We start from the raw sequence: 288,358 nt of genomic DNA, 5'->3' as shown, positions 1-288,358 counted from the left end.
GTGGGGGTACCCTTACATGGAGGCTATACGATATTGTGGACCTATATAGATAATTCTCTGCCGAGGTATAAAGTACCCACAAGGAACTACTTGTGTGGATTTTCAGACAATTCCGTTGAAAAATGTGGGTAAAATCATCAAAATACCGAATATCGGGGAGTACCGTTATATGGGGGCTATACGATATTGTGGACCTATACAGATAATTCTCTGCCGAGGTATAAAGTACCCACAAGGAACTACTTGTGTGGATTTTCAGACAATTCCGTTGAAAAATGTGGGTAAAATCATCAAAATACCGAATATCGGGGAGTACCGTTATATGGGGGATATACGATATCGTGGACCTATATAGACACTTCATTTTGAGGAGGTAAAATGCCCACAAGGGACTCCTTTTGTGGATTTTCAGACAATTCCGTTGAAAAATGTGGGTAAAATCATCAAAATACCGAATATCGGGGGGTACCGTTATATGGGGGCTATACGATATTGTGGACCTATATACACAATTCTTTTTGAGGATGTAAAATGCCCACAAGGGACTCCTTTTGTGGAATTTCAGACAATTCCATTGAAAAATGTGGCTAAAATCATCAAAATACCGAATACCGTGGGGGTACCGTTACATGGGGGCTATACGATATCGTGGACCTGTATGGACAATTCTCTGCCGAGGTATAAAGTACCCACAAGGAACTCCTTGTGTGGATTTTCAGACAATTCCGTTGAAAAATGTGGGTAAAATCATCAAAATACCGAATATCGGGGGTACCGTTATATGGGGGATATACGATATCGTGGACCTATGTAGACAATTCTTTTTAAGGAGGTAAAATGCCCACAAGGGACTCCTTTTGTGGAATTTCAGACAGTTCCATTGAAAAATGTGGGTAAAATCATCAAAATACCGAATATCGGGGGGTATCGTTATATGGGGGCTATACGATATTGTGGACCTATATAGATAATTCTCTGCCGAGGTATAAAGTACCCACAAGGAACTACTTGTGTGGATTTTCAGACAATTCCATTGAAACATGTGGCTAACATCATCAAAATACCGAATATCGGGGGTACCGTTATATGGGGGCTATACGATATCGTGGACCGATATAGCCCATCTTCGAACTTGACCTGCCTGCAGATAAAAGAGAGATCTGTGCAAAATTTTAGCTTCCTATCTTAATTCGTTTAGACTGTAGCGTGATTACAACAGACGGACAGACGGACAGACGGACGGACAGGGCTAAATCGTCTTAGAATTTTACGCTGATCAAGAATATATATACTTTGTTGGGTCTAAAATGATTATTTCGATGAGTTACAAACGGAATGACAAAGTTAATATACCCTCCATACCTTTTTTGGTTGAGGGTATAAAAAAAGAATCGCGTACAAATGTGATATATTAACATTATTTGTTTTATTTTGAATGATTTTTTTTCCATTTTGACTTATTTTTTTCTAATGTACATTTGTGGTGTTTTTTATATTTTATTTTTGAATTCGAATATTAACAACAATTTATTTAATTGACTTGATTTCTTAAGAACTGAAATTGATGACGGGTTACATGGAAGTGTAGTACCGAATTATGTGGTGGAGAAACGGAATAGATGATATCGAAATAATTTAACGCGGTCACACCAAAGTTAAAAATAAGCGAACAAGTTGAAGATTTTTTCAATTTGTTGTTCTTTTTTTGTCAATTTTTTTCAATTTGTATTATCATATTGAATTCAGTGGATTTTTGTGAAAAAAATAAAGAATAATTGATCACTATACACAATTTTTCACAAAAAAAAATGAAATAAGCGCGAAATAGCAAGTTAACTGACATCTACCTTTCAACTCCAGGGCCTACATCGTGGTTCAGCTGGAAGATGCGAACACATTTAAATAAACAAAAATGAGCGAAAAAGCCTAATGGGGCTCATTTCAAAGCGTGGGACTACTTCTTTCATGTGATAATAATCTTTGGGAGTATAATCAGTAAAACACCAAATATATTGGGTGCAAAATAGTAGAGCGAATGGGATTTTTTGGAGTAAAGAGGATTTCTATTTTTCCAGAAACTCATCCCAAACATTCAAGATACGTTAAATCGCTTTTGCAGGTAATGATATCCATCATAACTCACGGATAATTGTACAACCCGATTTCATATTTATATAACCATCGTATGATTTAGCTATTTTTGGAGTCTTGGTCACTTTTTTCATTTTTTGGCCCTTCTTGGCATCTTTGTTTCTAAGGGGGTAGAGAACCTCTTCGCATAAAATTTTAAATTTTCAGAGTAGGGCCCATATTGGTCTTAACCACATTCATCAATTGATTTGGCTAAAAAATTGTGTTTATGTTACGCTGGGGTAGGTAACCATCATACAGATAATTGCCACATAGGAATTTATTTACCACTTTCACATCTATTGTGTGGTCAGAAAAGTAAATTTTGTATTCTATTGAATTTGTAGCCCCAAGAAAATATTGGATTAGATTTGAAATGTACATCTATATGAAATAAATTGTGAAAACAGGAACAAATTACAAACATAAGAAAGTAGCGCGGGACCGAATATTTGTTGAATCGTCATTGAATTATACTATAACGAAAAATATGGACTTTATGGGGTCTCCAACTTACAATTTAAATGGCAAATAAAATTAATTCCCATCGTACGGTAATGGGTGTAAAATAGTAATTATATTTGACTATTCTGAAATCATTCTGCCCTCAATTATGAGGTGGATAAAACTATTTTTACTTATTTAAATTACGCGAAATTTTTTTGACATGCTATGTTGTTCTGCTATTTTTTTGATTTGGCCTCTATTTGTCATCTTTGATTATAAGGGGTAGAAGAAAGTTTTCAATGTAGGTCGATGTTTCGGAGTATATATAAATTTACCTCCTGATTTTACCATATTTCAAAGGATTTGGCTAAAAATGTGTATTTGGGGGGTGAAAATCTTACAGAAAAATTGCAACATATCTACAAATTTTAGAACTTTTTCCATGTAATAGTACCCCCTCAAGTCCACCTTTTGGCGAACAAATAGACCGACATGGTTAGGGAGACTTATGAGGACTCTAATGCACAATCTAAGATGTTAATGGGTTTAAAAAAGTAATTAACTTTGGCTATTCTTAAATCATTCAGCCCTCAATTATGAGGTGTACAAAATACAGTAAATTCCAAACTACTGCTCATTTGACTGGAAAATTTTGCTACGATTCTTACCATACTAAAAATTAATTTGATCCCCTACATGGTGATTAGATTGACATATACTTTTTAATAGGTTTGTATAGCACATCCACACATTTGAACCCCACGGTTTCAATATTGAAGCCAACGGTTTAAATATTGGTACAGGCATTTTAAAACACTTTTAATCGACCAGTACGTGAACTCTTATATCAGTCATATCTGTGAATAATTATGCTTTGATAAATGTGCATAATAGACAAAAACTACGGGCTGACAACGCGGGCCAGCTAGTAATATATAACTTAAAATAATAATAACAAAAAGAAAATATTATATATTGGGGCCATACCAAAACAGGAACCTCTATAGGCAATTTTATACTTCAAGGATTGTCATCTACCAAATCTTCGTAAATACCAAATTTGAAAAAATTTCACACCGATATTCGGTATTTAGATAATGCTAGTCAAAATTACCCAATTTGACTAGACAAATTAGAAATAGTTTATTGGCAGAAAAGGATAAAATCCAAAAAAAAAAATCGAGTAAAAATGTGAAATTTTTTATTTTGACTTTTGGAATGTACAGTTGTAACGTTTTACATTGCATGATATTTATACCCTACACCACAAGGTGGTCAGGGTATTATGTCTTTGTGCATTTGTTTGTAACAGGCAAAAGGAAACGAGATAGACCCATAGTTCCTTTTGATGATCTGCATAGAATCACTTTCTGAGTTGATTTATGCATGTCCGTCCGTCCGTCCGTCTGTCCATGTATTCTTGTGAACAAAATGCAGGTCGCATTTATTATCCGATTGAGATGAAGTTTTGCAAACAACATTTGTTTGGCCCAAGGACGAACCCTATTGAAATTGGAGATAATCGGTAAAAATTTAGATATAGCTCCCATATATATCTTCGTCCGATTTGCCTTTTATTGTGCACCAAACGTGTAATATCAGCCCGAATAGTATGGAATTTTGCACATACAACCAAATTAGGCCTGAAAATAAGTATGCCAAATTTTATCGAGATCGGTTCAGATTTGGATATAGCTCCCATATATAACTTCGTCCGATTTACCATTTATTGTGCACCAAACGTCTAATATTTATATATTGAAAAAAAAAAAAAAATCTGTTGTAGAAGATGTATAGATTTTTCTTCATACACACTTTACAAAATATTCCATATTTCAACGCATGATGTGAAGCATTGGTTCTTCGCCCATTGATATCACTAAAGTTATTTTAGCTTTGGCATCTGCAGGAAGCCAATTTTTTCTAAACTAAGCAGGCAAAAAAAATCTCTGTCTCATTGGTTGGTAACGATTCATACAAATTCGGAATTTTCTCCTGTCCGAAAAGGATAATATACAAAAACAAGTAAAAAAGCAGTAAGTTCGGCCGGGCCGAACTTTGAATACCCTCCACCATTTGGAACGAATTAGAAAATTTTCAAAAAAATTAAATCCAATAAAAATTCTCTTAAAATCTTTAAAATATCTAATATAGGAAGGTGCCGATATATGGGGGGATATACGATATTGTGGACCTATAAAGACAAATCTATGTCTGCGTGTAAAGTACTCACAAGGAACTCCTTGTATGGATTTTCAGATAATTCCATCGGAAAAAGTGGCTAAAATCATCAAAATACCGAATATAGGGGAGTACCGTTATATGGGGGCTATACGATATTGTGGACCTATATAGATGATTCTCTGCCGAGGTATAAAGTACCCACAAGGAACTCCTTGTGTGGATTTTTAGACAATTCCGTTGAAAAATGTGGGTAAAATCACCCCGAATATCGGGGGGGTACCGTTGTATGGGGGATATACGATATCGTGGACCTATATCGACAATTCGTTTTGAGGAGGTAAAATGCTCACAAGGGACTCCTTTTGTAGAATTTCAGACAATTCCATTGAAAAATGTGGCAAAAATCATAAAAATACCGAATACCGTGGGGGTACCGTTACATGGGGGCTATACGATATCGTGGACCTGTATGGACAATTTTCTGCCGAGGTATAAAGTACCTACAAGGAACTCCTTGTGTGGATTTTTAGACAATTCCGTTGAAAAATGTGGGTAAAATCATCAAAATACCGAATATCGGGGGTACCCTTACATGGGGGCTATACGATATTGTGGACCTATATAGATAATTCTCTGCCGAGGTATAAAGTACCCACAAGGAACTACTTGTGTGGATTTTCAGACAATTCCGTTGAAAAATGTGGGTAAAATCATCAAAATACCGAATATCGGGGAGTACCGTTATATGGGGGCTATACGATATTGTGGACCTATACAGATAATTCTCTGCCGAGGTATAAAGTACCCACAAGGAACTACTTGTGTGGATTTTCAGACAATTCCGTTGAAAAATGTGGGTAAAATCATCAAAATACCGAATATCGGGGAGTACCGTTATATGGGGGATATACGATATCGTGGACCTATATAGACACTTCATTTTGAGGAGGTAAAATGCCCACAAGGGACTCCTTTTGTGGATTTTCAGACAATTCCGTTGAAAAATGTGGGTAAAATCATCAAAATACCGAATATCGGGGGGTACCGTTATATGGGGGCTATACGATATTGTGGACCTATATACACAATTCTTTTTGAGGATGTAAAATGCCCACAAGGGACTCCTTTTGTGGATTTTCAGACAATTTCGTTGAAAAATGTGGGTAAAATCATCAAAATACCGAATATCGGGGAGTACCGTTATATGGGGGCTATACGATATTGTGGACCTATATACACAATTCTTTTTGAGGATGTAAAATGCCCACAAGGGACTCCTTTTGTGGAATTTCAGACAATTCCATTGAAAAATGTGGCTAAAATCATCAAAATACCGAATACCGTGGGGGTACCGTTACATGGGGGCTATACGATATCGTGGACCTGTATGGACAATTCTCTGCCGAGGTATAAAGTACCCACAAGGAACTCCTTGTGTGGATTTTCAGACAATTCCGTTGAAAAATGTGGGTAAAATCATCAAAATACCGAATATCGGGGAGTACCGTTATATGGGGGATATACGATATCGTGGACCTATATAGACACTTCATTTTGAGGAGGTAAAATGCCCACAAGGGACTCCTTTTGTGGATTTTCAGACAATTCCGTTGAAAAATGTGGGTAAAATCATCAAAATAACGAATATCGGGGGGTACCGTTGTATGGGGGCTATACGATATTGTGGACCTATATACACAATTCTTTTTGAGGATGTAAAATGCCCACAAGGGACTCCTTTTGTGGAATTTCAGACAATTCCATTGAAAAATGTGGCTAAAATCATCAAAATACCGAATACCGTGGGGGTACCGTTACATGGGGGCTATACGATATCGTGGACCTGTATGGACAATTCTCTGCCGAGGTATAAAGTACCCACAAGGAACTCCTTGTGTGGATTTTCAGACAATTCCGTTGAAAAATGTGGGTAAAATCATCAAAATACCGAATATCGGGGGTACCGTTATATGGGGGATATACAATATCGTGGACCTATATAGACAATTCTTTTTAAGGAGGTAAAATGCCCACAAGGGACTCCTTTTGTGGAATTTCAGACAGTTCCATTGAAAAATGTGGGTAAAATCATCAAAATACCGAATATCGGGGGGTATCGTTATATGGGGGCTATACGATATTGTGGACCTATATAGATAATTCTCTGCCGAGGTATAAAGTACCCACAAGGAACTACTTGTGTGGATTTTCAGACAATTCCATTGAAAAATGTGGCTAACATCATCAAAATACCGAATATCGGGGGTAAAATCATCAAAATACCGAATATCGGGGGGTATCGTTATATGGGGGCTATACGATATTGTGGACCTATATAGATAATTCTCTGCCGAGGTATAAAGTACCCACAAGGAACTACTTGTGTGGATTTTCAGACAATTCCATTGAAAAATGTGGCTAACATCATCAAAATACCGAATATCGGGGGTACCGTTATATGGGGGCTATACGATATCGTGGACCGATATAGCCCATCTTCGAACTTGACCTGCCTGCAGATAAAAGAGAGATCTCTGCAAAATTTTAGCTTCCTATCTTAATTCGTTTAGACTGTAGCGTGATTACAACAGACGGACAGACGGACGGACAGGGCTAAATCGTCTTAGAATTTTACGCTGATCAAGAATATATATACTTTGTTGGGTCTAAAATGATTATTTCGATGAGTTACAAACGGAATGACAAATATACCCTCCATACCTTTTTTGGTGGAGGGTATAAAAAAAGAATCGCGTACAAATGTGATATATTAACATTATTTGTTTTATTTTGAATGATTTTTTTTCCATTTTGACTTATTTTTTTCTAATGTACATTTGTGGTGTTTTTTATATTTTATTTTTGAATTCGAATATTAACAACAATTTATTTAATTGACTTGATTTCTTAAGAACTGAAATTGATGACGGGTTACATGGAAGTGTAGTACCGAATTATGTGGTGGAGAAACGGAATAGATGATATCGAAATAATTTAACGCGGTCACACCAAAGTTAAAAATAAGCGAACAAGTTGAAGATTTTTTCAATTTGTTGTTCTTTTTTTGTCAATTTTTTTCAATTTGTATTATCATATTGAATTCAGTGGATTTTTGTGAAAAAAATAAAGAATAATTGATCACTATACACAATTTTTCACAAAAAAAATGAAATAAGCGCGAAATAGCAAGTTAACTGACATCTACCTTTCAACTCCAGGGCCTACATCGTGGTTCAGCTGGAAGATGCGAACACATTTAAATAAACAAAAATGAGCGAAAAAGCCTAATGGGGCTCATTTCAAAGCGTGGGACTACTTCTTTCATGTGATAATAATCTTTGGGAGTATAATCAGTAAAACACCAAATATATTGGGTGCAAAATAGTAGAGCGAATGGGATTTTTTGGAGTAAAGAGGATTTCTATTTTTCCAGAAACTCTTCCCAAACATTCAAGATACGTTAAATCGCTTTTGCAGGTAATGATATCCATCATAACTCACGGATAATTGTACAACCCGATTTCATATTTATATAACCATCGTATGATTTAGCTATTTTTGGAGTCTTGGTCACTTTTTTCATTTTTTGGCCCTTCTTGGCATCTTTGTTTCTAAGGGGGTAGAGAACCTCTTCGCATAAAATTTTAAATTTTCAGAGTAGGGCCCATATTGGTCTTAACCACATTCATCAATTGATTTGGCTAAAAAATTGTGTTTATGTTACGCTGGGGTAGGTAACCATCATACAGATAATTGCCACATAGGAATTTATTTACCACTTTCACATCTATTGTGTGGTCAGAAAAGAAAATGTTGTATTCTATTGAATTTGTAGCCCCAAGAAAATATTGGATTAGATTTGAAATGTACATCTATATGAAATAAATTGTGAAAACAGGAACAAATTACAAACATAAGAAAGTAGCGCGGGACCGAATATTTGTTGAATCGTCATTGAATTATACTATAACGAAAAATATGGACTTTATGGGGTCTCCAACTTACAATTTAAATGGCAAATAAAATTAATTCCCATCGTACGGTAATGGGTGTAAAATAGTAATTATATTTGACTATTCTGAAATCATTCTGCCCTCAATTATGAGGTGGATAAAACTATTTTTACTTATTTAAATTACGCGAAATTTTTTTGACATGCTATGTTGTTCTGCTATTTTTTTGATTTGGCCTCTATTTGTCATCTTTGATTATAAGGGGTAGAAGAAAGTTTTCAATGTAGGTCGATGTTTCGGAGTATATATAAATTTACCTCCTGATTTTACCATATTTCAAAGGATTTGGCTAAAAATGTGTATTTGGGGGGTGAAAATCTTACAGAAAAATTGCAACATATCTACAAATTTTAGAACTTTTTCCATGTAATAGTACCCCCTCAAGTCCACCTTTTGGCGAACAAATAGACCGACATGGTTAGGGAGACTTATGAGGACTCTAATGCACAATCTAAGATGTTAATGGGTTTAAAAAAGTAATTAACTTTGGCTATTCTTAAATCATTCAGCCCTCAATTATGAGGTGTACAAAATACAGTAAATTCCAAACTACTGCTCATTTGACTGGAAAATTTTGCTACGATTCTTACCATACTAAAAATTAATTTGATCCCCTACATGGTGATTAGATTGACATATACTTTTTAATAGGTTTGTATAGCACATCCACACATTTGAACCCCACGGTTTCAATATTGAAGCCAACGGTTTAAATATTGGTACAGGCATTTTAAAACACTTTTAATCGACCAGTACGTGAACTATTATATATCAGTCATATCTGTGAATAATTATGCTTTGATAAATGTGCATAATAGACAAAAACTACGGGCTGACAACGCGGGCCAGCTAGTAATATATAACTTAAAATAATAATAACAAAAAGAAAATATTATATATTGGGGCCATACCAAAACAGGAACCTCTATAGGCAATTTTATACTTCAAGGATTGTCATCTACCAAATCTTCGTAAATACCAAATTTGAAAAAATTTCACACCGATATTCGGTATTTAGATAATGCTAGTCAAAATTACCCAATTTGACTAGACAAATTAGAAATAGTTTATTGGCAGAAAAGGATAAAATCCAAAAAAAAAAAAATCGAGTAAAAATGTCAAATTTTTTATTTTGACTTTTGGAATGTACAGTTGTAACGTTTTACATTGCATGATATTTATACCCTACACCACAAGGTGGTCAGGGTATTATGTCTTTGTGCATTTGTTTGTAACAGGCAAAAGGAAACGAGATAGACCCATAGTTCCTTTTGATGATCTGCATAGAATCACTTTCTGAGTTGATTTATGCATGTCCGTCCGTCCGTCCGTCTGTCCATGTATTCTTGTGAACAAAATGCAGGTCGCATTTATTATCCGATTGAGATGAAGTTTTGCAAACAACATTTGTTTGGCCCAAGGACGAACCCTATTGAAATTGGAGATAATCGGTAAAAATTTAGATATAGCTCCCATATATATCTTCGTCCGATTTGCCTTTTATTGTGCACCAAACGTGTAATATCAGCCCGAATAGTATGGAATTTTGCACATACAACCAAATTAGGCCTGAAAATAAGTATGCCAAATATTATCGAGATCGGTTCAGATTTGGATATAGCTCCCATATATAACTTCGTCTGATTTACCATTTATTGTGCACCAAACGTCTAATATTTGTCCAAATGGGATGGAATTTGGAACTTACGACCGAATCGAGCCTAGAAGCTAGTATGCCAAATTTGGTGAAGATCGGTTCAGATATAGTTATAGCTCCCATATATATTGTTCATCCGATTTATTGTATTTGTTACCCACAGCCGTAATATGCACTCCGTAACAACGATATTCAGGGAAATATATCAAATACAGCTCAGAAATATCTTTGCCAAATTTTATCGAGATCGGTTCAGATTTGGATATAGTTTCCTTATATATTTTTATCCGATTTTAAATTAATTTCGCACCAAATGGGCAATACAAGTCCGAATTTAAAAGATACAAATGCTTCGGCACATTTAGTCCTTTGAATTTTAAATTATAATTATAATCATAGCGTGTATGATTGAATTCTCCCATAAAAACTTTTAATTATTAAGTGGAGCTCAACTAAATTAGCAATGTGGTGTAGGGTATCATAAAATCGGCCCCGCCCGACTTTAGGACTTTCTTTACTGGTTTTCATTTTGAATTTCTATTTTCAAATGTACACTTCTATTGTTTTTTTGTTTCTTTTTGAATTCTAATATGATGTGTAGTCTTTTTGGATATTATAAAGTGACTACATTTGCTGTAAAAATCCGCGAGCCAGTTAGAGCATTTATATTTTTATTTCCTCCACCATAGTATGAAGGGTATATTAAGTTGGTCATTCCGTTTGTAACCTCGAAATATACATTTTAGACCCCACAAAGTATATATATATATATACTAGCTGGCCTGGTCCGCGTTGCCGGCCCGTAATTTTAGTCTTTAACCCTTATTATATCCTCCACTTTGGAAAGGAGGGTATATTTACTTTTTCATTCCATTTATAACATCCGTAAATGTTCGTCATAGACCCCATAAAGTATACATATATATTCATAATCAGCATAAAATTCTAAGTCGATTTGTCCATCTGTATGTCTGTTTATTTAAATTACGATACAGCCTACATTATTAGACGTAGAGCATCAAAATTTAGCAGAACAATTTGTATTGTGGTATTGAAAATGAGGTCTATCGGTCCACATTTTGCTATAGTCCACATATAACGGTATCTCTCTCTCTCTTTGATGATTTTTGCCACATTTCTCCTCGGATTTGTCTAACACATATACCCATACCTACCGATATTGGGTATGTTGATAAACCTAGTCACATTTACGCACACAATTGTTTCAAATTTGGTATTTTAGAAGGTTTGATAGATGACAATCCCCGAAGTATACAATTGTCCAGAGAGGTTCCCGTTTTGGTATGGCCCCATATAACGGCCTCATTCACTTTATGATTTTTTGATAAGTTAACTGCATTATCCAAACCGTATTTCTGGTATATGAAGTTTAAAGTGAAACACGCTTGAATTCAGATACTTTTATATAAAAATGTTTCCTTTACCCTAAGGTGGATGATAATAATAGTTCTGCCCGGCCGAACTTAATTTTTTTACTTGTTTTTAAAGTAAGATGTAGTATTTGTCATTGAAATTGCGCGTTGGAGACCCCATATTGTCCATATCTTTTATCATAGTATAATTCAAAGACGATTAAACAAATGTCTGCTTCCTTAAATCATATGATAGTTATACAAAACGTGATCAGTTCTTGCAAGGATGGTTTCTTCCCAAATTACCAACATTTGCCGAAATTAGTATGAAAATATGGTTAAAATGTAAGATATACTTGAAATCGGGTTATATCCTTATCCGGGGGTTATGACCCATATCATAAACTGCAAAAGCGATTTAAGGTATCGAAAAAGTTTAGGAATAATTTCTGAAAGAATCGAAATCCTTTTCCTTCTTCTTTTTTGCGCCCTTTATATTCGGTATTTCGCTGATTGCATCAATGAATTTTGCATATTGAGTTCTCATTGGACGGATTATTGTCATGTGAAAGTAGTAGGTAGGTTTGAAATGAGCCCGTTTTGAAATGAGCCCCATAACGATTTGCCGTGTTCGCATCTTCGAGCTGAAGCACGATGTAGATCCTGGAGTTAAAAGCTAACTGCCAATTTCAGACATGAAAGATCGCTATTTAACATCGTATTACGTACTATTTCATTTTTGATATTATTCATTCGGAAATCAAAACAATGAAAAATTTACACATCTATATAGTTTTTAAATTGAAAAAATTTTACGCCAAAAGGATTTTTTCTTTTATATATTTTTTTGGCATATTTTACGCAATTTTTTCCCCAAGATTCCATTCCGAAGTTGTATGAATTGTGAAAATCCGTCAAAACGTTCTTAATAGTACGTTTATATATATGAGGGTTAACCCACTAGATTTGGATTTAAATTGTCATACCCATTACTTTTACTTCAAATAAATCCTCTCAAAGTAGGTTAACCCTACAAAAAGTTCTAACGTAAACATGGCATTAGTTATAAACATAGTAACTAATAAACAAATTTAAAAAAAATCTTCAACTTGTTCGCTGGTTTTTTACAGCGAATGTTTAAAGGTCCTTACGAAGTTTGGTCCTTACTATTGTTTTGAAATTTGATTCCATTGAAAAAATGTTCTTTTTTCCCGATTTTAGAGATTTTGCAATGCAATAGGCTCATTTTTTTATTTTTTAGCAATTTTGAAAAAAGTAATTATCTTTTAACTTTGGTTTGACCACGTTAAATTATTTTGACATCATCTATTTAGGTCCATAACTCCATAATTGTCGTCGCTTTATACTACCCAAAAAGACTACACATCATATTAGAATTCAATTCAAAAGAAAAAAAAACCCTACAAATGTACATTTCAAAATAGTAAGTCAAAATGGAAAAAATCATGCAAAATAAAACATTACTATTGTACACCTCAAAAGTCAAAATGAACATTTTCAAATTTGACATTTTTATGCGATTTTTTTTTTTGATTTTATTTATTTCTTCAAAGAGACAATTTCGAATTTGTGTGAAACGTTAAAATCAGATCAGCGGTTTTTGAGTTATAATCGTAGCAACTAACACAACTTTATTTGATATATATAGATAGATTAGAAGTATGCGTGATCAGTTCCTCAGCCCCCAAGTAAATCCCTAGGGTTGGAGGGAAAGTCAACAGTATCTCGTGTATGATGAACGTTTGTATGCATCACCGATTATGCAAATCGGTCCAGCCGTTTTCAACTGATTCCATTACCAACGAACAATAATTGATTTATATATATATATATATATATATATATATATATATATATATATATATATATATATATATATATATATGTCTGCAGCACTATTGGTATGTATATATGTATATATTATATTTTATATTTTCTGTATTTTGGTATTTTGGTTATTTTAGCGACATTATTCACCGGAATTGTTTCAAATTTGGTATTTGAAGTTGGTAATGAACAATATGTATATAAACGGCAATATGTGGTATTTTTAAGATTTAAACAGAATTTTTAAAGGATTTTACTTTTGTGAAGATTGCCAAATGCGTTCCATTCGGCATTCAAGAACTTAGAGCTTTTTTACTCGTTTTTCTTTCAATTTGTTTTTCTGCTTTTTTTTTGTCAATAATATATAATGCACAATTTTTTTCAATTTTGAAATTTAATAAAAATGTGAGCAAAAAATATGTCGCGTGTTTTTTTTTTGACATGCTGTATTGATTTAACGTCTATCTGTCTGAGGTAGAGCTTTAAAATTTGGCACTGTTGTTTACTTTGTATATAAACGGCAATATGTGGTATTTTTAAGATTTAAACAGAATTTTTAAAGGATTTTACTTTTGTGAAGATTGCCAAATGCGTTCCATTCGGCATTCAAGAACTTAGAGCTTTTTTACTCGTTTTTCTTTCAATTTGTTTTTCTGCTTTTTTTTGTCAATAAAATATAATGCACAATTTTTTTTTCAATTTTGAAATTTAATAAAAATGTGAGCAAAAAATATGTCGCGTGTTTTTTTTTTTTGACATGCTGTATTGAATTGTTCGTTTTTATACCCTCCACCTTGTAAAGGAGGGCATATTAAATTTGTCATTTCGTTTGTAACACCTCTAAATATTCGTGATAGACCCCATAACGTATATATATATATATATATATATATATATATATATATATATTTATATATATATATATATATATATATATATATATATATATATATATATATATATATATATATATATATATATATATATATATATATATATATATATATATATATATATATATATATATATATATATATATGATCAGCATGAAGCCGATTTAACGTCTATCTGTCTGAGGTAGAGCTTTAAAATTTGGCACTGTTGTTTACTTTGTGTCTGGGATGGTTGGTATTGAAAATAATAGTCCCCATATAACGGTACCTCCCGGCATTCAATATTTTGATGGTTTTAGCCACATTGTTTTCACGGATTTGTCAAAAAATTGGTATTCATAGTTCGTTATAGTTCTACCTCAGGTGGCTTTTGTTTTTAATTCTGAATAAAAGGTAAAGAAATTGAAATTAGTTGCGAACACATTTAAACAAACAAAAATGGCCGAGACAGCTAAATGGGGCTCATATCAAAATGTGGACCTACTTCTTTCATATGGCAATAATCCGGCCAATGAGAAATCAAAATGCAAAATTCATTCGGACTGCAATCGGTGAAATACCGAATATAAAGAGGCACTGCATATAGGCAGAATATACAAAATGGTAGGGGTAATTGAACATTGTGTGAGAAGAGGAATTATACTCTGAAAATTGTTCCGAAACCTTCAAGATACTTACAATGCAGGTACCGTTATACGGGGGACTAGACGCAATAGCGAGTAATGCAATGTGTTACAACAAATCTGGGGGTTGAGTAATCCTGAGTGGAGGTGACAGTATTCGGTTAGTAGATCAAAATCTCAGGTCAATTTTTAGTGCCCATTAAATATAGTCTTAACCATACGAATTTACGATAGAGTTTAAAATTTAATATAGTCCTATGGGTTACATGTGAAACCTTTGTACAAGATATGGATCATGAGTATTAAATAGTCTTACATTTTAACCATATTTTGGGGTAGAAGAAAGCTCTCGATATTTCGGCGTAATGTCTATAAAAAGGTGCCCCCTGATTTTACCATTTCGAAGGTCTTGACCTCATTTTCCAAACGATTTGTCTAAAAATGATTGGAGGGTAGAAATTTTACAAAAAAATCAAATTCCAAATTCAGCTTTGATAGATAGATATTTTCACGTTGTTTCACTTAAATGTACATTTTAAAAGTAAAAATAAATATGGATAAAAAAAATTTAATGAGTAAAAATGCTTTCCAGAAGTCAAAATGTTTTAATGTAAATTGTGACCAGTAAATATTACGAAAAAATACAATTCTTTTCAAAAGGATTTTTTATGTGGCCAAGTTTATAAGAAGCTAAAAAGTATATTTCCAGAAAATGCATGGTTTGAAAAGATGTTGATGTAAACATTAATAAAATTCAGTGCATTACACATAATTATATTGGCTTGTATACAAGACGTATAAAAAATTTAAAATGTTTGAAATGACCATGGTGAGAAGTGCAGAAAAATCAAGTGGAAATGTCCTTGGCTTTCCCTGGCTTTCAATTGCTTTGAACATATATATTTAATATCTGAAAAAATCTGTTCACATAGACATCTTGAAGCGAAAAACGACACACATTTATAAGATATTTGCTCAGAAGTGGGTAATCGGAACCGGCAATGTTTTACCAAAACTTCTCGGGATCGCCTTCTTGTGGAGTCTCCATTTCTGATAATAATATTATTAATTCATTTTGATTATCTAATTTATTTTGTGAAACATCGACAAGAAAGGAATTTTCATAAATGTCCAGCATTGGTATTATTACTTCATAATCTTTAATCGCTGTTCCACATTAAAATAATGATTATCAAATGTAGATATATGTTGATGTTATTTAAATGGAAGATTTCGTTATGAATTTCTGCTGTTTTGGGGCAATAGTCAAACTTTTCTAACTTTAAATATATTATTTTATAAAGTTACATTAGAGTGTAAACGAATAAATGAAAGTATGGATTCAAAGATATTATAATTCTCGTCAACTCATCTGTACAAAATACTTTGTACATATTTTTGAGTGCGGTTGAAGCGCTGGGAAAATCTAGCAATAAACAAAAAATATTCTAAAAATACATATTTCCCAGCAGCAAAATACCACATGTGAACAATTCCGTGATCTTGTGCGCTGACGCACACGATAATCTGTGAGATAAAGGCCTGCACAAGACGAATTGTATGAATTATGCTTTTTTGACACCCTGACTTCGTCTATTCAATCATGTCATATGTGTTTGATAGACAATGACAACCAACAACATCCCCCCATTTTGATTCATGTGTGCCATTGTCTAAGGTTCGATCGTGGCGAGGCTGACTCGAATATTAGCATGGTGACATCGAACCATGTCATCGTCAAATTGTGTGTCATTTGTGTACGTGTGCTTAAATTGAGAGAGTATGTGTGTGTTACTTTCGACGGTGAGGATGTGTTTTTGTGTGTGCTGCAATTTTGAAGTAACAAACACGGCATACATATAAAAGTGAGTACGAAATCAATAATTAAAAAATATTCTTTATGACGTAGTTGAGGGCAGAGATATTAAGAAAATTTATCAGTTTTTTTAATAAGGATTGACATTTTGGATTGTTTCGTCAATAACCGAAACGTGAAAAATTTGTGTGGACCAATTAGAAGTACCTGTAATATGTTATTATTCGCCAAGAAATACTTTATTACAAAATATGTATTTTTTTACATATCGGAAAAGCAGGTAGCGATTGCGCTTTGCCTTCATCGTCTTTTTCGTTAGCAATTGTTTCATTATTGTTGTAATTTTTGTATAACACACTATTCAACATCCCCTTTTATTGGTCATTACATGTTATGACGATGGGTTTGAGTCTGACCGACATAACGAGACATCGAGCATTTGGTTGGATTCCACGTACTGTTATGCGTTTGATCAAGCAGGGCACAACATGACGAGCGTTTTCTCTCCATGGCATAAATAGAGAAATATGTCACAGCCCTTTAGTCACACAGCCCTTTAGTGTGAGATAATAAAGATTGTGACCCACACGCACAGATATCGATGCGCTCAGTAGATGTACAATACCACTTGAATGAAATGACAAGCAGCCCTGCAATGTTCTCCGTGCAATATTAGAATAGATAAGGATAATTGGTGGCTGCGATTAGGTTAAGTTAGATTAGTTTCAGTAGTACTTAAGGAATTCATTTTAAATAAAAACTAGAATTGAAATTACACCCTAACAAAGCGGTCGTGTTTATCTTATCACATTACATTGCTCCAGCCGAGCCGGTTATAGAATAGACATGACAATCGAAGTTGGAGATTGGATTTCGTTCTCATTATTAAAAACATTAATCCTTCGAGCAGGATCTAGAATCGAAATTACACCCCACCGAAGCGGTCGTGTTTCTTTTCTCGCCTTAAATTTGGTTCTTCGATCCGAATACAGAGAATTGAAATTACACCTTAACGAAGCGGTTGTATTATTTTCTCATTTATAATTGGTCCCTCGAGCCGGGTCGAGAATTGATTCTACAGCCAACCCATTCTGTTGTGTTTCTCTTCTCAGCGACCACAAAAGAGACAATTGTAGGAGTTTTCCCCCACCAGTGCACAGTGGTCGAGGCCGCATGGGAACAGCGGCCAAAGATACTTTCAGTGCAGATATCAACATGAATCTTTAGTTATGGTACCTTGATGTAATAAAAATAAAAAATGTGACAAAATGGATATGGTAGGTGGATGTTTTGGCATAGTCCCCTTACAACAGACCTCCCGCTTAAGGGTTATTTCCCCAATTCTTGTCACATTTCCACACCAGATTGTTCTGTTATTTGACATTTTACGTTCTAAAGTGTTAAAAAATAATCTTACTGAAAATTATCTGGAACGGACCGCCTTCGAGTAGGGGGACTCTACTCTAAAGGTACCTCCAAAAATAGAAATATTTTTTATACAAATAAATTCCAAATTTGATTATTTTTTTGTAAACAAAATAAAATAACAATTCAATATAAAATTAAATCAAATTGACTAATGGATATTTATAAATTTCAGTGTAATACAAGTAAATCAAATGCAGATTTTAATAATCTAGATTTTTTATTCTTTGGCAACGTTCGCTGTCCCGTTATAAAAGGATCAGAGCTTAGAAGAAGACGATAATTAAGAGCTGTGTTTGTTGAAACACGAGAATCGTTTCGGGTATGATTTAGTCGAAACTTTTTTATATCTTCATTTCTAGACTCCACGTCCTCATCCTATAATTCTCCAATCGATACAATGACAAATGTATAATGTCGGGTACATGTATTAAAATTTTATGAACTGTGGGTGGAAGATAGTGCCATGCATATATATTTGTTAACTCTTTAGCTGTTTCCAGTGCAAAGGCCGTAAATTTTTCGACATTAATATTGTACCCAGAAGACAATATTGAACACCCCTCAATTATATCTTTATCAATCCCAATCAATAAACATATTCGATGTCACTAGCACCATAAAAATGACAAAATTGCAGCGTAGTCACTTCAGTATATTGGGCATAACATACACATCTGACAAAATCTGAAAGTTAAATTAGTACTTTTAGAATCTTAGGACCATTACTAATGGCGTAAAAAAAATCACATTGGAGGATAGAATGAAGCCAAGATTATTATATTTTCTAAAAAGCTTAACCCCTTAAGAGTTCATGTGTACACATTTGACAATGAATATCTGATTTTCATTTTTTGAATTTTGGCCAAAGGCAGCGACCACTGTGCAGTGGTAAGATACTCACTGCAAGCAAGAAAAAGAGGAGAATTTAAAAAAAATCCTGTGAGGCATTTTAAATGTATGACCATTTAAAATAACCGAAGAGACTGATTTAAATAAAAGAACCAGAAACAAAGAAGAAAATTTTAAAATTACAAACAGAAAAAAACAAGAAGGCAATATAAAAAACAGTTTTGAAAAGAGGACAAAGAGTCCCATCTGTACTTTTAAATTTAATTAAAAATGTACAAAGACAAAGCTGTCACCATTTTGGCAGACTATTTCGGGGTTTTGACATCGACGTCAGCCTTTGAAAATGTGAAACACGTCGTGGCATGGAAAGTACTGTTAGAAAATACATATTACCAGTTACGACGGTGCTTGAGGATATATACCAAAAATATCTCCCAAGCCATGCATGGAACCATATAACTACACATCACATTATTGAGGTTGGTAAAATAATTTTTCCCACATTTATCTATAGAATTTTATAGCAAACTTTTAGCAATATAAAATAACAAATTAATATATTAAAAATTTATCACCTGCATAAAATTTTTGTGGTAGTCTTGTAATTTTATAACAATAAAAACAGTAAGTTTGGAACGAATTTAAAAAATTTCAAAAAATAAAATTCTTAAAAAATTCTATTACAATTTTAAAAATACCGAAGATAGTAGTTATATTGGAGTGTATACGACGTTGACCTATATATGCATTGTTTGTCATAAGCCATTACAATATTCAAATTCGAAACTTGAATTAAACGGTCAATAATGTAGCTAAAATCATCAAAATATCGTATATAGGGAGGTACCGTTATATCGGAGCTGTGAGAAGACCTGAACCAACATAGACAATTGTCTGTCACAGGCTGTAGCATCCATTACGAACTTCAAATACATCTAAAACAATTTCGGTGAGTATTGTACATAAAATCGTAAAATACCGAATATGGGGAGGTACTGATATATGGGGCCTATACAAATACCTGCACCTGTATAGACAAATTTTTGTCACAGACTGAAGTTTCCATTATGAACTCTAAATACGTAATTTGAAACAATTCTGGTGAATAATGACTATAAAATCATCAAAATACCGAATATTGGGAGGTACCGTTATATGGGGGCTATACGAAGACGTGGACCTGCACAGACAATTTTCTGTCTTAGACTGTAGTATAGGTTTCGAACTTCAAATACCAAATTTGAAACAGTTTCGTTGAATAGTGTCGCTAAAATCATCAAAATAACAAATATCGGGAGGTACCGTTATATGGGGGCTATAAGAAAACGTGGACCTACATGGCCCATTTACGAACTTAACCTGCCTACTGGAAAAATAAACATGTGTACAAAATTTTAGCTCTATCGTTCGAAAGATAGCTTGATTACAACAGACAGACGGACATCGCTAAATCGGCTTAGAATTTTACGCTGATCAAGAATATATATATACTTTGTTGGGTCTGACATGATTATTTCGAGGAGTTACAAACGGAATGACAAAGTTAATATACCCTCCATATTATGGTGGAGGATATAAAAAATAAAATTCTATTGAAATTTAATTTCATATTGCAGCTTTTGGGTAGAACAAATGTTTCCCTTTGGGATGAAAAATTATTAGGAATGTTGTTAAAAATCCACGGTGTTCCATTCGTTTTTTGAGATTTTTTTTCAAACAAAATTATTGCGAGAAAGGCGTCATAAATACTACTTTCCACACCAAATATGACTTGACCAATGGCGAAAGGCGTCGCATAGTGGTGAGTGACATAGTATTTCTCTGGTCTTTCTTTTCTCTATAAATTTGATTAATTAAGCTCATCTCGAAAGAGACATAAGCGAATTCTCCATATCAATTTGTTGTTTTTGGTTTTAAATAGTTATTTATTAAATATTTCTTTTTGAATAGGTGTTAGACTCAAAAAGCTTAACAGATTTGTCGCATTTTTTCAATTTTACATTCTTCAAATAATTGCCTCAAACGACTTATTTCAACTTTTTCGGTACCATGAAAGATCATCGCTATTTATATCATGGTCATCACACAAAAAATCATACTTATGGTGACGCTTTTTGCACTGAGAACCAGGGGGACCAGGTTTATAACTGGGAATGCTCCGAATGTTCGTAGATGAGTAGTTACATGTAAAAATAACCATTCGCTTCCCTGGAGAACCATGAAGCATCATATTTAAAAACGCACACCCAACGTGAGTTTGGCGGTCAGACACCAATAAAGTAAAGTGCCCGGTTTGTGGACTGAAACAGCAATATAAAGTTAAAATCGATCAAATCTAAAGTTAATATCAAAAGATTTATAATAACATACATAGTTTTGTGGTATGATTCCAGAACCGAATGATTTGCATCAAATTGCTCTTCATACCAAAGAAAAATTGCTTCTTTTATGAAACCTGATATGGGTATATCCAACTTTCTTGTTGTTGCAGTATATATATTTTGGCCCGCCATGGGAAATTTTTTTGTGCTTCTGCATTGATCATGGGCAAACACACAACTCATAACGTTGTACTCCGCAGTATCAGCTAAACCATCGTCCCACATCTTAAAGGTGAAGGTAAATAGATTGACTCAGTATATTAGATCTATAACTCACCAGACTGGGCATTCGAACGGCTGGATAGAAACACTTCACTTGGCCTGATGCAACTTTATTTCTATAGTAATTGTGCTCGTCCATTATCAAACCTTTGAATGGCCTCATATCTTCTAGTTTCGTATCACCTTCACACCTCTTACTAAATGTCTGAAGTCCAAAAAATATATATTCACAATGCTCACAATCAAATATTCATTTACCTTTTTATGACCACAGGCTACATGTTTTCCTTGGTAGGGGCACATATTTTCATCGCAATAATCTATGCCTTCGCCACTTCCCAAGACACTTAGCTGCAAAACCAATACAGTTAAGCGTACATAATACATAGCAGCTTAAAAAGAGACTAAATGCTTAAATTGCATGTGGATGCTATTTAAATATTGAAAAATTATTTATTTCAAATAGATAATGTCACGATTTCGCTAAATAATACTTTTGACTATAAAGATATCACGAAAAATATTTACGTGTAAACTTTTAAACTCAAAGCCATCAAGCAAAGTTAATAAAATAAATAGTTTTAAAAATAATAATGAACAAGGGAAAAACGTTAAATTTTGCCGACATCGCTTATAATACCTTCTTATCACTGCATTCGGGAATGATATTGATACATATAGCATCATTAAGAAAGTTTGTAGAATTTCAGCTAAATTTTGGCACATACGTATTTTGTTAAATAAATAAATAACAGCTATTATCGATGGCTTAATTTTTTTTAATTACTTCTAATGTGGAAAATTAATAAAATTTGTCGGTGGGATTACGGGATCTGAACAAATGAAATATTGTTGGAAACATAATAATTCTCCCAGGTTGATTTAGAGTTAAATAAAAAATTATTTAATTTACTAAAAATTATGTAGAAAGAAGTGATTGAAACGATTTTTGCCGCTTATAAAAATGGTCAAATTTTACGTAAGTGAAAGAAGAAAGAACAATATCCGTGAAAGCACAGACGACATGTTTTGAACCAGATTCGCATTCGAGGAAAATCTGTGAAAAGAAGGATATTTTACTTTCATCCATAATTTAGACATTAACAATGTCTAAGCCGAAGTTCTGTACAACCTAACAATAGGAAGATGGAGCAAGGTACACATTTAGCTAAAAATTTAGCGTGTTACAATCTGAGAATATGGTAAATCGTGGAAAATCTTCCAACAGATTTTCCTATTCATTTAATTTAGTCGTCAACGTTGGAAACATAACATGTATATATATATATATATATATATATAAATCAATTGTTGTTTGTTGGTAACGGAATCAGTTGAAAACGGCTGGACCGATTTGCATAATTTTTGGTACAAACGTTTGTCATACCCCGAGTTAGGTTTTTAAAGAAAAAAATAATGACCACGCCTCCTTTTACGCCCACTATTTCGATTTATCTAAAATCCTTATATTTCCCAAATAATGAAGATTTTGATTTAAGAATTATTACACGAGATACTGTTAACCTTCCCTCCAACCCTAAGTATTTGTTTGGGGGCTGAGGAACTGACCACGCATACTTTTTAATCTATCTATACATCTATATATAAATGAAAGTTGTGTTAGTTACTACGCTTATAACTTAAGAACCGCTGAACTGATTTTAATGATTCATACAAATTCGGAATTGTCTCTTATCCGAAAAGGATAATATCCAAAAAAATCGCGTAAAAATGTGATATGTTAACATTTTCATTTTGACTTTTGAAATGTACAATAGTAATGTTTTATTTTGCATGATTTTTTCCATTTTGACTTACTTTTTTCTAATGTACATTTGTAGTGTTTTTTATATTTTATTTTCGAATATTAATACCAATCAGCGAACACGTTGAAGATTTTTTCAATTTGTTATTCTTCTTTTGTCAATTTTTTTCAATTTGTAATATCATATTGAATTCAGTGGATTTTTTGTGAACAAAATAAAGAATAATTTTTCACTATATACAATTTTCCACCAAAAAATGAAATAAGTGCGAAATACGATGGTAACTGACATCTACCTTTCAACTCCAGGGCCTACATCGTGCTTCAGCTGGAAGATGCGCAGACATTTAAACAAACAAAAATTACCGAAAAAGACTAATGGGGCTTATTTCAAAGCGTGGCCCTACTTCTTTCAAGTGACAATAATCCGTCCAATGAGAGCTCAAAGCTCAAAATGGATTTTTAGTAAGAAAAGGATTTCTATCCTTCCAAAAATTCTTCCTGAACATTTAAGATACCTTAAATCGCTTTTGCAGGTCATGATATCGGTCATAAATAACCATCGTATGATTTAAGCCATTTTTGGAGTCTTCGCCACTTTCTTCTATTTTTGGCCCTTATTTGACATCTTTCTAAGGGGGTAGAGAACCTCTTCGCATAAAATTTTCGGAGTAGGGCCCATATTGGTCTTGACCACTAAAAAATTGTATTTATGCAGACCCTGGGGTAAGGAACCATCGTACACATAATTGCCACATAGAAATTTATTCATGTAAAGTCCCCACATTGGAGTATCCCAAGTCCACTTGCACATCTAATGTGTGGTCAGAAAAGAAAAAATTGTATTCTATTGAATTTTTAACCCCCAAGAGAATATTGGTTGGGAACGTAGATTTGGGATATACATCTATATGAAATAAATTGTGAAAACATGAACAAATTACAAATATAAGAAAGTAGCACGGGACCGAATATTTGTTGAATCATCATTGAATTATACTATGATGAAAAATATGGACTTAAATGACAAATAAAATTAGTTCCCATGTCACGGTAATGGGTGTAAAATAGTAATTATAATTGACTATTCTGAAATCAGTTTGACCTCAATTATGTGGCTATTTTTACTTATTTAAATCACGTGTTTTTTTTTCAGTTTGACATGCTATGTTGTTCTGGTATATTTTCGATTTGGCCTCTATTTGTCATCTTGGATTATAAGGGGTGAAGAAAGTTTTCAATGTAGGTCGATGTTTCGCATTTTACCATATTTCAAAGGATTTGGCTATAAATGTGTATTTGGGGGTGAAAATCTTACACAAAAAATTCAACATATCTACAAATTTTAGAATTTTCTCCATGTAATAGAACCCCCTCAAGTCCACCTTTTGGTTTTGGTTTTAAAAAAGTAATTAACTTTGGTTATTCTTAAATCAATAAGCCCTCAATTATGAGGTGTACAAAGTACAGTAAATTCCAAATTACTGCTCATATGACTAAAAATTAAAAACTAATCGACCAGTACGTGAACATTTATAACATTCATATCTTTGAAAAATTATGCTTTGACAAATATGCATAATAGACAAAAAAAAAAAATATATTTATATATTTTTAGCTAAATGTGTACCTTGCTCCACCTTCCTATTGTTAGGTTGTATATATATATATATATATATATATATATATATACAACCTAACAATAGGAAGGTGGAGCAAGGTACACATTTAGCTAAAAATTTAAGGTGTTACAATCAGAGAATATGGTAAATCGTGGAAAATCTTCCAACAGATTTTCAAATTTTAGAAGTTGTGGGTCATAGATGCCCAATGTAATAGTTGGTGAGAGCGATATATATATATATATATATATATATATATATATATATATATATATATATATAACCATGGTACAATGATATCAAGTTAGGGCTATGATACCATATGATTTTAATTTTTTTTATGACTTGACGACGAGAATTTTGTACGGGAACAAATGCAAATCAATGCGAATAATCCGTTGTAAAGTGGACCCAACTGCTGAGAACGGCGTTTTTGGGATGTTTTTGGTGACCTCTCAATACTGGCTCGTACGGCAGCGATATTCTCGGCCGATCGCCTTGGACTGACGCTTCAAGCCAAACAGGTAGACCTCTATACTTGCAATTTTTTCAAAGTTGGCCTACCTTCTCTTCATTGTACCATTATTATAACAAACAACCAAAAAAAAAAGAAATGGAAAATTACTGTTTTTTTTCATGAAATAATTAATCAAATATTCAATTTGCAATTAAAAAGTAATGAACTCTTCTATGTTGACACTCTTATTGCAGTTATGCAGCAAAAGTGTATTTCTCAAACTATAAGAATTCATCTTATTGCGTTTTTTGGAGCAAATATAATTCATATCTGAAAATATTTGTTCGCAAAGATACGTTGAGAGAAATTAAGACAAACACTTCAATGAAATCTTATTTATTTCAGGATATATAGTACCATCCAGATTTTTCCAGTATTCTATATTATTAAAATTACCTGGGAAATCTAATTCATTTCGAAGTATAATAAGTTCTGTTTGGATTGGAAACTCGTACTTTAGTATATTCAAAAGGGTTTTGAAAAATATCCATTAAATGCTGAATATTTTCAAAATCGTTAAACCTGTCATTAAACTTATTAAAAAGCGTTTCAATTATATCCAAAAATTCAAACTTTTTCGAGATTTTCTCCTTGTCGTAAATCACAGATGTTTTCGGAAAGTCCGAAAAGTCTTCTAAATCAATTTGAGCTGCAAGTAAAAATAGCTGAGTTTTAAAATCTGAAAGAATTTTAAACATTTCAGAAATACTATTATCTTTTCCTTGCAACTTCACATTCAACCCATTCAAAATGCTTCAAATGTCTGTTAAAAACGCCATGTCTAAAATAAATTGATAATCTTGTAAATATTCTTTTTGTTACAAATTTTCTATGAGTCAGTGCATTATGACCGCCCCTTATCCTATTATTTATCCGCACAGTAGCCTTCATGACCGGATGCTCGGATATAAATTTAGAAGCAAGAGCAGCCTGGTGTATTATACAATGCAAAGTATAAACCTCAATTTTATTTTTTTTTCATCTGGCCTACAAATCCATCACGTTAGCCTGTCATAGTGTTCACACCATCTGTACAAACGCCAGCTAATTTGTTAGAATCAACAACGGAAAGAAGTTTTTCGTTGACGAAATCGAACAATAATTTGCCGGTTACATTGCCATAAAATGTTTCAGCAGAATATATTGACTCGAAAGCATTGTAATTTATATCAACGCATTAAATGCAGATAACTAGTTGACAAAGGTCATTAATATCGGTGCTCTCATCAATACAGAATGAAAAAAAGTCGCACTTTTTTCATTTTACCCTTAACATCGATTCCACAATAGCACCCAAATAAAGGGATCGCCGGGTTATACTATTGCGGGACAACGGTAATTTTTTAATAAAATTAGTGTTAAAATTAAGTTTTTGAAAAACTTGACACAATATATTTTTGACAAACGGCCCATCTGAAAATGGCCTTCCCTTTTTTATAATATATGAACTTATTAAGTTAGATAAACCCATTTTTAAATTCTCCTCCACCATATCTTCATCATTATCTCTATATTGATTTACCCATTCCTTCAACTTTTTTATAAAAAGCGTAAAATTCTAAGCCGATTTAGCGATGTCCGTCAGTCTGTCCGTCTGTCTGTTGTAATCACGCTATCTTTCGAACGAATTGAGATAGAAGGCTAAAATTTCGCACACATGTTTATGTTTCCAGTAGGCAGGTTAAGTTCGTAAATGGGCCATGTAGGTCCACGTTTTCATATAGCCCCCATATAACGGTACCTCCCGATTTTCAGTATTTTTATGATTTTAGCGACACTATTCAACGAAACTGTTTAAAATTTGGTATTTGAAGTTCGAAACGGATACTACAGAAAATTGTCTGTGCAGGTCCACGTCTTCGTATAGTCCCCATATAACGGTTACTCCCAATATTCGGTATTTTGATGATTTTATCGTCATTATTCACCAGAATGGTTTCAAATTACGTATTTAGAGTTCATAATGGGAACTTCAGTCTGTGACAGAAAATTGTCTATACAGGTCCAGGTATTCGTATAGGCCCCATATATCAGTACCTCCCTATATTCGGTATTTTACGATTTTATGTACAATACTCACCGAAATTGTTTTAGATGTATTTGAAGTTCGTAATAGATGCTACAGCCTGTGCCAGACAATTGTCTATGTTGGTTCAGTTCTTCTCACAGCTCCGAATAACGGTATCTCCCTATATACGATATTTTGATGATTTTAGCTACATTATTGACCGTTTAAATCAAGTTTCGAATTTGAATATTGTAATGGCTTATGACAAACAATGCACATGTAGGTCCACGTCGTATACACTCCAATATAACTACTATCTTCGGTATTTTTAAAATTGTAATAGAATTTTTTAAGCATTTTATTTTTTGAAAATTTCTAAATTCGTTCCAAATGGTGGAGGATATTCAAAGTTCAGCCCTGCCGAACTTACTGTTTTTTAACTTGTTTATGGTTACTACAGTCTGTGGCTGAAAACTGTGTATGTAGGTCCACGTCGTGTTATACCTAATGTGACCATTTATATTTTTCGTCGGAGCGGGACGCCTGCGGAATTTTGTAAAAAAAAATTATGCATTTAAAAACAAATTTTATTCAAAAACGGAGAGAATACGTATAAATCTAATTTATGAAATTAATCTTATGTCTAAGTATTTGTTTTATATTTGTCTGCAGAGCAAATTAGTTTTAAAATATCGGGTTTAGTTTTCAAGTAGGAATGGAGCTGATTACATTGTTTGTTGATGTTAGTCTTAGTAATTAAAATAGCTTTTAAAACTGTCACACTTAACTGCGTTTTTTCACTTGTCCATATTTTATTCATTAGGGAAAAAACTCTTTCGACAGGTGCGTTACTTCCAGGCATACATAAAACATACTCAATAATTGTGCGAAAGTTTGTGCAGTTGAGATTATTAGCACGGAAGTGTTTAAACAGCTCCACCCAACGGTCTTCAGTAGCAACATTCTCATCGTTCCAGCTTTTGATTTTTTCAACTGTGACGTAACTGGAAATAAGCGAAAACTCATCGAACACCTCCGTATCTTGGCTACTGCTAAGAAATCTTTGTGTGATCAGCAAATCCGTCACATTCTGTACGTCTTCCCAAGTAGGGACTTTTCTCAAATTTGACCATTCAAATACTGCTAGTTGTGCATTGAACTGGCACCACTGTTCCAAGTATTCTTTACTTGTCTTATAAAAATCCGCTGCCGCAGTTTTCACATTCTGCTCATCAACAGCAACGTCAGTTTTTTGTAATTTTACCAGTAGATTGCGGACGGAATGAGGAAGGAAAATCGAATTCTCTTTAAGTTCTAAGTTATCTCGGAGACGATTAATTTCATTCGCAGACTCTATTGCGGACACGTTTTGTCCCCCGATTTTCAACACGGCTTGATGAAAAATCGCTGTCTGTGCGTGCAAAAAATATAACCACAATTCAGAGCTGGGATTTTCGAAAAAAGTTTTTAAAATAGTAGGGCATTTATCTATGCTCAGAAAATAGGTTTTCAAAGGCTGAAACATTTTTAAAATTCTCTCAAGCGCCGGCATTAAAGCAAGCCACCTTGTTTTACTGTAGCCCAACAGTTTCTGATACTCTGTGTCGGTGGAATCACAGAACTCTTTCAGAATTTCTACCCGAATGCTGTAGATGTAGAAGAATGAATAAATTTTCACAATGATGCATTCGAAGTCAACAGGGAGACAATCTGCGGCTGTTTTGATAGCATTATGAATTATATGGGCTCCACACCCAATCCCAATGAGCTGCCTTCCGACGGATATGTTCAATTTCGCGTAAACATTATTTATCCCTTTTCTATTCTTTCCTCCGAAATTGCAGTTTGTATTGTCTGCACAAAATGACACAATTTTCTTATTCAAATCATTGCAAGATAATACATCTTTCAAATAATCCACAATTATATCAGATGATTCGCCTGGCTGCTTTTGAAACTCTAAAATCCTGACTCTCACGCCTTCGTATGGTACAAAATAGCGAACTAAAACAGGAAATAATTTTATTGAGCCATGATTGGAAGCATCGGTTAATAAAGATATGCAGTGGGCTTCGTGAAGGTGTTCTTTCAATTCGTCCATCGCCATAGGTGCCAGCACATTTACAACTATAGCTTGTGATTTTGTACGGGCACATCTAAATTTTTGCTCAAAACATGTTTGTATTAGATTTGAAGCACAGTCATTCGAACGAAAACTGTGGTTTTCTTGCACCGTGTGGTACGCCCACGCACCCTCCGCTGCAGCTATATCCAAGTCTTTGGAAGTCGCCAAATTTGTTCTTTTAAAAAAAGAAAGCATTGACGAGCTTGAAGCGGCAGCTTGATCAGAAAGCTTGTGTTTTTCCGATTTTAAATGCTTCTCAATATCACTGGCACCACCATGTCCAACACTAAAATCAGTAAGACATTTTTCACACGTAACGTCTGATTCACCACTTCTTTGTTTTATAAATGGGTACTTATTTTGCAAAGAAATGTTAAAAGTACACTTGCGTTTAAGGGCTAAGTACATAAGAAGCTTGAAGTCATGGCACGGCCTATTTTGTGACATTTCACAAAGGAATTACAGAGCCGCACTAAAATCCTGGCGTCGTTTTTCATTATAATTTGGCATTAATATGCCCAGCCATGACTTCAAGCTTTTTATGTATTTGCAGCCTTAGGCATTATTGTAATGTTACAATCACTAACATTGAAAATAAATTGTTTGACTTTGCTCGCCTTCTCCGACTCCGCGATGAAAAGATACCAGAACAATTTAGAGCGTCTATGCTTAGGGTACTGACAGAGTGACAGAAACTGTTCTTGCTTTTATAAGCATTTTTAATTTGGTGATTTCCCTTGTTATGCTGGAGTTAATATCAACGCCGTCGACGACGCCGAAAAAGTTGAAACAGATTGAACTTTTTCGGCGTCGAATTTCTTACGGCGTTAAGATTAACTGCTCTCATGAAATTTCATACGACTCAATTTTTTTGACATTTGACGACGTCGACATTTACTCCAGCATTAGCATTACAAAATCTTTCGAGTTAATTTTAATGTTAATGTTGCTTGAAAAAAACTATGCAAATAAATTATATGTTCACGGGAAAAAAAATAACTCATGTATTTTTCATCAATATCAATATCCAGTATTTTCGAAAGCGGGACATTTTTGAAAGATAACCTCAAAGCGGGACTGTCCCGCCCAAAGCGGGACGTATGGTCAGGTTAGTTATACCCCCAAATAACGGTTCATCCCTATATTCGTTATTTTGATGTTTATGTGACATTATTCACCAGCATATTCTTGATTTTGTGTTGGAATATTGTAATGGCCTATGAGTATGAATTTTATGAGTTTAACAGTATTTATTTATTTGTTTAATTATTAAAACAGTCAGTTGTTGCTGCTCTGCCACTTGACTCCTTGCACACCACAGGCTCGTTGGCTACGCTGCCGACGTCGCACAGTGGGGTGAGATGCCCAATAACGGAGAAGCATTCTATCCGAAACATTCTATCGCTCTGAAATTTTGCTCAGATATTCATATTACCTCGAATATGTTTGACATTGAAAATGGGACATATCGGCCCACGTTTCGGTAAAGCCCCCATATAGCGTTACTTCCTGATTTTTGGTATTTTGAAGGTTTTGTCCACAATTTCAAACACAATTATGAGTATCTTGACAATTTGAGTTCTGAGCGGACAAAATCTCTCCCCGCTAAATTTATTTATTTTTTTTCGTTCGTTCCCACGCCTCTCACACCCGCCCCTGCCGACCGAGGAGCCACCTCCCTATACGTAGAGAGCGCGTACAGACCAAAGTCCGGGCTAAGGCGGTTTAGCAATGGTTTCAAACCGGCTACAGAAACTACATCAGCCAGTGAATAAAATAATAAAAATAAAAGACACACACAGATTAGTAAACATAACTTAACAAGGTACAGATTTTAAAAATCGCTGCTCATTGGCTGCGTCTACTGTACCGCAAAGGAAAATGTAGATCAAGTGCCAGATGATCAAGCAGCTTAGTAATTTATAACAGAATTTCAATCTACTGTTTACAACTATTACTCAAAGGCGAGTTCTACTAGTTCCGCTTGGGGAGGTGTAGATAAGATGCCGTAAAATGAGTTTGGAGAATTAAGAACAAAAACATGAAACAATTAACGAATACTCATTAAACAAACATAAAATTACATATGTAGAATATAGTTCTTTATTGTATTTAATGGATTACTTAAGCAAATAGTGTTAAATTAACTGTTATAAATAACACAAAGTGACCTCATAGGGTTGTTAAGCTCATAGTTAGTTCTCGCAAACGATAATTTTAAGGGCTCGAAATTACGAGTTCTGCGAGAAGGAACATTATGGTATATTTCACTTATAAGAAATGGAGAATTAATGAGACCGCGTACTAGTTTAATGATAAATAGTGCTCTTAACATAAAACGTCTTCTTTCAAGTGATGGAAGGTCAATTAACAATAACCGACTCTTATATGGAGGAAGAGGTTCGGAAACGTTCCAGTTTAAACCACGTAAAGCGAAAATTAAAAACTGAATTTGTACTGATTCAATTTTATCAGAATAAAATTTATAAAATGGACTCCACAATATGCAGCCATATTCTAATGCTGGACGCACCAAGCTAACAAATAATCTTTTAGTTACGTAAGGATCATCAAACTCTTTAGACCAGCGCTTGATGAATCCTAGTAAAGATTTCGCTTTATTAACGCAAGAATCATAATGCAAATGAAACCGAAGCTTAGGATGTAATATTACGCCCAAAACAACGAAAGAATCAACATTATCCAATTTGTGGGAGCCAATAAAGTAATTAGATAATAAAGGTTGGGATCGAAAGAAAGACAGCTTTTTGTTTTTTTTTTTAGATTAATGGTCATACCATTTGCACGAACTACGTTTGGAAGGTCATTTAGGTAAAAAACAAACAGTAACGGGCCCAAGTGACTGCCCTGGGTACACCAGATGAAACAATGATATTCTTCGAAGAGAAATCATTAAAAATAACTCTTTGTGTACGATTATGTAAGTAGGAGGATATCCAGTTTAAAAGTGATGTTGGGAAACCCATTAAGTCTAGTTTTTGAAGCAAGAGCTACCGAACTACCGTATCAAAAGCTTTGGTGAAATCAGTGTAAAAACCGTCAGTCTGTTGCTTATTCACAAAACCTTTTTGAACTTGACAAACAAATTCATATATATTAATAATTGTAGATCTACCTTTCATGAAACCGTGTTACAAGGTGAAATTATGCTTTTTATGTAGTGTAATATTCTTCGTTATACCAAAAGTTCGAAGAGTTTAGGAATGGCACTTAATATAGCGATACACCTATAATTATTGATGACACTCCTATTTCCTGATTTATGCAGGGGAATAATAAAGCTCGATCGCCAATATCATGGGAAAAATCCTTTAGATAGGGAGAAATTAAAAATTTTAGTGAGAGGTACAGAAATTTCACTAGCGCAAGATTTTAAAATGTACGTTGGAACGCCGTCAGGACCTGGAGAGAATGAGGAGCGTAGTGTTCTTAACCCATAGAAAACTTCGTCATCTGTCAGGATAATACAGGGAAACTGATATAATTTCTCAATATTATAGCTGTAAGAACCATTAAAAGTATTCTGGGTATAAGATGATTGAAAAAACTCAGCAAATAAATTTGAAATCACTAAGTTGTCAGAAGATTCACTACCAAGTCTCATACTACTGGGAAATTTATGTGCCTTCCTTTTGGAATTTACAAATTTAAAAAAGTTTTTGCGTAATATAGCAGATTTTGCGTTTATTAAATATTGGGAATAACATTTGAAGTTTTCAGAGATATATCTAATCCTTGCGGAAGAATACTTTGAATACTTCAGTGCAGTATTCGACATTTTAAATTTTTTGAATAATCTGCTTTTCAAATTACGTGAAGGGGTTGCAGTTACTGATTTCTTATTTTTTGACTTTTCAGTTTTTTACATTTTTTTTTTTCATTTTCTTATTTAATTTTTTACTATATTTTTTACAATCGCATTTATTGTTATTACAGTACAAATTAAAATCATAAAAGCTGAATTATTTTTATTTTAAATAAATTTTTATATGAACATATATAATTAAATTCTTTTTTACGGTACATCCGAATATATAGAAATCACGCACGTGATTCGTAGAATCGTAAACACTCATATAAGACTCATAAATGACTCGAATTTAAGACAAAGGGGACTTAAAAAAGACTCATAAAAGAATATACATATGTGTGATATATGACTCTTAAAAGACTAATATATTACTCATTAAAGACTCATAAATGATCAAAAAATGAAAACTCGAAAAAGATTCACAAATTAAAAGTATTAGTGCAATAAATGATTATAAAACGACTCGAAAAAGACTCGTAGAACGATTAGAAAATTGTCGTAAAAGACTCTTAACTAATCTAGAGGAAGACTCATAAGTGATTTATTTAGAAGAGTCGCGGGAGGTCACGTTTTTCTCTCGACAAATGAGTCTTTTATGATCAGAAAATGCGATCATATTCCAGCTTCTTAATCGCGCAAGCGGATCAAAAAAGACTCGAATGTGATTAAAAATTTCAAAAAATGCTGACAGGTAAACACGTCTTAAATATAAAATTGAGTGCTACACCAATAACGAAAAATTATTCTTTAGAATTAGATTGTAATATCCTTTTAAAATTTCAGAAGAAGGCAGAGATTGTTATGACTCTCATTCAATACCAAAATATGCGTAGACATCACCAAATGAATAGAAACAAATAAAAAACATTAAGATCGGACGGGCCGAAGTTTTAATACCCTCCACCTTTGGGTAAAGAAAATATTTTTATATAGAAGTATCTGAATTCAAACGTGTTCCACTTTAATCTACAAATACTAATAAGACCTTTTGGATACCACTGTAAAACTTTTCAAATAAAACATAAAGTGGGTAAGGCCTTTATATGGGGGCCATACCAAAACAGGAACCTATATAGGCAATTTTATACTTCAAGGATTGCCATCTACCAAATCTTCTTAAATACCACATTTGAACAATTTCGTGTGTAAATGTGACTAGGATTATCAAAATACCGAATATCGTGGGTATCGTTATATGTGCACTATAGGAAAACGTTGACCTATACATATAAAATTTCGCCACCGGAGCTAGAACGCATTATGACCTAAAAATACCTACTTTTACACAAATTCGATTAAAAATGTGGCGAAAATTATCAAGATAGCGCATATCGGTAGGTACCGTTAGAAATTTTAGAGAAATCTTTTAAAAAATAAACGTTGGCCGATATATCTAATTTTCAATACTAATCATCCTAGACACAATACAATTTGTTCTGCCAAATTTTGAAGCTATACGTCAAATAGTGTGGGCTGTATCGTGATTTCAACAGACAGACAGAGAGACAAACAGACGGCCATCGTTGAAACGACTTAGAATTTTATGCTGATCATGGATATATATACTTTATGGGGTCTACGACGAGGGTATAAAAATGGAATAAATATTGGAAATTCCCAAATATTTGGTGTCTATCATAAATTTTTGATCGTAAAACAATTTTTGATCATAAAATGATTTCCCTGGATTATTACAGGTTTCCAATTCGAAAGAACAACAAATTATATCTTATTAGGTTTTCAATGTTAGGAATGGGCCGTGCGAAAAATACGGGTTTGTTGAGTTATTGATAACTATTATATGTTTTGATTTATATATATATATATGTCGATTTAGGAATGTCCGTCCGTCTATCCGTCTGTGGAAATCTCTAGCTTCCGAACGAAATGAAGTAGGTTGATACAATTTTACTCAAATGTGTATTATGTCTGCAAGACTTTTGGTATTGAAAATGGGCCATGTAGCTCCACGTCTTTGTATAGCCCCTATTTAACATACACCCCGACATTCGATATTTTGATGATTTTAGAAACATTATTTACCGGAACTATTTCAAACTTAGTATTTGAAGTTCGTAATGAACACTACAGCCTATGACAGAAAATTGTCTGTGCAGATCAAAGTCTTCGTATAGCTTCCATATAACGGTACCCCCCGATATTCGGTATTTTGATGATTTTAGCGACATTATTTTCCGGAACTTTTTCAAATTTGGTATTTGAATTTCGTAATAGATACTTCAGCCTATGACAGAAAATGAGCTATGTAGGTTCACGTCTTCGTATAGCCCCATAAAGCGGTAGCCCCCCACCCCAATAATCGGTATTTTGATGATTTTAGCGACATTGTTTACCGGAATTGTTTTCATATTTCGCATTTGAATATTGTAATAGCTTGTGACAAAAGTTGTCTGTGCTGGTCCACGTCGTCGTATAGATCATAATATACGGCTACATTCGGTATTTTTTAATATTTTAACAGATTTTTAATGGATTTTTTTTTTTTTGTGAAAATTGCCAAATTTGTACCAAATGGTGGAGGGTATTCAAAGTTCGACCCGGCCGAACTTACAGCTTTTTTACTTGTTGTATACATGGTTTTCATTTGAAATGTGTATTTAGGCGGCAACATAAGAACGAAAATTGAGAAAATTTTATTTGACTTCGGCTGCGAGTTCACCAATGTTGTAAATGTCGTTACCGATAGAGGTTTAAATATGATGGCCGCATTTAAAAATAACCAGAACAATTTTTGCATAAACCATATTTTGAATAATGTGGTGGAGAAAGCTGATGCGGATGTGGAGGAGGTCAAGTCAATTTCAGAAGTTTGCTCTAAACTAGTCAAATATTTTAGGAAAGTGTGTTTTTACTGTTCTCTTAAAACCGCTCTTAAAAGCTTAACACCTACACGATGGAATACCGTATATTTTCTTTTGGAAACCATTAAACAAAATTGGTCTGATATAACTCGGATACTTGAGGAGAAGAGTGAATCTAGAAGGATTTCCCTAATTAACTTGTGTGCGATAAATGGCGTTATTAGCGTCTTAAAAACTTCGAAGAACCGTCACGAATGTTGGAGGGTGATGATTATCCCACATTGCACTGCGTCATTCCTCAAATTCATAAATTAAAGACCATGAGCATGCAAATATGTGATTCAGAAATCGTTTTGAAGTTAAAGGAAAAACTCTTACACTACATTGAGACTGTAATTTTTTCAAATATTTTTGATTAACATAAAGTTGCTCCCTTTCGGTTTCCCCCTGCTAATAATCTTCAACACTTTAGTCAAGGTGAAGCATAATTGATTCACCATAAATGCGTAATATTGGCAAAGTTCTACGAAAATATTGTTCCATGGCCGATGTCACATAAGAAAGAGTTCCCATACCTTTGTAAGTTGAGTCTGTTCGTATTTGCGAATCCTGCGAGTTCGGCTGCATCAGACTATCAGAAAGAAGGTCAACACGTGGAAAAGATACAAAGCATGTAAATCATATTATGTTTTTTAACAATAATTTTAATATGAGAAATGGGGTTTTCCGCTCCATAAATATTGATTTTTGATAATTATTTTTCATTCCTATTAATTTACATATCTATTTAATTTAATTTAATTTTTTAGGATGTGGAATTTTAAGTTAGCAATTTTTTGGTTTTGTAACATTTAATGTGAGCATTATATTATCTTCACGTGAAATTAAATTTCTATAAAGAAAAAAATTTATTATTTTTTAAGCGACATTATTTTCCGGAACTTTTTCAAATTTGGTATTTGAATTTCGTAATAGATACTTCAGCCTAAGACAGAAAATGAGCTATGTAGGTTCACGTCTTCGTATAGCCCCCGAACTTACAGCTTTTTTACTTCTTGGTTTTCATTTGAAATGTGTATTTAGGCGGCAACATAAGAACGAAAATTGAGAAAATTTTATTTGACTTCGGCTGCGAGTTCACCAATTTTGTAAATGTCGTTACCAATAGAGGTTTAAATATGATGGCCGCATTTAAAAATAACCAGAACAATTTTTGCATAAACCATATTTTGAAAAATGTGGTGGAGAAAGCTGATGCGGATGTGGAGGAGGTCAAGTCAATTTCAGAAGTTTGCTCTAAACTAGTCAAATATTTTAGGAAAGTGTGTTTTAACTGTTCTCTTAAAACCGCTCTTAAAAGCTTAACACCCACACGATGGAATACCGTATATTTTCTTTTGGAAACCATTAAACAAAATTGGTCTGATATAACTCGGATACTTGAGGAGAAGAGTGAATCTAGAAGGATTTCCCTAATTATCTTGTGTGCGATAAATGGCGTTATTAGCGTCTTAAAAACTTCGAAGAACCGTCACGAATGTTGGAGGGTGATGATTATCCCACATTGCACTGCGTCATTCCTCAAATTCATAAATTGAAGACCATGAGCATGCAAATAAGTGATTCAGAAATCGTTTTGAAGTTAAAGGAAAAACTTTAACACTACATTGAGACTGTAATTTTTTCAAATATTTTTGATTAACATAAAGTTGCTCCCTTTCGGCTTCCCCCTGCTAATAATCTTCAACACTTTAATCAAGGTGAAGCAAAATTGATTCACCATAAATGCGTAATATTGGCAAAGTTCTACGAAAATATTGTTCCATGGCCGATGTCACATAAGAAAGAGTTCCCATACCTTTGTAAGTTGAGTCTGTTCGCATTTGCGAATCCTGCGAGTTCGGCTGCATCAGACTATCAGAAAGAAGGTCAACACTTGGAAAAGATACTAAGCATGTAAATCATATTATGTTTTTTAACAATAATTTTAATATGAGAAATGGGGTTTTCCGCTCCATAAATATTGATTTTTGATAATTATTTTTCATTCCTTTTAATTTACATATCTTTTTTAATTTAAAATATTTTTTTATATCTTCATATGTTTTATATAATCTTATTAAGTAGTACTGTTTACTTTATTTATTTTATATTTTATTTCAAGTTTCTTTGTAATTTTTTATACCCTCCACCATACTATGTGGGTATATTAACATTGGCATTTTGTTTGGAACACCTCGAAGCACTCAAGTTAGACCCAACATAAAATTCTAAGGGGATTTAGCGGTCATTCTGTCTGTTTGTCCGTCTGTTTCAAACACACTGTCTTTCGAAAAATTGAGATAGAAGGCTAAAATGCGGTATTTAAATTTTGTAACGGGTGCCACAGAATTTTCTCAAAAATATTTCGAGTAGCGGCTGGCAGTACAACATGAGGAAGGTCTAGAGACGCCGCCATAATATAAATATAGCATATTTTAAAATATTTTTTTATATCCAGATATAACATCAACTTTTAGTGAAGCAGTGGGTAAAACGTTGAGAACCGATTAACAACGGTCTAAATATGACCCCTAATGGACTACTGACTCACTGGTTCGAATGTCTTCAAATGACCCCGTAAGAACTACTGACTTACTATTGACAATGTCACTAGTGATATCCGAATTACAAGCTCATATGTCATGTTTATATAAAAAAAAAACATTGATTGTCTTGGTCTGTAGTACTTGTTCACCAAGTCAATAGTAAGTTAGAAGTTATTTACCTTTGACGTTTAATACAGGGGTTTTACGCCAAAGCTATAAGCGTTAACACAAAAGTTCTTCAAAAGAGAACGCTTTCAGAGAGAAAATTTGGCAGTTTATTTACTGAGAATTTCCAAATTCTTTTTTCGTGCAATCACTTGCAACTCTTCTTCCTCCCATTTTAACGTCCCGTGATTTAAAAAAATATTATTTGTTGAAAAACAAAGTTGCAGTCGGAATTTTTGCTATTTGTATTTAATAAAAAAAAACAATAAACGGCTTAGAGAAATTTAATTCAAAGTAAAAGCACAAAATAGAAAAGACTGAATCAGTTAAGTTAGGAATAATATGTAATGAAGTTTCTCAATCGATATTTATGTGTGGTACTAGAGTCAACCCTGACCTATATCGTTATCTAAAATACAAAAAGGCGGAACTACTAAAAATTGAAAATTGAGTTTTTGAATGAATGTCTTTTAAAAGTCTGCGATCAAAAAAGGCACTTTTATTAACAAAAAGCAAAAAGACGTAACTACAATTGATTTTTTTTTTTTTTTTTTTTTTTTTGACAAATGCAAGAAGACGTAAAAAAATTCGAAATCGAATTTTTCGAATTCTATGAATACCATTAAACCATATAACTAAACTTCTTTAAAAACTTATAGTCTTTTATTTGCCTTATGCAATATTACGTCGAAGATTTAATAAAATAATTGCTAAATCGAATTCAAATAGTGAAAACATGTTTCAAAAAAATGTAGAGATCGAGGAGAAAAGTGCGAAGAAAATTGTCAAAAACAGAGAGGAGAAAATAAAAGTAATCGTATTTAAGGTAAAACATATAAAGGTATGCCCAAAGGAAAACTCATGAGTGATAAAAAGCTTAGATCACTGAAAAATAAGTGCAAATCTAAATTTTGCGAAAAATGTGCATTGCGGCACTGCTCCTATTTTTCGGAAGACATACGTAAGGAAATTTTCGATTTGTTCTGGAAGATGACGTGTGATCAAAAAAGACATTATGTAACAAACCTGATTGAGTGCTCAACAATACAGCCTTCTACAGTCGAAAACTCAAATACAAAATACAATTTTCTGAAGCACAACTCAAATCGTATTAAAATGTGTGCCAAAATGTTCTTATCAACATTAGGTGTATCTGAGAAGATGGTCTTCATTGCGCTCAAATAAATACTGTAAAGCAACAGACTGCTAAAACTCAAGCAAGCAGAAAAACGAACCAAGGAAAAGTATATATTAAAAAACTGGTCTTTTTGAGAAACTGGTTGGGTGATGTTCCAAAATTGGAATCACATTATCGCCGAAAATATACATCCAAACAATATTTCCAGTCTATTTCCAGTCATGTCTATACCGAGGCATGCAATGGACACGAAGATAATTATATTGAGGCAGTATGTTTTCCAAATTCATGAAGTTAATAAAAAACTTGTAATTACGACATGTTCAAACCACGAAAGTACCAATGCGATACTTGTCATACAAATCAAAAAATATTTCGCTGGTTGAATATAAAGATCACATAAGTGAAATAGAGAAATGAGATTCGAAAAAGAAAACTAAGTCTGGGTTGAGTCTGCTAATTTGTATGGATATGCAAGTAGTGAAGCTTATACCGCAACTCCGCTTTTGATTTTAGGTAATAATTTCGAAGATCTCACTGTCAATATGATATAAATGAACCCTACAAACAACTTCCACAAAGAATTAGAAAGAGATTCTCAGTTCTTTCACCTACGCAATTACATGTCATTTAAAAAATTGCAACATCTACAGGATCTGAAAATTACTCCCTTCAGACTGTCATTCTTTCTATGACAATACTCCATTTCAAAAGTAGTTTTAAAATGTAGTTTGTTAGTTCATAATTGACAAATTAATATTGACAAATTAAATAATAAAAGTATTTAAATAGTTAATAAAAATATGTAACTGAACTAACTTACGAATATATGTATAACAAATTATATTAATAATGAACAACCTTTAATTTAAAATCCTTATTGCAAACCTTACTTTAATCAACAAACTTAATTTTTGTTTAACCAAATATTAGATCAATTACTTTCTTAATGCCAAAATAATCATTGCTTAAATCTATTTATTGTAGATACGTCTTATTGTGTTTCACAAAAACAAAAGTCAAAAAGAAGTATCTAACATAACTCTTCAAATATACATGTGTCTTCATTTGACATGTTTATTGTTTTCATCTAAAAAAGTTTTTTGCTTCTCCTATACAGTTATGTTTTTGTTAGTTTCCTTTGTAAAAACTGGTCGTCTTGGTCACATTGCTATTCGATGTAGATCAACTAAACGTTGTCTAGACAGAGGTAAATTTATAATATTGTTACGTTCTTGGATTTTACTTAATCCCGTGTAGACGTTGTTTTATTTCCCAATACAGCTCGTACCAAATAAAACGCGGGTTCTTTCGGATTACGATTATTACAATGATTTTATTCACACAACTTTACTTTGCACTTTACTTTACTCGACGGTTTCAATTCGCGATCTGATTCACAACTGACTAACTGCCTTTCCATTTCCCCTATTTATATGAGCCTCGCCTGTCGCTACAGAAGTTTCTAGACGATCTGGTAACGCCTAGATTACGAACAATCTACCAATGCAACGAACACATACAAGCTTACATTGAGTGAACAATAACAACAACACATACAAACTTACATTGAGTGAACAATAACAACAACACATACACAGGCGAGGGGGTAACAAAGAAAGAGGAATTAAGCGATCATCAATGATGACGTTTAACAAGAATTGTACGTCAGCAACAAAATAGAAAATGAAAGAGGAAATGGAAGGATGTAGAAAAATCTATACAGTAGTTGTTGTTGTGAAGTTATTCAAATAAACTGCGTAGTAGAAATTTACGTTACAATTCAAATTCTTAAATTAACGGAATTCATCTAAATTAACTTAAATCTAAAGTTATATTCGTAACATTGCCCCCCGCTTAAGCCTGTTCGTCCCGAATAGGCACAGTTCCCGTTCCGTAGGGGGTCAGCCGCTCCAAATGTACAACTTTCATCTTCGACCTGGGACTGTCGCTCCTCTGGATGCGATAAACGACGTCATTTATTTTCGTGACAATCTTGTAGGGTCCTTCCCAGTGCGTTTGTAATTTGGGGCATAGTCCTTTCTTTCGTTGTGGGTTGAACAATAGTACCAGTTGCCCTTCTTGAAACCCATCGGTATTTGCCGCTCGATCGTACCTTGCCTTCATGCGGTTGCTAACCATTTTTATTCGATGTCGGACTGCATCGTGGACTTTACTAAAAGAGTTTTGACTGTCTTCATCTTGGTTCACATCGTCGTTTGGGGTAGCACCGAATATCAAATCGCCAGGTAGCTTTAATTCATTTCCGAACAGAACTTTGGCTGGGGTCCGGGATGTGGAATCATGAATGGCCGATCTATAAGCTAGTAAAAACTTGGGAATATGCTCATCCCAGTCTCGTTGGCCACTGTCCACCACTTTCCGTAGATGTTCTTCCAGGGTGCGATTGAATCTTTCCACCATGCCATCTGATTGTGGATGTAGGGGCGTCGTTCTGGTTTTCTTGATTCCGTAGGAGTCACACATTTCCTTGAAGATCGCTGATTCAAAATTCCTCCCTTGATCGGAATGAACCTCAGATGGAACACCATAGCGACAAATCCAATTTCTGCTGAACACATCCACAATTGTCCTGGCTTCTTGATTTGGGATAGCATAAACCTCTGGCCATTTACTGAAGTAATCCATGACCACTAAGACATACCGGTTCCCAGAGACGCTTGTTGGGAACGGTCCAGCTACATCCATTGCGATTCTTTCAAAAGGGGCTCCTGAATTATACTGCTGCATGTAGCCTCGACTCTTCCGTGTTGGACCTTTAGCTCTTATGCACCTTTCACAATTGGCGATCCAGTCGGCAATGGATTTTTGACAGCCGACCCAGTAGAATCTCTGCTTTACCTTTTCAGCGGTTTTTGCTATGCCAAGATGTCCTCCACTTGGCCCATCGTGAAACTCCGACAAGACATCTCTTATTTTGGAGTCTGGGACGACGATCAAGTTCCGGTGAGATTTACCGTCCTCACTTTCCCATTTGCGATATAGGCAACCATCTATTATAAGTAGACTGTCCCACTGGGCCCAATAGGATTTTAAAAGAGGGCTTTCGGAGGTAATTTCTTTGCGACTAGGTCGTTTGCCCGTTTCTATGGCCGAAATTACTTTGCCCAAAATGGGATCTCTTCGTTGTTCCGTCGACCAATCTTCACCCGACTCAAATTGCAATAGTCGGACATCAACGATATTCTCTTTATTCTCAGCCTTTGAGCAGTGCTTGCATTCTACTTTGCATGGCCGACGATACAGGGCATCAGCATTACCGTGTTTTCCGCCTTTTCTGTGCTCGATTCTGAAGTCATAACTCTGGAGCCTCTCGATCCAACGGGCTGGTTGACCTTCCGGATTCTTAAACTGCAGCAACCATTGGAGAGCAGCGTGGTCGGTCCTCAGCAGGAAATGCTGGCCATATAGGTATTTGTGGAAGTGTTTAACGCACTCAAGGACAGCAAGCAGCTCTCTCCTCGTCACACAGTAATTCCTCTCAGGTTTCGACAATGTCCGGCTGTAGTACCCGATGACTTTTTCCTGTCCGTCGATTTCCTGGGAAAGGACGCCACCGATGCCGCACGCACTTGCGTCTGTGTCCAGGACAAACTTGCCGCCAGGTATAGGGTATGCCAAAATGGGGGCTCTGCATAGCATGTCTTTGAGCTTTCTGAATGCCTCCTCCTGGTCGTTGCCCCACTGAAACCTCTGGCCTTTTTGCGTCAAACGGTGTAGACAGGCGGCGATGTTGGCAAAATTTTGGACAAATCGACGGTAGTATGTGCAGAGACCCAGAAAGCTTCGCAGCTCATGGAGATTTCGGGGCTGCGGCCAATCTCTGACGGCTTGAATTTTCTCCTTATCCGTCGATATGCCCTCCGGCGTCACGTGGTGCCCCAGGAACTTCACCTCTCGTTGGAAGAGACTGCACTTCTTTGGGTTCAGCTTGAGGCCTGAAGACGAAAGCTGCTGTAGAACATCCTTTAAGTTCTTGACGTGTTCGTCGAAGTTGCGTCCCATGACTATGATGTCATCCAGGTATATGAGGCACGACTTCCACTGCAGCCCTTTTAACACACGCTCCATCAGCCTTTCAAATGTAGCCGGGGCGTTGCAGAGTCCGAATGGCATGACATTGAACTGCCAGAGACCCCCATTTACGCCAAACGCTGTTTTCTCCTTATCTTTCTCGGCGATCTCTACTTGCCAGTACCCACTCTGCAGATCGAGGGTGGAGAACCATGACGTCACGGCTAATGTGTCCAATGTGTCGTCGATTCTTGGGAGCGGATAGCTGTCTTTCTTGGTGACATCATTCAACTTTCTGTAGTCCACACAAAATCGGGTGTGGACCACTGGGGAGCACCATGGACTTGACGATGGTTCTATTACACCACTCTTTTCCATTTCACTTATCAGCTTCTGAACCTCGTCTCTTTTTGCCAGGGGAACACTTCTTGGAGGCTGTTTAATGGGTCTCGCGTCTGCTGTATTGATTTCATGCTTCACCACTGATGTTCTTCCTTGGTGCTCTTTTGTCAACGCAAAGGTAGAGGCATATTTCCATAATAGCTGCTTAGCCTTGTTCCTCTCGGAAGGTGATAATTGGTGTGTCCACTCTTTTATGTAGCCGTCGAGGTGCTTCTTCTCCATGGCAGCTGGCTTTTCGGTGCTAGTTTCCAAATTAACTACAGCTTCAGCTGGTGTGCATTGTCCAACATCGGAAAATTGGCAAATTTGCTTTTCACCAGGGCATTCGCTATTAGGATGTTACTGTTTCTGTTTTCTGCTGGTTCCACCACCCACAACTTCTCGGCTCCACAATCTCCATTCATTGGTACCCATATTATTGCTTCGGCACAGGGCGGTATTATATCTGGATGGTCCGTGGTCAGACGTCTAATGGGTGTACTTTCATCGTAGCCCACGTTTAACGGAATTTCGACATTAGACCAGGTCATCACACGTTCTTTCATATCCAGATTGATACCAAAGGCAATCATAAAATCTGCGCCTATTATCACTTCGTCTACGATATCGGCAACTATAAACTCGTAATTCTCCGATTTATTGGCAATAGTTAGTCTCAGGGTAACCTTGCCGTGTACTGCCGCGGGCTCCCCCGTTGCTGTGCGCAGTCTGACTCCATTAAGTTGCGTTATTTTTCCCTTTACCAGATCTGATCTTACGATGGACTTTGATGCGCCAGTATCTAACGTCAGAACTCGCTTATCACCATTGATGTACCCAGTTGTTGTTAGGTTGTGACTTTCCTGTTGTACTATTGCTATGGAGATTGTGGGGCCATCGTCGATGGGAGCCAGTTCATGCCCCGCTGGACTGGCTCGATTTAGTTTAACTGTGACTCATTGGTGGACTGTTGGGCCATTCTTCTACCATCTTTCGTTGGAGGTGGTGACGATGACCTGGATCGTTTGCGCTTAGCTCTGCATTCGCGCGCGATATGACCTGCTTTATCGCAGTTGTAGCATCTAACCCTGGGCTTAGTCATCCCAACTAACTTTGTCTCTTCTATTACCCGCCTCATGGCGTCTTCGATCGAGTTAACGAGAGATTTGGGTTCGCAACCTTCGGTCTCCAGTTGGCGAATCTTGTGGGTCTGGGGCTTAACAACTATTCTTGCCGTCTCTTGGGCAAGGGCAAACGACACAGTTTCGGAAAATGATGCTTTTGGTGACGCATATGTTGCATACTTAATCTCAGGGTCACGTATGCCATTCACAAAGGTTTCGATTTTCATACGGTCCAGCAATGGGTGATCCTCTCCTGGATACGTCATTAGCACCAAACGTTCCACCTCAGCTGCAAAGTCTTGTAACGTCTCGTTTGCCCTCTGTACTCTTCCCTTTAATTCCATAAGGTAGATGTTTCGTTTATGTTCGCCACCGTACTTACGTTCCAGTGCAGCAATAACATCTTCATAGTTGTTTCTAGAAGCGACAGGAATACTCTGTATAACATCAGCAGCACTGCCCTTCAATGCCAGAAGTAGTGCAACCGCTTTGTCGCTGTCGTTCCACGAATTTCTAGAAGCCACTGTCTCGAACTGTAACTTGAAAACATTGAATGACGTAGAGCCGTCGAATACAGGAGGTTTGATTTTTAGTGTGTTATCAGGAACTCGCACCGGACCACCTTTGATTTCCAGTTCCGAAATTTTCTTCTCCAGATTTGTAACCCTATGGTCGTGGGACAGAAATTTCTCGTCAACCGACTGCACTTTCTTATCCAACTCTTTAATTTGGACCTCCACGGTTTCCATTCTCCTTCCAATAACTTCTGTAATGTACTCGAGTTTCTCGTTAGTTATTCTCGAATTTTCTTCGACTCTTCTGAAATTTTCCTCAAACATTTTGGCTAGCATTTCTCTGAAGTCGTCACCCCTGTCAGCTACTGACGAGACTTCCCCACCGTTGGATTCGCCCATTTCCGATAAATCCACTTCATCCTTACTGTCAAACTCATATGTATCGATGTTCATACCACGGCGCTCGAACTCATCCAACAGACGTTTTTGTAGTTCAGCCTTGTTGCCAGTAGAGGACAATTCCAATTTATTAAGTTCCTTCTTCAAGTCTTCCACTCGTAGATCCTTAAACTTCATCGTAGTATTATCGTAATCCACTTCCGACACCAATTGTTACGTTCTTGGATTTTACTTAATCCCGTGTAGACGTTGTTTTATTTCCCAATACAGCTCGTACCAAATAAAACGCGGGTTCTTTCGGATTACGATTATTACAATGATTTTATTCACACAACTTTACTTTGCACTTTACTTTACTCGACGGTTTCAATTCGCGATCTGATTCACAACTGACTAACTGCCTTTCCATTTCCCCTATTTATATGAGTCTCGCCTGTCGCTACAGAAGTTTCTAGACGATCTGGTAACGCCTAGATTACGAACAATCTACCAATGCAACGAACACATACAAGCTTACATTGAGTGAACAATAACAACAACACATACAAACTTACATTGAGTGAACAATAACAACAACACATACACAGGCGAGGGGGTAACAAAGAAAGAGGAATTAAGCGATCATCAATGATGACGTTTAACAAGAATTGTACGTCAGCAACAAAATAGAAAATGAAAGAGGAAATGGAAGGATGTAGAAAAATCTATACAGTAGTTGTTGTTGTGAAGTTATTCAAATAAACTGCGTAGTAGAAATTTACGTTACAATTCAAATTCTTAAATTAACGGAATTCATCTAAATTAACTTAAATCTAAAGTTATATTCGTAACAATATGTCCAATTGAAGGAACAAAAATGACAATGATTGATGTTAAGAACAACGTAACACTCCCACGTTTATTTTGTGCAACGAGAAAGATCACAATGTTACAGAACAAGGAAAATGTTCAAGGTTTTTTCCGGAAAGGAGATCAAATCGCTTATGACACTGTCAAATTTAAGCAGAAAGGAAGTTAAACAAACATACCCTGAGTCCCAAAATTGTTGTAACATCTTAGTTGATGGCAACTACAACTCTCATTTTCCAAGAATAAGCAAATCTACTAATTTAAATGAAAGGAACTTTAGTGTTGAAATAGACAGAAGAATTACAAAAATAATTTTTTTGTAAAATAGCAGTTCCTACTACTTAAATGAACAATCCAGTAGCAAGCCCAATCATTTTTGCGTCTTCAATCCCAGTTTTTGAGCACTCATCCTTTGTCATGGCATCAGAACTGGAAAAAACAATGTCAATGTTTACAAAACAAATGACTCAGTTACTTAACTCGCTAAAGTGCACGGGAGGTATGGACATATTGGAGAACTTCAGAAAATCTCTTTTACCAGGTCCCGAAAAAAATACAAAAAAAAATGTATTCAAATGAAAACTCAAATTCCAAAATCAATTTCTTACACAAAAAAATCAAAACTATGTAGTCACCTTTTGTCATGAATATTTTACAACACAACATACAAATTCTAAACAAGAATAAGAACTATCTTGAATTTTATTTATTTTATTATACCCTCCACCATACTATGGAGAGTATATTAACTTTGTCATTCCGCTTGTAACTCCTCGAAATACTCATATCAGACCCAACAAAGTATATATATTCTTGATCAGCGTAAAATTCTGTCCGTCTGTCTGTTATAATCACGCTATCTTTCGAATGAATTGAGATAGGTGGCTAAAATTTTGCACACATGCTTATTTTTCCAATAAGCAGGTTAAGTTCGTAAATGGGCCATGTCCACGTCTTCGTATAGCCCCCATATAACGGTACCTCCCGATATTCGGTATTTTGATGATTTTAGCGACATTATTCACCGGAATTGTTTCAAATTTGGTATTTGAAGTTCAAAATGGATACTACACCCTACGACAGAAAATTGTCTGTGCAGGTCCACGTCTTCATATAGCTCCCATATAACGGTACCTCCCTATATTCGGTATTTTGATGATTTTAGCGACATTATTCACCGGAATTGTTTTAAAATTGGTATTTGAAGTTCGTTATGGGAACTACAGTCTGTGACAGAAAATTGTCTGTGCGGGTCCAGGTCTTCGTATAGCCCCCATATAACGGTACCTCCCTATATTCGGTATTTTGTTGATTTTAGCTACATTATTCACCGTTTATTTCAAGTTTCGAATTTGAATATGGTAATGGCTTATGACAAACAATGCCTATGTATGTCCACGTCGTATAGACCCCAAAAAAACGGCTATATTCGGTATTTTTAAAATTTTAACAGAATTTTTTAAGGATTTTATTTTTTGAAAATTTCCAAATTCGTTGCAAATGGTGGAGGGTATTAAAAGTTCGGCCCGGCCGAACTTACTGCTTTTTAACTTGTTATTTTTATAATAAAATCAACATCGACATCTGCGTATTAATTAAAATTTTTAATATAGAAGAATCGCAAAACCACACTTGTATATGCAATTATAATATTGTTTCAAAAAACAGGAAAGGTAAATACGATGAAGTTGTCAAACTCTTTAAAAAGAATATAAAGTTCAGGAAACTACACTTCCAAATACCATTGGACATAGTCATTTGCCAAACTACAAATATTTCAAACAACATAACCATAGTATCGGTATATTTCCCTCATTTTATTAGAGTCACGAACTCGACAAACTACTATGCTTTCTGGAATCACGTCCTGAAGTACTGATCTACGTCGTTTTTATTGCAAGACATTCATGCTATGGAGACACCCTTGATTCACATCGAGGCTATATTGTCAAATCTTTTTTTGATTCATCTAATTTGTACTCACTTAAAAATTGAAATTTCACTTTTAAAAAACGTGCTATTGAAATCACTGGTTCTGTTCTAGATCTCTCTTTTACGAATAAGGCGTTAACCACTTCGTGGGAAGTACAACTATTTACAATTGGAGGAAGCCAACATATATAGGATGCAATAATTAATATTGGTATAAGCAATATAGCAAACCAAAGGGTCTTAGCTATCAAAATCACTAAGTATTGCAAATATTGTTTCATGTTTTCAGAAAATGAATCAAACTTTCAAAGAAGTTAAACAATTAGCTTATCTCTTAAAAAATAATCAATATCCAAAAAATTGGTAGGACTCTATGTTAGATAAAACCCACAGACTTCAGCTAGCAGCTCAAAAAACATAATAATTCCCCAATACTAGAAATAAATTCAAAGCCACATTGTACTTTTCGTTTTTTATATGAAGAATTGAAAAATGGGAAATAATCAGCAACTGGTGCAGATGGTGTTACTTACGAAATGGTCAACCATTTGTCCCACACGGCCAAGCAGAACTTACTAAGATCCATGGCCCAATAAGAAAGGTTGGTCAACTTCAAAGGAACTACAAAAATGTAACTTTGTGCTGGAGTCTTATAGTGTCAAATAGACTTTTAAATATGCAACAGTTGGCTTTGTTTGTTTTTAATTTTTTTTTTAAGAAAATGCTTACATTGGGAATTAAATTTTAGGTTTATTCCACAAGATGGAATCTGAAATAGTAGGACAATACCGTTTTATCCCAATATTGTACAATGTGTTGCCCATTAACATCAAAAGTATGCATTTATTTTGCAACAAAATTTGAAAATTTTTAAATTACTGCATTTTTTATTCAAAGGAATACATACACAAAAAGTGTGTATGTTTTGACAGAATAAAAGCTCCAAAAGAAAAATTGTATTTGGGGGGTAGCTTTGTTCTACCTTCTGTAATTGTGTCATGCTAAGATCTATGAACGATGCTTGAAAAGGTGACAATTTCATCACAGAATGGAGAATAATTAAGATTGTTCCCATCCCGAAGATAGGCAAATATTTGGACATATTTACTAATTATAAACCAATCGCGTTGAATCTGTTTTTGCTAAAATTGTAAACTTGATGGTAAAGCAAAGGCTTCAGATATTCCTTGATCAAAATAATATCCTCCCCAAAACACATACATATGCATATATGAACAATTTATCTGACTCTATGTGCATAAATGATTTGTTACATACAATCAACTACATTAAGAGGAAGGTCGTGTAAATTAAGATCTCTTGTCCCAGCGATTTTACTACGTGGATTTCTATTTTTTTTTTTAAATAATGATTTTAATGATGGGCAATGAAAGTTTAGAGATTCCAGTTTGCCTTCCTCAAGGAAATTGTCTGGGACCTACTTTGTTTAATATTTATACCCTCTGCTTACATGGTGGCAATAACCCGTTCATTTAAACTTTCTCAGTTTTCGAACGATTTCATTATACTATCAGCAAAAGAGGATTTTGACGCTGCTAAGAATATTCTTTAGAACAAGATGAATGAATTCATATGAATATTAAAATCACTTTGTCTCTCTGTAAACCCTGAAAAAACTGCAAAATGTGACAGAGAAATACCACAAATATTAACAATGAAGAAAGTCTGATAAATTCTGTAGAAAAAAAAAACAGCTTAACTATAACAAATCGTTATGATGAAGTAATTAAGACTTTAAACACCGCCCTAAATGCCTTGAAGATGATTAATTCACTTAAAGGTGGAATTCACCCTAATATATCTATCAACCTTTCATGATCGCTTCTTTTTTCGAGATTTGAATGCTCTATTTCTTCAATGGCTCACATGCCGAACTACAAATTCTAAGGAAGAACTTGGGATTAACACCTTCAACGCCTGTTCACATAATTTATGCCTTAGCAATCGTTCTGCCTCCGGAACTGAGGTCGCAGTATCTATCTGCGAAAGAGCTGTTAAAACTCAAAATGTTTCACTGAAACGCATATGAAAAAAAATTTTACCCAATTAATAAAACATGTCTTGGCTTGGTATACAACAAAATCAAGCACATCTTCGACAACACCAAAATCTGCCCTTCTGAAATTTTATTTCGCGACAAAAACTGTAGATTTTGTCGATGCAATCGTTGCAATAAGCATTTTGAATACACCCGAATTTGAATATTTTCTGAACAATTTTTTATTATTGAAAAGAAGACACACACATAAGCAAATGAAGTTGACATATTAAGCCAGAAAAATAAAAAAAAAAATTAAATCATATGGTAGTTTTGCCCTACCTTGAATTTATTGTACCACGGGTACTACGGGTATCAATCCAACAGCTCTTGTTTAATAAATAAATAAATAAAAAAGAGTATCATTGGCCCAATTCACACGAGAGCAATTGTTCTGGTCTAACAAAGCAGCTTGTGGGCATTTTGGGTGAGGAGAGTCGTTTTTGGTTGGACTAAAATTTCATCCAGCTTCAAACCCGCATTAGCAGAACAAAACTAATACATGGACACTCATAAAACAAAATAAATAAAAAAAAAAATACTAACACACACAAAGCTGTGTATACGTATTCAATTTAAGACAGTTTCAGTTTTGGAAAGAAAAATTTTGTTTGGACTAAAAATTACTCTCGTGTGAATTGGGCCATTCACAAGAATACATGCCAAGTATACTTGATTTGTATTAAACAAAATCCCTCCGATTTTAATAATATACAAAAAAGAAATCTAATTTAAAGATGTTTTAAATATTCATTCATTTGAGTAAAAACATTGTCATTCTATTTGTCAGTAAGCATACAACCTTATAGACCTCATACAACGAAACCTCTCGATATTCGATATTTTTGGAATTTAAACCACATTTTTAAAGGGAATTGTTTAAATTTTTGGTTAAGAGATTTCATAATGGGTTCTACTTCTTGTGCCTGTTTTATTGTACCATGAGTATACAATACTGGCAACTCTGTTAATCAATATTTGACACAACCGCGTAAACAGTTTAAAGATAGCTGTTTTCAATAAACCAAAAAAAGAACTGAAAAGCTGCAAAGTAACATTCTTTGTTAATATTTGCAAATTACAATGAGTTTCTGTATAAAAGAATTGAATGGTGACTTGTTTTCCGTTGAGGAGGATTACTCTATGGCGCACTGTGTTGCTGCAGATCTTAGAATGGGCAAAGGCATTGCTATAAAATTTCGGTGAGTTTTCTTTATGTGAATTATATTTGAAATTATGTTATAATTTATATTAGGCGAGTTTTCTTGCGGTAAATCCCTTTTTGTTGGAATGGAGATGGGGAAAATTAGGCTTAACTCTAGTTTAGTAAAAACTCTTCAATTTTTTCCAGTGGTAGATATTTTTATCCTGATCCCAGGAAACTATATTTTTCTTGGAGGACGGACCCGGGACCCCAGATTTTGGCATAAGTTGAGTTTAGGGGCTGTGCTCGGATTGACTTGAAATTTATACTACAGGTAGGTATTTTTAAACTGATTACGGCAATATAAATTTTTTGTGGGGGAAATAACCGGTTACCCGGTTATTGGACCCGAAAGTTCAGATACAATGTTCGGTTTTTATCCGGTTCCACTGAACCGATACAAACAAAATGGGTATCATTGGAAAGCTTATGAAAATACCTATCCAACAAGTGGTCACATGAACCGGTTACAAGAACCGGTTCCAGAGTAATGCAAGAAAATTGATATTTTTTACCAGTACTTTTTGAAAAACCCATAAAAACTCGAAAATTGACCCATTATAGGGTCTTAAAATCTATACACAATATTATAGCTAACACTATTGCCTTTCCAAAATGGTGTCATATGTGTTGATATCTTTTGTAATTCCGAAGATATTGGCTTTTAAAGTTGTTACTTATGAAAGTAGTATGAGTGAAGCCAAGTTTTATGTCGGGTTTAACGTTCTTGTTAATCTGCTTTGTTTTTAATTTGGTGTTGTTAGAATATTATGGATCGCGTAGTCGGTGTTGGACATATCCCAGAGGAGAAAATCTTAAGCCCCGGCCGAAGGCCGGCTACTTACAAAAATTACAATTTTTAGAAAAACTATGGATCGCGTAGCCGGTGTTGGACATACCCCAGAGGAGAAAATCTTAAGCCCCGGCCGAAGGCCGGCTACTTTCGAAAACTACAGTTTTTAGGAAACTATTGATCGCGTAGCCGGTGTTGGACATACCCCAGAGGAGAAAATCTTAAGCCCCGGCCGAAGGCCGGCTACTTACAAAAATTACAATTTTTAGAAAAATTAGCGATCGCGTAGCCGGTGTTGGACATACCCCAGAGGAGAAAATCTCAAGCCCCGGCCGAAGGCCGGCTACCTACGAAGATTACGATGTTTAGAAAAACTAGCGATCGCGTAGCCGGTGTAGGACATACCCCAGAGGAGAAAATCTCAAGCCCCGGCCGAAGGCCGGCTACCTACAAAGATTACGATGTTAAGAAAAACTAGCGATCGCGTAGCCGGTGTTGGACATACCCCAGAGAAGAAAATCTCAAACCCCGGCCGAAGGCCGGCTGTTTAAAAATGCTATAGAGGTTAGATACATTTGACTGGAGAAAAAATTGCAAATTAATGACTTCTATCACTAATATCTTCGGAACTACAAAAGATATCAACATGTATGATACCATTTTGGAAAGGCAATATTGTTGGCTATAATACGGTATGTAGATTTTAATACCTTATAATGGGTCCATTTTTGAGTTTTTATGGGTTTTTCAAAAAGTACTGGTAAAAAATATCAATTTTCTTGCATTACTCTGGAACCGGTTCTTGTAACCGGTTCATGTGACCACTTGTTGGATAGGTATTTTCATAAGCTTTCCAATGATACCCATTTTGTTTGTATCGGTTCAGTGGAACCGGATAAAAACCGAACATTGTATCTGAACTTTCGGGTCCAATAACCGGGTAACCGGTTATTTCCCCCACAAAAAATTTATATTGCCGTAATCAGTTTAAAAATACCTACCTGTGGTAAAAATTTCAAAATGATCAGAGCACAGCCCCTAAACTCAACTTGCTCCCAGATTTTTGATCCGAAAGTCAGGGTTCAAGACCCCGACTAGACCGATTGCCTGATATAAACAATATAGGTATTGTTGTAAAGCTTATGGCTATTTACAAAAAGTGTCAAATTTAGAAACCTTTTGTTCGCGTTAGCCGGTGTAGGACATACCCAGAGCAGAAAATCCCAAGTCCCGAAGGCCGGCTATTTAGAAAAAATACCAAATTTAGAAAACTTTTGTAATTCCAATGACTGCTACGCGAAATAAACCCTTTTTCATTGGAAACATAATTTTAATGAACTGCTTTGAATCGTGTTATGCGGATGGAAAGACCCATATTTCTGGACCCCAAAAAGGTATTAGCACAAATTATAGCATTTTGAAAAGGTAAGAGTGTCAGCTATAATTTGGCATGAATTTTGTTGTCCCCCATAAAGGACCCTTTTTTCACTTTTTGGGGGTTTTATAAAAATCCGGGACCAAAAAATCGATATTTTGACTATAACTTCCGAACCATGACCACTTACTCCATCATGTGACCACTTGTTGGATAAATATTTTCATAAGCTATTGTCTACATCGGGTAAGTGGGTCCGGGTCCAGACCTTCGACCCGGGGCTTGAGATTTTCTCCTCTAGGGTATGTCCAACACCGACTACACGATCCATAGTTTTTGTAAATATAAATTTTGTAAGTAGACGGAACTAAAAAGCTATAAAGGTAAGATACACATTTGTGGAGGAAATCTCAATGTCATGATTTGCAACACTAATATCTTCGAAACTACAAGAGTATGCAGTAAATTGGTATGCAGTTTTTAATACACCATATAGTGACCACACCCAATTTTGATGCGATTTATTTTTTTTTCAGTCGAATTTGCTTAGCATCGTTGTTCATTCAATCAAGTTGATGCAGTTTATATTTACTTTTATAATATTTGAGATGGGAGAATATTGTCATAGTGCAACCGAAAGTGTTGCAAGAAACTGTGAAAATAAATAAAAAGGCCGAAGTTTCGTGTGAAAAATCTTGACAAATATTGTAAAATAAAAAAAAAATTATTTAAATATATATTAAAAATATTTAAATAATATGTTTCTTTATTAAAAATGTTTGTTAAACTAAACCCAAATAAATTTAAAAATTGTCTGTTTATTAAAAGTAATTTGTACCAGCTCCTTTATTGGGATTGTTTTTAGTTATGAAATGCTTAGTAAAATTACAATCATGATTTCGCTCAGATATTTTGCATTTTAATCAAATCAGTTAACTAGGATGAATCAAACCGATCATACTCTTCATATATGAACGCCCGTTATGAACAATTCATCATTAGTTCGTATGTCACTCATGTGAGCTGTTTGATTGTTAACACAAAGCCTCAATCAATTCATTTTTGCCAACAATTTTTTCGTTTCGTTTAACCCTTTAACGCCGGCTCCCTTATTTGTGGGACAAAATGTTGAAACTTAGTGGAGGATGCCATAATGTCACTCATATTCCGCGCACAAAAATGCAGCCCCCTATCTGTACCCCTTGCTCGTGCAGGGGGTGGTGCGTTTTCGCACTCGTCGGCGTTACTGAGTACAATTTTAGCACTAGAATATGGAACTAAGTTGGAATACATGAATTAAGTTTAAAATTAGACGATAATATTAAAAAATAGTGAAGTAATACATGTTCCAAAGGTTGCACGTTATCATACCCTCCACCTTGGAAAGGAGGGTATATTAATTTTGTCATTTCGTTTGTAACATCCCTAAATATTCATTGAAGACCCCATAAAGTATATATATTCATAATTAGCACAAAATTCTGAGTCGAATTAACGATGTCCGTCCGTCTGTCTATCTGTAAGATAGTTGTCTTTATAAGTACACAATATCATATATCGGCACTTTCCGATATTCGGTATTTTTATTTTTTTTGAAAATTTCCTAATTCGTTTCGTATGGTGGAGGGTATTCAAAGTTCGGTCCGGCCGAACTAACTCCTTTTTATTTTTTCTAATTATGAATATTGGAGAAAATTTTTTCGAGAATATAGCAACGCTAATGGTATTTGATGTGCCTTTTGCACCCTATTTATTTATTATTATACTATACTTTTTATAGTAGTTAAATAGCTTAATTTAACAAATTTACAATATAAGGATTCGAATATACGTGCTGGATGTTGATAAGTCTTAACAACATATAAGATCAAAAACATGATACTAAACGACCAATTTTATTTATGTCTCTTTTTCGCTTTTCTGCAACGTCAGTCTTATAACTAAGAGGGTAATGTCATTTGATACAAATAAAATATTTTACCTCATAAAAAGAGAAAGAATCATCCAATTGAAAATCTATGGAAATTATAATTAACGGATCAGATTTGAATATAGCTCCCATACGTAGTGTTTCATAAGTAGTGCACAACACAATACAATACAAATGCGTAATATCCGTCGAATCAAATCAATTTAGGTGCACGCAGTCAAGTTCAGTGTAGAAGTATATCTGGCAATCGGTTCAGATTTCGATGCTCCCATATATATTTTCGTCCGATTTAAATTTTATTGTGCGCCACATGTTTAATATGTATCCAATATGGATGGATTTCGACACATCCGAGTGAATTCAACCCTGAAGCAAGTACTTCTAATTTGGTGAAAATCGGTAAAGATATATATGATTCATCCGATTTGGGTTTTAAGTCCCTCACATTCGTAATCTGCACAAATATAATTCAAAAACATTTCATCGAGATCGACATTTCATCATCGGTTCAAATATCATCGAGATCGGTTCAGATTTGAATATAGATTCCATATATATCTTCATACAATTTCATAATTATTACAATTTTTCATAATTTCATAATTATTACAATTTCATAATTATTACATTACATACATATATATATATATATATATATATATATATATATATATATATATATATATATATATATATATATATAACCTCCTTACATAAGCGAAATGATGCATTAAAGAGATCGTGACAGAGAACAGACGGTGTGACAGCTATTTTGATTGGGAGCGCTTCATTAGCGTTCGTACATATGGTTAACCGAAAATACTTTTCTTAGTAATAACGCGCCGACGTATATATGCAAAGACGTTTATATGTACAACTTTGAAAATTTTATGAGTTAAATATAGGGCAAAGGGCTACCGATCCATACAAATACATATTTAAAATATATTATTTTCTATACGTTTTCTTTGTATAATAGGGGTTTTTTTGCATGTGGGAAAACCTGCACTTGGCGATGCGTTTATCATCATGTAGGTGACGTCTGATGAAAAAACACCCAAAGTCAAATAAATATACCCATCCATCTACTATCTTTACCACGAAACAGAAAAGCGATATCAAATATGTTTCTATGCATGCATGCTAAAAACACCTCTATTTTTGGTGCGTTTTCGCACCCGTCGGCGTTAATGGGTTAAGCAAGTCTCATAAACATATTACATTTGACCGACTAAGTGCGGTCAAGCCTACTGAATCATACTCATTGCAGCAAATTGATCGGGTGGTACTGTTATGTGACGGGTTTACAAAATGTGGATGGGGTACTCCAGCTCCAACGTTTTATGTTGTGTTGCAATGTCATTATTTATAATTAGATATAACTAGGGGGGTCACTTCAATAATTTTTGTATATATTCTTCCCTAGAGAGGTTTGAATCTGTTATGAGGGATGCTCTAATCGTGAAAAAATTGCAATTGGTGTTGAATCGTGTTAGCGGATGCACATACTTCACAAGTAATACAATTGTTGTTGTTGTAGCAGTGTTAACATGCTCCGTTGTTTATATTCTGATTAATCTCGCTCTTCCTCAATGTACAGGTTTAGGAATTCTGCTACCTTTATGTGCTGTAGGTTTGGCTGGACAATTAGAAACTTGCAGCGTATTGTGCGGGTCTGTATCGCAAGCTGGGCAGGTGTTCCCAATACGAATTGAGACGGCTGCACGGACTCCGAGGATGGTATTCAAATCGTAATTATTAACTACCTCTGCGACTGCATCAGTATGAATTCTATTCAGACCCGCTTGATAGGCTTCATGATCTAGGGGCTCTCTCTTATATCTCTGGACCTCTCCCTCTAGATTATGCAGGTCCTTCCTGACACGCCTGGGTGGGGGAGTTCTGTCCACCATATGGTGGTTAGGATGACTTCCACGATAACACCCAAGCAGGTACTGCAACGAAAGCATATGATTATGTTGACGTAAGGGTCTCCTCATGTAAATGGTCCACAGGAGTCAGGAGGAGACACCCTGTTGCGGCATTCTGGCATGATACTTTTCCACTGCGTTGCACACGTATTCGCCGACTACACTGGAGCCGCATAGCAAACCACAGGTTTCCTTATCCGTACCCCAAGTGCTGCCGGCTAGCGCCTTGAGGACCTTGTTCCTACTTTTTATTTTATCGCAGATAGCTGTGGCTTTCGTGGAAGACTTGAACATGCTATCGAATGTGACCCTTAGGATTTTGGGGTAGTTGGTGGTCGGAACTATGTGCCCCCGACCTGCACATTCAGCTGTGGTGTCATCTCCGCAGTTCATGCGGTAAATAGTGTGGGCCTCGATTTAATGGCCGATATTTTCATAGAAGTCGGCAAGCTCCGCGAGATAATTACTCACCCTGAAACATATGTCATCAACTACAAGACCCGACGCCATGATCGTACAATCATCCGCAAATGTTACGATCACGATGCCGTCTGGAGGGCGCGGAATGACGAAAAGGTAGAGTTTAAACAGTTCCGGAGATATCACCCCACCTTGGGGAACTCCCTATTTCACTTTACGGGGCTTGGACTTCTTATTTCGGAATTCCACGTACGACTGGCGTCCACACATATAGTTGAATATCCAACGTTTCAAACTTGGCCGGAGGGTAGTATTCTCAACGTCCTCGAACAGCGTGGCATGGTTGACCGTATCAAAGGCCTTTGATAGATCGAGAGCCACCACTACTGTTTTTTGGCACGGCCTGTTCTGGTTAAGTCCTCGACTGATATGTGTGGATATGGCGTGCAATGCTGTTGGGGTGCTATGTAGTGGACGGAAACCGTGTTAATGGTTAGCAACTGAATAGCTTCATCTGTTACTGGGGAGGAGTAAAGCCTCGAGAGTCTGCTACTGGCGACAAAAGCGAAATTGGCCTGTATGATTCGCCTTTACTGGTATCTTTGCCCATTTTCCAGGCTTCGGGAACTATGTGGGTGGCTATCGACAAGTTAAAGACTTTGGTTAGATACTCAACTCCCGGTGTATCCAGTTGCTTCAAAATTACCATTGATATTCCGTCCGGGCCCAACGCTTTAGATGACTCAGCGTTTCGGATGACATTCGCAACATCACCCATCGTTAACTGTTGAGGTACATCCTCGGCGGGAAGAGCTCTTATACGACGTAGTACTCTTCGCCTCTCCCTATCACTCTCGGCGGTTAAAATGGCCAGCGCAACTCTTCGGATCAGTTACCGTTACGTCGTTAAATGTCCTATCATCCTTTTTCCCAGGGCTCGAGAGTGAATTTACCGTTACTCAAATCGGTTCCAGTGTTGCAACACTTCACTTTTTCCGCTTATGCTCCTGTGCCAACCTATTGACTTCCACTGTCAGTTCACTGACTCTGGGATCAGAGGGGTTGGTACGCCGGAGCTTATCACACTCATTCGCTAGTCCCGCTGCCTCTGCTGGGAAATTTGGTCCTACTTCGGGCACTCGATCAGCAGGTATATAGCGAGCGGCTGCGGCTTTGATGATGTCCCGGAAAATCCTTTCTGCTACCCGAACATCAGAAGGGTTGGGCAGTTCTCTGAAGCGAAGGTTGGTGGTCTCTCTGAACTCAGGCCAATGGGCTTTCCCATGGTTAAGGAAAGTGCGGCGTTCAAATGTTATGAAATCGGGCGATCTGCTGATGGAGATGATTATCGGGTGATGGTCTGAGCCAAGAGAAATTACGGGTTGCCAAGTCACGTCATTTATCATACCGGGTGACACAATGGTTAAATCTGGCGAACTGTGACACTCTCCTCTTATTCGGGTGGGGCATCCTCGTTTACCGAGCAAAATGTGGAGCAGTCAATCTGCTCTGCCAACACTGATCCCCTCTGGTCATTACCTAGGACGGAATGGCACAACTCATGGTGGGCATTAAAATCCCTTAGTACCAGGCGGTTATTGCCTTCCAAAAGATGGCTTATATTGGGCAAGTAACGCGTTTCACAGCTATTAACCGGCGGGATATACACATGAGGCACCTCTACCTCGGCAGTTTCCCACTTGACTACTACCCATGTATGGGTCACTAGAGACTAGCTTAAGCAAGATAGGTCTGTATTGAACAGAAGGAACGATAATCCCCCAACTCCACTTCTGGTGCGATCTTTCCTCAATACGTTGTAACTATTGCAACGTTGTAACCTATAATTTTCATTGAGCTTGGTTTCCTGCACTGCTGCGATCTTAATGTTCCTCCGATTCATAAAATCCACTATCTAATCAATTATACCTCGAAGTCCATTGCAATTGAATTGCAAAATAATGCACTGTCCGGAATTTGAACAGCAACAGCAGCGTTAGGTGCTGCGGTAAAGGTTGCATTTCTGGAGACTCCATACTCGCACCGAGACTGATCTATGGTGGAAGGTGTTTTGGCAAACCGTACAGAACTGGGTTGACAGCCGCTGGCCGAAACTGGAGAGTTGTGTTTTCGGGTCAATCCGGTGTCGTAGAATCCGCTACCGAGGGATTGAATTTTTTTTTAAAACAATTGTTGGAATTTTTTTGTGGCAATTTGTTTGTGACAATTATAGAACATCGCACATGTCACAACCTAGTATTATCACTATTACACCAACCTTAAACTTGGTTATTTTGTGGCACCTTGTGACTTCATTCTATTAACAATGTCTTTTGAACGTATAAATCAGTTTACAATGTTTAGATAGAAAGGAAGGTGTTAGGTAAGCCCGCTTGTTAAAGTGATCTGTTAACAAGTAAAGAATTTATAAACCATGCTAGTTTTATTTGAAATTGCAAACAATACAATTTTCGAAGCCTATAGGGCCATTTACTAATCCCTTTGAAACGTCAATATTGAATAGTACGTTACTTTTACCCCCACAAATATTTCCAGTTCCGCTGGTAAACCCTCAGTTTTGTTGAAATCAGCTGGAATTATAGTAGCTATACCCACATTGTCTGCATTTCGTGTGGAGTGTACCAGCTCATCCTGCGCTTTTATTTTGTAAATGCGAGCACCATTATTTCTGTACAAATTTAATACAGCAGAGTTGTGGTCGTTAATTTGTCTATTGCAAACTTATCACTCGTGTCTTGAAGAAGTATTCCCATTAAGATACTAAAATGTTGGGTTGTTAGCTCACCGACTCTCAAAGCATTTAAAATATCAATAAAAGTCTGGTCACCTTGCTGACGCACATTTTCAGTTAATTTGGACAGCGAGAATAAACGACAAAGATTTGTAGCTGGTTGGAGATGTTCTGGCTGTTGGAAACAGGTGTTTCTGATCGTTTTATAGGAGGCAGTTGTAAAAGATCACCGAAAATTAATACGTTCACTCCTCCAAAAAACTCATTTTCACAGTTCTTAATTTGCCTTAATCGATTCTTATTTTGCCAATCAAAAATTCTGTCTGATGCCATTGTTGCCTCATTATTCGCAAATAGTTTCAGGACACTGTTGACATACCTGTTATACTTTCGCTTTTTCAAGCCTTAGTTGCAGTTTCTGTGGTAGGTTGTTGTTGTTGTTGTAGCAGCTCATACATCTGTGTTCGTTTGGTTTCCATTTTCTGACTCAGTTCAATCGGGTTCTGCCTCTAAGTCCAGTCTCAAAAAGGATGCAACCTGTATGGGTTGTGTCCATAACGAGACTGGAGTTAGGTGAGTAGGCTTGGCTGGGCAGCGAAATAAGTGCAGCGTGTCATGTGGGCCTGTGCCACATGCTGGGCAGATGTTCTGCACGTCGCCGTTGATCCGGGCCCAGCAGGAATTTAGGCGGCTGCACCATCCGGATCGTAATTGAGCCAAGACTACTCGGGTTTGTCGGGGCAGCTCTCGTTCTTCAGCTGCGACGGGAGGGGGATGGTCTCCTAGCACAGTATTCACTCTATATCCTTCAATGGCTTCTGAGACCGCATTAGAGTGAATACTATTCAGTCCCGCTTGATAGGCCTGTTGATCTAGAGGCTCTCTCTTATACCTCTGTACCTCTCTCTCTAGATCATGAAGGTCTTTCCTAACGTGCCTGGGCGGAGGTTGCCTATCCACAAGATGGTGATTTGGATGGCTTTGTCTATAACACCCAAGCAGGTATTGCATTGACAGCATTTTGTTATGCTGTCGCACCGGTAAGACCTTCGCCTCCTCATGTAGGTGATCGACAGGTGTCATGAGAAGGCACCCTGTTGCGGTTCTAAGGGCGGCATTCTGGCAGGACTGAACATTTTTCCACTGCGTAGCACTGACGTTAGCGGACCACACTGGAGCCGCATAGTTTACCACAGACCGGCCTATCGCGTTGTAAGAGGTCAACAAGGTTTCATTATCAGCTCCCCAAGTACTGCCGGCCAGAGACTTGAGGACCTTGTTCCTACTTCTAATCTTGTCGCAGATAGCTGTGGTATGCGCGGACGACTTAAAGAGGCTATCGAATGTGACCCCTAATACCTTGGGGTTGTTGGTGGTCGGAATAATAGAACCATCGACCTGCACATTCAAGGATAGCCCCATCTCCGCAGTCCATGTGGTGAAAAGTGTGGCCGTCGACTTAGTGGCGGATATCTTCATATTCCTCCCAGTGAAAAAGGCGGTAAGATCAACAAGGTAAGTGTTCAACCGATCGCAAATGTCATCAATAATGGGTCCGGACGCCACGAGCGTACAATCATCTGCGTACGTTATAATCTCTATGCCGTCTGGAGGGCGTGGAATTTCAGAAAGGTAGAGGTTAAACAGTTCCGGAGATATCACCCCACCTTGGGGAACTCCCTGTTTAACTCTACGGATGCTCGACTTCTTGTTTCTGAATTCCACGTACGACTGGCGTCCACACATGTAGTTTACTATCCAACGTTTCAAACTTGGCCGGAGGGTGGTGCGTTCAATGTCCTCGAACAGTGTGGCATGATTGACTGTATCAAAGGCTTTTGATAAATCAAGTGCCACCATAACTGTTCTATCGCACGGCCTGCTCTGGTTGAGACCTCTACTGACATGTGTGGAAATGACGTGTAAAGCTGTTGTTGTGCTATGCCATTTCCGGAATCCGTGTTGATGATCGGCTACTGGGAAACACTCTCTTATGCTGGGGAGGAGTAAAGCCTCAAGCGTCTTTGCTACTGGTGACAAAAGTGATATCGGCCTGTATGAATCACTTTTGCTGGCATCCTTGCCTGGTTTCAGTAGCGGGACCACCCTGCCCATTTTCCAGGCATCGGGAACTACTAGGGTGGCTAACGACAGATTGAGAAGCTTTGTCAGATACTCAACTCCTGGTTCATCCAGTTGCTTCAACATCACCATTGAGATTCCGTCAGGACCAAGCGCTTTGGATGACTTTGCGCTTCTGATGACCTGTGCAACATCTGCCAACGTAAATTGTGGTGGTACCTCCTCGGCTGGAAGGGATCGTACACGGCGTAGTATCCTTCTCTTCGCCCTGTCACTCTCGGGGTGCTCTACAAACTGCCGGTTAAAATAACACGCGCACCTCTTCGGATCTGTCACTTCTACGCCGTTAAATGAGACAGATGTCCGATCGTCCTTTTTTCCAGGGTTCGAAAGCGACTTAACCGTTGCCCACAATTTACTCGTTCCGGTACCGATGTTGCAATGCTTCAGATGTTCTAACCACTTTTTCCGCTTATGCTCACCTACTAACCTGTTTACCTCCAGAGTAAGTTCCCTGACTCTGGGGTTATTAGGGTTAGTACGGCGAAGCTCATCTCGCTCGTTTGCTAATCCCGCTGCCTCTGCTGGGAAATTTGGTCTTATTTCAGGTATTCGACCAGCAGGTATATAGCGAGCGGCTGCAGCTTTGATGATGTCCCGGAAATACCTATCTGCTACCTGAACATCAGATGGGTTGGGCAGTTCTCTGAAGCGGCGATTGGTATACTCTCTGAATTCTTGCCAATTAGCTTTACCGTGGTTAAGGAAAGTGCGGCGTTCAGAGTCGATGAAGTCGGGTGGTCTATTGATGGCGATAATAATGGGGAGGTGGTCTGAGCCTAGTGAAATGACTGATTGCTATGTTACGTCATTCGTCAGACCTGGGGACACGATGGATATGTCCGGAGAACTGTGGCAGTCTCCCCTTATTCTGGTGGGCGGGTCCTCATTCACTGTGCAAAACGTGGAGCTATCGATTTGCTCAGCCAGCGCCATGCCTCTCTGGTCATTACCTAGGACGGAATGCCATAATTCATGATGGGCATTGAAATCCTCTAGCACCAGACGGTTATTGCCTACCAGTAGTGAACTGATATTAGGCATATAACGTGGGGCACAGCTATTTAACGGCGGAATGTACACGTTGAGCACCTCTACCTTGGCGGTTCCACACTTGACCGCTACCCCCATACATTCCATGTACGGGTCACTAGAGTCAAGCTCAGGCGAGATAGGTCTGTACTGGACAGAGTGGTGCAATAGGAACGCTAATCCTCCACCTCCACCTCTGGAGCGATCCTTCCTCAGTACGTTGTATCCATCACAACTTTGAAGCCTGCAGGTGGTACTCAGCTTCGTCTCCTGGATCGCTGCGACCTTGATGTTCTTCCGACTCATAAAGCTTACAATTTCGTTAATCTTACCTCTGGGACCATCACAATTAAATTGGAGAAATGATGCATTATCCGGAACCTAAACAGCAATGTGTGGCGTCAACTGCTGCGTAGGTTGCTGTTGAGGAGATTGCGGGGGAGTCTCATATTGCGACGACGATGAGGACGCTGAAGATGAAGACTCACTGGGGTCTACATTGACGCAGCAGGAAGCAATGTAGTCCCTATCGCTATACTCCTGTATCCGGTTTAGGCCGGAACAATTCCGGAAATGCACCCACTCCATGCATCCGTTGCATCTCACCGAAACCGATCTGTGGTGGATGCGATTACGACAAATTTCTCGATCCCGGCTCGGACCAAGAGAATACGGAGCAAACATTCCGGGTAATGTTGCTCCCACATCAGAAAAATGGACGAACACGAACATGTATTTGCTGGGTTGGCGGCCCCTGGCCGGAGATATGTGCCTCCGAGTCAATCCGGTACATAGAACCGGCCGCCGTGGGATTGTCTGTGGTAGGTGGTGGATTTGGCTGAATTAATCAGATACTTAAATTACAGGTGCAATTTCTAAAGTTAAATCTTATTATTTTACGCCATTTAGTGGCTGCGCACATCTTAAATATTGAGGTGGGATTGATAAAAAATTGTTATCAGCCATTTGGTAGCGGCGGTCATCATAGATTTCAAATTTGCATATTAAATTGTATTATATTTGTTGAGACTTCATTTGATACCCATGTTGATGGAATTGATAAAACCTAAGTTGTCCGCCATTTTGTAGAGACCGCTATATTGGATTTTCATTTTATAGCAGAACACAATATCTGCTTGTTGAGTCCTTTCATTTGATACCCATATTGATGGGATTGATAAAACCCACGTTACCCGCCATTTTGTAGCGGCCGCCATCTTGGATTTATAATGATAATGAATAAACATAAATGTATTGTCACCAAAATCCAAAGTGTATACAAAATTTCAGATTAATCGATTGACAGGAAGAGGGTGAAATTTGAATTAATAAAACAAGTAAAAAAACATTTTAATACCCTCCAACTTAAAGTAAAGGAAACATTAGAACCCATTATGACCCACAAATACCAATTTTTAGACACATTCATGGGAAAATGTGACAAAAATCATAAAAATACCGAATAACGGGAGGTTCCGCTCTATAGGACTATACAAAAACGTGGACCTATTCATAAAATGTTTCGCCACCGGAGCTAGAACCCATTATGACCAACAAATATCAATTTTTAGACAAATCCGTGAAAAAATTTGGCAAAATCATCCAAATACAGAACATTGGGAGGTACCTTAAAAGGGGGCTATACCAAAGCCTGGACCTATACATACAATGTTTCGCCATACGAACTAGGACCCATTATGACCAACAAATTGCAATTTTCAGACAAATCCGTGAAAAATGTGGCAAAAACGATCAAAATACCGAATATCAGGAAATACCGTTATATTGGGACTATACTAAATCGTGGACCTATACATGCAATGTTTCGCCACCCGCGCTAGAACGCATTACGAACTACAAATACCAATTTTTATACAAATCCGTGAAAAAATGTGGCAATGTCGGGAGGTAAATAAACAAAAATTAAAACTTCATTGTCTGGGTAGCAACTTCTTGTCTGCCTTAAACAAATATTAGTAACAAACTATACGCCTTTTTAATTTATTTTACTCACAATTTAACCTGTTAAATATAAATAAATATGCACGAAAAATGTCATCAACTAATTGTTCAACATATCCTTTTTGTTTTTTAAAGGAATATTTTTGGAAACATTTCATTTTTACAACAACAAAATATAAAACCAGGAGGAGTGGCTGTTTTACCTCACAATTCCAGATATATTTACAATTTAGTAACAAAGGAAAAAAGCTGGGGAAAGCCGACATATCAATCACTACACAGTTCACTAGTATCTATGAGAAATTACATGGCAAGTAATAAAAGTAATAGTAACTTATTATTGAATTTAATTAAACAATAACTCTCTTAGGTGGAGCATAATGTATCTAATCTGGCAATGCCAAGGATTGGTTGCGGCCTAGATGGTTTGGTGTGGCACAAAGTAAAAGATTTGATAGAAGAAGTATTCTCAAAAGACCCCGTGAACATTGTAATTTACAACTATTCACCTGTGGCGAACTCTGGATAAATTTATTTATTCAACTTATGTTTCTACTAGAACGAAATTAACTTTCCGATGAAAAACGTTTTTTTATTCTAACAAAACCCAAAATTTGTTTTGTCCCAACTTTAGCTTTTGGTTACCAAATAATAAATAATTCTCTGGAATAATATCTATGATGGATTGTGAAAGGTAATCTCCTTACCAAAATTTTAGCGTAGCCCCAATAGGAATGAACATTCCAAGTTGAAGAATTTGAAATGTTTTTGCCACATAATTTTCTGTTTTCATTTCATTTATTTCATACAATTCAATATAAATAAGCCAACATGGCCAAAATCTTATATTAACATACAACAGTATAAAAACAGTCTATAACCAAATTAATCCTAAAAAAACTAAATAAATAACAAAAATTATCAACGAATAGTAAAAAATATACAAAAAAATAATATTAATAATAATAATAATTTAAATTTAGTAGCAATTAGACCCTCAGACAAAACTCCTCTACCAAGCTGAACAACAGTTTAGCAAGGTAGAGAGGAAAAAGGCAAGAGGCATCAATACACTTAAGCGCTAATCATCACTCGTTTCCAAACGAGCGAATGTAGCTACTACAAGTATAGCAAAAAAAATCTTTAAAAAAGAAAAAAAATCAATAAAGTTATGTACTACATGGAAAATAAACAACCATAAAAATGGCCCCCCAGCCAATAACTAAAAAGAAATAACAAAATATTACCCGCAACCAGAAACTCAATGAACAGACAAATATTCAAAACACCTCTTCTTGTACATATCAAAAGAACAGGTAAAATTACGCAGGGCCAGAGGGAGCTGATTCCACAATCTCGCAACTCTCACAACAAACGCCTTCTCACTAACTACAGACGAAAATCTTGGAAACAGCAATTGCGGATTTCGAGATGATCTACAAAACACAAACTTATTATACAAAGGAGAATTAACATTCCTCATAATTCTGTAATGACACAAAAGAAGGCGATATTCAACATATCTGTCAAATGACAGTCCAAGAAACTTAATAACATACTGTGTTACACGATCACTACGGCGCAACCCAAACACATATCTAACAATAGAGTTAACAAGTTTGCGTACGCGCAGAATTAGGGAAGCATTCGCCCCAGAGATGACTTCCAAACAATAGTTGACATGAGACATTAATAAAGATCTGGTAGCCATCATCCTAACACTAAGAGGCAAATGAGCTTGAAGACTATATAGCCTCCGCATCTGAAAACGCATACGAGACAGCAACGAATCAACATACGCCGAAAAATTAAGCTTGGTGTCAATGACTACACCTAAACATCTCATCTCATTCACAACATTAACCACAAAGGACCCAACACAGATGCACGGCGTAGGAACATAACGAGGACCATTAAACAGAACAGACAAATCAATTTACAGACAAACCATTAGAGGAGATCCACATAGAAAGCAATCTCAAAGTAGTGTTTGCCACATTTTCCAACTCAAAGAGATCTGCACTTCTAATGCACATACATGAAAACTTCACAACTGGAATTAGACACAGACCCCACAATGTCATTAATGAACATAATAAAAAGCAGAGGGCCAAGCACAGATCCTTGTGGGACACCACACCGCACAGCACAAACATCAGACTGAACACCCCTGTGCACAACAAACTGAGACCTTCCACTCAAATACGACGATATCAATCTACACGAAGAAGGAGAGAAACAAAACTTGTCTCTCAGCTTACAGAGCAGAAGCGTATGATCCACAGAATCAAAGGCCTTAGACAAATCAAGGCCAACAAGCAAACCAACATCAGAACTATTGAACACATCACGAATGAGATCAGTGAGGGCTAGAAGATGAACCGTGGTGCTAGAACCACGCCGAAACCCAAACTGGGAACTACTCAAATACTTATGGTCATCCAGAAAATCAACAATCGCATCCTTAATAACATGTTCAACCAATTTCGACATAGCCGGCAGAATGCTTATTGGTCGAAGATTCGTCTGATGATAAGAACTCCCCTTCTTCGGCACAGGCACCACACGAGCAACCTTCCACGCAAGTGGAAAGGTTGACGTCATAAAAATACAATTCACAAAATGCAGAAAGTGACTACAAATGTAAGGGAATACGCATTTGAAGAACTTAATAGGTATGCCATCAACACCTACAGCATTTGACTTAATATTCCGCAAAGCACGAAACAAATCATCCATGTACACACAGTCAAATCTAAAAGAATCAAAATCATTGGCCTCACTAACAACAAAATCACGAGATGAATCTAAATTACCAACACTACAAAAGTAATTATTAACAGCATTGACATCAATAAATGGGACATCACAACCATCATCAAGACAACCAAACGACTTTAACGACTTCCATATCTGCACACTACTCATGCGACCAAACATTTCCTCATAAAATTTCCTTCTTTCATTACGCATGACAGCCTTACAGCGGTTTCTATACATACAAAATATCTGCCTGTTGCGAACCGTAGGACGCCTACGCCACTCCAGATAAGCCTGATCCCTAACGTAACAGGCCGATTTTACCACATCCAACCCCAACCAAGCATCATTTTTTGGCCGAGAACAGCTGGTAGCAGTAGGTACAAAAGACAAAAAAATTTTGAAACAACAAATCAAACAAAGCCAACTGTTGGTCAACATCACTTGTAAGATACAGAGGACTAAAATCAAAATTGCAAACATAATCTTCCACACCCCGCCAGTCAGTCCTACGAAAATCCAGGAACTCAATAACCTTTTCTTCAGCAAGAACCGGGAGTTCAACCCCTCCCTTCGTTGATAAAAATCAATATTTTCATCAAGCTATTCGGAGCTGCTAAACATATAAGTTGACCCTTTAGAAAGTTTTTTTTGTTATTATTGTTTAATTTATTGAAGCTTTCATATATTTAATGAAAATAACAATAAGGTTTCATATCTTATATACTAATATTTTTTATATTTTTCATGCTTTAATTATTAATTATTGTTAATTTTTTTATGATATAGATGTGTTTTTTTTGTGGACTTGTGGATACAGATACATCCATGAATTTATTGAGTAGGTAGTTAAGATTAGTTTAGATACAGTTATATCTAAGTGAATCGCGGACTACAGAAATAGTCTTACGGATATAATGTTGCTTTGTTTAGATACAGTTATATCTAATCATCCCGCGGACTACAGTAATAGTCATATCGATTTCTTCACAGAAGCAGCTTCCAATTTAGCATACTACTACCTGTAGAAGTATAACAGCGGGCGACGTCCAATTGGGCAGACAAGAGCTGAAAATAATGACAGAGTAAAACAAAACAATAAACTATATGATAGAAAGAGTGTCACGTCTGCGCAGTCTATCGTGTCCTCCGAATAGTACGAGTTGGCGGGCCAAACTATTTGGGTGCTCGGATAGTTTGTTTAAGCACTTTCGGCAAAGCTTCTTTATTTCTTCTTCAACAGTAAGTATATTTAGGTTCTTGTGGATGTTTGCGTTCCTTATGTACAATGGTACACATGTAATAGATCGAAGAATATTAGATTGTCTTCTTTGTAGTTTAGTTACGTTAGAGGCACTAGCTGTGCCCAGAGCTGTATGTCATAAGTCCAAATTTGCTTTATTACAGTCTTATATAATAGGATTTTGTAATCTAATTTAATAGAAGAACGTATACCAATTAACCACTCAAGATTGGCCTTTTTTAGTTTAATTTGGGTGATTTTTGCATCGATGTGTTGCTTCCATGTAAGTCTTCGGTCCAGAGTATTAAAGATTTTTATCGTGGGGAAAGTTCACGTCTTAGTGCAAAAGTAACGTGTATACACTTGCTTGCATTTCCGATTTCTCCATTTTGTTAGCCAATTTTCGAGAAGATATACATGGTATTGTAGTTTTTCCGACGCAATCAGAGGATTCTTGTGTATGCTACTGAAAGCAGTATCATCAGCAAACGTTGAGGTTAGAGTTTCATTGGTTGTGGGCATATCGGCAGTAAATAACACACAGAATTGGTCCTAAGATACTACCCTGTGGGACGCCAGCCAATATTTTTCTCGAATTTGAAAGTACGTCTTTCGATTTAACAACAAACGTACGAAACGTTTATGAGCGTTTTTAGGTAGAGTTTCACAAATTTTGTATAGAATTCCAAGATGCCAGACTCTGTCAAACGCTTAGGAAATGTCTATAAATAACGCGGAGCAGTATTCCTTCCTTTCGAATGTCATTCTAATGTTTGTGACTATGCGGTGCACTTGCTCAATAGTACTTTGGTTCTTACGGAAGTCGAATTGGTGTTCGGGGATAATATTGCTACGTGTAATATGGGGAGTAGTAATGTTGTATCGAACAGCTTTGAGAGTATAGATAGAAGACTGATGGGTCTATACGATTTTACCTGCGTTGGATCTTTTCCACTTTTCGGAATCATTACTATTGATCTGATAGGTGTAATAATTCTTCTTCTCAGAATCCAGAGCACGAACTAGGTCCTTATAATGTGACTCAGTATAAGTTTGTATTTTCGTCTCTTGGAGATTTCCTCTCTTAAGAGATACCACGTGAAAATTAGGTTTACCTAATATTTGGGAGAGTTTGTTCACCAGATTGTTTGTAGTTTCTTCGCGAATATTAAAGACGAATTGTATGAATTATGCTTTTTTCGATACCCTGACTTTGTCAATTCAATCATGTGCTATGTATTTGATAGGCAATGACAGCCAACAACATCCCCCATTTTGATTCATGTGTGCCATTGTCTAAGGTTCGATCGTGGCATGGCTGACTCGAATATTTGCATGGTGTTTTCCATAAATGCAGGGTGTCGACGATGACATTGAACCGTGTCATCGTCAAATTGTGTGTCATTTGTGTACGTGTGATTAAATTGAGAGAGTGTGTGTGTGTGTTACTTTCGACGATGAGGATGTGTTTTTGTGTGTGCTGTAATTTTGAAGTAACAAACACAGCGTAAATATAAAATTGAATACCAAACCAATAATTAAAAAATATTCTTATTATTATTAGATGAGGGCAGATATGACTCTCATTCAATAACAAATAGAAAGCACATGATTAACAGAATATGCACAGACATCAACAAATGAATAGAAAAAATGGAAAATATACTGGACAATCGCAAATTATTGTCTACGTGAATTAATGTAGCACTCATTTTCATTTACACCTCAGTACTAGAGGCAAAAATGTATGAAATTATGATCCAAATAAGAAAAACCAAACCGTGTATTTATTAAGAAAAATTGTCAGGTGATTATTGTTTTTTAATAAGGATTGACATTTTGGATTGTTTCGTCAATAACCACGAAATGTGAAAATTTTGGGTGAACCAATTGGAAGTACCTGAAATGTGTTAGTAATCCCAAGAAATACTTTATTACAAAAAAATGTATTTTTTTATATATCAAAAAAAAAAAAACAGGTAGCGATTGCGCTTTGCTTTCATCACGTATGTGTCTCTTTCTTTGGCAATTGTTTCATAATTGTTGTTGGTTTCTTGATAGAACATTTTTGTATGACATCCTATTATACATCCCCTTTTATTGGTCATTACATGTTATGACGATGGGTTGGAGTGTGACCGACATGACGAGCATTTAGTTGGATGTCACGTACTGTTATGTGTTTGATCAAACAGGACACAATATGACAAGCGTTTACTCTCCATTGCAAAAATAGAGAAAATTGTCACATTTGCAGCCCTTTAGCGAAGATATAGTGGGGGAGGTTTTTGGGATCTAACCGGTTGTATCATTTCATCAGTCTTGCTATTCGAGCCGAGAATTGAGAATCTGTTGTTGCTGTCATTGTTTATAGACTTTTGGGTTTTAGCATTTGGTTCCTTGGTTGGAGTTCTAGAACTAGCCTTTCGCTTTGTTACTAAGATATGTCGGTCTATGTCTGGAGGAACTTTGTTTTGCTTCTTGTTTTTTCAAAGAGACGCATGCTTACTTGAAGCGATAGTTTCTTGATGTATCGTGTAATAGCACCTTTATAGAATTTATTTTGGGCGTGTTTACATTGTTTTGTTTATATGACTATTTCTCTTGTTTCGTTGGGAGCAAGGTAGATGTACTAGGTAATCGCATCAGCCCAGCTGACGGCACCATTAAATGTCAAAACAAATTGTTGTAATGAAGAATTCGCCCTAAATGAATGCAACAACAAATTTGTTTATGTTGTCTTCTCTAAAAAATTTCAAATAATTTAAGAGCAAGTTTAGAGTGAAACCAGTAAAAAAATTAAAAGAAAATGAAGGAAGGAGGTTAGAATGGAGTGCAGCTTTAAGAATTAAGTTAGCCTCAATATCTAAGATTCCCAAAGCACGTCACGGGAAGTAGTGCAAGAATTCGACTCTTGTCGTTTGCAGTTCCGGAAAACTTTCGGTTTAAACCAGTAAAATATAGTCATTATAAGTTTCTTGGTTTAAAAATATCGCAATACTACAATTAATACTTATTTTACTCTTATTTGTTTTACAATAAAAACTTTTATTGCGACGTTCATTTACGACGAGAGGCACACAAAATAAAATGTAAACAAACACCTCGTTTCTGATTGGTTGAAAAAATTTGCCGCGACCTTTAAATGTCATGGCGAATCTATGTTTTTCGCCTTAGATGCCAATTTTGACATTTGAGGGGACCACAAAGGTTGCTTTGTTGTAGCAATTCGCCGATGCGGTTACCTGTTAGATCTACCTTGGTTGGGAGCATGGCCCAATTATAAGGTCGACAAGTAAGACCAGCTGATACCTATATTTTCTGTCAACATAATTTGAATTCGCCTGACAACTATAAAAGATGTCAATAATTAATTGTCCGTAATTTTTATCAGTTTATTTTGTCAAATTTTAAAAACAAATAGAAAGGTATTTGCAAGATATGCAAAATAAAAAAAACTCTAAAAAGGCAATAATTTTTTTCTCTGTTCCCAGAGATGAAAACGCGAGAGAAAAGTGGAGTCAAATGTGCCAAATCAAATTTGCAGTTATATCAAAAGTTTGCATAGACCATTTTAATAAGGCATATGTGATGCAGTCGGTCAATGGCTATGCCAGAGCTAGGACCACAACAATTGAACCTTATCCGAACAGCTACGGAGTTGGTACACCAATCATGTCTCTGCATTTCATGATGTAGCGATATCCGTCTGTATGACGATAAAAAAGAGAACACCTATTCCGTGAAAAAAATTGACAGGAAATAAAAATAAAACAAATTTAAAAACAAAAATAATCCAGTCTGTCCATTTGCAATCGCAAAGTTCTTGTTGGCCAATAATTTGATATAAATATGTTAAAACTCATGACAATATCAAATATGACAAGAATATAGACAACTTTTATACCAAATTTCGAACAATTTCTTAAATGAGCTTTGAGTTTGGCTGTAAATAAAAAACAGCTCAGTACAAAATCTTAGCTTTCTGGCACAAGTCATGGCTAAATCATGATGAAGCTGCATTCAGATCTTCTAAGGCTACTTCTGGTATGGCAAACATGCAAAAATATCAAGAGATATCTCTAAATCCTCGTTGTTTTTATTTATTTTATTACATTGCACAGAAACATTGTCAAACTTGACAAAACAGAAATTCGCTGCAATGTTATTCTGTCGAGGCGAAATACTTTTTTTGCCCTAAGAAACAAGATTTGACAATACATGTAAGTGAAGAGTTGTATTTTTTGCGGCAAATTGTTGTCATGAAAAACACTCGGCGATGCCGATTTAGAACGGCTTTAAGGTTTAGCTGTACAATGAAGAATTCGCCCTAATGAATGCAACAACAAATTTGTTTATGTTGTCTTCCCCAAAAGTACCTTTTTATAATATTTCAAATAATTTAAGAGCAAGTTTAGAGTAAAATCAGTAAAAAAAAAATTAAAAGAAAATGAAGGAAGGAGGTTAGAATGGAGTGCAGAATAAAGTTAGCCTCAACATCTAAGATTTCCAAAGCACATCACGGGAAGTAGTGCAAGAATTCGACTCTTGCCATTTGCAGTTCCGGAAAACTTTCGGTTTAAACCGGTAAAATATAGTTATTATAAGTTTCTTGGTTTAAAAAATATCGCAATTAATACTTATTTCACACTTATTTGTTTTACAATAAAAACTTTTATTGCAACGTTCATTTACGACGAGAGGCACACAAAATAAAATGTAAGCAAACACCTCGTTTCTGATTTGCCGCAACCTGTAAATGTCATGGCGAATCTATGTTTTTCGCCTTAGATGCCAATTTTGACATTTGAGGGTACCACAAAAGTTGCTTTGTTGTAGCAATTCGCCGATGCGGTTACCTGTTAGAACTACCTTGATACCAGCTTTCGTGGCGTTTTAGTGCGGTTGAGCTGAAATCTGTCGAAGTCAACTTAAGATATACGTTTTGCCCGTTCTCACTTACATTTCTCCCTTCCGTATGAGAGAGTGACATGCACTTGTTGTGGTTAACACTATAACAAACCGATTTATGTGCTTGGGGAAAAAGAGGATAAAGTAGAAAAAACTATTTTGCAAAAATTCTTAATAAAAAGGATTTTTTAGCAGGTTTTTTTTTAGATTCTATTTCCTGAGTTTATTTAATACAATGCAGTTTGCTTTTATATTATTTATTTTGCTTTACTTATGAAAAGACACCTTTCATTAGCAACGAAAAATAATACCGATTACTACAGGCTGACATACAGGCATATGCAAATAGTATTAGAATTTTACACTGATCAAAAACTCATATCCTGTGTTATGTCCTGAAGGTTTATTTCTATGAATTACAAACAGAATGATAAACATCACATCTTTTTTTTCCTAATCTTGACTAACAACGTACATGTCATTTCATAGAAATCAGGCGATATGAATATGTCTACTAATTTAGAAGGACAATTAATTGGCGGTCAATATGAAATGAATTCCTACTCCTAACATGTGAATTCTAATACAAATTTTGTCAAATAAAATTGAATCAAAAAGATAAATCTTAACAGTTGTAGTTTTTACAATTTCGGAAATATTTGTTTCAAATATGTAGGAAGTTTTATTTATATACACCAATATTTCTAACGATGTATTCATAAAAATATCCGGCAGCACCTTCCTCATCGACCGCTCGAATAAAAATAAATATTCTACCAAAACATTTTGACAGGAAATTCAAAACAATTTATTTTTCATTTGACAATTTATATTTTGCATTGATTTTCATCCTATGAGTTACCATTTCAATGATATTGCGATTCTAATAGACACGCCCTACACAATGGATATGTGCGATAAAATTTCTATTACAAATTACTTAATATTAATGTAAAAGTTTTTACTACGATATCCGATTGTCCCTTTATGATAACTTGTAGATTCTGGAACAGAGGAATGTAAACAAAAACTAGCAAGAAATCAGCTGTTTCCAGCAACGAATGCTTTCAACTTGATGAGAATTGGCGGGCAATTGGAATCATGGTTGCAATTTTTCATTAACAATTATTTATTTAATGGTGTAATACAATGCTTATTATGTGCAAAATAATAAAAATAAGTAACTTATTGCCTGAAATTTGTCAACATTTTTGCATCAGCCATAATACAGCTGTTTTTTCAATTAACTGGGCTGGTTTTTACTGAGTACATTTTTCCAAACTGTCAGAAAGACAAATGTCAAAATTGCTCTTTAACCGCAAGAATATTCATTGTATGTTCTGGAACAGATCAGTTATTTGATAACCAATTAAAGTCCAATAAATGATTTTCATACTGGGCTAATGTGAGTTTAAAAATTCTTCCTGAGAAAATTTACGCAATAAGAACTATAATCGGTCCTATTACGGTTGTCGTCGTCGCAAAATGAAGTCGAGTTGACAATAATGATATTAGGGTTGTCGATAGCGACAAATGATTGCTATTATATATAATAATTTGAAATGTTGGTTTCCGAGTTGGAAAAAAACCATGATTGGCAAAGGGGTTTACCAAAGGTCACGTTCCAGCTAATTTTAAATCAGATTGGGAATCCATTGCTACAAAATTAAATGTAAACGGGCCCCTGATTAGAGACTCCGATGGCTGGCAAAAAGTATGTTAAAATTAAAATTATTTCTGCATGTTTTTATTAGTTTTCTAAAATTCTTTTAAGTTCGGAAAAATTTAAAATTGAAAACAAAAAAAAAATTGTGCAGAATAAGGGTGAAACCAGCAGCACTGAAGGTGAGCAAATGACTTTATCGCATTGAGAGGAGTCTGTCGCGATTGTAATGCAGTTTCAAAAGTTACTGAATCCACCAGAAATAGAAAATACGGAAAATAAGTGTAACAGACGTTATAGTCCATGAAAATGAGTAAATGGACAATACCGATGACAAGACTGATGTAACTACTATTGCAGCTTCTCGATCGCCCCGAAAAAACAATGGTAACCAGTAAAGAAAGTCTTAAAGTAGGGCGGGGCTGACTTTATGATACCCTACACCACTTTCCTAATTTAGTAGAGCTCCGCATAACAATTAAAAGTTTTTATGGGAAAATTCAATCATATACACTATGATTATAATTATAATTTATAGTTCAAAGGACTAAATATGCCGAATAATTTGTATCTTTTAAATTCGGACTTGTATTGCCCATTTGGTGCACAATTAATTTGAAATCGGATAAAGATATATATGGGAGCTACATCCAAATCTGAACCGATCTCGATAAAATTTGGCAAAGATATTTCTGAGCTGTATTTGATATATCGTTGTTACGGAGTGCATATTACGGCTGTGTGTAACAAATATAACAAATCGGATGAACAGTATATATGGGAGCTATATCTGAACCTATCTTCACCAAATTTGACATACTAACTTCTAGACTCAATTCGGTCGTATGTGCCAAATTCCATCCCATTTGGACAAATATTAGGCGTAAAATGTAAATCGAATGAAATTATATATGGGTGCTATATCCAAATCTTAACCGATCTCGATAAAATTTAGCAAATGTATTTTTGAGCTGTATTTTATATATTTCTCCAAATATTTTTGTTACAGAGTGCATATTACGGCTGCGGAGGACAAAAACAACAAATCGAATGAACATCACGTATGGGAGCTATAGCTATATCTGAACGATTTCGATTCGATTTCGATTTCAAATTTGGCATACTTATTTTCAGGCCCAATTTGGCCTATGTTGAAAATTCCATACTATTCGGGCTGATATTACACGTTTGATGTACAATAAAAGGCAAATCGGACGAAGATATATATGGGCGCTATATTTAAACGCATATATGTAACGCATTTCAAATTGAGGAAGAAACTAGTTCATAACAAGGCATAATGTCGTGCTACAGGTGGAGGGCCCTTCAAGCAGTTCATTTTAAGCGACACGGAGGAAGCAGCATCACGCTTGTTACAATTAGAGACAATTGTAAATGCAGGGAACCAAGCAATTGCAATTCAACAGCGTCCAACACTTGGTGAACTGGAGACTGAGGAGGAACTGTTTGAAGGGTTTGAAGTTAGTGAAGACAAAGAAAACCACAATGCACACTGACTCCTCCAAGCGTAAACAGACTAGACTGAAATATGCAACAGAAGCAGGTTGTGGTCATCCAGGATGTCTGTACGCTTCCCTCTGTAAGCACAAATAACCCGCATTATTTTTCGCCTCACGTTTAAATCATTTTGAATATATTCATTTTCATCCTCAGCTAAAAAATTTCCAGGACATAACATGTTTCCATATTTATTTAAACAAATAATAAACCATTTCAACTGACGCTTTTATTTCTTTTATTAAATGTTTATTATTCCAGAGCATCCTGCTTTTTTATATCTATTACGAAAAAGACGTAGTCGAAAATTGTACATAATACCAAAAAATTCTAGTTACGACAACGTTTACGACACTTGAACGCCTACGACATCGCCAACCATAATAAGGGTGATTGTGTCGATGCGACTACCTGCGTTCTTCTACCATGGTTTTAGCCCATAGTACAATTACAAGGTAACCCTATCAGGTAGATTAAATCGAGACAAGTAAAAAAGCAGTAAGTTCGGCCGGGCCGAACTTTGAATACCCTCCACCATTTGGAACGAATTAGAAAATTTTCAAAAAAAAAAAAAAAAAATAAAATCCATTAAAAATTATTTTAAAATCTTTAAAATATCTAATATAAGAAGGTGCCGATATGTGGGGATATACGATATTGTGGACCTATAAAGACAAATCTATTTTGCGTGTAAAGTACTCACAAGGAACTCCTTGTGTGGATTTTCAAAATACCGAATATCGCGAGGTATCGTTATATGGGAGCCATACGTTATCGTTAACCTATATAGAGAATCCTCTGTCGGGGGGTAAAGTGCTCACAAAGAACCCCTTGTGACCATTCCGTTGAAAAATATGGCTAAAAACATCAAAATACCGAATATCGTGGGTACCGTTATATGGGGGATATACGATATCGTGGACCTGTATAGACAATTCTCTCTCAGGGGGTAAAGTACTCACAAGGAACTACTTGTGTGGATTTTAAGACAATTCCATTGAAAAATGTGGCTAACATCATCAAAATACCGAATATCGGGGGTACAGTTATATGGGGGATATACGACATCGTAGACCTATATAGACAATTCTTTTTGAAGAAGTAAAATGTTCACAAGGGACTCCTTTTGTGGAATTTCAGACAATTCCATTGAAAAATGTGGCTAAAATCATCAAAATACCGAATACCGTGGGGGTACCGTTATATGGGGGCTATACGATATCGTGGATCTATATAGATAATTCTCTGCCGAGGTATAAAGTACCCACAAGGAACTCCTTGTGTAGATTTTCAGACAATTCCGATGAAAAATGTGGGTCAAATCATAAAATACCGAATATCGGGAGGTACCGTTATATGGGGGATATACGATATCGTGGACCTGTATAGACAATTCACTCTCAGGGGGTGAAGTACTCACAAGGAACAACTTGTGTTGATTTTAAGACAATTCCATTGAAAAGCGTGGCTAACATCATCAAAATACCGAATATCGGGGGTTACAGTTATATGGGGGATATACGATATCGTGGACCTATAATTCTTTTTGAGGAGGTAAAATGCCCACAAGGGACTCCTTTTGTGGATTTTAAGACAATTCCATTGAAAAATGTGGCTAACATCATCAAAATACCGAATATCGGGGGTACCGTTATATGGGGGCTATACGATATCGTGGACCGATATAGCCCATCTTCGAACTTGACCTGCCTGCAGACAAAAGAGAGATCTGTGCAAAATTTTAGCTTCCTATCTTAATTCGTTTAGACTGTAGCGTGCTTACAACAGACGGACGGACAGGGCTAAATCGTCTTAGAATTTTACGCTGATCAAGAATATATATACTTTGTTGGGTCTAAAATGATTATTTCGATGAGTTACAAACTCCATACCTTTTTTGGTGGAGGGTATAAAAATCGGCGTAAGTCAGCCTTTTTACGACCTATGAAATCAGAGCACGGATAATGTTAAAAAATTTGCATGAATCTGCAGCTGCTACTGAAACGTCAGTAATTGAAATATGAAATATTTATTTAGTGGCTTACCTAAAATTAACCTTAGTTGACATTATTTCAAGTTATAAAAAACGAACTCCCATACGTCTTCATAAAACTATTTACAATATGCAGGTTGAATCTTTTATATAAATAATCGGAATGTAATGTAATATAATTTTATTGGGAATTCTAGGCTTGTGTAGGAATCTGTACAGTTTCATAAAAACATAATTGGAAATGTCCATGACACAATCACAGTAGACAGAATAAAGCTACCCTCTAAATACATTTTTTGGTGTCCCTATTATGTCAAAACATATACATAGTTTTGATATGAGTGTATTGTTTTGAATAAAAATATAAATTAATTTCAAGTTACTTCTAATATATATAACAGAAATTCATATTTTGTACGTTAACATGAAACAAAATGCCCTCAATACAACAATTTTTTTAAAAAAATGTTAAATAAACAAAAGCAGTTGTTGATTATTCAAATAGTCTATTTGACATAATAAGGCTCCAGTACAGAGTTGCATTTTCTTAGTTTACTTGAAGTTCAGCAACCTTTCTTATTGAGCCATGAACATGTCTACACCAAAGCTTTACTCAATTTAGATGTGACTCCCCAATGAAATTGTTAACCGTTGCAATATTTGTTAAATCCTAAATTAGCCACACGGAACAGCCATGAAATACTTTAACTTGTCACAAAAATCGCATCGAAATGGGTTAAAATTAAAATTATTTTTGTATGTTTTTATACCCTCCACCATACTATGGAGGGTATATTAACTTTGTCATTCCGTTTGTAACTCCTCGAAATACTCATGTCAGACCCAACAAAGTATATATATTCTTGATCAGCGTAAAATTCTAAGTCGATTTAGCGGTGTCCGTTTGTCCGTCTGTCTGTCTGTCTGTTGTAATCACGCTATCTTTCGAATGAATTGAGATAGATGGCTAAAATTTTGCACACATGTTTATTTTTCCAGTAGGTAGGTTAAGTTCGTAAATGGGCCATGTAGGTCCACGTTTTCATATAGCCGCCATATAACGGTACCTCCCTATATTCGGTATTTTGATGATTTTAGCGACATTATTCACCGGAATTGTTTCAAATTTGGTATTTGAAGTTCAAAATGGATACTACATCCTAAGACAGAAAATTGTCTGTGCAGGTCCACGTCTTTGTATAGCCCCCATATAACAGTACCTCCCGATATTCGGTATTTTGATTATTTTAACGACATTATTCACGGGAATTGTTTCAAATTTGGTACTTGAAGTTCAAAATGAATACTACACCCTAAGACAGAAAATTGTCTGTAAAGGTCCACGTCTTCGTATAGCCCCCATATAACGGTACCTCACTATATTCAGTATTTTGATGATTTTAGCGACATCATTCACCGGAATTGTTTCGTATAGGCCCCATATATCAGTACCTCCCTATATTCGGTATTTTTATGATTTTAGGTACAATAACCACCGAAATTGTTTGAGATGTGGTATTTGAAGTTCGTAATGGATGCTACAGCCTGTGACAGAAAATTGTCTATGCTGGTCCAGGTCTCCACACACACACACACAGCTCCAATTAAACGGCACCTCCTTATATACGATATTTTGATGATTTTAGCTACATTATTCACCGTTTATTTTAAGTTTCGAATTTGAATATGGTAATGGCTTATGACAAACAATGCCTATGTCCACGTCCACGTCGTATAGACCCCAATATAACGGCTATATTCGGTATTTTTAAAATTTTAACAGAATTTTTTAAGAATTTTATTTTTTGAAAATTTCCAAATTCGTTGCAAATGGTGGAGGGTATTAAAAGTTCGGCCCGGCCGAACTTACTGCTTTTTAACTTGTTATTAGTTAGTTTTCTAAAGTTCTCCTAGGTTTAGAAAGATTTAAAAAATTACCCTTAACTACAGATGACCGGTTTTTTTAACGGTAAGCGTTTACAATTTTTCAATTTCGGGGATAACTGAATATATTTTGCTTTAAAAAAACTTGTGTGGTTTTATTAAAATAAATAGTTTTAATACTTTTTCAAGATCTTGATATACAAGAAATATATAACAGATATATATTAAACAAATTTTTCAATTGTTTTACAGAAATTTTATGTATTTTAAATTACCGGTGGTCTGTACTAAAGTTCGCATAATTTGACGTCTGGTAAGGGTTAAAAAAAATTTGTGCACAATAAAGTGAAACCAGCAGCCCTGGAGGTGGTATTTTTAAGCAAATGACTTTGTCGCTTTGGGAGGAATCCTTCGCGAATGTAATTCAGTTTAAAAAGTTACTGAATCCACCAGGTCGTGCACTTGGAGTAAAAAATACGGAAAACATAATTATAACAGACGTTATGGATCATGAAAATGAACCAGTGCACAATGCTGATAACGAGACTGGCTTAACTACTATCCAAGCTTCTCGATCGCCCAGAAAAAACAATGATAAAAAGTCATCAAGAAAAGAAGAAACTATTGAATTCTTGAAAGAGCAGTATAAACTTTTGGAACAATACAATCAAGAGTCAGGCAGTGCGAATATGTTTGTTTGCTGCCTTGGCACTCGCCGCTGCACTAATACATTCTCCACTTCATCCTCACTTGAACTTAAGATATGAAACGCATTTAAAATATCAATTTTTTCACTATATTTTTTTTACAGAAACCACAACCGTAATTGGTCCGAATTATTTAAATAAAAAGATTAAAAATTTAAATTTAATTGTGTATTTGTCATTAAGACAAAATTTTTATTACTTAAAAGTATTTTTAGAGTGTCACAAGTTTCCATAAAAATACAATTTCCCCTGCAAAAACAAAGGTGGTTTCAAATCGAAAAAATGTAAATGCAAAAGTAAACTGTTTATAGAAGAAAACAAAATCTATGTCTTATAACTCAAGAATCGCTGGTCTGATTCTAACGATTCAGACAAATTCGGGATTGTCTATTGGCAGAAAAGGATGAAATCCAAAAAAAAAAAAAATCGCGTAAAATGTGAATTTGGAACATTTTCAATTTGACTTTTAAAATGTACATTTACAGGTTTTTTTGCATTTTTTATACCCTCCACCAAAAAAGGTATGGAGGGTATATTAAGTTTGTCATTCCGTTTGTAACTCATCGAAATAATCATTTTAGACCCAACAAAGTATATATATTCTTGATCAGCGTAAAATTCTAAGAAAATCCACACAAGGAGTTCCTTGTGAGTACTTTATACCTCGGCAGAGAATTATCTAAGTAGGTCCACAATATCGTATAGCCCCCATATAACGGTACCCCCCGATATTCGGTATTTTGATGATTTTACCCACATTTTTCAACGGAATCGTCTGAAAATCCACACAAAGAGTTCCTTGTGGGTACTTTATACCTCGGCAGAGAATTATCTATATAGGTCCACAATATCGTATAGCCCCCATATAACGGTACCCCCCGATATTCGGTATTTTGATGATTTTACCCACATTTTTCAACGGAATTGTCTGAAAATCCACACAAAGAGTTCCTTGTGGGTACTTTATACCTCGGCAGAGAATTATCTATATAGGTCCACAATATCGTATAGCCCCCATATAACGGTACCCCCCGATATTCGGTATTTTGATGATTTTACCCACATTTTTCGGTATTTTGAAGATTTTACCCACATTTTTGAACAGAATTGTCTGAAAATCCACACAAGGAGTTCCTTGTGGGTACTTTATACCTCGGCAGAGAATTATCCATATAGGTCCACAATATCGTATAGCCCCCATATAACGGTACCCCCCGATATTCGGTATTTTGATGATTTTACCCACATTTTTCAACGGAATCGTCACAAGGGGTTCTTTGTACACAAGGGGTTCTTTGTGAGCACTTTACCCCCCAACAGAGAATTCTCTATATAGGTTAACGATAACGTAGAGCTCCCATATAACGGTACCCCGCGATATTCGGTATTTTGATGATTTTAGCCACATTTTCCAATGGAATTATCTGAAAATCCATACAAGGAGTTCCTTGTGAGTACTTCACACGCAGACATAGATTTGTCTTTATAGGTCCACAATATCGTATATCCCCCCATATATCGGCACCTTCCTATATTAGATATTTTAAAGATTTTAAAAGAATTTTGATTGAAATTTATTATACCCTCCACCAAAAAAGGTATGGAGGGTATATTAAGTTTGTCATTCCGTTTGTAACTCATCGAAATAATCATTTTAGACCCAACAAAGTATATATATTCTTGACCAGCGTAAAATTCTAAGACGATTTAGCCCTGTCCGTCCGTCTGTTGCAATCACGCTACAGTCTAAACGAATAAAGATAGGAAGCTAAAATTTTGCACAGATCTCTCTTTTGTCTGCAGGCAGGTCAAGTTCGAAGATGGGCTATATCGGTCCACGATATCGTATAGCCCCCATATAACGGTACCCCCCGATATTCGATATTTTGATGTTTTTACCCACATTTTTCAACGGAATTATCTGAAAATCCACACAAAGAGTTCCTTGTGGGTACTTTATACCTCGGCAGAGAATTATCTACATAGGTCCACAATATCGTATAGCCCCCATATAACGGTACCCCCCGATATTCAGTATTTTGATGATTTTACCCACATTTTTCAACGGAATTGTCTGAAAATCCACACAAGGAGTTCCTTGTGGGTACTTTATACCTCGGCAGAGAATTATTTATATAGGTCCACAATATGGTACAGCCCCCATATAACGGTACCCCCGATATTCGGTATTTTGATGATTTTACCCACATTTTTCGGTATTTTGAAGATTTTACCCACATTTTTGAACAGATTTGTCTGAAAATCCACACAAGGAGTTCCTTGTGGGTACTTTATACCTCGGCAGAGAATTATCTATATAGGTCCACAATATCGTATAGCCCCCATATAACGGTACCCCCCGATATTCGGTATTTTGATGATTTTACCCACATTTTTCAACGGAATTGTCTGAAAATCCACACAAGGAGTTCCTTGTGGGTACTTTATACCTCGGCAGAGAATTATTTATATAGGTCCACAATATGGTACAGCCCCCATATAACGGTACCCCCCGATATTCGGTATTTTGATGATTTTACCCACATTTTTCGGTATTTTGAAGATTTTACCCACATTTTTGAACAGATTTGTCTGAAAATCCACACAAGGAGTTCCTTGTGGGTACTTTATACCTCGGCAGAGAATTATCCATATAGGTCCACAATATCGTATAGCCCCCATATAACGGTACCCCCCGATATTCGGTATTTTGTTGATTTTACCCACATTTTTCAACGGAATTGTCTGAAAATCCACACAAGGAGTTCCTTGTGGGTACTTTATACCTCGGCAGAGAATTATTTATATAGGTCCACAATATGGTACAGCCCCCATATAACGGTACCCCCCGATATTCGGTATTTTGATGATTTTACCCACATTTTTCGGTATTTTGATGATTTTACCCACATTTTTGAACAGATTTGTCTGAAAATCCACACAAGGAGTTCCTTGTGGGTACTTTATACCTCGGCAGAGAATTATCTATGTAGATCCACGATATTGTATAGCCCTCATATAACGGTACCCCCGATATTCGGTATTTTGATGTTTTTAGCCAAATTTTTCAACGGAATGGTCACAAGGTGTTCTTTGTGAGCACTTTACCCACCGACAGAGAATTCTCTATATAGGTTAACGATAACGTATAGCTCCCATATAACGGTACCCCGCGATATTCGGTATTTTGATGATTTTAGCCACATTTTCCAATCGTATTGTCTGAAAATCCACACACGGAGTTCCTCGTGAGTACTTTACACGCAGACATAGATTTGTCTTTATAGGTCCACAATATCGTATATCCCCCCATATATCGGCACCTTCCTATATTAGATATTTAAAAGATTTTAAAAGAATTTTTATTGGATTTTATTTTTTTGAAAATTTTCTAATTCGTTCCAAATGGTGGAGGGTATTCAAAGTTCGGCCCGGCCGAACTTACTGCTTTTTTACTTGTTTTTTTTTTTTGTTTTGAGAATTAATATGATATGTAGTCGTTTTAGGGTAATATAAAGCGACAACGGATAAAACTGTTATTTAAAGATTTTAGATATTTATTCGGTAAGTGGAACTATACGAAAAATATCATTTCAGTAGAGGATACACGATAAAAAATTATTTTCACCATATAAAATAATGTTATGTTAGTTACTACGCTTATAACTCAAGAACGGCTTCACGGATGTTGACAATTCATAGAATTTCGGAACGTAATCTTGAAAATTTGCTATTAAAAATGTGAATTGCGATCTTTCAAGTCTAAAATTCGCATCTAGCTTTTAATCCAGGGCTACATCATGCTTCAGCTGGAAGATGCGAACACATTTTAACAAACAAAAATGACCGACAAGGCGTTATAGGGCTCATTTCAAGATGTGAACCTTTTTCTTTCACGTGACAACAAAAAATAAATAAAAATAATAAAATAATTTCATTGGACTGCAATCAATGAAATACCGAATATAAAGGGTCCAAAATAGTAGAGCGTTTTCTATTCTTCCAGAAATTCTTCCTAATCTTTCAAGATAACTTGAATCGCTTTTGCAGTTCCTTGCAAAAACTGATCACGTTTTGGTATAACCATCATGTGATTTAAGCTTTTTTCTGGGTCTTGGCCACTTTTTTAATTTTTGTGCGCTTATTTCGCATTTTTATACCCTCCACTATACTATGGATATGGTACAATAAGGAGGTAGAACAGCTTCGTAAAACTACAGAAATACAGCCCTGATGCTATGCCCGCTTCCTGTCAGAATTATTCAAAATTATAGGCAAAAAGTGGTTTTAATTTATTTGATATTTTTTGTTCATTTCTAAAATGAGTCAAATAGCGCGAAAGATGAATGAAATGCCTAGATGTTCTCTCAAGAATATGTTCCTAAGTATTCAATCTTTCAATTCCATGGCAAATATGGTTAATATTACTAATGCGAGCCCCGCAATTTAAGTTTCTTCCATTCATTGATTTTGAAAACATTTTGTTTTTATTTTTTAAAACAACAAATGCATACACAAAATTGGTAGAAGACAGGCACACTTAGAAAAAAAATATAATCAACTGGGAGCTCTACCTTACCTTTTTTATACCCTCCACCAAAAAATATATGGAGGGTATATTAAGTTCGTCATTCCGTTTGTAACTCATCGAAATAATCATTTTAGACCCAACAAAGTATATATATTCTTGATCAGCGTAAAATTCTAAGACGATTTAGCCCTGTCCGTCTGTTGTAATCACGCTACAGTCTAAACGAATTAAGATAGGAAGCTAAAATTTTGCACAAATCTCTCTTTTGTCTGCAGGCAGGTCAAGTTCGAAGATGGGCTATATCGGTCCACGATATCGTATAGCCCCCATATAACGATACCCCCGATATTCGGTATTTTGATGATTTTACCCACATTTTTCAACGGAATTGTCTGAAAATCCACAAAAGGAGTCCCTTGTGGGCATTTTACCTCCTCAAAAAGAATTATAGGTCCACGATATCGTATATCCCCCATATAACTGTAACCCCCGATATTCGGTATTTTGATGATGTTAGCCACGCTTTTCAATGGAATTGTCTTAAAATCAACACAAGTTGTTCCTTGTGAGTACTACACCCCCTGAGAGTGAATTGTCTATACAGGTCCACGATATCGTATATCCCCCATATAACGGTACCTCCCGATATTCGGTATTTTATGATTTGACCCACATTTTTCAATGGAATTGTTTTAAAATCCACACAAGTAGTTCCTTGTGGGTACTTTATACCTCGGCAGAGAATTATCTATATAGGTCCACAATATCGTATAGCCCCCATATATCGATACCCCCGATATTCGGTATTTTGATGATTTTACCCACATTTTTCAACGGAATTGTCTGAAAATCCACAAAAGGAGTCCCTTGTGGGCATTTTACCTCCTCAAAAAGAATTATAGGTCCACGATATCGTATATCCCCCATATAACTGTAACCCCCGATATTCGGTATTTTGATGATGTTAGCCACGCTTTTCAATGGAATTGTCTTAAAATCAACACAAGTTGTTCCTTGTGAGTACTACACCCCCTGAGAGTGAATTGTCTATACAGGTCCACGATATCGTATATCCCCCATATAACGGTACCTCCCGATATTCGGTATTTTATGATTTGACCCACATTTTCATCGGAATTGTCTGAAAATCTACACAAGGAGTTCCTTGTGGGTACTTTATACCTCGGCAGAGAATTATCTATATAGATCCACGATATCGTATAGCCCTCATATAACGGTACCCCCGATATTCGGTATTTTGATGTTTTTAGCCATATTTTTCAACGGAATGGTCACAAGGGGTTCTTTGTACACAAGGGGTTCTTTGTGAGCACTTTACCCCCCACAGAGAATTCTCTATATAGGTTAACGATAACGTATAGCTCCCATATAACGGTACCCCGCCATATTCGGTATTTTGATGATTTTAGCCACATTTTCCAATCGTATTGTCTGAAAATCCACACACGGAATTCTTTGTGAGCACTTTACCCCTGAAACGGAATTGTCTATATAGGTCCACGATATCGTATATCCCCCATATAACTGTAACCCCCGATATTCGGTATTTTGATGATGTTAGCCACGCTTTTCAATGGAATTGTCTTAAAATCAACACAAGTATACCTCGGCAGAGAATTATCTATATAGATCCACGATATCGTATAGCCCTCATATAACGGTACCCCCGATATTCGGTATTTTGATGTTTTTAGCCATATTTTTCAACGGAATGGTCACAAGGGGTTCTTTGTACACAAGGGGTTCTTTGTGAGCACTTTACCCCCCAACAGAGAATTCTCTATATAGGTTAACGATAACGTAGAGCTCCCATATAACGGTACCCCGCGATATTCGGTATTTTGATGATTTTAGCCACATTTTCCAATGGAATTATCTGAAAATCCATAAAAGGAGTTCCTTGTGAGTACTTCACACGCAGACATAGATTTGTCTTTATAGGTCCACAATATCGTATATCCCCCCATATATCGGCACCTTCCTATATTAGATATTTTAAAGATTTTAAAAGAATTTTGATTGAAATTTATTATACCCTCCACCAAAAAAGGTATGGAGGGTATATTAAGTTTGTCATTCCGTTTGTAACTCATCGAAATAATCATTTTAGACCCAACAAAGTATATATATTCTTGACCAGCGTAAAATTCTAAGACGATTTAGCCCTGTCCGTCCGTCTGTTGCAATCACGCTACAGTCTAAACGAATAAAGATAGGAAGCTAAAATTTTGCACAGATCTCTCTTTTGTCTGCAGGCAGGTCAAGTTCGAAGATGGGCTATATCGGTCCACGATATCGTATAGCCCCCATATAATGGTACCCCCCGATATTCGATATTTTGATGATTTTACCCACATTTTTCAACGGAATTGTCTGAAAATCCACACAAAGAGTTCCTTGTGGGTACTTTATACCTCGGCAGAGAATTATCTACATAGGTCCACAATATCGTATAGCCCCCATATAACGGTACCCCCCGATATTCAGTATTTTGATGATTTTACCCACATTTTTCAACGGAATTGTCTGAAAATCCACACAAGGAGTTCCTTGTGGGTACTTTATACCTCGGCAGAGAATTATTTATATAGGTCCACAATATGGTACAGCCCCCATATAACGGTACCCCCGATATTCGGTATTTTGATGATTTTACCCACATTTTTCGGTATTTTGAAGATTTTACCCACATTTTTGAACAGATTTGTCTGAAAATCCACACAAGGAGTTCCTTGTGGGTACTTTATACCTCGGCAGAGAATTATCTATATAGGTCCACAATATCGTATAGCCCCCATATAACGGTACCCCCCGATATTCGGTATTTTGATGATTTTACCCACATTTTTCAACGGAATTGTCTGAAAATCCACACAAGGAGTTCCTTGTGGGTACTTTATACCTCGGCAGAGAATTATTTATATAGGTCCACAATATGGTACAGCCCCCATATAACGGTACCCCCCGATATTCGGTATTTTGATGATTTTACCCACATTTTTCGGTATTTTGAAGATTTTACCCACATTTTTGAACAGATTTGTCTGAAAATCCACACAAGGAGTTCCTTGTGGGTACTTTATACCTCGGCAGAGAATTATCCATATAGGTCCACAATATCGTATAGCCCCCATATAACGGTACCCCCCGATATTCGGTATTTTGTTGATTTTACCCACATTTTTCAACGGAATTGTCTGAAAATCCACACAAGGAGTTCCTTGTGGGTACTTTATACCTCGGCAGAGAATTATTTATATAGGTCCACAATATGGTACAGCCCCCATATAACGGTACCCCCCGATATTCGGTATTTTGATGATTTTACCCACATTTTTCGGTATTTTGATGATTTTACCCACATTTTTGAACAGATTTGTCTGAAAATCCACACAAGGAGTTCCTTGTGGGTACTTTATACCTCGGCAGAGAATTATCTATGTAGATCCACGATATTGTATAGCCCTCATATAACGGTACCCCCGATATTCGGTATTTTGATGTTTTTAGCCATATTTTTCAACGGAATGGTCACAAGGTGTTCTTTGTGAGCACTTTACCCACCGACAGAGAATTCTCTATATAGGTTAACGATAACGTATAGCTCCCATATAACGGTACCCCGCGATATTCGGTATTTTGATGATTTTAGCCACATTTTCCAATCGTATTGTCTGAAAATCCACACACGGAGTTCCTTGTGAGTACTTTACACGCAGACATAGATTTGTCTTTATAGGTCCACAATATCGTATATCCCCCCATATATCGGCACCTTCCTATATTAGATATTTAAAAGATTTTAAAAGAATTTTTATTGGATTTTATTTTTTTGAAAATTTTCTAATTCGTTCCAAATGGTGGAGGGTATTCAAAGTTCGGCCCGGCCGAACTTACTGCTTTTTTACTTGTTTTTTTTTTTTTGTTTTGAGAATTAATATGATATGTAGTCGTTTTAGGGTAATATAAAGCGACAACGGATAAAACTGTTATTTAAAGATTTTAGATATTTATTCGGTAAGTGGAACTATACGAAAAATATCATTTCAGTAGAGGATACACGATAAAAAATTATTTTCACCATATAAAATAATGTTATGTTAGTTACTACGCTTATAACTCAAGAACGACTTCACGGATGTTGACAATTCATAGAATTTCGGAACGTAATCTTGAAAATTTGCTATTAAAAATGTGAATTGCGATCTTTCAAGTCTAAAATTCGCATCTAGCTTTTAATCCAGGGCTACATCATGCTTCAGCTGGAAGATGCGAACACATTTTAACAAACAAAAATGACCGACAAGGCGTTATAGGGCTCATTTCAAGATGTGAACCTTTTTCTTTCACGTGACAACAAAAAATAAATAAAAATAATAAAATAATTTCATTGGACTGCAATCAATGAAATACCGAATATAAAGGGTCCAAAATAGTAGAGCGTTTTCTATTCTTCCAGAAATTCTTCCTAATCTTTCAAGATAACTTGAATCGCTTTTGCAGTTCCTTGCAAAAACTGATCACGTTTTGGTATAACCATCATGTGATTTAAGCTTTTTTCTGGGTCTTGGCCACTTTTTTAATTTTTGTGCGCTTATTTCGCATTTTTATACCCTCCACTATACTATGGACATGGTACAATAAGGAGGTAGAACAGCTTCGTAAAACTACAGAAATACAGCCCTGATGCTATGCCCGCTTCCTGTCAGAATTATTCAAAATTATAGGCAAAAAGTGGTTTTAATTTATTTGATATTTTTTGTTCATTTCTAAAATGAGTCAAATAGCGCGAAAGATGAATGAAATGCCTAGATGTTCTCTCAAGAATATGTTATAGGAATATGTAGGTTCTCAAAAAGAATTATAGGTCCACGATATCGTATATCCCCCATATAACTGTAACCCCCGATATTCGGTATTTTGATGATGTTAGCCACGCTTTTCAATGGAATTGTCTTAAAATCAACACAAGTTGTTCCTTGTGAGTACTACACCCCCTGAGAGTGAATTGTCTATACAGGTCCACGATATCGTATATCCCCCATATAACGGTACCTCCCGATATTCGGTATTTTATGATTTGACCCACATTTTTCAATGGAATTGTTTTAAAATCCACACAAGTAGTTCCTTGTGGGTACTTTATACCTCGGCAGAGAATTATCTATATAGGTCCACAATATCGTATAGCCCCCATATATCGATACCCCCGATATTCGGTATTTTGATGATTTTACCCACATTTTTCAACGGAATTGTCTGAAAATCCACAAAAGGAGTCCCTTGTGGGCATTTTACCTCCTCAAAAAGAATTATAGGTCCACGATATCGTATATCCCCCATATAACTGTAACCCCCGATATTCGGTATTTTGATGATGTTAGCCACGCTTTTGAATGGAATTGTCTTAAAATCAACACAAGTTGTTCCTTGTGAGTACTACACCCCCTGAGAGTGAATTGTCTATACAGGTCCACGATATCGTATATCCCCCATATAACGGTACCTCCCGATATTCGGTATTTTATGATTTGACCCACATTTTCATCGGAATTGTCTGAAAATCTACACAAGGAGTTCCTTGTGGGTACTTTATACCTCGGCAGAGAATTATCTATATAGATCCACGATATCGTATAGCCCTCATATAACGGTACCCCCGATATTCGGTATTTTGATGTTTTTAGCCATATTTTTCAACGGAATGGTCACAAGGGGTTCTTTGTACACAAGGGGTTCTTTGTGAGCACTTTACCCCCCACAGAGAATTCTCTATATAGGTTAACGATAACGTATAGCTCCCATATAACGGTACCCCGCCATATTCGGTATTTTGATGATTTTAGCCACATTTTCCAATCGTATTGTCTGAAAATCCACACACGGAATTCTTTGTGAGCACTTTACCCCTGAAACGGAATTGTCTATATAGGTCCACGATATCGTATATCCCCCATATAACTGTAACCCCCGATATTCGGTATTTTGATGATGTTAGCCACGCTTTTCAATGGAATTGTCTTAAAATCAACACAAGTATACCTCGGCAGAGAATTATCTATATAGATCCACGATATCGTATAGCCCTCATATAACGGTACCCCCGATATTCGGTATTTTGATGTTTTTAGCCATATTTTTCAACGGAATGGTCACAAGGGGTTCTTTGTACACAAGGGGTTCTTTGTGAGCACTTTACCCCCCAACAGAGAATTCTCTATATAGGTTAACGATAACGTAGAGCTCCCATATAACGGTACCCCGCGATATTCGGTATTTTGATGATTTTAGCCACATTTTCCAATGGAATTATCTGAAAATCCATACAAGGAGTTCCTTGTGAGTACTTCACACGCAGACATAGATTTGTGTTTATAGGTCCACAATATCGTATATCCCCCCATATATCGGCACCTTCCTATATTAGATATTTTAAAGATTTTAAAAGAATTTTGATTGAAATTTATTATACCCTCCACCAAAAAAGGTATGGAGGGTATATTAAGTTTGTCATTCCGTTTGTAACTCATCGAAATAATCATTTTAGACCCAACAAAGTATATATATTCTTGACCAGCGTAAAATTCTAAGACGATTTAGCCCTGTCCGTCCGTCTGTTGCAATCACGCTACAGTCTAAACGAATAAAGATAGGAAGCTAAAATTTTGCACAGATCTCTCTTTTGTCTGCAGGCAGGTCAAGTTCGAAGATGGGCTATATCGGTCCACGATATCGTATAGCCCCCATATAACGGTACCCCCCGATATTCGATATTTTGATGATTTTACCCACATTTTTCAACGGAATTGTCTGAAAATCCACACAAAGAGTTCCTTGTGGGTACTTTATACCTCGGCAGAGAATTATCTACATAGGTCCACAATATCGTATAGCCCCCATATAACGGTACCCCCCGATATTCAGTATTTTGATGATTTTACCCACATTTTTCAACGGAATTGTCTGAAAATCCACACAAGGAGTTCCTTGTGGGTACTTTATACCTCGGCAGAGAATTATTTATATAGGTCCACAATATGGTACAGCCCCCATATAACGGTACCCCCGATATTCGGTATTTTGATGATTTTACCCACATTTTTCGGTATTTTGAAGATTTTACCCACATTTTTGAACAGATTTGTCTGAAAATCCACACAAGGAGTTCCTTGTGGGTACTTTATACCTCGGCAGAGAATTATCTATATAGGTCCACAATATCGTATAGCCCCCATATAACGGTACCCCCCGATATTCGGTATTTTGATGATTTTACCCACATTTTTCAACGGAATTGTCTGAAAATCCACACAAGGAGTTCCTTGTGGGTACTTTATACCTCGGCAGAGAATTATTTATATAGGTCCACAATATGGTACAGCCCCCATATAACGGTACCCCCCGATATTCGGTATTTTGATGATTTTACCCACATTTTTCGGTATTTTGAAGATTTTACCCACATTTTTGAACAGATTTGTCTGAAAATCCACACAAGGAGTTCCTTGTGGGTACTTTATACCTCGGCAGAGAATTATCTATATATGTCCACAATATCGTATAGCCCCCATATAACGGTACCCCCCGATATTCGGTATTTTGTTGATTTTACCCACATTTTTCAACGGAATTGTCTGAAAATCCACACAAGGAGTTCCTTGTGGGTACTTTATACCTCGGCAGAGAATTATTTATATAGGTCCACAATATGGTACAGCCCCCATATAACGGTACCCCCCGATATTCGGTATTTTGATGTTTTTAGCCATATTTTTCAACGGAATGGTCACAAGGGGTTCTTTGTACACAAGGGGTTCTTTGTGAGCACTTTACCCACCGACAGAGAATTCTCTATATAGGTTAACGATAACGTATAGCTCCCATATAACGGTACCCCGCGATATTCGGTATTTTGATGATTTTAGCCACATTTTCCAATCGTATTGTCTGAAAATCCACACACGGAGTTTCTTGTGAGTACTTTACACGCAGACATAGATTTGTCTTTATAGGTCCACAATATCGTATATCCCCCCATATATCGGCACCTTCCTATATTAGATATTTTAAAGATTTTAAAAGAATTTTTATTGGATTTTATTTTTTTGAAAATTTTTTAATTCGTTCCAAATGGTGGAGGGTATTCAAAGTTCGGCCCGGCCGAACTTACTGCTTTTTTACTTTTTTTTTTTTTTTTGAAAATTTTCTAATTCGTTCCAAATGGTGGAGGGTATTCAAAGTTCGGCCCGGCCGAACTTACTGCTTTTTTACTTGTTATTGTATCATGACTATGGAGCATGGTAGAAAAATACAGGTAGATGCATCAACGCTTGGGAGCATTTATATGTCAAAAATTTTAAATGTCTTTTCAAATATAAGTAGATTTTTATATGTTTTCTTATACGTCGTCGTTCGGAGGATATTATAATACTCGTTTTTCAACATTTTTTTCAAATTTAAATAATTTTTCATTCAACATTTTCAATTCCAAATTTGGTTTGACAGTTTACTGTCCTAGCAGCTGTGTCGATGCGTCTACCCCTATTCTTCTACCATGCTATGGAGGGTGGCCCTCTGTCTGTCTGTTGTTATCACCCCATCTTTCGAACGAATTTAGATAGGGGGCTAAAATTTTGCAAATATGTTTATTTTTGAGTCATGTAATTAATGTAATATTAATGAGTCATGTAAGTCCAAGTTTTCATATAGCCCCCATATAACGGTACCTCCCGATATTCGGTATTTTGATGATATTAGCGACATTATTCACCGGAATTGTTTCAAATTTGGTATTTGAAGTTCGAAATGGATACTGCAGCCAAAGACAAAATTGTTTGGGATGACCTAATGGAAAATTGCCTATGTCCAGGTCTTCCTATAGGCCCCATATATCAGTACCTCCCTATATTCGGTATTTTGACGATTTTAGATACAATACTCACAGAAATTGTTTGAGATGTCGTATTTGAAGTTCGTAAGAGATGCTACAGCCTGTGACAGAAAATTGTCTGATTGTATGATTTTAACGGATTTTAAAATTGTGTATTCTATTGAATTTGTAAACCTCAAGAGAATATTGGTTAGGAACGTAGATTTGAGATGTACGTCTATATGAAATAAACTCTGAAATGTCAAACTGGGGACTCATTCAGTCGGAAATTGTAGCAGAAACATAAACAAAACTAAATAAACATCTAATTATTATTCTAAACGTTGGAAATACAAATTCCAAATAACAGCTTATTTGAGTGGAAAATATTGCCAAGATCTTTACAATACCAAAAATTGAGCTGAGTTTTCACACGGGGCTATTATAGATGTTATATATCATATAGGTTTTTAACACTCAACTAAAAGCTTATGGCTGAAAAATTAGATAGACTATTCAAAATATCTAAAACCGACGGTTGGCGAACATCTGTTATAATTTTTGCCATGAATATTTATTTCTATTTAGAAATTGCTATGGAGTCATTATTTATAATAAAATTGTGCCGCTTACAGAAGTTAGATGTTTGACTTATAATTCTTTGAACAATATGCATTAAAGACTAAAATACGGGCCGGCAACGCGGACCGTTCTGATTCATGGTAATGTTCTGATTTATGGTAGAATTACAAGGTAGTCTATCAGGCCAGGTGTTGGTAACTTGATACGACAATAAAATTGTTGTAATTTGAGCTCGTTCTATATACATAAAGTAAAAAAAGATCGTAAACAATTATTAATAAAATTACAACTATCAATTTAATATTGAAAAAAAAAAACAAATATGAGGTGTTGCACGGTTTGTAAACGAACGTATATTAGAGGACAAGCTAAGTCCAATATATCCCGCGATAAAATGATACAGGTAGGCGCATCAACACAGCTGCTGGTACAATGAGCTGTAAAAAATTTTTGGAATTCTAAATTTGGAATGAAAAATTATTTAAATGAGTCAAATTTCTGGAAAATTATATATCATACCAACCTCTGAGCGGCATCGTATAAGAAAATCTTGTAAAATTCATTTATTTTTGGAGATATTTTTAAATATTTTTAACACATCCATTGGCATCTACCTGAAGCATCTATTCTTCTACCATCATATCTGTCTTAAGTTAAGATTTGCATGGATGCATTCATGAGTGCTCTCATGAGTCACACCCATACAAACAAACCCATTTTTATACCCTTCCGTTTGTAACACCTCGAAATATACATTTTACACCCCACAAAGTATATATATTCTTGATCAGCATAAAAATCTATGTCGATTTATCGATGTCGCTCCGACTGTGGAAATCGCTCTAGCTTCCGAAAGAAAGTAGGTTGATAAAATTTTACTCAAATGTGTATTATGTCTGCAAGACTTTGGGTATTGAAAATGGACCACGTAGCTCCACGTCTTTGTATAGCCCCCATATAACGGTACCCCCCGATATCCGGTATTTTGATGATTTTAGCGACATTATTTACCGGAATTGTTTTAAATTTGGTATTTGCAGTTCGTAATGGATACTACATTCTAAGACAGAAAATGAGCCATGTATCCACGTCTTCGTATTAGCCCCCATTTAACGGTACCTCCCGATATTGGGTATTTTGATGATTTTAGAGACATTATTTACCGGAATTGTTTCAAATTTCGCATCTGAAAATTGACAGAAAATTGTCTGTGCAGATCCACGTCTTCGTATAGCCCCCATATAACGGTACCCTCGATATTCGGTATTTTGATGATTTTAGCGACATTATTTATCGGAACTATTTCAAATTTGGTATTTGAATTTCGTAATGGATACTACAGCCTATAACAGAAAATGAGCTATGTTGGTCCACGTCTTCGTATAGCTCCCATATAACTTCTGACACAATAGTCCAACGGATTGGTATCGGGAGATTTTGATGGACATTGTGCACTAGAAATGAAGCGAGGAACCTCATTTTGTAACCATTCTTGGGTGGCCCGTGCTGAGTCCGATGGTGCTGAGTCTTGTTGGAATGTCCAAGGTCTGCGGCTAAATATACACCCTCCAGAATATTTTCGCGATCATATTTGGCATTTATTCTGATGCCACGGTCGATTAATACGAGCGGAGAGCGACCATCGGCTGTTGTGGCGGCCCACACCATTACCATGGCCGGCGATTGAGTTCTGGTGGCCAACCGAAGGTGCACATTCAACTCTTTAGCTCTTTTGAGTCTATTTTCTTTCTGTTGCGGTGTGAGTTATTGAACTTTTTGGAATTTCAATGGCTTTACCCCGAGCCCATTTTTCAATATTTGCGAATGGAATATTGCGATATGTTTAGCTCACGAGCCATTTTTCGGCCACTGCGACGCAGTTTTGATCAAGTCGCTTCTTTACTTTTCGAACCATTTCTGCTGATGTTGCCGTTTTCTTCCGTTCACTTCCTTGACGTCGGGTTACGCTACCAGAATCACGGTAACGAGCGATGGTACGAGACACAAAAGATTTATTCATATTTAAATGCTAGAGTGCTCTAACGATAGCCACTTGTGGCTTTTTAGCCAAATATAAGTATAATTCCTTTGCGATAATAATCGTCATAAGAACGCTTTTAATTTACATAATATCTAAGCGTTGCCCAACCGCTAAGTAACAAAGTGTGTAAAGAGTGAAACGAAACCCCCAGAGAATAACTCATGTAGGTCCACGTATTCGTATAGCCCCCATATAACGGAACCCCCAGTATTCGGTATTTTCATGATTTTAGCGACATTATTTACTGGAAGTGTTTGAAGTTCGTAATGGATACTACAGTCTATGCCAGAAAATTGTCTGTGGAGGTCCACGTTTTATAACCCCCATGGTACCTCCCTATTTGGTATTTTAATGATTTTAGCTACATTATAAACTGATTTTTTTCAGGTTTCGCATTTGAATATTGTAATAGCTTGTGACAAAAGTTGCCTACGCAGGTCCACGTCGTTGTATATACTCTAATATACGGCTACATTCGGTATTTTTTAGGATTTTAACAGAATTTTTAACGGATTTTTTCTATTTCTTTTTTTGTACGACTCTTTTATCCAGATTCTTTTATGTCTCTTACTGTTTTTATTTTCTTTTTTTTTTTAATCACACGGCCAAAATCGCCGAAACTATATGGTCCACAGTACGAAATCAAAAGCAAAATTAATACATAAACCATGTGCGCTGAAAGCTTCATACACACGCACACAATTTTGATGTCATGCATTTTGACCGTGTGCAGGTCAAACAAAAATTAGAACTGAACAATATGGCCTTACGAATGATAAATTGAAACATATATAAAAAAAACTCCAAAAGGCATTTTGTTCGAAAATATAAGTATTTTTAAATGTGGATTAACGTTTTGATCAATTAGGGACAAGCACAGGAATTTATTTATAAGTTAAAACTAAACTTGTTATTAAAATGTTCACACCGCACTGGGGTTGGACAAGGGATCCAAAGCATCCCTGAAATTCTTCCGGTGTCTTTTTTCAGTACACTATAGCCGACTTGCCGACTTGCGTCGTCCCGATTTGCGTCGCTTTTCAAAAAACCAGAAAATTCGATTTGCGTCGTTGCAATTTCAAGTTGAGTCGGTCCGAGCTACATTGGGGACTACCATTTTTTTTGTATTTGCAGTGCCTGATATAGCATCTTTTCTGCCGTTTAGCATTTTTACAACTTCTGGCAACACTGATCGTCACCTGTACGTTAACAAATTTTCAAATTGCGTGAAATAAGGGGAACTCCCTTTTCTTTATGGTGCTATATGTACATACATATGTAAATTAATTTAATTTTTGTTATGTTTTTTCTTAATTCATTGTTTTGTTATTTCTTTATAATAATTATAAACATTTTTTGAAGTAAATGGAATAAATAAAAATATGTACGAGGTTTGTGTATTTTTAATTGAAACAAAGGCACATTTATATAAAAAACTAACAAAACTTATATTTGTTTTTTGAAAGAAATACAAGAACTCAAAAAATTATAATTTCAAAAAAAAGTATTTTCTTGGCAATTTAAAATTCAAAGAAGAAGTGATGTAAGTTTAGAAGTACAAACATTGTAAAGTGTGCACCTACATTACCCCCTTCCTAGTGAAAACGATACAGATTTCTCTTTCGATTTGATAGGGGTGATTTCTTGACTTAAATCAATTTCTGAATTTTCAATTTCTGTAAATCCTGGTTTAAGTCGATCAATTGTGATGTTATCTGTCTTGCTTCCGATTTGAAGAGTAAAATATATTGGAAATCTCTTGATCACTCTGTAAGGTCCATGAAACTTTTGTTCAAGAGGTTTAAGTACACGATCATGGGGACATACATTCAATTCCTTGTTGATAAATATATTTGAACTGCTCTTATTTGAAGTTGTTGCTGGTTTAATTCTGGACATTAATGTTTGAAGATGTAATAGAAAATCATCTGAATCTAGAACGACATTACTTTCGGTGAACATTTGACCAGGAACATGAAGTGTTTCGCCATATACCATTTCGACTGGAGAACAAATAATAGTATCTTTTACCGAAGTTCTTAGCCCAAGCAATACTAAAGGCAAAGACCTTGTCCATTGAGTTTTTTCAAATTTAAATAATTTTTCATTCAACATTTTCAATTCCACATTTGGTTTGACAGTTTACTGTCCTAGCAGCTGTGTCGATGCGTCTACCTATATTCTTCTACCATGCTATGGAGTGTGGCCCTCTGTCTGTCTGTTGTTATCACCCCATCTTTCGAACGAATTTAGATAGGGGGCTAAAATTTTGCAAATATGTTTATTTTTGAGTCATGTAATTAATGTGATATTAATGAGTCATGTAAGTCCAAGTTTTCATATAGCCCCCATATAACGGTACCTCCCGATATTCGGTATTTTGATGATATTAGCGACATTATTCACCGGAATTGTTTCAAATTTGGTATTTGAAGTTCGAAATGGATACTACAGCCAAAGACAAAATTGTTTGGGATGACCTAATGGAAAATTGCATATGTCCAGGTCTTCCTATAGGCCCATATATCAGTACCTCCCTATATTCGGTATTTTGACGATTTTAGATACAATACTCACAGAAATTGTTTGAGATGTCGTATTTGAAGTTCGTAAGAGATGCTACAGCCTGTGACAGAAAATTGTCTATGCAGGCCCAGGTCTTCGTATAGCTCCGATATAACGGTATCTCCCTATATACGGTATTTTGATGATTTTAGCTACATTATTCACCGTTTATTTCATATTTCGAATTTGAATATGGTAATGGCTTATAACAAACAATGCCTATGTAGGTCCACGTCGTATAGACCCCAATATAATGGCTATATTTGGTATTTTTATGATTTTAACGGATTTTAAAATTGTGTATTCTATTGAATTTGTAAACCTCAAGAGAATATTGGTTAGGAACGTAGATTTGAGAAAATGAAATGTCAAACTGGGGACTCATTCAGTCGGAAATTGTAGCAGAAACATAAACAAAACTAAATAAACATCTAATTATTATTCTAAACGTTGGAAATACAAATTCCAAATAACAGCTTATTTGAGTGGAAAATATTGCCAAGATCTTTACAATACCAAAAATTGAGCTGAGTTTTCACACGGGGCTATTATAGATGTTATATATCATATAGGTTATTAACACTCAACTAAAAGCTTATGGCTGAAAAATTAGATAGACTATTCAAAATATCTAAAACCGACGGTTGGCGAACATCTGTTATAATTTTTGCCATGAATATTTATTTCTATTTAGAAATTGCTATGGAGTCATTATTTATAATAAAATTGTGCCGCTTACAGAAGTTAGATGTTTGACTTATTATTCTTTGAACAATATGCATTAAAGACTAAAATACGGGCCGGCAACGCGGACCGTTCTGATTCATGGTAATGTTCTGATTTATGGTAGAATTACAAGGTAGTCTATCAGGCCAGATGTTGGTAACTTGATACGTCAATAAAATTGTTGTAATTTGAGCTCGTTCTATATATACATAAAGTAAAAAAAGATCGTAAACAATTATTAATAAAATTACAACTATCAATTTAATATTGAAAAAAAAAAAAACAAATATGAGGTGTTGCACGGTTTGTAAACGAACGTATATTAGAGGACAAGCTAAGTCCAATATATCCCACCATAAAATGATACAGGTAGGCGCATCAACACAGCTGCTGGTACAATGAGCTGTAAAAAATTTTTGGAATTCTAAATTTGGAATGAAAAATTATTTAAATGAGTCAAATTTCTGGAAAATTATATATCATACCAACCTCTGAACGGCATCGTATAAGAAAATCTTGTAAAATTCATTTATTTTTGGAGATATTTTTAAATATTTTTAACACATCCATTGGCATCTACCTGAAGCATCTATTCTTCTACCATCATATCTGTCTTAAGTTAAGATTTGCATGGATGCATTCATGAGTGCTCTCATGAGTCACACCCATACAAACAAACCCATTTTTATACCCTTCCGTTTGTAACACCTCGAAATATACATTTTACACCCCACAAAGTATATATATTCTTGATCAGCATAAAAATCTATGTCGATTTATCGATGTCGCTCCGACTGTGGAAATCGCTCTAGCTTCTGAAAGAAAGTAGGTTGATAAAATTTTACTCAAATGTGTATTATGTCTGCAAGACTTTTGGTATTGAAAATGGACCACGTAGCTCCACGTCTTTGTATAGCCCCCATATAACGGTACCCCCCGATATCCGGTATTTTGATGATTTTAGCGACATTATTTACCGGAATTGTTTTAAATTTGGTATTTGCAGTTCGTAATGGATACTACATTCTAAGACAGAAAATGAGCCATGTATCCACGTCTTCGTATAGCCCCCATTTAACGGTACCTCCCGATATTGGGTATTTTGATGATTTTAGAGACATTATTTACCGGAATTGTTTCAAATTTCGCATCTGAAAATTGACAGAAAATTGTCTGTGCAGATCCACGTCTTCGTATAGCCCCCATATAACGGTACCCTCGATATTCGGTATTTTGATGATTTTAGCGACATTATTTATCGGAACTATTTCAAATTTGGTATTTGAATTTCGTAATGGATACTACAGCCTATAACAGAAAATGAGCTATGTTGGTCCACGTCATCGTATAGCTCCCATATAACTTCTGACACAATAGTCCAACGGATTGATATCGGGAGATTTTGATGGACATTGTGCACTAGAAATGAAGCGAGGAACCTCATTTTGTAACCACTCTTGGGTGGCCCGTGCTGAGTCCGATGGTGCTGAGTCTTGTTGGAATGTCCAAGGTCTGCGGCTAAATATACACCCTCCAGAATATTTTCGCGATCATATTTGGCATTTATTCTGATGCCACGGTCGATTAATACGAGCGGAGAGCGACCATCGGCTGTTGTGGCGGCCCACGCCATTACCATGGCCGGCGATTGAGTTCTGGTGGCCAACCGAAGGTGCACATTCAACTCTTTAGCTCTTTTGAGTCTATTTTCTTTCTGTTGCGGTGTGAGTTATTGAACTTTTTGGAATTTCAATGGCTTTACCCCGAGCCCATTTTTCAATATTTGCGAATGGAATATTGCGATATGTTTAGCTCACGAGCCATTTTTCGGCCACTGCGACGCAGTTTTGATCAAGTCGCTTCTTTACTTTTCGAACCATTTCTGCTGATGTTGCCGTTTTCTTCCGTTCACTTCCTTGACGTCGGGTTACGCTACCAGAATCACGGTAACGAGCGATGGTACGAGACACAAAAGATTTATTCATATTTAAATGCTAGAGTGCTCTAACGATAGCCACTTGTGGCTTTTTAGCCAAATATAAGTATAATTCCTTTGCGATAATAATCGTCATAAGAACGCTTTTAATTTACATAATATCTAAGCGTTGCCCAACCGCTAAGTAACAAAGTGTGTAAAGAGTGAAACGAAACCCCCAGAGAATAACCCATGTAGGTCCACGTATTCGTATAGCCCCCATATAACGGAACCCCCGGTATTCGGTATTTTCATGATTTTAGCGACATTATTTACTGGAAGTGTTTGAAGTTCGTAATGGATACTACAGTCTATGCCAGAAAATTGTCTGTGGAGGTCCACGTTTTATAACCCCCATGGTACCTCCCTATTTGGTATTTTAATGATTTTAGCTACATTATAAACTGATTTTTTTCAGGTTTCGCATTTGAATATTGTAATAGCTTGTGACAAAAGTTGCCTACGCAGGTCCACGTCGTTGTATATACTCTAATATACGGCTACATTCGGTATTTTTTAGGATTTTAACAGAATTTTTAACGGATTTTTTTATTTCTTTTTTTGTACGACTCTTTTATCCAGATTCTTTTATGTCTCTTACTGTTTTTATTTTCTTTTTTTTTTAAGCACACGGCCAAAATCGCCGAAACTATATGGTCCACAGTACGAAATCAAAAGCAAAATTAATACATAAACCATGTGCGCTGAAAGCTTCATACACACGCACACAATTTTGATGTCATGCATTTTGACCGTGTGCAGGTCAAACAAAAATTAGAACTGAACAATATGGCCTTACGAATGATAAATTGAAACATATATAAAAAAAACTCCAAAAGGCATTTTGTTCGAAAATATAAGTATTTTTAAATGTGGATTAACGTTTTAATCAGTTAGGGACAAGCACAGGAATTTATTTATAAGTTAAAACTAAACTTGTTATTAAAATGTTCACACCGCACTGGGGTTGGACAAGGGATCCAAAGCATCCCTGAAATTCTTCCGGTGTCTTTTTTCAGTACACTATAGCCGACTTGCCGACTTGCGTCGTCCCGATTTGCGTCGTCCCAATTTGCGTCGCTTTTCAAAAAACCAGAAAATTCGATTTGCGTCGTTGCAATTTCAAGTTGCGTCGGTCCGAGCTACATTGTGGACTACCATTTTTTTTTTTTTTTTTTTTTGTATTTGCAGTGCCTGATATAGCATCTTTTCTGCCGTTTAGCATTTTTACAACTTCTGGCAACACTGATCGTCACCTGTACGTTAACAAATTTTTAAATTGCGTGAAATAAGGGGAACTCCCTTTTCTTTATGGTGCTATATGTACATACATATGTAAATTAATTTAATTTTTGTTATGTTTTTTCTTAATTCATTGTTTTGTTATTTCTTTATAATAATTATAAACATTTTTTGAAGTAAATGGAATAAATAAAAATATGTACGAGGTTTGTGTATTTTTAATTGAAACAAAGGCACATTTATATAAAAAACTAACAAAACTTATATTTGTTTTTTGAAAGAAATACAAGTACTCAAAAAATTATAATTTCAAAAAAAAAGTATTTTCTTGGCAATTTAAAATTCAAAGAAGAAGTGATGTAAGTTTACAAGTACAAACATTGTAAAGTGTGCACCTACATTACCCCCTTCCTAGTGAAAACGATATAGATTTCTCTTTCGATTTGATAGGGGTAATTTCTTGACTTAAATCAATTTCTGAATTTTCAATTTCTGTAAATGCTGGTTTAAGTCGATCAATTGTGATGTTATCTGTCTTGCTTCCGATTTGAAGAGTAAACTATATTGGAAATCTCTTGATCGCTCTGTAAGGTCCATGAAACTTTTGTTCAAGAGGTTTAAGTACACGATCATGGGGACATACATTCAATTCCTTGTTGATAAATACATTTGAACTGCTCTTATTTGAAGTTGTTGCTGGTTTAATTCTGGACATTAATGTTTGAAGATGTAATAGAAAATCATCTGAATCTAGAACGACATTACTTTCGGTGAACATTTGACCAGGAACATGAAGTGTTGCGCCATATACCATTTCGACTGGAGAACAAATAATAGTATCTTTTACCGAAGTTCTTAGCCCAAGCAATACTAAAGGCAAAGACCTTGTCCATTGAGTTTTGTTGTGGCATATCAATGCGGATTTAAGAGTTCTGTAAGGACGTTCAACTAATCCATTCGATTGTGGATGATAAGACGTTGAATGTTTTAATCGAGTTCCCAATAACTTTAATAGATTCCCTGTGAACAATATCGGGAGAACCAAAACGAGATACCTAGCCATTTAAGAAACTTTGGGACACAGTTTCAGGTGTAATATTCGGCATTGGTATTGCTTCCATCCATCGGGTAAGTCGATCAATCAAATCAATCTACTTTAATGGATAATTCAGCAGCACTAACGGGATGAAATAACAACACTGCATTTGATAAGCTTGACTTACATTGCGAAAATGATTTTTCCGCTTCCTTAGTCCAAATAACAGGTCGTTTATAATTTTTCACCACATTCTTGAGAAGTTGGTTTAGTGGGGCTTGTTCTGTCTCTGCATTAGGTAAAAACCGTCTATAAAAGTTTACCATTCCGAGAAAGCATCGTAAGTCCTTTATAGTCGAAGGCTTAGGGATACTTTTAATTTCGTCAACTATGCTTCGGATGGGTTGCATTCCAGTTGATGATATTCGGAAACCAAGGAAATCAATTTCACTATTACCGAAAGAACATTTACCGTGATTGACGACAATGCCATATTTTTGAAACCTCTCAAAAACAATCTTTAGATGCTCCAAATGTTCAGCAGCCGATTTTGAAAATATAAGGACATCGTCAATATAGACAAATACAAAAGGTAAACCACGTAGTACTTCATCCATTAAACATTGGAAACTTTGGGCGGTATTTCGCAATCCAAACGGCATTTTGACAAATTCGTGTAAACCAAATGGAGTAGTGATAGCATCTTTCATCTTTCACCAATGTTGTTATGCCTAGTGACGGATATTTAGAAATTTTCGCTGAAACTTGCAGATCAGTTTTGCCATCAATTAATGCTTTACGCTTAAGATCAGGAAGAAGATGAAAATGTTTTAAAAAATCAGAACCAATAATGGGTTTTGTAACATCTGCTATAATAAAGGTCCAAGAAAAATTTCTCCGTAATCCAAAATCTATATGCATAATTTTCTGACTGAAAGTACGAATTGAAGAACCATTAGCAGCAAAAGTTTTAATACCACAGTCTGACGTTTTTGAAGTCTTGAAACTCGGAGGATTTACAGACACATCGGCACCGGTTACAATTAAAAAATCTCTGTTGGAAAGGTTATCTTTAACAAAAAGGCGACACGAGATACCACTGTCATCTGGAATTGTCGCAACTTCCGAGTGGTCCTCTAGTTTTTTGAGAAAGAGCATGGGGACACAAAGGCACATTTATAAAAAAATTAACAAAACTTATATTTGGTTTTTGAAAGAAATACAAGAACTCAAAAAATTATAATTTAAAAAAAAGTATTTTCTTGGCAATTTAAAATTCAAAGAAGAAGTGATGAAAGTTTACAAGTACAAACATTGTAAAGTGTGCACCTACAAATGTATTCATACTTGTTTTTTTTATCAAAAACCAGCTGAACCCGGCGCGCTTCGCTACCCCTTTTGATTTTATATGCATTCAAAATTTTATTTACGAATATATGTTGGTTAAAAAAAAAAAAAAAAATAAAAATTAAAAAATAATTATTGCACTACTTTAATGCGTAAATAACCAAAACCATTAGCAAAACAGGAACATGACATACATACACGAAGGGTTTGTCCTTCGGATTTATTTATTTCATAGCAAATACCAAGCGTGCAGTAAACTACAATCTTTTGAAGTTAAGTGGCATTTCTATTGCAATTAGTGAATTCGAGATAGCAACATACTTCGCCGTAATAATCGTATTTCAAATCAATTGTTGTGTTGTTTTTTAGTGTTAGACTAAGGCGTTGTGGGTCAATGGTTCTTATTAAAATCATATCCCAATCTGATCCGATTTAAATATAATTTAAAAAAAATACTTTTACACAAACTCCGCCACACCTTTCATATTTCATTGAAATTAGTGCGTCAAATATGTGAAATCGGCCGATAATATATACATGGGAGCTATATCCAAATCTTAACTAATTTCCAATTAATTTGTCACATTTATTATTGTAACCAAATTCCGCCACACATTCTGAATTTCATTGGTATCGGTCGTATATATCATGTTTGGTGCATAACATGTATGAAATCGGCCGAAATATATATATGTTAGCTATATCCAAACCTCAACTGATTTCAATATAATTTGGCAATTTTTTCTGGTGCCAGATTTTGTCTCTCTCGCTTTGGGTGCATCAAATATGTGAAATCGGCAGAGTATATATATGGGAGCTATAATCAAATCTGAGCGTATTTGAATATAATTTGTCAAACTTATTTTTGTACCAAATTTAGCCACTCATGCCGAATTTCATTGGAATCGGAAATGCGTATCGTGTTTTGTGCATCAAATATGTGAAATTGGCGGAAAATATATATGGGAGCTATATCCAAATCTGAGCCGATTTTAATATAATTTGACAAATGTATATTTGTTTTAATTTCCGCTACACATTCCAAATTTCATTGAAATTAGAGATACATAGCGTGTTTGGTGCATCAAATACATGAAATCGGTCGAAAATATATATGGGAGCTATATCCAAATCTGAACCGATTTCAATTTAATTTGACAAATTCATTTTGGCTCCCAATTCCGTTACTTATTTTAAATTTCATTACAATTGGAAATACATATCGTGTTTGGTCCACCAAATATATGAAATCGGCCGAAAATGTATATGGGAGCTATATCCAAATCTGAACCGATTTCAATATAATTTGACAAATTTATTTTCGGATTAAATCCCGTCACACATTCCAAATTTTATTAGAATCGAACATTCATATTGCGTTTGAGGCATCAAATGAACAAAATCGGTCGAAAATATATATGGGAGCTATATCCAAATCTGAACCGATTACAATATAATTTTGCTAACTTATTTTTGTTCCAAATTCCGTTACGTATTCCAAATGTGGAGACCGTATATTCAACCAATCAATACATATGTGCATATAAAATCTAAATTTTTGGGAGGTACCTCCGATTCTGATGCTATATCTCCAGTTCCAAGTGGAAATTCAAAAATGTATATAGCCTATGTTACTTTCAGTATATATGGAAATTTTCAGGAAAATCTATTCAGCGGTTTTCGAGTCCATAAATTACAAACAAACAAACATACAAACATTTTCCTCTTTTATAGATATAGATATAAATTTTTTTACTTTGTTTTGAATATTTTCCCCAGTAAAATAAATTTCAGCTCATTTTGTATAAGTATAGAAAAAGGTGATTTAATTTGCGTCGCGATTCTCCGGTCCCCATTAACGACGCAAGTCGGGGCTCTAGTGTATTGTGTTCATCACATTACGCCTCAATTACAGAAATAATCGAAACTCCCGACATTGTGTAAAAATTAACAAAATTAACTTTCATTCACAGAAGAAACTCTATTAAACAGAATATATTTCACAATTTCCACTTTTACAGCGTTTTCTAATCATGTGGTTTGTTTTGATTCGTCATTTATTCGCTCTTTTAATCCTCTAATGTTGTCATATTTAAACTGAATAATGAGATTTTCGTAGTTCACCCATTCGATCGGAATCTGACGAACTAAAACAAAACGGATCGATTTTAAATTACGGCTCCAACCATTTCGATTCGATTTTGTGACATGTCCGGCTGTTTATGCAAGTATCATTGAAAAATGAGATGGCAAATATCAATATATAAGACATTTGTGTTAGTTACTACGCTTATAACTCAAGAACCGCTAATATGATTTAACGATTCAGACAAATTCGTAATTTTCTCTTGGCCGAAAAGGATAAAATCCAAAAAAAAAAACATTTATTTTGACTTTTTAGATGTGCAATTGTAGTGTTTTATATTGTATGATTTTTTCCATTTTTACTTACTATTTTCGAATGTACATTTGTAGTGCTTTTTTCTTGATTTCTTATATGTTGTGTAATCTTTTTGGGGAGTATAAAGCGACAATGGACAATTCTTTAATTTATAGATTTTATGTATTTATTGGGTATGTGGAACTAAACGAATAATATAATTTCAGAAGAGGATAAGCTATGAACAAAAAAAAAAGAACAATATTTTGTTATGTACGAACGGGTTTTTTCAATTTGATTAACTTTATTTAAGTGTCTTGTTTCATGAGAACTGAAATTGCAGGATACTTACATTGAAGTGTAGTACCGAATTACGTGTTGGCGAAACTAAATCGAGAAAAGTTTTTCAATCGTGCCGAATATCAAAATCAAACAGTACATTCTATTGTCAAACTTCGTAAGGACCTTGAAACATTGGCTGTAAATGTACCAGCAAACAAGTTGAAGATTTTTTCCTCTTCAATTTGTATTTCTTTTTTGTCAATTTTATATAATGCACGATTTGTTTTCAGTTTGGGGTATCATATTGAATTTAATCAAAATAAAGAATATTTTCACAATATAAAAGAAAGAAATGTAATTTACTACGCTTATAACTCAAGAACGGTTTGACGGATTTAAACAATTCATACAATTTCGGATTCGCGAGAAAATATGGCAATTTCATATACTATATTGAAGTGTTCATTTTTTATTGTTTAGAATTCTAAATGAATAATACAAAAAATGAAATGAGTGCGCAATACGGTATTAAATAGCGATCTTTACTTGCCGGCAACGCCGACCGGGCCAGCTTGTTATCCATATAACAGCTTGAACAGAATTTGTTATTTACGATCTCTTTTACATTTTTAATTTAAACATTGGAATTTACAATCATACGTTTCATAAAATTCGGATAAACTGCTGTATCCAGTGGAAAAATATATATTTTTACTTTGGAACAAAATTATAAACTACAATGTGTAGATGTTCGTTACAAAAAACCTTGTGTAGTTCAGCAATTACTTTATTCCATTCGAGGCCATCGATACCACATCCTATACGAGGTATAGCCAAATTTTCAACATTGTTAGATTTCTAAAATATAAAAATTAACAAGATAATATCAATATATTCAATTTTGAATGTTTACCATGTGTTCTCGCATTGCCTCCAGTGAACTTCTTAATGTATCATAAGTCGGTTTGTCCCAACTTTGTTTTTTGGTTACCAAATAGTATATGAATCTCTGATTATCTTTGAGTGCAGCGACCCCGCCACTTTGTACTCCCTGCGATAGTAGTTCATCAACTTGTCCATAGATTTGCTTAAATTTCACTGCAATTCCGGCGCCCATACCAAAATCAGCTGCCACACAATGGGCTAACGAATGTGACTCTGGGGCACTGAAGAGGTCGCCATCAACTTCTGTTAACATAAACTTTGTTTTCGACATATATCTAGAGTTGCAAAGTAGACTGGGTAGTGGTTGATATTGGATGCTTGCTGTAGAAAAAATAAAAAAAATTGACACTAAAATTCAATTTTGGTGTTGTTGAGAAAATTTTACATCTATCTTAATTTTTTGATATTTTATAATAACATCCTGAATACTTTCGTATTTGAACGTTTTCGTTTTAGTCTGGTTTTATGACAATTTGAAAAGATTTTGTTATATTCCAATAAGCGTTGATATGCCAGTACTTTCACGACGATTATTTTATACAAATTTAGAGTTCTGTTCTGTAAATGTTAATATCTACTGGAAAATATGGCTTAAATCATGATGCAATGAAACTTATTTAGAACACGGCTACTCATCAATTCTCATTTTTATTTATAAGGCTTAACATATCACATTTCGTTGTGTTTGTGTGTGTATAATTTTGAATTATATAGAAATTGTTTACAAAATATTCAAATTCTTAGGAACTTCAAAGATTGTATGTACAGCTTTTACCCATTTTGTGACGAAATTACTTTTTAAAGATATAAATAACATAACATGTAAAAGAAACATTGGCCTTTCATTAAGTTTTTAATATTACAATCCATTCATGTAGGTTTCTATTCTTACAAATTTCTCAAAAATATTCCTATTTACTATATAAAAAACTGCCGATTCTTCACTACATAGAAATATCTAGCAAAATTATTTGTGAAAAAACTGTGTGATTTTAACATAAACTGCTTTTTACGATGATCAAACTAGATGATGAAATATTATAATATTATTTCTCAACAAAATGCTTGATATATTTGCATCTTGTTGATTATTATGCCTGTACTGATTGCCTCTACTGACTGCATTTTATAACTTCATTTATAATACTTTAGTGTGATACTATTAATTGGCTTGGAGGCCGAGGTATTAAAAATGGATTAAATAAAAAAGAAAGAAAATTAAGAAGGTGCATGACTTTACCTATGTTCACAATTTTTTCCAAATTATTCGTTTGACATCTCATTGTCTAAATTTATAATTACAAATCCATGGTAATGGTTCCCATCTATGATTTCCATATATAAACAAAAATTTTGACAAAGAGATGATGTCAAATGTATAATTTTGAGAAAAAAAAAATTGTAAGCATTCGAGTTTGTAGTTTCTTCATTTCGCCTTGAGGCTATTACATTATTAATAGTTTTGTGAATCCACAAGGATATTGTTCACAATTTTATTTTTTTTTTTTTTCGAAAACTAGTTACCGCTAAATTTTTAAGATTCAAATAAATGGTCTTTTCCAGAATTGCAAGAATGTAATAGTTTTTACTACGATAACCGAATTTCCCTTTATGATATCGACAAAAATTGCAAAAAAGTAGTTGCTTGCAGGTTCTGCAACAGACCAATATTGGACAATTCACATTTTTTTCAATAAAGAATAAGATAAAAATATTTCGGTAACGTCCATACAATTTCATTTAACATCCAATTATTTAAAAGGTTTTGACCTTTGGTTAACTTAAATGGAGTTACGGTCCATGTGTAATTGGGTAATGAGGCCGTTCAAAATGTTTTATTTTGACAATCAATAGAATTGTCAGAATAAAGACCTATCATTACAATAATTGCTGACCTTCGTGGGAATCAATGTTTTTATTTTTGCATTTCACATTTCTCCTTTGTAAATGTCTTCACTTCACATTTTCATAGAACTGTGATTGAGTTCCTCATAAGAAATAATGGGGTGTTGTAACAATAGAAATAGGACGTCTTTCATGTTGATATCTACATATAATTGACAATGGACCGAATCCCTAATTGTGACGTCTTTACAAAGGATCACGCATTTTAAAAGATTTAACACAACAGGTACACAGGTAAGGAATACTTTTGTCCATTGTATCGATAACACTACTAGATGAATACCTGTCCATAATGAGGAGGCTTACATCGATATTTACGTATGTTTGAAAAGGTATAAAAATCAATGCGCAGGTCTCATTCTCAAATGTACAAAACCGTCAAATGATAAGAATTAAGAGAGAGCAAGCAAAACAAATTGCCTATGTACATTCATTTAATGAGAAAAATGCGAATATAATTCCATGTGAATATTTTGGGGAGTTTTTCCATTTGTCGTATTTTCTTTGAGCACAACACAGTATCAGCTCGTCGTTGTTAGCAGTAGTTCATGGCAGTTCATTTGAAATAGCTGATCAAAACAGCACGCACGGAGTCGTCATTTAAAAACCTTTATATTTAGTAGTTTGTTATCTGTTTACGGCGAATACACTATAAATTCCATATCGCAATTATTAGTGTTGTACCTACCAAGGAGGTCCAAATAGCCATAAGAATTTGTTAGATTAGCATTGCTTACGTAAATTGTTCAACGTCAACGACTCCTTGTTGTAAAGCAATAATCTTGTTTCGTTCGCGTTCTTTAATAATCGCAACAGATTCCGAAAACTCAACATTTATGAAAAAATTGAATCAATTATTAATTTTTTTAACATAAAAATAGAAACTGAGAAGAATAACAAACGTCCAACACAAGTGCAAAAATAAAAGGTGACATCTATTTGTTCGACTGCATCAGCTGACGGCTGGTCAAAGACAGGAGAGAATAGATTTGCCAGCAGTTAAATCCACCACTATCAGAGAGATGGCATTTTCAAAAATATTCACCAAACTAATGATTGCAAAATCTGGCAGCCGTGGTGTCCAAACTAGATTACTTTTAAAGCGCTTTGACAACCAGCAACGTTTTTATGCCGTTATATGCTGCACTCATATAAAGCGTTCACCGGTGTTAGATCAACAAAGGAAGAAATGGGGTAAGTTTTATGAAAAATGTGCACAAAACGAGAAAAATTGTTTTGCAGATTTCAGAAAACTTAAATACAGTAGACTCTTTCACTACCCAACATACCAAAATGTCTTGAGATTAATATTATAATCTTAAACTTGAAAAAATCGTGAGAAAGCATTGAAAATGTTTGTGTGACAAATATAAAATACTCGATATTGAACATTTATTTATAAGCTTATGCTTCCAATTGTAGAATAAGCTTACGAAAGTGAGTAATAGTATATAATATTTATTTTTTAATTTTCTAATCATTTTACACATTTCATTTCATTGATGACCATCCCAGCTGTTACTGCCTTCTGTGGCCTTGATACCCAAACGCTTTCGTTTCCCTTATTTGAGCTTCCGCATCTCCTCCACAAATATGACACTTCTATTGAATTCCTGCAACTTTTTGATGCATTCAGTCTGAAATGAGATTGAAATTATATATACCACATATTCTTAGATTTATTAATTATTATTTATTAAGTGTTTCTCAAGCATTGTTACACAAGTATTATGACAAACTATTTTTATATTTTTCTCTAGCTGTATTGCCGGCTAATATATTTTTGGTGTGTTGAGTATGTTGTGCTCCCGTACATTGTTCAATATAGTACTATTTTTACAATTTTTACTTGAACACCTGTATGCATGGTACAATTAAATCAAGATAACCTCATTTAAAAAATAATAATAAATAATTACCTTGTTACAGCATTACCTAAAATTAGACGTAGCGTACACAAATTTTGAACTTTGTTATGTGTGCATTTGCTCGGCATACGATTAGGCCATCCGACTGTCACAGAGACTCCCAGGGCTAGGGATCTCAACCCGCCAATCGAATCCAACACACTAACATTGAAAGGGGACTTTACTACAATTGCTCTACTCTACGATATACAAAATAGGAGTCATCATACAGGGATCTCGGTGGATCGATCCCACACTCGCCCACCCTACCTGGATCCAGTATTTCCATTTCTTGCGTTTCTCTGAATCCCCTTGAACCACACGCTTCGAATCACACACTTACTTCATACCACCTTCCCCCCCAAGTTATACAAATTTAGCAACACATATTAGTATCTACTGTTTACAAAAGAATCATTTTTAATTTTATTAAAAAAAATAAGTTAGCTTTAAATATTTTCTTAATTTTTTTCTCTACTATTTTTTTTCTTACACTAAAATTGACAAACTGTATGGTATAAAAAAAAACAAATTAAGAATAATACCGGGCTTTCTTAAATCTATGGCTTTAATTACTCGGTAGAAACCAATATATTATCCTTTGCCTTGCTTTTCCCGCGCAATATTCACGCGTCTATACGAAATTACTAGCCACCTAAAAGAGCTCTCTTAACCGGCCTAATTGCCGCTAAAATTCCACGGCCTAAACTATCAGATCGAATCACAAGGACTCAAGATAATTTTACTGTAACACCTCCTAGCCTTTGAAAATAAACGCGGTATTTTTCCCTTACAAACTGATTATTACTTAAATCCTAAGAACTATAACCTATCTTATTACTAAATCTTTATACTGAATATTATATTTTTTTTCTCGAAATTTATGATTATTAACTCTTTTTTTCTTTTCTTTTAGTTCCAAAAAAGGAGACAGCAAATTTTATGGACGTCACATATATATATAAATATATCTATCAAGGACAACACAACGGTAAGACACCTTTTACCTGAGCAGTGATTTATAACGTTATTGATTAATTCTTCTTATCTCTTCTTCCAGTTTACGCTTCTTTCCGGAGGAAACAGATTTTGAACGCCAGACAAACCCTCAAATGAAGCTGGACTTGTTGACTGGTCCTTTTACAATGCCGGCGTTCTGGGCGGGATCAATAACAGGCACAGCAAAAAGCTCAAAGTTGCAGCTGGCCAGTTTACAATTCAAATCTCCACACCCTCAATGTAACTTTTTTTGGCTTTTTTTTTCCTGTGGACAACTTGCCACTACCTTGCGTTACCAAAAAGAAAAGGCAATTTCCCGCCGTTGTGCTGACCAAAACCGGACAATTTTCGGTGCTTCCAAAAAAGCTTGATACACCACCGGAATATTCCTGTTGGAGCAACACACATCACATATAACAACACATTACTCAACAAACAACTGTTACAAACTACTTACACAATAAAAAAATCGCAACACACAAATTAAATTTTTCCACTTCTTCACTGCTCTCTAGCTAAGTTTCACCGGTAACGTCTTATTCTTAACTTTGGCTTTTCTTATGCTCGCAGCCTTTTATACCCCTCTTCTCAGTGAATCCCGCCAGACGCTCATTTTCCACGAAACACCATTTTCCTGAGCCATTTTCAATTTTCATTCCTTTTTCTTTTCAACTGTCAATAGCCATTTTTTATTCTATTGTGAATTCTCATTTCAGCTCACCCCGGAGTAGTAGTAGGTTCCCACCTACTCAGCAATCATAGGGCTGCCTAGTCACTTCTTAGCCTGAGTCACCCTGTCATTCACTACCTTTATAATACTCTTTAACTCAACCCTGTTCGAGCCTAATTTCGTACGTAGCGAACCCTATCAAACCATTTCCGGCATTTTGATCCCATCGCCACCCAGACTACACACCCCGCAGAAATTACAAGCAAATTGAAATCTCGAAGCATCCTCACCATCCTCACTAAAAACCCAAGAAAACTGAGCAAATCCATTTGAGGACCAATTATGGGATGCACTACCAACAGAATTGGGATAATTTCTGCGGTGGTTGTGGACAGGTTTTGCCAAAAAACCCGGCCCCATATATTTGTTGCCTTTTTGCGCCGAATGTGAACGGCCTGCAACAAAACTTCAACTTCGGCCACAAAATCGAGGACGGAGGTGATGTGCACGGCCGCATTACTCATTTACGTGGGGACATCCCACTCCCTGAAGGTCTCATGCCGGGCATAAGCTCCGAACAGCAGGCTGGTCAAAGCCCTCCCCCTCATGCTGGTAAATATCCCCCATCGAAATAGAACCACATAAATTAATTTATTTTTCTAATCTGTCCATCAGATCTGTGAAACATGTCTTGCTAGTTCGCCTGATAATTCTCGATCCGACACCCTGAAAATATCGTGTCACTACCAAACATCGATCGAGTTCCGAGTCCGGGAAACTCGCTGGTAATTCCCCTATAGCAGGTCAACATTTGGGAAGATCAAAAACGCTCATAAATTTTACAATACGCATTCGGTTATTTATAAAATCCCGCATTCAGTATTTCTACTAAGACAAGTTCAGAGGAACGGATGGGATTTATCGGCCCACTCCTTTGGGACCTTCACTACAAAAAGGTAAACATCCGGAACAACCCAATAATTCTACCAACCCAAGACCTTGTGTGGAGTTGGAATATATTTGTCCTCTCTGGCGGATCTACACTGGTAATACCCACCAGCTCTCAATGAAAAATTCTCCGATTCCATCAAAATTTCACACATTCTTCTTGGTTGGATATAATCTTCAAAGTTGGAATCTATACGTACTTTGATACAAACATAATTTGATCAAATTATTGAAATCATGGTACAATAAAAAGGTAAGGTAGATCTGAAAGCTGATTACAATTTTTTTTCCAAGTGTGCCCGACTTCTGTCATTATTGTGTATTATTTGTTTTGAAAATAAAAAAAAATATTTTCAATGTCAATGTTTGGAAAAACGAACACTGCGTGGCCGGCGTTCAAAATATTACCCTGTTTTGTCCTGGAATTGAAGGATTAAACAGTTTGGATCACATTTTTGAAAAAAAAATCCGTGCGTTCAATAACGCATTCAAAAAAAATAACAATTATCAAAACATTTTGTCGCATACAATTTTGCAGTATTTTGACAGAAAGCGGGCATAGCCCTAGGAATGTATTTCGGTACTTTTTTTGTTTGTTTTGACCAATTAATAACTTTCATTCCTTAATAGGTGGTGAAACATTTTGCATGCGGAAATATTTGTGCCTATGCCTGTCTTGTCGTCGTGGTTGCCGAAGAACGGATTTTGTATGCGGTATATGCTGATGTGATTGATAGGTAAACAATTGCCATAATCGTGGTGTCTACGTGATTGTCTGGTAGAATGTAGTTTTATGTATGTTCGCTTTTTATGTATGGGAATCTTTCATTAATTTATGCCGGAATAAACCAGATTGTGCTATTTTTATCGCCACCGGGGGTGTTTAAGTACATTTTTTTTTTTTTTTTTTTTCAAATTTGTATGTCGCGTAGAATATATTGTAAAAGAAATTAGACAGCTGTGATAAACGTGAAACTAGAGTCTGATTAACTTGAATTACCCAATTAGGGGAACAGATCAGCTGATATTTTTGAACCTTAATACGAATGAATTCAGTACGAAGGTGATTTTACTATCGTATTTAGTTTCCTCAGACACATTTTCTATGTTTTGTTTTGATTCATTCGATTTTGAATTAAACCATTGCTGATAAATGTGATATAGAATTGGTAACAAATGTGAAATAGTTTTTGAGAGTTATTTTAGAATTCTTTTTATAAAAATTGAATTGGGAAAGGGGATTGAAAAGACTTTCTTTTCCACTTATCTTTTAAGATCTTTTGCATGACAGATTCCAATCGCCTTTCCATTTAGATCTTCGAGAGAATACATATTATTTCCTATGGGCTTTACTATACGACACTTCGTAAATTTCCGGGCCAACTTAGCATTAAAATTTTTCCCAAAATCGCTAAGAACATAGTTTCTTTTATATACCTCTTGACCCGGAGAGAAAATAATCGTACGAGCCCTTGCGTTATACCTTTTTGCGCTTTGTTGATAAGCCTGATGCATATTCTGTCTAATTTTATTTCGGATTAGTTCCATCTTGTCGTTACGATCTAAATGTATAATTTCATGGTCCGCCAATGAGTGGAGCTTCCGAGCTAATTTATAATCTGAACCATGGGTATACATACTATGACCAAACAGCGCGAAAAATGGCGTTACACCAGTTGCAGTATGAATCGATGTTCTTAAGGCGCACTCTATGTCTGTTAGATACAGGTCCCAATCTCTGTGGTCATTTTCTAGATATGCCCTAATCGCCGCCAATACTGATTGATTGACTCTCTCAGATGCATTAGACTGCGGAGCATATGGAGCTGTTTGGATATGATTGATTCCATATGTTTCAATCATGTCTTTGAAAGTTTTAGATACGAACTGTGCCCCATTGTCGGAATGTATCGTCTCGGGTACGCCAAACTTACGAAATATATCCTCAACCATAAATTTTACCACATTGGAAGCTGTTGCCTCTTTCATTGCCTTAAGAAATGTAAATTTGCTAAAGTGGTCCACCACTATAAATATAAAGGCGTTGCCACTTTTAGACCGGGGGTATTTCCCGAGGAAGTCAACGTAGAGTTTCTGGAAGGGAAGATTGGTCACGACTTCATTTCCGATCTGAGGCTGAGTATTTTCATTGGTAGGCTTTGTCTCTTTGCAAACAGTACATTTAGACACGTATTGCCTAACCTGGGATACCATTAGAGGCCAGTAATATTTTTCTCTTAAACGAAAAATGGTTTTTGATATGCCTCCGTGAGCTGACGTAGTTCTATCATGGGCTTGCTCTATTAAAGAATGGGTCAAAGACTCTGGGACCCACAATTTCCACTGAAACTCTTGTGTTTCTGGGTTATAGGACTTGGGATCTCTTTTAAATACCATATTGTCGACAATCTTTAGATCGGGGAGATTCTCCTTTTTATTTGCAATAATTTCTCTAAGCTGTTTGTACGAATCACTTTCAAACTCGGTGGTCTCGAATTCAAAAACCCGATTCATGTCTATTTCGTCGGCATTGGGTAGGCGGGATAGCATATCGGCGACAACATTTTCCTTTCCTTTTCGGTGCTCGATTTTGAAGTTAAATCCCTGAAGTTGCAATGACCAGCGAGCTAAACGACCACTGAGGTCCTTTAGACTCATCAGCCATTGTAAACTAGCGTGATCTGTTATCACGGTGAATTCCATTAGCTCCACGTAAGGACGGAAAGTTTTGATAGCCATCACCGCCGCCAAGCATTCCTTCTCTGTCACGCTATAATTTCTCTGACACTTATTGAGCTTTTTCGAATAGAAAGCGATCGGATGCTCATGTCCTTCGGCATTCAGCTGAAATAGAACAGCGCCGATGCCATATTCCGAAGCATCACATTGAATAAAAAAGGGTTTGGAAAAATCTGCGTGGCGTAACACCGGTGCGGAAGTTAAGGCCCTCTTTAAGTTTTCAAATGCCTCCTTTGCCTTGTCCGTAATTACGAATTTGGGCGATTTCTTCAGGGTATCAGTAAGGGGAGCTGAAAGTGACGCGAAGTCTTTAATAAATCTTCGGTACCATCCTGCTGTACCCAGAAAACTTCTCACTTCCCTAGCACTTTTGGGAATTCTAATTTTTCGAATTGCTTCTACTTTTTCGGGGTCAGTACGCAACATGCCTTCTCCAATAATAAATCCCAAATATCTCAACTGACGAAAACAAAATTTTGACTTGGTTAACCCGATTGTTAAATTCGCTCGGTCAAGGCAATCGGCTACTTCATTCAATAGACGAAGATGCTCGTCGAAATCACTTGAAATAATCAACAGGTCGTCCAGGTACACAAAGACATTCTCCTTGAGTCGTTGGGGAATGACTTTGTCCATCAGTCGACATAACCTTTGTGCAGCATTACACAATCCAAACGGCATCACACGGAATTGATACAATGGACGGCCTGGGACCGTAAAAGCGGTGTACGGCTTGCTTTCTTCGTCTAATTCGATTTGCCAGAACGCATATTTAAGATCCACGCTGCTAATGTAATGAGTTTCATCAATGCGACTTAGTATTCCTTCAATGTTTTGCAGGGGATATGCGTCCTTGACCGTGAGCTTATTTAACTTTCGAGCATCCAGACAGAAACGATTTTTTCCGGGCTTTCGTACGATAGTTGTACGATTGCTCCAAGGGCTTTCACTTTCCTCAATAACATTAAGTGCTAACATATTATCGACTTCTTGGTACGTGATAGCTTGAACCGCTGGAGACATTGGATAGTGGCGGTCTTTAACCGGTTCCGCACCTTCCACGAGCTTAATCGAATGCTTTTCTAAACTAGTACAACCTAGCCCATTTTCTTCAAAGGTCTTGAATTTTTTTACTATGCATTTTAATCGATTCTCTTGATCATTTGTTAACTCGTGAGGGTTGAGTTTGTAGTCGGGACCCGTAGCAGTCATATCCCTGAAAACTTTTTCTATATTAATTTCAGCAGCTCCTATCACATCAGGGGCTAATTCGAATGTTCGCCAGAAGTCTATTCCAAGATATAGTTCTTGTTCCAATTGAGGACATAGATACAGTGTCATAAATTTTTCCTGCTCTTGGTATTTTATGATGGCTTTAATTTTCCCTAAAACATTATACTGTGTACCTCCGGCGGTGGTTACCCTGCTGGACATTGGTATAATTGGAATGCCAAGTTCTTCTATTATCTCTCGGCAATTTTTCCCTAACATAGTAACCGAAGCGCCGGTGTCTAGGAGCCCATTCATGATTTTTCCTTGCATACTGATTTCCGAGAAAACTCTGGGATCTGAGGCAATACCAGTCACTCTCGAAATAGTTTCTATCAAATATCTTCGCTGCTCACGCCACTTCTTGGATTTTTGTCTCAATTCAATAATTTTTTTCGGGATTACAGTAAACTCTGAGTTAAAAATTCTCTCCTTGACCTTAGCATAATTTCTTTGGCGATCTTCTAATGGAATGTAATGCCTCTGACCTGCAGAAAAATTTTTCGATTCTACACTACTCTTATCTCTAAATATATTATCGTTGTTTTTTATTAAAATTCGGACGTTTTTGGGTGCTAATTCTTCCGATTCACAGGGTTCTCTGACGGGTGTGTTTCCCCTGTTACTTCCACACCCCTTCGGGAGTTTCCCTGTTGACAGACAGGACACTTTGGGGTTACTGTGTCCGGCTTCCCACACCTATAGCAGAACAATTTCCGGACTTCTACTGGACAGTCCATAAAAACATGCCCCTTTTCTCGACAGTTCCAGCAGATAATTGGAACTCTAATGTGGCTTTGTATCCGGATAGCTGACAGCTCTTCACCAATATTCTCCTCCGGTACTTCTACATGCTTTTCATAAATTTCATCATATATTTCATTTACTTGGCGGATAGGTCGCTGGGGGAACGTTACAGCTCTATTTTCGCGCCTAGGGAAATTTCTCTCAGCTTCAATACATTCTATTCGTAGCTGTTCAACCGACGAAATGGTCATCTGATATACATGTCGTTTTATATCTTCACGTATATTTCCCCTTAGGATCTTAATCATTTCGTACTCGTAAATAGGTTGAAGTAATCTAGATCGCAAAATTCCCATCTCGTGAAAATAACTATTGATGCTTTCATTTGGCCTTTGTTTCCTTTCTAACAAATCCCTGAGTATGTCGAATTTGGATTGTGGGGTTTGATACTGGCTTATCAGCGCTTCTTTAAGACCCATCCAATCGGTGTAAACATTACTTTGTCTATGCAGCCAATACCATTCTCTGGCTTGACCAGAAACCAGAAAGGCGAAATCCCTCAACACTTCAGACCATGGAATGTTATATTGAGCCTGCATGATCTCTAACCGCTTAATAAAATCCATAACTCTTAAGCCTTTCGGGTCACCACTGAAATTTAAACCAAGTTTATCAACTCGTATTCCTAGTGGTTCCACTCTAAACGTATTCGTTATCGGGCCAGTAAATTGATCTGATAATGGAGTTTGACTAGCACTCGGAAATTGGATAATTGGTGGCATATTCCTATTTACTGCGTCATTATTATTGTTTGACGTCGGATTAGCATTACTATTTGTAATAGAATTAGAGGCTATTGTAGCCGTTGGGGGTACAATTAATTGTTTACGCACAGTGTCGGATAGTTCTCTCATGCCTTTTGATAAAGAATCTATCATTTTCTTCATATCAGATATTTCTGTTTCGACCATTTTTTTAACTTTATCTTCCAATGACTTCTGGACAGACGCTGCTTCATCTTGTACTAGTCCATGTAAGTCGGAAGTAGTTGGACCATTATTATTCAAATTATCACTCACTGTTGGCACATGATTGGTGTTCTGATCTCTTCGCATTATCGTGTCTGCTAGATCGATAAATTGCAAAGCACTCATGTTCCTATCCTCATTCGCCATTTCGTCCGACCCTATTCGTCTTTGCTTACTCTGCTCTGGAAAATAAGTCGATCGGTTTAGGTCAAAATTTTCGGGTCTGTCTCTCTTATTTCTTTTACTATTGCGGGTATTGTAGATCATGACCTATACCCAAAATTTATCTTCTCATTTGTTATCAATTGAATCTCGGACGAAACCTTTTCTTGTAAGTAAGTTTTAAATTCAGTTAACCTTTTTTTTTTTAAATATGAAACATTTGCAACACAAATACTTTTTATAAATACATTCAATTACAATTACACATACAAATTTTCAAATTTGATAATTACAACATAGATCTACGGGGGAAGTGTAATTTTCAGAAGCAGTGTGTGTGTGGTTTTTTTTTATTTATTTATTTTTTTATTATTATTATTATTTTTTTTTTTTTTTTTTTTTTTTTTTTTTTTAATAATAATTTTAGTGCCCTTTATGAGGTGTATGACTTTTCCCTTAGACATTCTTATACTTCTCATAAATTATAGTGCTTTGTTAACTTCGGACCCATGACATATCTATTACATTTCATAAATGAAAGCTCAGGGTTTTTATATGCAATACTAAGATTTTTGCATCTCTCAGATCAAAATCGCTATTGCTGCTACTCGATGTACTTATTCCTGTCTATAATTTATTTGGGTTATTTCACAAAAACAAATTTTAACAGTAGGATTCTCAATACAAATTGTTTTATTCCAGCTCGGAATTACAAGCTATTGATTACACCCTACTTAGAACAGTGGAGAAAACGTTCCCATAATATATTTGATATAGTAATATCGCACTTCGTAACCCATCTCTCTAAAGTTCGGATGCATACTAATATCACAGAATATTATTTGTCAAAAACATTTTCTTTTGTCTATTTAAAATCTACTAGCATTCTATGGCTGTGTGCGTCGATGTCACTGCACAGAGTTACTAACCTAATATCACAGTTTAACACGGCCATGTTTGAGTCGCCATTTTTTTACAGTGGTATCAGGTACAATAAAGCTTTTTTTAGAATATTGGGCGCCATCTCTGTTATGTGTGCATTTGCTCGGCATACGATTAGGCCATCCGACTGTCACAGAGACTTCCAGGGCTAGGGATCTCAACCCGCCAATCGAATCCAACACACTAACATTGAAAGGGGACTTTACTACAATTGCTCTACTCTACGATATACAAAATAGGAGTCATCATACAGGGATCTCGGTGGATCGATCCCACACTCGCCCACCCTACCTGGATCCAGTATTTCCATTTCTTGCGTTTCTCTGAATCCCCTTGAACCACACGCTTCGAATCACACACTTACTTCATACCACCTTCCCCCCCAAGTTATACAAATTTAGCAACACATATTAGTATCTACTGTTTACAAAAGAATCATTTTTAATTTTATTAAAAAAAATAAGTTAGCTTTAAATATTTTCTTAATTTTTTTCTCTACTATTTTTTTTCTTACACTAAAATTGACAAACTGTATGGTATAAAAAAAACAAATTAAGAATAATACCGGGCTTTCTTAAATCTATGGCTTTAATTACTCGGTAGAAACCAATATATTATCCTTTGCCTTGCTTTTCCCGCGCAATATTCACGCGTCTATACGAAATTACTAGCCACCTAAAAGAGCTCTCTTAACCGGCCTAATTGCCGCTAAAATTCCACGGCCTAAACTATCAGATCGAATCACAAGGACTCAAGATAATTTTACTGTAACACCTCCTAGCCTTTGAAAATAAACGCGGTATTTTTCCCTTACAAACTGATTATTACTTAAATCCTAAGAACTATAACCTATCTTATTACTAAATCTTTATACTGAATATTATATTTTTTTTCTCGAAATTTATGATTATTAACTCTTTTTTTCTTTTCTTTTAGTTCCAAAAAAGGAGACAGCAAATTTTATGGACGTCACATATATATATAAATATATCTATCAAGGACAACACAACGGTAAGACACCTTTTACCTGAGCAGTGATTTATAACGTTATTGATTAATTCTTCTTATCTCTTCTTCCAGTTTACGCTTCTTTCCGGAGGAAACAGATTTTGAACGCCAGACAAACCCTCAAATGAAGCTGGACTTGTTGACTGGTCCTTTTACAATGCCGGCGTTCTGGGCGGGATCAATAACAGGCACAGCAAAAAGCTCAAAGTTGCAGCTGGCCAGTTTACAATTCAAATCTCCACACCCTCAATGTAACTTTTTTTGGCTTTTTTTTTCCTGTGGACAACTTGCCACTACCTTGCGTTACCAAAAAGAAAAGGCAATTTCCCGCCGTTGTGCTGACCAAAACCGGACAATTTTCGGTGCTTCCAAAAAAGCTTGATACACCACCGGAATATTCCTGTTGGAGCAACACACATCACATATAACAACACATTACTCAACAAACAACTGTTACAAACTACTTACACAATAAAAAAATCGCAACACACAAATTAAATTTTTCCACTTCTTCACTGCTCTCTAGCTAAGTTTCACCGGTAACGTCTTATTCTTAACTTTGGCTTTTCTTATGCTCGCAGCCTTTTATACCCCTCTTCTCAGTGAATCCCGCCAGACGCTCATTTTCCACGAAACACCATTTTCCTGAGCCATTTTCAATTTTCATTCCTTTTTCTTTTCAACTGTCAATAGCCATTTTTTATTCTATTGTGAATTCTCATTTCAGCTCACCCCGGAGTAGTAGTAGGTTCCCACCTACTCAGCAATCATAGGGCTGCCTAGTCACTTCTTAGCCTGAGTCACCCTGTCATTCACTACCTTTATAATACTCTTTAACTCAACCCTGTTCGAGCCTAATTTCGTACGTAGCGAACCCTATCAAACCATTTCCGGCATTTTGATCCCATCGCCACCCAGACTACACACCCCGCAGAAATTACAAGCAAATTGAAATCTCGAAGCATCCTCACCATCCTCACTAAAAACCCAAGAAAACTGAGCAAATCCATTTGAGGACCAATTATGGGATGCACTACCAACAGAATTGGGATAATTTCTGCGGTGGTTGTGGACAGGTTTTGCCAAAAAACCCGGCCCCATATATTTGTTGCCTTTTTGCGCCGAATGTGAACGGCCTGCAACAACTTCCCCATTATAGTAAAATGTTTTGAACGTACGTATTACAGAAATACGCCAGTTCCACATCATAATACCTACCATGGTACAATAAATTCAAGGTAGGGCAGAACTACCATATGATTTCAATTTTTTTATTTTTCTGGCTTAATATGTCAACTTCATTTGTTTATGTGTGCATATTCTTTTCAATAATAAAAAAATTGTTCAGAAAATATTCAAATTCGGGTGTTTTCAAAATGCTTATTGCAACATATGCATCGACAAAGTCTACAGTTTATGTCGCGAAATAAACCATAAGAGATATATATAACATGATTTTGAAAAGAAATGTTGACCTTTCATTCAGTTTTCGCGGTTTTCAATTATTTGTTCAAAATTAATGCAACAAGTTGTTTGATTTTTTATTGTTTTGATACTAATTCTGACATTACAAGCCAAACAGGTAGACCTCTATACTTGCATTTTTTTAAAGTTGACCTACCTTCTCTTCATTGTACCATGATACCTACCATGGCACAATTACAGAATGTGGAACAAAGCTACCGCCCAAATACAATGTTTTTCTTTTGGTGCCCCTATTCTGCCAAAACATATACACATTTTGTGTGTTGTTTTCAATTAAAAATACAATAATATGAAATTATTTCAAATGTGATTGCAAAATAAACGCAAATTTTCGACGTTGATGTGCAACAAATTGAACAAATTTAGTATAAAGCAATTTGGTTCTACTATATTAGATTCAATTTTGTGGAATAACCCCAATATTCCATTTATGTTTTGTGGTTTTTCAACAATATAAGAATTTTCTTAAAAAATGCAAAATAAACAAAACCGATTGTTGAATATATATGTAGGTAATTTGTAGGCAAGATAAGAGAATACAGATAGGTATGTGCGTCTTCTTTTTATACTTCCTTGTGAATCGATATGCACAAGTGCTTAAAATAATGACAACATTTACCCATTTTGTGACGAAATGAATATTTAAAGATGTATAGAATATGATTTTAAAAAGAAATGCTAAACTACCATACATATTGCCTGTCCCAGAATGACAAGAATGTAAAACTTTTTACTGCGATATCCGATTTTCCCTTTATGATATCGAAAAATATTTTAAATCTAGTAGACATCTTTCTGGTTGTATTAAAGACGCGCGCATCTGGTTGCATTCTACTAACAGTAACAGGTGTAAAACGCCGAATGCGTCGAGCCTTAGAACCTGAAAGAATCTTCTAGATTTGCAGTTTTCTCCGATATCATAAAGGGGATCGTTTATCGTAGTTAAAACTTTTACATTCTTGCAGTTCTGGAACAGGCCAAATAAAAACACCAATGTTTTTAGTATTAATTTGAACTACTCTTTTCTATTCAATATATCCATGGCATAATTACAGAAGATAGAACAAAACTACACCCTAAATACAATTTTTGTGCCCTTTTTCTGTCAAAACATATACACATTTTGTATATGTGTTTGTATTGTTTTGAATAAAAAAATACAATATTTTGAAATTATTTCAAATTTAGTTGCAAAATGAATGCAGTTTTCGAAGATATAGACAACGAAAAGTTAGTTTTGTCTTTTTATCCAGGTGGCTCTCATCATGTTTTGCATAGTCAACGTGTTGGTTTACGTGTTCCACCCACTCGACATCGAAAACACATTTTATCGTTTTTTAAGAATTTCACTTGATTATTCCCGAATTTTTCGATGTCATCGCGTACTTTTTACATTTCTTTTATTGTGGAATAAGTTTCAACTGACAAATATCCTACAGTTTTTGTTATTTTTAACATTTTAGAATTGGGTGACTTCAAAATTCCCACTCAAACCCCTGAAACGATATAGACGACATCTGCTGATCCGATTTTTTCGAAGATAAACGGTGAGAGCATTTCGTTGTCTATGTAATAAGACTCCAGCAGAGAGTTGCATTTTTCTAGTTTCTTTGAAGTTAAACAACATTTCTTTTTGAGCCATGAATATACCTACCTATGCAGAACGATATTTGCCTTGCAAACAATATTGCGTGTTGTCTTTCCGAATGACGGCGAAAACAAGTGGCAACTAATTACTTACTAAGGTTGCAACCAAGGTAGATTTAACAGATAACCGCATCGGCGAATTGCTACAACAAAGCAACTAAGGCGAAAAACATACATTCGGCATGACATTTAAAGTTTGCGGCAAACTTGCTTCAATTAATGAGAAACGAAGTGTTTGTTTACATTTTATGTTATGTGTGGAAATCAAGCCATGTAATACTACGACTCTCGGGGACCCAAAGTAGATGTACTAGGTAATCGCATCAGCCCAGCTGACGGCACCATTAAATGTCAAAACAAATTGTTGTAATGAAGAATTCGCCCTAAATGAATGCAACAATAAATTTCCCTAAAAGTACCTTTTTATAATATTTCAAATAATTTAAGAGCAAGTTAAGAGTGAAACCAGTAAAAAAATTAAAAGAAAATGAAGGAAGGAGGTTAGAATGGAGTGTAGCTTTAAGAATTAAGTTAGCCTCAACATCTAAGATTCCCAAAGCACATCACGGGAAGTAGTGCAAGAATTCGACTTTTGCCATTGGCAGTTCCGGAAAACTTTCGGTTTAAACCAGTAAAATATAGTCATTATAAGTTGCTTGGTTTAAAAAATATCGCAATACTACAATTAATACTTATTTTACTCTTATTTGTTTTACAATAAAAACTTATATTGCGACGTTCGTTTACGACGAGAGGAACACAAAATAAAATGTAAACAAACACCTCGTTTCTGATTGGTTGAAACAAATTTGCCGCAACCTTTAAATGTCATGGCGAATCTATGTTTTTCGCCTTAGATGCCAATTTTGACATTTGAGGGTACCACAAAAGTTGCTTTGTTGTAGCATTTCGCCGATGCGGTTACCTGTTAGTTCTACCTTGCGGGGACCATTGTAACAGTCCCAAGTTGATAGTAAGCCCCCGAAATATTTATACAACCCCACAACTGTAATATCTTCTACGTCATCGACAAATACCACTAATATTTCAGCAAATGTTGGCAACCGGAGGTTACACCAACAACAACACATGGCACAACAGAAGCAAGTGTTGCCGATCAAATGGTTTTAAAGAAAGAACTTAGCACCAATATCGCCACCAGTAAAAGCCCTCTTGGTAGCAGAGCCGACGCAAATTCCCCAAACCTCACAAAGAGTTTTCACAGACCACAGAGAGAGGGAAGAGCTGGGGCTAGTAGAAGTTTGGATAAGACCAACTGAGTCATAGCTCTCGTGAATGCAAAATAAACAAAACCGATTGTTGAATATATATGTAGATAATTTGTAGGCAAGATAAAGAGAATACAGATAGGTATGTGCGTCTTCTTTTTATACTTCCTTGTGAATCGATATGCACAAGTGCTTGAAATAATGACAACATTTACCCATTTTGTGACGAAATGAATATTTAAAGATGTATAGAATATGATTTTAAAAAGAAATGCTAAACTACCATACATATTGTCTGTCCCAGAATGACAAGAATGTAAAACTTTTTACTGCGATATCCGATTTTCCCTTTATGATATCGAAAAATATTTTAAATCTAGTAGACATCTTTCTGGTTGTATTAAAGACGTGCGCATCTGGTTGCATTCTACTAACAGTAACAGGTGTAAAACGCCGAATGCGTCGAGCCTTAGAACCTGAAAGAATCTTCTAGATTTGCAGTTTTCTCCGATATCATAAAGGGGATCGTTTATCGTAGTTAAAACTTTTACATTCTTGCAGTTCTGGAACAGGCCAAATAAAAACACCAATGTTTTTAGTATTAATTTGAACTACTCTTTTCTATTCAATATATCCATGGCATAATTACAGAAGATAGAACAAAACTACACCCTAAATACAATTTTTGTGCCCTTTTTCTGTCAAAACATATACACATTTTGTGTATGTGTTTGTATTGTTTTGAATCAAAAAATACAATATTTTGAAATTATTTCAAATTTAGTTGCAAAATGAATGCAGTTTTCGAAGATATAGACAACGAAAAGTTAGTTTTGTCTTTTTATCCAGGTGGCTCTCATCATGTTTTGCATAGTCAACGTGTTGGTTTACGTGTTCCACCCACTCGACATCGAAAACACATTTTATCGTTTTTTAAGAATTTCACTTGATTATTCCCGAATTTTTCGATGTCATCACGTACTTTTCACATTTCTTTTATTGTGGAATAAGTTTCAACTGACAAATATCATACAGTTTTTGTTATTTTTAACATTTTAGAATTGGGTGACTTCAAAATTCCCACTCAAACCCCTGAAACGATATAGACGACATCTGCTGATCCGATTTTTTCGAAGATAAACTGTGAGAGCATTTCGCTGTCTATGTAATAAGACTCCAGCAGAGAGTTGCATTTTTCTAGTTTCTTTGAAGTTAAACAACATTTCTTTTTGAGCCATGAATATACCTACCTATGCAGAACGATATTTGCCTTGCAAACAATATTGCGTGTTGTCTTTCCGAATGACGGCGAAAACAAGTGGCAACTAATTACTTACTAAGGTTGCAACCAAGGTAGATTTAACAGATAACCGCATCGGCGAATTGCTACAACAAAGCAACTAAGGCGAAAAACATACATTCGGCATGACATTTAAAGTTTGCGGCAAACTTGCTTCAATTAATGAGAAACGAAGTGTTTGTTTACATTTTATGTTATGTGTGGAAATCAAGCCATGTAATAATACGACTCTCGGGGACCCAAAGTAGATGTACTAGGTAATCGCATCAGCCCAGCTGACGGCACCATTAAATGTCAAAACAAATTGTTGTAATGAAGAATTCGCCCTAAATGAATGCAACAATAAATTTCCCTAAAAGTACCTTTTTATAATATTTCAAATAATTTAAGAGCAAGTTAAGAGTGAAACCAGTAAAAAAATTAAAAGAAAATGAAGGAAGGAGGTTAGAATGGAGTGTAGCTTTAAGAATTAAGTTAGCCTCAACATCTAAGATTCCCAAAGCACATCACGGGAAGTAGTGCAAGAATTCGACTTTTGCCATTGGCAGTTCCGGAAAACTTTCGGTTTAAACCAGTAAAATATAGTCATTATAAGTTGCTTGGTTTAAAAAATATCGCAATACTACAATTAATACTTATTTTACTCTTATTTGTTTTACAATAAAAACTTATATTGCGACGTTCGTTTACGACGAGAGGAACACAAAATAAAATGTAAACAAACACCTCGTTTCTGATTGGTTGAAACAAATTTGCCGCAACCTTTAAATGTCATGGCGAATCTATGTTTTTCGCCTTAGATGCCAATTTTGACATTTGAGGGTACCACAAAAGTTGCTTTGTTGTAGCATTTCGCCGATGCGGTTACCTGTTAGATCTACCTTGCGGGGACCATTGTAACAGTCCCAAGTTGATAGTAAGCCCCCGAAATATTTATACAACCCCACAACTGTAATATCTTCTACGTCATCGACAAATACCACTAATATTTCAGCAAATGTTGGCAACCGGAGGTTACACCAACAACAACACATGGCACAACAGAAGCAAGTGTTGCCGATCAAATGGTTTTAAAGAAAGAACTTAGCACCAATATCGCCACCAGTAAAAGCCCTCTTGGTAGCAGAGCCGACGCAAATTCCCCAAACCTCACAAAGAGTTTTCACAGACCACAGAGAGAGGGAAGAGCTGGGGCTAGTAGAAGTTTGGATAAGACCAACTGAGTCATACCTCTCGTGACTGACGGTATTTCTTATTGCAAATGGAACATCTTTTCATTTTCTTTTTACTTTTTTTCTAGTAATTCACTCTAAACTTGCTCTTAAATTTTGCAATACCAGAAAAAAATATTTTTAGTGAAAAAGACATAAACAAACTTTTGTTTTTGTGTTGCATTTATTTAGGGCGAATCAGCATTACAACAACTTGTTTTTACATTTAAAGGTGCCGTCAGCTGGGGTGATGCGACTACCTAGTAGATCTACCAAGGTTGCAACAAAACTAGCACGTACATTTTAACGAATAATCAAGGAGAATAACCAAGGGCAAAAAATTCAGTATCATAGTAGAAGAACACAGGTAGATGCATCAACGCTTGGGAACCTTGAAATGTCAATATTTTTAAATTGTTTTTCAAAAATAAGTAGATTTATATGTGTTTCCTACACGACGCCAACGGAAGTTATTATGTTATGTACTTTTTTTTAACAATTTTTACAAATTTGAAATTTTCATTCACAAATTTCAATTTAAAAATTGGTTTGAACGTTCATTGTCCCAGCCGCTGTGTCGATGCGGCTACATGTATTCTTCTACCATGGTCAGTATTTTTTGCAATTTAAAGTTAATGGTCAGTTCCAAAACTGCAAGAATCTAAAAGTTTTTACTATGATAACAGATGTTCTCTTTATGATAACGAAAAAAATTGCAAAATTAGTAGATTCTTAAAATAAGTTCAAATAGTAAGTACGGGATGTATACTGCAGTGTGAGCTTTTTATTCGAGCAAAATGTAGGGATTGGGGATGCAAATGAATCCGCAGTAACTGATTCGGGATCCATCTCTGCTACAACTATGTAATATGTAATATAAAGTCGCAGATAAATCTGCAGTAACAGATTCGGACTTCAATCAAGATATAGTTTAAACCGTAGATGAACTTGCAGTTACAGATTGGGACTTCAATAGAGCTTCTAGTTTCCCGAAACAACATTCGAGAGGTGAGCCAATTGAGCCCATGTTCCAAGGCTAGTATAGATCACGGCAGCTCTCGCGATATTGATTTCACGTGAAGGCCGTCTTACAATGTTCTATACAATTTTTAGTTTCGTTTTATGATTTCCTTGCGATAAATTCGTTTTTAAAGTATTAATTAGGTTTCCTTTCAACATTTTGTACAGCAATTTGGAACAAACAAAATTAGTTTTTTTTTTTCATTTTGGACTTCAACGATGTGGAAGATTTTCATTTCGAGGGACGAAAAACTGGGACTGAAGCAACAATTGTGTTTCTCTAGGTAAACGTTGTAGGCAAAGGGAAATAAGTATCGGATCCCTTTGATATGTGGGAACGTTATATATCTACTCTCTTTTAGACTCGATGCAGTTTCTTTTAAGAGAATTAAAAGAGCTTAAGATGACTTTATTTGATGATGAAACAATATTCGAATATTGTTGCACTCATAATTTAATGCTTTCCAGCCGACAGTGAAATCGCGATTAGTAAGAGGAAACAGTATTATTTATGTATTTGGCGCTAAACAAATCACGAAAGGAAGGCCAAGAAGAAAAATCTCCCCAAAAAATATCAATATCAATTAGGGGCAATGTCATATTTTAAACGATATCAGCAATATTTTTTCTTTCAAGAACCAAAAGAGATTGATCCGATCGCTCACTCTCATAAAAAAAATTTATCGAATTTATGGTTAAAAAACTATGTTTTATAATTTTTCTATAAAGTGTTGCCATTGCATTAACAGAAACGTTATATGTATTTTCTGCCAAATTGTGTAACATTTTACAAATTTCGAAATTTCTCGACGACTTATAGGCCCGTTCTTATATCTTTCCTTTATGGTACACTTTTGTTATGCCTTACTTTAAGAAAAGTAAAGGATAAAGTTCACATTCTCGGGGTTTCATTATTACATCTTTCCGTTAAAATAAATGATTTTTTACAGAGTTATGGCAAGCTTTTTGTAAAAGTAACTGATAGTCCTTGATTTTTTTCACAATGACATCCTCATTTTGGTTTAAAAACAATAAACAACACGAATTTGTAATTAATTTCGTGAAATAAATCTGTAATTCAGTTCTTCGATATAAAATAAACGATTAATGTTACCCTTTTTTCTATTTAAATACATTTTGCTATTATTGCCATATTATCAATATAAAATATGACAACATGAATTCAGTAAACCTTACTTTAAAAGATAAAGGGAAGATGGTCTGATGCTTATCGGGCAGTTCATACTTAAATGAAACTTGTAAGAATGAAACACGATTTATGTGTCCGACAACATCGTTGTTTTATCTATCGGAAATATGTAAAAACCGGCTATAGACTGCTTGCCATAGTTTTTCCAACTTGCTCTTCATTTCCTCTAATGCAAGCCACACACGATACAACCGTTGTTACAACTAAGAGGGTAGCAAAGTTGTATGCTTCGGCCAGAAACGATACAACATTGTGTACAACCTCTTTGTACAACTTCACTTTTCTTAGATTTTATTCGAAATTGTATGCGACATGCCCACTAACGTTACAATCGGTTGGTACAACATGTCAAATATCAACAATTTTTGATTTTTCGTCCAACCGAGACACAACTTCGTACAACCGGCCCATAAACGATACAAACTTGAATAGAACCTCTCCAAGTTGTACAACCAATTGTATCGTGTGTGGCTTGCATAACATACTGATATCTAAATAATCAATGCAACAGAAGTTACACCGACGTGTGCACCAAATTCTGCCAGAGTAATCAATCCTATAATACAGGTTTGTAGATGAGCGAGGACCTTATTTAAATGAAGAAATAGAGAACAATTTTTGGAGAAATAAATAAAATAACCATTTTATTTTTATTCCTGAAATAAATCTGTAATTCAGTTCTTCAATATAAAATAAACGATTAATGTTATCCATTTTTATACCCCCCACCTTGGAAAGGAGGGTATATTAACTTTGTCATTCCGTTTGTAACATCCTTTAATATTCGTCGTAGACCCCATAAAGTATATATATTCATAATCAGCATAAAATTCTAAGTCGATTTAACGATGTCCGTCTATCTGTCTGTCCGTTTGTCGGTATAACGGCCATATAACGGTACCTCCCGATATTCGGTATTTTGATGGTTTTTGCCACATTTTTTTACTGATTTGTCTAAAAATTGGTATTTGTGGGTCATAATGGGTCCTTGTTCGTGTGGCGAAACATTGTATGTATAGGTCCACGTTTTGATATAGTCCCCATATAACGGTACCTCCCAATATTCGGTATTTTGATGATTTTTGACACATTTTTCAAGAATTTCTCAAAAAATTGGTAGTTGTAGATCATAATAGATCCCAGTTCCTGTGGCGAGTCATTTTAATTATAGGTCCACGTTTTGGTATAGCCCCCATATAACGGTACCTTCCGATATTCGGTAATTTGATGATTTTTGCCACATTTTTTTCACGGATTTGTCTGAAAATTGGTATTTGTAAGTCATAATGGGTTCTAGCTTCTTTGGCGAAACATTGCATGTGTAGGTCCACGATTTGGTATAGCCCCTATATAACGGTACCTCCCTATATTCGGCATTTTAATGGTATTAAAATTTTGGCCCGGCCGAACTTAATGTTCTTTTACTTGTTTTATTTAAATATGTTTTGCTATTATTGCCATATTATCAATATAAAATATGGCAACATGAATTCAGTAAACCTTACTTTAAAAGATAAAGGGAAGATAGTCTAATGCTTATCGGACAGTTCATACTTAAGTGAAACTTGTAAGAATGAAAAACAATTTATGTGTCCGACAACATCATTGTTTTATCTATCGGAAATATGTAATAGCCGGCCATAGACTACTTGCCATAGTTTTTCTAACTTGCTCTTCCTTTCCTCTAACTTACTGATATCTAAATAATCAATGTAACAGAAATTACACTGACTTGTGCACCAAATTCTGCCAGAGTATTTAATCCTATAATGCGGGTTTGTAGAGAGACGAAGACCTTATTTAAATGAAGAAATAGAGAACAATTTTTGGAGGAAAAAACGAAAATAAATAAAATAACAATTTTATTTTTATTGTTGCAAAATGGGCCACCCTTTATCCCTTTATTGTTGTTTTTATAAAAACAACATTTGTTTATTAGTTGAGGACGATGGTAATGTTTACCAGGGGGCAAAGCAGGGAATACCTAGGTTTCGAAAAGAGCCACCAATCCTCATCAGTTATCTTGTTTTTTGTCTGGGATGTTCTCCCCAGAAGTTATTTTAAAAATAACTTCTATGGCAAAAAACATCATCTATGACAAAAAACATTTTTTACCCAAGTGACGAGATCGTAAGCTCAATAGAAGAGGAGCCAAAGAATTTAATAAAACTAAAATTCTTTTAGAAAATCTTCTAAATCTTACAACAGCACTTATAAACATTTACATCTTTCTCCACTTGTTATGCTTTCGTTCAACCTGAACGAAGTGGCATAACCATATAAGTTGGTTTTGTCTGGCTTGTATTGAGCTTAAGATCTCGTCAATTAGGTAAAAAATGTTTTTTGTTATAGAAGTTATTTTTAAAATAACTTCTGGGGAGAATATCCCAGACAAAAAACAAGGGAACTGAAGAGAATTGGTGGCTCTTTCCGAAACCTAGATATTCCCTGCCTTACCCCCTGGTAAACATTATCATCGTTCTCCACTAATAAACAAACGTTGTTTTTATAAAAACAACAATAAAGGGATAAAGCCTGACCATTTTGCAACAACAAAATACGACGGTATCCCGAACAAACAAGCCAACACTGTTCAATTTTATTTTTATTTATAAAGCTTCCCAAAAATACTGCCTATAGAGTGTATTTATTTATAAAAGTTCGAAACAACAACCAAAAATTAGTACACAATAGTATTTATTTTAACTTTAATAATATAAAAAATAATTTAATACCCTATACTATGGTTCAACCCCAAATGTTGCTCAACTTCAAGAAACTACGAAAGATGCAACTCGGTACCGGAGTCTTATAGTGTTAAATTGAATTTTAAATGTAAACAATTCTTATATTGGGAAAAAACTACAAAACATTAATTGAATGTTGAGGTTATTCCACAAAATTTAATCAAAAATAGTTGGACAATACTGTTTTATCCCAAAAACGTGGTGCATACATTTTAACAAATAATTGAGCTGTAAACCAGAGGCAAATAAAAAGCAATATTTAATGCAATTTTAAATTATACATTGGGGTTTTCAACATTATCCAATTTCGAAGAACATTTAGTATCTGAATATTCGTTTTTTTCCTTTTCTTTTCAGAACTATTGTGTCTACAATTTGGTCATCAAAATCCTTCTTTTTTTCTTCAATATACGAATTTACATACGTTTACAAACTATATGTATTCTTGACCAGCATAAAATTCTATATCCATTTACCGATGCCTGTCAGGGATAATCACTGTAGCTTCCGAACAAACAAAGTACGTTGATAAAATTTTAGTCACAATTTAAACTCGAATCCTCTCTAAAGGTCAAAGAGTCTCTATCTAACGGTACCTTTAGGTATTCGGCATTTTGATGATTTCAAATTTCCTATATATTTACGATTGTAGAAGTATTTTAAACGTATTTTTTGTGGCAACAACTCCATATAAGAGTACTTCCAAATATTTCGTATTTTTACGAGTTTAGCCATATTTTGAAGGGATTTTTTCCAACTTGGCATTTGGTATCGCCTTGTCTGACACAACATTATCCATGAATGTTCACTTTGTCTTATACTACACGGAGGGAAAAAATTGCCTCTTTAACATATGTCTCCAAACATATTTTGCAGATAACATATATATGTTTGCTACAGTCTCAAACATATAATATTTTTGGGTACTACAAGTAAATATATGCTTAGATGGAAGTATATGTATATGTTTGGATGCAGGTAAAGTTATGCGTGGATACAAGTATATATGTTTTGATCTAAGTATATGCTTGTTGTTGTTATTGCTATTTTTTATAAAAACAACGTTTGCTTGTTAGTGGAAAACGATGGAAATGTTTACCATGGTGTAAGGCAGGGAATACCTATGTTTCGGAAAGAGTCACCAATCCTCATCAGTTCCCTTGTTATTTGTTAGGGATATTCTGCCCAGAAGTTATTTTAAAAATAACTTCTATGACAAAAATTCTTTTTACCCAAGTGACGAGATCGTAAGCTCAATATAAGAAGAACCAAAGAATTAAATAAAACTAAAATTCTTTTAGAAAATCCTCTAAATCTTACAACCGCACTTATAAACATTTTCATCATCATTTTCCACGCAACAGCATCAACAAATAACATAAAACAAGTGTTTAGCCGCACAGCAAAAACAAAGTTTTCACCCCCCTTGTCACGCTTTTACATCTCCTGCTGCCCTATAAAAACAGCCCTTTGTTATAAAATGTGTGAGAGCGTTATTGTTACGCTCTGTATCACAAAAATTTTCTCTCACCCGTTAAATATGTTCTAACATAAAAAATATGTTTGAACCCAAACAATTAAGATTTAAATATGTTACAAAATGTTGCAAGCACATATATACTTCGAACCAAGCATAATATGTTTGCATCCAAATGTATATTTGGTTGCAAGCAGCCCCAAATATATACATACTTGGATCCAAACATATTTCGAAGTGTGTACTCATATAACGTTATTTCCCTATATTGGATACTTTTCGGCTTTTAGCCACACTTTTCAACCGAATTTTTTTACATTTGATAATGGGGACTACGATCCATAATTTCCAATGCTTTTGTAAACCATACCATAAAAATGTTTATACCGTTTAATATTTATGAAACATTCGAAATATTGTAATATGTTTAAATTAAAATTTAAATACTAAAATGTAATCGGTCACATTTTTATTTTTTTTTTTGTATTAGGCAAAAAAAAAACAATAATAAACAAATAGTATTCTCAAGTTCAAAGTCAAGGACGATTAGTTTGTGTGGTGCTTAGATCACTCGAAATGAATATTGTTGTTAGAAGCGTATGTTCTATAAATACACCCACACAGCATAATTCTAATGTCAATGACTCTTAACATTTTACAATTTGTTGAGAGACTTGTTCATGCAGTAAAAATGTACATTACAACTTAGATTGCCATTGTGTAGTTACAATACTGTAATACTGTAAGTTGTGTTCATTTTATATTGTTTGATTAACCTTAATGATTCCTTCGCGTTCTTATTTAAATAGTTTCCAAACAAAACACATTCGTTTTAAATCTCAAATTCCAGTGAATTCGCTTGGAGAGTGTAGTACAAGGCTGGGTACCATTAATATGGGCTATACCAAAGGGTTTATTATTGCTACAGATTATTTTTCGATCTTAAGCATGGAAATATTGCAGTGGAGTGGAATTCTCTAACTTATTTTTTCACCCAACAATTAGCATGGAATTTCCACCTAAACTTTCGAGGCTAATCTTCACCAAACCTTTTGGATGTCATTTTCGCCCAACCTTCGGCGTGATATTCACAAAAGTTAGTTCACAGGTAAGATTAACGCTTTGGGAAGAAAATATGCCAATATTTTAAACAATCATCACCGAGATTAAATTAATATACTTTATTCTTGTATGAACTCCGTGGTAAGAACATGTCAATATTTTAAACAATCATTACCGAGATTAAATTAATATACTTTATTCTTGTATGAACTCCGTGACATGAGCATTATTTGGTCAGATATAGCTCATTTGGTGCACAATATAGACGAAATCCGAGTAAGTTATATGTGAGAAGAACAAATGGACAACATTTACAAATAGTTACGTCGGTATATATTTACACTAATAAATGCTTTTACTTGATCTAATGAAGAATATTGCATCAGTTTCCGATAAGGAAAAGGCAATAATGCTTAGAAATAACAGCATAGAAAAAGCAATAACACTTCTGATAACATTGTCATATATTTCATGTTTTCTAAAATTATAAATACTTCATTTTGTTTTTGATCTCTACCGTATCTTCGATCTTTTACCGTAATTGGTTAGCATTTCCTGACTGGCAGAAGTCATCGAGTGGTTTCTTCGTAAAAGTGAGCAAGTACAAATTACGGGCAGAAATTGAACTAAGTCGGCATAAAACTTCTTTGTTCTTTTACGAAGAAGCCAACCGATGACTTAAGGTGAGAACATATACAACAAGTTTTTTACTGGCTTAAGTCATCGGCCTTTTCGTAAAAGAACAAAAGTAGGTAATTTTTCAAACTGTCTGAACTTAGAATGGTGGTCAAGAAAACAATTCACAATTTCATGGGTTACATCATGTGCAAATGCAGTAAATGAAATACACCTAAGTCTGTTTTTACACGGTAGATTGGTTCCAGAAGAAGCCGTGTAAAAAAGACATTGATCTTATACAAAAATGGGTGATTTGTTCCTAATCTCTAAAACCTATTAAAATTAGTGAAAAACAAGAATTTTTATTTTTTTCTTTACCAAACACGTCTTATTGCATTAACAGTTCACAAAACATTAACACGTTTCAATTGCTCTGACCAGTAAATTTTATTGTATGCACATAGTGCTATTCACATTTGCTTTGACCAGTAAAAATTGTTTGTACGCGCTAAAGGGGAATTCACTTAAATCTTTAAGCTAGTGTTCGCAAACTATCGATGGTTTCAGACTTTTTTCTTTCATAAATACTTTTTGTGATATGAACATACTTCGCAAAAATTAAATTTGACAAAAAAAATGAAGTACATAAAATTTCAAATCGTGCTAAATGGAATAAAATCGTGTAAATAAATTAAAAATATTCAATTTTCAAACCGTGTTATATCAAAACCGTGTACAAAAAGATCGTGTAAAAACAGACTTAGGTGTAAATAACAAGTAAAAATGTTAAGCTCGGCCGGGCCGAATTTTAAATAAATTCCACCATTAACTAAGTAAAACATTTTTATATGAAAGTATTTGGATTCAAACGTATTCCACATAAAACTGCAAATACCAGTGAGATCGGTTGGAGAGTGCAGTTCATGTTTTCAAAATACAACAAAATTGGTGGAGTCGTTATATTTCGGCCATATCAAAACGGGAGCCTATATAGGATATTTTATACTACAAGGATTGTTTTCTATTGCTAGTCTTAAAAGCCAAATGTGAACTTTGAACTTTTTTTGAAAATTTGCAAATCTCTTCCAAAATGTGAAGGGTATTCAAAGTTTGGCCCTGCCGAACATATGCTGCACATTTATCTTAATATTCTCTTCATGTTTATAACTTCCACCATGGAAAGGTTTGTAACATTTGTAAATATTCGTCGTAGGCACCATAAAGTATATATATACATGATCAGCATAAAATTCTAAGTTGGTTAAATGATGTCCATCTCCTGTTGAAATCACGATACAGCCTACATTTTTAGACGTAGAGCTTTAAAGTTTTGGCACAATAATTTGTATTGTGTGTAGGATGGTTGGCCGAAATATAACGGCTCCACCAATTTTGTTGTATTTTGAAATTTTGTAGTCAGATTTGTTCACGGAATAGTTTTACATTTGGTGTAAATATATACTGACGAAACTATTTGTAAATGCTGTTCATTTGTTGTTCTCACATATAACTTACTCGGATTTCGTCTATATTGTGCGCCAAATGAGCAATATCTGACCAAATAATATTCATATCACGGAGTTCATACAAGAATAAAGTATATTAATTTATTCTCGGTAATGATTGTTTTAAATATTGGCATGTTTTCTTCTCAAAGCGTTAGTCTTACCTGTGAACTAATTTCTGAGAATATCATGCCGAAGCTTTGGCGAAAATGACATCTTAAAGGTTTTGTGAAGATTCCCTGCTAATGGTTGGGTGAAAAAATAAGAGCATTCCACTACAGGTAATATTTCCATGTTTAAGATCCAAAAATTATCTGTAGCAATAATAAACCCTTTGGTATAGCCCATATTAATGGTACCCAGTCTTGTACTGCACTCTCCAAGCGAATTCACTGGAATTTGCGATTTAAAACGAATGTGTTTATTGATAAATAAGCCAAACTTTCTGATTTTATGTATTGTGGTTGATTTTTCTTAGAAGTACTTCTATTTTTATGCAAACTTCTCGACATTCAATCGATCAGTTTTTGTCTGCTTTAAATTGATCATAAAATTAATAAAGAAGTGCACCATGTTTGGTGATTTAGACGACGATTCGATCGTTCATGATAACAAGATGTACACGATTCAGAACGTAACGTGAGCTTTCCTTGTTTTCACTCACATTAAGAGTACACCAAATGCGTTATATAAAGGGTGTTTTTTAAACCCGATAGAACTTGAACTTGTAAAAAATAACACAAAAAAATTACATTTTTATCAATTTTTTTTTATTCGAAAGATCAAGACGTTAACATTTAAAAATGATTTCGGGCATATGTGGTCGTCCAATTTTTGGCCACTTTTTCGAGCACTGCTGGCCGTATGTCACGAATAACACGAACAATGCTGGCCTCCAAGGCGTCAATTATTGCTGGTTTATCAACATAAACCAGTGACTTCACGCAGCCCCACAGGAAATAATCGAGAGGTGTCAAAACGCACGACCTTGGAGACCAATTGACAGGTCCACTTCTCGAAATCAACTTATCGCCAGATTTTGATTTCAATAAGTCTATGGTTGAGTTCGGCGTATGGCACGCAGCGCCATCCTGTTGAAACCACACCTTCTCCGGATCAATGTCATCCATATTTTTAAACAAATTCATTGATCATGGTGCAGTAACGCTCTCCATTGACCGTAACTCAAGCTCCGGCGTGCCTCATCGCTGAACTGAATTTAATTTTTTGTGTTACTTTTTACAATTTATAGTTCTATCTAGCTTAAAAAACACCCTTTACTAACATTTGATAAATTGTAGCATATACGATAGTCAAAATCTGTTCAGATATACACTGGTGGCCAAAACTAAAGCAACTAAAATCGCAAAGACAATAAATGTCCTGTAACTTTTACAAAAATAATCAAAACGTAATTATTTTCTCAGTTTTATATGAGGTCTTTAATTCACTTTTGAGAAACTAAAAATAAAAATACAAAAATAATTTTGAACGAAAAATAATTTATGGAAAACTAATATGACCTAATTTTTGCTTGGCCAAAACGAAAGCAACTTTTTCTTTCTCACCGTAAATTTTTTCACGTCTGAGCTTTTAATATAAAACGTAGACTCATCCCAGAAATAATGTTTTTCCATTGAGCTGGATTCCACTTAATAGTATCGTTTCCGAAAGCCTTTCTGATTTTTTCAGATATAAATGGCTTTTTTGATGGCTTACGGGCATGCAGACCAACTACCATTACTAGTCTACGCACTGATCTCGAGCTTATATCCAATGATTGCACTCTCACCAATCCAGTTGAAATCTTAAATGATTGTTTTTTATTTCTCTCACAATTTGTTGATCAGTACGGGCTGAAGTTTTCCACGGCCTTCATCCGTTATAGACTGTTACTACTGATCCAGTTTCATAAAATATATTTCGGTATACTAATATTTATGAAATATTTCTCGGAAATCATTTTCTGTGATATATTGTTTTCATAGTCACTGATAATTTGCTGTTTTATTCATGTACTGTATTTGCTTCTATCCATTTTAAACTTTTTTGGGCAGTACTTAAAAACGAAAAGAAAAACACATGCTGTTGTAAAAAACTTCTCAAAAAGGATTTATGACAAGCGAAATTGTCGAAGGAAGCAAAAAGCGATAAATATAACAGTAAAAACAATTGAAATTGCAGCGGTCATATAAATGTACAACAGAGTTGCTTTTTTTTGTCCAAGCCAAAATCGGGTTAATTGACTTTACCATAGATTATTTTTTATATAAAAATGAATTTTGGTTTTTTGTTTTAGGTTTTTAAAAAGTGAATACAGTACCTAATTTCAAACAAGAAAAACTTTTTCATTTTCTTAAGCTTTAAAAAGTTACAGGGCATTCATTCTCCTTGTAATTTCAGTTGCTTTAGTTTTGGCCACCAGTGTAGGTCCTTCACATCTACAATGTTCCCTCCATGCCATTGATATTTCGTACAAGATATCAGATGCTAGATATACCCTTGACAATGTTTGTAATAGCTCCCATATATATTTTCATTCGATTTCAAGCATTCCCCAAATGTGTAATATTAGTCCAAATGGATTAACTTCTGAACGTCGTAACATGCCCTTCATAGCAATGATATTTGATTCGAGAGGTCATGTAGAACATAAATTTACCTCAGTCATTTAGAGAATATCGATTAAGATATAGCTTTCATAGGTTAGTATCAAGGGATTTCAAATTTAAACCTCTCTAAAGTCTTAATATGCAGTTAATACTTAAATTGTCAAAATGAACGTAAGTTTGCTATAGGTGACTAAATATTCATAGAGGCGCTGGGTATCATAAAGTCGGCACCGTCCTACTATTGTCTTTACTTACTGGTTTCTCATCATTTTGTTTCTAGCTTATATGGGTTTCTTGAAAGTTAATAACTTGATCCTTATTTCGTTTTGCTCATCTATTCGCGATATAGGAAAACACATTTGAAAAAGAGTTGAAAACTGAACACACATAGCCAGATCGAATCGGCAATTTAGTTTGATCTACAAGATTTTCTGACGTTTTATAAACTTGTATCAAAAAACAAGTAAAAACAACCCTATCCCCACGTGGCGGTGGGGATCGAAAAAAACGACTGATGGGATTGTCATTTTTTATTTTACACGGTTTTTTGTTTGGAAATTATTTAAATAAGAACGTGAAGAAATCATTAAGGTTAATCAAACAAAAACTAACAATATAAAATGAACACAACTTACAGTATTACAGTATTGTAACTACACTATGGCAATCTAAGTTGTAATGTACATTTTTAGCGCATGAACACGTCTCTCAACAAATTGTAAATATGTGAAGAGTCATTGACATTTGAATTATGCTGTGTGGGTGTATTTATAGAACATACGCTTTTAACAACAATATTCATTTCGAGTGATCTAAGCACCACACAAACTAATCGTCCTTGACTTTGGACTTGAGAATACTATTTGTTTATTATTGTTTTTTTTTTTGCGTAATACAAAAAAAAAATGAGAACGATTACAGTTTAATATTTCAATTTTAATTTAAACATGTTACAATATTTCGAATGTTTCAGAAATATACCGTTTAAATATACATTTTTTGGTTCCGCTGAACATTATGACTAAATTTAAAAAGGATTGGGATATACCGTTATAATAGACCATAACAAAGCCGTAGACAATTTGCAGGCAAAAATTATGGATCGTAGTCCCCATTATCAAATTTAAAATAATTCCGTTGAAAAATGTGGCTTAAAGCCTAAAAGTATCGAATGTAGGGAAATAACGTTATATGAGTAGTATGAGACAAAGTGAAAATTCAAGGATAATGTTGTGTTAGACAAGGTGATACCACTTGCCAATTTCCAAATCCCTTCAAAATATGGCTAAACTCGTAAAAAAAACAAATATTTGAAAGTTCTCTTATATGGAGTTGTTACCACAACTTGGACTTAACCTGATTTTCTTTGCAAGGTTGTTTTCTGCCAACATTGCCAACATGAACTCGTCTCTCAACAAATTGTAAATATGTGAAGATTCATTGACATTAGAATTATGCTGTGTGGGTGTATTTATAGAACATACGCTTCTAACAACAATATTCATTTCGAGTGATCTAAGCACCACACAAACTAATCGTCCTTGACTTTGAACTTGAGAATACTATTTGTTTATTATTGTTTTTTTTTTGCGTAATACAAAAAAATAAAAATGAGAACGATTACAGTTTAATATTTCAATTTTAATTTAAACATGTTACAATATTTCGAATGTTTCAGAAATATACCGTTTAAATATACATTTTTTGGTTCCGCTGAACATTATGACTAAATTTAAAAAAGCATTGGGATATACCGTTATAATAGAGCGTAACAAAGCCGTAGACAATTTGCAGGCAGAAATTATGGATCGTAGTCCCCATTATCAAATTTAAAATAATTCCGTTGAAAAATGTGGGTTAAAGCCTAAAAGTATCGAATATAGGGAAATAACGTTATATTAGTAGTATGAGACAAAGTGAAAATTCAAGGATAATGTTGTGTTAGACAAGGTGATACCACTTGCCAATTTCCAAATCCCTTCAAAATATGGCTAAACTCGTAAAAAACCAAATATTTGAAAGTTCTCTTATATGGAGTTGTTACCACAACTTGGACTTAATCTGATTTTCTTTGCAAGGTTGTTTTCTGCCAACATCGTATATATACAAGGTTAGATAAGATAGTTGTGAGAAAAAAGGTCAGCATGTAGGGATTGTACTCTCAGAATTACTGTAAATACAAGTGCAACAAGTAGTTTTATTTATTTATTTATTTTTTTTTAGTAAATAAAAAAGAGCATAGAGTAAATAACAAGTAAAAAGCAGTAAGTTCGGCCGGGAACTTTGAATACCCTCCACCATTTGGAACAAATTAGAAAATTTTCAAAAAAAAAAATAAAATAAAATCCATTAAGTTCTGTTAAAATCTTTAAAATACCGAAAGTATACCGTAAGGTGCCGATATATGGGGGATTTACGATATTGTGGATCTATATAGACAAATCTATGTCTGGGGGTAAAGTACTCACAAAGAACTTCTTGTGTAGAATTTCAGACAATTCCGTTGAAAATTTTGGCTAAAATCATCAAAATACCGAATATCGGTGGATACCGTTTAATGGGCGCTGTATGATATCGTGGACCTCTATAGATAATTATCATCCATGGGATAAAGTGCTCATAAAGAATTCCTTGTGTACAATTTCAGACAATTCCATTGAAAAAAGTGGCTTAAATCATCAAAATACCGAATATGGAGGCTATACGATATCGTGGACCGATATAACCCATCTTCGAACTTGACCTGCCTGCAGACAAAAGACAGATATGTGCAAAATTTTTTACTATTTTTTGGCCGCAGCTGCACACATGTCTTGAAATATTGTGGGAAATAGCTAGATAAGCACGCGTTCATGTTGATTTTATGTATATATGAATGTTTATAATACTATATAATAAAATATATATTTTCGGATATTTGTATATATATTTGTGAAAATGTCGCGGAAAGTGTGATCGTTATAAAAATTAGTTTTTTTTTCATTTAAATCCACGTCTGTTTCATTTTTGCAAAAGTAAACATTTTCAATGTTAGGGTGTATCGCATTTTACATTTTTACGCAAAATATATTGTATTAGTAAGCCATGTATCGCTTTGATACATATTGATTTTTTCCCACAGATAAAATATTAGATCTATATACTCGCGTTATGGTCTTGAATCCTCTACATTTGTAACCTACATTGATAGACATAAAAGGACAGAACTTGAATATCTCACAATAAAACACATTTCCCAACACAGAACCGAGAAATTCAACAATTAAAATATTAAAAGTGAAGAACACTATTTAAAAAATTTAAATTGCACAAGACATCACATGGTACTAGAGGTGTGTTTGGGTTTAAAACAGGTTTTTAATAAAAATCTTACTAATAGGATTTATTAGGATTTGAAAGCATTCTTTGCAAATAATCCTATAGTAAACAATGACATATCCACTTAATTTGCTAAGAGAGAAAAAATATAATTGATAAAACAAAATATAAATTCGACACACACTATTTATTATCTTATAAGCATACATATATTTGTATGTACCTACACAATAGCATTTTATTGCCTATACGTATAGAAACTCTGTCACAAAACATCAGTTTTGCGTGACAATATTTTAGAGAGAAAATTTCCCACAATGAATTGTTATTTCATTGGTAATAAATTGCGGAATGAATTCAATGGGGATCGCCTTTTGAGCGACAGCAACTTACGACATACATATTTAGTTTCTCTTTTACTCTCCAGTTATATTGTTGGCTGTTCTAAGAATAATAATCTTTATACAGAAAACAGCAAATATTCCGTTCAGTCTGTTAGAAGCTTTCCGGTTGGTAGTTACTAAAAGTTGAGTCGCAATTTACATATAAGTTGAGTGTGAAGACGATATTCCCATGGTGTGTTAACTTTTTATTATTGCAGACACTTGGAACACGTCCTACAAAAACATGTCATCCGGAGGAGAGAAAAAACAATTGGTTGCGGTCTCAGAATCTAGACGTTTCATGATTGACTGTTTTAAGGCAGTAAATGTTCCTCAGGATCATGCGGAGCAAATGGCAGACTTACTTGTTGCTGCAGATTATCGTGGCCATTTCAGCCACGGTATGAATCGCTTAGAAATGTATTTAAATGATTTGGCTATTAATTCGACGGATGGTAGTGCTGTACCCAAGATTTTGAAAGAGACTCCCTCTACGGCTTGGGTTGATGGTTGCAACGGCTTGGGCGCCGTGGTCGGAAACTTTTGCATGGATTTGGCTATTAAGAAGGCGAAACAGGTAGGCGTTGGTTGGGTTTGTGCCAAAGGATCCAATCACTACGGTATCGCTGGTTGGTATCCCATGAGAGCCATGAAAGAGGGATTAGTTGGTATGTCCATGACAAATACATCACCTTTGATGGCTCCAACACGATCGAAAGAAGCCGCCCTGGGCACCAATCCACTGTCTTTAGGCGTTCCTGCCAAGGATGATAAATTTCTATTGGATATGGCAACAACAGCGGTTGCTGTTGGCAAAATTGAGATACAACGCCGTAAAGGTGCTCCTTTGCCCGATGGTTGGGCCCAAGATCCTGAGGGTAGGGTGACTAATGACGCTGAATTGGCTTTCCAAACTGGCTGTTTGATGCCATTAGGAGGTCCAGAAATTAATTCTGGCTATAAGGGCTACGGTATGACTACAGATTTATGTTGATTGCTTTTGTGCTCGAATAAATACTTTTTCCATTTAAAGGTCTTGGTGGACTAGTGGATATCTTATCAGGCGTAATGGCTGGTGCTAATTATTCTACAAAAGTGCGAAAATGGACTCATACCGGCGCGAATACAGCTGCAGATCTTGGACAGGTTTTCATTGCTGTCGATCCTAATTGCTTTGCCCCCGATTTTGAAGAAAGAATGTGCGATTTCAATTCCCGCTTACGTAGTTGCACACCTGTAAGTAAATACATAATTCAATATCTTGATAAAGTATTAACCTTTGTCTACTATCTGGCTCTCTTTCTTTTGTAGACTGACCCCGAAAAGCCCGTTCTTGTCGCTGGCGATAAGGAAACAATAAATATGAAGGCAGTGGATGAGGCCGGTGGTATTGAATACTTACCGAATCAACTGAAAACTTGTGAATCGTTATCGCAACGTTTCAACGTTAATCCTATTCGCTTTATTTGAAGTGCAAACTTTTCGTCGTTTTAATGAAATTGGCCTTTAACTTGCATTTCGTATGATTTAACACTTCGGATATTTTCAAATATATTTTATTTGTATACAGTTTATTTTAACTTTTTAATGAATGCATTTTGTTTAAATATAAACACTCTTTATGAGTTAGATGATAGCTTTAATAAATCTACGAACTGATATTAACATCACTTTATTCATTCTAGTTTTAGCTACATTTTAATATTTTGTTTAATAAAAACTCATATCAATAAAAAAGAAACTGTAAGAAAAGAAAACAAGTTGAATACCCTCAACCATTTGGAACGAATTTGGAAATTTTCAACAAAATAACATTCGTCAAAAATACTGTTAAAATCTTAAAAATACTGAATATAGTCATTATATTGAGGTATATACGAAAACGTGAACCTGCATAGACAACTTTTGTCATAAGCCATTTTGTCATATGTCACATGAAAACTTGAAAAAAAAATACGTAAATAATGCAGTTAAAATCATCAAAATAAAGAATATAGGAATGTACTGATATATGGGGCTTGTACGAAGGCCTGGACCTGCATAGACAATTTTCTGTCATAGCCTATAGTACCCATTACGAATTCTAGGTATGCAATTTGAAACAACTCCGGTGAATAATGTTCCTAAATTCGCCAAATATCGATTATCGGGGGGTACCGTTGTACGACTGCCTGCAGACAAAGGACTGATCTGTGTAAAATTTTAGCTTCCTATCTTTATTCGTTTTGACTCTAGCTTGATTACAACATGCGGGCTAAATCGTCTTAGAATTTTACGCTGATCAAGAATATATATACTTTATATATATATATATATATATATATATATATATATATATATATATATATATATATATATATATATATATATATATATATATATATATATATATATATATATATATATATATATATATATATACTAGCTGACCCGGTCCGCGTTGCCGGCAGATCTGACTTATGTAGGCGGCACAATTTTGATTATAAGTAATGACGCCATTATAATTACTCCAATTTTGATTATAAGTAATGACTTGATTATGAGTAATGACTCCATGACTAAATATAAATTAATATTCATGGCAAAAATTATAATTACCGTCGGTTTTAGATATCTTGAATACCCTGATCTTATTTTTCAGCTATAGGCTTTAATTTGAGTGTTAAATACCTATATGATAAAGAACATCTATAATAGCCCCATGTGAAAATTCAGCTCAATTTTTGATATTGTAAAAAGCATTCAAATGAGCTATAATTTGAAATTTGCATTTCCAACGTTTAAAATCCCGTACTGCGTGGTATTCAGTTTTGTCCACCTCATACTTGAAGGCAGAATGTTGTCAGAATAGCCAAAAAATTACTCTTTTGCTCCGATTACCGTAAGATGGACATTAATTGTTTGTCATTTAAAGTTAGCGGTGGAGATCCAATAAAGTTGCTTTATAATTTCGTATTTTTTTCATGTTTCTGCCACAATTTCCGACTGAATGAGTCCCAGATTGACATTTCGGAGTTTATTTCATACCAAAACGTGATAATTTTTTGCAAAGATGGTTTCTTCTTAAATTATCAACATAAGCTAAAATTAGTACGAAAAAAATGGTTAAAATGTAGAATATACTTGAAATCGGGTTGTTCCGTTATCAGGGGTTATGATCCATATCATGACCTGGCAAAGCGATTAAAGGTATCTTGAATGTTTAGGTAGAATTTCTATTTTGCGTTCTTTATAGTCGGTATTTGACTGATTGCAGTCCCAATGTATTTTGCATTTTGTGTTCTCATTTGACAATTTATTGAAAAAAGCAGGTCCACTTTTTGAAATTAGCCCCATAACGCTTCTTTGGTCATTTTTGTTTGTTTAAGTGTGTTCGCATCTTCCAGCTGAAGCACGATGTAGGTCCTGGAGCAGAAAGCATTTAACATCGTATTGCGCCCTCAATTCATTTTTAATATTATTCATTCAGAATTCAAACCAATAAAAAATGTACACTTCAATATAGAAAAAAGAAAAAGAGTCTTCAACTGGTTCGCTGATTTTTTTTGCGGCAAATTTTTAAAGGTCCTTACGAAGTTTGTCGGTAGAATGTACTATTATTTTGAAATTCGATTCCATTGAAAATCGATTTTGCCCGATCTTAGAATTTTCATATAAAGCGACAACGGATAAAATTGTTCCAGATTTTATGTATTTATTGGGTATTACGAATAAATACATAAAATCTATAAATAACAGTTTTATCCGTTGTGGCTTTATACTACCCAAAAAAACCTACACATCATATTAGAATTAAAAAAAAAACACTACAAATGTACATTCGAAAATAGTAAGTCAAAATGGAAAAAATATGCAATATAAAACATTACTATTGTACATTTTAAAAGTCGAAATGAAAATGTTCAAATTTCACATTTTTACGCGATTTTTTTGGATTTTATTCTTTTCTGCCAAGAGGCAATTCCGAATTTGTCTTAATCGTTAAAATCAGACAGGCGGTCTTTATGTTATAAGAGTAGTAACTAACACAACTTTCTTTTACATATAGAGAGATAGATTTAAAAGTAGGCGCGTTCCTCAGCCCCTAAATAAGTACTTATGGTTGGATGGAAAGCCAACAGCATCTCGTGTAATAATTCTCAAACCGATATCTTCACTATTTTGGCAAATATAAAGATTTTAGATAAATCGTAATAGTGGGCGTAAAAGGAGGCTTGGTCAATATTTTTTTCTTTAAAAACCAAACTCGGGGTATGACGAACGTTTGTACAAAAAATTATGCAAATCGGTCCAACCGTTTCCAACTGATTCCGTTACCAACAAACAACAATTGATTTTTATATATATATATATATATAAATATATATATATATATATATATATATATATATATATATATATATATATATATAAAAATATTGACCAAGCCTTGACCAAGAACATATCGGTTTGAGAATTATTACACGAGATGCTGTTGGCTTTCCATCCAACCATAAGTACTTATTTAGGGGCTGAGGAACGCGCCTACTTTTAAATCTATCTCTCTTTATGTAAAAGAGAGTTGTGTTAGTTACTACTCTTATAACCGGGCCGCCGGTCTGATTTTAACGATTTAGACAAATTCGGAATTGCCTCTTGGCAGAAAAGAATAAAATCCAAAAAAATCGCGTAAAAATGTGAAATTTGAACATTTTTCATTTTGACTTTTAAAATGTACAATAGTAATGTTTTATATTGCATATTTTTTTCCATTTTGACTTACTATTTTCGAATGTACATTTGTAGTGTTTTTTTTTGGAAATCTAATATGATGTGTAGGTTTTTTTTTGGGTAGTATAAAGCCACAACGGATAAAACTGTTATTTATAGATTTTATGTATTTATTCGTAATACCCAATAAATACATAAAATCTGGAACAATTTTATCCGTTGTCGCTTTATATGAAAATTCTAAGATCGGGCAAAATCGATTTTCAATGGAATCGAATTTCAAAATAATAGTACATTCTACCGACAAACTTCGTAAGGACCTTTAAAAATTTGCCGCAAAAAAAATCAGCGAACCAGTTGAAGACTCTTTTTCTTTTTTCTATATTGAAGTGTACATTTTTTATTGGTTTGAATTCTGAATGAATAATATTAAAAATGAATTGAGGGCGCAATACGATGTTAAATGCTTTCTGCTCCAGGACCTACATCGTGCTTCAGCTGGAAGATGCGAACACACTTAAACAAACAAAAATGACCAAAGAAGCGTTATGGGGCTAATTTCAAAAAGTGGACCTGCTTTTTTCAATAAATTGTCAAATGAGAACACAAAATGCAAAATACATTGGGACTGCAATCAGTCAAATACCGACTATAAAGAACGCAAAATAGAAATTCTACCTAAACATTCAAGATACCTTTAATCGCTTTGCCAGGTCATGATATGGATCATAACCCCTGATAACGGAACAACCCGATTTCAAGTATATTCTACATTTTAACCATTTTTTTCGTACTAATTTTAGCTTATGTTGATAATTTAAGAAGAAACCATCTTTGCAAAAAATTATCACGTTTTGGTATGAAATAAACTCCGAAATGTCAATCTGGGACTCATTCAGTCGGAAATTGTGGCAGAAACATGAAAAAAATACGAAATTATAAAGCAACTTTATTGGATCTCCACCGCTAACTTTAAATGACAAACAATTAATGTCCATCTTACGGTAATCGGAGCAAAAGAGTAATTTTTTGGCTATTCTGACAACATTCTGCCTTCAAGTATGAGGTGGACAAAACTGAATACCACGCAGTACGGGATTTTAAACGTTGGAAATGCAAATTTCAAATTATAGCTCATTTGAATGCTTTTTACAATATCAAAAATTGAGCTGAATTTTCACATGGGGCTATTATAGATGTTCTTTATCATATAGGTATTTAACACTCAAATTAAAGCCTATAGCTGAAAAATAAGATCAGGGTATTCAAGATATCTAAAACCGACGGTAATTATAATTTTTGCCATGAATATTAATTTATATTTAGTCATGGAGTCATTACTCATAATCAAGTCATTATTTATAATCAAAATTGGAGTAATTATAATGGCGTCATTACTTATAATCAAAATTGTGCCGCCTACATAAGTCAGATCTGCCGGCAACGCGGACCGGGTCAGCTAGTATATATATATATATATATATATATATATATATATATATATATATATATATATATATATATATATATAAAAGTCAATTGTTGTTCGTTGGTAATGGAATCAGTTGAGAACGGCTGGACCGATTTGCATAATTTTTTGTACAAACGTTCGTCATACCCCGAGTTAGGTTCTTAAAGAAAAAATATTGACCACGCCTACTTTTACGCCCACTATTTCAATTCATATAAAATCCTTATATTTGCCAAATAAAAAAATATTGATACGAGGATTGATAATTATTATACGAGATACTGTCGACCTTCCATCCAGTCCTAGACACTTATTCGGCCGCTGGGGAACTGACCACGTATACTTTTTAATCTATATATATGGATAATTTTTTTTAATATTCGTTCTACCCGAGTTAGGTTTTTATTGAAAAAAGTGGCCACGCCCAATTTTACGCCCATTTTTATACCCTACACCACATAGTGGTCAGGGTATTATGTCTTTGTGCATTTGTTTGTAACAGGCAAAAGGAAACGAGATAGACCCATAGTTCCTTTTGATGATCTGCATAGAATCACATTCTGAGTCGATTTATGCATGTCCGTCCGTCCGTCTGTCCGTCTGTCCATGTATTTTTGTAAACAAAGTACAGTTCGCATTTATTATCCTATCCAGATGAAATTTTGCACAAATCATTTGTTTGGCCCAAGGACGAACCCTATTGAAATTGGAGATAATCCTTAAAAATTTAGATATAGCTCCCATATATATCTTCGTCCCATTTTCCTTTTATTGTGCACCAAACGTGTAATATCAAGCCGAATGGTATGGAATTTTGCACATACAACCCGATTAGGCCTGAAAATAAGTATGCCAAATTTTATCGAAATCGGTTCAGATATAGCTATAGCTCCCATATATACTGTTCATCCGATTTGTTATTTTTGTCCTCCGCAGCCGTAATATGCACTCTGTAACCACAATATTTTGGGAAGTATATCAAATACAACTCAGAAATACATTTGCTAAATTTTATCGAGATCGGTTCAGATTTGGATATAGCTCCCATATATAACTTCGTCCGATTTACCTTTTATTGTGTACCAAACGTCTAATATTTGTCCAAATGGGATGGAATTTGGCACTTACGACCGAATTGAGTCTAGAAGCTAGTATGTCAAATTTGGTGAAGATCGGTTCAGATATAGCTATAGCTCCCATATATACTCTTCATCCGATTTGTTATATTTGTTACCAACTGCTGTAATAAGCACTCCGTAACGACGATTTTCAGGGAAATATATCAAATACAGCTCAGAAATATCCTTGCCAAATTTTATCGAGATCGGTTCCGATTTGGATATAGCTCCCATATATATCTTTATCCGATTTCAAGTTAATTGTGCACCAAATGGGCAATACAAGTCCGAATTTAAAGATACAAATGCTTCGGCATATTCAGTCCTTTGAACTTTAAATTATAATTATAATCATAGCGTGTATGAACTTTTAATTTTTATGCGGAGCTCTACTAAATTAGAAAAGTGGTGTAGGGTATCATAAAGTCGGCCTCGCCCGACTTTAAGACTTTCTTTACTGTTTTTTTTTTTTTTTTTTTTGATTTTCCTAAATCCAAATATTTGCCAAAATCATGAAGATGTCTGTTCCACAGTATGTGCCGTAATCTTGACTCTTCCTCCAACCTTAGGTACCTGTTTGGGGTCAGAGGAACTGCCCACACCTACTTATTTAAATCTGTGTAAAAAATACTTTTCAAAGCATCAAACAGTAATAATCTCAACGTACTTTTAAATTGAGGCTATGCCTAAAGGGGAACCAATAGTATCCAGATATTTCCGGTATTGATTTCACAATACCGAAAACTTTAAATGTCAAGTTACAGATAGTTCGGTAGAAATTGTAACAAAAACATGCAAAAGGACGAATTTTTAGTGTTATTATTATACCTAAACGGAACTGATATATTCTAACTTCCTAGGAATATTGTAGTTCAAAGATTAAACTAAATATTTCGCCTTTATTGCGATTTCAACGAACGCCCGCATACACGGACAGACATATTTTAATCGACTGGTAAAAACTAAATACCTTATAACATGATCTTCTAAAAGTTACCAATTCTAAAATTACTTTTGACTTGGAAAATATTGCTAAGACCTTTATAATACTGAAAATTTAATTAAATACGATGATATAACGAATGTAAAGAGGTACTGGGGAGTAGAAAATAAATCATAAAGTGGACTTTTGTGGTAACATTCTGACAAATGATTTATAAACTCAAAAATGCTTTTGAGCCCTTCAACATACCTAAAATTTAAAGCACATTTGGTCGACGAATATTGGGAGATAATATTATATGTGGGATATATTTAAATGAGAACAAATACATACCTTTTGTAACATCAATAATCCTAAAAATAATATGTGCTTAGTCTGAAAGACGCATATTAAATTTGGTGACCTCTATCGTAATTGCAAATGGTGAATGAAGAGGCTCACGGACATAATTTAATCAACAAAGATTTCAACTTTTTAACACACTTTATAGGGTCCCTAACTTTTATAAATCGATGAAACTTTTTTTTGATAGTTAAATTAAAGACATATTGCCAGGATTTCAATTTAGGAATTACTATCGATTCTGAAGTCCAAAACAGCAAGAAATTGGCTAGGTATGGAACTTAAAATGCAAGATTCATTGGGACTGCAATCGGTGAAGAGCACTGTTATTTATGGACTATACAAAATAGTGGAGCAAGTTGAAAATTTAGAAAGAGGATTCATATTCTCGGAAAATTCTTCCGAAACCTTAAAAGTAACCTTAACTCACATGTAACGTTATACGGTGACTATGCGCTATCGTCAGTAATTACACTGCGGGATATTACACTTGGAAAATTGTTTAGTTAATATAAAAAAATCCCTAAAAGGGGTTTCGGGTCAAACTTTTTTAGGGTCCATTTTATATTGCTTAACCAAACACAAAGGGCCTCAAATATTTTACTCTATACTTCGCAAAAATTACGATAGAGTTTTAAATTTGATACAGTCCTAGGGGTTTCATGAAGAATCAGTTGTACAAAATATGTTTGGTCGGTCTAAATTGAAATTAAAAATCAAATTCCTCAAATGTTGGTAATTTGAGATTTTAGGAAGAACAACACAATCTTTCAAATAATTATAAGAATAGGACCATGCTTTGGTATAACCCTTATATGAAGGTATCCGCTGATTTCGGGTATTTCCAGCGACTTGGTCCCATTTTTCAATTGATTTTACCCTTATTTGGCATCTTAGCTTCTAAGGTGGTAGAAGACCTCTTCGTGTGTGTTTAGGCTAATTTGGATGTAGAGGGGCTATTAAAAAACAGTTAATGTATACTTTTTAATATATGTGATCTATTTTTTTTAGGTTTGAACTCTCAAATTAAAACCTCTGGCTGAAAATAATTATGCTTTAAAAACTATGCGTTAAAGACTAAATCTACAGACCGGCAACGCGGACCGGGCCATCTTATTACGTCTAAAATTATTATTTCGATGAGTTACAAACGGAATGGCGAACTTAATATACCCTTCATACTATGTATGGTGGAGGGTATAAAAACAGTTAATTTCGGTGGGGTCAAACATTTGGTACCATTAACCAAATTACAAACAAGCCCATTCAAAAGTGTGGCTACAATCGAGAAAGAATGGAACAGAAACAAAATTAGACGTAGTGAAATAAACACTGAAATATTATAGATATTATCTAATAACCGTTAAAAACTCAACAAAGTCTAATATGTCAAAAATAATGTATAGTTTCTAAATGTCACTCAATGAGTTAATAATTAAAAAATTAGATTTTGGCATAACACATGGATGGATTATCCATAAATGTTATGCTAAAACTGGATACAAATTCTGACTGGTACACCTCAATCGTCTACTTCTAGTAACGTTCTGTCGGATTTGAGGTGTTGATTGTGCAGCACGAACAGGTGCAATATGGATACGTCTCCATTCATTTCTTTCTACGGACATTCTGACTAATTATTGCACGACATCCAAGGTAATGAGGCACTACTGCAGCAAATAACTGTCCTAAAACAACAAAGACGTCTTTATTATTCTCTTTAGAAACACGTTAAGTGCAGCCGGACCGAAGTTTTGATACCTCCATCAAAAAGAGTTCTTTAAATGCTGCAAGTGACAATGCTTCGGGGGTTGTTACCTAGTGTGAGTTTCCAATTTCAAACTTTCAACAATTCCGTGGGAAATCGGTACCATAATTCCGAACCTGATACAAAATGTGGCTAAGATACTGAATGCTCGAAAGCACCGTTATATGGGGCCCTATAGGAAAATCAAGACCATTTTAGGCAATATTATGTCAAAGGAGACATAATCCATTATAAACTTTAAATACCGAATTCAAAACAATTCCGTGGGAAAATTTCGTTGAAATTGACAAAATACGGAATAACTAGATGTGCCGTTCAAAGCTCTTAGTCAAATGATATGAGCTGAATCTAAATTTCAATAGACAGACAAACTCAATCAGACGGACACTTTTAAATCGATTTAGAATTTTATGATCTTTATACTCTTTATGGGGTCTCTGACAAATATTTGGAATGAGAAATTTCATAAATCATCAATTCCACTGTGGAGGGTATAAACATTTGGTATGTTCCAGAACTGCAAAAATGTAAATGTTTTTACTACGATAACCGATTTTCCCTTTATGATATCGAAGTAAATTGCAAAGCTAGTAGATTCTTGTAGGTTCTGGAACAGGCCAAGTAATTAAGTCGTAGTTCATTATTAGCAACTGGAGAGTTTTGTACGTTCCATGAATCGGTGCCGAAACGGACATAAATAAATGGCGATACATGCCCAATTCATCAATGTTTTCGAATTTTGGATTTACGATTTTGGTTGAACATCGACACATGAATGCTACATTTAAAATACAAACTATACAATCTTAAAAATATCCATAGATTTCAATGCGTAAAAAATAATTCTACAATTCAGTCACATGTATTCGAACTATTTTGTTTTGTTTTACAAAAACGTGAACAACCGCGTCGCAAATGCTTATTTACATTGAAATTCTGGCTTACCTACACATAAGGGTTAATTAACAATAAATCTGTATTGCGCAAGTCACCAAAAAAGCGAAGTTTTTATAATTGAACACATTCCACCGGTTTTGAATAAACACATGCTTAACACTGGGGATGGGGATTTGTTTACAACATAACAACCCTCATTTTTCAGTTTTGTTTTGGTACACAATTCTATAGGTATCCTGCGACATCCCATTCTCTCTAACATCATAATGTCAACAGAGCCATTCAAAAGCACTAAGAGAAGATTGAAATTGTACTCTGCACAAAGTAAAATCAGTGTCTGGTCGGCTTCATTGCCTTAAAGGGCTCTGAAAAGAACGCGTTATACATATTTCCATATTTTGATTAGTGACTTTTCGAGTGGTAAATGGAGACAGTGATTGAAGGAAAATAATATTAAATCCAAGAACACACAATTATGGCTGACTCCGGAGATAGACGCTATCAGAAACTTCCACCTGGATGGGATTGTAAATATGACCAGGAAACCGGAAATTGGTAAATATAATTGTGCACAATCAAGACGTTTCAAGATGGTTATATGGTATACGACAATCTACAGCAATCTGGTTCAAAAGTGTGTATTGCGTGGCGTACATATATTTCGTTTATTAAATAGTTTAAGGGATTCTGATTGTGTAATTGTTTAATTTGTGCCGCTAGATGTAGGTCGCATTGAATATGAGTACCCTGGCATTTATTTATATTATATATATATGTGAATGTACAAAAATCCTAAAAAGTGAAGTGTGTGCGTATGATTACTAGGGTGATACTTATTTTCTCAAATTACTACAGCAGAAAATGAAGGAAACGATGTATATAATGCTTGTTGTTAATATTATTTAAATGTAGTCATGCTTAGAATAAAATTGTACAATTCTCATCGAAACTCAACATTAATTTGGAACCTAATTGTGATTAACTACAAATTGTTCATCTATTATATTATAGTTTCGGCTGCATTATTGTGTTCTATCAAACAAACAAATTTTCAATATTACATAGGCATAATATTTCAAAATCTTTATCAGTTTAGTTCGACAAATATAACTAAAGATCCGGTATATGTTACAGTGATTAGTTATGACACTTTACATACTTTAAATATTTTGATGTTTATAAACCAGTATGGAAAGGACAAAAGACGACCAGGGCAGACAATTTGACAACTTACGTTTGATAACAAAAAATCTTTATAAGAGAATCGTACCAAATATATGAGAGCTATAGCTATATCTGAATCGATTGGTCCATACTTATTAGACTCGTGTATAATATATATCCAAAAAGAGGAAGATATATGCAGGCATATCTATATCTAAATTTGAAACGATCTCGATCAAATTTGTCAGAGGTATATCTAGGGTGTATCTATCTGTTTTTAAAGACTATCATCATTAGTAAATGCAGGTTGCGGCTTTAGTAGATTTACACATCAAATCGGATGAAACAAATCGAATGGGAGCTATATCAAAATATAGACAAACATTGGCTGACCACTCAGAAAACCAAATGTTCAATTACAGATGATTTGATTGGAAATCGGTGCTGAAATCTTCAAAATACCTACAATGGGGAGATACTGCTATATGGAGTCTTAAGCAAAAACAAAGCCATAAAACCTTCAAAAGATTAAAAATTGACAAAAACCATATGATTAAAATTCGAGAAAAATACGCCAAAAGTTACATTTTTTAAAGCCATATGTCAAGAACTGCGGATGTGACATCGCTTTTTATTTAAAAAAGGCGAATTACTCTCGTATCGTTAGCAACTTCCTTTCCCCATTTGAAAAGCAACACTTGTAAAAATTTGTCTATAAGTGGAGAAATTTCAGTAATACATCAAATTTATTTCGGTATTTAGTTCTTATATTAACCATATCGGAAAACCCGGCCTTATATACGTATGCGGTAGCAAAGGTGAGGAGGACTTTGAAAGCTTTGTCAATTTGGCAAGTATTTTTGCTTTTATCGACATACAAGTTTATCTCTATCTTTACATATCGAGGGTAACATGTCCGATTCTACCTTTTTCAACTCTTCCCCGAAATGGGTGACAAGTTATTTCTCAAAAATGATAATGGTTCTTGGTTGCATTTGGGTTTCTAGTGTTTCAAAACAATCATGCGTTCTTAAACAATTAAAATCAAAATCGCATCACCAAACTATGGTGCCAAAGGTAATGTTTATGACTAATTTTGTCATTCCGTTTGTAACATCCTTAAACATTCGTCGTAGACCCCATAAAGTATATATATTCATAATCAGCATAATATTCTAAGTCGATTTAACGATGTCCGTCTGTCTGTTGAAATCACGATACAGTCCACATTATTTGACATATTTGGCAGAACAAATTGTATAGTGTCTAGGATGGTTGGTATTGAAAATGGGACATAACGGTTCACGTTTTCGCATTTCCATAGCATTTTTGCTACATTTTTTCACGGATTTGTCTAAAAATTCGTATTTGTAGTTCGCAAAGGGTTCTAGATCCGGTGGCGGAACATATGTATGTCTACGTTTTGGTATAGCCCCCATATAACAGTACCTCCGGGTTGTCGGTATTTTGATGCCACATTTTTTCAAGGATTTGTCTAAAAATTGGTATTTGTAGGTAATAGTGGGCTCTAGATGCGGTGGCGGAACATTGTATGTATCCATAGTATAGAGGGTATATTAGGTTTGTCATTCCGTTTGTAACACCTCGAAATATATAATTTAGACCCCCAAAGAATATTATTCTTGATCAGCATAAAATTCTATGTCGATTTGGCTATGTCCGTCCGTCCGCCAGTGGAAATCAATCTAGCTTCCGAACGAAATGAAGTAGTTTGATTTGATTTGAATTTACTCAAATGTATGTTATGTCTGTAGGACTTTTGGTCAAATATGGTATTTGAAGTTCGTAATGGACACTACAGCCCATGACAGAAATTGTCCGTGCAGCTTCAAATTTGGTATTTGAAGTTCATAATGGATATTACAGAAAATTCTCCGTGCGTCTTCGTATAGCCCCCATATAATGGTAACTATATTCGGTATTTTAATGATTTTTGCTACATTATTCACCGAATTTTTTCAAGGTCGCATTTGAATATCGTAATGGCTCATGACAAAGGTTGCCTATGCAGGTCCACGTCCTAATATAACGGTTACATTCTATATTTTCTAAGATTTTAAACGGATTTAATTTTTTTTGAAAATTGCTAAATTCCTTCCAAATGGCGGAGGGTATTCAATGTTCGGTCCGGCCGAACTTACAGCTTTTTTACTTATTATATTGCCCCTATATAAAGGTAATTCCCGTATTTCCCGGTATTTGCAGTTCATAATGGGCTATAGCTCCTGCAGGGCAAATAGTATGTATAGGTCCACGCTTTTGTATAGCCCTCATATAAAGATAACTCCCGATATTCCGTATTTTGATGATTTTTGCCACATATTCCCATGGATTTGTCTAAAAATTGGTATTTATAGTTTATAATGGGTTTTAGCTCCGGTGGCAGAAAATTGAATATTCTAGACACATTTACCCACGAAATTGTTTCAAATTTGGTATCTAAGAAGATTTGTTGATGACAATCTTTGAAGTATAAAATTGTGGATAGAGGTTTTTGAAAAGTGTAACATTATTATCCAAAAGGTCTTATTGGTATTTGTAGTTAAAAGTGGAACACGTTTGAATTCAGATATTTTATATAAAAATGTTTTCTTAATCCAAGGTGGAGCGTATTAATGTTTGTTTACTTGTTTGGTGTTTGTTTTGTTTTGAAACAAATTAGTATTTGCTATCAATACATGGTAGAAGAATACAGGTAGATGCATCAACGCTTGGTAAAATTGATATATCAAAAATTTTTAAATGTTTTGTCAAAAATTAGTAGAATATGTTTTCTTATATGATGCAAATCGGGATTATTATAATATGCATTTTTCAACAATTTTTACAAATCGGTTTGACAGTTCATTGTCCCAGCAGTTGGATCGATGCGACTACTGGTATTCTTCTACCTGTATTCTTCTACATGTAAGATCAGTTGTGCATTATTTTCGTCCACGTTTTCCAAAACCCATAAAAATGGATGGTACAGGGTAGTGTTTTTATATGGGGTAACTAAAAAATGGGCTAATCTTCATAATTTTTCTAATTGAAGGCTTACTTTCCGCAATGAAATGCAATCAGTTTTAAAATACGGCTAAAATCTTTCAAGTACTTCAAATTGTTAAATGTTGTATAATAACACTCAATAATCTTCACTTCTAATGCGTCCTCAAAATAAATTTGTGCAAAATTATAGATTTCTTTATCTAAAACAATTAACAAAGGGAAAGTCGACTAAAGTATCGGTCAATTTTATTGTTTTATGTATTTTCTGCTCCTAATGCTCATTATTTATCAAATGAAAAAGTCTAGTTTTCATGTAGAATAATTATTAATGATAAAAGTAAATAATAATTATGCGTGAAATCAGGTTATTACATACAGATTTACATTCCTTAGAGCTACTTAATTTAATGTTTATGTATCACCAAACCGTGACGACTGGGTAACGCGTTCGGGGTATCTATCAGGGTTTCGTAAAACTCGGTTAAATACACTTGGAAGCCACCATTAACTTAACATATATCTTAATTGTTTAAGCACTAAATATGTAATGCAAATCTATTTCAGCTATTATATAAATTATATCACAAAAGCGATGCAACTTCATGATCCACGTTATCGACTTCTACAAAATGAAAGATGCTCATCTGAATCCATAGCAATGCAGGTCAGTATTTATTAATGACTTTCAAAAATAATGTATGTGTTAATTTCAGTTTTTTTAATTTACTGGCAGTTCGTCCCAATATTCGAGATTTACAATGCTGTGGCTATGAAAATGTGCTCATATTGAAATTCTTCGATAATAAAAACCAGTAAAGAAAGGTCAAAAGTTGGGCGGGCTTTATGATATCTTCACAACTATGCATATTTATTAGAGCTACCTTTTACAATTAAACATTTATATTGGGAATTAATGTAAAGTGGATCGTACCAATTATGAAAAACTGCATAATTTTTCTGTATTATAGCTTTAAAGCTGATATAATTTGGAATCAGTAAAATGTATAGGATATATATCCAAATCTGTATCGATTTCCACCAAATTTGACGAAGGCATTCTTTCTTACCAAATAACATGGCTATAGAGTGGATGATGTGACTTCGAGAAGGGTTACATAAAACAAGTAGAGAAAGGTTAAAAGTCAGGAGGGTACGTCTTTATGATAGACGTTTTATGAAATCAAAATCTGACCCGATCCCAATACAATTAAGCAGAGCTATTTCTATGCTGTATCTGATAGTTAGCACCAAATATCGTTGATGTGGAGAGCATTTTATGGGTGTGAGGGCCTTAGATACAAAATCAGAGGAAACATATATGGGACATATAGCTTAATCTTAACCGAATTTTTATTAAATTTGATGCATTTTATTCGTATGTGCCAAAATCCATTCAATTTGGACTTATAGTAACAATTTGGTGCCTAACAAACTTGAAATCGAGTAAATATATATATGAGAGCTATGTGTAAACCTAAACCTATTTCGATAAAATTTGTCAAAGGCATTTCTAAGCTGTATTTGAAAGGTTTATAGGTCGAAGATGTATGTGGGATCTATATCTAAATGTTGACCATTTATTTTCAATTTCAATAGGGTTGGTCCTTGTGATTTGTGTAAAATTTCATCACGATCGGCCTATATATCCTTGAACTTTTTTACAAAAATAAACGGACAGATGGACAGACTGACGGGCAAAATCGACTCAACAAAATGAACAATGGGTCTATCTCGTTTCCTTCTCTAAATTACAAACAAAAGCACAAAGACATAATACCCGGACAATTGTGATGTAGAGTATAAAACTATTTATCGGAGCTATATATATGTGGGAACCGGGTTTCAACAAATGCGTATTTGCCTCCAAGATAAATTAAATTTAATGTGCGAAAATCCATCCAGTTTTAGGTGATATAACAAATTTTTAGCGCACAACAACCGTAAAATCTGATGAAGATGTATATGAAATCCAAACCTGAACCGACATCGATAAAACTTTTCAGAGGTATTTGTGAGCTACATCTGATACCAAATATCATTGTTGTAGGGTGCATATGTGAGGAGCTTTAACACCAAACCTGATGAAACATATATATGGGAGCTATAGTTATATCTCAACTGTTTTTTAAACAAATTTGAAGTATTTTCTTCTAGGCTGAATTCGCCGTACGTGTCAAAATCCTCACCATTTGGGCTGATATTAACCATTTGGTGCACAATGAATGTCAAATCGAATAAAGATATATATGGGAGCTATATCAAAATCGGAACCGATTTTGATGAAATTTGACAGAGTTATTACTGGGGGTATCTTATATCTGGTTTCAAAGATAATTGTTGTAGAGTGCATATTACGAATATGAGGTCTGATTAATCAATTTCTACTCAAAGAATTTTTTGGGTACTAACATATGTAGCAATACTGCTAAGTAAAACTTGACATAAAATTGTAAAATTTGACACAAGAATCATTTCTTGCATAAAGGGGTCGAAATTGAACTTGCAGGCGGGTTACATTGAAGTGTAGTACTGGTGGCGAAACTGAATAGATGAGTCGAAATACACTAAAGTTAAAGGATGATTATTTTTTTTTTACATCGCTAAAAATTTACGAAACAAGACACTATCTCGTTGCAAAAATTCTAAAATCGGGAAAAAATCGAGAAAATTTTTTCAATCGAATCGAATATCAAAATAAAAATATATTCTATTGACAAACTCCGTAAGGACCTTTAAACATTTGCTGTAAATGTACCAGCAAACAAGTTGAAGTTTTTTTTTTTCAATTTGTATTTCTTTTTTGTCAATTTTATATAATGTACGATTTGTTTTCAATTTGGGTTATCATATTGAATTTAATCCTTTTTTGTGAACAAAACAAAGAATTATTTTCACCATATAAAGGAAAGTTATGTTTGTTACTACGCTTATAACTCAAGAACGGTTTGACGGATTTGGACAATTCATACAATTTCGAAATCGCGTGAAAATATGCCAATAAAAATGTGAATGAAAAAAATCTTTTTGGCGTGAAAATTTTTCAATTTTATGTACTATATTGAAATGTTCATTTTTTATTGTTTTGAATTCTAAATGAATAATATCAAAAATGAAATGAGTGCGCAATACGGCATTAAATAGCGATCTTTCATGTCTAAAATGGGCATCTAGCTTTCAACTCTCGAACACATTTAAACAAACGCAAATAACCGACGAAGCCTTATGGAGCTCATTTCAAAACGAGGATCTACTTCTTTGACGTGATAACAATCAGTCCAATGAGAAGTCGAAATGCAAAACTCGTTGGGACTGTAATCAGTGAAATACCGAATGTAAAGGGTGCAAAATAGTATAGCGAATTGGATAATAAGAAAAGAATTTGTTTTAACTTTCAAAACAGCTTAAATCGCTTTTGAAGGTCAAGATATGGGTCATAACCCCTGGATAATGCTACAACCCGATTTCAAGTATAATTTACATTTTAACCATATTTTTCACACAAATTTCGCCAAAACTAATCACGTTTTGGTATAACCATAACATAATTTAAGCTATTTTTGGGGTCTTGGCCCCTTTTTTCATTTCTTGGCCCTTATTTGGCATCTTTGTTTCTAAAGGGGATACAAAACCTTTCCGCGTACAATTTACAATTTTCCGAGTAGGACCCATATTGGTCTTGACTACATTACACATTGATTTGGCTAAAAAATTGTACAGACTGCTGTCATTTCAAAGCCACCCCGACAGCTGTTAAAATTATTCCAGTGACATCTCATAATATTTTTTATAAGCGTATAAAAGCATTTTGATTATAATTTTCCAGAAAAAAAGTTATTCGTGATGGAATTCAAGCGTGATAGTGTGATTTCTTTATATTTAGCTAAAAAACCACAAGTGGCTATCGTTAGAGCACTCCAGAATTAAAATGTGAATGAATCTTTTGTGTCTCGTACCATCGCTCGTTATCGTGATACTGGTAGCGCAGCCCGACGTCAAGAAAGTGGATGGCAGAACACAGCAACATCAGCAGAAATGGTTCGAAAAGTAAAGAAGCGACTTGATCGAAACCCGAGTCGCAGTGGCCGAAAAATAGCTCGTGAGCTGATCGCAATATTCCATTCGCAAATATTGAGAAATGAACTCGGGGTAAAGCCATTGAAATTCCAAAAAGTGCGAGAACTTACACCGGAACGGAAAGAAAATAGACTCAAAAGAGCTAATGAGTTGTTTCGTTTGTCCGAAAGCGATGAGAAAACATTCGTTGTCAGCAGTTTGTAAACAAACAAAATGATCGTGTTTACTTGCCAAAGAGGTCAGCTGAAAATGCACCTTCGGTTGGCCACCAGCACTCAAGCGCCGGCCATGGTGATGGTGTGGGCCGCCATAACAGCCGATGTTCGCTCTCAGCTCGTATTAATTGACCGTGGCATCAGAATAAATGACGAATATTATCGTGAAAATATTCTGGAGGGTGTATTAAAGTCTTGGGCACGCAAACATGCAGTTTTTTATCTCGCCCTGTATTTAGACTCTTCTAGGGTAGAGAACCCTCTTACAGTTAATTGTCCACATCCGCATTTATTTAAGTACACATTATTTTTACCCCTAAGTCCACTTTCCCAACCGATGCGTGGTCAGAAAAGAAAATTTGTATCAGGATAATATTTGTTAGGAACGTAGATTTGGGATGTACGTCTATATAAAATAAACTCCGAAATGTCAAACTGGGACTCTTTCAGTCGGAAATTGTGGCAGAAACGTGAAAAAATTACGAATATTAGAAAGTAACATGGGACTGTTAATACTCATTTTATTAAAATACACTAAAGTATTGTTCAACAGTAAGGAATTTACAATGCTTACTTGTTCTACATTAGTATTTAATTTTTGTCACTATTCTCTTAAACTCAACATATTTTCATTAATATAGGTTGCAATAATTAGAGTACCTAATTGTACATATTAATTCGGATGAATTAAGAACATATTAACATTGAATTTTTGACATTTTATTATGTTACTCTAATAAGTTTGTATATATTTTTAGTCCTTACATGGATCTGGGGGATCACCATATCACGTCTACCCAAGCAACAATATGCCAGTTATACGTGCATTCCAAACACCGAATTCTAGTCTTCAATATATGTCTACCAGTCCATTATTGCCATCTTCCAGAACCCACTTGATAAATGTAAGTTTTTTTTATTGTAAACACCAGATCATATTGACCTCCCCATTATTGTAGGATATGTCCCCTTTACCTGCACAAAAATATCAAATTCCACAAGCTCCTCGTACTGTGAATTTATCGCGACGTTCGACTATACAGGAAACATCGTTTTCAAATCAAATTGATACTGATGCTGTCGTAAAAAAAATTCAAAATATGTTTCCCACAGCGAGTGAAAATCACATACGGTTACTTTTAAAAAAGTGAGTATTTTATCTACGTACGAGGAATTGTAAATATATTGATAATAACTCTACATCTTCTAACTTCTTGTAACAATTACGAGTTTATTAAAAAAAAAAAACATTATGAATTACTGGATGTGTATCGGATATTAATTGGATTTGTATTAAATTTGTAATGTTGCGTGATGTTTTTTGCCTCCGTATAAATCAATTAAACTTAATTTTGTTTCAAAATAGACCAACATCCACTCAAATCATATTTTTGGCCTCTTTTGTCCTTTTTAAATCTACTTTAAACTAATTTTACTATTTTCTATTTCATTTGCTGCTTTATTATCGGAATATGGATTTTTCGAATTTGATTAAAAAAACATGCATTTATGTTTAGATATTATAATCGAGAAGCTGTTGTTATAAGTGCTTTGCAGGTGGAAAAGCATCCAGTTACAATGCCAGGACCACATGTTACACCACCAGGACAGAGACATTTGTTTCACAGCAATTCTTCCATCCATATGACCCCACCAGTTCGGCGCTTTGATACTGGTTCACATTTACGCGGCCTAGAAATGGGCAACAGCTATTCACGCACAGCGAGTCCAGTACCACAGGGTCGTCTTGGTAGTGCAATGAGTGTTAATAGTGGTAACATAGTTCCACTTGTACTACCACCATTCCACGGATCCCCATGTTTAGGTGAACATGTCCGAAACTCACCAAAACCGCATTCATCTCCCAAAATGAAATTAAGGTAAGCAATCTCAGGTTATGCATGAAGAAAACACTATCTATATTGGGTTAACTTAAATTAAAGCACCAAAAATATTCTTTCGCTGTTATTTTTCAAAAACGGTAGCTGTTGCTGTGACATTTTTACAGCACTGCTGGCAGTCAAAGTCATGATATGCAAAAACCAACACTGTAGCAGTAACGCGCTATTTTCGATTTCACACCACGTAACTTTAACTGCATTGTGGCTATGAAATACTCAGAGCACAGCTGGCAGCTGCTGTCATCAAACACGAAAACTGTTCTGTGAATCTATGACATTAGGTGTGTCTGGTTACCCTAAAATTTGTAACAATTGTTACAAATTGTTACTGGAAGTCGTCTGTTAACCCGAAAGTTCTGCAAAAGAGAGCGGTTAGAGAGAGAATTTTTGACAGTTCTTTCAGTGAGAGTTTGCAAATTCTTGCTGGAAAAAATTCTTCTTGCAATCACTTGCAACTCTTCTTCTTCTCATTCATCGACATTCAATCAGATGTTTTCTATTATTTATTTATTTCTTTTTGTGCTTTTAATTTGAAAATATGGTTTTGGAATTAACAAGACTAATTGTTTTTGGAGAACAACTTTACAAAATGTGAAAAACATAAATATTAATATGTTATAAGAAAATAAAAGACTATTCCCAACATTTTAGACAAATGCCATTACAACAGGTTTAAAGGATTCCGCGGAACACATCAAATCTATCTTCCTTTTATTGCTCATATTTTTTTTATTATTGTCAATTTCCTTTTTATTTATAAAACTTGTGAAATTGGTGCTGGTTCCTTTCGTTTAATTCTTTTAATGGGGGACAAATTGGTTTGTTTTGACAAATCAGCTGATTTTTTGCAAGCTTCTGCAGGAATACCGTCTGTTTACTTTTCGCAATTTCCTTGCAAAAGAGAATAAAACTACCTTACTCTCGCAGAAAGATGTTACTGGACAATTCCTGCAGGAGAAGTAACCAGACACACCTATTACTATGATGAGATATAAAACAAGTAAGCAAAGGCTACAGTCGAGCGGGGCCGACAGTTGAATACCCTACAACACTATAATAAACGATACAGTATATATAGGCCAGATACTTCAAAGTATTCCGCATGATATTGTGACAAATAATAAAAGAAAACCATCAGGTTTCGTTCTCTAATTTTGGAATAATAGCAACTTTAACTAATTTGCTCATTTCCAATTTATTGGTAGATGTTGCACGTAAATGGTCTTCCTAGATCTGGAACCAATATTTCCCAAAGACCTTTAATCTCTCAGAAGTGGCAAAAGATTAATATTTATTATTGGTTTTTGACTGAACGAAATCAGCGTTAACGAAATAGTCAGAAGTGTGTCTTTCCTGTATTTGTGAATTCTCCAAAAAGTCACTGGAATGGACATTTTCGTATTTTGTCTACAAAAATTGGCAAACTATTTCACACATTGAATATTTTTGGATGGCCATCCAAAACTGCTTGGCTTTTGTAATGTCCGGTAACTCCCATTCAAATGTGCGTAAGGATCGGGCGATAATTACGACCTGCAGACAATTTTGCAGTTTTTTGGTCCATTTCAACCCCTAAATATATGGCGATCATCTCCAAAAAGAGTAGTCTTCTATTCTGACCCTCATCTTATCTCCATGCAAAATTTCGCAAGGATCGGGCCATAAATGCGATCTGTATATGATATCCTGATATCCTAACTACTTAGTTTTGTTAGCTGTAGAAATATTACCAAATGTTTAATTCAAAATGAAAATATGCCAAAAATATGACAAAATTGAAAAAATATGAGAAAATTTTACAAAATCCATATTTTCATCTTTAGAGAGATATGTTTATGCGATTTTTTTAGACTTTTTTTCTTTCCTGCCAAGAGGCCATTCTGAATTAATGAGAACTGTCGAAATCAGTTCAGCCGTTCTCAACATATAAGAGATTTTTCAAGCATATCTTCTTTGATTAACATATATATCGCACATATTTTGCTATATATCCGTTTTGTTGAATGTTAACATCAATGTAAAGATCAGAAGTAACCTTGCCATGGATTGGTGATTTCGCCGGGATTTAAAATATTCGCGGTTTAATGAAAAATTTTGAATTTTTTCAACACAAAAGATATGGTCTATTTTACTCGCTAAATATTATCCGATGACCACCCAAATTGGTAGGCTTCTTCCCCGCCCTAAACTCTAGCTACATGCGAAGTTCCGCGTCGATTGGTCTATAATTGCGACCTGTATAGCTACTGCAAAATCCGACATTTTTTCAGTTTTTGGTCCATTTCGACCCCTAAATATTATGCGATCATCTCCAAGATAAAGAAATAGGGTTATATTCTGACCCTAGCCCCACCTCCATTCTAAATTTCGTGAAGATCGGGCCATAATTGCGACCTGTAGAGTGATTATAAATTAACATGGACAGACAGACAGACGGACGGACGGACATACATAGCTAGATCGACTCAACTCGGCGAGATAGGAAGATCCATATATACTTTCCTATGTGGGAAATCAATATTTCGAGGTGTTACATAATTTTTGGCCCAATGAAACTTATAATACCCCCAACACATAGTGTTGTAGGGTATAAATATATGATTAGATCAAATACTATAGGAAAATAATTCAAATAATCTGCTGCTATTTAGTTTGCAAATTATGTGAAAAAAAAAAACTATTATAAGGGGACTATACCAAAACCTGGACCTATATGGACAGTACCAATCTACAGGAAGTTCACTTTCAATCTGCTAGTCAAGTTATATGGGAGCTATAATAAAACATTGACCTATATGCATTTTCATTGCGAAGTTAGTGTGCTTTCCACAGACGGACATATTTCCACAGATCAACATATTTTTATGCTGATCAAGTATATATATATTTAATATGCCCTCCCTACTATGTGGAGAATATAATAACGGGCCAGACACACAGACTGAGTCAGCTAGTTATATTTAAAAGACAATGGCGACTGCTACGATCCTTTTGGGTTTTATACCCTACACCACAAAGTGGTCAGGGTATTATGTCTTTGTGCATTTGTTTATAACAGGCGAAAGGAAACGAGATAGACCCATAGTTCCTTTTGATGATCTGCATAGTATCACATTCTGAGTAGATTTATACATGTCCGTCCGTCCGTTTGTCCATGTATTTTTGTAAACAAAGTAAAGTTCGCATTTATAGCCGTATCCAGGTTATGGATGAATAAAACACTATTTATATTGGGTTAACTTAAATTAAAGCACCAAAAATATTTTTGCAAATTATGTGAAAACCAAAATACTATTATAAGGGGTGTAAATTAGAATAGAGTCCAATCTCCCTCTTCGATTGTCAACTCCATCCCTTTTTCTGTGAGAAAATAAACACGACCGCTTCGTTAGGGTGTTATTTCAATTCTGATTTTATTTAAGAAATATGTTCCTTACGTACTACTGAAACTAATCTAACTTAACCTAGTCGCAGCCACACAATTGTTCTTATCTATTCTAATATTGAATGGAGAACATTGCAGGGCTGCTTGTAATTTCATTCAAGTGGTCTTGTGCATCTACTGAGCGCATCGATATCTGTGCCTGTGGGTCATAACCTTTATTATCTCGCACATTATCGTATGCGTCAGCGCACAAGATCACTGAATTCTTCATATGTGATATTTTATGGCGGCTGGGAAATATTTAATTTTAGACCATTTATTTTTATTGCTACATTTTCCCAGCGCCTCAATCGCACTCAAAAGTATGTACAAAGTATTTTGTACAATACCAAAACCTGTACCTATATGGACAGTACCAATCTACAGGAAGTTCACTTTAAAATTGTGACTAAAACACCTACAACACCTTTAATCTGCTATTCAAGTTATATGGGAGCTGTACTAAAACATTGACCTATATGCATTTTCATTGTGAAGTTAGTGTGCTTTCCACAGAAGGACATATTTCCACAGATCAACATATTTTTATGCTGATCAAGTATATATACACTTAATATGGCCTCCCTACTATGTGGAGAGTCAGCTAGTTATATTTAAAAGACAATGGCGATTGTTACAGTCCTTTTGGTTTTTATACCCTACACCACAAGGTGGTCAGGGTATTATGTCTTTGTGCATTTGTATATATCAGGCAAAAGGAAACGAGATAGACCCATAGTTCCTTTTGATGATCTGCATAGTATCACATTCTGAGTAGATTTATACATGTCCGTCTGTCCATGTATTTTTGTAAACAAAGTACAGTTTTTAAAATGTCCATGTATTTTTGTAAACAAAGTACAGTTCGCATTTATAGCCCTATCCAGGTAAAATTTTGCACAAATAATTTGTTTGACACAAGGACAAACCCTATTGAAATTGGAGATAATCGGTTAAAATTTATATATAGCTCCCATATATATCTTCGTCCGATTTGCCTTTTATTGTACACCAAACGTGTAACATCAGCCCGAATAGTATAGAATTTTGCACATACAACCAAATTAGGCCTGAAAATAAGTATGCCAAATTTGATCGAAATCGATTCATATATAGCTATAGCTCCAATATATATTGTTCATCTGATTTGTTATTTTAGTCCTTCGCAGCCGTAATATGCACTCTGTAACAACAATATTTGGGGAAATATATCAAATACAGCTCAGAAATACATTTGCTAAATTTTATCGAGATCGGTTCAGATTTGGATATATATCCCATTATAACTTCGTTCGATTTACCTTTTATTGTGACCAAACGTCTAATATTTGTCCAAATGAGATGGAATTTGGCACTTACGACCGAATTGAGTCTAGAAGCTAGTATGTCAAATTTGGTGAAGATCGGTTCAGATATAGCTATAGCTCCCATATATACTGTTCATCCGATTTGTTATATTTGTTACACACCGCCGTAATATGCACTCCATAACAACGATATTCAGGGAAATATATCAAATACAGCTCAGAAATATCTTTGCCAAATTTTATCGAGATCGATCCCATATATATCTTTATCCGAGTTCAAATTAATTGTGCACCAAATGGGCAATACAAGTCCGAATTTAATATATACAAATGCCTCGGCATATTTAGTCCTTTGAACTTAAAATTATAATTATAATCATAGCGTGTATGATTGAATTCTCCCATAAAAACTTTTAATTGTTATGTGAAGCTCTACTAAATTAGCAAAGTGATGTAGGGTATCATAAAGTCGGTCCCGCCCGACTTTAAGACTTTCTTTACTGGTTTCTATTCTAAAAAGGTTGTGTGTTCCGACAGGTATACGGCTAAACATTACCGAAACGAATAATGTTGGATACAAATATCTATCTTGAATTCGAAAATTATTCAACATTGATATAAGACACAGTTTTTTGTTTCCTCTATGGCTTGCTGGCTTGATTTACTCGTTTTATTGAACTTTCGAACCTTGTGAACAACTTCATATAATTTTATCTGCTATTCCATAGTCCACACCGAATATTCTGCTTTAAACAATTTAAGACAGTCCGTTGTTATCCCTTATATATAGTTTAATTCATTATTCTTTTGCATAGCATTAAGATGTTATATTAAAGTTTTACCGCTGACTGATGCCGATTTGGGGAAGGGATGAAACATGTTACCACAATTTAATTACATATACCATGCATATTGGATTTTTAATTGATGTCACCCTCCAAATTTTTTAATTAATATTTTTTCACAGATATATGAAAATGATTTTTCCGAAAGCAGACGAGACATTGCTTTTAGATGTATTAGCTAATGCTGATAATAATGTTCAAAAAGCATCTGAAAAAATAATATCCTTGGGTTATACTAAAAAGGAATTTGTTCCGAATCAAAAATCGATACAAAATCCTGTGGATCAGTCAGGTTTCGATGAACAAAATCGAGCTACTCAAGCTGTTACTACCATACCACTACGTCCAAAAGAATATACAGAAGATGAAAAATTGGCAAGTAAGTATTTGAGACTGAAGCATAGATTTTTTAATAGTAGTAGTATATACATAACAGGTTTGTGTAAAAGGTGGAAGCTGCTAAATGAATACTCTTACGAAAAATATTATTCATTTCATACTTCTAAGACATAAATAAATACAACTACATCAGCATTTTGCTACAATAAACCTCTTAGATATATGTCGATTCATACATTTTTTTCTTTTGCAACTTTTAAAAATTATTTTTTTGTACAAGTCCTTGTTAAAAATGTCTTTGGATTGGCATAGAATAAGAATGCAGACCCTGGTAGTTAAAAAATATTGAAATTTTTAAGCAGTCTCCCATTTAAATTTTATTATTATTTTTTTCAGTAAAAGAGAGACTTCAAGGAACATATCCACATATTGTGGAATATGTAATACTTATGGCGCTTGAATCAGTAAATTACGTGGAAGATCGGGCCAGACAAATACTACAAATTGTTCACGACGAAGAACAGGAACGTGCTATGAGTCAAATATACTCTTCTCGTGGTTTGACTGAACTTGATAATGTATCTGCCCCCAAGGCAGATGTCAGAGACGGCACTTGTCTCTCACATGTATCTAGGTAAGTACATCTAATATACCAATGACTTAATTTGAGGGACCATAATCATCATCATATGGCATATCTCATAATTCTGCTATATCCCTTTTTTCTTCTGCTAATCAATTTTAAATTTGCTCATTTTATTTGTTTATAATTTCAAAACGATTTATTTAAAAAATAAACTACCATAGCCGTTCAAAGAAAAGCGACCTTAAAGATAAAACAGCAGGTATTTCATCAACCACAAAGGATGCTTTAGGTACCGAGGTGACGAATGCCGCAGCGTCTAGAGAAAATGATGATAATTTAATATTAAGTCTCAACTTGAATCTGTCAGCTGTTACCATGGAGACGAAGAGTATCTTAGACCGTTATCGTTTGAGTTTCAATACTAGTTCTAGCCATTACATTCGTGGAACATGTGCATCAACAAAATTTTGGGATAAACTGTCCCCACAATCACGAGATAAATCCGATTCGTTAAAGTATGCTATACATGTATATTTTTCTATATATATGAGAGATTTCAACTTTATTATATAAATAATGGTATATCTATAAAATTTATTAAATGTTGCCAGAGCATATATGCATTTGTAGTTAGGAATGTTTTATATAAAAACAAATTTTTGTGTCAAAATAGCCAGACTTACAGCCTGTTTTTGTAACATGTTTCCCATTCGTTGACACATTTGTCGACTTAAAACATATTTTGGTTTTTAGAACAAATGATTTTTCACTCTCAGTGTCATACACATAAAACTTTGGTTCTTGTAACAAAGAATACGAAAGAAAAAGTCAGAAAACACGATAGGAAGATATCTATCGTCGTCAATAGATTTTGGCAGTTTGTTACAGAATCACGAGAAATTTATTTGTTTATGATGGGGAATTTGCATGTGAATTATTTCAGGACATCAACTTTCGCATCTTACAGATCCATATTCTTCAAATGTTGTCTTGAACTTTTTCAATTATATATTAATTTTTTTTTTGCTGGGTGTTGATTGTATTTTCTCAAAACTCCACATTTTTATCGAAAACCAATTTTGAAACGAATACGCCTAAATACGAACGATTCGAGTGAAAGTAATTATTTTACAAAAACAGGCTGTTAATCCCATTATTATTAATTTGTTAAAACCCTGGTTTATTTGTGAAGAAAAATTGCAATGTTTTAAATAGGGGTAAAACCGAAAGACTGTGCTTTCACTTCCCTTTTATTGTGGGGGTATTTTTCTCCCCAGGAGTTATTTGAAAAAAACTTCCTTCACTAAAAGACTTTTTTTATAGAAGAGTACCCCAAAATGCCAACTCAACGAAAATAATTTTGGATTTCTTCTAAATATTACAACTGCACTTACAAACATTCCCAATTTTTCTCCGCTGTTCGTTGTCTTTTTCTTTTGTTTTAAGAACAAAAAGCTAACACTGACATCTCCTTATCTACCGTCGTTATTTTGTTGTTTCGAAATAGTCATCCTTTATCCCATTGTTGTCGTTTTACAAAAACAAATGACAAATCTTGATAAGCTACCTTAGTTTTTTATTCCTTTTGAACGAAACATTAGAATTTCCTTACAAACACAGTAGAAAAAAACATAGTTAATCGCGATAAAAGAATAAATAATTTTGGCACTTTTTTAATACATAAAATGTCTTCTATCAAATAACTTCTACTAAAATTAGCCGAGTAAATAATGTCTTATATTTCAAAGGTTATTTCGATACTATTTAGCAGCGTTACCTAATATTCGACATCCTCGAGTAAATCACATGTATTCATATGAAAGTTACCAAATACGTCGGACGTACAAAGCATTGGCAAATGAATAATTTGTTTTGTGTGTTTAAAATAGAAAATAATAATAGAAAAATGTGAATGTTTGCAATTGGAAAAAATAATTTTAAAAATTATTGATTTTAAAAACGTTATTAGTTGGTAGATGTTAAGATAGGTAATACGAACATATAAAACATTTTGCCATAGTGGGAATATTTGTGTACGCTACGAATTTATGTCATACTGTATAGTATTTTCTACAAACAAATGGTAAAACCCGTTCTAGTATGAAATAGTAGAAAACATTGTATTTGACGTTACTTACATATATATCCTTAGGTTATATTACAAGAGATCTATCTCAGTACTCTATTATTTTAATCATTGTATATATTGAAATTTTAACAACTTTAAATTAAAAACATTACTAATTAATTTACCAATTTCTTATCACCGTAGAATTTTTATTACTATTATTTTTTACTTTTTTACCTACAATTTATTTCGGCCCGTAATATACAGTCTGTCAAGTAGGTCTTTTGACATTGGAAACGATTTTAAATCCAGAAACAAATGAACTAATAATCGAATTGTTTATTTGATTTAAAACAAACAAAACATTTATGCAAGAAAATGGTCTAAATAGCTAATTATTTACAACACAAATAAAAATAAAATAAAAAATTGGCAAGATAAAAGCTTAACTTAAATTGTAATTTACAAATATTTTTTTTACATTTAATTTTTCTTTCTTTCTTCAAAGGTTGAAATATTGATTTTGAATTGTCCACCCTTAGATTCTATAACTGTTCGTAGTCTTCTTTTCATGGAAAAAAAAAATTAAATGAGCCACATCATATTCCAATGGTATTTTTTGCCATTCGTCCAATACTGCATTTTTGAGATCTGTCCGATTTTTTTGGGTGGCGTTTGGTAACTTTTTTCTTCAAATATGCCCAAATATTTGGAATGGGGTTCAAGTCTGGACACTGGGCAGGAGCATCCAAAACTTTTTTGCAAATCATGTACTATATATCTCTAAACGATTATTTCGCTACAAAAACTCTAGATTTTGTCGATGCATAAGTTGAAATAAACATTTTGAAAACACCCGAATTTGAATATTTTCTGAACAAATAAAGATGACATATTAAGCCAAGAAAATAAAAAAATTAAAATCATATGGTATCATAGCTCTACCTTGACATCATTGTACCATGATATGTATAAAGTGGGAAATGCATGAAAAAAATATTTTTTTTATTTAATTTTAGAAAAAAATCATTAATTTAATTTTAGGAAAATACAAATATCTTGCTATTGTCAAAACACTTTCTTGACATACTGTATATCTGTTCACCATGGTAGAAGAGTATAGGTAGTCGCATCGACGCAGCTGCTGGGACAATAAACTTTCAAACCAATTTTGAAATTGAAAATTTTGAATGAAAAATTATTCAAAATTTTAAAAATTGTTTAAAAGTATATGTCATAACAACTTTCGATTGGCGTCGTATTAGAAAACATATAAAAATCTACTTATTTTTTTAAAAAACATTTTTAAAATGTTGGCATATCAATGTTCCCAAGTGTTGACACATGTACCTGTATTCTTCTACCATGTCTCTTCACCATACGCTCCTTTGTTCTTTTAAGAAGAAACCAGCCGATGACTATATAAGAAAGATTGCTCAACTTCAAATAAACTAAAAAAATTCAACTCTGTAATTCTGCCGTCGTTTCCCTTCATAATTTGACATTAATATTCTTAGCCATGATGCCTAAACTTTATAGTATCAAATAGACTTTTAAATATGCAGCAGTTGGTTTTGTTTATTATACCCTCCACCATAGTATGGAGGGTATATTATGTTTGTCATTCAGTTTGTAACACCTCGAAATATACACTTTAGACCCCACAAAGTATATATATTCTTGATTCGGAATATTAATTTAATTTGTTTCAAATTTGGTATTTGAAGTTCGTAATAGATACTACAGCCTAAGACAGAAAATTATTTGTGCAGGTCCACGTCTTCGTATAGCCCCCATATACCAGCACCCCCCGATATTCGGTATTTTGACGATTTTAGGTACAATACTCACCGGAATTTTTTTGAGATGTCGTATTTGAAGTTCGTAATGGATGCTGCAGCCTGTGACAGAAAATTGTCTATGCAGATCCAGGTCTTCGTACAGCTCCGACACAACGGTACCACCCTATATACGCAATTTTGATGATTTTAGATGCATTAATCACCGTTTATTTCAAGTTTCGAATTTGAATATATGACAAACATTGCCTATGTAAATCCACGTCGTATAGACCCCAATATAACGGCTATATTCTGTATTTTTAAGATTTTAACAGAACTTTTAACGGATTGTATGTTTTGAAAATTTCCAAATTCGTTCAAAATGGTGGAAGGTATTCAAAGTTCGACCCGGACGAACTTACTGCTTTTTAACTTGTTTTTAATTTTGTTTACAAAATTCTTATATTGGGGAAAATCTGCGAAACAAGAATGGAGTTTTGGGGTTATTCCACAAGATTGAATCTAAAATAGTAGGACAATACAATTGTAAATTGTACAATGTGTTGCCCATTAACGTCGAAAATGTGCATTTATTTTGCAACCGAACCGAACATATTTCAAGTTCAAATTATTGTATTTTTTATCCAAAACAATTCACACACATACACAAAATGTGTATATGTTGTGACAGAATAGGGGCACCAAAAGAAAAACATTGTATTTAGGAGGTAGCTTTGTTCTACCTTCTGAATTTGTGCCATGCTTTATATCCTATTGTAACCTTAGTCATCACCGAGTTTTTAGAATAAGTGCAAAGGAGTTTATGTAGAACTAATTAAATTTTGGTCCATGATATGAACTAGAAAGCCATCCGATGAATTATCCAGAAAAATCCTGTCAAGTTTAATTAACACCTCATTTACGCGTTCTACAAAGTTTCATATTTTATTAGACCCATAATCAAGGAATTGAAAATATAAATTAAATGTGTTCTATGAAAACATGTTCCTCGTAAATAAGGCTGCATGTATTTAAATCAAGATGAGAATACATAAGAAAATTTTAAGTCATTGGGTGTTTTCTCTTCGTAAAATAAAAATAATGCTCAGATTGACCAAGTTCAATTTTATAGCTTACACGACCTGTTTATTGGGCCTTTCTAAAGTATTTCGAGAACTGTCGTACAACTACAATGTCAAACGTAATAATGGCGAATGTGTTTGATCATCATTATATGAAAGTAGAATATAGGAAAACGGACATCACGCAAAATATATAATTCACGCAATTAAAACTTGACGCACCCATTTATTTTTAGAATTGAAAAATATTGTTATGGGAACACAGCGGTGATAAGAAATAATTATAAATTTTATATGTTGTGTACAATTTACCTGAGCATGCGCATACATTGCATTTCATTTATTCATTTTATAAATTAACTAACATTGAAATATTATTATAGTTTTTTACACTTTACTTATATAATAAATATTAACAAAAAATTATTTTTTCATCATGCTTGAAATCATAAAAGGAATTCTCATCGCGAATGTATTAATCCCTCTGAAGATAAACTTTGCAAAGAGTTTAAGTCTTTAATGGGACGCATTCAAACTAATGGACCCAATAGCAGTTTGGCAAAAGGAGCTGATGAGGGACTACTTTTGTGAGTATACTTTAAACGTTTTAATATGTTAAATTACGCTTTTATCTAGGATTAATTCATCTGACTTATTCAATAATTCGACTTATGATCAAAGGGCAATCTAACATGTTTGGTAAAATTAAGGTTTTAAAGTAATCCTGAAATAAATGTGCACCATTAAAAAAATAAATTTTATCTAATGCAAGTCACATCATTACAACTGGTTGAAAAACTTGAAGAGGTTGTATTCAAGATTGTATTGTTTGCCGACTGGTTGTAGGAAGTTGGGTGTAGATTGTACAAAAAAACAAATTTTTGAATTTTTGTAACGTTTGAATTGTAACGTTTTTGAACATGTCGCATATACTGTTCGTTTTGTGTTTATTTTTGTAGAGACAACACTATTGATAGAGCCTCTAAACATCACGAGAACAGATCAAATGCGTGATTTTAATAAATATGATCTGTATACTATATAAAAGACAATTGTGTTAGTTACTACGCTTATAAATCAAGAACCGCTAATTTTACGAATCAGACAAATTCGGATGAACAAAAAAAAACAATATATTAACCAGCGAAAGAAAATAAACTATTGGAAACGTTTGCAATCGTTTCGTTCTGTATTTTCTGGAAGTAAGAAACGAAACAAAACCGATATTAAGATAACGGGACTTGCTTCTTATTTTGTACTGTTTGTGTAGATGAGTGGAAACAAATACAAAACTGAAATGTACTCTGTTGGTTGACGCAACATTGAAAACGAAACAGTACAATACTCATTACAAACGTTTGCAAACGTTTCCATGTATATTAACTCAACGCATATAATGTGCAAACTAATTAAAAGTTAAAATTATTCATTTCTTGACCATCATACAATGTAACAAGTAAAAAAGCTGTAAGTTCGGCCGGGCCGAACTTTTAATACCCTCCACCATTTGGTACAAATTTGGCAATTTCCAAAGAAAAAAAACCGTTAAAAATTCTGTTAAAATCTTAAAAATACCGAATGCTTATACGACGACGTGGGCCTGCATAGACAACATTTGTCCTAAATTATTACAATATTTAAATGCGAAACTTGAAGAAAAATCTGTTTATAATGTAGCTAAAATCGTCAAAATACCGAATATGGGGGGTACCGTTATATGGAGGCTATAATAAGACGTGGACCTGCACAGACAATTTTCTGGCATGGGCTGAAGTATCCATTACGAACTTCAAATACCTAATTTGAAATAATTCCGGTGAACAATGTCGCTAAAATCATCAAAATACCGAATATCGGGAGGTACCGTTATATGGGGGCTATATGATAACTTGGACCTACATGGCCCATTTACGAACTTAATATATAATATTATTATTTTTTTAATTTTTAATCATTTTTCATATTTTTTTCTTAATGGACATCCCAGTAGTCACTGCCTCATGTGGCCTTGATACCCTGACGCTTTCTTCTCCCTTATTTGAACTTCTGCATCTCTTCCACTAAGACTACACATCTATTGAATTCCTTCAACTTTTTTGATGCTTCCAATCTGAAATGGGATTGGAATAATTTATGTGAAAGATTCCCGGATTTATTATTCATGCATACCTTAAGGGTTCGGTCCAGAAATGGGTCCTAAATTCGCGTGATTTTGTTTTCTGCCAAAGAAAATAATTTCTTGCTGACAATTTTCACAAAAAATCAAAACTAATTTGTCAACAAGGGACAGATTTGAGAAATGTTTGTGGAACATAAGTGTTTCTCAAGCATTGTTGAAAAATTATATTTTTATAATATTGTTCTCAAGCTGCATTGTATTTTTGGTATGTTGGGAAGTTATTACAACATTTAAATGCGAAATATGAAGAAAAATTTGTTTATAATGTAGCTAAAATCATCAAAATACCGAATATAGGGGGTACCGTTATATGGGGGCTATACCAAGACGTGGACCTGCACAGACAATTTTCTGGCATGGGCTGAAGTATCCATTACGAACTTCAAATGCGAAATTTAAAACAATCCCGGTAAATAATGTCGCTAAAATCATCAAAATACCGAATATCGGGGGGTACGGTATATGGGGCCTATACGAAGACGTGGACCTACATGGTCCATTTTCTGTTTTCTGCTGCAGTATCTATTACGAACTTCAAATGCCAAATTTGGAACGGTTCCGTTAAATAATGTCGCTAAAATCATCAAAATACCGAATATCGGGGGGTACGGTATATGGGGGCTATACGAAGACGTGTACCTACATGGCCCATTTTCTGTTTTCTGCTGCAGTATCTATTACGAACTTCAAATACCAAATTTGGAACGGTTCCGTTAAATAATGTCGCTAAAATCATTAAAATACCGAATTACGGGGGTACCGTTATATGGGGGCTATACGAAGACGTGGACCAGCACAGATAATTTTCTGTCTTAGGCTGTAGTATCCATTACGAACTTCAAATGCCAAATTTGAAACAATTCCGGTGAATAATGTCGCTAAAATCATCAAAATACCGAATATCGAGAGGTACCGTTATATGGGGGCTATATGAAAACTTGGACCTACATAACCCATTTACGAACTTAACCTGCCTACTGGCAAAATATACATGTGTGCAAAATTTTAGCCTTCTATCTCAATTTGTTCGAAAGATAGCGTGATTACAACAGACAGACAGACAGACGGACAGACAGACAGACAGACAGACAGACAGACACACAGACACACAGACAGACAGACGGACATGGCTAAATCGTCTTAGAATTTTACGCTGATCAAGAATATATATACTTTGTTGGGTCTGACGTGAGTATTTCGAGGAGTTACAAACGGAATGACAAAATTAATATACCCTCCATAGTATGGTGGAGGGTATAAAAAAGTGCAAAAAACAATATTAAGAATAACAAATCCTAATGTACCAGTCATCATTTCGCACAGCAAACGTTCCCGGCGATTGGTTCGCAAACGATACAACTCGGCGACTCACAGCCGAAGTACATTAAGGCAATCGTATTGTTTGTGTACTTCTGGCATTGAAATATTTGTGGTTTTGTTTGGAGTACAAAACGATTGAAAAAAATTTAAAAGTTTGTGTCTTCGTGAGAGGGGTACGTTAATCGTTTCGTTTGTTTTCGTTCGCTGATTTTACCATGTACGAACCGTTTTTTCAATTTGATTAACTTTATTTAATTGTCTCGATTTCATGAGAACATGTGTTGGCAAATCTATTAAAGGATGATAACTTTTTTAAAATCCCTAAAAAGTTACGAGACAAGATACTCATTGCAAAACTTCTAAAATCGGGAAAAAAAATCGAGAAAAGTTTTTTAATCGAATAGTACATTCTATTGACAAACTTCGTAAGGACCTTTAAACATTTGCTGTAAATGTACCAGCAAACAAGTTGAAGATTTTTTTCTTTTTCAATTTGTGTTTCTTTTTTTATCAATTTTATATAATGCACGATTTGTTTTCAATTTAGGTTATCATATTGAATTTAATCGTTTTTTGTGAACAAAATGTTATTTACTACAATTCATAGAATTTCGAAATCGCGTGAAAATATGCCAATAAAAATAAGAATAAAATGAATGAAAAATCTTTTTGGCGTGAAATTTTTCCAATTCCATATACACCTAAGTCTGTTTTTACACGGTAGATTGGTTCCAGAAGAAGCCGTGTAAAAAAAAACCGTGTAAAAAAAGACATTGATCTTATACAAAAATGGGTGATTTGTTCCTAATCTCTAAAACCTATTAAAATTAGTGAAAAACAAGAATTTTTAATTTTTTTCTTTACCAAACACGTCTTATTGCATTGACAGTTCACAAAATATTAACACGTTTCAATTGCTCTGACCATTAAATTTTATTGTATGCACATAAAGGGAATTCCCCTATATTAGTGCTATTCACATTTGCTTTGACCAGTAACAATTGTTTGTACGCGCTAAAGGGGAATTCACTTAAATCTTTAAGCTAGTGTTCGCAAACTATCGATGGTTTCAGACTTTTCTTTCATAAATACTTTTTTCTGATATGAACATTCTTCGCAAAAATTAAATTTGACAAAAAAAAATTTAAGTACATAAAATTTTAAATCGTGCTAAATGGAATAAAATCGTGTAAAAAACATTAAAAATATTCAATTTTCAAACCGTGTTATATCAAAACCGTGTAAAAAAAGACCGTGTAAAAACAGACTTAGGTGTACTATATTGAAGTGTTAATTTTTTATTGTATTGAATTCTAAATGAATAATATCAAAAATGAGCAATACGATATTAAATAGCGATTTTTCATGTCTAAAATTGGCATCTAGTTTTCAACTAGCGAACACATTTAAACAAACACAAATGACCGACAAAACGTTATGGGCTCATTTCAAAATATGGACCTACTTCTTTCACATGATAATAATCCGTTCAATGAGAACTCAAAATGCAAAAATCATTATGACTGCAATCAGTGAAATACCGAATATAAAGGGTTCAAAATTGTAGAGCGAATTGGACATTAAGAAAAGGATTTGTTCTTTAACTTTCAAAATACCTTAAATCGCTTTTGCAAGTCAAGATATGGGTCATAAATCCGGGATAAAAATACAACCCAATTTTAACAATATTTTTCATACTAATTTCGCCAAAAGTTGGTATTTTGAGAAGAAACCATCCTTGCAAAAACTGATCCCCTTTTGGTACAACCATCATATGATTTAAGCTATTTTCGGGGTCTTCGCCCCTTTTTTCATTTTCGACCCTTATTTGGCAGCTTTGTTTCTAAGGGGTGTACAAAAACCCTTCTCGTACAATGTTCGCAGTAGGATCCATCTTGGTGTTAGCCACATTAATCAATTGATTTGGCTAAAAAATTGTATTTAGACTATTCTGGGATAGAACTCTTACAGTTATTTGTCCACATCCGCATTTATTTAAGTATAGTCCCCACATTATGTCTACCCCTAATTCCCCTTTCCGAACCAATGTGTGGTCAGAAAAGAAAATTTGTATTCTATTGAATTTGTAACCCTCAGGAGAATATTGGTTAGGAACGTTGATTTGGGATATACGTCTATACGAAATAAACTCCGAAATGTCAAACTGGGACTCATTCAGTCGGAAATTGTGGCGGAAATATGAAAAAATTACGAAAAATTGTTTAATCGTCATTGAATTATACTATGATGAAAAGTATAGACTTTATGGGAAGATCCCACGCACAATTTAAATGAGAAACAAGTAATAAAGCTGTAAGTTCGGCCGGGCCAAACTTTTAATACCCTCCACCATTCGGTACAAATTTGGCAAAATCTTAAAATCATAAAAATACCGAATGCCTATACGACGACGTGGACCTGCATAGACAACTTTTGTCATAAGTTATTACAATATTTAAATGCGAAACTTAAAAAAAAATCTATTTATATTGTAGCTAATATCATCAAAATACCGAATATAGGGGGTGCCGTTATATGGAGGCTATACGAAGACGTGGACCTGCACAGATAATTTTCTGGCATGGGCTGAAGTATCCATTACGAACTTCACATGCGAAATTTGAAACAATCCCGATAAATAATGTCGCTAAAATCATCAAAATACCGAATATTGGGGGGTACGGTATATGGGGGCTATACGAAGACGTGGACCTACATGGCCCATTTTCTGTTTTATGCTGAAGTATCTATTACGAACTTTAAATGCCAAATTTGGAACCATTCCGTTAAATAATGTCGCTAAAATCATCAAAATACCGAATATCGGGGGGTTCCGTTATATTGGGGCTATATGAAGACGTGGACCTACGTGGCTCATTTTTATACCCTCCACCAAAAAAAGTATGGAAGGTATATTAAGTTCGTCATTCCGTTTGTAACTCATCGAGTAACTCCTGTCAGTCCGTCTGTTGTAATCACGCTACAGTCTAAACGAATTAAGATAGAAAGCTAAAATTTTGCACAGATCTCTCTTTTGTCTGCAGGCAGGTCAAGTTCGAAGATGGGCTATATCGGTCCACGATATCGTATAGCCCCCATATAACGGTACCCCCGATATTCGGTATTTTGATGATTTTACCCACATTTTTCATCGGAATTGTCTGAAAATCCACAAAAGGAATCCCTTGTGGGCATTTTACCCCCTCAAAAAGAATTGTCTATATAGGTTTACGATATCGTATATCCCCCATATAACTGTACCTCCCGATATTCGGTATTTTGATGATGTTAGCCACACTTTTCAATGGAATTGTCTTAAAATCCACACAAGGAGTTCCTTGTGGGTACTTTATACCTCGGCAGAGAATTATCTATATCGGTCCACGATATCGTATAGTCCCCATATAACGGTACCCTCCGATATTCGGTATTTTGATGATTTTACCCACATTTTTCAACGGAATTGTCTGAAAATCCACACAAGGAGTTCCTTGTGAGTATTCCACCCTCTGTATAGGTCCACGATATCGTATATCCCCCATATAACGGAACCCCCAATATTCGGTATTTTGATGATTTAACCCACATTTTTCAACGGAATTGTCTGAAAATCCACACAAGGAGTTCCTTGTGGGTGTTTTATATCTCAGCAGAGAATTATCTTTATAGGTACACGATATCGTATATCCCCATATAACGGTACCCCCGATATTCGGTATTTTGATGATTTTACCCACATTTTTCAACGGAATTGTCTGAAAATCCACACAAGGAGTTCCTTGTGGGTACTTTATACTTCGGCAGAGAATTATCTATATAGGTACACGATATCGTATTTCCCCCATATAACGGTACCCCCGATATTCGGTATTTTGATGATTTTACCCACATTTTTCAACGGAATTGGCTGAAAATCCACACAAGTAGTTCCTTGTGGGTACTTTATACCTCGGCAGAGAATTATCTATATAGGTCCAAAATATCGTATAGCCCCCATATAACGGTACCCCCGATATTCGGTATTTTGATGATTTTAGCCACATTTTCAAATCGTATTGTCTGAAAATCCACACAAGGAGTTCTTTGTGAGCACTTTACCCCCAGAAAGGAGGAATTATCTATATCGGTCCACGATATCGTATAGTCCCCATATAACGGTACCCTCCGATATTCGGTATTTTGATGATTTTACCCACATTTTTCAACGGAATTGTCTGAAAATCCACACAAGGAGTTCCTTGTGAGTATTCCACCCTCTGTATAGGTCCACGATATCGTATATCCCCCATATAACGGTACCCCCAATATTCGGTATTTTGATGATTTAACCCACATTTTTCAACGGAATTGTCTGAAAATCCACACAAGGAGTTCCTTGTGGGTGTTTTATATCTCAGCAGAGAATTATCTTTATAGGTACACGATATCGTATATCCCCATATAACGGTACCCCCGATATTCGGTATTTTGATGATTTTACCCACATTTTTAACGGAATTGTCTGAAAATCCACACAAGGAGTTCCTTGTGGGTACTTTATACTTCGGCAGAGAATTATCTATATAGGTACACGATATCGTATTTCCCCCATATAACGGTACCCCCGATATTCGGTATTTTGATGATTTTACCCACATTTTTCAACGGAATTGGCTGAAAATACACACAAGTAGTTCCTTGTGGGTACTTTATACCTCGGCAGAGAATTATCTATATAGGTCCAAAATATCGTATAGTCCCCATATAACGGTACCCCCGATATTCGGTATTTTGATGATTTTAGCCACATTTTCAAATCGTATTGTCTGAAAATCCACACAATGAGTTCTTTGTGAGCACTTTACCCCCAGAAAGGAGGTAGGTCCGCAATATCGTATATCCCCCATATAACGGTACCCCCGATATTCAGTAGTTTGATGATTTTAGCCACTTTTTCCAATGGAATTATCTGAAAATCCACACAAGGAGTTCCTTGTGAGTACTTTACATCCAGACATAGATTTGTGTTAATAGGTCCACAATATCATATACACCCCCATATATCGGCATCTTCTTATATTAGATATTGTAAAGATTTAAAAAAATTAATGGATTTTATTTTTTTGAAAATTTTCTAATTCGTTCCAAATGGTGGAGGGTATTCAAAGTTCGGCCCGGCCGAGCTTACTGCTTTTTTACTTGTTTGACTTAGGATGTAGTATCCATTACGAACTTCAAATACCAAACTTGGGACGATTCCGTTAAATAATGTCGCTAAAATCATCAAAATACCGAATATCGGGTGGTACCGTTATATGGGGGCTATACGAAGACGTGGATCTGCACAGATAATATTCTGTCTTAGGCTGTAGTATCCATTACGAACTTCAAATGAAAAATTTGAAACAATTCCGACGAATAATGTCGCTAAAATCATCAAAATACCGAATATCGGGAGGTACCGTTATATGGGGGCTATATGATAACCTGGACCAACATGGCCCATTTACGAACTTAACCTGCCTACAGGCAAAATATACACGTGTGGAAAATTTTAGCCTTCTATCTCAATTTGTTCGAAAGATAGCGTGATTACAACAGACAGACAGACGGACATTGCTAAATTGTCTTAGAATATTACGCTGACCAAAAATATATATACTTTGTTGGGTCTGACATGAGTATTTCGAAGAGTTACAAACGGAATGATAAAATTAATATACCCTCCATAGTATGGTGGAGGGTATAAAAAATAAATTCTCATCTTACGGTAATGAGTTTAAAAGAGTAATTATTTTTTTAACGATGTCCGTCTGTCTGTCTGTTGAAATCACGATACAGCCCACATTATTTGACGTAGGGCGCCAAAATTTAGCAGAGCAATTTGTATTGTGTCTAGGATGGTAGGTATTGAAAATGGTATAGTCCCCATATAACGATACCTCCCGATATTCGGCATTTTAATGGTTTTTGCCACATTTCTTCGAATGTTTCCTTTACTCTAAGGTGGAAGGTATTAAAAGTTTGGCCCGGCCGAACTTAATGTTTTTTTACTTGTTATATATTATATGGTCGCCATGCCAAAATATTCAATTTTGATTAGAAAATACTTCCCAAAGCATCAAGCCACTCAAAATCTTAACGCACTTTTAAATAGCGGCTATGCAAAATGGGGAAACTTCTTAGGAATATTGTATAAAAGTTCAAATATTAACCTAAATATTTTGCCTTCATTGCGATTTCAACGAACGGCCGCATACACAGACGGGTATAGATTAATTGACATAGGGTTTTACACTGGTAAAAAATAAATACCTAACAACATGGTGTTCTAAAAGTTACGAATTCAAAATTACTTTTGATTTGGAAATTATTGCTAAGACTTTAATAATACCGATAACTGAGATTTGAAACTATAATTAAATACGATGATATAACAAATATAAAGAGATACTGGGCAATAGAAAATAAATCATAAAATGGACTTTTGTTGTAATATATTGACAAATGTTTTATAACCTCGAAAATGCTTTCAAGCCCTTCAAAGTACCTCAAATCGGCCAAATTAGAGCACATTTGGACGAATATCAGGAGATATTATTATATAAATATATCTAAATGAGAACAATTATATACCTTTTGTAACATCAATCATCCTATGAATAATATAAAAGGCTTGCAAAGTTTGAAAGACGCATATTAAATTTGGTGACCTCTATCGTAATTGCAAATGGTGAACGGAGAGGCTCACTGACATAATTTAATCGACAATGATTTCTACTCTTTCATATACTTTATGGTTTCCCTAATTTTTATAAATCAATGAAACTTTAAACGGGTCAAACTTTTTTAGGGTCCATTTTATATACTTTAACCATACAAAAAGGGCCTCAAATATTTTGCTTTATACTCAGCAAAAGTTACGATAGAGTTTTAAATTTGATACAGTGTTAGGGGTTACATGAAGAATCATTTGTAGAAAACTTGTATCAAGTCGGTCTGCATTGTGATGATTTTCGAATCGAATTGGCTTAAAAGTTGGCTACTTTGGGGGTAGAGAACCATCTTACATGGGGCTATTATAAACTGCTGATGTATGCTTTTTTATCGGCCCAAACACGATATGTATGCTCGATATTTTCGACCGATTTCGTCTATATCATGCATCAAACACGATATGTATGTTCGATTCCAATGTAATTTGGAAAGAGTGACGAAATTTGTTAAAATATAAATTTGCCTAATTATATTGAAATCGGTGCGGATTTGGATATAGATCTCACATATATTTTCGACCGATTTCGTTTATTTGATACACAAAAGTGACTAAGTTTGGTACAAAAATAAATCTGTCGAATTATATTCAAATCTGTTCAGATTTGGATATAGCTCCCATATATATTTTCGGCCAATTCACATATTTGATGCACCATGAGTGACTAAATTTGGTACAAAAATAATTTGCCAAATTATATTGAAATCGGTTGAGGTTTGGTTATATCTCCGATATATATTTTTCGGTCTATCTCATGTATTTTATGTACAAAACACGTTATGTATGTTCGATACCAATGAAATTCAGAATGTATGGCGGAATTTGGTTACAATAATATATTTGTCAAATTAATTAGAAATCTGTTAATATTTGGATATAGCTTCCATATATATTTAAACATATTTGATGCACCAAACACGGTATGTACCTCCAATTTCAATGAAATATGGAAGATGTGACGGAATTTGGTGTAAAAGTAATTTTGTCAAATTATATTGAAATCGTTTCGGATTGGAAAATGATTTATTAACTTTGTCATTCCCTTTGTAACTCCTCGAAATACTCATGTCAGACCCAACAAAGTATATATTCCAGATCAGCGTAAAATGCTTTTTACCGATGTCCGTCTGTTTGTCTGTCTGTCCGTCTGTCTGCCTGTTGTAATCACGCTATCTTTCGAATGAATTGTAATAGAAGGCTAACATTTTTCACACATGTTTATTTTTTCAGTAGGCAGGTTAAGTTCGTAAATGGGCTATGTATATCCACGTTTTCATGTAGCCCTCATATAACGGTACCTCCCGATACTCGGTATTTTGATGATTTTAGCGACATTATTTACCGGAATTGTTCCAAATTTGGTATTTGAAGTTCGAAATGGATACTACAGCCTATGCAGGTCCAGGTCTTCGTATAGGCCCCATATATCAGTACCTCCCTATATTCGGTATTTTGACAATTTAGGTAAAATACCCACCAAAATTGTTTGAGATGTCGTATTTGAATTTCGTAATGGATGCTACAGCCTATGACAGAAAATTGTCTATGCTGGTCCAGGTCTTCACACAGCTCCGATATAACGGTACCTCCCTATATACGATATTTTGATGATTTCAGCTACATTATTCACCGTTTATTTCAAGTTTCGAATTTGAATATGGTAATGGCTTATGACAAACAATGCCTATGTAGGCCCACGTCGTATAGACCTCAATATAATGGCTACATTCGATATTTTTAAAATTTTAACAGAATTTTTTAAGGATTCTATTTTTTGAAAATTTTCAAATCCTTTCCAAATGGTTGAGGGTGTTCAAAGTTCGGCCCGGCCGAACTTACTGCTTTTTAACTTGTTCCATTATGCATTTTGTCTAGTCTTTACCATTTTAGCCCTTTGACTACTCAAAAAAGTTGAAAAATGTCGAGTACATCACACATATATCTCATGTAAAACGAATCGAGTACCAGATCAAGTCTAAATTTGTTCTGGGGTCATATTTATATTAGACATCATGACGAAACCTGAAAAATATTGGTTCTCGTACCTTCCATCAAAAGGTTAGAAATGTTCGCTTGTGTAATAAAATGGATCAAAATCTATATAAAAAAGAATGTTGTGTTAGTTACTACGCTTATAACACAAGATTTTAACGATTCAGAAAAATTCGGAATTGTCTCTTGGCAGAAAATGATAAAATCCATTGCATGCTTTTTGGGCCAACAATTATGTAACACCTCGAAATTTTCATCCCCACATAGAAACCTATATATGGATCTTCCTATCTCGCCGAGCTGAGTCGATCCAGTTATGTATGTCCGTCCGTCCGTCTGTCCCTGTTGATTTGTAGTCGAACTACAGGTCGCAATTATGATCCTCACGAAATTCAAAATGGAGGTGAGGTTAAAGTCAGAATAGAAGTCTATTATTTTTGGAGATGATCAAAAAATTTTTAGGGGTTAAAATGGGCCAAAAACGCATTTTGCTTACTTATTTTGTTTTCTTTTTGAACCACAAGACTACACATCATATTACAAATGTGTAGTCTTGTGGGTAGTATAAATCGATTTTGTGTATTTATTGGGTAAGTGGAACTATACGAGTAATATCATTTCAGAGAAAAAGAGTCATTTTCTCGCAAAAATTCTAAAATCGGGGAAAATCGAGAATATTTATTTAATTGAATCGAATTTCAAAATGATAGCCCATTCTATTAGCAAACTTCGTAAAGACCTTTTAACATTTGCTGCCAACACAACTGCATGGGGTTCATATCAAAACGTGAACCTACTTCTTTCATATGGCTATAATCCATCTAATGAGAACTCGAAATGCAATATTCATTGGGACTACAATCAGTGAACTACCGAATATACCGAAAATTCTTCCAAAATCTTTTATATACTTAAATCACAGGTACAGTTTTATGCAATAGCGAGTAACGACATTGCGCAACAGCCAACCCGGGGGCTGGAAAAGTCTAAGTGGATAGTATTCGGTTAGTAGATCAAAATTCCAAAAAGGGTTTTGGTTTACAAGGCTAAAATTTTTTAGGGTCCACTATATAACTTTAACCGTACTCAAAGGGCTTCAAAATCTATGAAGTTATCCCCTGACTTTTGCTTTCCGGGGCCTTGGCCATATTTTTCAATTGATTCATATTTAGCATCTTGGCTTCTAAGGGGACAGAAAACCTCTTCGCAATGTAGGTCAATGTTTTGGAGTAGCGCCTATATAAAGGTACCTCCTAATTTAACCTATTTCGAGGAACTTGACAACATTTTCAAAACGATTTGGCTAAAAATGTGTATTAAAGTGTAGGTATATATATTTGTATAGTCTCTTAAAACCGTATCACCCAGGTTCACCGATCTATAGTGATTTTAAAAGATTGGCATACACACACACTGTTACTGTTTAATTGTCACTAAATTTTTCTATGATAAAAAAGCCTTTATGGGGACTCTAACGCACAATTTATAAATGGTTGTTACATACTTTTTTAACACCTGTGCTTAAGTCTTTTTAGTTGTAAAGCTACTTCTCAGTACTTTTCAAAGCTTCTCTGCATTGCAGGAAAGTACGCAGAATGCATATCGAAACCATTTCCAAGGAGGGCGGCCAAAAATTAACCATTTCTTTCTACAAACATTAGATCTATTATAAAGATGAAATATATAGGTATAATATTAATGATACCAAAAATGTATATACATAAATTAGTAATCAAATGCCCTTTCCCACTTCTCTTTACTTTTTTAATTGATAAAAAGTATAGGGTAAGTGTACCTAAGTTCGGCATGTCCCAGTAGTCGGCACTTTTTATTTTCAAGCCCAAATAAATGAAACTATTATAACTAAATGTATGTATTTACTTCAAATATATTGTCAGCTATCTTTGTGCACAATTTTGCTAAGAAAAGATGAATTATTCTAATAAAAATTAAATTTTTGTCTGTGAAGGTCCTCAACAATTCATATTCTTAAGAAAAGTACAATAAAGACGTCGAATCAGTTTAACTAAACAAAAATGTTATGTTGTTAATGAATTAATTTTTTATTATTATTAATTATTCTTACAAAAAAATTGGTATGCCGATTGTTGGAAAATGCCATACCGACAATTGGCAAGTGGTGCGACTACTGGCAAAAAAGCATTGTTTTAATAAAACTACAAATTTATGAAATTTAATAAAAAGTTATTAAAACTTTATTTATTATTGCAAAAACTATACAAAATTTCGAATTTGAATAAATTAACTTTGTAATAATTGAAATGTTCCACTCAGAATGGTGAGCGATTAAAAACGCGAAAATCCTAAAAGTGCCGACTACTGGTACACTTACCCTACTCTTTTACAGAATAAAGATGTTAGTATGTCAGTATACCCAACCGCAAAACTCATTATTTTTACATTTTTTATGCCCACTTATGGGCACTTATTCGTGATCCATATAGCCATGTCTGTCTGTCGAAATCACGATAAAATACACGCAATAAAAGATAGAACATTACACGAGCATTATATTTATATAGTTTGTTTGGTACAGACAATGGCTACATCAGTTTGCGTTTAAGAATAGCCGATAAACGAATTGCCGAGATAGCCGAGAAACGAACGAAAATTGCATTTTCCTAGTTTCCTTAAAGTGTGCAACCTTTCTTTTTGAGTCATGTTTATTTTTAATGTTTTCAACCAATTAAGCTGTAATTTTTCAGTTTATTTTGGTCCACTGTAGTCTGGCATTTTTGGTTCTAAATCCACTTTTTGGTGAAACACCCATATAACGGTTTCTGTTTCGGTCACAATTTGTGTTACTTAAACTTGTGACATATTTTCGCCATTCAGAATGCCCGTTCCTTACTCTGATCCTTGTTGAAAATAGTTGTTGATCATCGTAAAGCAGTTCTCGACATAACTGTATTGGTTTTATTGCCCTGATGGCAAATTTACTATCCGTTAGAGTATTTATGGTAGTTGGTCTGGTGTTACTACTAAACCAGTTCAGAGCCTTTGTGATTGTTTGGATTTCCCCCTCGAGAGCCGTATTGTGGTTCGGTGGGCGAAGAGAGATTCCAGTCTCCATGTCTTACAAAAAGAAGACTAGCCCCGTTCCCTCTTATATATATATATATTTTAGTTTATATTGTTTAGACCTTATTGTGTACAGTCCAAGGTTCTTGAAATAATGCAATATGTATCACACCTTTAATTAGATTGATTGATCTGGATGACCCTGATCATTGGTCCCCCAGTGAGCGGGCTTATAGGGAGTCGCTGATCTCTTTTGCTTCGCATTCGCATTATTGCTTTGATACTCCCTCTCTCAACATTTTTAGGCTATGTTGGCCGATCCTCTCCTACCTTCGAGAATTATTACGCCATGTCATTCGCCTTGGCCTGACAGGATATTTAGAGGTCGTCTAGGCCCACCACAAAGAGAGTACGATCCACGCGCTCCTCCCACCCCATAACGTCCCAAGTCTTGTTCTACAGGTCAAAGACTTCGAGTCCGATGAAAACGGGTTCCTTACTAAGGCGAGAAAAATCCTCCTTTCCATGAGTGTGATTTACTTTCAACCCGCTTCCCGAAGACTTCAACATTTGACTGCAAACAAATCATTTACATGTTCCGCATGTCTTTTCTGCTTTCGCTGAGCCTCATTTAACGGAACTACAGATTTTGCGTCCGAGTCTACAGCCACGATCGTCATCTTATTGTTGCGGCGTCTTTTGTTATTCCTTGTTTTTAGCTCCTTACAATTTTTTTCTTTTGGTGCCCTTATTCTGTCAGAACATATATGTATACATTTTGTGTATGTGTGTGTATTGTTTTGAATAAAAAATACAATATTTGAAATTATTTCAAAACTGGTTGCAAAATAAATGCAAATTTTCGACGCAAATGAATAAAAAATTTTACAATTATGTGATAAAACTGTATTGTCCTACTATTTTCAATTCCTTGGTAGAAGAATACTGGTAGTCGCATCGACACAGCTGCTGGGACAATGAACTGTCAAACTGATTTTGGAATTGAAAATGTTGAATTAATAATTATTGAAATTTGTAAAAATTGTTGAAAAATGCATATTATAACAACCTCCTATAAAAAGGCATTTAAAAATCGACTTATTTTTGATAAAACATTAAAAAAAAATTTGACATCAATATTCTCAAGCTTTGAAGCAACTACCTATATTCTTCTAACAGGATTCCATCCATGGCTCAATAAGAAAGATTGCTCAACTTCAAAGAAAGAAGAAAAATGCTACTCTGTGCTGTTGGTTTTGTTTATTTTGGGGTTATTCTACAAAATAGAATGTAAAATAGTAGGAAAATACAGTTTTATCCCAATATTGTACAATGTGTTGCCTATTAACACCGAAAGTATGCATTTATTTTGCAACCAAATTTGAAATAATTTCAAATTATTGTTTTTTTTATTCAAAACAATACACAGATATACACACATGTGTGTGTTTTGACAGAATAAGGGCACAAGAAAAAAATTGTATTAGAGGTGTAGCTTTGTTCTACCTTCTGTAATTGTGCCATGATTCCATCTTGTGGAATAACCCCGAAATTCCATTCTTGTTTCGCGGCTTTTTCCCAATATAATAATTTTGTTAAAAAAATAAAAATAAAAAAGCCAAATGTTGCATATTTAAAAGTCTATTTGACACTATAAGACTCTAGCACAAAGTTACATTTTTGTAGTTTCTTTGAAGTTGAGCAACCTTTGTTATGTCTTCCTGAACTTAAACCTCTGTCCCCGGGATAACCTCTTATTGTTTGTGATGAACTTTGCAATACTTTTGCTCACCTCGTCTACCATTTTATCGACCAACTCCTTAGCGGGGATTTAAACAACGCTATTTTTTTTTTGCAGTTGATTCAAAATCTGAGCTACAGTTGCTACCTGTTTCTGATGGCTTCACATCCTTCCTACATTTGCCCGAAGGCTGGATGCTTGTAGTTTTGTATCTTGCTACAGATGAGAAAACACCCACATCTGTCGGATGTTGCTCACGATTAGTGTGTGTTCGTGTCTTCTCGAAAAACGACGTGTTCGTGCCGGATTAGTTTTTTTTATTGTTTTTTATTCGACACGATTTAGTGCATTTACGAGGTTAGTATTTAGGAAAACCAGTTGCTATAAGATGTCAATTTCATTAGACCTAATTGAAGTGTATCCTCATTAAGGAGATTAACCTGAAAAAAGTGTAATGTAAACATGCCATTGTATCAATATAAACAAGGTTATGGATGGAAGGTAAAAACGCTTGGGAATTAAAAAATGAATGTCATATAAATTTTTTGCTAGTCGCATAAATATAATTTTGTTAAATAATATAAATTTAACTCCAAAAATAATACAAAATATATCTACAATGTATATGTCTACAATGTCAACATTTAAACAAAAAGTTCAAAACATAAAAATTGTAAAATTAATGAGAAAAAAAGTCTACAGACCATAGAAATGCATGAACAACTTTCGTTTTTATACACAATTAAGTGCAGGTATATCAATGTCCAAGTCACATTTTTAAACTGAATGACATCCAGGATTAAGAATAGCCCGCCCGCATGTAATTATCATTGTTTCAACTCTATAATTGAGTATTTAGGTTCGAAGCCGATAAAAACTACGTGGAAGAATCCACATAATTAATATACAATTAACTACTTTGTAATGAAAAACTAACAATTTTAGCATTTTTGCTGTATTTCCTCGAAAAAATCGTCAACAAGAGATAATATCCTCAAAACTGTATTTTGAATAGGTGTTCATGAAACAATTGGAAATATCATAAGACTGAAATTAATTCGCAATTGTTCTCTATAAATTTTTAAAATAAAAAACGATAGTAGTATCGGTTTTAAAATTCTTTTTTTTTCAGAGCCGACTATGTAACATGGAATGGTGCAAATCCAGAATTTTACAAAGGACAAGGTAATTTAGCCACTGGACCAGATATATCATTACGAAGTGAGCCGCTTTATAAGCCGTATGGGCCAAATCCAGATTTGTGCAAAGGTCCGAAAGCTACTTTAGCTAAGGGAAGCATATATAATCAACAGAACGCCAGCAGTAGCAAAACGATTAATATCAAATGCAATTAAGAAAATATAGCGTATATCTCTTCCCACTTAAAATATATGTGCCAAATTTCTAAGTTTTTATCTAATATAATTTGTGAACATTTAAACTGATAATAAAAATTTAATTGAGTCATAATACTCATGTCCTCTATTTTTTAACTTTTAACAACATTCGTTGTTTTTATTATTTTTTGGAAATAATATTTGGTCTGTTCCAGAACTGCAAGAATCTAAAAGGTTTTAGTACGATAACCGAAAGTAGTAGATTTACAATTCAGCACCTATTTAAAATTAATACCGGTAATGAAACACACAAAAACCAGTAAAAAAAAGTGAAAAGGTCGGGCGGGGCCGACTTTGAATGCACTTTTCTCGAAACTAAAGGTGAGAATACATAAAAAGCGTTTTTACTGGCTTAAGTCATCGGCTGGGTTCTTGGTAAAGGAACAAAGGCATTTTAGGTTGACTTAGTTCGATTTTGGCTCGATGACTTAAGCCGGTCAAAAAACGACTTTTATGTATTGTATGATGCTGAGAAACCCGAAACTAAAAATGTGATTCTCTTGGGATAAGAGGACGATGTCAAATATAATTTTCATAAACTTTAAATTTATATATATATATATATATATATATATATATATATATATATATATATATATATATATATATATATATATATATATATATATATATATATATATATATATATATATGTATATATATATATATATATATATATATACATATATATAAATATATTTTTTTTGTCCGATTTCATGTATTTGATGTACCAAACACGATGCGTATTTCCGTTTCCAATGAAATTTGCACAATAATTAATTTACCAAATTACTTTGAAATCGGTTCAGATTTGGGTATAGCTCTCATATATACTTTCGACCGATTTCGTTTATTTGATGCACCAAACACGATACGAAAGTCCGATTTCAATGAAATTTAGAATGTGGGCGGAATTTGGTACAACAATAAATTTTTCAAATTATATTGAAATCGGTTCAAATTTGAATATAGCTCCCATATCCCATAGCTAGAGCAACTAAATTTGGTACCAAAAAAATTGTCAAATTATACTCAATTCGGGATATAGCTTTCATATATATTTTGCGGCCAAATAATGAAGATATTGGTTTTAAAATTATTACACGACATACTGTTGACTTTACGTCCAATCTTAAATATTTATATGGGGGCTGAGGAACTGACCACGCCTACTTTTTAATCTATATATAAACTAATTGTTGTTCGTTGGTAATTGAATCAGTTGAGACCGGCTGCAACCATTTGGATATTTTTTTTTGAATGTTCGTCCTACCCCGATTTAGGTTTTTATGCAAAGAAAAAGTGACCAAGCCAAATTTTGCGCCCACTTTTTCGATTTATCTAAAATCCTAATATTTGCCGACGTAATCTTGACTCTCTCCCTCCAACCCTAGGTATCTGCTTGGGGTCAGAGGAACTGGCCACACCACCCTCTTTAAATTTATATGTAAAAAATTTGAAAAAGTATAGTAACACATCAATTGAGAACGGCTGGGCCAATTTGACTCAAATTTTCTTTTGGTTTTTTTGTAATTACAGCGGAAACGTTAAAAGTAAATTTTGAGAAAAATCGCGGAACTGAAAACATTGACTGTTCAATCATGATATAGAATTTTGTGTAGAATTGTTTCAGAATGCCTTTGGAATCGAAAATTCTTATTAAAAAAACCCGAAAAAATCGAGAGTTTGCATATTTTCTATACATGCTGTCATATGGTTGCCATACCCAAATTTTCAATTTTGATTAGATATGGAAATAATCCCTCCAACGAAAACTCAAAATGCAAAATTCATTGGGACTTTAATCAGTAAAATACCGAATATGAAGAGGCACTGAAATATGCGGACTATACAAAATAGTGAAGTGAATTGGAAATATTCTAAGAAAGGGATTCATTTACTCGGAAAATTCTTCCGAACCCTTAAAAGTAACCTTAAAACATAGGCAACATTATACGGGACTATGCGCTATCGTCAGTAATTGCACTGCGCCGAAGATAATCTTGGGGTTAGGAAATTTTTCGGTTGGTAAATAAAAATCCCAAAAGAGGGGTTTCCGGATCTAACATTATAGAGTCCATTTTATATAGCTTAACCAAACACAAAGGCAAATATTTTGCCCTAAACTCCGCAAAATATACGATGGAGTTTTAGTTTTGATACAGTTCTAAGGGTTACATGAGGAATCATTTGTACAAAATATGTATCAGGTTGGTCTACATTGTGATATAGCCCCTTTCAAATTTCCCAAATGTTGGTAATTTGAGATTTTAGAAAGAGAAACAAATTCTTTCAAATAATTATAAGTATAGGACCATGTTTGGTATAACTTTGATATGAAGGTATCCGGTGATTTCAGCTATTGCCAGGGTCTTGGTCACATTTTTCAATTGATTTTGCCTTTATTTGGCATGTAGCTTCTGGTAGAAGACCTCTTCGCAATGTTCTTTTTAATGTCAATGTTTCGGAGTAGCGCTCATATAAAAGTACTACCTGATTTTACCTATTTCGAGGTATTTGATTATATATTCGAATCAATGTTTCGGAGTAGCGCTCATATAAAAGTACCTCCTGATTTAACACATTTCGAGAGTTTTAAACATATACTGTATACTTTTTTATATATATGCTACATTATTTAGGTTTTTAGTATTTTTCGATAGACGTATTTATTTATATTTCATCGATTCATCATTTATACTAAAAGTTGTGCCACTTATGTCTGCCAGATTTGTGATATGTATATATATATATATATATATATATATATATATATATATATATATATATATATATATATATATATATATATATATATATATATGTGGTGGCGATATTGGTGCTATATATATATATATATATATACATATCACAAATATATATATATAGCACCAATATCGCCACCAGTAAACGCCAGTAAACGTAAAACGATACAAATTCCCAACCCATACAAAGAGTTTTCATAGACCACAGAAGGCCGGAATAACTTGCGCTACTGGAAGTTTGGATAAGACCGAGTCATAACTCTCGTGAAAAGCTGGAGCAGCAAAGTAAAATGGCTATACAACAGAGACAGGTCGTAAAGGGCTAGCATGGACCCATACAAATCAGCCGCCAGTTCATCTGGGCCACCTGGAAATGTTCACGATAAATTACATTTCAAGGCCAATGCTGAACATAATCTCAACACCTAGGATTTGAATAAAATTGCACCACATGGCATGAATTCACCCGCCGGAACACTTTTTCATTTTCTTTTTAATTTTATACTGGCAATTCACTCTAAAATTGCTCTTACATTTTGAAATATCAAAAAAAAAAAATACTTTTAGTGAAGAAGACATAGGCTGGTTATTACATCTTGCCGATAAATAAAAAAGTGATGTTGTCGGAAACATAAATGGTTTTTCGTTATTACAAGTTTCATTTAAGTATGAACTGTCTGATAAGCAAAAAGTCAGACCATCTTCCCTTTATCTTTATCGTAAAGTTTACTGTATTGATATTGCCATATTTTATATTGATAATATGGCAATAACAGCAACATTTATTTTAATAAAAAAATGGGTAACGCAAATAGTTTATTTTATATTGAAGAACTGAATTACAAATTTTATTTCACGAAATTAATTACAAATTCGCTTTTTTACATTTTTAAACTAAAATGAAGATGCCATTGTGAAAAAATGTAGTGACTACCAGTTACTTTAACAAAAAGCTTGCCATATCTCTGTAAAAAAATCATATATTCTAAGGAAAGATGTAATAATGAGAAGCCGATAAAGTTCACATCCTTCACTTTTCCTAAAGTAAGGGATAACAAAAAAGGACTATAAAGGAAAGATATAAGAACGCGTCATAAACAAACTTTGTTTTTGTGTTGCATTCATTTAGGGCGAATTCAGCATTACAACAACTTGTTTTGACATTTAAAGGCGCCGTCAGCTGGGGTGATGCGACTACCTAGTATCTACCTTGCTACTGACTGTTTGCAACAGAAATTTGTTGTTAGTAAGATTCGGTGTTTCCACATCATGTGTAATTACACATATCGTTGTTGCATGTGTAAATCATGTGCAATTTGTTGTTTTACTATTTTAACACTTTTTTAAAAACTTTCCTCCCAAAGGGTACTGATTTTTGCAAAGGCGAGAAATGATTTACTGAAAAATGTTAGGCACTTAAAGTGCTTGTTTTTTTACCAGAGTCGTCGTATCAATAGCCTACAAAAGTGCCCACACACGTCTCCGGGATGAATTCATGATATTGGTAGCGTTCAGCAAATGTTGCAATGCTGTCAGTTTCGTTTTGAAAACTACTACTCTGTAATAAAATAATTATACATAATTATATTTTTTAGTTATAATTTGACATAAAACGAATTTACGTTTATTTTTTGGCTTATAGTAATTGTTATTGAAAATATTACCTTAAATCAAAACAAGTAAGCAATGGCTACAGTCGAGCGGGGCCGACCGTTGAATACCCTACAACACTATAATAAATGATACAGTTTATATAGGCCAGATACTTCAAAGTATTCCGCAAGATATTGTGACAAATAATAAAAGAAAACCATCAGGTTTCGTTCTCTAATTTTGGAATAATAGCAACTTTAACTAATTTGCTTATTTCCAATTTATTGGTAGATGTTGCACGTAAATGGTCTTCCTAGATCTGGAACCAATATTTCCCAAAGACCTTTAATCTCTCAGAAGTGGCAAAAGATTAATATTTATTATTGGTTTTTGACTGAACGAAATCAGCGTTAACGAAATAGTCAGAAGTGCGTCTTTCCTGTATTTGTGAATTCTCCAAAAAGTCACTGGAATGGACATTTTCGTATTTTGTCTACAAAAGTTGCCAAACTATTTCACACATTGAATATTTTTGGATGGCCAACCAAAACTGCTTGGCTTTTGTAATGTCCGGTAACTCCCATTCAAATGTGCGTGAGGATCGGGCGAAAATTACGACCTGCAGACAATTTTGCAGTTTTTTGGTCCATTTCAACCCCTAAATATATGGCAATCATCTCCAAAAAGAGTAGGCTTCTATTCTGGCCCACATCTTATCTCCATGCAAAATTTCGTAAGGATCGGGCCATAAATGTGATCTGTATATGATATCCTGATATCCTAACTACTTAGTTTTGTTAGCTGTAGAAATATTACCAAATGTTTAATTCAAAATGAAAATATGCCAAAAATATGACAAAATTGAAAAAATATGAGAAAATTTTACAAAATCCATATTTTCATCTTTAGAGAGATATTTTTATGCGATTTTTTTAGACGTTTTTTCTTTCCTGCCAAGAGGCCATTCTGAATTAATGAGAACTGTCGAAATCAGTTCAGCCGTTCTCAACATATAAGAGATTTTTCAAGCATATCTCCTTTGATTAACATATATATCGCACATATTTTGCTATATATCCGTTTTGTTGAATGTTAACATCAATGTAAAGATCAGAAGTAACCTTGCCATGGCTTGGTGATTTCGCCGGGATTTAAAATATTCGCGGTTTAATGAAAAATTTTGAATTTTTTCAACACAAAAGATATGGTCTATTTTACTCGCTAAATATTATCCGATGACCACCCAAATTGGTAGGCTTCTTCCCCGCCCTAAACTCTAGCTACATGCGAAGTTCCGCGTCTAAATATTATGCGATCATCTTCTAAAGAAATAGGGTTCTATTCTGACCCTAGCCCCACCTCCATTCTAAATTTCGTGAAGATCGGGCCATAATTGCGACCTGTAGAGTGATTACAAATTAACATGGACAGACGGACAGACGGACGGACGGACATACATAGCTAGATCGACTCAACTCGGCGAGATAGGAAGATCTCACATAGTGTTGTAGGGTATAAAAAGTTTATAGATGTGTAATTTTTCTCCAAATGTGTAATATTTTCACCCTCCGTGTGTAATGTGCAGTTTCCTTGCTGGCAACACTGGTAAGAAGTGAAAAGTTCTGTGATGAGTTTATTGATCGATGGTGAGTTTTATACACAAAACTATAATTGGAATAACTCGAAAGTCATGAAAACTTACTAATGAATGAAATCTACCAAATGGCAAAGCATATATTGTGGTCAGAATCATATTACATCTCTCCTATTGGTATGTTAAACGAACCAGCCACAGATGTCCCCATGGCAGAAGAATACTGGTAGATGCATCAACGCTTGGGAACATTGATATGTCAACAAAATTTTAAATGTTTTTTGAAATATGAGTAGATTTTTAAATGTTTTTTTTATACGACGTCATTCGGAGGTTATTATAATTCGAGATTTTTAAAAATTTTTACAAATTTAAATAATTTTTCATTCAACATTTTCAATTCCAAAATTGGTTTGACAGTTCTTTGTCCCAGCAGCTGTGTCGATGCGTATACCTATATTCTTCTACCATGGATGTCCCCAACGAATACACACTACCTCAGCTTTACAACAAATCAGCACCTGAAAACCATAGAGGTTGAACTAAAAAATATAAAATTAAAAAATATATTTGTATATTTTGGAAAAAAGTTTTTACAAATTATAATAATCACCAATAGTTAGATTAATAAGCTCTGAACAGTACCTGATCGCTCGATTTACTTAGAATCGTATTTCAAATCTGTGATAAAACTTATACAAATTACATTTTAGTAATAGTTATGTAAATAATCGTCATAGACTACTATGATCTCTGTTAGTCAAATTATTTAACAGATCCCTGATTGTTCTTTAGTTTTTATGTTTGTTTTTATACCTTATTTATTTATTTACAGACATTCTCGCTCTGCTCGTAACATTTAAGATCGTGAGCAAGTCTCTCTCATAATTTCAAGCTGTTTTTATTTTAAACATTCCGCCTTTTCATTCACGCAATGTAACGTAATCACATACGTCACCGTTAAGTTAGAACAAGACAACAACAGTTCTAAGTATATCATGTTAACCATTCGCTTTGTAAGACTATCATAGAAAGAAGAAGACTCAAATAAAGTATTACTTGTGTGCGAGGTGACATAATTGTCCATGAACGGTGTGTTACGAGCGCTGACTCGGTTTAGTTTTGGCCAGCGTTGCCACATAAAAAGTACATGTTATACACGGTGAATGAAAATATTACACGTTTGATGAAAAATTTCGCGGTTTTTTAGTAAAAATTACTAAATTGCACTAAACATGTTAATTATTTATAACAAAAATGATAATTATTTAACAAAAATGCATCTTTGCGGGCTCAAGGTGTGGGCCTCTATTCCTATGCATGCCCTCTTTTTTTCTTTCTTAAAACTGTTACGAAAATATTTAACACATGCCGCTAATTGCACATGGATCGCATATGCAACTAAAATTTACACATAATATGTGAAATTTGACATGAGTTGGCAACACTAGTTTCGGCCTATAATTTTTTATTTTAAACATTCCGCCTTCTCATTCACGCAATGTAGCGTAATCACATACGTCACCGTTAAGTTAGAACAAGACAACAACAGTTTTAAGTATATTATGTTAACCATTCGCTTTGTAAACCTATCATAGAAAGAAAAAGACTCAAATAAAGAATTACTTGTGTGCGAGGTGTGTTTAATTGTCCATGGACGGTGTGATACGAGCGCTGACTCGGTTTAATTTTGACCAGCGTTGCCACATAAAAAGTACATGTTATACACGGAGAATTTCGCGGTTTTTTAGTAAAAATTACTAAATTGTACAAAACACGTTTATTATTTATAACAAAAATGATTATTATTTAACAAAAATGCACCTTTGCGGGCTCAAGGTGTGGGCCTCTTTTCCTATGTATGCCCTCTTTTTTTCTTTCTTAAAACTTTTACGAAAATATTTAACACATGCCGCTAATTGCACATGGATCGCATATGCAACCACAACTTACATATAATATGTGAAATTTGACATGAGTTGGCAACACTGGTGTCGGCCTATAATTTATACTTGTTTACGCTATTTTGTTCTTTTACGAAGAAGATTGCCGATGACTTGAGTCAGTAAAGAATTCTACAGAAATGTTTTTTTTTTGACTGGTTAAAGGGTGGGAATACATAAAGCGGATATTTGGCTGGCTTCTTCGTAGAGGAACAAAGGAGTTGTATATTGACTTAGTTCGATTTTGGCTCTTGGCTCCTTTGTTCATTTACGAAGAAGCCAGCCAAATAAGCGCTTTATGTATTCCCACCTTTAGTAATCGACTGACTTCTTGAGAAAATAACAAAGGAGCGTAAAGCCAAAATCGATCTAAGTCAACCTACATCTCCTTTGTTCCTCTACTAAAAAGCCAGTCTAAGTCATAGCCAATCAATAAAGGTGAGAATACAAAAACTCTTTTCTGACTGGCTTAAGTCGCTGGCTAGCTTCTTCGTAGATGAACAAAGAACTTTTAGGTCCTCGACTGGCTTTTCCGTAAAAGAACAAAAGAGCTTTAGATTGACTTAGTTTAATTTCGGCTCATAATCATGGTTCAATAAAAAGATAAGGTTAAGCTACCAGCTGATAACAATTTTTTTCTAAGGGTTCCCGTTCAAACAAAACGATGAAAACAAAATAATATATGAGCACAATGGTCTGTATCGGTTTTATAATTAATTCGTTTGTCATTTGGTAAACTTAACGAATTAATTATAAAACCGATACAGACCATTGTGCTCACATTTACAGAAGCCTAGTTCATAAACACCGACGAAAGAAAACTTAGTTTGATAGTGACATTTAAACTCAATAGACGAGCTTTTTACTTTAAAAATGTATGTTATTTATTGTGTTATATATTGTTAAAATCAGTTTGTAAATTGTGTTGTAAAACATTTGTAAAACAGATCCCTGAAGATGATTTCCGGAGGAAATCGAAATATTGGATGAATAAAAAAGGAAAAATTCAAAAATAAAAACATAGTCTTTTAATGACCTTAAGCCAAGCAATTAACCAAATAAGTAAAATAAATATAACATGTCAACAATATACAACAACAACATTATGTATAATTATTTAATTACAGAGTAGTATTTTTCAAAAAGAAACTGACAGCATTGCAACATTTGCTGAACGCTATCAATATCATGAATTCATCCCGGCGACGTGTGTGAGCACTTTTTAGGCTATTGATATGACGACTCTGGTAAAAAACAAGCACTTTAAGTGCCTAACATTTTTTAGTAAATCATTTCTCGCCTTTGCAAAAATCAGTACCATTTGGGAGGAAAGTTTGTAAAAAAGTGTTAAAATAGTAAAACAACAAATTGCACATGAATTACACATGGGCTACACATGCAACAAGAAATTACACACGATATGTTTAATTACACACGAGGTGGCAACACTGCATCTTACCAACAACAAACAGTCAGTAGCATGGTAGAAGAATATAGGTAGATCCATCGATTAAATTAAATTAAATTTAATTTTTTTTTCAAATTTAAATAATTTTTCATTCAACAATTTCAATTCCAAATTTGGTTTGACAGTTCACTGCCCTAGCAGCTGTGTCGATGCGTCTACCTATATTCTTCTACAATGAATTATTTGTTTGACAACAACTCATTATCAGAGAAATCAGAGATGGAAACCTGTTTATTATTCAGTGAAATTTGACAAGGTAAATTCAAGAAAATGCAGAGAAGGATGTGCTTACTTTAAATGACTACCTTCTTAATTTTACCATCGGTAATACCATGGTAGAAGAATATAGGTAGATACATCAACGCTTGGAAACATTGATATGTTAAAATTTTTAAAATGTTTTATAAAAAATAAGAGGACTTTAAATGTTTTTTCTTATACGCTTTTCATTTTTGCGTGAAACAAAGCCTTGACATAATCTTCAATTTCTCTCCTTTCGGCTTCTTCGCGCTCCCTTCGCACACTTTCAAATTCGGAGTTCAGTATCTGCACTTCATTTGTAGGACACATCATCTATAGTCATTCACACCATCCTTCAATTTTAAATCTCTTTGAAACTTGACGTTCAATATTTGCAACCTATCTTTGATGCCATTATCGCCCTCTACAGCAACCTCCAGGCAATCCCCAAGCTTAATGTACGTTACTCATAACTCCGCCATTTCACACTTTGCTTCCTTTAAAATATCGTATGAAGCCTTAGGCTAGAAATACATAAAGCGCATATTTGGCCGGCTTAAGTCATCGGCTGGCTTCTTCGTAGATGAACAAAGGAGTTTTAGGTTGTCTTAGTTCGATTTTGGCCCTAGGCTCGTTTGTTCATTTCCGAAGAAGCCAGCCGATGACTTAAGCCAGTCAGATAAGCGTTGTATGTATTCCCACCATTAGGCTGGAAATACATAAAGCGCATATTTAGCTGGCTTAAGTCATCGGCTGGCTTCATCGTAGATGAACAAAGGAGGTTTAGGTTGACTTAGTTCGATTTTGGCCCTAGGCTCCTTTGTTCATTTCCGAAGAAGCCAGCCGATGACTTAAGCCAGCCAGAAAAGCGTTTTATGTATTTCCACCCTTAAACTGCTTATTTGGCACCTGTTGTTGCTGAGACATCTTTTGAATATCTTGTGTTGTAGATAGAAGCAACACATTCTTAATTTTTTTAGCATACAACAACTGGAGAATATCGGTAAATGCAAGCAAGTGCATACACGTTACTTTTCCTCTAAGTCGTGAACTTTGCCCCACGATAAAAGTCGTTAATACGCAAGTTCCACAGAAAGATACTTACATGGAAGCAACACATCGATGCAAAAATCACGCAAATTAAACTAAAAAAGACCAATCTTGAGTTGTTAATTGGACTACGTTCTTCTATTAAATTAGAATACAAAGTCATATTATATAAGACTGTAATAAAGCCAACTTGGACTACACAATTTGGCATACAGCTCTGGGGCACAGCTAGTGCCTCTAACGTAAGTATACTACAAAGAAGACAATCGAATATTCTTCGATCTATTACAGGTGCAACATGGTACACAAGGAACGCAAACATCCGCAAGGACCTAAATATACTTACTGTTGAGAAGAAATAAAGAAGCTTTGCCGAAAGTACTTAAACAAACTATCCGAGCACCCAAATAGTTTGGCCCGCCAACTCGTACTATTCGGAGGACACGATAGACTGCGTAGACGTGACACTCTTTCTATCATATAGTTTATTTTTTGTCTTACTCTCTCATTATGTTCAGCTCTTGTCTGGCCAATTGAACGCTTTTTTTATCGCCCATTGTTATACTTCTACAGGTAGTAGTATGCTAAATTGGAAGCTGCCGCGGGATGATTAGATATAACTGTATCTAAACAAAGCAACATTATATCCGTAAGACTATTCCTGTAGTCCGCGATTCACTTAGATATAACTGTATCTAAACTTATCTTAATTACCTACTCAATTAATTCACGGATATAACTGTATCCACTAGCCCACAAAAAAACACACATCTATATAATAAATAAAAAATAAAATTAACAATAATTAACAATTAAAGCATGAAAAAAAAAATATGGGGTGATTGTATTGACAACCTCCCTATAAAAAATGTTAGTATATAAGATATAAAACCTTATTGTTATTTTCATTAAATATATGAAAGATTCAATAAATTAAACAATAAAAAAAACTTATTCCTAACTCAAAGGTCTTACATTTTCTTATCTTATTTAATGCGGACTGTATTAAAAAGATCACTGTTTAACAATTCCCTCTCATCTACACCAGGTACCCCCGCTATTCTCTTTTATTATAGAAACATGTTCACTTATCCGTGAACAGGAACATAGCAAAGGTTAGTGCGAAAACACAGGCTCTCTCCCAAAACCCGCATCTGATCTAAAAGTTTTGCATTATTTCGAAATTTTTACTTTCTTGCAGTTCCGGAAACGAGCATTTGTATCGAATATCACGGCTTTGGGAGATTTAAACGTTAAATTGGATTAAACATCTGGAATATATCAGGTTCTCAAGATACAACAAATGGACATTTGATGTGATTTTTACCGATTCGGGAGTAATAAAGGTGATTCCATATTTTTGTGAGTGAACTTTTTGAAAAACCCCAAAAAAGGTCCCTTATAATCAAAACATTTGGTGTACCAAATAGGGCAATACCTCTGTTTTTTGTCTCAGAAATCTTAGTTTCAGTTCGAATAACCCAGTAGCCGGATATTTCCTCCCCGCGATCAAAGTAATAGTTTAACAACATAAATCTAAAGATCTAAGAGATCTTTTTGAGATTTTTGTGTAAAGAAAAAAAAAACATATTTAATAAAATAGTTATGTTAGTGAAACTGATTTGGCATTGTCATTATACATTTTTAATCCATATAAGTAACTAATTAAATACATCGCCTTTTTAATATGTCAGACCTCTGGCGGATAAACAAAGACATATTTATAATAATCATTTTGAATAAACATTTTTGCCTATATATATTAAAAAAATATATACTAGTGAATTCTTTTTTTTCTTAAGCAGATGCGCTGACTCGCTCGTGCTAAATAGAAGAAAATTTGCACAAATACTGAGATAAGGCAATCTAAGAAGAGTATCAAATTAGCCGGTTGGAATGGATAATGATCCTTTGAAGCCACTAGCTACAAAAACTTCCTAACTGAAATAAAAAACAAATCTAATGTTGAGGCGTTTTTTTTAAATATAAACCAACTTTTAGACAAACGCTGCTTTAACTCAATTTTGAAATTAAAATCAATTTAAAATGTATTCAATATTGCACCGTGCGAATACATTGTTTAATGGCGATGAACCATAAAGTATATTTATTTGAATGGTACGTCCTTCTCTAAATCCGGGACAAAATCATCGCGTTTCATATAAAAGAACTACGTTCAAACATTACACATTTACATTCGAGGTATCTCAAACTCCCATATCAAAAACAATTTTAAACTAGCATAAGAAAAGTACTATACGCTTGCATATAAAAAATGCCATAGATTTACAAATTTTAGAAGACTTTTAATTTATTATAAAAGTATAGTTTCATATAAAACTATATAATGATTACTTCTTTTTGCTGGGATCCTCGTTTTCAGCATTTTCACGAGCTTGCTTGGCGCGGATGCCAACAAGACGAGCATCAGAACGAGCCTAGAATAACAACAATTTCAATACAATGTAACTAATAAAATGGTAAATGAATTACCTTGCGCAAAGTAGCGAAAGCTTTGAATTTCTTTTCATCCTTGGACACTTCGCGGAATTCAACAACGGGTTGTTCCTTCTTAATGGGCATAACTTCACCCTTAAGTTGGGTGGCCAACTTACATTCTTCAAGAGAAGATTCACCCTTGCGGATCTTCTTTTCGTTGATAGGGAATAGAATCAACTTGCTCTTATACTCCTTCAAACGTTGGATATTACGTTGGCGGGATTCAATAGACTTATTCTTGCGTCTACGATCAACAGCAATGCCAACTGTTTTTGCGAATCCAGCTGGAATACCAGCTCCCTATAAAAATAAAAAATGGATATAAATAGATCCAACAAACACCATGAGTTGTTCGAGAATGTACCTTCAATTCTTCCAAAGTAAAACCACGACCAGCGCGCAGTTTAGTGTGGTAACGGATGGTGGGGCAACGGACAACTGGGCGGAGGGGACCAGCAGCTGGGCGTGGGAACACAGCCTTGGCTTTCTTAATGCGATTTTGGCGTCTGCGAATTTTACGTGCAGGCTGGTTGAACCAGGTTTTCACATGTCGCTGCCACCACTTGTGAAAGTGAGCATTTGGAATCATATTATTTCCCTTACCCATCTTTGTTGTTTAGACTGTAAAGATAAATGAATAGTGGTAAAAACCTCAAAATGGGTATATAAACAAGAGAACGCCAGCACTTCAAACCCGATATAACCACAAATAAAAAAAACATGTTGCGGCACTGTGGTAAACCACGTGTGTCGATATTTTAAATCATCTAAAATGTAATTATATCGAGAAATATATTGTTATTTTATCTATTTCACAAACGAGCACTTTAAAAATACACTAAAATAAAACATCATTTCAAAATAACACTCAATATCGTTAACAATTTTTAAAAAATTCACAGCACAGAAAAAATTACGAACCTTTCCTTCCCAACAACGAATCAAAAAGGAAAAAGGGCAGCCAACATAGAAATATCGAAAAATATGTGGTTACTTTCTAAACGCGAGTTCTTTTTGTTCAAATACAACTCTGTTGCGAATAACCAACATGGTACTTGTCGATTAACCACAATCATTCGATATAGATAAGTCGATGACGCGATTGTGAAAAGTTGTGAGGAAATATCAATAATTGATAGATTAATTTCAAAAAAATACATAAATATTCAGAAGAGTACACAAGGAATTATCAACTACACCCCCTACCGCAGAAAAGTCAACTAACAATATGAGCGATCCTCTGCAAGAAAGTCCACAAATAACTTCTCTAAAATTTAACAAATTGCACAGCCCTAAGATGAAAAGTGTGTATTGGCGTTACTTTGGCTTTCCTATGGGCGACGACGACTGCATCATAACGAAGCAGAACGTTGTTTGTACATTGTGCCACAAGGTGTTAACAAATCATGGGAACACAACAAATCTGCGGGCACATTTGCAGTATCGGCACAAGGAAGTTTTTGATATGCTGGTTCAGGAAAATAACATCGCAGTTCCGCCTAGAAAACCGCCTGCTCCAAAAATGATAACGAAAATAAAGCGGGAACCCAAAAGACCTAAGATTAAGATGGAATACTCGCCGCCAACGCTGCATAACACAATATCAAACGAATCAGCTGGTAACGATGAGCACGACGAGCAGTCCATTCTATATGAATCGGTGGTACCGATGACATACGACGATGATGATGTTATTGATAGTAATCATTTTACAAAAATCGAAGTATCAAATGCCAATGATATCAAAACATCCCCATGCAGTACCGATCTATTAACTGTAAACCGTACAGAGCGAAAGTTTTGCATTACAACCAGCGCCAACAATATTGAAAATGAGCTGGCCATTGACGACTACCAGATGTTGGAAGCATTAGCCAATCTGGTGGTGAACGACATCAGAAATGTAGATACCCTGTATGATGATGGAATGGCCAAATTCATTCGTACTATCTGTGGAAACATTACAATACCAGCGCTTAAAAAGGTACGTTTAAAAAAATATCCTTTACATATTTTATTCCATAAATGGGATTCCACAAATATGGCTGGTAATAAGTAGTGTTAAGTTCGGCTACTCCGATTTTGTTTTGCCCTCCACCATGCAAAAACTTGATTTATAGCCATTCGCTATCCTCAAAATTCCAAAAATTCGGAAGTTCAGGGCTATACTTACCTTGAATATTTGAGAGAAGTTGATCTACACACAAATGAACTGAGATATCAAATTATAACTGATTTTGTTAGAAATAGAGTCTGAAACCTTCAAAATATCCAAAATAAGGATGTGTGGTTATATGGCGCCAATATCTAAATGTGGACTTTACTGAATATTTGTCGCGAAGAGCTTTACTATTTCAGAGTACCTGAAATATGAAACTTGGTTTGAAATTGGGAAAGCCGCAGATATAGGGTATGGTTGACCTACATTTAGTAGTTTTGAGAAGAGCTGAAATATAGCATTTCCAGATTAAATGAAAACTTTTGCAATTGAAATGAATTTTTTTTTTCGCCGCGGAAATGAAACCTTTTGCAATGTAAATGAAACCCTTTGCAGCGGAAATGAAACCTTTTGCATTTGAAATGAAACCTTTTGCAACCGAAATGAAACTTTTTGCAAATCAAATGAAGACAGATTTATTGAAGGAAAAATAACAACATATTTTTATCTTTAGTAGATCTAAAATTAAATCAACTAATTATAACTAGAATATAGCTAAAGAGGAATTTTTATAATTTATTAATATATTAATTTTTATATTATTTTTAAAAGTTCAATTATTGCAATGACCAGGTTCTTTATTGATTTGATATAAAATATTTCCATATTATTAAATTCGAAATGCTTAACGCCAAAAAGAGAAATTGAAAAAAATTTTGGCCTTTATGGGTATGGGCAGGGCTGAAATGCGAAATTAAGCTTTACTATAATGTTTTATAGTTATATAGTATAATATTAATCTTACCTATTAAAGGATTCCCGCTTCGCAGTTTTATTGATAATGGAAATAGAGCAGTGTTGCTATGTGGGCTATTGAAAGGTTCGCTTTATCGCATACGCAATGTAATGCCTTATTGAAACATGCCGGTATCATTTTCAATATCAAACATCCTAGACACAATACAATGTTGTGCCAAATTTCAAATCTCTACATCAAATTTCATCTCAATAGCGGAATGACAAATTTAATATACCCACCTTTCCATGGAGGAGGTTATAAAAAGAAATTTAATGTGGGTCTTTTGGAGAAAAGACATTGAAAAAATTTAATTTTTCTGCATCTACTCTTGCGAAATAATATTATAAAAATGTAGATATTAATAATTAATAAATCCCCCTTTAACTATATATTAGTTATGATTAATTGATTTAGTTTTAAACGTACTAAAAATATTTTTTTTTTATTTTTTCTTCTATAAATCAAAAAGTTTCATTTGATTTGCAATTTCAATTGTTTCACTTAATCTGAAAATTTGTCATTCCATTTGTAAAACCTCTAAATATTCGTCGTAGACCTCATAAAGTACATACAATTATGATCAAAGTTGATTTAATGAAATGAAATGTGATATAGAGCTTTGAAATTTGGCACAATATTGTATTGTGTTTAGGATATTTGGTATTGAAAATGATACCGGCATGTTTCAATAGGGCATTACATTGTGTACGTGATAGAGCGAACCATTCAACAGCCCACAATGCAAGACTGCTCTATCTCCATAATCAATAAAGCTGCGAAGCGGGAATCCTTTATTAGGTAACCATAACTATAAAACATTGTAGTAAAGCTTAATTTCGCATTTCAGTCCTGCCCATACCTATAAAAGCCAAAATTTGTTTCAATTTCTCTTTTTAGCGTTAAGCATTTGGAACTTAATAATATGGAAATATTTTATATCAAATGAATTAGGAACCATTTGTTATTACAATAACTGAAAATTTAAGAAATGATATAAAAATGTAGATACTAATAATGAATAAAAAATTCCTCTTTATATATTAGTTATAATTAATTTAAAATAAAAATTAAAAATAACAATGTTTTGTTATTTTTCCTTCTATAAATCTAAAATTTTCATTTCATTTGCAAAAAGTTTCATTTCGGTTGCAAAAGGTTTAATTTCCACTGCAAAAGGTTTCATTTCCACTGCAAAAGGTTTAATTTCCTCGGCAATAAGTTTTATTTCAATTGCAAAAGGTTTCATTTAATCTGAAAATGCTATATTCATGACTGTCCACCTTTTATATTTTATATTCATGACTGTTCAACTTTTTGCGGACGACGTAATTTTATTGTTTTCTGGTAATATATGTATGTGGCCTTCGTGTTGGAACTTTCTTAGCTCACTTGTTATTAGTGTCACTTGTTTTGTATGTGTATAAAAAAAATCAATTCATTCATAAATTTCAAAATATCAACGCCATTGCTTCCACGCAAATTTATTTTGAGGCACAATAATTTGGACCATTTATAAAAACTCTCCATTATCGAAAATTGAAAATTTTGCAAAAAAAAGCAATCCAAATTCATTCATTCATGAACCTTTGCTTCAGCTATGTTATGTTTTGGCGATATTGCCCATATATACCACGGAGGAGCAAGTTAAGTTCAGGGGTTATGCTCGGCCCATTTTGATAGTAATTTTTCGTGGGGAAATAGCCGTTTACTCGGTTATTTGATCCGAAATTTCGAATACAACACCCGGTTTTTATCCGGTTCTACAAAATCAAGGTATCATTTGAAAGCTTATGGAACCTGTTCCGGAGTAATGCAAGAAAATGTGTATTTCTATACCAGTACTTTTGGAAAAACCCCTAAAAACTCGAAAATGGACCAATTATGGGATATAAAGATCTACATACTACATTATAGCCTGTTTTCCTTCCTTTCCAAAATGTTATCATATGTGCTAATATCTCCTATAGTTAGATAGATATTTGTGATGCAAATCAGGAAATTGAGATTTTCTCCTCTAATATGATCTAAGCTTTTTTACAGACACGACCTTCGGCCGGGGCTTGAGACTTTCTACGCTGTGGTATGTCCAACACCGGCAGCGCGATGCACAGTTTCTCTAAACTATATAACTTTTAGAAGTAATTGGAATTCGGCTTAAAAGTCAATATCTTCGAAACTACAAAGCTATAAAGGTTAGGTCATTCTTTAACATAACCTTTGTGCAAACAACCACTCCACTCGGTTCACCACTCCACTTGTGTTCATCCTATTTAGAGAAGGAGAAGATGAATAAAATAACTGAAGGGAAGGAAACGAATAGTGAATAAGAAGAAGCATGAATATAGATAGGAATAGAGAAGGTAGTAGGTTTGTTTTAGTCTTCTGGCTAACTGAAGAATGACCCCTGGCTCGGTTTCGGAGGGGAGGACAAGTGAGAATTTGCTTACCCAGTAGCATCTGTCTCACTCCGATAAGAGTTGGGCAGTGGCAGAGTAAGTGCTCCACCGTCTCAGTTTCCTCCTCGTCCTGGCAAAGCCTGCAGTATTCAGTATCGTCACCCCAATTTTTAAGTCATGGCCCTTGTGTTGCGGTGTCCTGTAATTAGGCACACCACAAGCTTCAAGTCCGATTTCGTCATGGCATTGAGTGACCTAATCTCCTTTTGGAGTTCACCGGCCAAATCTTTTTGGAGACATTACATCCCCTTCCACTGTTTATGCAGTATTGGGAAGAAGTGGCATAAAAGTGGTTTCACTGTGCTTTCAATCTCTAGATCTACTGACTCAGATCAGCATCTGGACAATTTATCAGCCGATTTAATGCCAGATATGTTGCAGTGTCCAGGGACCCAACAGAGTTTGACAAACGACTTAACCTTTTCCAGAGCATTCCTGCAATCCAGAACTGCCATAGATTTGATTGTAAAATAATTTAAAGCCTTCAGGGCCGCTTGACTATTGACATATATAGTCACCGGTCCATCCAGCCCATTGATTCTGTTTGCCAGCAGCTCTATGGCATTCCTAACAGCAAAGATTTCTGCCTGAAAAACGCTGCAGTCGTAGTTTATTTTTGAAGGATCATTGGATACTTAGGCTTTCACAGAAGACCCCAGCTTCCGTTCCACTTTCCATCTTTGACCCTTCAGTATAGACAGCTATACCATTAAAAGGTGGAATGATGGGGGTCCAGACGTCCCTCTTAGGTATATGGATATCAAGTAATTTAAAGCTTTGCCTAGGTGATATATAATCAGTGGATATAGCCTGATTTCATATGTTCTCTACGTGCTTGAAAATGACGGAGTGTCCAAAAGACAAAGGACCACTTCAATGAGTCGCAGGGCACACCTAGCAGGTTTTTTCTCTACAAATAGACTTAAGGGTTTTAAATTGAGTAGGGTATCTGATGCGGATTGGGGTGCGCTCCTAAACGCGCCTGTAATTAGTAGCGATGCAACTCTTTGGACTTTGGACCAAACTAGCCCTTCATAGGTTAGGATTGGCCGGACGATTGACTCATATAACCATTTGATTATATGAGGTTTAAGTCCCCAACTCTTTCCTATGGAGTTTTTGAAGGAGTAAAGTGTAATTAAACCTGTCATCGCTCGCTCCTCGATATTCCTTTTCCAGTTTAATTTCTGGTCTAGGACGATACCGAGGTACTTGGTTTCCGAAGATAACACCATCCAGTAAGCCATAGAGGTTAGATAGATATTAGTGAAGAAAATCTCAATTTCATGATTTGCAACACTAATATCTCCGGAACTACAAGAGATATCAGTACCATTTTGGAAAGGCCAAGGTGTAGGCTACAATGTAGTATGCGGTTTTTAAAAATGATCCGGTAAAAAATACCCATTAGATAGGTATTTCCACAAGCTTTCAAATGATACCCATTTTGTACATTTCAGTTTTGTAGAACCGCATAAAACCCGCATTTTGTATCCGAACTTCCGAGTCGAATAACCGGGTAAGCAGATATTTTCCTCACAAAAAAATTACTTTGCATAGCATAGCCCTTAAACTCAACACAGTCCAAAAAAATTTTGGCACGCCAATTTCCAGTACTTAGAACAGCATTTTTCTTCTCTTCAGGATATCTTTCAACTCCTGCTTCGGACTTGTGTCAAAAGGTTTCTGCTAGGCATTATCGATATAATCGACTTTCGCCCTCCCATTAGTAAAGTTCCGCCACAGTACAACGGTTCAGGGACAGTTGTACTGTCTGCGCCACTACCCTTTCCAGCCACTGGCTGAGAAGGGAAAATGGCCGCTTTAGGGTCTGCTTCTTTAAGCGAGAATGGCAAGTCAACAGACCTCCATACTGCCAAAATTCGTCAGGCACATGGATCATCTTCATAATTTACTCAATTTTTATATTTTCCAATTACAAACATTCACATTTTTTGTATTATTAATTTCTATTTTCAACACACAAAAAAGGAAATAATTTAATTGTCAATGTTGAATATGTTCAACTTTGAAATTTCGTACGCTCGACACTCATGTAAATACTTGTGTGAATTATAGGTAAAACTGTTAAGCAAGCCACACACGATACAACCGTTTGCACAACTTGGAGGATAATCAAGTTGTATGCCTTGGCCACAAACGATACAATCATTGTTTACAATCCATGGTAGAAAAATACAGGTAGACGCATCAACGCGTGGGAACAATCCCACGGCAGCGGGTTCTACGATACCGGATTGACCCGAAACAACAAGATCCCAGTTTCGGCCAGCGGCTGCCAACCCAGTATGTACATGTTTGTGTTTGTTTATATTTCTGCATTGGGAGCAGCATATCCCGGAATGCTTGCTCCGGATTTTATTGGTCCGTGCCGGGATTGAGGAAAACCCCGGACCTTGATTCTAATCGGTTTTTTAGAACGTCATCCACCACAGATCTGTTTCGGTGCGATGTAATGGATGTAGAGAATAGGTGCACTTCAAGAACTGTTCAGGACTAAGGCGTTTGCGAGACTACACCGAAAGAGATTATGTTGCGACTTGCTGCAGTAACGTAGTCCCCAGCGAGTCCACTTCTTCGTCGTCCTCATCAGAGACGTCGTCGGAGTATGGCACTCCACCGCAGTCTCCAGAACAGCAAGCAACACCGCAGCACCTAACGCCACATGTTGCTGTTCCAACTCCGGATTGTGCATAATTCTTGCAATTCAATTGCAACGGACTTCGAGACAAAATAGATGAGATAGTGGAATTTATGAATCGGAGGAATATTAAGATCGCAGCGGTGCAGGAAACCAAGCTGAATGAAAATTGCAGCCTACAACGTTGTTATGGTTACCACGTACTAAGGAAGGATCGCACCAGAATTGGAGGTGGGGGATTAGCGTTCCTGTTACACCATTCTGTTCAGTACAGACCTATCTCGCTTGAGCTAGTCTCTAGTGACCCATACATGGAATGTATGGGGGTAGCAGTCAAGTGTGGAACTGCCGAGGTAGGGGTGCTTAATGTGTATGTCCCGCCGATTAATAGCTGTGAACCGCGTTATTTGTCTGATATTAGCCCATAATTGGTATGCAAAAAACCGCCTGGTACTAGGGGATTTTAATGCCCACCATGAGTTGTGGCATTCCGTCCTAGGTAATGACTAGAGGGGATCAGCGCTGGCAGAGCAGATTGACTGCTCCACATTCTGCACGGTTAACGAGGATGCCCCCACCCGAATAAGAGGAGAGTGTTACAGTTCGCCATATTTAACCATAGTGTCACCCGGTCTGATAAATGACGTGACATGGCAACCCGTCATTTCTCTTGGCTCAGATCATCTCTCGATAATCGTCTCCCTAAGCAGGTCGCCCGATTTCATAACCTCTGAACGCCGCACTTTCATTAACCATGGGAAAGCTCACTGGCTAGAGTTAGGAGAATTCAACAACCGCCGCTTCAGAGAACTGCCCAACCCTTCTGATGTTCGGGTAGCAGAAAGGATTTTCCGAAACATCATGCTGGTCGAATACCCGAGATAAGACCAAACTTCCCAGCAGAGGCAGCGGGATTAGCAAACGAGCGTGATGATCTCCGTCGTACCAACCCTACTGATCCAAGAATCAGTGATTTGACAGTGGAAGTCAACCGGTTGGTACAGGAGCATAAGAGCTGTGGGTAACGGTTAAGTCGCTCTCGAACCCTGGAAAAAAGGATGATAGAACCTCAGTCACTTTTAACGACGTAACGGTGACTGATCCGCGGAATATTTTAACCGACAATTTGTCGAGCACCCCGGGAGCGATAGGGCGAAACGAAGAGTACTACGTCGTATCAGATCTCTTCCCGCCAAGGAGGAACCACCACAGTTTACGATGGGTGATGTTGCAAATGTGATCCGTAACGCTAAGTCATGTAAAGCGTTGGGCCCGGACGGAATCTCAATGGTAATGTTGAAGCAGCTGGATACGGGAATCGAGTACTTAACGAAAGTTCTCAATTTGTCGCTAGCCACCCACATAGTGCCCGAAACCTGGAAAATGGGCCGGGTGGTCAGCCTACTGAAGCCAGGCAAGGAAGTCAGTAAAGGCGAATCGTGCAGGCCGATTTCGCTTTTGTCGCCAGTAGCTAAGACTCTTGAGGCTTTTCTCCTCCCCAGCATTAGTGGAAGCTATACAGTTGCCAACCACCAGCACGGATTCCGTCCACAACATAGTACCACAACAGCATTACCCGCCATTTTCACACATATTAGTAGAGGATTGAACCAGAACAGGCCGTGTGACAGAACAGTGTTGTGAATCATGCCACTCTGTTTGAGGACGTGCAGTGAACTACCCTCCGGCCAAGTTTGAAACGTTGGATAGTCAACTATATGTGTGGACGTCAGTCGTACGTGGAATTCCGAAACAAGAAGTCCAAAGCCCGTAGAGTGAAACAGGGAGTTGCTCAAGGTAGGGTGATATCTCCGGAACTGTTTAACCTCTACCTTTCCGGAATTTCTCGCCCTCCAGACGGCATTGAGATCGTAACGTATGCGGATGATTGTACGATCATGGCGTCGGGCCCAGTGATCGATGACATATGCGAAAGGCTGAACCCCTATCTCGTGGAGCTTGCCGCATACTTCCACGCGAGGACTATGAAAATATCCGCCACGAAATCAACGGCCACACTCTTTACCACATGGTCTGCGGAGATGAGAACACAGCTGAATGTTCAGGTCGAGGGGAATCTAATACCGACCACGAACTACCCCAAGATTCTTGGGGTCACGTTCGACAGCATGTTCAAGTCGTCTGCGCAAGCCACAGCTATCTGCGATAAGATGAAAAGTAGGAACAAGGTCCTCAAGGCGCTAGCCGGAAGCTCTTTGGGTGCGGACAAAGAAACCTTGTTGACCTCTTATAACGCAATAGGTCGGTCTGTGGTCAGCTATGCGGATCCAGTGTGGTCTGCGAATACTAGTGCTGCGCAGTGGAAGCATATCCAGACCTGCTAGAACGCTGCCCTGAGAACTGCGACAGGGTGCCTTCTCATGACATGAGGAGAAGAAAGTCCTTCCCTTATGTCAGCATAATCATATGCTTTCGTTGCAGTACCTGCTTGGGTGTTACCGTGAGAGTCATCCCAACCATCATATGGTGAATAAATCTTCCCCACTAAGGCGTGTCAGGAAGGACATACATGATCTAGAGAGGGAGGTCCAGCGCTACAAGAGAGAACCTCTAGATAAAGAAGCCTATCAGGCAGGTCTGAGTGGCATTCACACCGATGCAGTCGCGGATGCTATTAGCAGTTATAAAGTGAAGGCCGTCATCGGAGTCCACCCCACATCCATTGCAGCTGAAGAACGTCAGCTGTCTAGAAAAACCAGGGTAGTTTTGGCACAATTACGTTCAGGATGGTGTAGTAGTCTCAATTCGTATTGGGCACAAATGGATGAAGATGTGCGTGACGCCTGCCCGGCGTGCGATACAGGCCCGCACAATACGCTACACCTCTTTAATTGCACAGCCAAACCTACCCAGCTCACTCCAGAAGATCTCTGGCTACAGCCCTTTAAAGTAGCCGAATTTCTAAACCTGGAGCTGGAACCTGATTAGCAGAACGCAAACACATGCATGTACTACTGCTACAACAACAAGGCGTGGGAACATTGATATGTCGAAGAATTTGAAATGTTTTTTGAAATAAAAGTAGATTTTTATATGTTTTCCTATACGACGTCATTCGGAGGTTATTATAATTCGCGTTTTCAAAAATTTTTATTTCCATTCAACATTTTCAATTCCAAAATTGGTTTGACAGTTCATTGTCCCAGCAGCTGAGTCGATGCGTCTAAATATATTGTATGCGACATGCACACAAACGTTACAATCAGTTGGTACAACTTGCCAAATATCAACAAATTTTGATTTTTTATACAACTGAGACACAATTTGGTACAACCGGCCCACAAACGATACAATATTAAATACAACCTCTCCAAGTTGTAAAAATTAAATTAACTACCTAAATGTCCATAAATGTGGAGAGTACTTACTGCCGTTTTGTAATCCATAAATCTAGACGTTTCTAATTTGTTCCTTTTTTGAATTGGTCTTGTGTATTAATTTATGACTGTATTTAAATTTCTTTTCAGATTGAAACATACATTAAGGAAGTGCATAGCGATAAACAAACAAGTTTGGCCGATCAAATTAAAGTTCATTCTCAGATAAAGCCATTTTCTCTGGGGTTCGAAATTTGGGAAAATGTCGAACAAAAACACTTTTTATCTATTTATTTCAACTATGCAACAGATGCCCCAGACTTTAACTTGATTACTCAAATCTATTGCACAATCGAATACAATAAGTTTACTGTTATTGACAACATCTTTGAAGATTTCAATTTAAATAACTGTACCGCTGCAATTATAAACTGTGACTATGATGAATACCTTAAGCATTTCTTAAACGAAAAAAGTAGGTGTTTGATGTAAATAGTTAAATATTTTTGACTGTGTTATTACTTTTTTTTATAACAGATATTCCGGTAATATTGTCATATGATACAGTAGTGAATCACTGCATTAAAAACGTAATAGCTATACCAGCCGTGGCCTCAATTATTGAAGAAGTAAAGGATACCCTAATGCGCTATCATTTGGAAATAAGTGCCAAGGTAAGTGCAGAAAAGATATCTTTAATTATATGTTAACTTTTTTAAATCGTCGTTTCTAGGACGTGGAAATTCCACAAATATCTAATGAATTTCCTTGGACATACTATGAACTGCTGAAGTTTTTCTCAGAAACTGTGTCCTGGCCAGAAGATGTCGAAGCTTTAGTGACGTCGTCAAAAGTTATCTACGATATTTTAGGAAATTTGGCGGTAAGTGTTTTATTAGCTTTGCGAATAATAATAGGTTAATTACTCACGTTAGATTCCACAAACCAAATTTATTATACAACCGTGAAAACTCTAATTCCATTTAGCGAACGAATAGTTGGGTATTTTGTCATGGCAGGTCAACTTTGTAAATAGGCCATATCGGTTCATATTGTCCTATTGCCCCATATAACGGTAACCCCCGATATTCGATATTTTGGCGATACAGCAAATAACTGTCCATATAGATCTCGTTTTTCCATTGCCCTTACATATTGGCACCTTTGATATTAGGCATTTTTATTATATTGGCCACATTTCTCTACGAAATTCTTTATAATTTGGTATGTAGAGTTTGTAATGTCTTCTGCGGCCTGTTTTATAATGTTGTCTATAGGCCCACATATTCCTATAGCCTCAATATATCGATACCTTCGAATATTCGTTATTATGACGATGTTAACCTCATTTTCTATTGGATTTGTTTAAACTTGTAGGTCGTAAAGGGTTCTACCCAAAGTGTCAGATCTGCTGGACAAAATCATGTTTCCAAGCTAATACCAATTATTAAAAATATGCATATACATTTGTATGTATTTGGCTAGGATAAAATAAAACTCCCTGCGTATTAAAGAATTGATCTTGCAATATCTTTTACTTTTTTTATTGTTTTCTCTTAATTTTATAAAATACATGTCATATAATTGATATAAGACGTACTGATATAGTTATCAAGTATTAACATTTATATTTTTTCACTCAAAATTTTATTTATGAAAACCTCACATTAACAATGGGTCGATAATTTCGTAAAATAACATTTTAACAAATTTTTTTGTTGCAGATTACAATTGAAACTTTGAAAGGTGAAGACATACCATTGAGCAGCATGCTTTCGCCAATAACTTCTAAAGTTCTAACAAAGAAGCTTGTTATAACGGAGGGAGATGATAATTTCGCTGCAACCATCAAGGACACCATTAGCACAACACTTGACAAAATGTAAGTATTCATGTTTATATATTATAACAATGTACATAGGTTGTAATATAGTATGTGTAATGTACACATAACATTTTTTCCGAAATATTTATTTGCAACCACGAGCTAAAATATTTTATGTAATTTTTATTATCTACAGGGTATTGTCGGATATACATTTAACAATATCGGCATTATTGGATCCACGGTTTCATCGTTTAACAAACATTACCAATTACAACACTTGTGTGCAAATTCTTACCGATAAATATGACAGAATTGTGGAATCCCAGGGCATTTCTCCAATAAAACCATCAGGGAGAACAAGTAATACGGGAGTAAAGTCATCAACGAGCTCGATGATTAAAAAATCAAGTACGATTTCTTTTTTCTATTATACGTCAACTTTAACCATTTTGTTTTTGCAGATTTAGAATTATTTTTCGACCTAACAGAAGGGCCTATAGAGCAACCTGCAGCACAAGAGCCAAGTAATGTAGAGACTGATTTGAAACGTTATCGCTCAGATGTTTATGTTTCTCTAGACGAATCACCATTCGTATGGTGGAGTAAAATGAGTCATTTGTATAGCTCATTAAAGCATTTAGCTGTCCAGTACCAATGCCTCCCTTGCGTCGTTAATATGAATTATAAAAAACCAATCAAGCAACAAATCTCGGAACATCAAAAGCGGTTTATGTTGACCGGAAATTTAATAGATGCAATTTTATTTCTGCATTACAACTAAACAAACACATCGGATTATTTTGTTGTGGAGTTTTTGTCTACATTTAAAATCTTAATTATCATCAGTAGGACTACAATTATGGTAATTTAGTTTTGCCTGTATTTCTAAAAATACTATTTTAGAACGTTTAAAATGGTTAAGTGCGTCAATATTGAGTAATTAATAAAACGTTGAAGGGAAGTTAAATTTTTAATATTGTTGTTGTTATAGCAGTTTTAACATGTTCCGTTGTTTGTTTCCTGACTAATCCGGTTCTTCCTCAATGTCCAGGTTTAGGAATTCTGCTACCTTTATGGGCTGTAGCCATAGATCCTCTTGACGGAGTTGGGTAGGTTTGGCTGGACAATTAAACAGGTGCAGCGTATTGTGTGGGCCTGTATCACGCTGGGCAGGCGTTCCGCACATCTTCGTCAATTCGCTGCCGGCTAGCGACTTGATTACCTTGTTCCAACTTTTCATTTTATCGCAAATAGCTAGTGGCGGAACAGTTCCGAAAATATCACCCCACCTTGGGGAACTCCCTGTTTTACTCTACGATGCTTGGACTTCTTATTCTGGAATTCCACGTACGACTGGCGTCCACACATGTAGTTGACTATCCAACGTTTCAAACTTAGCCGGAGGGTAGTGGCATGGTTGACCGTATCAAAGACCTTTGATAGGTCGAGAGCTACCACTACTGCTGAGCTACCGGCCTGTTCTGGTTGAGTCCTCGACTGATATGTGTGGATGTGGCGTGCAATGCTGTTGTAGTGCTATGTAGTGGATGGAAACCGTGTGGATGGTTAGCAACTGAATAGCTTACTCTGATACTGGGGAGGAGTAAGGCCTCGAGAGTCTTCGCTATTGGTATCCTTGCCAGGCTTCAGTAGCGGGATCACCCTACCCATTTTCCAGGCTTCGGGAACTATGTGGGTGGCTAACGACAAGTTAAGGACTTTGGTTAGATACTAAACTCCCGGTGCATCCAGTTGCTTCAACATTACCATTGATATTCCGTCCGGGCCCAACGCTTTTGATGACTTAGCGTTTCGGATGACATTCGCAACATCACCTATCGTAAACTGTGGAGGTACATCTTCGGCGGGAAGAGCTCTTATATGACGTAGTACACCTCGGGGTGCTCGACAAATTGTCGGTTAAAATATTCCGTGCACCTCTTCGGATCAGTCGCCGTTACGACTGAGGTCCTATTATCCTTTTTTCCAGGGTTCGAGGTCGACTTAACCGTTACCCACAGTTTACTCAAATCGGTTCCAATGTTGCAACACTTTAGATGGTCTAGCCACTTTTTCCGCTTATGCTCCTGTACAAACCTGTTGACTTCCACTTTCAGTTCACTGACTCTGGGATCATCACGCTCATTCGCTAATCCCGCTGCCTCTGCTGGGAAATTTTGTCTTACTTCGGGTATTCGACCAGCAGGTATATAGCGAGCGGCTGCAGCTTTGATGATGTCCCGGAAAATCCTTTCAGCTACCCGAACATCAGAAGGATTGGGCAGTTCTCTGAAGCAAAGGTTGGTAAACTCTCTGAACTCGGGCCAGTGGGCTTTCCCATGGTTAAGGAAAGTGCGGCGTGCAGAGGTTATGAAATCGGGCGACCTGCTTATGGAGACGATTATCGGGAAATGGTCTGAGCCAAGAGAAATGACGGGTTGCCAAGTCACGTCATTTATCAGACCGGGTGACACTATGGTTAAATATGGCGAACTGTAACACTCTCCTCTTATTCGGGTGGGGGCATCCTCGTTTACTGTGCAAAATGTGGAGCAGTCAATCTGCTCTGCCAACACTGATCCCCTTTGGTCATTACCTAGGACGGAATGCCACAACTCATGGTGGGCAATGAAGTCCTTCCTCCTTATTGCCTTCCAAAAGTGGGCTTATATAAGGCAAGTAACGCGGTTCACAGCTATTAACCGGCGGGATATACACATTAAGCACCTCTATCTCGGCAGTTCCACACTTGACTGCTACCCCCATATACTCCATGTATGGGTCACTAGAAACTAGCTCAAGCGAGATATGTCTGTATTGAACAGAATGGTGTAACAGGAACGCTAATCCCCCACCTCCACTTCTGGTGCAATCTTTCCTCATTACGTTGTAACCATTGCAACTTTGTAAGCTACAATTTTCATTCAGCTTGGTTTCCTGCACCGCTGCGATCTTAATATTCCTCCGATTCATAAAATCCACTATCTCATCAATTTTACCTCGGAGTCCGTTGCACTTGAACTGGCAGAATGATGTACTGTCCGGAAGGTTGCTGTTCTGGAGACTGCAGGGGAGTTCCATACTCCGACGACGACTCGGAAGTTGACGACGAGGTCGTGGACTCACTGGGGACTACGTTGGTACAGCACGATGCAACATAGTCCCTATCGCTATAGTCATGTATGCATGTTCGTGTTTGTTTATTTTTCTGTATTGGGAGCAGCACGTCCCGGAATGCTTGCTCCGAATTCTTTTGGTCCGTTTCCGTTCTCAAAATACCAAGATGTACCAAATTGATCGCTTTTAAGTACTTTTAGTAGACTTGTTATTCGAATCTACGAAAACCCTTTGGTTCCTTTAGCCTACAAAACATGAGGTCAATCTTATAGTGTAGGGGTGAGATAAGGCGGGGTTTTTGGAAATGCGAACTTTAACTGCACTAAAAGTAACAAAAAATGTGCCTTTTGGGATGGAACAGAGTTGCAGTCGTATTGGGAAAACCATGTTGTCCTAAATCCTCATCGTTCCATTCATTTTTTACGCTATTCTCTTAAATCAAAATATATTTTGCAATTTTAGGAAACATGAAATATACGACTATCAGAGTTAAGATTTGCTCGTTTTCACTCGGGAGCGAAACTTACTCACGAGCAGGATTGTAATTTTTTACGGAGTCTACTCCTCACTCTTTTATTTTGTGCGGGAGCACTCCTGAGCCACTCCTGTTTGAAAAATAAGAGTGTGTTAAGAGTGAAAATGAATAATAATTGCTTAGAAATGACATACAAGTTAACCAAAATGGCAAAACCTCTAGTTAACCTCTGGCAAAATGGGACTGTCTCTTCTGTCCGTGGATTAAAAATATTGTCTCTGAAAGATTGTTGACCCTGCGAAATGCTAAAGCGATGTTTAAAGATTCGTTCGTTTTCTTAAACGACGACAATCTAATGTTGTAATCATGGTAGACAAATACAGGTAGATGCATCAACGCTTGGGAGCATTGATCTGTTAACATTTTTTAAATTTCTTTCCAAATATAAGTAGATTTTTATATGTTTTCTTATACGACGTCATTCCGAGGATATTATAATACTCGTTTTTCAACAATTTTTACAAATTTAAATAATTTTTCATTCAACATTTTCAATTCCAAATTTGGTTTGACAGTTCACTGTCCTAGCAGCTGTGTCGATGCGTCTACCTATATTCTTCTACCATGGTTGTAATGATATACATGTTTTTAACAGTTCAATGACCAAGCAGATGTGCCGATCCGACTACCTGTATTCTTCTATCATGCCATGATCCAAGTATAAGGTCCCCCTTCCAGCTCAGCTGCATATTAAACGATCTGTCAATTAAATTTGAATACGCTGCAACCAAATTTGTTGTAAAAAGAAAAAAATTGCAATAAAAATTATAAAATAAATAATTTGTTTTTATTTTAAAGTATATACAATGAGAATATGTAAGATTTGCAAAAAGATAGAGGTGCCAGAGATAATTTTTTTCCGTCCCCAAGTTTGAAAAAATTAGGGGATATGGAGTACACTTGTCAAGTGATGTTTATACCCACATCACAGGTGTTTTCGAACCACTTCAACATGGAGCATGTGGTAAAATCCGAAAACAACTATCAAATATTTATGTTGTGGAAATAGAGCACAGATTTTTATAATTATGGAAATGACTTTTGACTTGTTTTTTGATAGATTCTCGAAGCAGCACATGGTAGAAGATTAAAGGTAGTCGCATCGACACAACTGCTGGGGCAATGAACTGTCGAACCAATTTTAAATGAAAAATTATTCAAAATTAAAAGAGATGAAAAGTGGTTACTTCGACAGGTGTCCGATAATCCGAAGCTTAGTACACCTACACTTGCGGAAATGCGGAGAAGTATCTTAAAAAAGTGTAACCAAGAAATTATTCGCCGAATCCTGTGTAAGCATGGCAAATTCGCTTAGTGTTCGCTCAGGAGCAGGAAAACATTATTTTGAATTTTGGAAGTCTGTTATACGACTATATTACCTAAAGTGGTGTCGATGCTCCGCGAAAAAGTTTCTACACCATCGCCGTAGACGCTGCCTGTTTTATGCATATCTCGTATGTCAAATTACGCCGATTTCCTTTCTAATTTCGATTTGAAGTGGTCCACAAAACCTTGAAAGAAAACAGTAATGCCCTTTTGTCTCGATTAACTCCAACCAACAGAGTGAACAAGCTCAGTTTTGATAAGGCCTTATGTAATGACCTTGATGAATTCGACAGTTTCGTGATTCGCCAAATTAATCACTTACCGGTAACTGCTGAACGAATTGCGCTGGAAACATGAAAGGAAAGTGGACAGTGTTTGTCAAAAGCCGGGCATTGACAAAGGCATTGAGAGCCCTGCGAGAAATCTGCAAAGTATGTAAATGTCCCGAAGAAGTGCACAGATCATCATTGGGAGTACCCCAATGCTCCGTGGGAACGAGTGCACATAGATTATGCGGGTCCCTCTGAGGGAATGATGTTACTCATCATTAGCGATGCCTTCTCTAAATGGTTAGAGGTAAAGGTTACCAAGTCAATGACCGCAGCTGCGACGATTACATTGCTGGAGTACAATTAATAGTTGTTTCCGATAATGGAACGAATTTTTCTTCGGCTGAATTCAAGAATTTTATACAAAAATTGGCGTTAAGTAGCACAAATTACTGACCCCTTCCACCCATCAACTAACGGTCAAGCAGAGCGAAGAGCCATCTGCCAGATGGCAACCCAATTTCCACTAACATTCTCAATTCCGTATTCTTTAGTTATAAATTCAAATTTACTCTTGTAACTTGTACATCACAACCTTTCTTAATAAAATAAACTAAATTAGATTAAAATTCTAGACTTTGAGTATACAATATATATAATAATATAATTTATATAAAAAATTGTATACCCAATGGCATGGTAGAAAAATACAGGTAGATGCATCAACGCTTGGGAGCATTGATATGTCACAAAATTTGAAATTTTTTTTCTAATATAAGTATATTTTTATATGTTTTTTTATACGACGTCATTCGGAGGATATTATAATACTCGTTTTCCAACAATTTTTACAAATTTAGATAACTTTTCATTCAACATTTTCAATTCTAAATTTGGTTTGACTGTTCATTGTCCCAGCAGCTGTTTGTATGCGTCTACCTATATTCTTCTACCATGCCCAATGGTTGAACTAAAAACTTAAAGTCGTGCAATCATGTTTACATTTTTTTTAAATTTAGACATGTAGGACAAGGTTACCATATTTCGTGTCTGATAGAAAAAAATCGCTGTTGTACTTAACAAAACGACAACGGCGATGATTCGGAAACTTTTTTTTCGCGCTTAAGGAACTGCGACGTTACATTCAGCGTACGAAAATAAACTATTGCAAACGTTTGCAATCGTTTTGTTCTGTATTTTTCCGAAGTACGAAACGAAACAAAACCAATACTCAGCTAACGGCACTTGCTTTTTGTTTTGTACTGTTTGTGTATGTGAGTGAAAACAAAACTGCTGAATGACGCAACGTTGAAAACAGAACAGTACAATACACATTGCAAACGTTTGCTTGTATATTAACTCATTACTAATAATATAGAAAGTAATGTTAAGATGAATTCATGTATTTTTATTTGTATTTGAAAACGTATTAAGAAAATTATAATATAAAAATGGTTTAAAAAAATAATTAGACTTCATATTCAAATGCTCCAGTTACTCTAGTTAATAAAATGTGCTCCAAATTTGTTGGTATTAGCTTATTTCGCTGATCTGCTAATATGTATTTTAATGTCGAAAACACTCTCTCGACACTTACTTGTGTAAATGGAATCGCTAACACAATGAATGCAATTGTTGTTAGGGTATTGTTTTCTTTTGTCCAATAGTCTATAATATTTCCATTTATTGCAAATATGGGCTGTCTTGTTCGGCGACAGAGGTTGAATTAGAAAATTCGGATTCAGAAAAAGATGTAGCTGTAATATTATTTCCTGAAAAATATATTATTTTTACTTTTGATGGAAGAATTTGTGCTTAAATATAAATACCTTTCAAAGCTGAAATTCGTGTATTTAATTGAAGTATATAATTTTTTGCTCTTGCAATATCTTTGTTATTTAATGAAACTTTAATTCTTGGGTCCAAAAATATAGCGGTCAAAAATAAATCATTATCAAATAGCATGCATTTCCTTTTTCTTACAGCTTCGATTAGAAGTGCACTTAATTTAGTGCTTGGGAGTCTTTCCAATTGAAGTATAATATTCATGATTTGTATATATAACTCACTATAAATGAGATTTTTCGATTGTAACTTCTTAGATATGTCGTAAATAATTTTAAAAATTCGGCAATTGATTTCCAGCTACTTTCAGATATATCGAAAAACGGACGATCGACTTTAACCAAATTGATGAACTCCTTTAAATCAAACAAACGTTCCAACATTAAATATGTAGAATTCCATCTAGTCGGGCAGTCTAGGATGGGCATTTTGAATCCACTCGATTTTAAAAGGTTGGTATAGGACTGAGTTTTCAGTGTTTTTACGAGTTTTCAGTTTTTTTTTAATTTTATTGGCTTAATATGTCATCTTTATTTGTTTATGTATGTGTTTTCTTTTCAATAACAAAAAAAATTGTACAGAATCAAATTCGGGTGTTTATTTCAACGTATGCATCGACAAAATCTAGAGTTTTTGTAGCGAAATAATCCTTTAGAGATATATAGCAGTCGCTACTCAACCCTTGTTGATGCTAGACTGCGCCTTTTAACTCTAGTTTTGTTTTTTTAACACTCACACATTGAGACAAACACAAACATTTGTTTTGCTTTCGCGACATTTTGATTTTCTTTTGAATTTTTTTTTCAACAAAGAAAATTAAGTAGAAAATTGAAAAAACATTTGTTTTTTTTTTTCTAAAAAATGGATGCCGACGGGGAACCGCCCCCAACACCTATCTGGGACCCAAATAAACGCAGGGCACATCTAATGTCTAATCAAAAAAAAAAATATTCATAAACAATAATGGTGAACCCATCAAAAACACAGATGTATCAGAAGTCTCATCTAATGATTCTGATGTGTCTGAAAAAATTGAATTCAATTATAATGCCTTACAATCAAACATTTGTTACCCACAACACCATCCGGGACCATTTTATGTTATTGTGACCTTGGAAACTCCAATTAGTTCCAGGAGGAAAAACTGCGAACTACATCTTTATGCCCTTTTTCAAAAAATTAATGTTCCCACCAACTACGTTTGTAAAAACATAGGATATAATACATTCCGCATTACTTTCAATAACTTTGCACTGGCAAATTCATTTGTTCAAAATCAGCAACTTAAAGAAATTGTATTAAAAGCCGAAATCCCTGAGCGTTTTATTCAAAAGTTTTATGTCATAAAAAATGTTCCTAAATCCATTGATGGTATAACCATAAAAAAATCTATTGAACAAAACAATGATATGGAAGTAATATCTGTATACAGATTTACAAGGAAAACCGAAAATAACAAAATAGAAGAGACTGAAATAGTCAAGGTTGGAATAATCTGTAATGGAGTCCCTCAATCTATTTTTATGTGTGGTACTAGGATTAAACCTGATTTATATGTACCCCCGGTACGTCTTTGTAAAAACTGTGGGCGTCTTGGTCACATTGCCATACGCTGCAGATGTAGAAAGGAAGTCTTGCAAACGTACCCAGAATCCCACAATTATTACAACATTTTAGCTGATGGCAACTACAATTCTCAATTTCCTCCAATGAGTAAATCTTCTAATCAAAATATAAGAAACTTTAATGAAGAAATAAACAGAAGAATCGCAAAAATAAAGTACAGCAAAATAGCAGCTCCTCGCACCATTATCAATCATCCAGTAGCCAGTCCCATCAATGTTACACCTTCAATCCCTGTTTATGAACATTCATCCTTTTCCAAAGTATCAGAGCTGGAAAAAACAATGTCAATTTTTACAAAACAAATGTATCAGTTACTTACCTCGCTGAACTGCACGGAAGGTTTAGACATATTAGACAAATTCAGAAAATCCCTCTTACCAGGTCCTGCAAATAACACAAAAAATAAAATCATATCGAATGAAAATAGTCAATCTCCGAATTTAAGTCAAAAAAAAATCACTTCAAAAAATCAAAACAAATAATATTATTACAACACAACATTCAAAGCCTCAACAAAAACAAGAACTATCTTGAATTCTACTTGAATAAATTCAACATCGACATCTGCGTATTGAGTGAAATTTTTAATATAGACGAATCGCAAAATAATACAAGCATATGCAATTATAATATAGTGTCAAAAAAAGAAGAGACAACTACGGTGGAGTTGCAATACTGTTCAAAAATAATATTAAGTTCAAAAAGATGCAATTTGAAACCACATTGGACATCATTATTTGCCAAACAATCAACATGTCGAATAATATAACCATTGCATCCATATACTTCCCTCATTCTATTAGAGCTAGTGAAATAAAATATGAGCTCGAAAAATTGCTATGCTTTTTGGAATCACGAACTGATGTACTAATCTGTGGAGACTTTAATGCGAGGCATTCATGTTATGGAGACTCGTTTGATTCACATCGAGGAAATATTGTCAAATCCTTTTTCGACGCTTCAAATTTTTATTCTCTTAATAATGGAAACTTCACCTTTAAAAAACGCTCAACTGACACAACTGGTTCTGTTCTTGATCTGTCATTTACAAATACTACGTTAACCACTTCGTGGAAAGTACAACCTTTTACAATTGGGGGAAGCCATCATTACCCAATAGTTATTAATATTGGTATCAGCAATTTTACAAACCAAAGATTTCTAGCTAAGAAAAAGTTGTCAAAATCACTGAACAACGCAAATATCAATCCTCGCTTTGATGATATACATGCAACGTTTAAGGATGAAATAAAAAAATCTACATTTATTTTAAAAAATAAACAATGTCCAACAGTTTGGTGGGACCCTGTCGTAGAAAAAACACACAGACTTCAGCTAGCAGCTCAAAAAACGTACGACATGTTCAACAACAACATAAATGCTTCTAAACTTATTGAGGCTAACAAAGCTTTTACAATGCTCTTAAATTTGCCAAAAGGAAGTCCTTTAAATCTAAAATTCAGGATCTTAACAAGGAACCAAATTCTAAAGCACTTTTTAAATTTGTTCGCGGATGCAAAAACTCTTCAACTCCCATTTATGAAACAAAATGGTCTTCTGAAAACGATAAACAGTTTTTAATCCATCTTAGAGATCAAGTTCCCAATAATGCTCCAATTCAAGTCACTTTTACAAGTTCAAATACAACGCCAATTTTTTCAACAGAAGAATTTGAAACTGTTTTTCAAAAAAAGAAAAAGCCATCAGCTGCTGGTACAGATGGTGTTACCTATGAAATGGTTAACCATTTGTCTGACACGGCTAAAAATAACTTACTAAGAGCTATGAACAATGCTTGGAAAGATTGTCATTTCTTTGATGAATGGAGAAAAATCAAAATTGTACCCATCCCATCCCAACAAGGCAAAGACTTGGAAATATTTACAAACTACAGACCAATCGCTTTGATATCAGTTTTCGCCAAAATTATGAACTTGATGGTTAAGGAAAGACTTCAGACTTTTCTAGATCAAAATCACATATTTCTCCACAACACATATGCATATAGGAAAAATCTATCCGCCTCCATGTGCTTAAATGATTTGCTACACACAATAAATTATTATAAAGAACAAGGTGATAAAGTCATCATTGTATCTTTAGATGTGAATAAGGCATATGAATGTGTTAAAATTGAACTACTTGTCAAAATTATGAACGAGCTCTGTTGTCCGACTGATATAATTTTGTGGATCGCCAATTTCTTAAAAAAAAGGATCTTAATAATGGGAAATGAAAGTCTAGAAATTTATAACGGTCTACCTCAAGGAAGCTGCCTAAGCCCCACTTTGTTCAACATTTATACCCTGGGCTTACATGGTATAAACAACCAATGCATTAAAACTTTTCAGTTTGCAGACGATTTCATAATACTATCAGCACACAAAGATTTTGACACGACTAACAATATTCTTCAAAGCAAGTTTAATGAATTCGTTAAAATATTAAAATCGCTTAATCTCTCTGTCAACGCCGATAAAACAGCTGTGAAGTATGTGGCTAAAGGAGCTAGAAAAATACCACAAATCAAAATAGAAGGAGTATCAATTAACTCAGTTGACAAAATTAAATTTCTTGGAAGGCACATAAAAAATAGTTTAACAATAAAAAATCATTACGATGAAGTAATTAAGACTTGCAACACTACTTAAAATGCCTTGAAAATGATTAATTCTGTTAAAGGTGGACTTCACCCTAAAATATCCGTAAATTTATCGCGATCACTCCTGTTCTCTAAATTTGAATATTCTTTTTCTTCAATGGCTCATATGCCAAACTACATCAATACAAAACTTACAATATGTCAGAACCAAATTCTAAGGAAAAACTTGGGATTAACGCCTTCAACACCCGTACACATAATCTACGCCTTAGCAGTTGTTCTGCCGCCCGAACAGCGGTCGCACTACCTTGCTGCCAAAGAATTATTAAAATTCAAAATGTTTCACTTGAACACATATGAAAAATTCACGTCTTACCCATCTAAGAAAACAAGTCTTGGCATGGTGTACAATAAATTCAAGCATATTTTCGACAACACCAAAATAAGTCCTTCTGAAAGTCCAGGAGAAAAAATTTAATTTGCTATGAACATGTTTAATGCTGAAAAAACACGCAATCAACAGAATACTTTCATAGTATTTACCTCGAAAAAATTAACGAGTTCAAATCTAATGGCACTTCTATATGGGCGACCGATGCTTCGATTATTGGAAATTCAACAGGCTGTGGAGTTTGCAACTTTTCATCGAATCAAAACTTTCTTTTTAAAATTAACTCCAAATGTTCATCACTTATGGGTGAACTTAACGCTATTAACAAGGCCGTAGACCTTATTTTAGAAGATGGAATTCAAAGGGCTGTAATCCTGACCGATAGCAAAAATTCCTGTTTACTCTTAAGAAATAACACTTCACTCAACTATTTAGTAAACACAATTATCAGTAAGATAAATAATTCAAATATAAGTCATCTTACTTTTCTGTGGGTTCCTTCCCATATTGGAATCCAATCGAATGAACGCGCAGATTATTTTTCCAGACAAGCCGTGGATGCTGGCTGTGTCATTTCGTCCAACTTAGCCGTTAAGGATGCTCGTGTGGAAATATATGAAGCCCTATGGGATGAATGGGTTAGAAAATATAGACTATTGTCATTATCAAAAGGCACATACTTCTCTAGTTTTTTTTCCATCTCCACCAAAAAAACACTGGCATGCCGAACTGTCTTTAGAACCTGGAGAAATTAAAATTATCAATAGACTCCTAGCGGGTCACTCATACTGCAAAACGTACCTTCTTAAAATGAAGCTGACAGACACTAATTTGTGTGATGTTTGTAATGTACCTGAAACGGAAAATCATTTAATCTTTGAGTGCAATAAATTTCACCACCTAAGATGTAACTTCAATATTTTCAACGATTTTACCAACTTACCTGCTTTATTGAAACACCGAACAAACACCGTCACCAAGGAACTCTGTAACTTCATTACTTCAGTCAAAATTGAATTGTAAACAAAAATGATGTCACATTCACCATGGAACTAGTTCAATTATTTAGTTACTTAAGTGTTCACTAATATGTAAGCAAAACTAGTCTTGGTATATAGGTACTACGGGTACCTATCCAACAATTACTTTTCAATAAACCAAAAAAAAAGATATATAGTACACGATTTTGAAAAGAAGTGTTGACCTTTAATTCAGTCATTTATTCAAAATCATTATTCAAAATAAATGCAACAAGTTGTTTGATTTTTTTATTGTTTTCATACTAAGCCAAAACGGTAGACCTCTATACTTGAAATTTTTTCAAAGTTGGCCTACCTTCTCTTCATTGTACCATGATTGGCAGAATTGTCTGTCTCTTTCAAGTCGTTGACGGCCTTGATCATAGTAAGTAAGTAAGTAAGTAAGTAATTTTTTTATTGAGTCTTCTTCTTTTTCTATGTGATAGTGTTATGTAGTTCGAATGATAACATATAACCTTAGAATTATTATCGTCTTGTTCTAATACACTATGTCAACGAGGTATGCTACTGTGCACTTTTGACAATTTATATAATACATGAACGTTTCGATTAAATGATGAATTCTTGAAAGGCTTGCTCACGGCCTTGGAATGACAAACAGCGCTTTATAGTCTGTTACAAAATAAATAACTTAAAATACTAGTCAATACTTAAAAAAATAGATAACAACGATCTGTTAAAGCAATGTACAACAGAGATATGAGATTAACAGTAAAGTTAAAAAGTGTGTGTTTCGTACATAAAAAATATCACAGTTTGTTTAAATCAAATATATGTGTATGCATATATAAATCGAGCGCTCATAAAATTAAGCTTATTAGCAACATGTTAAAATATTATTATAAATATTAATTTAGGTTTTTTTTAGGTAATTTAGATTAGCCCCGGTTCGAGCCAGGTATTGTTTTATTATAAAAATCTGGAAGTGTGTATTTTTCTGGACCGATGTCCAGATTTTCGTTTATGATTCCAACAGGTGATATGTATGCCGATTCAGACCAGCGCAATAACTTTTCATATTCAAAGATTTCTTTTAACAAATCATTCGCATGTGTGGCCAATCTTTCGATAAATAGCTTTTGATAATTAAATGCATAATTACAGAGCGACTGAACTCCAGACGTTTCATATACAAAACTATTGGAGTACTTTTTGTGATGACGCAAGTAATGTTTGTTAATGCACTTTCGGAGGATTTTTCTTTCAAAGACTTCCAATTCTTTGGCCACTATAGGCGAAATAGTGAACCAGATTGGGAATCCGTATAGCAAAATAGGACTAATAGCAGTTTTATACATAAGAAGTTTTGTTTACTGCGGCAAATATTGATTATTAAACAGGCAAGAAAAGGCTCCAGATATACGCTTCGCCTTCTGTATCGCAGAACGTCCATGTGTATTGAATTTTAAAAGTTTGTTAAACTGGATACCCATATATTTTATATTGCTGGAATGGGATTTCAATTCCATCCAGAATCAGTTGCAGTCATTTGCTTTCAGGAACTACTTTTTGAGGACATTTTCCAGAAGCATTTCGTATATAAATGGCTTCCGACTTTGAGGCGTTTATTTTAATGCTCCAGGACTGATAATACTCTTTAATTACTCCTAGGTGGTAAGCAGCTTTATTTAGTGCTTCTGCGGGGTTGCTATCATGTGCATATATTAAACAATCATCTGCATATAATATAGCCTGTGAATTTTGTAAGACATGGGGAAAATCGTTGAGAAACAGATTAAAGAGGTATGGAGCTAGTACGCTTCCTTGTGGGACCCCACTGTTCACAGGACCAATTGATGAGGATTTGTCTTGAATTTGTACTGTAAACGTTCTGTTGCACAGGTAACTCTGTATAAGTTTAACAATGTATGGATCTGTTTCCAGCTCTACAAGTTTATATAAGATGGCACTGTGACATACAGAATCAAAGGCTTTTTCTATATCTAGTGATATAGCTACTGTACATTTTTGGTTTCTTAGGTTTTTGGTGATATCGTGATGAAACTTAAGGAGTGCATGTTGTGTTGAGTGTGCCTGTTTAAATCCAAAGTGAAAATTAGGTACAGGATCAATTATGAAGCCGTTTTCAATCTTATCCTCTCCAGGACTTTGCCAATGTTTGATAACAATGAAATTGGTCGAAAATCAGAGACAGTTTCGCTGTCAGTTTTCTTTTTAATGGGGATTATTTTAGCTGCTTTCCACGCAGTAGGAAAGTATCCATTGTTTATGCAATTGTTAAATATTATTGTCAAAAAAGTGAAGGCAGTTTCAGGAAGATTTTTTGTAATAAAATTTGATAATCCATCTGGTCCACAAGACTTCTTATTGTTGATATTGTTGACAAAATTTCTAACTTCCCCAGCCTTTATGAAGTGAAAGCTATCAGTGTTATTGAGAGATTGAAAGGAGCTATCAAATGAGTAAATGTGCTCAGGGACTGCACCGGTGACAGAGGATATTCTCGCATCAAGGTCAGCTACAGGTTGTTGTGGAGACGAATGTTGAAAAGTAGATGAGAAATGGTTCTGGAATAACTCAACAATTTCATTGGTATTTGTAATTATGTTATTGTTATGTATTATTCTTTGATAAAATGGAGATTTTCTTTTGCCAGAAATGCGATATATTTCTTTAAATGCCGATGGACCAGGTTTTATGTTTTCCAACCTGCTACTGAAATGTTTGGCTTGTTCTATGTTCACGGACTCTTTTATTATTACCTTAAGTAATTGTATTTGCTTAGATAAAATGGCATACTCACGGCTAAGTCTATTTCCGCATCTGTGGAAAATTTTTTTAAGTTCCTTCTGCCATTGGTGCTTCATTTTATACAGGTTTCTCGTTCGTCCAGACAGTGGAAATTTAGAGTCTAATATTTCAATAGAGGTCGAATGATTAGTGTGAAGTGTGGATATGGTGTTATTAAATTCACTTATTAGATTATCAATCTTTTGGTTGGATAAGTTTCTTCTGGTAGAAGGCATCAATCTCTCCATTTCTTGGTTTGTATCACATTGAAAACTGTTCCAATTTGTGTCTCTGTATGTGGTATACATCCTGAATGATGAATTCAACTCTTCTATGATCCATAGTTAGTTTGATTGGAAAATGATCTGAGAAGGTAGATAAAGATGAAATTCTACAGTTATCCAGATTACTATGTACTAGGTTGGCACTGACAATAAAATGGTCCTTTATGTTCCTAATTGCTGAGTTTTTGACTTAGTGATCTTTTTTTTGATGTTGTTGTCTAGCGGTGGCATACTTTTTGTACATTGGACAGCCCTTACAATTAGCCGGATGTCCAAACTCCTCGCAGTTAGTGCAATATGGACTGGATGAATCCGACGAATTCCTCTTGCACTCTCCAGGACCATGTTCCTGGTCACATTTAACGCATTTATATGCGGAATTACAGTTCCGAGAGATGTGGCCCCACCTCTGGCATCTGTGGCATTGAATGTCATTGTCCTTTTTCTTCGGTTTTTCCCACCAAATTGTTGTGTACTCAAATTCGTTTATATGGGAGATATCACCTAACGTTCTTCCTAGCAAAAGAGATACTAGATAAAGCCCAGTGTCCAATTGTTTCTTGATGGACATTTTTGTTTTGAACCTTGTCACATTTGCAACAGTGTTTGGCGCGATTCGGTCCAATTCTGATTTTACATAATCATCATCGTAGTTCGCATAGAGTCCCCGCAGTACAAGCGAAACCTGCTTGAGTTCTTTTGGTGTAAAAGAATATGAATGTATATTCTTATCCCTGAGAATTGACATTATTGAAAAATGAACAGTGGGGTCTGAAAAATACATTTTACTTTTATTTTTATTAATGTTTTTAATTTTAAATGTGCCCAGAGGTATTGTATCTTTTAACTTATCAATCAGTGTTTTGATATTAACGTTAAAAACAAAAATTGGTGGGCACCATTTTGTTTTCACAGGCTTCTTCGCTCCATCCTCAGCAGGAATTTTAGTTTTTTTTTTACAGGATGCCATATTTGTTTTGGTCTCTTGGAAAATGGATTGACAATCTTTTAGATAAATCTGATATATCAACGTTAATTGGCAAGTTGCATTTATCAATTCGCTGCCTCTTTCTGTCGTTGGTATTCTTGTTTGCCGCAACCTTGTTATTAATTGTAAACCCAGCACCATTGGATGTTGACTTCCTCTTCAACGACATCACAATCCATGTCTGGTAGAACAGTGCCAGGCATCTTTATGCAACAAATACTGCAATGTGATGCCTGCAAGTTATTTTTATTCAATAAATTTATTTTATTTTTTTTTTTGTTGACAATAATTATTGTGCTTAGAAAAAATATGCAGTTCAGCTTTGTCACTCTCGTAACCTCAAAAATCGGCCTTGATCATATTCGCGCCATTATCTGTCGTCGTTGATAATATCTGACTTATATTTAAACCGTATTCTTCTAAAATCGTCAGTAACCTTGTTTTTATGTAGCTACTTGTGTGTCGCTCCTTCATTTCTTTTATTCCAAGAGTTTTTATGGTTATGGAACTATTGCTAATGTATTGGACGTTCACCCCCAAAACACATACATTTAGCCTAGTTGCAGAGTCAATCTTCAAAGACAACATTTTCCCTGTAGTTCTTTCCTGATTTCTTGCTTTAAATTTGAAGAAAACTCTATAATTTTGTCCATAACGTTGTGTTCATTTAATTTTATATTCATTGCAGTAAATATGGGGTTCGTTAAAATCTCAAATGGCCGGTCTTCTGTCAAATGGCCGGTCTTCTTCTGCCATTTTTAGTAAACAACTCCACTATAGCATTTTCCACACTTTTCTTATCAATTATGCATGAAATTTTCAATGCACTTGTGCTAACTTTATTGACTGACTGCTTACTTTTCATTTGAATGTAGTTTTGATAAAGATTAGGGTGTGCAGTTTTTAAGTGTCCTTCCAAATTTCCGGCATGTCCGCATAATGTTTTATGGCAGTCTCCGTTTTTGCACATAAATCGTTTATTTTGATCGTCGAAATCAAAGATTTCTCGTAATATTTCATTTTTTGGACGAAGTCACTGTTAAATTTTCAACTGCTAATTGTCATGGTAGATAAATTCAGGTAGATTCATTAGTGTAAACTAATGTGAACAATTTAATGTGAACGTTGAAAATTCAAAAATTGTATAATAATACTTCAAAAATAAGTAGATTTTTAAATAATCTTTTGTACAATGTGATTGGTGTCGTTTTAATTATAATTCAAAAACTTGAACATTAATATATATTTTTGACAATTCATTGTATCACCACCTTGCAGCCATAGTACATTAAAGTAAACGTACTGTTTGTGTATTTCTGGCAGTGAAAGGTTTGTGGTTTTGTTTTGTATAAAGTACAAAACGATTGAAAAAATTTTAAAAGTTTGTGACTTCGTGTGAGTGGTGCGTTAATCGGTTCGTTTGTTTTCGTTCGCTGGTTACATTTATGTTTCCTAAAATTGCAAAATGTAGAATTCTCTATGTATATATGCGGTTTGGTTTCAATTTGAAAACGATGTCGCTTTTTCCACGATTTTCTAGAAAATGCTTTAAGTATTGAAGGATTTGGACCTACAGCTAACAACTTTACAATCAGGGGAATGATATGAAAGTATTAAAATTAAATATTTTAAGAGCTATTCTTTCCAAATTCCAAAAATGAACATTTTTGAAACTAAAATAATTTATTGAAAATAGTTTTGTTTACATTTTTGGGTATATAACTCTGATACTTGTATTACGTACAAAAACAAATTTGTATGTGGTTGTTGTTACGTTTGTTATCCTACAACACTTGCTGTTACCTATCTACCATGGCAGAAGAATATAGGTCATAGATGCACAAAATACAACATGCGCTCTTGTGGTCAAAGAGACTAAAGCGCACGTAAAAAATATTCTCTTCTTGTTTTTGGACGTTTTGTAACAAGAAATGTGTTTCATTTTACCAAAAGTATTAAAAAACATTAAATATAATCTCAATATATTAATATTTTTCTTATAAAAACTATCTATGAGTTGTTTTCTTAATGTTAACTGAACAACAATGCGTGCATCCCCCACGCATCTCTGCATTCGTTGAGGTCTCATCAACGACTGAGATCACCGCAAACGTACGCTTTGTGCATCTATGATATAGGAAGACGCATCGACACAGCTGCTGGGACAATGAACTGTCAAACCAATTCTGGAATTGAAAATGCTGAATGAAAAATTATTTAAATTTGTAAAAATTGTTTAAAAACGCGAATTATAATAACCTCCGAATGACGTCATATAAAAATCTACTTACATTTGAAAAAACATTTAATTTTTATTGACATATCAATTCTCCCGAGCGTTGATGCATTTACCCATGGTACAATGAAGAGAAGGTAGGTCAACTTTGAAAAAATTGCAAGTATAGAGGTCTACCTGTTTGGCTTGTAATGTCAGAAATAGTATCAAAACAATAACAAAATCAAACAACTTGTTGCATTTATTTTGAATAAATAATTGAAAACCGCGAAAACTGAATGAGAGGTCAACACTTCCTTTCAAAACCAGGTTCTATATATCTCTAAAGGATTATTTCGCTACAAAAACTCTAGATTTTGTCGATGCATACGATGAAATAAACATTTTGAAAACATCCGAATTTGAATGTTTTCTGAACAATTTTTTTGTTATTGAAAAGAAAACACATACATAAACAAATAAAGATGACATATTAAGCCAAGAAAATAAAAAAATTGAAATCATATGGTATCATAGCCCTACCTTGATATCATTGTACCATGCATTTACCTGTATTCTTCTGCCATGCTATCTACCATGGGTGGACCCTTATATTTCATTTTCAGTACATGAATCAAGTTTTCTTAATTTGGATCGAAACCTCTCCATGTAAAAAAACAGTTTTAGGACAAAAAGATTATAATATATTACAATACATGATTTTTTGGTATTTCTTGTGGAGCGGGTGAAATGAAACGTACAAAGGTATGTATCATGGTATAATTATTACAGCAGCAAACCAAAGCTGATTTGACTATAGTAATCATGGCATAATTACAGAAGGTAGAACAAAGCTACCCCCCCAAATACAATTTTTTTTCTTTTGGTGCCCTTATTATGTCAAACATATACACATTTTGTGTATGTGTGTGTGTATTGTTTTGAATAAAAAATACATACCGCATTTACTTGTTTATGTTGTATTTATGTTTTTAGGCTTAACTCTTGTTTAGTAAAAACTCTTCAATTTTTCGAAATTTTTTCCAGTGGTAGGTATTTTTACCCTGATCCCGGGAAACTATTTTTTTCTTGGGGGACGGACGGGGACCCGAAAGACCGGGTTCAAAAACCCGACTAGACCCGGATCCAATTGCCCGATATATCGTTGGAAAGCTTATGAAGTTGGAAAGCTTAAAAATACCTATCCAACAAGTGGTCACATGATGGGGTAAGATGTTACGGTTCGGAGGTTATAGTCAAATTATCGATTTTTTGGACCCGGATTTTTTATAAAACCCCAAAAAGTCATAAAAAGCCAAATTATAGCTGACACTATTGCCTTTCCAAAATGCTACATTTTGTGCTAATACCTTTACTGAGTCCAGAGATATGGGTCTTTCCATCCGCATAACCCGATTCTAACCAGATCATTAAAACTATGTTTTCAATAAAAAAAGGTATTTTTCGCGTAAGCATCAAATTCAGAAATCTTTGGTTTGCGTTAGCCGGTGTTGGACATACTCAGAGGAGAAAGCCCCAAGCCCCGGCCGAAGGCCGGCTATTTACAAAATGTGTCAAATTTAGAAAAGTTTGGTTCGCGTTAGCCGGTGTAGGACATACCCAGAGGACAAAATCTCAAGCTCCGGCCGAAGGCCGGCTACTTACAAAAGGTATCCAATTTAGAAAACTTTGGTTCGCGTTAGCTGGTGTGGGACATACCCAGAGGAGAAAATCTTAAGCCCCTGCCGAAGGCCGGCTATTTACAAAAAGTGCCGAATTTAGAAAACTTTTGTTATTCTGACGACTACTACGCGAAATAAACCGTTTTTTATTGAAAACATCATTTTAATGAACTGTGTTAGAATCGGGTTATGTGGATGGTAAGACCCATTTCTCTGGACCCGAAGAAAGATATTAGCACAAATTGTAGCATTTTGGAAAGGTAAGAGTGTCACCTATAATTTGGAAACAATTTTGTTGACCCCCATAATGGGCCCTTTTTTTGAGTTTTTGGGGGTTTCATAAAAAATCCGTGTCCAGAAAATCGATAATTTGACTATAACTTCCGAACCATGACAACTACATGTGACCACTTCCATAAGCATTCAATCGATACCCATATTGTCTATATCGGGTAAGTGGATCCGGATCCAGACGGGGTCTTGATCCCGGACTTTTGGGGTCAAAAATCTGGGGTCCCGGGTCCGTCCCCCAAGAAAAAAATAGTTTCCCGGAATCAGGGCAAAAATACCTACCTCTGGAAAAAACATTCGAAAAAATCGAAGAGTTTTTACTAAACTAGAGTTGTTCCTGTTTTTATTTTAAATTCCTACCGAACTATTATTGAATGGTAATAATAAAATCAGAAAAAAATTGTTTTTTACGAAATTTATTCCATTCTTACAATAAATTGCAAAATTAAGCTTAACACGCATTTACTTGTTTATGTTGTATTCATGTTTTTATTTTAGATTCCTACCGAACTTTAATTTTGGATGGTAATATGTCCTTAAATCTATTTGAACTATTTCTCATTTGAATTTAGTGTCGTGTTTTTCGCCAATTATTATTGGCAAACGGTCGCCCCATCTACTGGATCTTGCACATCGGTAAATATTCCTAGAAAATATTTATTATTTAAACTTTTTATCTTACATAAATTCATTACGAATGGCAACCCAAATTTCCGTTGTTGCTGAGAGATAAATTCTTTTCTAATTTCTTAAATGTGGTATTTGCACTGACAGAAGACAGTGCGACTTTTCTTGAGTTGCAATCCATAATCAATCCATTAAATATTTCAAAAAATTACCTTCCATGTTTTGCCTGTGTAAAAATAATTTCAGTTAATTCTCCATCCGATGTACACATTCGGCATATTGAATGCTTTGAGCGAACCAATGTCGGCCTTACGATTCGCGGCCAAGATCTCGAAATATCACTTGTTACACCCTTTTTAAGAACAACATAACTATATCTTGCAGTGGGGTCTTTGGGTACGTTACCACCTAATTTTATCGGGGTGTAATTTACTTGAAAGTTACATGGCGTTTTATCTGAAGCATTAGATAAACGCGGACATGTCATATCATGAGGACACTGAAAATACAGTTAAAGAGTTAAAAAGCAAATTTGAAAATAACTACGATAAACTCATAAGTTATAACTTACCGGAGCAAATACGTATCCAACTAGGCTATGCTCTTCTTGAGAGAGTATTAAATCTCTTGCTTCGTTTACTAATTGACTCCCACGCCTAGACCCTTCTTCAACGATAACTAAGTAACCATCACATTTTTTCCACAAATTTAATATAACGTCTCTACGAATCTGCGAGTTCGCCAATTCGAATAGAGAATATGATGAAACTATCAAATCATATTTTGTCTGAAAATGTTAGAATATTATTTTTCTACCAAATTAAAACACATTAAAATATAGTTGAATACCTCAAGTGATGGTAAAAATTGACGGTAGAATACATTTTTTAAAGTAATTTGCTGATTTTCGTTGCCGCCCCTCAAAATTAGTTCTGATAATTCGTTCATATCGCGAGAGCTGTCAACATTATAATACTCGTAAATTGAATCCTTCCATAAGTTACTAACTGCCCACATTCCCGAACCAACCCCAGATCCAAAATCAAGATAACTCTGAGGTTTAAAATCTTTATCACGTTCCGCAACTTCTTGCAATATTTTAGTTAACACCGCAAATTCTAAGGGCCCCCTACCCAAAGCATAAACTATAGCTTCATAGCGACCATATTTGACAGGTTTCCACGAAAATGTGCGTTCTTTCATTCTTCTTTTCAAAAGTTGTTCTTTGCGATTTTGCCACTTTCTTTTCTCATCTTCATTCATGGTAAGACAATCGCTAGGTGGCATCAGAACATCAAGCTCTTCCATAATATTTTTCACTCTGTCTTTAACTTCATCTATCTCTGCCGGCGGATGTCTGGATGCCAAAAAGTGATTTAATTTCTTACAATCATCACTTATGGTTTTTAAAGGATAATCGCCAATAACTTTTTCTAATGAACTATGCAAACGAGCCGGCAATTCAACTCGTTTACATGTAAGAATTCCAGGGTGCCTCCTCGGGTGAATCAACTCAGATTCGATTTGGTTCCGAACATTTTCATCAATTTCTACAGCTATTTTACTCGTGGTCCTCCGTATTTCTCGGCTGACAGTTAGTTTAAAATTATTTACAAGTACTTTAAAACCAATATTCATTATAGTTTAGTTGCAACGAATTATGAAATATAAACTATGTAATCCAAATACAATAACAAAACAGCACGTTATTTATTAAATTAACAGGGTGACCAAGAACTTTTTGTATCAATAAAACACCTCACCTTGCAAGACCAGCTGATTATGAACTGCCGAGATAAAAGCCATGTTCCAGGACGTCTTTTTATCATGTTTATTTATTCACAACATGTAACTTATTTGTTTATACCTGAAGAATATTGAAGGTGGTTTAAATTTTTTCCATCTTTCAAATCAAAATCTCTGCCCCATTTGTACATTTAATTATTGTACAACGCTTGCTTAAAGATTATGAACAACTGATATTGAAAAACCCTTATGCAAGCCACACACGATACTATCGTTGTTACAACTTAGAGGGTAGCAAAGTTGTATGTTTCGGCCAAAAACGATACAACTTTGTGAACAACCTCTTCGTACAATTTCACTTTTCGTAGATTACAATCGAGTTAAGATGACACCGGAAAAAATCATGTTCTATAATTGAATCAATAGAATTTATTTCTTATTAATTATTGAAATTCCATTTTTTATGTAAATTAGAATCACACATTTGATTGGATTTCGTGTTGTTTTGATGTGCGAAACAATCATGTTGCCCCTTCGAAAAAAACACAATATGAAACTGTATGCGACATGCCAACAAACGTTGCAATCGATTGGCACAACATGCAAAAATATCAAAAAATTTTGATTTTTTTTACAACCAAGACAAAACTTTGTACAACCGGCCCACAAATATATATAATATTTTTTAGGGCTTCATACGTTTATTTGGAATTGCATGCTTTTTATACCCTCCACCGTGTAGGTCCATGTTTTGGTAGAGTCCCCATACTATGGTACCACCCGATATTCGGTATTTTGATGATTTTAGCGACATTATTCACAGGAAATGTTTTAAATTTGGTATTTGCAGTTCGTAATGAATACTACAGCCTACGACAGAAAATTGTCTGTGCAGGTCCACGTCTTCGTATAGCCCTAATATAACGGTAACTCTCGATATTCAATATTTTGATAATTTTAGCGACATTATTCACGGGAATTGTTTGAAATTTGGTATTTGAAGATCGTAGCCGATACTACAGCCTAAGAAAGAAAATCGTCTGTGCAGATCCACGTCTTAGTATATCCCCCATAACGGTACCTACCGATATTCGGTACTTTGATGATTTTAGCGACATTATTCACCGGAACTGTTTCAAATTTAATATTTAAAGTTCGTAGTGGGTACTACAGCCTAAGACATAAAATTGTCCGTGCACGTCCACGTCTTCGTGTAGCCCCCATATAGCGGTACCTCCCGATATTCAATATGTTGATGATTTTAACTACAATATTTCCCATTTGAATATTGTAATGGCTTATGACAAAAGTTACCTATATCCATATCATCGTATAGACCCTAATATAACAGCTACATTCGGTATTCTTAAGATTTTGACAGCATTTTTAACGGATTTTATTGTTTTTGAGAATTGCCAAATTCGTACTAAATAGTGGAGGGTATTCAAAGCTTTTTTACTTGTTGATAATACGGGTAAAATTAGCTGTTTTTATCGGATCACCCATAGCCCAACCATAGAGGGATCTTATTTTCTGCTGACTACAAATCTTAATGTCAAAATACACTATTGTGATTAATCACAGAGATCAAAAGATTGACACCACATTTTGCTTTTGAAATATTGCGTCATATGACGTCCTTTTAAATGGGCCTAGTTAAATGCCAGGATATACATACATACATTCGATATGACGTTTTGTGATTCAATACCTTTTCTTGATGTACAATGGGTATACACTTTTTTGAAATAAAATTTCACTGCAGGGTAGTGTGAACATAGTTTTGCTTAATAATAGAAAAATTCTCTGTTATACGGAACAAAACGCCAACGACGATGGTGCGGAACGATTTTGCGGTTAGTCGTATATTCCATGTTTCCTAAACTGCAAAATGTAGGATAATTTATGTATGTATGAGGATTGGTTTCTATTTGAAAGGGATGCGGATTTTTCAACGATTTTCTAGCGACAGCTTGAAGTGTTGAGAGATTTGAACCTACAGCTAAGAACTATACATTCAGAAGTATGATACGAAAGCATTAAAATAAAATATTTGAAGAGCTATTTTTCTGCATGTTGGAAATATAAACTACTTGTTGTTCAAATAATATTGTAACATGTCTTCATGGAAATATTTGTTTGCATATTAGCTTGTGTATATTTAATATTATTCATATATATTCATTCAGTTTTCGTTCATATAATAATAAAGACTATTTGGGTTTTTATAACCGGTTTTTGGACTTTCTGGGACACAACATTTGGCGACGAGGACATAAAGAGAAATTCAAGAAACAATGGATCTAACCGCTCTTTCGCAGATATTGGTTCAACTACAAGAATTTGTGGCACAAATGATGGATCAAAATAAAGCTATTTTAGCGGAGGTTTTCACGAGGAACCATAAACCTTCCGTGATTCCTTCATTCAAGAGCTTCATTCCTGGAACAAATCAATGGTCAACGTATCACTTTCAATTGGACTAACATATGGAAGCAAGTTCAGTTTGTTATGTGTGCATATGCTCGGCATACGATTAGGCCATCCGACTGTCACAGAGACTCCCAGGGCTAGGGATCTCAACCCGCCAATCGAATCCAACACACTAACATTGAAAGGGGACTTTACTACAATTGCTCTACTCTACGATATACAAAATAGGAGTCATCATACAGGGATCTCGGTGGATCGATCCCACACTCGCCCACCCTACCTGGATCCAGTATTTCCATTTCTTGCGTTTCTCTGAATCCCCTTGAGCCACACGCTTCGAATCACACACTTACTTCATACCACCTTCCCCCCAAGCTATACAAACTTAGCAACACATATTAGTATCTACTGTTTACAAAAGAATCATTTTTAATTTTATTAAAAAAAATAAGTTAGCTTTAAATATTTTCTTAATTTTTTTCTCTACTATTTTTTTTTCTTACACTAAAATTGACAAACTGTATGGTATAAAAAAAAACAAATTAAGAATAATACCGGGCTTTCTTAAATCTATGGCTTTAATTACTCGGTAGAAACCAATATATTATCCTTTGCCTTGCTTTTCCCGCGCAATATTCCGCGTCTATACGAAATTACTAGCCACCTAAAAGAGCTCTCTTAACCGGCCTAATTGCCGCTAAAATTCCACGGCCTAAACTATCAGATCGAATCACAAGGACTCAAGATAATTTTACTGTAACACCTCCTAGCCTTTAAAAATAAACGCGGTATTTTTCCCTTACAAACTGATTATTACTTAAATCCTAAGAACTATAACCTATCTTATTACTAAATCTTTATACTGAATATTATATTTTTTTTCTCGAAATTTATGATTATTAACTCTTTTTTTCTTTTCTTTTAGTTCCAAAAAAGGAGACAGCAAATTTTATGGACGTCACATATATATATAAATATATCTATCAAGGACAACACAACGGTAAGACACCTTTTACCTGAGCAGTGATTTATAACGTTATTGATTAATTCTTCTTATCTCTCCTTCCAGTTTACGCTTCTTTCCGGAGGAAACAGATTTTGAACGCCAGGCAAACCCTCAAATGAAGCTGGACTTGTTGACTGGTCCTTTTACAATGCCGGCGTTCTGGGCGGGATCAATAACCGGCACAGCAAAAAGCTCAAAGTTGCAGCTGGCCAGTTTACAATTCAAATCTCCACACCCTCAATGTAACTTTTTTGGCTTTTTTTTCCTGTGGACAACTTGCCACTACCTTGCGTTACCAAAAAGAAAAGGCAATTTCCCGCCGTTGTGCTGACCAAAACCGGACAATTTTCGGTGCTTCCAAAAAAGGCTTGATACACCACCGGAATATTCCTGTTGGAGCAACACACATCACATATAACAACACAATACTCAACAAACCACTGTTACAAACTACTTACACAATAAAAAAAAATCGCAACACACAAATTAAATTTTTCCACTTCTTCACTGCTCTCTAGCTAAGTTTCACCGGTAACGTCTTATTCTTAACTTTGGCTTTTCTTATGCTCGCAGCCTTTTATACCCCTCTTCTCAGTGAATCCCGCCAGACGCTCATTTTCCACGAAACACCATTTTCCTGAACCATTTTCAATTTTCATTCCTTTTTCTTTTCAACTGTCAATAGCCATTTTTTTTTTTTATTGTGAATTCTCATTTCACCTCACCCCTGAGTCTCTCATTTAAAAATCAACGGCTGTCTAACTATTCGCCCAACCCTTTTCACTTACGTTACCAACTCGCCAATTACCCCAAACAACGCCAATTTCCTTTAACCTTATACGGCAGCGAGACATCAGCAAAAACATTTTAATTATTTCTCTCGAAATCTTTTGTTTTTCTATTCTTCTGATATTTCTTAAATTTTTATTTCAACGTGCCGCTTTTTTTTTTCATAATCATTCATTCAAATTGTGTCTAAACAAAATTTTTATCATATTTATAGTAGGTTCCCACCTACTCAGCAATCATAGGGCTGCCTAGTCACTTCTTAGCCTGAGTCACCCTGTCATTTACTACCTTTATAATACTCTTTTACTCAACCCTGTTCGAGCCTAATTTCGTACGTAGCGAACCCTAACAAACCATTTCCGGCATTTTGATCCCATCGCCACCCGGACTACACACCCCGCAGAAATTACAAGCAAATTGAAATCTCGAAGCATCCTCACCATCCTCACTAAAAACCCAGGAAAACTGAGCAAATCCATTTGAGGACCAATTATGGGATGCACTACCAACAGAATTGGGATAATTTCTGCGGTGGTTGTGGACAGGTTTTGCCAAAAAACACGGCCCCATATATTTGTTGCCTTTTTGCGCCGCATGTGAACGGCCTGCAACAAAACTTCAACTTCGGCCAGAAAATCGAGGACGGAGGTGATGTGCACGGCCGCATTACTCATTTACGTGGGGACATCCCACTCCCTGAAGGTCTCATGCCGGGCATAAGCTCCGAACAGCAGGCTGGTCAAAGCCCTCCCCCTCATGCTGGTAAATATCCCCCATCGAAATAGAACCACATAAATTAATTTATTTTTCTAATCTGTCCATCAGATCTGTGAAACATGTCTTGCTGGTTCGCCTGATAATTCTCGATCCGACACCCTGAAAATATCGTGTCACTACCAAACATCGATCGAGTTCCGAGTCCGGGAAACTCGCTGGTAATTCCCCTATAACAGGTCAACATTTGGGAAGATCAAAAACGCTCATAAATTTTACAATACGCATTCGGTTATTTATAAAATCCCGCATTCAGTATTTCTACTAAGACAAGCTCAGAGGAACGGATGGGATTTATCGACCCACTCCTTTGGGACCTTCACTACAAAAAGGTAAACATCCGGAACAACCCAATAATTCTATCAACCCAAGACCTTGTGTGGAGTTGGAATATATTTGTCCTCTCCGGCGGATCTACACTGGTAATACCCACCAGCTCTCAATGAAAAATTCTCCGATTCCATCAAAATTTCACACATTCTTCTTGGTTATGGATATAATCTTCAAAGTTGGAATCTATACGTACTTTGATACACAAATAATTTGATCAAATTATTGAAATCATGGTACAATAAAAAGGTAAGGTAGAGCTAAAAGCTGATTACAATTTTTTTTTCCAAGTGTGCCCGACTTCTGTCATTATTGTGTATTATTTGTTTTGAAAATAAAAAAAAATATTTTCAAGGTCAATGTTTGGAAAAACGAACACTGCGTGGCCGGCGTTCAAAATATTACCCTGTTTTGTCCTGGAATTGAAGGATTAAACAGTTTTGATCACATTTTTTGAAAAAAAATCCGTGCGTTCAATAACGCATTCAAAAAATAACAATTATCAAAACATTTTGTCGCATACAATTTTGAAGTATTTTGACAGAAAGCGGGCATAGCCCTAGCAATGTATTGCGGTACTTTTTTGTTTGTTTTGAACATTTAATAACTTTCATTCCTTAATAGGTGGTGAAACATTTTGCATGCGGAAATATTTGTGCCTATGCCTGTCTTGTCGTCGTGGTTGCCGAAGAACGGATTTTGTATGCGGTATATGCTGATGTGATTGATAGGTAAACAAATACCATAATCGTGGTGTCTACGTGATTGTCTGGTAGAATGTAGTTTTATGTATGTTCGCTTTTTATGTATGGGAATCTTTCATTAATTTATGCCGGAATAAACCAGATTGTGCTATTTTTATCGCCACCGGGGGTGTTTAAGTACATTTTTTTTAAATTTATATGTCGCGTAGAATATTTTGTAAAAGAAATTAGACAGCTGTGATAAACGCGAAACTAGAGTCTGATTAACTTGAATTACCCAATTAGGGGAACAGATCAGCTGATATTTTTGAACCTTAATACGAATGAATTCAGTACGAAGGTGATTTTACTATCGTATTTAGTTTCCTCAGACACATTTTCTATGTTTTGTTTTGATTCATTCGATTTTGAATTAAACCATAACCATGATAAATGTGATATAGAATTGGTAACAAATGTGAAATAGTTTTTGAGAGTTATTTTAGAATTCTTTTTATAACAATTGAATTGGGAAAGGGGATTGAAAAGACTTTCTTTTCCACTTATCTTTTAAGATCTTTTGCATGACAGATTCCAATCGCCTTTCCATTTAGATCTTCGAGAGAATACATATTATTTCCTATGGGCTTTACTATACGACACTTCGTAAATTTCCGGGCAAACTTAGCATTAAAATTTTTCCCAAAATCGCTAAGAACATAGTTTCTTTTATATACCTCTTGCCCCGGAGAGAAAATAATCGTACGAGCCCTTGCGTTATACCTTTTTGCGCTTTGTTGATAAGCCTGATGCATATTCTGTCTAATTTTATTTCGGATTAGTTCCATCTTGTCGTTACGATCTAAATGTATAATTTCATGGTCCGCCAATGAGTGGAGCTTCCGAGCTAATTTATAATCTGAACCATGGGTATACATACTATGACCAAACAGCGCGAAAAATGGCGTTACACCAGTTGCAGTATGAATCGATGTTCTTAAGGCGCACTCTATGTCTGTTAGATACAGGTCCCAATCTCTGTGGTCATTTTCTAGATATGCCCTAATCGCCGCCAATACTGATTGATTGACTCTCTCAGATGCATTAGACTGCGGAGCATATGGAGCTGTTTGGATATGATTGATTCCATATGTTTCAATCATGTCTTTGAAAGTTTTAGATACGAACTGTGCCCCATTGTCGGAATGTATCGTCTCGGGTACGCCAAACTTACGAAATATATCCTCAACCATAAATTTTACCACATTGGAAGCTGTTGCCTCTTTCATTGCCTTAAGAAATGTAAATTTGCTAAAGTGGTCCACCACTATAAATATAAAGGCGTTGCCACTTTTAGACCGGGGGTATTTCCCGAGGAAGTCAACGTAGAGTTTCTGGAAGGGAAGATTTGTCACGACTTCATTTCCGATCTGAGGCTGAGTATTTTCATTGGTAGGCTTTGTCTCTTTGCAAACAGTGCATTTAGACACATATTGCCTAACCTGGGATACCATTAGAGGCCAGTAATATTTTTCTCTTAAACGAAAAATGGTTTTTGATATGCCTCCGTGAGCTGACGTCGTTCTATCATGGGCTTGCTCTATTAAAGAATGGGTCAAAGACTCTGGGACCCACAATTTCCACTGAAACTCTTGTGTTTCTGGGTTATAGGACTTGTGATCTCTTTTAAATACCATATTGTCGACAATCTTTAGATCGGGGAGATTCTCCTTTTTATTTGCAATAATTTCTCTAAGCTGTTTGTACGAATCACTTTCAAACTCGGTGGTCTCGAATTCAAAAACCCGATTCATGTCTATTTCGTCGGCATTGGGTAGGCGGGATAGCATATCGGCGACAACATTTTCCTTTCCTTTTCGGTGCTCGATTTTGAAGTTAAATCCCTGAAGTTGCAATGACCAGCGAGCTAAACGACCACTGAGGTCCTTTAGACTCATCAGCCATTGTAAACTAGCGTGATCTGTTATCACGGTGAATTCCATTAGCTCCACGTAAGGACGGAAAGTTTTGATAGCCATCACCGCCGCCAAGCATTCCTTCTCTGTCACGCTATAATTTCTCTGACACTTATTGAGCTTTTTCGAATAGAAAGCGATCGGATGCTCATGTCCTTCGGCATTCAGCTGAAATAGAACAGCGCCGATGCCATATTCCGAAGCATCACATTGAATAAAAAAGGGTTTGGAAAAATCTGCGTGGCGTAACACCGGTGCGGAAGTTAAGGCCCTCTTTAAGTTTTCAAATGCCTCCTTTGCCTTGTCCGTAATTACGAATTTGGGCGATTTCTTCAGGGTATCAGTAAGGGGAGCTGAAAGTGACGCGAAGTCTTTAATAAATCTTCGGTACCATCCTGCTGTACCCAGAAAACTTCTCACTTCCCTAGCACTTTTGGGAATTCTAATTTTTCGAATTGCTTCTACTTTTTCGGGGTCAGTACGCAACATGCCTTCTCCAATAATAAATCCCAAATATCTCAACTGACGAAAACAAAATTTTGACTTGGTTAACCCGATTGTTAAATTCGCTCGGTCAAGGCAATCGGCTACTTCATTCAATAGACGAAGATGCTCGTCGAAATCACTTGAAATAATCAACAGGTCGTCCAGGTACACAAAGACATTCTCCTTGAGTCGTTGGGGAATGACTTTGTCCATCAGTCGACATAACCTTTGTGCAGCATTACACAATCCAAACGGCATCACACGGAATTGATACAATGGACGGCCTGGGACCGTAAAAGCGGTGTACGGCTTGCTTTCTTCGTCTAATTCGATTTGCCAGAACGCATATTTAAGATCCACGCTGCTAATGTAATGAGTTTCATCAATGCGACTTAGTATTCCTTCAATGTTTTGCAGGGGGTATGCGTCCTTGACCGTGAGCTTATTTAACTTTCGAGCATCCAGACAGAAACGATTTTTTCCGGGCTTTCGTACGATAGTTGTACGATTGCTCCAAGGGCTTTCACTTTCCTCAATAACATTAAGTGCTAACATATTATCGACTTCTTGGTACGTGATAGCTTGAACCGCTGGAGACATTGGATAGTGGCGGTCTTTAACCGGTTCCGCACCTTCCACGAGCTTAATCGAATGCTTTTCTAAACTAGTACAACCTAGCCCATTTTGTTCAAAGGTCTTGAATTTTTTTACTATGCATTTTAATCGATTCTCTTGATCATTTGTTAACTCGTGAGGGTTGAGTTTGTAGTCGGGACCCGTATCAGTCATATCCCTGAAAACTTTTTCTATATTAATTTCAGCAGTTCCTATCACATCAGGGGCTAATTCGAATGTTCGCCAGAAGTCTATTCCAAGATATAGTTCTTGTTCCAATTGAGGACATAGATACAGTGTCATAAATTTTTCCTGCTCTTGGTATTTTATGATGGCTTTAATTTTCCCTAAAACATTATACTGTGTACCTCCGGCGGTGGTTACCCTGCTGGACATTGGTATAATTGGAATGCCAAGTTCTTCTATTATCTCTCGGCAATTTTTCCCTAACATAGTAACCGAAGCGCCGGTGTCTAGGAGCCCATTCATGATTTTTCCTTGCATACTGATTTCCGAGAAAACTCTGGGATCTGAGGCAATACCAGTCACTCTCGAAATAGTTTCTATCAAATATCTTCGCTGCTCACGCCACTTCTTGGATTTTTGTCTCAATTCAATAATTTTTTTCGGGATTACAGTAAACTCTGAGTTAAAAATTCTCTCCTTGACCTTAGCATAATTTCTTTGGCGATTTTCTAATGGAATGTAATGCCTCTGACCTGCAGAAAAAATTTTCGATTCTACACTACTCTTATCTCTAAATATATTATCGTTGTTTTTTATTAAAATTCGGACGTTTTTGGGTGCTAATTCTTCCGATTCACAGGGTTCTCTGACGGGTGTGTTTCCCCTGTCACTTCCACACCCCTTCGGGAGTTTCCCTGTTGACAGACAGGACACTTTGGGGTTACTGTGTCCGGCTTCCCACACCTATAGCAGAACAATTTCCGGACTTCTACTGGACAGTCCATAAAAACATGCCCCTTTTCTCGACAGTTCCAGCAGATAATTGGAACTCTAATGTGGCTTTGTATCCGGATAGCTGACAGCTCTTCACCAATATTCTCCTCCGGTACTTCTACATGCTTTTCATAAATTTCATCATATATTTCATTTACTTGGCGGATAGGTCGCTGGGGGAACGTTACAGCTCTATTTTCGCGCCTAGGGAAATTTCTCTCAGCTTCAATACATTCTATTCGTAGCTGTTCAACCGACGAAATGGTCATCTGATATACATGTCGTTTTATATCTTCACGTATATTTCCCCTTAGGATCTTAATCATTTCGTACTCGTAAATAGGTTGAAGTAATCTAGATCGCAAAATTCCCATCTCGTGAAAATAACTATTGATGCTTTCATTTGGCCTTTGTTTCCTTTCTAACAAATCCCTGAGTATGTCGAATTTGGATTGTGGGGTTTGATACTGGCTTATCAGCGCTTCTTTAAGACCCATCCAATCGGTGTAAACATTACTTTGTCTATGCAGCCAATACCATTCTCTGGCTTGACCAGAAACCAGAAAGGCGAAATCCCTCAACACTTCAGACCATGGAATGTTATATTGAGCCTGCATGATCTCTAACCGCTTAATAAAATCCATAACTCTTAAGCCTTTCGGGTCACCACTGAAATTTAAACCAAGTTTATCAACTCGTATTCCTAGTGGTTCCACTCTAAACGTATTCGTTATCGGGCCAGTAAATTGATCTGATAATGGAGTTTGACTAGCACTCGGAAATTGGATAATTGGTGGCATATTCCTATTTACTGCGTCATTATTATTGTTTGACGTCGGATTAGCATTACTATTTGTAATAGAATTAGAGGCTATTGTAGCCGTTGGGGGTACAATTAATTGTTTACGCACAGTGTCGGATAGTTCTCTCATGCCTTTTGATAAAGAATCTATCATTTTCTTCACATCAGATATTTCTGTTTCGACCATTTTTTTAACTTTATCTTCCAATGACTTCTGGACAGACGCTGCTTCATCTTGTACTAGTCCATGTAGGTCGGAAGTAGTTGGACCATTATTATTCAAATTATCACTCACTGTTGGCACATGATTGGTGTTCTGATCTCTTCGCATTATCGTGTCTGCTAGATCGATAAATTGCAAAGCACTCATATTCCTATCCTCATTCGCCATTTCGTCCGACCCTATTCGTCTTTGCTTACTCTGCTCTGGAAAATAAGTCGATCGGTTTAGGTCAAAATTTTCGGGTCTGCCTCTCTTATTTCTTTTACTATTGCGGGTATTGTAGATCATGACCTATACCCAAAATTTATCTTCTCATTTGTTATCAATTGAATCTCGGACGAAACCTTTTCTTGTAAGTAAGTTTTAAATTCAGTTAACCTTTTTTTTTTAAATATGAAACATTTGCAACACAAATACTTTTTATAAATACATTCAATTACAATTACACATACAAATTTTCAAATTTGATAATTACAACATAGATCTACGGGGGAAGTGTAATTTTCAGAAGCAGTGTGTGTGTGGTTTTTTTTTATTTATTTATTTTTTTATTATTATTATTATTTTTTTTTTTTTTTTTTTTTTTTTTTTTTAATAATAATTTTAGTGCCCTTTATGAGGTGTATGACTTTTCCCTTAGACATTCTTATACTTCTCATAAATTATAGTGCTTTGTTAACTTCGGACCCCTGACATATCTATTACATTTCATAAATGAAAGCTCAGGGTTTTTATATGCAATACTAAGATTTTTGCATCTCTCAGATCAAAATCGCTATTGCTGCTACTCGATGTACTTATTCCTGTCTATAATTTATTTGGGTTATTTCACAAAAACAAATTTTAACAGTAGGATTCTCAATACAAATTGTTTTATTCCAGCTCGGAATTACAAGCTATTGATTACACCCTACTTAGAACAGTGGAGAAAACGTTCCCATAATATATTTGATATAGTAATATCGCACTTCGTAACCCATCTCTCTAAAGTTCGGATGCATACTAATATCACAGAATATTATTTGTCAAAAACATTTTCTTTTGTCTATTTAAAATCTACTAGCATTCTATGGCTGTGTGCGTCGATGTTACTGCACAGAGTTACTAACCTAATATCACAGTTTAACACGGCCATGTTTGAGTCGCCATTTTTTTACAGTGGTATCAGGTACAATAAAGCTTTTTTTAGAATCTTGGGCGCCATCTCTGTTATGTGTGCATATGCTCGGCATACGATTAGGCCATCCGACTGTCACAGAGACTCCCAGGGCTAGGGATCTCAACCCGCCAATCGAATCCAACACACTAACATTGAAAGGGGACTTTACTACAATTGCTCTACTCTACGATATACAAAATAGGAGTCATCATACAGGGATCTCGGTGGATCGATCCCACACTCGCCCACCCTACCTGGATCCAGTATTTCCATTTCTTGCGTTTCTCTGAATCCCCTTGAGCCACACGCTTCGAATCACACACTTACTTCATACCACCTTCCCCCCAAGCTATACAAACTTAGCAACACATATTAGTATCTACTGTTTACAAAAGAATCATTTTTAATTTTATTAAAAAAAATAAGTTAGCTTTAAATATTTTCTTAATTTTTTTCTCTACTATTTTTTTTTCTTACACTAAAATTGACAAACTGTATGGTATAAAAAAAAACAAATTAAGAATAATACCGGGCTTTCTTAAATCTATGGCTTTAATTACTCGGTAGAAACCAATATATTATCCTTTGCCTTGCTTTTCCCGCGCAATATTCCGCGTCTATACGAAATTACTAGCCACCTAAAAGAGCTCTCTTAACCGGCCTAATTGCCGCTAAAATTCCACGGCCTAAACTATCAGATCGAATCACAAGGACTCAAGATAATTTTACTGTAACACCTCCTAGCCTTTAAAAATAAACGCGGTATTTTTCCCTTACAAACTGATTATTACTTAAATCCTAAGAACTATAACCTATCTTATTACTAAATCTTTATACTGAATATTATATTTTTTTTCTCGAAATTTATGATTATTAACTCTTTTTTTCTTTTCTTTTAGTTCCAAAAAAGGAGACAGCAAATTTTATGGACGTCACATATATATATAAATATATCTATCAAGGACAACACAACGGTAAGACACCTTTTACCTGAGCAGTGATTTATAACGTTATTGATTAATTCTTCTTATCTCTCCTTCCAGTTTACGCTTCTTTCCGGAGGAAACAGATTTTGAACGCCAGGCAAACCCTCAAATGAAGCTGGACTTGTTGACTGGTCCTTTTACAATGCCGGCGTTCTGGGCGGGATCAATAACCGGCACAGCAAAAAGCTCAAAGTTGCAGCTGGCCAGTTTACAATTCAAATCTCCACACCCTCAATGTAACTTTTTTGGCTTTTTTTTCCTGTGGACAACTTGCCACTACCTTGCGTTACCAAAAAGAAAAGGCAATTTCCCGCCGTTGTGCTGACCAAAACCGGACAATTTTCGGTGCTTCCAAAAAAGGCTTGATACACCACCGGAATATTCCTGTTGGAGCAACACACATCACATATAACAACACAATACTCAACAAACCACTGTTACAAACTACTTACACAATAAAAAAAAATCGCAACACACAAATTAAATTTTTCCACTTCTTCACTGCTCTCTAGCTAAGTTTCACCGGTAACGTCTTATTCTTAACTTTGGCTTTTCTTATGCTCGCAGCCTTTTATACCCCTCTTCTCAGTGAATCCCGCCAGACGCTCATTTTCCACGAAACACCATTTTCCTGAACCATTTTCAATTTTCATTCCTTTTTCTTTTCAACTGTCAATAGCCATTTTTTTTTTTTATTGTGAATTCTCATTTCACCTCACCCCTGAGTCTCTCATTTAAAAATCAACGGCTGTCTAACTATTCGCCCAACCCTTTTCACTTACGTTACCAACTCGCCAATTACCCCAAACAACGCCAATTTCCTTTAACCTTATACGGCAGCGAGACATCAGCAAAAACATTTTAATTATTTCTCTCGAAATCTTTTGTTTTTCTATTCTTCTGATATTTCTTAAATTTTTATTTCAACGTGCCGCTTTTTTTTTTTCATAATCATTCATTCAAATTGTGTCTAAACAAAATTTTTATCATATTTATAGTAGGTTCCCACCTACTCAGCAATCATAGGGCTGCCTAGTCACTTCTTAGCCTGAGTCACCCTGTCATTTACTACCTTTATAATACTCTTTTACTCAACCCTGTTCGAGCCTAATTTCGTACGTAGCGAACCCTAACAAACCATTTCCGGCATTTTGATCCCATCGCCACCCGGACTACACACCCCGCAGAAATTACAAGCAAATTGAAATCTCGAAGCATCCTCACCATCCTCACTAAAAACCCAGGAAAACTGAGCAAATCCATTTGAGGACCAATTATGGGATGCACTACCAACAGAATTGGGATAATTTCTGCGGTGGTTGTGGACAGGTTTTGCCAAAAAACACGGCCCCATATATTTGTTGCCTTTTTGCGCCGCATGTGAACGGCCTGCAACAAGTTACGTGTGAAAACGCAAAAAGTTCCTGTTTTCTTAGCTGGGTTGGATCTGATATGGTAGAATTATTGCAAAAGCTTTTTGATGGAAAAGCTCAAGAAAAAACGTACAAGGAATTGGTTTCCGGAATGGACGCACATTTTGAAAGTAAACAGCATATTTTGGCAGCCCGATTTAAGTTTTTTAATCGGATAAGAATGAAGGAGAATCAGAAGTAAGTAGATTGGGTTGCAGATTTAAGGGGAGCTGCTACAGAGTATAACTTCGCGTGTGAGAATGAAGGCTACAAAGAATCTTACGTAGATAATAAGATAAGGAATATGGTTGTTCTATACACGCCGCATGAGAAGATTCGAACAGCATGTTTGCAAAAATCAAACCCGTCCTTGGAAAAAGTTTAGCAAATTTGTTCAGTTTTTGAAGCAACTGTCAAGGCGTCTAGCGAAATCGAAGATGGAAAGGAACCTGCCAATGAAGTTCATGCTGTAAAGCGTTACAGCATTCAAGATAATAAATCAAATAGAAATCTTACTCCAAATAAATTACAGTCTTGTCCTGGTTGTGGAAAGAGTCAACAAAGATAAGAATGCTATCATTTCAAGAACAAAAATATATGCAATAGGTGCTCAAAGTTTGGGCACATATCAAAGGTATGTAAGTCACCAGAAAAATTTGGAAACATTCGTCAAATTCAGGGAATGGCAGTAGAAGAATCATCAATAAGTCACATTGAAACAATCGACACTATCAATAATGGAAAGAGTGGACAGCTTATAATTCATATCAAGGTAAATAATGAGAGATTGTCATTTCAATTAGACACTGGAGCTTCATGTTCATTGATTGGACTTGAGGTCTACAGAAAATTAAACCAACCTTTGTATAGCCCGAGTAATAAAACACTAAAATCGTACGGAGGAGCTATGTCGCCTCTGAAAGGAATGATACACGTTGATGTTAAGGTTGAGAATCAAACACGAAAATTACCACTTTACGTAGTTGATTTGGAAAATGTTACCAGCATATATGGGTACGATTGCCTCAAAGAATTCGGTTTTGAGATGAAATTTCCAAACAATATTATAGTGAAAGAACGCTGCTTGCATGTTTTGAGTGATAGTCTTACAGATTTGAAACGTAAATTAGGTAATATAATGAACCATGTATGGTTTTCTGAAGGATTTGGACACTGTTCAACTTTTAAAGCAAACACAAAGAATTATGGTTATCAATACCCCATTTGGTTTATATCAGTATAAACTAATGCCTTTTGGGATTTCAAGTGCTGTCCAAACAAAGTGCGGATGAAATTTTAGGAGATATTCCGGGATGCGCCATTTACCTCGATGATGTAATTGTAACGGGGCAGACAAACGAAGAACATATCCAAAACATGACTAATGTGCTCGAAAAACTAAAGATCTGTGGACTTAAATGTAAAGCTGAGAAATGTGAAATTACGAAATCTTCGGTAGAATATGTTGGACACATTATTGATTCTGATGGCATAAGACCTTCAAAAAAACGTTTAGATGCCATTCAGCTTATGCCAAGACCTTCAAATATCAAAGAATGGAGGCTTTTATAGGGAAAATAAATTATTATAACAAATTCATTCCAAATTTTTCGAAAACTGCAGCGCCACTAAACGAACTTCGAAAAACAAATGCAAAATTTGTTTGGTCGACAGGAATCGGCTTTCAAAACATTAAAAGAAAATATAATGAATGCAACTAAATTAGCCCATTATGATGATAAATATCCCATTATTCTCGCAACTGACGCTTCAAAAAGCGGAGTTGGTGCAGTTTTGTAACATAGATTCCCTGATGGCACTGAAAAACCAATATCCAATATTTGCTTCAAAGACACTAAATGCATCTCGGTACGGTATCGTTACACACGAAAGAGGACAAAACACTACAAATTATCATGAATTACGTTAAAAATGGTTTGCCGGAAAAGAAAAATTTAGATCATAATTTAAAACCATATTTTGCAAGAAAACTTTCAATTTCTGTAGAAAGTGATGTACTGCTTCTGCATAATGAACATTTACGTGTAATAGTTCCAAAATCACTTCGTTCAAGAGTTCTGAGTATGCTACATGACGGGCATTGGAGTGCATGTAGAATGAAGCAAGTAGCTAGAAGGTATGTATGGTTCCCGAACATCGACCAAGAAATTGAGGATATAGCAAAGAAATGTTGTGTTTGTCAAGAAAATGGTGTTTGCCAAAGACAAGTATTTTCAGCATGGCCCGATGCTGAACAGCCATGGGAGAGAATACACGTCGATTTTGCTATTCCGTTTTTAAACAAGATGTGACTTATTGCGGTTGATTCATATTATAAATTTCCTTTCGTAAGACCAGTATCGGCAGCCAACTCGACATCAACCATAGCAGCATTGCAAAGCTTTTTCGCAATAGAAGGTTTACCACGTACCATTGTAAGTGATAATGGTACACAATTCACGTCAGTAGAATTCAAAAGATTTTGCGAAGCAAAGACCGCTTTCAACAATAACAGTAAAGAGCAGCCAAACCAGGAAAAGGCATTATACAAGTATTTGTTGACGTACAGATCAATGCCTAACCCACATACAGGTAAATCCTCTGCTGAATTACTTCACGGTCGACAGCCCCGAACAATTTTAGCCGCAATGTTTCCGGTAAGATACCAAACATCAAACATTCCGTCAAAATTTGCTATTGGCCAAAAAGTTTATGTACGTAACTTTTCTGGTAAGAAGCGCTGGATAGAAGGAGAAATAAAAGGTAGAATTGGAAATCTTATGTATTTGGTAAATACAGCTCCGGGAAATCCCACGGCATCAAAATCAAATAAAAAGCAGAATGGAAGTCTGCTCTGATAGCAACTTAAAGCAACAATTCGATATTCCACGCAATTCCAGATAGTCAGGCTGGTCAAAATTTAGGAGAAGAAACGGGTCATAGAATCGCACCACCCAACATCTCAAAGACTCCACAAGTGTGGAACCATTTAGTCAAGCTTCAATTCCAACTGCATCTGTGGAAATTCCTCAAAATTCACACAACTCTCCACTAGCTAGACAAGGAACTAACGAACCAGTTGAAAATCAAAATAGTTTCATTTTACGGCGGAGTTTACCCCAAGAAGATCTGAAAGAATTCGCAAAAAAATTAGAGGAGGGAATGTTGGAAATATAAACTACTTGTTGTTCAAATAATATTGTAACATGTCTTCATGGAAATATTTGTTTGCATATTAGCTTCTGTGTATTTAATATTATTCATATATATTCATTCAGTTTTCGTTCATATAACAATAAAGACTATTTGGGGTTTTATAACCGGTTTTTGGACTTTCTCGGACACAACACTGCATTTTAGATTTAATAATCCTGTTTTGAGAATAGAATCCAATCTCCCACTTCGATTGTCAATTCTATTCTCTGGATCGATGATGAGAAAAGAAAGAACAACCTTATTCTTTGGATGTAGTTTCAATTCTGATTTTATTTCAGAAATATGTTTCTTAAGTGCTACAAAAACTAATCTAACTTAACCTAATCGCAGCCACACAATTATTCTTATCTATTCTATTATTGAATGGAGAACATTGCAGGGCTGCTTGTCATTTCATTCTAGTGGTCTTGTGCATCTACTGAGCGCATCGATATCTGTGCGTGTGGGTCATAACCGTTATTATCTGATACATTACCGTATGACGTCAGCGCACAAGATGTTTACATGTGGTATTTTATGGCGGCTGGGAAATATGTACTTTTTGAATATTGATTGTTTATTGCTAGATTTTCCCAGCGCCTCAACCGCACTCAAAAGTATGTACAAAGTATTTTGTACAAAACCAAATTCAAAAAAGGAACATTTTTATTATTGACAATTATTTATTTTCTTTACATTTTTGGACATATAACTCTGACACTTGTATTACATACAAAAACCAATTTATATTTATTTCGACCGGGCCGAACTTTTAGTTCCCTACATTATTTTGAATAAACTTGAAAAATTTCAAAAAAGTTCGTAGAAAAATACCTCTCATATGAAACCCCTTATAGGAGCCTATACGAAGACGAGGCTCTTCATAAGTAATTTCTTGTTCAATTACGAATTTTTAAGACGAAGTTGAAACAGTTCGTGTAAAAAATAAAAAAAAAATACCTAATATTGGGAGGTACAGTAATATGGGGGCAAAAACGAGGACCGACATGGTCCATTTACGAACTTAACATTCCTACTGCCAAATTACACATGTGTGCAAAATGTTACCCGTCAATGTCAATTCGTTCAAAAGATTATAACAGTGATTATCGAGTCATATCGAGTTTGACACTAGTATTACTATAGAGGCAAATCAGCTGGGACTTACTGTTACCTGTAATAATTATGCCATGACATCAACCTTTCATTTTGCAATACTATCGGTTCGAGTGAAAGCAACGTTTCTTACGAAAACGGCCTGTTAATCGTTTTTTATCATGATTTTGACCAAGCTTTACAACATTTACAAACAAAGCCAAAGGCTTTACAAAGAAGATGTGGTGCTAAATATTAATTGAAGGTTGTCCTTTTATAAAAAAAAATATTTTTATATTTTTGGAACAGATGTCTCTGTAAACACAAAGACCACGGGATGTGGTGGTTCCAATGCAAGAAAAGATTACAAATTCCTTTTCAAAATTTAAATCAAGACCTCGTCGATATTTAAAGAACTTTTGTCATAAGAAAGGCTCTGGAAATAGCGACAGAGAATAGATCTGACAGGTGTGTAATCTTTACAGACAGCCTTAGCATTCACAAAAATATCCGAATCAAAAGGAAGACACTTTTTCAGATAAAAATATTATGGGGAAGTCATGGGTTATAAAAATATGTCTTGGTCCTGGTGTCACCAAGCTAATCAACAGGCTGGTTTATGGACACAGTACGACAAAGTTTATCTACACCGAATAGAAATTGCTGAACCCTCTCATTATTTGATTGCGTAACATACGAAGGAAATATCTTCTCATGTTCCCGTCATATCAAAAAATTAAAAAATAAATAATTGCCAACAGTTTAAGAAACGCAACAAGAAACACTTCAAAAACATTTCGAAGATAAAAAACATACATTTATTGAAACATTACCCTTAAGTTTAAATTAAAATGGTATAAAATGAAGTTATGTTTGTTTTTGTGCTGTATAGTAATTTTTATTAAAAAATTATTTAAAAATTAAAAAAAAACTGTAGATACATGTGTAATTTTCCCCAATTTGTAATACGCGGTTTCTTTGGTGGGAACACTGCTTTAAACACAAAGCTGTGATACTTGTAACTAAATTTTGTTTTTCTCTTATTTTATTTTTTGCAAAACTAATAGTTTCTTGCATGATTAAATTACTGAAGTTAGTACATAGCTACCTCCTAAATACAATTTATTTGCTCCCCTATCCTGTCAAAACATATACACATTATGTATATGTGTGTGTATTGTTTTGAATAAAAGAGAAAAAGATGAAAGTATTTCAAACATTCCGTCAAAATTTGCTATTGGCCAAAAAGTTTATGTACATAACTTTTCTGGTAAGAAGCGCTGGATAGAAGGAGAAATAAAAGGTAGAATTGGAAATCTTATGTATTTGGTAAATACAGCTCCGGGAGATCCCACGGCATCAAAATCAAATAAAAAGCAGAATGGAAGTCTGCTCTGATAGCAACTTAAAGCAACAATTCGATATTCCACGCAATTCCAGATAGTCAGGCTGGTCAAAATTTAGGAGAAGAAACGGGTCATAGAATCGCACCACCCAACATCTCAAAGACTCCACAAGTGTGGAACCATTTAGTCAAGCTTCAATTCCAACTGCATCTGTGGAAATTCCTCGAAATTCACACAACTCTCCACTAGCTAGACAAGGAACTAACGAACCAGTTGAAAATCAAAATAGTTTCATTTTACGGCGGAATGAGAAACGAAGACAACAGTTTACCCCAAGAAGATCTGAAAGAATTCGCAAAAAAATTAGAGGAGGGAATGTTGGAAATATAAACTACTTGTTGTTCAAATAATATTGTAACATGTCTTCATGGAAATATTTGTTTGCATATTAGCTTGTGTGTATTTAATATTATTCATATATATTCATTCAGTTTTCGTTCATATAACAATAAAGACTATTTGGGGTTTTATAACCGGTTTTTGGACTTTCTCGGACACAACACTGCATTTTAGATTTAATAATCCTGTTTTGAGAATAGAATCCAATCTCCCACTTCGATTGTCAATTCTATTCTCTGGATCGATGATGAGAAAAGAAAGAACAACCTTATTCTTTGGATGTAGTTTCAATTCTGATTTTATTTCAGAAATATGTTTCTTAAGTGCTACAAAAACTAATCTAACTTAACCTAATCGCAGCCACACAATTATTCTTATCTATTCTATTATTGAATGGAGAACATTGCAGGGCTGCTTGTCATTTCATTCTAGTGGTCTTGTGCATCTACTGAGCGCATCGATATCTGTGCGTGTGGGTCATAACCGTTATTATCTTATACATTATCGTATGACGTCAGCGCACAAGGTGTTTACATGTGGTATTTTATGGCGGCTGGGAAATATGTACTTTTTGAATATTGATTGTTTATTGCTAGATTTTCCCAGCGCCTCAACCGCACTCAAAAGTATGTACAAAGTATTTTGTACAAAACCAAATTCAAAAAAGGAACATTTTTATTATTGACAATTATTTATTTTCTTTACATTTTTGGACATATAACTCTGACACTTGTATTACATACAAAAACCAATTTATATTTATTTCGACCGGGCCGAACTTTTAGTTCCCTACATTATTTTGAATAAACTTGAAAAATTTCAAAAAAGTTCGTAGAAAAATACCTCTCATATGAAACCCCTTATAGGAGCCTATACGAAGACGAGGCTCTTCATAAGTAATTTCTTGTTCAATTACGAATTTTTAAGACGAAGTTGAAACAGTTCGTGTAAAAAATAAAAAAAAATACCTAATATTGGGAGGTACAGTAATATGGGGGCAAAAACGAGGACCGACATGGTCCATTTACGAACTTAACATTCCTACTGGCAAATTACACATGTGTGCAAAATGTTACCCGTTAATGTCAATTCGTTCAAAAGATTATAACAGTGATTATCGAGTCATATCGAGTTTGACACTAGTATTACTATAGAGTCAAATCAGCTGGGACTTACTGTTACCTGTAATAATTATGCCATGACATCAACCTTTCATTTTGCAATACTATCGGTTCGAGTGAAAGCAACGTTTCTTACGAAAACGGCCTGTTAATCGTTTTTTATCATGATTTTGACCAAGCTTTACAACATTTACAAACAAAGCCAAAGGCTTTACAAAGAAGATGTGGTGCTAAATATTAATTGAAGGTTGTCCTTTTATAAAAAAAAATATTTTTATATTTTTGGAACAGATGTCTCTGTAAACACAAAGACCACGGGATGTGGTGGTTCCAATGCAAGAAAAGATTACAAATTCCTTTTCAAAATTTAAATCAAGACCTCGTCGATATTTAAAGAACTTTTGTCATAAGAAAGGCTCTGGAAATAGCGACAGAGAATAGATCTGACAGGTGTGTAATCTTTACAGACAGCCTTAGCATTCACAAAAATATCCGAATCAAAAGGAAGACACTTTTTCAGATAAAAATATTATGGGGAAGTCATGGGTTATAAAAATATGTCTTGGTCCTGGTATCACCAAGCTAATCAACAGGCTGGTTTATGGACACAGTACGACAAAGTTTATCTACACCGAATAGAAATTGCTGAACCCTCTCATTATTTGATTGCGTAACATACGAAGGAAATATCTTCTCATGTTCCCGTCATATCAAAAAATTAAAAAATAAATAATTGCAAACAGTTTAAGAAACGCAACAAGAAACACTTCAAAAACATTTCGAAGATAAAAAACATACATTTATTGAAACTTTACCCTTAAGTTTAAATTAAAATGGTATAAAATGAAGTTATGTTTGTTTTTGTGCTGTATAGTAATTTTTATTAAAAAATTATTTAAAAATTAAAAAAAACTGTAGATACATGTGTAATTTTCCCCAATTTGTAATACGCGGTTTCTTTGGTGGGAACACTGCTTTAAACACAAAGCTGTGATACTTGTAACTAAATTTTGTTTTTCTCTTATTTTATTTTTTGCAAAACTAATAGTTTCTTGCATGATTAAATTACTGAAGTTAGTACATAGCTACCTCCTAAATACAATTTATTTGCTCCCCTATCCTGTCAAAACATATACACATTATGTATATGTGTGTGTATTGTTTTGAATAAAAGAGAAAAAGATGAAAGTATTTCAAATTCAGGTTCAACAGAAATTCATATTCTCGACGTTAATGGGCAACAAATTGCAAAATTCTCGGATAAAACTGCATTGTTCTTTCATCATAGATTCAATTTTGTAGAATGCCCCCAAAATTTCTTTCATGTTTTGTTATTTCCCCAATATAATTTTGTAAGAAAAATATTAAAATAAACAAAACAAATTATGGCATATTTATAAGACCCGGATACAAAGTTGTATTTTCCCAGCTTTTTAAGGTTAAACAACCTTTCTTATTGAGCCATGGATTCTTGCAGGTTCTGGAAAAGAGCACTAATTTAAAACTTTTTAATGGCACTTTTACAGTCTATTTAGTACACAGCTTTACTTTAGCTCTTTACTCTCGATATTTACCAGGCGCGATTCAATACTGAACTGACTGGTCTCCCACTCACTCGTATATTTTATATTTTTAATCATGATTCCCAAAACATCAATGGGACCATGGATCAATAACAAATGTTTCTCAACTTCAAAGAAACTAGAAAAATACAACTCTGTGCTGGAGTCTTATAGTGCCAAATAGACTTTAAAATATGAATATGTTTATTTTTAATTTTTTTTTAACAAAATTCTTATATTGGGATTATTCTACCAATACAGTTTTACGCAACCCTGGGCAACCCTGTAGATGGCGGGGAGCTTAATGGACAGTTCAAGTGAAGAAGTTCGAGGTGTACAGTTGACTTTCAGAGTACAGCTTAATTGCAGAGTATGGCCACATTTATTGCTAATAATTGTAAAATGTAAAAAAATCAGTGGAGGTTCATAAAAACATAAGTTTATACTATATGTAAAAATTATAATTATACATTTTTTATTATTCACTGATAATAATTATTTTTATCAAAACTGGAATGATCTGAGGGGGTCATATATATAGGGACGGCTGCACAAATAACCATAACAGTGGGTTCCTCTCATGAAACTAACTTGTTTATACAATTTTATTGATTATTTTAGAAGATAACCATTATATATATATATATATATGACAGAAAAAGGGCACCTAAAACAAATTGTATTTAGGGGGTAGCTTTGTTTTACCTTCTGTAATTGTGCCATGATTAGTACCAAATAAAGCAGCAATTAGTAGAGAGACATGGATTATGATGGGTCCCTTCAGTCTACAAGCATATCTTCACAAAATAGAATGAGTAAAAAATAGCTACGCCGGAGCGTGTGGAAAGGACGACAAAATTTTAGAAGACATCCTCTTTAGAAAACTAACATTTTTTAATACATCGAGAGACATATGGACATGCAGAATAGCGCATTTTACACTATTGCGGATTAAACCAATGGGTTTATTAAATATGATTAAATATGAAAGACACAATCCTGAAGATAGAATTTTGTAACCTCTAATTTAACATTTTTTATTCCAAAGCGGAAACATTTGTTCTTCTCAAAAGTTGAAATATGAATTTAAATTTCACCACAAGTTGACAAAATTAGAACCTATTGTGTCCCACAAAAAACAATTTTTAGAAATACTTGTGGGAAAATATAGCAAAATTATCAAAATATTGAATATCTGGAGATACCGCTATATGGGGCTTTACAAAAACGTGAACCAATACATACAATATTTCGGCAACGGAACTAGAACCCATTAGGACACAAAAATACCAATTTTTAGAGAAACCCGCAGAGAAATGTCGCAAAAATCATCAAAATATCGAATATCTGGAGGTACCGTTATATGAGGGCTATACCAAAACGTGGACCTATACATACAATGCTTCGCCACCGCAGCCAGAACCCATTATGACCAAAAAATACCAACTTTTAGATGAATCCGTGAAAAAATGTGACAAAAACCATCAAAATACCGCATATCGAAAGGTACCGTTATATGGGGACTATACAAAAACGTGGACGGATATATCTCATTTTCAATACCAACCATCCTAGACACAATACAAATGATTCTACTAAATTTTTTTAGCCAAAAATGATGTATTATGAAACCTAATATAGATACACTTGATTTTAAAAAGTTTTGTTTTCACATTGGTGACCTTCATTAGCAAACAGAATTTTAAATTTTTTGTTATTGTTCGAATGCAACGCCTTGTCGGAAACATTTGCGACTTTGAAGTGTACCGCATTCATTGATTTAGAATAAATCCGGTTGTGAGAAGATCAACTGGGTATATAAGATCCAGGGGTTTAATCTTGTGTGTGTTGATATAAATTCCACTCAGCTGATGTTTGTTTACGTATACATACACAACGAAAAGAGAATGCAAAAATAATGTATCAAAGAACTAAATATACAGGCATGTCACAAGAATGAATTCGGTACGAAAGTGATTTTAATTTCATATTTAGCTTCTTCAGAAAATGTAAATCGCAACATATTTCGATTTGAAACCATTGTGCTTTGCAAGTGAAATTGTATTTTTATGGAAACTTGTGATTTTAAAACACTCTCAAAATTCTTTTAAGTAATAAAAATGTTGCCTTAATGATAAATACACAATTAAATTTACAATCTAATTAGCAAATTTTAAAGGTTTTTCAAGCGACGAAGGCAATTGTTAACAAAGTGCTGCCACATCACTTTTTTCGCCAAACAATAATTATTCATCTGTGAGAACCAAACAATGTGGTATTACGAATATTAAACTGAAACAAAGAGAAAAACAAAACAAAAAAAAAAAAAAACACAAAAAAGAATTTTGTACAAAAATGTTCACCAAATCGTACGAAATTAAAACCATTTCGATACGATTTTTTAGCATGCCAGATAGACACAATTGATGTGTGATAATAAGTGTTTATACAAATTGGCAATCTTCTGCAAGGAAAATGAATCTTCAAATGTATTCATGAGAAAATAAAATTTTATTTTTTTTTTGTTATTGTTTCCATTTAAAATGTAAAGAAAGCCTATGCGGCAACATTTGCGACTTTGGAGTGTACGTCAATACTATTGCAAATGCTGTTCGCAATGAAGCTTTCCGTTTGGATTTGACGTATTTAAAGTAAATTCGGTCGTGAGATCTAATTTTGTATAGTAAATCTGATTGAATAAATCTGGATTAAGCAATAAATCTGGATGATGTGGGTTAATCCGGAGTAAGTAAGTAAAGATGCCTACCTGTATGGATTGTAATGTCAGAATTACTATCAAACAAGTTCAGCCATTTGTTTATCAAATACACAAAACAACTTGTTACATTGATTTTTAATACATAAACAAGAAACGCAAAAATTAAATGAAAGACATAAACTTCTTTTCAAAATTATATACTATACTCCATTAAAGATATATTTCGTTCCGTTTGTAATTGAAATTAAAATCGATTGGTTTCTGTGCCCTACCTTGATTTCATTGTACCATTGTATTAGTGTTCCCTGGCATGCGTACCTTTCGATATTTGTAGGATTTCGTTATTTCAGTGCGCCCTTTATATTTCTTCTACAAACGACATTGTAGACTTTCTTTTGTGTGATGGAAACACTTCTCGATATATTTACCGCCTAGTTAGCTACCAAGGCCCATTAAACAGATCGAGTAAATCACAATAAAAACTAAAATTGAGATCTAAAAACCTGTAATGAATCAGGTTGGATTGTCTAAGCAGCAGGATTCTATGTTTAGGGGCGGCTTGAGCTCGCCGGAAATAAGGGGTCCGCTATAAATCCATTTTCAAACAAAAAAGATAGAATGCCAAATGATATTGGCTTTTGACATTCGAAGTATGCAGACTACTATGTCTAGCGTATTTTATAGTATAAATAAATAAAATTAATAAATCGCATATCTGACATATGTAAGTGCCACAATTTTTATTATAAATAATGACTTCATAGTAATTTCTAAATATAAATAAATATTCTTAGAAACATTTTCCATTAAAATGAGCTGTAGTTTGGAATTTGGATATTCAACGTTTTGAATACGTTTTGAATCCGTGCAGTTTTGTCCACCTCAAAATTGAGGGCAGAATTAGTTCAGAATAGTCAAAGATAATTACTCTTTTACACCCATTCACAAAATAATGGGTGTAAAAGAGTAATTATACACACACATATATATATATATATATATATATATATATATATATATATATATATATATATATTATATATATATATATATATATATATATATATATATATATATATATATATATATATATATATATTAAAGTTGTGTTAGTTTAATTTAATTCTATTTTCTACTTCCTACTATTTTCGAATGTACATTTGCATTGTTTTTTTTTAAATTTTTATATGTTTTGTAGTCTTTTTGGGGAGTATGAAGTGGCAACGGACAAATCTTTTATTTATAGATTTTATGTATTTATTGGGTAAGTGGAACTATACGAATAATATCATTTCAGAAGAGGATAACCTATGAACAAAAAACAATATTTTACCGTGTACGAACGGTTCCTTGAATTTGATTAACTTTATTAAATTGTCTCGATTTCTTCAAAATTCAAATTGCAGGCGGATTACAGTGAAGTGAAGTACAGCGAATTGGACGTTAAGAAAAGGATTTCTTCTTTAACTTTCAAAATATCTTCAATCGCTTGTGTAGGTCACGATATGGGTAATAATTAAATTTGTATTTTTTATTCTATTAAATTTGTAACCCTCAGGAGAATATTGTTAGAAACGTAGATTTGGGATGTACGTCCATACGAAATAAAGTCCGAAATGTCAAACTGGGACACATATAGTGGAAAATTGTGGCAAAAACATGAAAAAATTACGAATATTAAAAAGTAACATGGGACCGAACATTTCTTTCATCGTCATTGAATTATACTATGATGAAAAATATTGACTTAATGGGCCTTCCACGCACAATTTAAATGAAAAAATAATAATTCCCAAAATAATGGGTGTAAAAGAGTAATTATCTTTGACTATTCTGAAATAATTCTGCCCTAAATTTTGAGGTGGACAAAACTGCACGGATTCAAAACGTATTCAAATCGTTGAATATCCAAATTCCAAACTACAGCTCATTTTAATGGAAAATGTTTCTAAGACTTTACAATGCCAAAAATTAAGCTGAGTTTTTACATGGGTCTATTAGAGATGTTCTCTATCATAAAGAGGTTATGGCTGAAAAATAAGATCAGACTATTCAAAATATCTAATAACGTTTGCTATGAATATTTATTTATATTTAGAAATTACTATGAAGTCATTATTTATAATAAAAATTTGGGCACTTACATATGTCAGATCTGTGATTTATTGCGCTTCAAAAAATATGCATTAAAGACTAAAAGTACGAGCCGGCAACGCGTACCGAGTCAGCTAGTTTTATATAAAATACGCTAGACATAGTAGTCTGCATACTTCGAATGTCAAAAGCCAATATCATTTGGCATTCTATCTTTTTTGTTTGAAAATGGATTTATAGCGGACCCCTTATTTCCGGCGAGCTCAAGCCGCCCCTAAACATAGAATCCTGCTGCTTAGACAATCCAACCTGATTCATTACAGGTTTTTAGATCTCAATTTTAGTTTTTATTGTGATTTACTCGATCTGTTTAATGGGCCTTGGTAGCTAACTAGGCGGTAAATATATCGAGAAGTGTTTCCATCACACAAAAGAAAGTCTACAATGTCGTTTGTAGAAGAAATATAAAGGGCGCACTGAAATAACGAAATCCTACAAATATCGAAAGGTACGCATGCCAGGGAACACTAATACAATGGTACAATGAAATCAAGGTAGGGCACAGAAACCAATCGATTTTAATTTCAATTACAAACGGAACGAAATATATCTTTAATGGAGTATAGTATATAATTTTGAAAAGAAGTTTATGTCTTTCATTTAATTTTTGCGTTTCTTGTTTATGTATTAAAAATCAATGTAACAAGTTGTTTTGTGTATTTGATAAACAAATGGCTGAACTTGTTTGATAGTAATTCTGACATTACAATCCATACAGGTAGGCATCTTTACTTACTTACTCCGGATTAACCCACATCATCCAGATTTATTGCTTAATCCAGATTTATTCAATCAGATTTACTATACAAAATTAGATCTCACGACCGAATTTACTTTAAATACGTCAAATCCAAACGGAAAGCTTCATTGCGAACAGCATTTGCAATAGTATTGACGTACACTCCAAAGTCGCAAATGTTGCCGCATAGGCTTTCTTTACATTTTAAATGGAAACAATAACAAAAAAAAAATAAAATTTTATTTTCTCATGAATACATTTGAAGATTCATTTTCCTTGCAGAAGATTGCCAATTTGTATAAACACTTATTATCACACATCAATTGTGTCTATCTGGCATGCTAAAAAATCGTATCGAAATGGTTTTAATTTCGTACGATTTGGTGAACATTTTTGTACAAAATTCTTTTTTGTGTTTTTTTTTTTTTTGTTTTGTTTTTCTCTTTGTTTCAGTTTAATATTCGTAATACCACATTGTTTGGTTCTCACAGATGAATAATTATTGTTTGGCGAAAAAAGTGATGTGGCAGCACTTTGTTAACAATTGCCTTCGTCGCTTGAAAAACCTTTAAAATTTGCTAATTAGATTGTAAATTTAATTGTGTATTTATCATTAAGGCAACATTTTTATTACTTAAAAGAATTTTGAGAGTGTTTTAAAGTCACAAGTTTCCATAAAAATACAATTTCACTTGCAAAGCACAATGGTTTCAAATAGAAAAAATGTTGCGATTTACATTTTCTGAAGAAGCTAAATATGAAATTAAAATCACTTTCGTACCGAATTCATTCTTGTGACATGCCTGTATATTTAGTTCTTTGATACATTATTTTTGCATTCTCTTTTCGTTGTGTATGTATACGTAAACAAACATCAGCTGAGTGAATTTATATCAACCTAGGGGTGTATCTAAACACACAAGATTAAACCCCTGGATCTTATATACCCAGTTGATCTTCTCACAACCGGATTTATTCTAAATCAATGAATGCGGTACACTTCAAAGTCGCAAATGTTTCCGACAAGGCGTTGCATTCGAACAATAACAAAAAACTTAAAATTCTGTTTGCTAATGAAGGTCACCAATGTGAAAACAAAACTTTTTAAAATCAAGTGTATCTATATTAGGTTTCATAATACATAATTTTTGGCTAAAAAAATTTAGTAGAATAATTTGTATTGTGTCTAGGATGGTTGGTATTGAAAATGAGATATATCCGTCCACGTTTTGGTATAGTCCCCATATAACTGTACCTTTCGATATGCGATATTTTGATGGTTTTTGTCACATTTTTTCACGGATTCATCTAAAAGTTGGTATTTTTTGGTCATAATGGGTTCTGGCTGCGGTGGCGAAGCATTGTATGTATAGGTCCACGTTTTGGTATAGCCCTCATATAACGGTACCTCCAGATATTCGATAATTTGATGATTTTTGCCACATTTCTCTGCGGGTTTCTCTAAAAATTTTTATTTTTGTGTCCTAATGGGTTCTACCCCCTTGCCGAAATATTGTACGTATTGGTTCACGTTTTTGTAAAGCCCCATATAGCGGTATCTCCAGATATTCAATATTTTGATAATTTTGCTATATTTTCCCACAAGTATTTCTAAAATTGGTATTTGTGGGACACAATAGGTTCTAATTTTGTCAACTTGTGGTGAAATTTAAATTCGTATTTCAACTTTTGAGAAGAACAAATGTTTCCGCTTTGGAATAAAAAATGTTAAATTAGAGGTTACAAAATTCTATCTTCAGGATTGTGTCTTTCATATTTAATCATTCTGCCCTACCTTGTACTTATTGTATCATGTTTATATCTTCCTATGTGTATATATAAACACACAAGATTAACCCACTGGACCTAATAAACCCATTGGGTTAATCCGAAATAGTGTAAAATGCGCTATTCTGCATGTCCGTATGTCTCTTGATGTATTAAAAAATGTTGGTTTTCTAAAGAGGATGTCGTCTAACATTTTGTCGTCCTTTCCACACGCTCCGGCGTAGCTATTTTTTACTCATTCTATTTTGTGAAGATATGCTTGTAGACTGAAGGGACCCATCATAATCCATGTCTCTCTACTAATTGCTGCTTTATTTGGTACTAATCATGGCACAATTACAGAAGGTAAAACAAAGCTACCCCCTAAATACAATTTGTTTTAGGTGCCCTTTTTCTGTCAAAACATATACACTGGTTGTACAGGGTGAGATAAAAAAACTGAAGTCAAGTACCATATTTTTTACATTTTTTTTTTTAATTTTATTGAATGAAAGCAAAAAAATGTCGGAAATAGCATCTAATTTTAGAATTTTTGGCAAGTAAACACGATCATTTTGTTTGTTTATAAACTGCTGAACAACGAATGTTTTCTCATCGGAGAAAACCAAATTCGGCAGTTCATCACTTTCCGCCAAGGGAAGCAACTCTTTAGCTCTTTTGAGTCTATTTTCATTCTGTTGCGGTGTAAGTTCTTGCACTTTTTGGAATTTCAATGGCTTTACCCCAAGCTCATTTTTCAATATTTGCCGAATGGTATATTGCGACATGTTTAGCTCACGGGCCATTTTTTGGCCACTACGACTTTGTTGTTCCGTTCTTCCGTCCACTTCCTTGACGTCGGGCTACGCTCATCGGACATCACACCATCACGCTTGAATTCCATCATGAATAACTCTTTTTCTGGAAAATTGTCACCAAAATGCTTTTGTACGCTTGTAAACAATATAATAAGCTGCCATTTATTAAATTTTAACAGCTCTCGGACGAGTGGCTTAGAAATTACAGCAGTCTGAAGTTGGTTGCAGTTTTTCATCTTACCCTGTATATGAGTGTGTATATTGTTTTTAATTAAAATGAAAAATAATTTGAAATTATTTCAAATTCAAAAACAAGAGAAATGCATATTTTTTAGGTTAGATTTCAACAAAATTCATAATTTTGGGGAAAAATCGTGTCCTGCTAGCATGGATCGAATTTTGTGGAGAAACCCCGATAATCTATTCATGGTTTGTGGTTTTCGCCAATATAATCATTTTGTGAAAAAATGTTAAATAAACAAAACCCATTACTGCCTGTTTAACAAGTCTAATTGACATAATAATAATCCATTACAGAGTTGCATTTTCCTAGTTTCTTAGAAATTGAGAAACCTTTCTTATTGAACCATAGTACTAATAATCTATTCATTTTCTCCATTTTAATCTGGTATAATAATAGAAGTAAGAAGAATGAAACTGAAAATGTGCTCTGAAATGTATTCTGCTGGATAACGCAACATTGAAAACGAACAATATAATACTCATTGCAAACGTTTCCCTGTATATAAACTCATTACAAACAGTGTACAAAGTAATAACAAGATAAATTCATTCCCTTTTATTTATTTATTTGAGCATCCTACAATGTATTAAAGTCGAAAAAAGTTTACTTGTTTCGTTTGTTTTCCTTCGCTGTTTAAAATATACACACAGTTTGTGTATATATCATTGTTAAGTAAAAAGTCGTACTTTCAATAAGTGTTTATAACAGAATGAATTCATTTATTTAAAAATATTGGTTGACATGAATTACAATACAATAAAACTTGCTTTGATAATAAAATGACAAATGTATGAGGACTAAAGTAGACGTTATTATAAGTAGCAAATTACGTATATTAACATATACAACATCTACCCCTCACAGCTTAATAAGCATTATATAATCCAATATATACTATGTTTAATTTTATAAACTAGTACTCTACACCATACTTTTTTGGCATCTTAACCTCTCTACCTCTTCTCCTTACATAGGCTTCATTATTTTCCTGGGTATAATTATTTTCGACTAAACTTTTATCGCTATTGACAGGATTTTGATTTACCTCACTAGTTTCTAATACATCGTTTCCTACATTTCTTTGCTCTTTTGATTTTTCTGAAAATGTCTTCCTTATGTGCTCCTGGTTCCTTCTATACATAGAACCATTCTCATCTAAAATAACGAAAGATCCTGGCTCCTTGTACTTTTGCATTATTGCATTTCCCAGGTTGTCAATACCTGGATGGTGTTTTCTTAAAAATGACTCTGTCACCTTCACAAACTGGTTTGAAATCTTTGGACTTTTTATTATGGTACTCCGCAGTTCTTTTTAAATGTGTCTCTATCTTTGTCCAATATTCATTTTTATTAATTAATTTTGGTTCGTAATTGTTTGCCATGGAGGGAATCTCGATACTCCCATATTCTTTGGTATCACAACCTGATTATTTTTTTTAGAATAGTTAGTTCCTCCTTAACCTTAAAAAATGACATAACATCTTGGTCCATATTTTTTCTACTAACAGGCCATCAATTTTAAACATAGTTGATTAATTTTAAAATTGTTTCGTCCTTTTTGCTTCCCCCTTCACTATCTCCATATTTGTGAATGAACTCTCTAAAGAAGAATATAAAAAATTGCAGTGAAGTGCTACTTCCTCATCAAGATCTGCCATTGCTACACCTCTTAGTGGAGCCCTGATAGTGTGTCCGCTATTAAATCTCTTGCTTGTTTATATCTAACCAGAAGATTGTAGCATTGTAAACGTAACATAAAATGTTGAAGTCTTGGGGGAATTTTATACAAAGCTTTACCAAACAATGTCACTAGAGGCTTTTGGTCAGTTTCTACCATAACCTTATTTCCATAAATATACTGATAAAACTTTGTGCAGCCAAATAAAATAGCGAACAGCTCTTTCTCAATCTGTGCACAAATTTTGTTGGCACTCAGTCAAAGAAGCTGATGCATATCCAATATGTTTTCTGTAGCACCTAATGCTGACTTCGAAGCATCCACTGATAATACTAATTCTTTTTTGGGATTAAAATAGGTAAGCATCGACGCTTTAGTAATTTCATTTTTCAAATTATTATATTCTTGTTCATGATGAGCTGACCAATGCCATAAAATATCATTCCGTAAGAGCTCCCTCAGACGTTTATTCTTTAATGAAAGTTTTTCTATGAACTGACCTACATAATTAACCATATCCAAAAATCTTTGCAAATCTTTAACATTTTCTGACCTTGGCATATTAACAATACCTCTAATTTTTTCGTCATCTGCTCGGATCCCGGAACTATTGAAAACATGGTCTAAAAACTTTATTTTATTTTGTACAAATTTGCATTTCGACTCATTAAATCTAAGTCCAATTTTCTTAGCTCTTTCTAGTACCATACCTAATTTAAGTATTTGCCGCCAACCCAGCAAATACATGTTCGTGTTCGTCCACTTTTCTGATGTGGGAGCAACATTACCCGGAATGTTTGCTCCGTATTCTCTTGGTCCGAGCCGGGATCGAGACCAACCCCGGACCATGGTTCTGCTCCGTTTGTCGTAATCGCATCCACCACAGATCGGTTTCGGTGAGATGCAACGGATGCATGGAGTGGGTGCATTTCCGGAATTGTTCCGGCCTAAACCGGATACAGGAGTATAGCGATAGGGACTACATTGCTTCCTGCTGCGTCAATGTAGACCCCAGTGAGTCTTCATCTTCGGCGTCCTCATCGTCGTCGCAATATGAGACTCCCCCGCAATCTCCTCAACAGCAATCTACGCAGCAGTTGACGCCACACATTGCTGTTCAAGTTCCGGACAATGCATCATTTCTCCAATTTAATTGTGATGGTCTCAGAGGTAAGATCAACGAAATTGTAAGCTTTATGAGTCGGAAGAACATCAAGGTCGCAGCGATCCAGGAGACGAAGCTGAGTACCACCTGCAGGCTTCAAAGTTGTGATGGATACAACGTACTGAGGAAGGATCGCTCCAGAGGTGGAGGTGGAGGATTAGCGTTCCTATTGCACCACTCTGTCCAGTACAGACCTATCTCGCCTGAGCTTGACTCTAGTGACCCGTACATGGAATGTATGGGGGTAGCGGTCAAGTGTGGAACCGCCGAGGTAGAGGTGCTCAACGTGTACATTCCGCCGTTAAATAGCTGTGCCCCACGTTATATGCCTAATATCAGTTCACTACTGGTAGGCAATAACCGTCTGGTGCTAGGGGATTTCAATGCCCATCATGAATTATGGCATTCCGTCCTAGGTAATGACCAGAGAGGCATGGCGCTGGCTGAGCAAATCGATAGCTCCACGTTTTGCACAGTGAATGAGGACGCGCCCACCAGAATAAGGGGAGACTGCCACAGTTCTCCGGACATATCCATCGTGTCCCCAGGTCTGACGAATGACGTAACTTGGCAATCAGTCATTTCTCTAGGCTCAGACCACCTCCCCATTATTATCGCCATCAATAGACCACCCGACTTCATCGACTCTGAACGCCGCACTTTCCTTAACCACGGGAAAGCTAATTGGCAAGAATTCAGAGAGTATACCAATCGCCGCTTCAGAGAACTGCCCAACCCATCTGATGTTCAGGTAGCAGATAGGTGTTTCCGGGACATCATCAAAGCTGCAGCCGCTCGCTATTTACCTGCTGGTCGAATACCTGAAATAAGACCAAATTTCCCAGCAGAGGCAGCGGGATTAGCAAACGAGCGAGATGAGCTTCGCCGTACTAACCCTAATAACCCCAGAGTCAGGGAACTTACTCTGGAGGTAAACAAGTTAGTAGGTGAGCATAAGCGGAAAAAGTGGTTAGAACATCTGAAGCATTGCAACATCGGTACCGGAACGAGTAAATTGTGGGCAACGGTTAAGTCGCTTTCGAACCCTGGAAAAAAGGACGATCGGACATCTGTCTCATTTAACGGCGTAGAAGTGACAGATCCGAAGAGGTGCGCGTGTAATTTTAACCGGCAGTTTGTAGAGCACCACGAGAGTGACAGGGCGAAGAGAAGGATACTACGCCGTGTACGATCCCTTCCAGCCGAGGAGGTACCATCACAATTTACGTTGGCAGATGTTGCACAGGTCATCAGAAGCGCAAAGTCATCCAAAGCGCTTGGTCCTGACGGAATCTCAATGGTGATGTTGAAGCAACTGGATGAACCAGGAGTTGAGTATCTGACAAAGCTTCTCAATCTGTCGTTAGCCACCCTAGTAGTCCCCGATGCCTGGAAAATGGGCAGGGTGGTCCCGCTACTGAAGCCAGGCAAGGATGCCAGCAAAAGTGATTCATACAGGCCGATATCACTTTTGTCACCAGTAGCAAAGACGCTTGAGGCTTTACTCCTCCCCAGCATAAGAGAGTGTTTCCCAGTAGCCGATCATCAACACGGATTCCGAAAATTGCATAGCACAACAACAGCTTTACACGCCATTTCCACACATGTCAGTAGAGGTCTCAACCAGAACAGGCCGTGCGATAGAACAGTTATGGTGGCACTTGATTTATCGAAAGCCTTTGATACAGTCAATCATGCCACACTGTTCGAGGACATTGAACGCACCACCCTCCGGCCAAGCTTGAAACGTTGGATAGTAAACTACATGTGTGGACACCAGTCGTACGTGGAATTCAGAAACAAGAAGTCGAGCATCCGTAGAGTTAAACAGGGAGTTCCCCAAGGTGGGGTGATATCTTCGGAACTGTTTAACCTCTACCTTTCTGAAATTCCACGCCCTCCAGACGGCATAGAGATTATTACGTACGCAGATGATTGTACGCTCGTGGCGTCCGGACCCATTATTGATGACATTTGCGATCGGTTGAACGCTTACCTTGTTGATCTTACCGCCTTTTTCACTGCGAGGAATATGAAGATATCCGCCACTAAGTCGACGGCCACACTTTTCACCACATGGACTGCGGAGATGGGGCTATCCTTGAATGTGCAGGTCGATGGTGCTATTATTCCGACCACCAACTACCCCAAGGTATTAGGGGTCACATTCGATAGCCTCTTTAAGTCGTCCGCGCATACCACAGCTATCTGCGACAAGATTAGAAGTAGGAACAAGGTCCTCAAGTCTCTGGCCGGCAGTACTTGGGGAGCTGATAAGGAGACCTTGTTGACCTCTTACAACGCGATAGGCCGGTCTGTGGTAAACTATGCGGCTCCAGTGTGGTCCGCTAACGTCAGTGCTACGCAGTGGAAAAATGTTCAGTCCTGCCAGAATGCCGCCCTTAGAACCGCAACAGGGTGCCTTCTCATGACACCCGTCGATCACCTACATGAGGAGGCGAAGGTCTTACCGGTGCGACAGCATAACAAAATGCTGTCAATGCAATACCTGCTTGGGTGTTATAGACAAAGCCATCCAAATCACCATCTTGTGGATAGGCAACCTCCGCCCAGGCACGTTAGGAAAGACCTTCATGATCTAGAGAGAGAGGTACAGAGGTATAAGAGAGAACCTCTAGATCAACAGGCCTATCAAGCGGGACTGAATAGTATTCACTCTAATGCGGTCTCAGAAGCCATTGAAGGATATAGAGTGAATACTGTGCTAGGAGACCATCCCCCTCCCGTCGCAGCTGAAGAACGAGAGCTGCCCCGACAAACCCGAGTAGTCTTGGCTCAATTACGATCCGGATGGTGCAGCCGCCTAAATTCCTACTGGGCCCGGATCAACGACGAAGTGCAGAACATCTGCCCA

General features: G+C 35.1%; 8 protein-coding genes and 9 long non-coding RNA genes across 27 annotated transcripts; 8 read left to right on the top strand and 9 right to left on the bottom strand.

Moving 5' to 3' along the window:
* Positions 1-21,179: 21,179 nt before the first annotated feature.
* LOC101889448 (antigen 5 like allergen Cul n 1) lies at positions 21,180-22,286 on the bottom strand. The gene is made up of 4 exons (XM_005191756.4): positions 22,123-22,286; positions 21,920-22,069; positions 21,632-21,867; positions 21,180-21,561 (listed from the first exon to the last, which is right to left on the bottom strand). The coding sequence occupies exons 1-4, from the start codon at positions 22,249-22,251 to the stop codon at positions 21,294-21,296; spliced, it is 783 nt and encodes a 260-aa protein (XP_005191813.3). The 5' UTR covers positions 22,252-22,286; the 3' UTR covers positions 21,180-21,293.
* Positions 22,287-52,706: 30,420 nt separating this feature from the next.
* Positions 52,707-67,955, top strand: LOC101889615 (ADP-ribose glycohydrolase OARD1). Its single transcript, XM_005191757.4, has 3 exons — positions 52,707-52,942; positions 67,417-67,591; positions 67,652-67,955. The coding sequence occupies exons 1-3, from the start codon at positions 52,824-52,826 to the stop codon at positions 67,808-67,810; spliced, it is 453 nt and encodes a 150-aa protein (XP_005191814.2). The 5' UTR covers positions 52,707-52,823; the 3' UTR covers positions 67,811-67,955.
* Positions 67,956-72,775: 4,820 nt separating this feature from the next.
* On the top strand, positions 72,776-75,079 carry LOC109614284 (uncharacterized). Its single transcript, XR_002195483.2, has 2 exons — positions 72,776-74,712; positions 74,779-75,079. It is a non-coding gene; the product is annotated as an uncharacterized LOC109614284 (long non-coding RNA).
* A 36,917-nt stretch (positions 75,080-111,996) lies between these two features.
* Positions 111,997-115,286, bottom strand: LOC131804974 (ADP-ribose glycohydrolase OARD1-like). Of its 4 annotated transcripts, none has more exons than XM_059128216.1 (3): positions 115,145-115,286; positions 112,471-112,823; positions 111,997-112,415 (listed from the first exon to the last, which is right to left on the bottom strand). In XM_059128216.1, the coding sequence occupies exons 1-3, from the start codon at positions 115,239-115,241 to the stop codon at positions 112,269-112,271; spliced, it is 597 nt and encodes a 198-aa protein (XP_058984199.1). In that variant the 5' UTR covers positions 115,242-115,286; the 3' UTR covers positions 111,997-112,268. The 4 variants fall into 4 exon arrangements, with proteins under 4 accessions (XP_058984199.1, XP_058984198.1, XP_058984201.1 ...); XM_059128215.1 differs by having other exon boundaries at positions 112,471-112,850; positions 115,145-115,284; XM_059128218.1 differs by having other exon boundaries at positions 115,096-115,236.
* A 134-nt stretch (positions 115,287-115,420) lies between these two features.
* Positions 115,421-151,410, top strand: LOC101889715 (Malate/L-lactate dehydrogenase). Of its 3 annotated transcripts, none has more exons than XM_005188699.4 (4): positions 115,421-115,601; positions 149,869-150,621; positions 150,684-150,886; positions 150,962-151,410. In XM_005188699.4, exons 1-4 carry the CDS (start codon positions 115,430-115,432, stop codon positions 151,118-151,120), a joined length of 1,287 nt encoding a protein of 428 aa, XP_005188756.3. In that variant the 5' UTR covers positions 115,421-115,429; the 3' UTR covers positions 151,121-151,410. The 3 variants fall into 3 exon arrangements, with proteins under 3 accessions (XP_005188756.3, XP_005188757.1, XP_011294646.1); XM_005188700.4 differs by lacking the exon at positions 115,421-115,601 and adding an exon at positions 149,611-149,793; XM_011296344.3 differs by lacking the exon at positions 115,421-115,601 and adding an exon at positions 149,611-149,816.
* On the bottom strand, positions 116,712-117,911 carry LOC131804979 (uncharacterized). The gene is made up of 2 exons (XR_009343443.1): positions 117,771-117,911; positions 116,712-117,702 (listed from the first exon to the last, which is right to left on the bottom strand). It is a non-coding gene; the product is annotated as an uncharacterized LOC131804979 (long non-coding RNA).
* LOC131804975 (uncharacterized) lies at positions 117,212-127,226 on the top strand. The gene is made up of 6 exons (XR_009343437.1): positions 117,212-117,305; positions 117,375-118,595; positions 118,659-119,184; positions 119,562-119,668; positions 126,755-126,829; positions 126,899-127,226. It is a non-coding gene; the product is annotated as an uncharacterized LOC131804975 (long non-coding RNA).
* LOC131804978 (uncharacterized) lies at positions 126,237-255,022 on the bottom strand. Its single transcript, XR_009343442.1, has 3 exons — positions 255,007-255,022; positions 127,295-127,553; positions 126,237-127,226 (listed from the first exon to the last, which is right to left on the bottom strand). It is a non-coding gene; the product is annotated as an uncharacterized LOC131804978 (long non-coding RNA).
* Positions 161,014-201,207, top strand: LOC101890001 (uncharacterized). 4 transcript variants are annotated; one of them, XM_020038627.2, is made up of 10 exons: positions 161,014-161,454; positions 165,637-165,736; positions 170,120-170,266; positions 170,321-170,508; positions 170,909-171,241; positions 176,961-177,217; positions 177,574-177,811; positions 177,985-178,278; positions 183,150-183,281; positions 200,855-201,207. In XM_020038627.2, the coding sequence occupies exons 1-10, from the start codon at positions 161,375-161,377 to the stop codon at positions 201,075-201,077; spliced, it is 1,992 nt and encodes a 663-aa protein (XP_019894186.2). In that variant the 5' UTR covers positions 161,014-161,374; the 3' UTR covers positions 201,078-201,207. The 4 variants fall into 4 exon arrangements, with proteins under 4 accessions (XP_019894186.2, XP_019894185.2, XP_058984197.1 ...); XM_020038626.2 differs by having other exon boundaries at positions 161,016-161,454; positions 170,879-171,241; XM_059128214.1 differs by lacking the exon at positions 165,637-165,736 and having other exon boundaries at positions 161,017-161,454; positions 170,879-171,241.
* LOC101889549 (large ribosomal subunit protein eL13) lies at positions 214,058-215,213 on the bottom strand. The gene is made up of 4 exons (XM_005188698.4): positions 215,193-215,213; positions 214,636-214,892; positions 214,266-214,571; positions 214,058-214,210 (listed from the first exon to the last, which is right to left on the bottom strand). Exons 2-4 carry the CDS (start codon positions 214,876-214,878, stop codon positions 214,124-214,126), a joined length of 636 nt encoding a protein of 211 aa, XP_005188755.1. The 5' UTR covers positions 214,879-214,892; positions 215,193-215,213; the 3' UTR covers positions 214,058-214,123.
* On the top strand, positions 215,403-228,479 carry LOC101889376 (uncharacterized). Its single transcript, XM_005188697.4, has 7 exons — positions 215,403-216,255; positions 225,835-226,159; positions 226,222-226,358; positions 226,418-226,567; positions 227,409-227,566; positions 227,706-227,920; positions 227,974-228,479. The coding sequence occupies exons 1-7, from the start codon at positions 215,500-215,502 to the stop codon at positions 228,291-228,293; spliced, it is 2,061 nt and encodes a 686-aa protein (XP_005188754.1). The 5' UTR covers positions 215,403-215,499; the 3' UTR covers positions 228,294-228,479.
* Positions 234,147-240,639, bottom strand: LOC131804977 (uncharacterized). 2 transcript variants are annotated; one of them, XR_009343441.1, is made up of 7 exons: positions 240,559-240,639; positions 240,025-240,076; positions 239,904-239,965; positions 239,708-239,846; positions 236,550-236,614; positions 234,589-236,499; positions 234,147-234,531 (listed from the first exon to the last, which is right to left on the bottom strand). It is a non-coding gene; the product is annotated as an uncharacterized LOC131804977 (long non-coding RNA). The 2 variants fall into 2 exon arrangements; XR_009343440.1 differs by lacking the exon at positions 240,559-240,639 and adding an exon at positions 240,167-240,552.
* Positions 248,875-250,817, bottom strand: LOC101888964 (methyltransferase-like protein 17, mitochondrial). Its single transcript, XM_005188696.4, has 4 exons — positions 249,951-250,817; positions 249,673-249,888; positions 249,314-249,600; positions 248,875-249,120 (listed from the first exon to the last, which is right to left on the bottom strand). Exons 1-4 carry the CDS (start codon positions 250,737-250,739, stop codon positions 249,033-249,035), a joined length of 1,380 nt encoding a protein of 459 aa, XP_005188753.1. The 5' UTR covers positions 250,740-250,817; the 3' UTR covers positions 248,875-249,032.
* LOC131804980 (uncharacterized) lies at positions 254,190-254,772 on the top strand. The gene is made up of 2 exons (XR_009343444.1): positions 254,190-254,280; positions 254,350-254,772. It is a non-coding gene; the product is annotated as an uncharacterized LOC131804980 (long non-coding RNA).
* Positions 254,495-254,883, bottom strand: LOC131804981 (uncharacterized). The gene is made up of 2 exons (XR_009343445.1): positions 254,745-254,883; positions 254,495-254,676 (listed from the first exon to the last, which is right to left on the bottom strand). It is a non-coding gene; the product is annotated as an uncharacterized LOC131804981 (long non-coding RNA).
* Positions 255,023-255,400: 378 nt separating the features above from the next.
* LOC131804976 (uncharacterized) lies at positions 255,401-257,046 on the top strand. 2 transcript variants are annotated; one of them, XR_009343439.1, is made up of 3 exons: positions 255,401-255,837; positions 255,901-256,433; positions 256,804-257,046. It is a non-coding gene; the product is annotated as an uncharacterized LOC131804976 (long non-coding RNA). The 2 variants fall into 2 exon arrangements; XR_009343438.1 differs by having other exon boundaries at positions 255,402-255,837; positions 255,901-256,428.
* A 6,417-nt stretch (positions 257,047-263,463) lies between these two features.
* On the bottom strand, positions 263,464-269,165 carry LOC131804982 (uncharacterized). The gene is made up of 2 exons (XR_009343446.1): positions 264,522-269,165; positions 263,464-264,453 (listed from the first exon to the last, which is right to left on the bottom strand). It is a non-coding gene; the product is annotated as an uncharacterized LOC131804982 (long non-coding RNA).
* Between the last annotated feature and the right edge of the window lie 19,193 nt (positions 269,166-288,358).

Source organism: Musca domestica, unplaced genomic scaffold (assembly GCF_030504385.1).
Source record: "Musca domestica strain aabys unplaced genomic scaffold, Musca_domestica.polishedcontigs.V.1.1 5, whole genome shotgun sequence".
NCBI classification, from domain to species: Eukaryota; Metazoa; Arthropoda; class Insecta; order Diptera; family Muscidae; genus Musca; species Musca domestica.
The sequence above is the reverse complement of the archived record's forward strand: the minus strand, read 5'-3'. Positions and strand labels throughout refer to the sequence as shown.

Coding starts and splice junctions, on each gene's coding strand:
- LOC101889615 (XM_005191757.4), top strand. CDS start 52,824: ATGAGTTTCTGTATAAAAGAATTGAATGGTGACTTGTTTTCCGTTGAG. Junction 52,943..67,416: donor GGCATTGCTATAAAATTTCG/GTGAGTTTTCTT, acceptor TGTTTTTTAAAG/GAATATTTTTGGAAACATTT. Junction 67,592..67,651: donor TATCTATGAGAAATTACATG/GCAAGTAATAAA, acceptor TAACTCTCTTAG/GTGGAGCATAATGTATCTAA.
- LOC101888964 (XM_005188696.4), bottom strand. CDS start 250,739: ATGAATATTGGTTTTAAAGTACTTGTAAATAATTTTAAACTAACTGTC. Junction 249,889..249,950: donor AATTTTTACCATCACTTGAG/GTATTCAACTAT, acceptor TAACATTTTCAG/ACAAAATATGATTTGATAGT. Junction 249,121..249,313: donor ACACAGGCAAAACATGGAAG/GTAATTTTTTGA, acceptor AATATTTTCTAG/GAATATTTACCGATGTGCAA.
- LOC101889715 (XM_005188699.4), top strand. CDS start 115,430: ATGGCATTTTCAAAAATATTCACCAAACTAATGATTGCAAAATCTGGC. Junction 115,602..149,868: donor TCAACAAAGGAAGAAATGGG/GTAAGTTTTATG, acceptor TTATTATTGCAG/ACACTTGGAACACGTCCTAC. Junction 150,887..150,961: donor GCTTACGTAGTTGCACACCT/GTAAGTAAATAC, acceptor TTTCTTTTGTAG/ACTGACCCCGAAAAGCCCGT.
- LOC101889448 (XM_005191756.4), bottom strand. CDS start 22,251: ATGTATTATGTACGCTTAACTGTATTGGTTTTGCAGCTAAGTGTCTTG. Junction 21,868..21,919: donor CCGTTCGAATGCCCAGTCTG/GTGAGTTATAGA, acceptor TTCACCTTTAAG/ATGTGGGACGATGGTTTAGC. Junction 21,562..21,631: donor GAATCATACCACAAAACTAT/GTATGTTATTAT, acceptor TTGCTGTTTCAG/TCCACAAACCGGGCACTTTA.
- LOC131804974 (XM_059128215.1), bottom strand. CDS start 115,241: ATGTTGAGTTTTCGGAATCTGTTGCGATTATTAAAGAACGCGAACGAA. Junction 112,851..115,144: donor GTTGACGTTGAACAATTTAC/GTAAGCAATGCT, acceptor ATTGAATTTTAG/TGTCAATTTTTTTTATTTTT. Junction 112,416..112,470: donor AGGCAATGCGAGAACACATG/GTAAACATTCAA, acceptor TTTATATTTTAG/AAATCTAACAATGTTGAAAA.
- LOC101890001 (XM_020038626.2), top strand. CDS start 161,375: ATGGCTGACTCCGGAGATAGACGCTATCAGAAACTTCCACCTGGATGG. Junction 170,509..170,878: donor ATACGGTTACTTTTAAAAAA/GTGAGTATTTTA, acceptor ATTTATGTTTAG/ATATTATAATCGAGAAGCTG. Junction 177,218..177,573: donor AGAAGATGAAAAATTGGCAA/GTAAGTATTTGA, acceptor TATTTTTTTCAG/TAAAAGAGAGACTTCAAGGA.
- LOC101889376 (XM_005188697.4), top strand. CDS start 215,500: ATGAGCGATCCTCTGCAAGAAAGTCCACAAATAACTTCTCTAAAATTT. Junction 227,567..227,705: donor AGCACAACACTTGACAAAAT/GTAAGTATTCAT, acceptor TATTATCTACAG/GGTATTGTCGGATATACATT. Junction 227,921..227,973: donor CTCGATGATTAAAAAATCAA/GTACGATTTCTT, acceptor TTGTTTTTGCAG/ATTTAGAATTATTTTTCGAC.
- LOC101889549 (XM_005188698.4), bottom strand. CDS start 214,878: ATGGGTAAGGGAAATAATATGATTCCAAATGCTCACTTTCACAAGTGG. Junction 214,572..214,635: donor TTACTTTGGAAGAATTGAAG/GTACATTCTCGA, acceptor TTATTTTTATAG/GGAGCTGGTATTCCAGCTGG. Junction 214,211..214,265: donor CTTTCGCTACTTTGCGCAAG/GTAATTCATTTA, acceptor TTGTTATTCTAG/GCTCGTTCTGATGCTCGTCT.